At 39.6% G+C, this 288,358-nt stretch overlaps 1 protein-coding gene, 2 long non-coding RNA genes and 1 pseudogene across 4 annotated transcripts; 2 read left to right on the top strand and 2 right to left on the bottom strand.

Moving 5' to 3' along the window:
* Nucleotides 1-13,653: 13,653 nt before the first annotated feature.
* Nucleotides 13,654-42,892, bottom strand: LOC119865537. The gene is made up of 3 exons (XR_005377354.1): nucleotides 42,794-42,892; nucleotides 14,067-14,158; nucleotides 13,654-13,828 (listed from the first exon to the last, which is right to left on the bottom strand). It is a non-coding gene; the product is annotated as an uncharacterized LOC119865537 (long non-coding RNA).
* Nucleotides 42,893-59,610: 16,718 nt separating this feature from the next.
* LOC119877500 lies at nucleotides 59,611-76,781 on the top strand (annotated as a pseudogene).
* A 38,420-nt stretch (nucleotides 76,782-115,201) lies between these two features.
* Nucleotides 115,202-266,251, top strand: SPTLC3 (serine palmitoyltransferase long chain base subunit 3). Of its 2 annotated transcripts, XM_038571599.1 has the most exons (13): nucleotides 115,202-115,658; nucleotides 116,763-116,918; nucleotides 156,808-156,993; nucleotides 174,787-174,941; nucleotides 175,542-175,690; nucleotides 192,816-192,940; nucleotides 195,100-195,193; nucleotides 209,262-209,367; nucleotides 217,576-217,795; nucleotides 226,657-226,783; nucleotides 253,008-253,143; nucleotides 258,438-258,567; nucleotides 262,798-266,251. In XM_038571599.1, exons 2-13 carry the CDS (start codon nucleotides 116,847-116,849, stop codon nucleotides 262,909-262,911), a joined length of 1,614 nt encoding a protein of 537 aa, XP_038427527.1. In that variant the 5' UTR covers nucleotides 115,202-115,658; nucleotides 116,763-116,846; the 3' UTR covers nucleotides 262,912-266,251. The 2 variants fall into 2 exon arrangements, with proteins under 2 accessions (XP_038427527.1, XP_038427526.1); XM_038571598.1 differs by lacking the exon at nucleotides 116,763-116,918.
* On the bottom strand, nucleotides 238,772-253,170 carry LOC119865618. The gene is made up of 3 exons (XR_005377559.1): nucleotides 252,952-253,170; nucleotides 251,198-251,368; nucleotides 238,772-238,917 (listed from the first exon to the last, which is right to left on the bottom strand). It is a non-coding gene; the product is annotated as an uncharacterized LOC119865618 (long non-coding RNA).
* Nucleotides 266,252-288,358: the final 22,107 nt, after the last annotated feature.

Raw genomic sequence — 288,358 nt, 5'->3', positions numbered from 1 at the left:
AAATTATAATAGTAAAAGTCAAATTAAAATTACCTTTGGGAAGAAGGAAGTATATTGATTAAAAAGTAGCATTAAAAGTTCTTCTGAGTGGGAGTTATTTAAATTTCTTGGTCTGGGTGGTGATTTCATGGGTATATTCACATCAGGATGAGTAAACTGTATATTATGAGTGATGCACTTTTCTGCATGAATGTTACATTTAATTAAGAAACTGTTTTTTTTTTTTTTTTTAAGTGCAATTCTGTACTCTGATAGAACCCACTGAGGGAACGCACAAGAGAAAGCTCCAATACTGGCTTAGGTGATTGGGGAAAATTTCCTGGAAGGTCTACACTGAACCCTGGAAGATGGATAGGAGTGGGTTGGGTCAATAACAATGAAAATGTTCTGGAACAAAAAGCTGCAGGTGAAAGCGATTGTAGTGCCTTTCAGGAACCATTCTATGTCTTACGGTAGAAACAGTGTTTTGGGATTGTGAGGGAGGGCAGGGAAGAGATGGGAATGTTGAGAGAATTTAGATTATAGATTTGTAAATCTTGTTAAGGAATTTGTTCTTTGAGCAATATTCTAGTTTTAAATAGAGAGTAATATGATAAGATTTGTATTTAGAACCATGACTATAGCTACAATGGAGTATTGAGAATACAAGATGGGAGGTACTGGAAAAATCTAGGCTAAAGAAGAGACAGAAATGGAGGATATTAAGGGGGTGTTTTGACAATAGGGCTTGACAAATGATTCATTATGAATGAAAGACAAAGGAGTCTAAGATGACTCCCAAGTCTTAGCCTGTGCTATTTCCTGAGAACACAGAAAGATGAACAGTTTGGGTAGGAAGGATGGAGTTAATGGACCAGCTATAACTGATATAAGACAACACCATAGTGAGATACTAAACATTCCGAGCAAGTGTCTTTTTTATGGCATTTTTCGAATTCCTTTGGCAGGGGGATCCCTGGGTGGCTCAGGGGTTTAGCGCCTGCCTTTGGCCCAGGGCGCGATCCTGGAGTCCCGGGATCGAGTCCCACGTCGGGCTCCCGGTATAGAGTCTGCTTCTCCCTCCTCCTGTGTCTCTGCCTCTCTCTCTCTCTCTATGTCTATCATGAATAAATAAATAAATCTTAAAAAAAAAAAAAAGAATTCCTTTGGCAGTATCCCATCAGCCATTTCATTTTAAGTCTCTCACTAGCCCCTAGGACGGTCAGCACAAGCATCATCATTGCACATAGCAAACTATCCCCACCTCTCAGATCTGAGTGGCCATATAGAGTTGACAAAGCACCTGATGTAGAATGAGGAAGTGTGGATGAGCTCACCCTTATCTCTTTAGGACAACATACATCTCACTCTGTGGCTCTTATCTCGACTGCTGTGAAGAGCAAACAAGGCAATGCATCCCAAAATGCTTTCAAATATTAAAGACATCCAAAAATGCTCTGTTACTAGTACACCTCAAAAGTGCCAATAATTTAAAGAAAACCCCAAATGAAGCATGAATCATCTTCCTTGCCTTCCCATAGTCCATGCTTTCTCTTCTCTCATAGTCATCTAAGCCAATCTGAGATTATCCCTGGCTCTGATTTGTGGAGCTGTGCTACTTTGCATGGCTTCTGAGCCCCAATTATTGATTTTCTGTAAGGGACGACTGTGTTTGGACAGGAGGGTGTCATGGCTATTTGTCCAACAACATTAAGAGGAACTTACTGACAGCTTTATCTCTTTGCCATGAACACCCAGACACAGAGTCTCATCAAACACTGGGGATACTTTGGCATCCCATGCTTGATGTCTCCCATTACCCCACAAATACACATTAAGGTGATGAATTCCTTGTCAACTCATTTTATTTATCACCTCTGAGGTGGGCTGTTAAAAATCACAATTGTCAAATTTCTCATATATCTGTCACAAGCCAAATAAGAAGAGTCCATAAATAGCTGACATTTGAACATTTTCTTTCTGGAGGAGAAATAAATGAAAATTGCTTTTTCTCTAAGTTTAACATGAAATCAGATTTAAAACTAAATATTTTTCTAAAATAAACAGAAAAGAGTATATTGGCTGGAAATGTTAATATCATTGGAATGTTTTGTTATAGGTGATGGAGTCAGAGGTGAGATCTAGTTATAAGTCATTTTATCTCAAAAGAGATTTAAATAAATAAGATTCAAAGAACTAAAATGGAAAATTGAAATGTCTAAGCACAAATATCAAAATTTCAAAAATCTTAGTATCTATGGACAGGTCTTCTAAAACAAAGAATCTGAGACTTACCATCAAAATCCAGGTTAGTTTGAAAAATGTTTCTACCAGTTCTTAGAATCCACACTCCACATATGGCACATGAAAGAACTTAAGGGAATTAATTTTTATCATCTGTCACCTATAAGACTATAGCAGAAGCAAAATTAGAAGCATAGAAAGAGTTTCATCTGAGACTCAGCAATTGAATAGTGTCGGATGTGGTTGATTGTTTCAGGAGACTTGGGGCAGGACATAACAAGAGACTGTCACCAGGTAGTCACTGATCAAAGAGAGGATGTATCCAAAGGAGAAGTATGGCATTCCAAAGAGGAGCTATCAACTTTCATTCAAAGATGCCCAAGTACAGAATGTACTCTTAAGTCACTATCCAGCTGGAAGAGACCCTAAATATTATCTAGGCTTGACCCTTCATTTAGCAAAGGAAGCATCTGAGGATTGAGAGACTAAGAAAATGAGCAACAGTCACACAGCTTAAGACAATGCCATGAATGGAAACTGGGGCCTCTTGAGTTGCTGTTTATTCATCTTTCTATCACCTGCACCTCATTCATTATATTCACTGACCCCATAAATCTTTATTGACCATTATGTGTGATTAAGATATTTTAATGGCTATCCTGGAAGTGATTTAACACTATCTGTTCTCATTTTGATCAAATAAATCAACCGCTCTTTACCAAACAGTTAATTGGTTGTCCCCTGGGAATTTATTATCATTGAGACTTACTCATTCATTCCTTTCATTCCTCTCCAAAAACAACACTGTCTACCAACACAAGCATCATGGATGAGCATCCCTTCCATCTCTTCCATACCTGTGTTTTCTGGTATAGCTCTTCTTAGAGACTCTTTCTGGTACTTCCTAACAAAAACTCAATAGGCCAGTTTCTCTTTGCTCTGTGGAAACAGAGCTACTTCCCAGCAGACTTCATGAGGCTTTAACATTTTTAATTGGGTATCATCCAATTAATTTTTTTTGTCTTCACAGTTTCCCCTATGTAAAACCACCTTTCAGCTCTTGGGCCTTATCTATAAAGCAGACAGTAAGGAGAATGTGGGGATCATGCACTTGGTCATAGGGAACACCTGAGAGATCATGGTTATCCCACTATATGACAGCTGTTGAATCCTGCTATTCCACCATTAAATACTCTCCGGAATCCTGTGATCACATCATTAAATATGCTTTCATTTTTGTTAAGCACGACTCTCTCCTTTTAAATGCAAATACTTTTGGAAGGGATTGCACACCAAATTCTTAATTTCCAGGATCAGATTGTGTTCATCCTCCACTGGAGGGAGAAGCAGATTAAGGATTGGGCACTCTTGCCCGGAGTGGAGTAACCGCCGTGATGACCTCTGATGAATCCAGTCCTGTGAAGGGAAATATGGATCCAGAGGGCAGTCATTCTGTGCAGGCAAATTGGCTGTGTGCAGCCTTCTCTGGGATGATAATAACCATAATCGTCATCATAATCATTAAAGTAGCTGATATTTATTGGGGGCTTATTATGTTCCAGACACTTAGCTGAGAGCATGATACTGTTGAGGCCACAGACAGGACTCTGAGAATCTTAAGTTCTCACTTCTGACCCCTGTGAGGCTGCCAAAGATTTATCAGCAGATCTTGTTATACATCCCTTGCTTCTACCTCCAGGCAAAGCAACTGATTCTCTCCTTTTGTAATTGCCAAGATAAAATATATTAATTCCAAACATGGTTACCTGTTAAGTTGGTATGAATTTATGCCTACAAACTCAGATATATGAACAAGAAATAATCACCATGATGGGCAGCCTGGGTGGTTCAGTGGTTTAGCACCAGCCTCAGCCTCAGGCGTGATCCTGGAGACCAGGGATCGAGTCCCATGTCGGGCTCCCTGCATGGAGACTGCTTCGCCCTCTGCCTGTGTCTCTGCCTTTCTGTGTCTCTCATGAATAAATAAATAAAATTTTTTTTAAAAAATTAAAAAAAATAATCACTGTCTTTGACAACCACAGCTCAAGCATGGATCCTAGAGCTAAATGGTCTAGGTTTCAATGCTGCCTGTGTGGTCTCAGTTTCCTCACCTGTAAAATGGGTCATAAGATGCCACTTCATAGGGTTTTCATGACAATCGAATGAGTCAATGTATGAGAAGTGATTAGAACTGTGGCTGGCACACTATACCTGCAATATAAGAGCTGAGTCTTATCATGTTCTCATTATCCCAAAATATTGGCAGAAAACATCTGTGTAGGGTCCTGACATGGTGAGGAGTAGGAAGGGATGGCATCCTTGCACTCAGGCTATTGCAGAGAAGGTCTTCCCCTTGTTCAGGGAGCCCACTGGCCCCAGTTGTCTAAGAGTGATAGTAGGGATCCAGGAACCTTTCCGCAAGGCTATATGGTGCTTTTCTCCGAAGTATACCACTTCACCACTTTCTCGCCAGGGCATGGCCACCTTCCAAAAGCATTCCTGGAAGGCTCCTGCAGATCCTGTCCCAGTACTTTCCCCTCTCTCAATACTAGACTTTTCTAGTCTGAAGGTGAGAGCAAAGCTTTAGTCCTTTCTTTTTCTTAGTTGCAAATCTTCACTTTCCCTAATTGTGTAGTATTTTAGAACACAAAAGCCTAGGAGAGCTGCAGGCTATTTCTGGTTTCCTGACCTTCCCGTTTACATCCCTCCTTGGAGGCAACAGTCATCTGCAAGACTGGAGGGAAAGGAGGAAAACAGTGAAAGGAAACAACAACAACAACAACAAAAAAAGGTAACTATCTCCATATATGATTCCACCCTATTTAAACAAGATGATGTTTTTTCCTGCATGACTGGGGATATCTCGATAACTCAACAGAAGGCTGGGTTCCCACAGTTTGCTCATTCCTGAGAGCCTTTAAACATCACTTCTAAACACCTTGCCATGCTTCCTTCCTGCTCCAGCATAGGCTCCTGGAGGGTGTCCAGGCAAGGGAGGCAGAGGCAGGTGAGCTGCAAGCGCTGAGAGTGCATAAATGTAGCCAGTGTCAATCCCAGTCAGATACATCAGTGCTGGGTGCTTACAGATCTGAGGATCTAACTTCTCAGAGTGGCCTCTGACCATTGAGCCACACTGCCCATGCCTCTTTCCACCACCCAAAAACAGGAAGTGAGCAATGATACCAGTGACTGGCTGAATTTTAAGCAGGTCTGGATGCCTCTACCTTTAATTGTGGAAGTGCTACAAGTTAAGAGGCCATTCCTTGCTTCAGCCAAAAAACAGAGTTCAAGTGAACCTGAAGCCTTGTTCTTAGTTTCTAGTGTGTGTGTGTGTGTGTGTGTGTGTGTGTCTCTGTGTGTGTGTGCATTACAGGTCTGAGTCTGACGCCAGAAGTTAAAATCCATTGCACATCCAGCAGGTGGAAAGGGAAGATGTTTGTAAGGTGGAGGAAAGCGAGAAACAAAATGGGACCCACCGGTGAGAAATGTATGGCATTTCTTGCCTCCTCTGACCTTAGAGCTTTGGTGCCTGCAGAAACCTTTTGTCATGCTGCTAAACACGCACACCCAGTCCCTGAGACAGACAAGCCCCAGGAGGGTCACGGGATGGTGGAGCAGTTGCAGGCCTCCATGGCTGAGGTGAACTCCGTATGGCTGCACCTCACTTCCACACTCCACTTCTCTCTTGGAGAGAGAACCATGCAGGAAAAGGAATTAGAGGATAGAGTTCAGCCTGGTCTAGTTGACACATTGCAAAACCACTACGGTGATAGTACCTACTCCATCAGGCTGCGTTTTCTGGATACAATAATTCTCTTATTGAGGCTAAAGCCAAGATAGATTTGGGGGGGAAATGCTAAGTGTGTGTGCTCCCACATGTGTATGTGTGTGCGTGTGTGAGTGTGTGTGGGTGTGTGTACGCGTGTATGTACATAGACAGGGCTATGGCAGGGCAAAGGTGACTTGGAAGAGGCATTCCTGCTGCTGTGCTATGATTTTACAGCCATAATCTCCACTCTTCACAAGAACCCAGTACGAATGGGGTAGGATTACACCCTTTCATCTGTAAAGAAACAGTTTCAGGAAGGACAAGCATCTGTAATAACTATCAAAACTAGGATTTGAATCCACATTTCTCTAAACTCAAATTCAACATTGTAACTAGGGCCACCTGCCCTTTAATATTTTCTTAACTGTTTAAATCCCAACGAGATATATCAATGGGTGATTTTTAAAAAATCATAAATCCAGACATGAGGACTTCAGAAATCCTGGACTTAGGACTCATCACGAGGGCGGAACTTCGTGCTATTTTATAAGCCTTCAGCCTGTCCTGGAGTTCACCCCCACTTAGAAGCCAATTTCCTAATAGGTATGACAGGTCCCTCACTTGGGGGCCCAGCAGAACACAGGTAGATAGTCAAACTAGTAACAGAGAACATTTAATAAAAGGACTATTTACGGAAGTGGAGACAGGTTTCAGGAAGCCAGCTGTGGTTGGCAAAGCACCCAAGGATTAGCAGCAGAGGGAAGCTGATAGCACATAAAGAAAGAGCACTAAGAAGGAGCATGACCAGAATGCTGGTGGGTGCTATAGCTGGGGAAAGAGACCAACCTATCCTGGCTGATGTGTGGGTTTTTTTTTTTTTTAAGATTTTGTTTATTCATAAGAGATACAGAGAGAGAGAAGCAGAAACACAGGCAGAGGGAGAAGCAGGCTCCATGCAGGGAGCCCGACATGGGACTCAATCCCGGGTGTCCAGGATCACGCCCTGGGCCGAAGGCATATGCTAAGCCGCCGAGCCACACAGGGATCCACACTGGCTGATGTTTTGACCCCAATCTTTTCCCCTAAGATCTCCTACCAGTGCCTCTCTATAGTGGACACAACAGGAAACCGAAGAACAAGGGTGTTTGAGGGAAGTAATCTGTCAAAGTCAGTTTCCTGGAGCAAAAGGAAGGACAGAGAATGACTCTGGAGGGACAAAGGGAACTCCTTGCCTCTTTCAGTTCTTAATTTTCTTTAAGAAGCATCAGATTCTAATGACTGAAGTGTTCACATGACCCAAGCATGAGGTGGTCAGGTCACAGCAGCAAAGAGCAAAAAGATATAAGGACAAGGTGCCATCTGACATAAATCCCACTTCTAGCAGTTATGAAATATACCTTCCATTGCTGAAAACAGAGGCCGGGGCCATCTCTAAATTGTAAATAGCAATTCGACGTGGATGTCCCTGCACACTGAAATAAACTTTCTCTTGTGCTTTAAAGTTGCAGAAACCCTCAGGGAAATTGCGAAGAAGTAACGTTTTAGGCTGAGTCACCTGTCAGTCTCCAGGCAGATACCTTCTTCTGCAAGTTGCCACAAAGCAGTGGCATTGCTTTTATGCACACATATATAGAGAAGCACAAAAATACATAAACATAAAAATAGTGCCGTGGTCTATTAGAAATGCAGCTCCTCTGCACTGTTATCTGCACTGTTCGTCTGCAGCAGCACGCACACCACCACACCACGGAGAGAACACTGTGAAACCAGAGTGGGCGAGCGGCCGGAGATCTTTAGATTTGATGCAATGGCTGGGACCTGCCCAGGAATGCACTACTTCCTCCAGGTAAATTAAAGACTGAGGGAAAAAAATAATTACTGACTTGTTCATTGCTGTTGTGGTTGTTGTCATTGTTGCTGTACAGACTGTACAAAATACAGTACTAAACTGAACATTCTCAGGTGTCAAACTCACTGAGTAGGAAAATCCCGTCGCCTGCGATCAGGGGATGGAGTCAAGATGCAGGGAGCTGGTAGAGGTAGGCACAGCGCTTCCCCAGAGACAGCTGATAGAGACCCATGGGTGACCATTCCTAACAACATCACCATGTGAGAGGTTAGCAATAAGCATGGCTTGGGCCAGAGGTCAGGGCTCATCCAGAGCGCCAGCTGTGTCTAGTCAGAGCTGCAAGTCACTTCCTCCCTCCTCTTTCTTTCTTTCTTTCTTTCTTTCTTTCTTTCTTTCTTTCTTTCTTTCTTTCTTTCTTTCTTTCTTTTTCTTTTTCTTTCTTTTTTTTCTTTCTTTCCAGTGCAAAGCGCTTTTTCTCTGTGAAAATCAAACCTGGCCTGATATGAGAAGACTGGCTTTTCACTCTATACTTACACCTTTTTTCAAAGTTTTTTTTTTTTTTTCCTGTGTGTCATATGACATTTTTAACTAAAAAGTGAGTTAAAAGGACCAAAAATCTGCATGTAGCCTTCTACTATTCTTCCTACCGTTATTAGCACACACTAGAGTTACAGGAGTAAGCCTTCAGCAGGCTAGGAAGATTTCCTTTGATTCCAGCCTCTGACTCAATCCCTTTTTGCTACAAAGTAGGGCAGTGAGATACAGCAGCAGTATTGGCTTCCTTTGCTCTATTTATTCCCATGCCACAAAACTGTGAGCTTTAACTCCAGAAGGACCAGTGTGCAGGACACAGGTCTGTGTGGCCTCCCTGCTAAGTTATTCTCTGACCTGGCATCAGAAGTTGGGTGACAGGAACAGATGTGAAAGGTTAATTGTCATTTGGTTCCATGCTTCTGGCACCTGTGTGTAAACCTCTTCTTTGGTGTACTGAGTAGAAGGAAAGCAAGAGGATATCAGATTAAAAATTGCATTAAGATCCATTCTTTCATCTGACCCATGGGTTTCATATCTGCTAATACACATAAGACTTCAAATTCTCCATAATTCCTTCCTGTAGGCTTGCTCAAGGACTTGGCATCCTGCTACACCCCCATCTCTCTGAATGTATCTTCCCTTCTCCTAGCTCACGGTCTCACTGCCCATTTGACCTCTTTCCTCTCCAAAATTAGTTACAAATCCAACTCTTTGCTTTGATGTTCAGCTCCCACCCATGCATTAAAATTAATGGTAGAGCAGAAGGAAGTAGGGTGGATGGTTTAGAACTGGTCACAAGAAGCTAGAAGAGAAAGTGGACAAAAATGGAAGTGGCAGAAAGCAGGACAAATGCTCTCTCCAGCTGGCAAAGATATTTTAGAAAATTGGGCTCTAGTTTAGACGGCATGAAGGCAGGCCTTGCCTTCCACTATAAAATCAGGGCCATCTTCTAAGAATCACATTAGTTGAAGTTGGTCCCTCTTGAAATACAGACCTTGTGCAGTCTCGTTTTTATATAAATATTTTTAATTAATAGATGGCTTCATCAAACATGAGAAGGATTAAGCATTAACACTCACCAGAGACCCTGAAATTAGATTGATTATCTGCATCTTAATTTGCTTTTTCGACACCACTAATTTATTTTTAATAGGTCTGTAATTTAGCTTTATCTACTTCTTATTCTGCTTGGCAGATTCAAATGCTTGCAGCTCACCAGTCTCTGTAACCTTTAGGCACTTCTGTCTGCACAGTATATTAATTTTTAAATTATCCAGCCCAGTGTGAGGAAGAATATCAATTACTTTCCATATGGGAGCCAGGCTCAAATCCATCCTTTCCCAGTGGCAGTGAGATTTAAATGAAGGGGAAGGCCAGTCATAGGGAGAATCTAGATAAACACAGTGAATTCTCACCCTTGTATTACAGAATCTGCCTTCCTTGAAATATTTTGCACTTGAATCAGTGGCATTGACATCATTATTGCAGTGAAAATAAATTTTGCTCTTAATGGCAGATTGACTCACGGAAAATTGGTGAATGGAAGGCAGAACCTTTCAGCAGACCTTTTCAGTTCCTTCCCATTTCTGATTTTATTAACACTGTATCACTTTGAAAAATTCACCCAAATTTCTTTCAAGGTGGAAGCTTGTCTTCTTCCTTTTGGAAAACCTCACAAGGTAAGAAGCAAGAATAAAAAAGTAGACTCACAAACAACAAAGAGGAATGATCATCTTCATGCATGGGAAGAAAAAAGTTGCCCTTTTTCTTTTTTCTTTTCTGCCTGTTATGGAGGGGTGGATATAAGATAAAGAGCACAATTGAGGAAGCTTATGTAAGGTGGAAATGGGAACATGAGATTTGCATGCTAAGATCACTGCTGGAGTGTGAGCAGCGAGGACAGTTGTGTTAATCCAGATGAAGATCATGATTGTCACAGCCAAAGGTATGCTAAGGGAGATGGCGAGAGATGGTCAGGTCCAAGATATTTATTAAACAGACCTACCAGAATCACTGATGATCCTACATGGAGAAGGAGGGAACAAGTCACAGATGAATTCCTAGACTTCTGGTGTGAGCTATTGGGGGCTGGTTGTTTAACACCAATCATGAAAACAGTAACAACAGGAGTGAGGGGAGGGTGGAAAGCTATCATTCCATTTAGACAATTATATCTCCGATGTCTGTGAGATATCCAAATGGAAGTAGCACATAGGCAGTTAAATAAGTAAGACTAAAGTCCAAAGGAAAGATCTGACTTAGAGCTGAAGTTGGGTACTATCATTATAAGATGGTATTTAAAATTATGAAAAAGGGGCATCTTGGGTGACGCAGTCAGTTAGGCAGATGCCTTTGGCTCAGGTCATGATCTCAGGGTCCTGGGATCGAGCTCCATGTCAGGCTCTCTGCTCAGCAGGGAGACTGCTTCTCCCTCTCCCTCTCCCTCTCCCTCTCCCTATCCCTTTGTGCATGCTCTCTCTCTTTCTCTCTCCCTCAAGTAAATAAATAAAAATCTTAAAAAATAAAATAAAAATAAATAGAATTATGAGAAAGGATTAGATCACTTAGGGAAAGAGAGAAAATACACTGGCTCCATTCTTAGTCTTTGGGAACCCCAAAATTGGATACAGTGAAAGTGGCTCCTCTGGTGGGGAGAGAGGAAGGGGCATCCAGGAAGGGGATAATGTCTCTGTAGCCAAGGTGACAGGAAGCTATCCCAGGAAGAATGCTAACTGCACCCAGGGTTACTGAGAAATCAAATAACACAGGAACAAAATGTCAATTTTACCTCAATAAGTCTGTTAGATATTTTTAATCCTTTTCAAGGCAGGAGGAGATTAGATGCTGAACTCTGAGGACAGGACTTGGCCTTTGATAGGAGCACAGACCATTTCTCCACAGGAATAATAGCAGGGAAAAGATGGATGTGGCTTCCATACCTTCAAGTCTCCACAGAGGATAACATCCCCACCGGCAGCAACTCTCTGAGATAGAAAGCAGCTAATGATGTCACCACCAAACACCTCAAACACCTCTATCCCCTTCACTCTGAACCCCACAACACTACCCCAGGAGGTTTTTCATAGCAGCAAATTGTGGATTTGTCTACAAGCATGTAAATCCCTCGAGGGGATAAACAATGCTTTACTCAGCTCTGCCTTCTGTGTGCAACTTGGTATCTAGCTCAGAATAAACCCTCAATTTGTGCTTTTCAACTGTGGTCATAGATTTTTTTTAAACATTTCTGGAAAATTCTTAGCCTTAACCATATATTGCAAAAGATAGAAGAGCCTGGCCCAGGAATTAATAAAATCACAAATGAATTATTATATAAATAGATTACTTTTCTAATTTCAGGGACAATCATCACACAAGCTAAAGAAAAATAAAGGGGGTTAGTTACACAAGGGACAGAATTGTCTGCTAATATATTAGAGGGTGGGTAAGAGCAAGGCTCAAAGCTGAGCTCAGTGTTTCTTCTGAACTGAAGATTGTTAGTCAAACATACCAATAACCATAGCCCATAGTGTTTGCAGAAAATGTACTTTAAAATAATTCACTCCAAAATAATAATAATAATAAACAACAAAATAAAATAATAAAATAGGTCACTCCAGGGCTCTAAATGGAGACGCTTGCTCTCAACACTTTGGAGTTCAGGAGAGGACTATTTCAAATGATGTTGCTCTCATGTCTTCCACATGAAACTGTAACCTTTCATTCCAACTATAAACCCTGGATTGCTGTTTTAAGAGTAGCAAAGTAATCTTGGGATCTATTGGAGAGGTTTGTTTTTTTAAGATTTTATTTATTTAGAGAGACACATGAGAGACACACAGAGAGAGGCAAAGACATAGGCAGAGGGAGAAGCAGACTCCACGCAGGGAGCCTGATGTGGGACTCGATCCCAGGACTCCAGGATCACGCCTTGAGGCAAAGGCAGACTCTCAACTGCTGAGTCACCCAGGTGTCCCCTATCAGAGAGTTTTATTCAAAATAAATGAGGCCAGAGATAAGAGGAAATTTGTAGAAAAGGCTAGAAAGGACTAAAGAAAGATGGAGAACAGGCAACAAGATATAGCTACTTTAACCATTTGATATTAAGTACAAGGACATGGTATCTCGTCTAACTAAAAAAAAAAAAAAAAAAAAAAAAAAAGGAGTCAGGGCATCTGAGGAGGAACCAAGAGGCCACTTTGGTTGCTGACCACAAATCTCACACTTGTGACTTTGGTGCAAAGTAACATGCAATTACTTTGCTTTCCAAAAGCTCATAACCTGATCCCTCATGTCCTTCAGACTGAACTAGAAAATGCTTCTTTATTATGGCTCCCCCAAGTCCTAACAACAGAGGTCCCACATGTCACTTTGGGCTCCCTCAAGCACACTTTGCTTCTACCAGAAGGGTATATAGGCACTAACCTTTGCTTCTGGAAAGGAACACAGAATGCACAGAAAATACATGGAATGTTAGAGTCCAGAACCATCCTTCCAGGATTCACAAGAGCCCTTGTCCAACTCGCTCATTAGACAAGGGACAAAAATGAGAAAGAGATATCTGTGAGTTGGAATAGGTCATAGAGCTAGCTAGTTGTGGGTAACAACTGCTAGCCTGCCATGTTATCCTGGGTCAAGTTCCTCACCTTTTATCTCAATTGCTTTACTTTTTTTTTTTTAAGATTGTATTTATTTATTTATTCATAGAGACAGAGAGAGAGAGAGAGAGAGAGGCAGAGACACAGGCAGAGGGAGAAGCAGGCTCCATGCAGGGAGCCCAACGTGGGACTCGATCCAGGGTCTTCAGGATCACACCCCGGGCTGCAGGTGGCGCCAAACCGCTGCGCCACCAGGGCTGCTCTCAATTGCTTTACCTGTAAGGAGGGGTAATCATGATCACCTTGTTGGGTGGTGAGGGACAAAATAAATGATATATGTAACATTCCTAGCACAGTGATCCACTTGGTTGGCACTAGCAGATATTCAATGAATTATTCTCTCCCCTTTCACTTTCTTGCTACACACAACCTGATGCTTCAGTTTGTGCTATCAGAAACAATGGGTTAAAGAAAACCCAAACTATTGCCCAGTTCTACCTAGAGAAAGGAATTTTCCTACACTTCCCTTCATATTGCAAAGCATGTTTCTCTACAGTCTTTAAATAGCTTGGAAGCCCTTTATGTTGCTTCTTAAATACTGCTTTAAAAATAAACTTTTCCAAATAAATACATGAATGAGTGAATGAATGAATGCATACATACATACATAGAAATATACCTTTCCTTGCACCTTCTCTCACCACTACGATACCCTCAGGATGTCAGGAGGCTCTGGGTGAAGAGCTGATGGCTCTCTCGGGGTCTTGGAAGCACCCTCAATATGACCCATTCTCCATACACTAGGAGGAGTGATTTCTTCTCCACAGGAAAACTGAATTTGCTTTTCTTAACAGCTCTCTGGGGTCCAAAAAAAAAAAAATGTTCAGTGATGCTCAATAGCCATATGGACCCACTAGTAGTTTGAATATTTTTGGCCAATTGGGACAGCAACAGAGGGAGAAATATGTCTTATGTTTACAAATTTTGGCAGAAGAGAAACGAAGGAAAGAGGTGTGATGTGCAGGGGCAAAGGAAAATACAGAGCTGCACACAAGGTGCAGAGAGTTGAGATTTGTCTCCCCCCAAATCCGATTACTCTTCTCATATCTTGAAAATATGGCTCCCCAAAGCTTGGTCATCACATTGGCTTCCTTCTAAATCCGGCTCATCGCCTTCTTTTTTTAAATCCTAGAAAATATAAAGTATAATTAATATGCTAAAGAATAAGATATTGACAAATGCTTGTAAAGTGTAATCCAACTTAAATCTGCTTCCTATGAGGAATCTCCAAAGTTGCACTGTGCAGATCCAAGCACAGAAAATACCCCAGAGACAAAAATTAAAATAACTCATTCTTAGCTTATGTGTAAATCAAAAGAAGAAAAGGAAGAATTTTACCAAGGTTATTTAAGTTTCATGGAAGGTATATTGGCTTCAGGTACATCTGGTTTTCATCTAACTTGAAAAAGGCTTAGATTTCAAAAATGAAACTATGCAAATGATTAGTCAGTCATTTTGTGTAAATGCTTTAGGCTTTCAATGTTACTGTGGAAAATAAAGTAAAATAAAACAGCTTTAGCACAGCCCTGATAAGCTTAGTCCATGGACAGCACATTAAATCCTGAATTACATACTCCACCAAACCCTTCCTAATGAGCCATCCAAGTCTCTGATGTATATAATATGCCTTTTTAAAAATGCATGAATACATATCCTACCCACAGGTTTGGATGGCTCCTTTGGGTTATTTAAGTTTCAAAGGAGTCCATCAGTCTCCCAGGTATAATGTTCTGTGAATGCCTTAAAAATGAAAATTCAGAAATTAGAAGCTCAAAATACCTTAAAGGGGAACAATGTATCAGCCCCCCAAACCAGGCCATTCAAAAGCAAGGTTGATGAGGCATCTGCTTCCATAAGTTTTCCTGTCTTTTGTCAGTTTGGGTCACAACCCTTAAAACAGCTGTAACTCTGTTCCTTCCAACCTAATTATACAACTCCTGCTTGTTTTATTTATAATTAGAATCCAATGACCTCCTCTGACTTTTGTCTGTGCTGCTGTTACGTGGCTGCTCTTAGATGCTGAGATGTGATTGTACTGAGCAGGGAGGGCCAGGATGTTCAGAGCCCCAGGATGGCATCCCCATGGGCTGTTCTCAAAAAAATGTGAAATTTGGAGCAACCCAGCCTAAGGAAAGTGGTGAGTCCAGAAAGGAAATACTCGTGGGTAGGAAAGAGAGAAAAAGTGATAAGGGCTTACAGAGAGAGGCAACTATAACTTTCCTTTCTAGGGAAGCACAAGAAATAAACAGTACATGACCTAGGGAGCAAAATCCACTGGGTAGAGTGGGGAGAGAGGAACACGGGAAATGGAAGGCAGGGGAGGGAAAAACAGCATTAGCTGAAAAACTTCCTTGTGCCAGACTCCGCCATTAACCTATTTAGCCCACTGTGACTTGCCATGTACATGAAATTACCTTCATTCTATAGAGAAGGAAACTGAAATTCAGGGAGGTTGAGAAATAGGCCAGAAATCACACAACGAAGGAGTGGAGCCAGAACTCATACCTGGGGCTGGGTGACTCCAAAGCCTGTATCCTTTCTCCTCTTAGCTAATGATGGATTTAGTGGAACTGAATTCTAGGGACAGGGAAGATGGGAGTATGTGTCTGGAGGAATCCAGGGGCCCTATTCAGCACAGCCTGATTGCCTACCTGCACTGTGCTTCCTCAATTGCAGAAAATAAACCCCACCTCATAGAGTTGTTGTGATATACATGTATAGCACATGGCACATGGACCTGGCACATTGAAAGCATAATATGAACAAAAGCTATTTAGTATTACATCACTGGCCTCATGATTCACTTCCCCAATCTGCATGTAGAGGTTTATATGATGAGCCCAAAGCTGTGTGTATATGAAAGCAAGTGTTTGATGGTGTTTCAAGTTTCTGTAGATACTACTCATATTTTTCCCCAACAGTAGAGATATCATAAATTAAGACTGGCTGGGTATGATTTGAGCAGGACAAGCTGGTTAGAAAATTGCAGATCATGACCTGAGTTTGATAAAGTAAGACCTGGAAAGTTAGTTAATTCCAAAGGTTGAGGTCTAACATTAAAACACATTTGTCATCCCCATATAATTTAAATCCATAAAGAGCTGATGTAAAGTAAATCTCCACACTGATGGAGGAGCAAGGGGAGAATGAGCTCATCCAGTCTGATGCCCTCATTTGCCATGAGTGGACCTGGTGGCTCAGAAGAGTCTAGTGAGTCATAGCCAAGTGTGGACACCCCCCTCCAGCACCCAGGCAATGCTAGTTCCACTACGCTAAGGCCCCAGTGGTGTTGATGATCACCCTAAAACACACTTAAGGCATGACACTCTGTCCTTGAGGTTTCTAGTAAGACATGAAGGTTTTTCATGGCATTAGTCAGTGAGTCACATGACATCAATGAAAATAGATATCCATGACCTCCAGGATTGTTTTTTTCCCAAGATTACTCAGATACAGAGTGGCAAAGGAACAAAAGACTTCTTCTACAGCCTCACAGAACTCAAGCCTGCCCCCACAAATCCAGGAAGAAACCTGAGAGTAGACTGTTCTTTCTCCACATGCAGAGAGGTGACTTCTCACCATGGCACCTGACAGAGGGGATACAGGGAGAGGAGAACGCCCATGTGTCTTCTGTCAGCTGCATTGCTGCTCCTTGCAAGGAAACAAGCCCCTTCAGAGTACCCACCAGTCTGAACTTCCCCCTTTAACCTCTCCTCAGTCTTTTCTCACTCTTTTCCGGGGCTCTTCTCTTCTCTCTAAAGAACATTTTAGACTGATACAAAGACGAGAAGGAAAGTAAAAAGGGAGAGACTTCCTTATCTTTTCTTCAAATTCTAAGTCCTGGACACAGGCTAGTACTATTTCTTCAAGTTGCCGTCAACATCTGGAATACCATTTTGTCCAAGTTGGAAGCCAGAGGCCATTCCATGCATCCTGGAGACACACATTTATGTGTATTGCCTATATACTTGGCACTGCAGTGGGCATCATAAGTAATCAGGGAAGCCCAAGACATAATCACAGCGGGAGTGAGAGACAAGAAAAAAAGTCAATGAAGATTTTCCTTGTTCAGCTAATTTAATGTAATGGCAAAATTCTACCACAAAGAATCCCAGGCTATACATGTTACGCTTTTAAAGAAGGAAGAGGGAAATACTTTCTATAAATTGAATTCCCTAATATCAATGGGATTAACTGAATTCCCTACTGATTGTAGATGTTAGTCTGTTTTCCTAGAGGTTGTACTCCCCTCCTGACTTGTCACTGTGGACCATGCCATGCTTTGCCATGCTGTGCCCTGCCTGCTATAAGGCCTCTTCAGATGCTCTTGGCAATAGCCCACCCTGGGGGATGATTTCCTGTGTTCTGAGAGATTCACTGATGTCCAGACAAAAATCTGCCCCAACTGCTCCCTGGTGATTGAACTCCTTCTATCAGGGAAGACAAAAGAACTGAGCGTAGTAACACCCCCCAAGAGCAACAGTCTGGTGATTTCAATTCATGAGGTAGAGATGACAGAGAGAAAGGATACCTGCCAGACATAGACTGTTTAGGGGGGGTCAGATAAGGTGGGAGAGGTGAAGAACAGATGCAGAAGGAGAGGCCAGAACCATCCAGAGAAATTTTGTCTAATGGCTAATGTGATAGTTGACTGGCCTCAGGATGCTGACTCATTCTCCCCACTGCTTTGCCATCCCTAGTTCTGCCCTGAGAGGGACAGGGACTAGATTTACCATTTCCTCAGAATGTATCATCTCACAGCATTCCCTGAACCAATGCCCCTTGGGAGTGGGTAGGTCTTGAGAGAAGAGGGAATAAGGCTAAGCTGTTAGTCATGGCTTTGTGGTTTGTGTTTGTTTGTGTGTTCTCAGCTTAGTTTGGATTGAGTTTTCCTGCTCTTTTATTTCTGCTCATAAGGCTCTCCATCCAAAATGAAATATTTTTGAAGTATAGCCCAGCTTGTTCTGAACTCTAAAAGATTGAGTTAATTAACCTTTCATCAGCTGATTACTTTCAACCTTTTTGTTGGCACATTTGGGAAATGTATTAGTGGTTACTAATTAAAGGTATTGAATATACCTTTATACTTCAAATTCTTAAACTCCTGGAACTAAGTTGATTAAAAATAAAAGAAGAAAGTTTCTGTTGAACTTATCCTTCAAAATGGCTAAGAGAGACTATAAGTAAAACCAGGAAAAGGGAAGCTGTCACCTTATTCTGTAACCTATCTTTGTAATTGAGGTTTGGGGCTGGGGACCATTTTGTAAAAATAATAATAGCTGAAATTTACTGTATGTTTATCATCTGTAAGAAAGATAATAACAGCTTTACACAAACCAGCTTATGTAACTCTCACAGTTCTTTGAGATATATATGAATTCCAATCCCAAATTATGAACAAGAAAATTAAAGCTTAGCAGTCAAGCAGATTGTCCAAGATCACAAAGTTAGTACACACCAAAGGAGGGACTTAATGCGGTGGTCTGTCTCCAAAGATGATGCACTTAATTTCAACCATGTTAACTGATGATACAATCATTATTTTTAGAGTTGGAAAAAACTAAAAAAAAAAAAAAAAAAAAAAAAATCCACTTGCAATTCCGAAGTGCATCATGATTTCTCACAATTTCTTTCTGTATTGGTTATTTATTGTTGCATAATAACTTATTCCAAACATGCATTATCTTAGTCTTAGAGTGGCTTAGTTGGGTCTGAGTTCCTCCCAAGACTGTAGTCAAGCTAGTGGCCCAGGCTGCGATCATCTGAAGACCTGACTGGGACTAGAACACTTGCTCTCAGGCTCACTCATGTGGTTGAGAGCTGTTGTTGACTATTGCCCATAGACCTCAGTTTCTCACCATGCGACCTCTCCATAAGTAGCCTGACTGTCCTCATGGCATGGCAACTATATTCCTACAAAGCATGTGAACCAAGAGGGTCAGAGTCCATGATAGAAGCTGAAGTCTTTTATCACCTAATCTCAGAAAAAACATACCATCAATTTTGTCCTATCCTATGGATCACACAGGTCAGTCCTGGTACAATGTGGAGGGTGGAGAGGTTTACATAAGGTGTGAATACCAAGAGATTGGAATCCCTGGGGATCATCTTAGAAGCTGGCTACCATCCTTGACTTTCACACTCTTCTCTCAACATAGAATTCCTTTTTCCATCTTTTCTGTCTGCCTTCTGCTTCATTCTTAAAGACTACTTCAAATGTAATTTTTTAAAAAAGAATTCCCCAGTTCTTATGATTCTAATGATTATTAACACACTGATCATACTGTACTGTGATCATTTGTTTACAAGTTATCTTTCCTTAGGATTTCCAAAAAAATCAGAGACATGGCTTGCACTCAGGAAATTTACTTTGAGAAGTGATCCCAAGGAACAGGTGTGGATGTTGGGAAGAATGAAACATGAGGGGAGAGAAAGGCAATCTAAGAGGTCCTTACTGTCTGACTGACATTGTAGGCAACTGGGGTCCATCCACTAGGGATCCTCTGAGGGACTGTGTCATGTGTAACTAGAATTATCTGCCTGAAAAAAGAGGGTTGTATTTAGAATAAATACACATGTAATCAGGAAGACAAATAGCAAAAAGTGTCCAGAATTATCAAGCATCAAGGTAGAGAAGTACAAAGTGTCAGCATGTTAAAATGGGATGCTCACAGTCATATTAAAGATGTAAAACTTTATCCTAAGAACTCATTGCAAGGAAAGCTTTATGTTTCTCTACAGTTTGAATGCTAAGCTTCTGGAAAGACTGCTCAGAAATGTTTTTGGGGCCAAATAAATGAATGGAGTTTAAACTTCTCACTTCAAAACAAGCAAACTAAATCCTAGACTTCTGTTGCAGATTATGAAAGTGGCAAGACATTGTCACTGCCACCCTAACCAAGAATACAAAAACAAAAAGCTCTAAAATCATTTTTTCAAACCCTTTAGAGAGCTGAGGACATTTTTTTAAAAAGCCTAATGAATGAGCTAAAATGCAGAGTGTAACAGTCTCCTCCTAGGGGAGAGGAAAATCAAGGCTGCTTTCATCCCCAGCATGGTGTTGGAAGAGAACTCCTCTACAGACACAGATCTCTACTACAAGACAAACTAAAAGATGTTTTATAGATAGAAGAAAAATGCCACATGGACACATAGATCACCCATAAGGAATGAGGAATCCTAGAAAGAGCAAACACATGGGTAAACATAAAACCCTTTCAAAATGATCATGTTATAGTTAATTTTTCAAGTCTTTTGACTGAAACAAAAATAATGAGCATATTCTAAGGTTATAGCATATAGTGATAAGAACAAATGACTACAAAAGCATAGAGGGTGGGAGGGGAGTAAATTTAATTACTGTGTTGTAAAATCTTAGAGTGTGTATGAAAAATTAGAATTATCATGCAAAAGACTTTGATAATTTAAAAATGCTTTTTTATAATCCAGGTCAACCACTCAAAATATAACATAAAGAGGTATGCATTAAAAAGTTGAGATATGAAATAAAATGGAATACTGAAAAAAAAATACTTGACTCACCCAAAAGAAGGCAGGAAGGGAGAAGTAAAGAAAAAGTAGATGGGACAAATAGAAAATAAAAATAAATATCAAATGGTAGACATAAACCCACTACAGCAATAACTATATTAAATTTAAATAGAAGAAATTGAAAGACAGTAACTGGTAGGACAAAAAAAGAAAGACTCAACTATTATTGTCTAAAAGGACTCTTTTAAATATAAAGACACAAACTGGTTGCAAGTAAAAGGAGGGAAGAGGATTTAAAATACAAACAATAAGCAAACAAAATCTAGAGGGGCTATATTAATATCAGACAAAGTAAACTTCAAGACAGTATTATAAGGGATAAAGAAGGACATTTCATTATGATTAAAGAAATTTATCTCAAAGATGTAACAGTTCTAAGCAAGTGGTATATTGAATCACAGAACTTCAAAACACATGGAGCAAAACCTAATATAAGGGAAGAAATGTACAAATCCACAATAATAGAGACTGCAATGCTCAGCTCTAAGTGATTACCAGAAAGACCTATGAGATATTATTTGTAATGCATATTCCTGATAAAGGACTTGTACCCAGAGCACATAAAGAATTCTTACAACTCAATAATAAGACAAAAAATCCAATTTAAAAAATGGGCAAATGACTTAGACACTTATAAAAGAAGATATAGTAATGACTAATAAGCACATGAAAAGATGCTCATTGACATTACTCATCAGGGAAATGAAAATTAAAACCATGATGAGGTGACACTAGATGTCCACTGGAAAGGCTAAAATTAAAAGAACCAGAAACACCAAGTGTCGGCAAGCATGTAAAGGCACTAGAATTGTAATATGTTGTTAATCAAAGATAGTATGGTTTAACCAATTTGGAAAATAATTTGCCCTATCACCTAGTAAAACTCCATTTCCAGCTATTTGCCAAGAAGAAATACAAATAAATGTCTACACAAAGCAGCTTGATTTATAATAGCCCAAATCCAGAAGCAACCAAATTGTCTATCTCCAGGTAATATAGAAATAAATTATGGTATATTGTAGCATATTTATGCAATGAAATTCTAGTTGGGGGACACCTGGTTGGCTCAATGATTGACTGACTGACTGACTCTTGATTTCAGCTCAGGTCATGATCTCAGGGTCCTAAGATTGAGCCCCCCCGTTGGCCTCTGTGCTCAGCACCAGGTCTGCTTGAGATTCTCTCTCTCCCTCTCCCTCTTCCCCTCCCCTCACTTGTGATCTAGTGCATGTCTCTCTCTCTCTCTCTCTCTCTCTCTCTCATAAATAAATAAATAAATAAATAAATAAATAAATAAATAAATAAAATTTTTGAATAAATAAAATCTTTTTTAAAAAGAAAGAAATAGGGATCCCTGGGTGGCGCAGCGGTTTAGCGCCTGCCTTTGGCCCAGTGTGCGATCCTGGGGACCTGGGATCGAGTCCCACATCAGGCTCCCGGTGCATGGAGCCTGCTTCTCCCTCTGCCTGTGTCTCTGCCTCTCTCTCTCTCTCTCTCTGTGTGACTATCATAAATAAAAAAATTAAATTAAATTAAATTAAATTAAATAAAATAAATAAATAAATAAATAAAAATAAAAAGAAAGAAATACTAGTTGGTAATTACAAGAATTACCTACCTATGCACATACTGAATGAATCTTTAAAATCATTGTTGATCAAAAGAAGCCAGACACAAAGAGACTATACCATATGAAACCCAAGAGCAGAAAAAACTAAACTACGGTAATAAAAATCACAAGTAGTTGCTTATTGAGTCGGGGTGGGGGGTAGAATAGCTAAAGGGGCATGAAGGAATTCGCTGAAGTGATGCAAAATGTTCAATAGTGTGTCTGGGGTGGCAGTTACATGACTGTGTAACATTGTCAAAGCTCATAAATGCAATAAGAATAGTAAGATTTATTCATTTTATTGTATGCAAATCATACCTCAAATGAAAAAAAAAAACAAAACACCTAAAATCCAGGTAAATTTAAGAAACTTGGAAGTTGGGACACCTGAGTGGCTCAGCAGTTGAGCGCCTCCCTTTGGCTCAGGGCATGATCCCAGATCCTGGGATTGAGTCCCACATTGGACTCCCTACGTGAAGCCTGCTTCTCCCTCTGCCTATGTCTCTGCATCTCTCTCTGTCACTCATGAATAAATAAATAAAATCTTTCTTCAAAAAAAGAAACTTTAAAGTCTTTATATTAATTAGATATTGCTGGCAATAATGCCTAATAGCAAACAATCCCCAAATTCAGCAACTTGTATTGGCAAACATTTATTCCTTGCTCAGGAGTGGCAGGCTGACCACTAGTCCCTGTGGGACTCATCTCTTCTGGAAGTTCTAACAGTCAATAGGGCAAGCTTTTCTCAAGCTTCCAATGAAAGTTCTTAGAACTTCAGCTTATAATGGGCATCCTGTCACCACCTTCCATTGGTCAAAATAATGGCCATCTGAGCCCAAAGCCAATGGGGTGGGAAGAATACTCCACTCCCAGCGGATCATGAAAAGGGTGAAGGAAGAAAGAATTAATACAATGTCAGTGTCCCCAGGTGGTGTAAGAGGTGGAAAATTAGATCTCCTAACAACTAGAGCAATACCTCTGAACCATGATATCCCTATATAGTCTAGAAGCCATCAAGCTCAACCCCAGCTGTGTTCCTGAGGAGGGCTCCAGAACATCTTCACACTCCTTGACAGAGAAGTGTGACAAAACCAGAATACAGTGCTCGGTGCAGATCTGAGAGAGAACCTTACTTGAGACAGTCAGAAGACTACCTCCCTCCAAGGAGCCACCAAGTTCTCTGTGCTGAGAGAAGAAACATCTGTTAATAGAAAGAAATGCAATACAGCCATCTAATGGATCCTGGATGTCATAGGCCTGCTTCTGCTTCCTTGGGAACATTTAAAATAGATTACAACTCAGAGGGAATACTGTATCTCTATTTGGGTTGTTTGAGTTTGAGCATGTGTGTCAGCAGGCAGGGTGGGCACCTGCCAAGGTCATAGGTATATGAATTGTCAATGGGTTGCCTCTTGGTTTGGGGTAGATGTTCTGCAACTCTGGGGAGCAATATTCCTTAACTTGAGCCCACCCCAGCATAAACACACAAGGAAGGGATTTGACATAACTGTTCTAAGAAAAGAGAAGAAACTAGACCAATTCTTACCTACCTACCATCTGGTAAAGACCAGGTTTGAAGACAGGTGGTGACCATTTATGCCTCATGGACTTTCAGAAACCAACCAGAAAGAAACTTCAGCTTCTATTGTCCTTCTAGGCACATTAAACCATTTTCTCCCTGACCAACTGTGGACACACAGTAAAGCACAGCAAAAGCTTCCAGCATTCAATCCCTTTCCACAAAATTATGGTCTGACCCAGGCCAGTGATCTGAGCTTCCCCAAATCCACCTGATTCCAGGCATTTGTCTATTACTCCAGTCAACTGAGGAAGTCACTCAATTTCATTCACTCTTCCAACTAACAATGATTGCCCACCTGCTATGTGTCAGGAACTCTGCTAAGCCCTGGGGGTAAAGCTGTGAATGAGGCAAACAGGGGCCCTTCCATTGCAGAGCTTAAAAACAAGCAGACAAGATAGATGTCGAGGAAGCAGGTTAAGTGTTATGGGAGTCAAAAAGCAGAATTGCACAGGGGTCTTCAGAGCCTGGTGAGTCACAATAGGACTCCCAGTGTATCCCAAGGGCAGTGAGGCACCATTAGAGGCGCAGTGCTGCATGACCATGGGCTTTGGCCGCTGTGCTTTCCTTGAAAGCTGCCATGTGACCAAGCAATGCTTCAAATGCTACATCCTCCTATGAGCTCTGTCCTGCATTGTGGGATTTCAAGCTGAAGATTATTCAAATGCACTGAAATTCTCACAAATGCAATATCTCTGACACACCCTACTGATATCTGAGATAACTCTGGGGGCCCTCCAGGGCCTGTGGCCCCAAGCCAGCAGAGGCCCAGATCCCAGAGACCACACACAGGCTGTTCATACCCTCTCCCACCCCTGTCTGCATTGTCCCAAGGCTGAGGGGAAAAGTTCTTGCATTGTGATAAAGCACCTCCTCCCCCAGACCATGCAGTTGGCTGAGCATCACCAAACTGTTTGTAAAAATAACAGGAAAAGGCTGGGTGGGAACTTTTATTTAACACAGTATCTGCACCCAGCCCACTGTGTAGGGCTACAAAAGTGACTTAAATCCTCACCTCCTTTTCACTTTGCCATTAGTCAAATGAATAGAGCAAACTCGAAAGTCTAAGGTCTAGCTGATGTTCATAAAGTATCATGGGAGGCCTAAAAATAAGAGAAATAAAACTAAAAATGTAATTCCCACAGAAAATGTAACTGGAAAAATATCTTCTAGTTTCAATCATACATTCCTCAGAAGACTTAGAGCCAGGACCACAAAAATGGTCAGCAATGGTGGTTAATTTTGTGAGGAAGGGTGTTGGGTTGTTCCCCCCACACACCCACACACACACACCTCCTCCACCTGAGTATTCTATTAAAAAGAAACTATCATTAGCTAAAATTTGGCATTTGGACAGCACAGCATTCTATTTGTAAACGAATACACAGCTTAGGCATATCTCACTGAGCTTCATTAGGAAGAGAATTGCCCCAACAGGTTTGGAGAGTGATGTATGGTGCCGTGTGCAAAAGGAAAGAAGGCTGGGAGGTGGGGTGCTGGAGCCTCAGAGGAGCTTAAGAGCTTGACATCAGAACCAATGGAATTGATTGAGGGAGATTTTGTTTCTTCTGACTGTGTGGGAACTCTAGCAAGAGAGGGCATTTGGGGAAATGATTTTTATAATTTGATCCCAGAGTAAACCAGGATGATAGTTTTGCCCTGCAGCTGAAACTCAGCCTCTCAGGAAATACCAGGCCTTGAGAGGGAGGCCTGTCATATCACCAAGAAGGTGTCAGCATTTTCCTCCACGCAGGCTTTGATTCTGCCTCAGGCTGATCTGCAGGAAAGTGCAGGACAGGTCAGGGGCTGGGGCTCCCTGGCTCCCTGTTCCCACCCTCACTGCTCAGCATGCCCGCTGTGTGGGAGAAGCATGAGAAAAGATTAATTATGTCTGTCAAGAGTTAACTCGAAATAAAGGACAGTGCCCCTCACTTTTGCTTAAAGATCCAGGCCAGACTTGCCTCTTAGTTTATGCACAGAGTTCACTCTGATATCAGAGGACATAAATGTGAACACATGTGCACACACATACACACACACACAGGGATCCATCAGATCTGCATCCTCCTCCCTTCTTTCTTCCAGCAAATATTTGGAAACTCCTGCTGTGTACTGGACACTTGATCTGGAAGTCAGGTTGTGAGTTTGGAGGCGATGGCTGAAGTGGGTACAAATGAGCTGTCAACAGAAAGTGATCTGGATAAAGAGAAGAAGGGATAGTGATCTTAACTGCTCTTAGCCTTGTGGGAATCCGTGTAATGATCCTGCAAGATCATTAGTGGGTCTCATCATTCCATAGGTCTGGGGCCAAGGACACAAAGCCTAACAATTGCCTTCATCTTAAACCAAGTAGAGATAGCAGGGAGGACAACTTACTCTACAAAACAAGGAAAAAATGTTTTTCCATAGAAGATAATTGTCCTTCTTTGGCTGGTCGGTATCTACATCCTCTTCCCAACAGTCCACCCCTACCTTCAATAAAGGCTGGCAGTCTGGGGTCCTACCCTGTGTGGTAGGCTGAATAATGGTACCTCAAAGATGTCTGCACCCTAATCCCTGGAACCTGTGGTTGTGTTTCCTTACACAGGTAGATGGGACTTGGAAGAAGTGATTAAGAACCTTGGGTGGGAAGATTCTCCTGGATTATCCTGGTGTACCCTATGTAATTACAGGCGTCTTTGATAAGAAGGAAACAGGAGAGTCAGAGTCAGAGGAGAAGAAGCCCATGTGAGAACAGAAAGAGAGGGATGTAGAGTCAGAGGGAGGCCATGCTACTCTGCTGGCTTTGTGGATGGAGGAAGGGGCCATGAGCCAAGGAACGTAGGCAACCTCTGGAATCTGGAAAAGGCAAGAAAATGGATTGTCCCCCAAAGCCTCCAAAGGAAAGGTAGCCCTTCATCACCTCGATTTCAGACTGCTGACCTTTGGTACATTAATTTGTGTCCTTGGCCACTAAGTTTGTGGTCATCAGGAAATTAATAGGAAAATAGAAATTAATAGGAAACTAATGTAACATGTTAGTGCAAGATTACCTGGCTTTCAGCTGCCAGCCTGTGCTTCCCTTTCCCAAGACCACACAGCTCCTACCTGTGGTATTCCAGAGGTGGCTGAGGATGGACTCCCACCACCTCCAAGCATCACTGATGAGAACTGCTAGACAGAAATCTCAGTTTCCTTGCCCTTGAGACAGATATTCAGAAGTATGTGTTCCATATAGGTTCCTCAGGCTGCCCTATTAGATTAAGCCCCCAGTGCGCAGTAAGGAACCTGGCTGGCTCAGTTAGGCATCTGGCTGCCTTCCCTTCCCTGTCTCACTCTCCCACTACCTCTTGGTGCCTCCTGGGATTACTTCCCAAATATACTATTCATATTTGAATCCTTGCCTCTTGGTCTGCTTCTCAGGGTCTTTAACTAAGATTCAGTATTATCAGAGCCCTGCTTCCCCAAACCAGAATCACTCACTTAAATCAAATGACTCAAGCCAGACCTATTACAGTTGTAGCCCAGGTCATGAACCTTAAACAGAGAGATGAAGGACTTTAAACCAAGGAGTGCTTTGTCCTGGGGGAGCCTCAACCAACATCTCAATCTCCACCTGCTTTAGTTTCCATGAGCCCCTGTACGCCTTCTGAAGAATGGTTCCTGTAACCAACTCTGCCATCAAAGAGCCTTAACAGATAGAGAACTGGAAAAGGAATGAAGGAAGGAGGTACACTCTTTGAAAATCAGGAAGAAAAAATAGGCAAAAACAAAAACAAAACTCAGCAGACTTGACATCTGGGAGCCTTCATTACATATGAGTTGTCAGTGTGTTTTTCAAATAGAAGCCTCCAGGGTATCCTTTTTGCTCTTCCTCAGCCAATATCAGCCCCTCCCTAAGGACAGGCAATGTCTAGGTACAGACACATGACTATGCTATGAGAATTGGCTAAGCTGGAATTTGACCATTTTGAACTTGGGAGAATTCTTTAATGATCAGAAAAGGAGGTGCCCAGAAGACTAACCCTTTCTGTTGTGCAATCCTTAGAGATGATAGGGACCTCTCTTCTGTTATTCTGGGTAGACATGTGATGGGCTGAGCCTGGAATACATATATACAGCTTGACCCTTGCTATCGTAAAATAGCAATGGAGAGAAGTACAGTACCCAAGAAGTTTGTAGTAATCTTGTCCATTGGGACAACAATAGAATGTGTTGGAATAGTGATAATGACACTTAGATTCTAGAGAACTGGTGTCTGGTTTTAACTCCACCACTTATTATATAACTGTAAGCAGGAAGCCTTACCTCCCTACATCTCTTTTCCCCTCAATTATCAAATGAGAGGACTGGACAACGTGATTAATCCCTGACCTGTGACTATAAAAGAGTATGATTCTTGGATGATCTGGTTCCAGCCAACTTATCATAACCAACTGTCATGGCAGTGAAGTTGAGTAAACATACTCCCCCCTGGCATGCATGGCTATCTCCCCATCATACTCAGCATCTAGTAACCCAAGCGTTTGAACATGGAAATCCAAATTCTTTTCTCCAACATGAATAGAGGCCAGAGGAATAGGGATACAGCAGCTCTAAGCTTGATTCCACTCCCAAATAATGGATAGACTAGTACTGATAGGTGAGTGTGTTGGCTTTAAAGGGAGAAAAAGTCAAAAGAACATCTTATTCCTTATTAGGCATAAAATGAAAATATCTCTGTTCCTTCCAGAATGCAAGGGCATTTAGCTTCTTAAGGCTGCTTTAAAAGAAATACGTTCATTTTGGGGATAGTTAAGCTTATGGTTTTCCATAAAACTGCATCATCTTAAGACTCTAGCTAAAAGCTCTAATCTGCTGAACCAATTCATTTAGCAAATGTTTTTGAGCACTTGCTATACACCAGACACAGTTAAGCAATGGAAGTACAAAAACCATATGACTCATGCTCCCTTTTATTTTGAGAATCTGCCTTTATTCATTTAGTACACAACTATATTCTGGGCACCTATTACATACTAGAAACAGAGCTAGTCACTGGAGAAACAAGAGTGAACCAGATAGTCTCCACTAGCTTTCAGGTAGATGGTGAAGAAGGTCAACAAAATGGGCTATTCTGATATTGTACAGAAGTAGATTACATACACATGGAACTCAAAGTAAGGAGTGGTTGAAGGCTACATGGAGGAGTCAGAAATACTCTCAAAGGTGCTGACTCTCCCACAAAGGCATAAGGGAAACAGATAGAGGGAGAGTTGGTTGGAGTACGGTTGGTGAAGGGAATTCTAGGTATGGGTACAGAAGTGTGAAAAAGTAATGTTTCCCTGTCAAGGGTTACAAAGACCAAACTTGTCAGAAGCAGGAAGAAAGAAAAACATGCTTGAAATGTCTTTCTTTCCCTCTTCTAATGGATATAAAAAAATCATTCAATCAACCCCAAGTGGATGAGAAAACTCAATTTACAAACATGAAATGTTGGTGTGGTCAGCTGTCTTCTACCACCAGGGAGGCCAGAACCACACTCTGGGACTTGAGCATCTCCTGGTCTGGGTTTAAACTTGGCTCAGCCTAGATCCAGGACCTCAGACAAGCTGAGGTTGCTGAGAGAATTGAATCAGAAAATGACTATAGAATCATCTACTAAGTGATCAATAAATACTACAATTATGAGAAAAAATATTTTACTTTCTGATGAGTGGCATGAGTGGCTTTTTGGTTCCAATGACAAATGTTTGTAGTTAATAAGTGTGTTGAGTTATATTTTCACAGGCTTATTCTTTATATTAACATGTTGAATATGGAGCCTGTCTTATTCACTTGAAATATATAAACATCTATTTATAAAACAAACTGTAGTCTAATTCTTGGGTAATTTCATTGTAAGTTTATTTAAAGTGTCACCTAAATGAGAAACATTAATGTCTGTTTTTCCTTTCCAAGTGGTAGTACTTGCAAACAGACATTCTTATATATAAACCCCATTTTTATTTTTATTTTTATTATAAAGTCCTGACACAATTCAAAGAGTGATCTGTTTGACTTTGTGTTATTTCACACTTGCTTAATGGTATAATGCATATAATTGGATTTTGAACTCCTCATCTACACAAGCTATGTGCCATTGGACAAGTTGACTTATCTCTCTGTGCTTTCTTTCATACATATTTAATATTGAGATTATGGAGTTGCTGTGACAATTAGATGAGTTAATTCATGCAATATGTTTAGATTAGTCATTGACATATACCAAATTCACAATAAAAAAATAATATTATTATCATTATAAAAATTTTAGCTATTTGGGGCACCTGGGTGGCTCAGTCGGGTAAACATCCAGCTCTTGGTTTTGACTCAAGTCATGATCTCATGGGTCATGAGATTGAGTGCTGTGGGATCAGGTCCTGTGTCAGGCTCTACACTCAGCTGGGAGTCTGCTTCAAGATTCTCTCCCTCTGCCTCTCCCCTGACTCCTGTGTACACACACATGCATGAGTTCTCCACTCCCCACCCTCAAATAAATAAATAAATAAACAAATAAATAAATAAATACATCTTTTTTTTAAAAAATTAGATATTCACCTAAAATGGGTTATAAACTAATTAAGAAAAATGATTAATATTTTTTGATTATTAAATTTTCTATATTAGATTGCTAAATAATAAGTCACCCCAAGTATTTGTGGCTTAAAATAAAAATAATCACTAATTATGGCTGTTGTGGGGTCATCTCAGACAGATGTGGGCTGGTCAGCTGGGACTTCTTGGGCAACTCTCTCTGTCTCTAGATGGTCTTTCCACAAAGTCTCACAAGCATGGAAGCTTCAGGTGACCAGAATTCTTACACAAATACTTCAGGATTCTCAAGCCTGTTGTTGAGACAAGAGAGAGAAAAAGAGAGAGAGCTGAAAGATATCAACACACACCAGTGCTCAGAGCAGTGCCTGGGGGGCTGGTAGCTCTCAAATAGGTAAGGCCAACTATTGCTATTATTATCAATTACCACCATCGCTGTCTAGGTTGCCTTCAAATGAGTGTCCTTGAGAAGGTAGCTGAAGAGTTTGATTTGAGTTCTCCTGGAAGCAGCCAGCATCTGGAACATGGACTCAGGTGCTCTTGGTTTGTTCTGTGATTCCATGAAGCAGGAGTAAGGAAGCAGAAAGCAGGAGACAGGGCAGAGAGCAAAAATGTGCATGGTTGAGCTGTTACTCTTATGGCAACTGAGGCACTGGGGATATAGAACAAGGCTCCAAAGTTTCCTTCTCCCCGAAGTTGGGATATTTATCCTCTATCTCCTACTGATGGCAGAGGGTTGGCTGAGGATTGGGCAAGGGTCATTAACTCATACCCACCCTGTGCTTCAGTAGCCTTTTCCACTTCAGAAAAATCCCTCAAACAAAAGAAAGAGGATCTGTAGTGGAACCCTGGCAGCAGGCCCAAAACTGCGCTCTATAACTGTGCTGGAACCAAGGAGGCCTGGCGTGGACATATAAAAAGTCTGCCCCAAGGGGCGTCTCCATGCAGCCCAACAGCCAGGCACAGGAGCTGCCATCCACTCAGTCCTGAGGGGCTGTGAGCTACTCGAGAGGCCACAGTGTGCCATGCTGAGCATAAATGGGTGCCAAACTCAGAGCAAGGCAGACATGACCTCCTTCTCAAGGGTGTGGGTGTGGCCACAGGCAATATTTCCTTCTGAATGTGTCCTAATACACCCAAGGGCCAAAATGTAGGTGCCAGTGGGTAGGATCTTTGTTTTGTTCACTGATGAACACCATAAATGTGATACAACATAGGCTTTCAATAAATATTTGTTAAAGGAAGGAAGCAAGGAAAGAAGGAAGGAAGGAAGGAAGAAAAGAAGGAAGTAAGGAAGGAAATGATCCTTCAAAGGCCCAATACAAATCTCTGATACTTATATGGAGCCTCCCTGTTTCCTCTCTATACTTGAAGAAAGAAAGATCCACCTTCACAGCCTGAAATATGGACAAGAAACATAAAAAGTTTCCTGGAAAGTAGCTAAAATAGTAACAATTATTATATTATTATATATAATATTAAATATATTATACAATTATGATATATAACATAAAATGTATTATTATTATTATTATTACAAGGCTCAAATGGCAATGTGTCCCTCCAGGCAGAGCAGTGGGGTTGGGGCTGCCCTCTGTGACGGTGGAGGTACTCCATTCACTCCAGAAAGTCCAGTGCAGTAGAAAAAGCACAGTGATAATTGAATGTCTGGCCCAGCCTTGATTGTAGTATTAGGTTCTTTCTCAAACTACCAAGGAGAGCTCTGATGACCAAATTGCAGGCTGCTGCTTAGGGTCAGATGTGGGACTTTTCTGCCAGGAGCAAAACTCAGAAATAATTTGGAGCCCACCTTAGTTGTGATCCTATCCTGCCTCTCTATCTATCATGATGTCTGCCCTGCACAAAGGAGCCTGAGGAGAAGCCTGCTAACAAGTCCAGCTCCACTCCAGGGTTGCACTCTCCCCACTGCACTGGCAGCCCATGGTTCTCTGAGCCTCTGAGGAAGAGCAGGACCACAGCATCACTGAAAGGAGACAAGAGAAAAGGCCGTTCGATGCTGTGTGTGAATGCAAGGAAAGCAGAGAGAGCCCCAAGTGTGCAAATGTGGGAGAGGATGAAATGAAATGAGCCCTGCAATCAGTAGCAAGGGTAGCCAGGCCTGACACTGGCAGATAATATGCAATCATGCACAGCATGGTGTTAGCCAAACCTTTCCAGCACTTGAGAGTGACCAAACCCATAGGCAGACCCAGATAGAGAACAAAAACACCCACACACAGAGAAGGAAATATTCTACTCCCTCAAAGCTGAGGTTTGTGTCAGCTCTAGAGCAAAGCAGTCTGAAGGAGCTATAAACAAACCACTGAGGCATGTCTCAGGTCTCTTTAAAGCTCCTTCCCCCCTTTAAAAAGAGAGCAGAAGACATTTTGCTAAGTGGATGGGGAGCGGGGGACAGAAAAAGAACCAGAGAGCCAGTGTGACAATCTCAGCCACAGGAAAACTCAACGTTTACAAATTGAATTAGAAATTTCCAGAAACATAAGAAATTCAGGAAGATCTACCCAACTCATGACACTTCCCAGAAATGAGAGCGTAGACTGGGTGTGTCACAAGATGTTAATCCTCTCTAATTTGCTGCAAAAATCCCCACCTGATTTTTTGTGGAAAACAACATTCTAGGATTTGCTTTCATGGACAAAATCATTTAGGGATTTCCTAAAATAGCAGATATGCTCAAGCAATATATATTTGATTTGGGTACATTTTTGAATTGACAAATGGATATGGGTTCATTGGATGTTGAATGCATACCTTAAGGAAAAATAAAAACAAACAAACAAACAAACCAAAAAACCTAACCAAAACCCAAGTGTAAAAAGGTCAGAAAGTGCAGCCTAACTTACTTCCTTGAAGCCATTGGTGAATAGGAACAAATTGCTTTCTCTCAACCTTTCTCTACTTTAGTAGCTTCCAAGCTCATGGGAGCAGTGAAATCCAAATGAAAGAGCCCCAAATACCAAACAGGCTCAGGCAGAGGGGTTCTGGAAAAGCATGGAAGGGCTTGTGAACTTGGAAGGGTGCCCCCAACTTTCCTACTGCTATTACTCCTGGGAGCTCATGTATATCTTGGGTATGCCATGGCACAAAGATTGAATTTCTCTGCACAAATACACAGAAGTACGCTCTGTAGAGGGAAAAACATGAAGAAGTTTGTTTTACACTCCTGTCCTCAAACCTGTTTTTATAAAAATAGCTATATATCTTTCCCAAGATAAAAATCATCAGCACCTGTTAGAAAATAGAGTTTAAATTTTAGGGGCACCTCAATGGCACAGTCAGTTGGGTGTCCAATTCTTGGTTTCAGCTTGGGTTGTGATCTCAGGGATATGAGACCAAGCCCTGCGTGGGGGTTCTGCTCAGCACCAAGTCTGCTTAACACTCTCTCTGCCTCTGCCCCACCCATCCTCTCTTTCTCTCTTTCCCTCAAATAAATAAATAAATCTTAAAAAAAAAAGTGTGAGTCTTTATATTTTAAAAGTGTCTGTGAATTTTATAGGAAATATGTCTAAACCCCGCATCTCTGGTGAAAGCATAGGCCATGGTAACATGTAAATTTGAATCTTCCTAATGACTCTCAAGATAGATGTAGTAATCATTCTTCCTATTGCAGACTCTATCCTGTGTTTCACCTTTATCCATGAGGTAAGTGAGTAGTTGGGCAAATCTAGTCATTGAAGCTTGAAAGGGGAAAGAAACTTAAAGCTGCAATTTTACCTCTTGGTATTAGTGAATGTGATAGTGAGAGAGATTAGGGTATGAGTCAAAGGATAGGCACTAGTTAAAGTTACCAGAAAAGATGGGTCAAACCAGGTGGCCTGGGTGGCCCAGTTGGTTAAGCATCTGTGTTTGGCTTAGGTCATGATCTTGGGGTCCTGGGATCAAGCCCTGCATAAGGCTCCCTGCTTAGCAGGGAGTCTGTCTCTGCCTTTCCCTCTGCCCCTCTGCCTACTTGTGTATTCTCTCTCTCTCTCTCTCTCAAATAAATAAATAATTTTTTTAAAAAAAAGAGAGAGAGAGAAAGATAGTTCAAACCAAACCCACAGAATAACTAACTGGGCTCCTTCTGATTCTGTGCCCCAAAAGGTGGCAACTGAGCCATACTCATTTTTGAATCCCCAGGAATCAGTGCAGTGTGGTCATGTTTCTTGCAAGATCAGCAGTCCTAACTTGCTTCCCTCAGAACTCACATTAGAATAATCCTGACACAAAGAAACTGGATTTATCTCTTCAAGGAGTGCTACCGGGTGCAATTGCTTTGTTTATATTTTTGAATTTCTTACATGAGAGTTACATGAATTCAGGATATTTCATTTATTTATTGGTAGAGGAAAGAAATGTCAATCTATTTATCTGTAAGTAGTTAATCAACCTGAAGAACAATTGAGCCTATAAATCAATTATTGTGTGTAAACTTAAAAGAAAGACTTAATATAATGAATAGGAAAAGAACCAGAGTTGGAGTCCTGGGCATGTGGTTCAAATTTCAGCTCTGTCACTCACTCTGCATCCCACCATGGATCCCAGCAAGACACCTTAACTGCTCTCAACCTCAGTGTCCTCACTTATTAAATTCAATGCTGGAAGAATATCTATTTCACAGGTTTATGAAGGGTTTATGAGGAATAAATTTGAAATATATGTTAAGCTCACTTGCATAGTGCCCAGAACATATCAAAAGCTCAGCAAATTGCATCTAGCATGACTAATAAAAAGAATTAACATTTTTTTCCCCTGGAACCAGCAGTGGGAAGAAATTGTAACTCAGAATAAAGAGAAGACGAGACCAAGAAAGACCAATTAAAACAGGGCAGCAGGATAAGATCTTTTAAAGGAGATCCTTCCCCCTTGTCCATAATATGCCTTAGCATACACCCCTCTATGAGTCCATGGCCATGCATGTGTCTACCTAGTGTATTTTGGACAGCCTTTCTGTGTTTGGAGTTTCCCACATTATAAGTTTGCCTTTCTCAAGTAGAATCCAGAATTCACTTATTTACATTTCTAGATTCCTTTGTAACTAAAACACAGACATGTGACTTCAACTCCACCAACACATATTCCCAACTTGGATTTGGAAGAGAAATTAGTTGCCATGTGGAATCCATGGTGGAATGTTGGTGAGAGTGACTAAGTGTAGTTAAGAGAATTCCTATTTCACATGGAGTACTGGCTAAGGTCACAGAAATAGCATCTGCACCTGTAACCCCTCTAGAGCTGGTACCCGATGGTAGCAGCATTGGGTCTCTCCTGGGGTCATCAGTGGTAGTGCTGAGGCATCATTCCTGCTGCCTACGCTCCGTATTTAATTCTCTTGACCTCTATAATGCTATGAACTATCTAATATTTAAGAATAAGTTTATTGTATTACTTAACTAGTAGAGTGGATTCTGTTATTTGCAACCAAGAATGCCAGTTGCCTACCTCATGATCACCATTGCATTGGGGTACCTGGGTAGTTCAGTAAGTTAAGTGTCTGCCTTCAGTTCAGGTCCTGGATCCTGGGATCGAGCCTGCCCCATGTGAGGCTCCTTGCTCAGTGAGGAGCCTGCTTCTCCCTCTCCCTCTTCCTCTCCCTCTTCTACTCCTCACCCTCGCTATCTGTTTATCTCTCAAATAAATAAATAAAATCTTAAGAATAAAAAAAAGACCATCATTGCATCACAGCCTAGAAATGGGTACTCAGTAAATAATGCTTCTGAAAATAAATCACCAAAAGGGGAAAAAAAGTTTAATATGTTGAGAAAATTATAAAAAGTCTTTAGAAAATGGTTAGTGCAAACATTTTGGAAGGAAAAGAATTAAGCATTGGTCATGACAGACTTTGTGATTTGCACTTGGTCTGTGTTATCTTATCAAAATTGACTTCAGTATGTGGAATTTGATGAATCAAGTACCACCTATTTGTTGATTTCAGTCCTGACACATGTATTAGGTAGCATTGCTGTGCACTAGAAGGCATTAGCAACCATCTGCAGCCTATACTTTACCTCACCAGATAAAGATAAAAGTAGCATATGGATGGAAGAGAGTTTCTAATTGTCTATAAGTACAACAGAATATAATCATTGACTTCTATCCTTTAATTGTTGTTTAAAAACAACAACCAGTCATTCATTTATTTGTTATTTATATTCAACAAATATTTATTCAGGGACAACCACATAGCTGATGTTATTCTAGATACCAGAAATAATTAACAGTTATTAATATATCACTTGTCAATGATATAATTAAATTGAACTCTAGAGTGTTTTCACTTTTACTGCTTAACAGACATGCAACATGGTTGTCAACTAAAATCTTCCAGTCCCTACGATCTCAGCAAGATTGACTCCAACTCCCTTTGCATGCTGTGGAAAATTCTAAATTCCCCACCACCAAAAAAATTGTGAATATCTAAGGTGATGTTTTTCCCATTCATTCTGGCTATTATTTCCAGTGTCTCATGAATTACACACCTTGCATTATACATCTTGTGACTTTTTTCTGAAACTCATTTTCCCAACTCTACTACCAAAGAATCCCATTTACAGAAACCTTTATGTGCAGAGCAGATTTGGAGAGATAGAGATAGTTATATCACAGCAATGTAAACAAGTGCAAAATGAATATCAGCCATCTGAGCTGGGGAGTCCCTCTGTTCCCTTTCAATGGGCTTAGTCACCATATCACCTCTATTCCTACTTCCCTTCTTTTTGTCCCTGTGCCCCCCTTTTCTTGTGTATTCCTATATAACAAAGTAGTTAATAAGTTGAGCTTTGGAGACAGGCCCCTGATGTGTGGATCCCAGCTCTACCCACTATAATCCACATAATCTTGTGCAAGTTACTTCAGCTCTGGAGGCCACAGTTTGCTCATCTATAAAATGGAATCATTCTCATTTACAGTGTTGTTGTAAGAGTTAAGTGAGCTAATACACATAGGTAGCCCTAGCACTTAATGAATGTGTATATATGTTAGGATTTTTACTGTGGTTAATGCAGAGCTGCTCAGTTACCCTATTTGTGCCATTACCAGTACTAATTCTTGTCTTATATCCTGGCCTGAGAAATGGTTGAAACTAATTTCTTCCCTTAAAGGAATTCTCTTTCCATTTTCTAAAGTAATATTTATTATTGACCTAAGTGTAAAGGCTCACTTAGGAGGAAAGCATAGGAGTTAAGTAAGCACTTGGTTGTTTTTTTTTTTTTTAAAGATTTTATTTATTTATTCATGAGACACACACACACACACACACACACACAGAGACAGAGACAGAGACACAAGTAGAGGGAGAAGCAGGCTCCATGCAGGAAACTCTATGTGGAACTTGATCCCAGGACTCCAGGATCATACCCTGGGCTAAAGGCAGGCACTAAACCTCTGAGCCACCCAGGGATCCCCAAGCACTTGGTTTTAAAGTGCTTTGGCCTAGGTTGAAGCCTGGTACCACTCCTTATGATTTTTTTCTCCCATTTGGTGATTATCAGTTCCAATGCTTCAGTTTCCTCATCTATAATATGGGATAATAGTACTACCTACTTTGTAGGAATGTTGTAAAGATAAAATAAGTCAATATCTTGAGAAAGTAAAAATGGGCTTGGACTTTAAAGTAAAAATCAGGCTTGGCAAATAAACAAGGTAAAGCCATCGGCGAAGTTAATAGCAAGTGACATTCCTCCCAAAGGCACACTACAGCTGTAAAGTGTCCTAAAACCCTCTTCATTAGGTGACATGGTTGTCAACTAAAATCTTCATTAAAACTGCTGTGTTACCCACTGAGAAACTCTGTTCTCTAAATCATAGACTCTGAGAAACATTGCCATTTGAAATCATACCAATATGAAGGAAACATTTCATTCTGTTTGGTTTGGGCTTTTTGTCTTTGTAAAAAAAAAAAATAGATACATTTATTATTGTACAGTTTCTGTAGATCATAAGTCCTGGGGGTTCACCTGATTCCTGTAAGTAATGGGTTCAAAGTGTTGGCCCGGCTGCATTCCTTATCAGAGGCTCTGGGGAAAAGGGTTCTGAGCTCATTCAGATTGTTGGCTGAATTCAGTTCCTTATAGTTGTAGGACTGAAGTCCCATTTCCTTTCTTGCTGTCAGCCAGGCTTATCTCTGCTCCTGACAGCCTCCCACAAAAGCATCCTACTCCCATCTAGAGAATTGAAGTCACTTTGACACAGAAAAACAGTCCAGACTTACAAGCCATGTGCAGATCTCCAAATAAGGAGTTTCTACTCCACATTTAACTGAACTTCACAGCCTCAAAGTAAAAGGGTCCTGAGTCCACTTTGTCTGCAGACCTAATTGCTGACTCCTAACATGCAGCCCTGCTTTGCTTTCAGCCCATCAAGATGCTGCTTCCATTACATTTCACCTAAATTCCACCCTTCTTCCAAAATCCTACAACTGCACTTCCTATTTTATTTGGTAAGATACACCACATTTCCTCTAGCGTGTGCTCTCTCTCATTGCAATGAGTCAATAATCTGACTTAGTAGGACTAGAGGCTTGTCCCTGGTGGTCTTCAGCCAGTCGGGCTAGAACAACTCTGCTTAAAACACTGTCTGGTACATAATAATACTTGACTTAATTTTAGCTGTTATAGCAAATATAATAATAACTATTATTATTATTATCATAAATTCTGTGGATAAATACAAATAAAAGAGCAATAATGCTGTGCCAGTGATAGAAGCTGTGAATAAGCCAATTGGAAAAAACAAACAAATCACTGTGTACTGTGTCTGCAGAAATCCCTGTAACTGCAGATTTTTCTGAAAGCAAATTTCCACTTTAGAAATCTAGCTTGCTGTCACATGCTAGCAGAAGCTGTTCAGTCCTTTGAAATACTTCAACATGCAGCATGGCCCCATGTTTGCTCCTCTGGACTATGAGTTGAAACAATGAAGCAATAGTATATAAGACTTTAGAAACTGTTTTAAAATCAGCCCCATAACAGATACCAAGTGAAAAAATTAATTGATCTGAGAAATGTTTCTCACTCTTTCCCACTAAAAATGTAAAATGTAAAGGATGTTTATAAGCTTAAAGTAATTATGAGTAACTCTGGCATAATATAAAAGGCTCTGGGCTTTGGGGGATCTTTTATAAACATGCCTGGCCCCAGTTTGGGGTTCAAGGAAGACCTAGTGAGGATAAGCATCAGAAAGAGATTCCTTAGAGCAACCCCATCCTTCTGGCCTACCTAGACACCATTTCTCATTTGGGTAACTAATATCCAGAAAAATAGATTCAAAAGCCATTTAACAAACAATTTAAAGAAGTGAGTCAAGGGGCACCTGGGTGGCTCAGTTAAACATCTGACTTTTTTTTTTTCTTCCAGGTTTTTGTTTATTCATTTGACAGAGAGGGAGTGAGAGCATGAGCAGGAGGGAGGATCAGAGGAAGAGGGAAAAGCAGACTCTGCCTTGAACAGGGAGCCTGATGAAGTGTTGGATCCCAGGACCCTGGGATCATGACCTGAGCTGATGGCAGATGCTCAACCAACTGAGCCACCCGGGTGCCCTAATCATCCAACTCCTAATATCAGCTCAGGTCTTGATCTCAGGGTTGTGAGAAATTAAATAAGTAAATAAATAAATAAATAAATAAATAAATAAATAAATAAATAAATAATAAACAAACAGAAATTTAAAATAAATAAATAATAATAATAAATAAGAGTTGAGTTGATACCTAGCAATGATTGGCACATAATAGACTCTCAATGAACATCTGCTGAATAAACGAATGGGTTCTGATATGTACTTCAGATAGAATACCACACTCTAGAAATGTAAACATGAGAGAAAATGCTGGTATAGACATGATAACATCCAGGGAGGAATATAAAAATAGTTCAAACATAAATGTATAAAACCATCCCTAGGGCCATAGAAGATAAAATGTTTTGTGAAATTCAGAATAGACAAAGCAATGCAGCTAACTTGGGCAATACAGCTCACTGGGTCAAAGCTAATCATTGGTTCTCAGGTCAACAGATCCCCCTCCTATAACTCTATGGGTGTTCACTGGTGAATGTTAGATGCACAGATTCCCACAGTGTGTGTTTTTCTTCTAGTCTCAGCAGAGACTCGAGCCTTTTCTTGGACAAACACTTCTGATATTCAATCTACAGGGGCTTACTAAGTTAACAAATAACTATTATTCACAGAAGATCAATTCATTAACATAGTATTTGTTCTTTCTCTTGTTCTGTGTTAATTTATTTGGAGGGCAATCTTTAAGTTATTGCAAAAGATAAAGAAGGATACAATGAACACCCCACTATCCAATTGAAACCCCCCACCCCCCACCAGAGCTACCAGCAATCCTGAATTTGGAGATTATTATCTCCATGTTTTAAGTTTCAAAACATTTGTAATTATAGCTTTTAAAGAATAAACAGCAAAAAAATAAAATAAAATAAAAAAATAAAGAATATACAGCATTGTTTGCATATTTTAGTCTAAGCATAAACTAATATCATACTTTGGTTTTCTAAAAATTGGTTTTTATTCCATCATATATTTTTGAGATTCATCTCTGTTGATACATGTACTACCTGTATCATATTCCACTATACGAATATACACAATTTATCTATCTATTCTCTTTGTGATGAGTAAGTTGTTTCAATTTTTTTCCTATGATTCCATGATTCATAGTCAACAAGAGTAATATACTATAATTGTCACTGCAACTATTAAGGATAATAAGAGCTAACTTTTATTAGTTTGTTTTACTAATCTAGTTACTGATTAATTAATTGGCTTTACTAATTAGTTTGTTTTAATGATTTAATCTAAAAATTATTTGAAGTAGATACATTATTAACTCCATTTTATCAATAAGGAAAATATTAGGAAGGTATTATTGAGTTATAGAATGCAAATTTTCTACCTTATAACATATTATCCAATTATAAAAATATATTCCCATCAGGCATATATAAAAATCTCCGTTGTTCCACAGTCTCATCCAAACTTGATACCATCAGGTTCAAAATTTGTTTTTGTTTTTTAAGATTTTATGTATTTATTCATGAGAGACACACACGGAGAGAGAGGCAGAGACACAGGCAGAGGAGAATCAGGCTCCATGCAGGGATCCCGATGTGGGACTCGATCCCGGGACCGTGGGATCATGCCCTGAGCCAAAGGCAGATGCTCAACTGCTGAGCCACCCAGGGATCCCCCTAAATTTTGTTTTCAAATATGTATGTAGAGATTGATAATGTAAAGAGTATATTCACTGACTCTTTGAAATGGAGAGAGAGAGAGAAAGAGAGAGAGAGAAAGAGAGAGCAATCAGAGTAAAGTCTGTTTCAGGAATGAGGAAAGGCAACCAAAGAAGTTAGGAGTTGAAATCTCAGTAGAAACACTCTAACAGAAGACTTCTAATTGGGAGTCTTGCACATACCCACCAAGCAATAGAGTCATACACATGCTAATTCTTCTTTTACCCAGTGTTCATTTTGCTGTCAAAGACTATAGGGGGATATCTGAATTAAAGATCAGAGGATGGAAAATTCCTTTATCTCTAATTCTTAATTCTTCCCTACTTTTAATATTATGATTTTTCAATAAATGTTGTGTCCCTAAGCACCTCTGCTTTCTCCTTTTCATTATGAATTATTCATGTAACCTAGAACAAATCAATAACACTCCTTTTAACCTAAAGTTATCACTTTTCACCAGCATTCATTCATTTTCTTTTGTCATTTTTCTTTCTCTAGGAGAAAGAAAAGCTTATTATGTATGCTTGATCAATGTGAAAACACACCCAAAGTATGAACACAACAAGATTAAAAGTCTTCAGTTCAAATAAGACCACCCCCAACCTACTCCCCCCAAAAATAACCCCTTATAACTAAGCCACAGAAGACACCAATCTCCATTAGTTCATTAGTATTAACCCTTTAAGCCCAAAGGGAGTTTAAATGACACCCACTGGAAAATTCCCACAGTGTAAGAAATAGGCTTCTCACTAAGGCTTCTTACAGATTCCTTCCTCATAAAAGGGCCTTCTGTGTTGAGTGGATTCCAGAAATTGAGGCATTTCTGTAAGGGACCTGTGAAAACATGCTTGACTGGATAAAAGGGTGGCCTTGTTTTACTAAAAAACACATTCAGGCTGTGAAAAGTTAAGATAGGCCTTAACAACAAAATTAATTATATTTTAGTTACATATCCTTTGTTTTTACAGCAAACTCCTTTCTCCACAGAGAAACTTCAAGGTCCTATCACCTCCATAAAACACTATACCCTAATTCTCAAAGGAGAAATTACAGGACTTTGAAAATTCCTGTCCCTATTAAATTTAATTTAAGAATTTTTCTAGCTATGAACCTTGATCTCCTCTGATCTTGCAACCCCAGCAAAAACAACAGTAATCAAAATATCTCCCTTCTTTTGTTTTTCAGTCCCATCCATTTTGAAACAACCTGAGTTTTTAACCAACCTGGATTATCCAATGTGAAATACTGAGAGAAATCAATGATCTCTTCCTGGCATTCCACTTCCAGAGAACCCAAAGAGATGTTTGGTGTCACTGTTACTGACAAAATGCCTGAGGCTCAGGGATAGAAAGAATGTTTTGTCCTTCTCTTTTCCTAAAGCAAAGTAAATATATTTCATGGTAAACAATGGGTTATTGAAAGGACTTTTGAGCTATTTAGGTATTATAAGCCAGTTTTTGTTCTCTCATGAAATCACTTGAAGGTAGATGGAATCTTCCATAATTAAAAAAAAAAAAAAATGAGTACTTGACCATTTTAAAAGATCTTTCTCTCCATTTGGTTCTTGATCAAGCCAGATTGTATCTATTCTCCATTACAAAACTTAAGTCTGAAGCCTCTTGTTTCTCAAGATTTACAGCTAGCTCATGATTCTAACAACCAACAACTTCTAAGTAACATTCTGACTCGCAATCTTTAGACTCTTTAGGAGACACTGTCTTTTGAAATGTTTTAGCAAGAGGTGAAGATAGGGGAAATGTGTTGTTATGCAGAAATGTGTTAACCCTGGGGCAGATTCCTGGAAGACCCATCACAGTTCATGTCTTTTTAAAGTGTCTATGAGAGTTGGGAGAGGTCCAGGGAAGATCACTGTGGGGAAGGACTGTGGAGTGATGAAAGAAAGGGAGAGGGAACAAGCAGAGGAAGGAACAATGAAAAAAAGCAGAACTGAGTGGGTAAAAATTAGAGAGGAAAACAAACTATGAGAGACGTCTAACTCTGGGAAACAAAGGGTTGCAGAAAGAGAGGATAGTGGGGGGTGGGGGTAACTAGGTGATGGGCAGTAAGGAGGGTACATGATGAGATGAGCACTGGGTGTTACACTATATGTTGGCAAATTGGATTTAAATAAAATATTTTTAAAAAGCAATAACGCCTCTTGCAACAACAAAAAAGAAAAAAGCAGAACAAACACCTGTTGCACTTTATCTCATAAAACCAGGGTTCTGACAAATGAATATGGTAAGAAATCTGATAATTTACCATAAGGAAACATATCATTTTTCTTTCTTTAATACAATTTGGGTTTATTCCTTTGGGTCTAAATGAATACTCCATATTCAGTATGGACATGTCAATATTCAGAATATCAGTAAGGCAAAAGCTGTGCTAAAAAGGCTAAATAAATATTACTTTTAGAAAAAGAACTCTGGGGCAGCCCCAGTGGCTTAGCATTCGGCCTGGGGCGTGATCCTGGGGACCTAGGATCGAGTCCGCATCAGGCTCCCTGCATGGAGCCTGCTTCTCCCTCTGCCTGTGTCTCTGCCTCTCTCTCTCTCTCTTTCTCTCTGTGTCTCTCATGAATAAATAAATAGAGTCTTTAAAAAAGAGAGAAAAAAAGAAAAATAACTCTGCATACCCGTGTACACACAAATACATATCTACCAGAATAAACCAAGACCCCTCTTACTTCTCAGCTTTCTTAGGTGTGGCTCATTAGCAAGACAAGATGCTAGATCTCAGGGACAACAGAAATAAGACCATACCCACACATTATCAGCACCCATAATAGGGAACTAACATTATTGATCGTGGTTTCAGTGAAGTTTTCCCCAGAAACATACTCTAAGTTGAGAATTTATGGGCATTCAGCTGGTTGGCATGATAAAGGTAACACTGGGGAGAGGAGTAGGGAAGGAAACATCTCCAATAAAGGTATTATTGAGCCAGCTGACACCCAGGTGACTCAGGAAGTGTGGGACCAGTACAGAACACAATGCCCTAGAACTAACCCATCTGCGGGAAGAGGAAGCTGGAAATGTACCTGTCAAGTCCTATATATCATTTTTTGAGCCTGCTGAGATGAGTGTTAATGGTATCAATTCAGGTCCTTGGGTCTCTAAACAGGAAATTGCCTAGAAGCCAAAAAGGAGTTCCAGATGAGGCTTTTATTAGGGCTTATGCTGGAGCACAAGAGAGACAGCACAAAAGGAAAGTGTCCTTCAGGCTAGCTCCCTGGGGAATGTTTTTATAGGGGCTGAGGTGGGAAAAGAGTGACATCTAGGCATGCTGGGGCAGGAAGATAAAGAGGTTGGGTGTGTAGGCACAGTGGACAGAACATGCTTTTACATTCATCACATGTCTTATCAGTATATCTCTACCCCAGCTGTGATTTTTAGTACCATAATTAGGGGAAAGTTTCAGTACTGGAGTCCATCTTGGTGCAGGCTGGTTTTGTCCTATCTTCATAGTTGAATCTCTCCTTTCAGTGAGCTTCCTCCCTTTGCATTCCTGCAGGATATTCTACTCAAAGGCAGAGTTGTAGCTATCCCAGGAGATCTACCTAAGGGGCATCGTTAGGGTTGAAGGGACCTGAGTCCTTTGGCCTCTCTTATTCCTAAGGAGAAGGGGCCGAAGGTCTCATCTTCTGAAACTGCTTCCTACTAAGCAGGGCGCTGTTATCCCTAACATGGAGGTGTAAAAATCTCTCTCACTGATTGTTCTAAGGACTTGTAGGCCCTAGCATCCTCCTTCGTGGGGTTGGAATACTTGTGCCACCATTATCTTGACTTCAAACTCTTAAAGCCTGGAAGACACAAACTTTACCAGGAGATTAAGAATACTGGGCCCCCAAAATAACAGCAATATAATAACCACTAAGGACCCAAGGAAAGGCAGGAACCAGATGATGTTAGGGATATAGCATGTAAAAGAGTACCACAGAGTTTGGATATTGGCATAATTAAACCATGAAACCATTTGACTTATCTGTAAATACGAATATTCAGTTCAACCTCCCCAGCATTGTTGATGTATATACAGCAAATTTTGTTGACTATTGTACAGACACCTCCTTATTCAGCCAGAAGATAATCTAGAGCCAACCTATGGCCAAATACAACCTATTCACCAAAGAATCTAGGGACTCCTAAGGACCTCCAAGGTGTCACCAGCATTTGAGACCAGTTTGTCTAAGGCCCGGGTAGCATTCCTTGTGGTTGTTTTCAGGGGTGGCCGGTCTTATGACCACTCCAATTTCTGCTGAGATGAGTCAGAGCACTCTGTTTTGTCTGGTTTAAAAGGTAATTTAATTAGGTAGACCTAATCATTTAGGTCTAGTCCTTTAGGGCCTAATTGTCCCAAAGTGGACTCTCCCCAGAAGGGAACATTATCTGCCCAAAGAAGCCACGGAAGGAGAAATCTGAGCTCTCTTCATAGTGTAGTTTATTTTGTGGCAGACCACAGAGGACTAGATGGGGGTGGGGGGTGGAGCAGGCTACAAGCTTGGCAGGGTAAAGAGGAACTAAACCATCTTTATAAAAGAGGACCCCAGTTAGATGTGTTATTACATCTGGGAGGCAGAGGCTATTCATCCAATAGCCTCCCCATCTAGTTCTAAGTCCTCTTTTATTCTCTCCTGGCTGTCCAAGGCAGATGGGGTCTGACAGGTGAACTCTAGGAACGGGTTACTGTTACTTCTCAGGGCAAATGGGAGGAGTTAGATTGGTGGCCTGGGGAGGTAGGGATGAGTCCACACATCAGTGAGTCTGGTCAGGGGTACATGAAGAGTTTGAAGAGGAAAATAGCATAGGATAAATAGAGGGTGAGATTCCCATATCAGTGAGGTAGCTATCTATCTGGTAGGAGCAACAAGGTTGTCCCCTGTTTTTCACAGAGCAGTGGGTGCTTAATCTGGAGACTGGTTTGTTTCTAAGAGTCAATAAGCCCTACACACTTTAAATCGTCACCATCACTGAGTTCCACTATGAGAAGTGATGTGTTCCTAATGGGTTCAAAAGTCAAGGTGAGATTAGTATCTTCATTTATAGGTACAAACTATTGCTTAGGAACCCCTTCTTGTGGGTGAGGATAATAGCTCCAAAAATTAGAATAACCTTTCTGAGACAATGATGCTAGAAAAGTTGACAATTGAATTTTCTCTCCAGGCTTCCCTTCTTTTGTTATTTCCTTCCCAACTCATCCCCAGAAGGACCATGAGAAAGGTCTGCCTCATCCATCCTATCCTTGGTTTCCATCTTTTAGACCCACCAGGGGCAGAACAGATCTTTCTCAGGGTTTGGAGGTGACCCAAAATGGTATTGGTAGAGAAAGAAAAGTAAAACAAGGGCAACAAAAAGAAAACTCAGCAAACCAATCTACCAAGGCATAATCGCTTATCTGCCTCTGAAGATCACTACTTGAGCAAGTATTTAAAGTCTTCCACGGGCTTTATAAGAGTAGGTGGTTCTTGGCCTCCTAAGCATTCCCAAAGATGTCCAGAAGAAAAAGGTTTTAGCCTTGAAAGAGGTACCCAGCTAGGGATTCCCAGTAGTTTAACTGCTGTTGAATGGCTAAAATCACTAGATGGGTCCTTTCTGCTTGGGGAGGCAATCTTCCAGGGTACCCTCTTTTAAGGTTATAAGAAGAACTTGATCCCCTGGATTAATTTGCAGTGGGATGGGTACCTGAGTGGCTCAGACAGTTAAGCACCTGCCTTCGGTTCAGGTCGTGATCCCAAAGTCCTGGGATAGAGGCCCCACATGGGGCTCACTGCTTGGCCTTCCTGAGTCTTTTCGGAGAGCCAATGGGCCTTCTTTTATAGCCAATGTCACCCAGAGCCTCTCAACAGGCCTGGGGAGCCTGCTTCTATCTCTCCTGCTTCCTTTGCTTGTGCTCTCCCTCTCTCTCTGTCAAATAAATAAAGATATTTTACAAAAAAAAAAAAAAAAAATGCAGTGGGGTGACCTCTTCTAAATTACCTCTAGGGGGTGCTGGTAGCACAAGATTAACATAACCCAAAATAGATTTTTGAGCCTGGCTCAAGTTAATATGCTACAACCCTTGGCTCATTTCCCCATCTAGTAAAATACTAGCAGTGGGGAAGGGTCTCCCGTATATATTTCAAGTGGACTGAGTCTTCAGCTAGTCTTAGGGCTCTGTGAATCATGATTACTGCAATAAGGAGCAGTTTGCCCCACGGCTCATGAATCTCCTGACAAAGTTTCTCTAAGGTTTTCTTTAGGGTATGACTCATCTTTTCAACCTTTCCTAAAGACTGGAGATTCCAGGAGGCATGTAGTTAATACTTCATTCCCCAGGGCTGTTGAGAGGCTCTGGGTGATGTTGGCTATAAAAGAAGGCCCATTGGCTCTCTGAAAAGATTCAGGAAGGCCAAATTAAATAACTCTTTCTTTTAGGAGGGACTTGGAAATCTCAATTGCCTTCTGACATGGAGTGAAGGTTTGACAAATCCTGTGAAGATGTCAATGAACATAAAGAAAATACTTACACCCTGATCATGGGGGCATTTGGGTGAAGTCTATTAGCCAGTCTTCCCAGGTATGACCTTTGGTGTTGGACTGGTTTAAGTAATGAAGGAGGGATTGGATGGGCCTGTAGATTGTTAGAAACACAGGGTCGCCCTCTCCTGTGACTTGTCTTACCATTTTTCTAAATTCACTTGCTGAAAGATCTTTAATACTTAATCCCATAGAGTGCCTCTCTCACAGTGGCTAGCGTTATGTAAATACTTAATGAGTTTCCACAGTTGGGCCCCAGGAATGAGGAGGACTTTGTCATCCTTTATGAACCATTCAGTACTCTGTTTTTTTATATCTCCATTTTCAGCACCTTTCTCCTCCTGCTGGGAATATTAGGGATGTGGGGAGCTCAGAGGGGCCAGTCACTGAGCCATGACTGATCAGGCTTTTATGATCACTTGGTCATCTCTGTTGTTCCCTTGGCTTACAAGTCACCTATATTGCTGATGGCCCTTCCAATGGACCATGGCCACCAGAGTGGAAGCAGTTGTACTGCTTCCAAGAGGGTCAGGATCAGATCTTTATGCTTTATCAGGGAATTTTATGCTTTATCAGGGTTTTTTTTTTAGATTTATTTATTTATTTATTTATTTATTTATTTATTTATTTATTTATGATAGACACACAGAGAGAGAGAGAGAGAGAGAGAGAGAGAGGCAGAGACACAGGTAGAGGGAGAAGCAGGCTCCATGCTGGGAACCCGATGCGGGACTCGATCCCGGGACTCCAGGATCGCGCCCTGGGCCAAAGGCAGGCGCCAAACCGCTGAGCCACCCAGAGATCCCTATCAGGGATTTTTAAAATCCCCCTTTCTTTCCAGGTGGCAGCCTGGGCATGTAACACATTAAACCTATATTTTCAGTCAGTAAAATATTTAATCTTTTTCCTTTCCGCATTTGTAAGGCCCTGATTAGGGCAATTCACTCATCATTTTGAGCTGAGATCTGAGATGGGAGGGATATTGCACCTATAACCTCATTGAGACTTACTACTTTATTGCCTGCTTTCCAGACACCCTTTTCTATAAAATGGCCCCCGTTGGTAAACCATTCTATCACTGGGTTGTCAGGGGGGCTCGTGCTGGAGGTCAGGTTTACTGGAATAGGTTTGCTCTATTATCTTTATTACTGGCGGTGCAAACCTTCATCCTCTGTGGCTGGGAGCAAAGTAGCTAGGTTTAAAGTTTGGCATATTCTTAAAGGAATAGCTGAGGTGTCCTGATATTTAGTTAAACATCCTCCCATTAGCCAGTGGTGTTCTTTAATTTCTGGTACTGTCTAGAAATGATGAGGGGTTATGCCTTCCAGGTGTTGGCCCAGAGCAAGCTTAGAAGCTTCATTAACTAAGAGAACAGTGGCTGTAACCACTTGTAGGCAGCCCTGCCATCCTTGTGCAACTGGATCTAGCTGTTTTGAGAAAACACACCCCCCGCCTCTGGTTAGATCCCAACTCTTGGTTTACAACCCCCAAAGCTCCAGTCTCTCATGAATGGACAAGGTAAGGGGTTTGTTCAGAATGGGGAGTCCCAGGGCTAGGGCCCTGGCTAATTTAATTTTTAAAGCCTCAAAGTCTTGCTCGTGCTCCCTATTCATTATATGGGTTCCTTTTCTCCCCTTTTAGAGTCTCATATTGGGGCATTTTCATTAGGCCTAATTAGAAGTCCAGATGCAACAAAACCCAGATATTGAACCTGTTATTGTGAGATCTGAGTTTTCATCAAGGAGACTTTATATCCTCTCTTTTCCAGGAAGTTAAGGTTAACCTCTGAGTCTTGGTTTATCTGGCTGCTAATTATTAGCAGGTCATCAACATATTGCAATAGGGTTCCCTTCATTAAATCTAATTCTCTTAGTTTCTTTGTCAGTGCATTTCCAAAGAGATGAGGACTGTCCTGGAAGCCCTGTGGGAGGACAGGGCTACTCAGTCCATTGTATACTGAGTAGCTTCTAGAGTATCAAGGTTTTTTCCACTCAAGAACAAAAAGGGAGGCGCCTGGGAGACTCAGTTGATTAAGAACCTGACTCTAGCTTTTGGCTTAGATCATGACTTCAGGGTCATGAGTTCAAGCCCCACATTGAGCTCTGTGCTGAGCAGGAGCCTGCTTGGGATTCTTTCTCTCTCTCTTTCTCTCTCTCTCTCTCCCTCTGCCCTTTGCCACTTGTACTGCCTGTCTCTCTCTCTCTCAAAAAAAAAAGTAAAAAGGTATAGGGAGTTAGGGTGGAAAGGAATGTAGAAAAAGGCATCTTTAGGGAATCCCTGGGTGGCTCAGCGGTTTAGCGCCTGCCTTCGGCCCAGGGTGTGATCCTGGAGTCCCGGGGCCGAGTCCCACGTCGGGCTCCGTGCATGGAGCCTGCTTCTCCCTCTGCCTCTCTCTCTCTCTCTCTTTCATGAATAATAAATAAATAAGAGCTTAAAAAAAAAAGAAAAAGACATCTTTAGATGCTACTCTTTAAGATCATTAAGATCTAGCATAGTGAAATATTGAGTATCTCCAGGAACCTGGGTGAGTAAGGTGTATGGGTTAGGGACACTGGATAAATGGGACTAATCACCTCATTTATCATCCATAGGTCCTATACAAACTAATATTTCCAGTTCAGCTTCCAGACAGGGAGAATTGGAATATTGCTGGGAGATTGACATGGTTTAATTAGCCCCTTTTTCTAAAAATTTAGCAACTAGTAATTGGATTCCTTTTAAGGCCTCAGATTTTAGGAGACATTGTATTTTTTCAAGGAAATTCTACTCTAGGTTTTAACCTTATTTTTATTGGATGGAACATTTTTAGCCTTTTCCTGGGATAGATATGCCCCACACAGAAGAGTTTACTTGGCCCCTAACCTCCTTGGGAATATTTAGAGGGTTAGGATCAGGACCCTATGAAGTGTCAGTAGATGGAGACCCTGCCAATCTACTGCAGGTTCCATTTCCATTCCAAAAAGAATTCTACTCTTTTTTTTTAGGAAAATGGGGGCTCTGAATTTATTTTAGCAGGTCTCTTCCCTGCAGGGGATCTCAGGCATTTACAGGAAAGAATGAGTAATAGTAGCAGACCTGACCTCACAAGCAAAAGGGGAAGTAAATTACCTTACCTTATGCCCTCCATCTCTCCCCATTACTGTGCATTTGAGGTTGGAGAGGCGCCAATATGCCTGGTGCCTCTGCCAGGTCGTGACAGAGTAGGCAGCTCCAGTATCTATACAATTTTCAGTCTTCCTACCTGACCCGGCAAGGGTGGGCCAAAGGCTCCACTACAGAGACAGTGATGCGCTGGGCAGAAGCTGGAGCTGGGCAGGTACTGCAGAGGGTCGATCCATGTACAAGTTCTCATGAAGAGATTAGCGAGCAGCAGATGCAGCCAAGGCTTCCCACAGGGAGCATTCCTGGCATTCCCTTCCCAATGTCCCTCCTTCCAACAATAAGCTCACTGGTTTTGTGGAAGGTTTGCAATCTCCTGTTGGTTGTCCTGTCTTCTGTGCTCTGAGTGTGACCTCGAGGTAGTGGATGAATTAGCTCAGCCTTTGTCTTTATGGCCAGTCTCCTATCTCTATCAGTTTCTCTGCCTTGTCCCTGTTATTACAGAACTTGAATGCCTCCTCTACTGAGGTTGATGGTGGAGTATGAGGACAGGCCTCTAACTCTGGCAATTTTCTCCTAATGTCTGGAGCAGAGCGGGTTAAAAAAAATGCATGGTAAGCAATGCCCTTTCTTCTGCAGACTCCAGGTCTGTGTCAATATACTTTCTGAATGCTTCTGGTACCCAGCTCAGAAAGACTGTGAGGATTTCATCCTTCTCTTAAGTAACCTCTCTAACCTTATCATAATTCACAGATTGTACCCATCCCTCTGACAAACAGCTGAGGTGATGTAGTGTTCTGACTCAGTCTATGTCATCTGTATAGTCCCAGTGAGGGTCTTGTTCTGGAACCACATGACCACTCACTTGGTAGACTTAACTTGGTGTGAGGATTGGTAGCCATTAAGCCATCTGCATATTCTCTAACCTTCCTTATAATGATACCTTTCTAGTCAGAGGTGCAACAGTGTGCTGAAATGATCGTAACATCCTGCCAGGTAAGCAAGAACGTCAGTCCCAGTCTGACAAACTCATCCCCAAACTTTTTTGAAACTCTACCAAATCTTTCTTTGTGTATCTCTAAATCTCCCATAGAGAAAGAGACATGTACTTTAGCCATTCCCCAGCTCAGCCCCTCACCCTGCCCAGGGAGGAAGACTCTGGGGCAACAGTGGGGCAAAGTTATGCAATTCATCTAAGGTCCTTTCAGCGCTAAGTGGGGGCAGACTACAGCACAGGTCCTCCTTCCTCTAATTACAAATGCCTTCCTCTAGACCTTGCTGAATTTTAGCATATGTCAGGAGGGTTCAGGCTAAGATCAGGGAATATTGTAGTTAAAGCTGATTTAAGTGATGCCTGGGTGGCTCAGCGATTGAGTGTCTGCCTTTGGCTCAGGGCATGATCCCGCGGTTCTGGGATCAAGTCCCACATTGGGCTCCCTGCATGGAGCCTTCTTCTCCCTCTGCCTCTCTCTCTGCCTCTGTCTCTGTGTCGCTCATGAATAAATAAATAAAATCTTAAAAAAAAAATAAAAAGCCGACTTAAGACCTCCAAGAATAGGGGCACCTGGGTGGCTCAAAGGGTTAACATCGGACTCTTGATTTCTGCTCAGGTTGTGACCTCCAGGTGGTGAGATCAGCTTCATGTTGAGCTCCACGCTTAGTGGCAAATCTCCTTCAGATTCTCTCTCCATCCCCCTCTGCTCCTTTCCTCATTCTCAATCTCTCTCACTTTCTTAAACAAATGAAATCTTTTTTTAAAAAGACCTCCAAGAATATGACCTGATATTTCTAAAAATATACAAAATAACTATAAAAGTAAATGAAACATCTTTCAACAAATGTCTATCATCTATGCAGGTACAATGATGCCAAATCTGTTCTGAAACTGCTATAGCCAGAAACTTAATCCGGAAAACTGGGACTAATACTGCTCTAAAATTAAATGTCAAGTCATCCCTTACAGTGTCCCTGCCATCACATTTTGGGAGTTTCCCAGTTTCAGTGATGTTTGTTCACTTCCTTTAGCAAAAGTATAGGAAGTTCACTTTCTTCCTAAAGTATAGGAAGTAGTCACACTTTTGCTCATACTAATCACAAAGGTGCAGAAAAAATTATGTATTTTTTATTTCTTTATGACTGACTTCATGTTTCTCACAAACTGCTGGGGTGTATTTGTGTGTGTAGTATGTCATTTTGTGGGGTAGAGTGTAGATGACCTGTAGAGATTTTTTTTTTAAGTTATCTTTTCTTAAAGTATAATATACACAGAAATACATACAAATTATGTTGGGCCATGAGCAAATGGTCAAGAAAGGATTCTGGAGGCATTTTCATTGCAAAAAAAACTGCTTTTATTATAGCACAAGGACTGGGCCTGTGGATAGACAGAGCTGCACTTTAGCTGTGTGAAGCTGGTGATTATATCTAGTGCTCAAGGAGGTGGGGATGTACAGGGAGGATTAGATCATAAATGTTTTCTTCAAATTTCTACTTGTAAAACTACTTCTGCAAGATTTCTCTGGTGCTTATCATTCAGCTCGATATTAACTACCAGTGAGATGTACAGGCAGTCATGAGACCCTTTAAGAATGTAGCAGCCAATACCTATTTGATCCTTATCAGACAGATACAAGCTATAGGGCAGCCTTGTAGGCTAAAGATGAACATTTTTCTGCTTCTATCCCTCACCACAAATCATAAGTGAATTTTCAAGACTTGCTTTGTGGGAAGGGTGACAGGATCCTGGATTTCAGTCAAGGGTTGAATTTTTCTTTTCCTCTTTAAATATCTGCTGTAATCATTCTAATCCTAATTTTTGTTTTCCTCTGCTACCTCTCTATTTCCCTCCTTTGAATGAAAAGAAAAAATTGCCTCAGGAAGAGGAGAGCGGCTTCATTTACATAGAGATCTACAACTGAAAAGCATATTCAGGTATTTCAAAATATTTATCTCAAAAGATGCAAAGATTAATTTTGGCATATTTTTCCCAATATTCCTCCACGTAAACAGAACCACACTTGATAACTAATGAGCTCTAATTCATCAACTGCAGAAGAATTGGGCCAAACAACAGTGAAAACAAAGGGAAATAGTAGTGACTGCCTTTATAGTGCTTGATAGTTTGCACGATGTTTTTTTAATACTTGCCTTTTTTTAACCTCAGACGACTCTGTGGGATATGTTTTACTACCTTCATGTAGAGGCCTGGAGCAATTCAACTGCTTGCCCCCAACGTACAGCCATAACTTAAGAAAAAAACAACTTATTTTAAGCTTGCCTTCCTTGTGGTGGTAAAGGTAGAAATGAAAGGTGAATTTAGGGTAAACTTCCTTGGTTTTCGAGGAAATATTTTTAGCACACCCTCTCTGTTGTTCAAATGGATATTAAACACAAGCCAGGGCCAGTGTCCTGGAGAAACACTCCATAGGTGAAGTCTAGCTAAATGCGGACTGTGTCTTGGGAAAGAGGCATCCTGTTTCGAAACATAAACAGCTGCCATCTTCACAGTACAAGTGATCTCCCCTTACAGGTTATTATGATGGGAATTGATGTTTTGTTTTCTGGACAGGAGTCAGCAGTCTTGAACTCTGGAAGAGCTTGAAAACTTGGACTCTTATTTTTAAAAGGTTTTATTGGGGATCCCTGGGTGGCTCAGTGGTTTAGCCCCTACCTTCTGCCCAGGGCGTGGTCCCGGAGTCCCGGGATCGAGTCCCACGTCAAGCTCCCTGCCTGGAGCCTACTTCTCCCTCTGCTTCTTTCTCTCTCTCTCTCTTTCTCTCTCTCTCTCTGTCTCTCATGAATGAATAAATAAAACCTTTTTATTTTTATTATTTATTTATTTACTTATTTATTTATTTTTAAAGATTTTATTTATTCATTCATGAGAAACACAGAGAGATAGGCAGAGACCTAGGTAGAAGGAGAAGCAGGTTCCCCACAGGGAGTCCGATGCAGGACTAGAAACCAGGACCCTGGGGTCATGACCTGAGCCAAAGGCACATGCTCAACCACTGATCCACCTTGGAGTCCTGAAAACTTGGACTCTTGAAGTAGGAGGGCAGGAAGAGCCCCAGAGAAGAAGCAAATTGCTGTGTTCTAGAAAAAGGGATCTGATATTTTTATTTTGTCTCCCTTTTCTGCATTGTAATTTCCTTACATCATCTTTAAATGTTGAATTCAGAGGCCATGTGTTAATTGTTCTTTAGACAATCATCGCTGTCCATTGCTGTCTCTCTGGCAGAGAGAATAACCACAAGGAGGAAAAGAGGTTTATAGCCCTACAGTGGCAGAAAGGGGGAAGTGAGCCTCACTGTGCAGCATGAGGTGCTGAGGGCAGAAGTAGGCCTGAGGAACATTCTGGTACTCCCCAGGGTTCTCAGAAATGCCTGCTGTTACCCAAAGGGTATTCCAACTTGGGACCACAGGACAGTAAAAGAGAGAGAGCCTCCCACATTGCAGGGAAACGGAGTACAACTACAATTAATTAAAGGAACTCAAATGCCTATTTTAGGTCCCTGTCCACCCTTCTTGTGGGGGCTAAGAGCAGGTTGTCCCAAAATGCACTATTTTGACATATTGGTTATTTTAAACAAAAGTTATTTAAGAGACAGCTTGTGTATGAAGAACATTCAGACCCTGCTCTGTCCTCCTGGAAGCAGAAAACAAATCTCTCATGTGGAAGTTACCCTTTCTGTAAAGAGACATCCTCATCACCAAAGATGGGAAATTCAGGGATGAGAAGATTTTATAAACAACCCTGTGACTTTTTTTTTTTTCAGATTTTATTTATTTATTCATGAGAGACGCAGAGAGAGAGGCAGAGACAGAGGCAGAGGAGAAGCAGGCTCCCTGCAAGGAGCCCAATGCAGGACTGGATCCCAGGACTCCGGGATCATGCTCTGAGCTGAAGGCAGACGCTCAGCCCCTGAGCCACCCAGACATCCCAACCCTGTGACTTTTTACTGAATCATTATCCCAGCCCAAATTCTATTTAGAATTCTTTACTAATTAAAGGTCCCAAAGTTAAGTTTTCTTTGACCTGTCAATTTCTCACAGATTCATTGTCTCTCTATTTTAATAATACAGAAACTATCTGCTATGGTCCTTTCTTGAGGTCTCGATCATAAGAATATTTTGGGTTTTTTCATCCTGTTAATCTGTGTCATGCCAATTTAATTCTTAGTCTAGCTGGAAGACCTCAAAGGGTAGAGGACAGATTTTTCATTGAGCTGAACTACCATTATCATTATCAACTACCATGGAGGGAAAAGGACAGTTTGTAAAATATCAGAGTTGATATTCATTTTGCTACAAAAAACATGAGGTAGATACTATGAATATGTCTAAACTCAGATCCCTGCTCCATCCCTACAACCCTAAACAGGCTTGTGGGACCTGATGCCGTCTCCAGATAGACAATGTCAGAATTGAGTTGAATTTAGGAAACTCAGCTGGTATCAGAGAATTTCTGGCTGTGGGGAAAAGAGCCACCACACTGGAATCAAGTGCAGAATTTTACTGACCTTAGCAAGTGTTCCATGAGTGTATTCTCAGCTGAGGACAGTATCATACACCAATTCACTGTTATTCAAATGTATGTTAAGAAAAATGAAAACTGAAAGTGAATTGAAATTAAAATGTTCTGGTCTCTTATATTTTGGAATTATAATGATACTGTTTTGTTTTTGCTTTTGTTTTTGTTTTTTTTTCAAAATGGTAGGAGAGGAACACCTCTGTTTGCTTTAGCAGCAGCTCCTAGCTCTTCTCAGGTAGCACGTGCATTGGTCTAGTGATAAATCTGTCCAGCACACAGAGTAAACAACTGCTTGCCTCCAGTTGGATTTTCAATTACATCAGGTATGTAATCTGATGTCTGGGAGCCCCAGGCTGCCGAGGACAGTGTCGTCTTTGTGGGGTTATTTAAAGGAGATCTTTGTTTATCTGCTCCCCAAATGTCCTTGCCTCATATATTTCTTGCAGTCTGACATGTTCCCTTTCAATCCCAAAGGCTTTCTGTGTTCAAAGCTCCTTATCTATTATAATGCAAATGTCTCTGGGAAAAAAAATAAAAGCTCTTTATCAACTAATATTTCAAGGAGAATCATAGCAACAAATGCTGAAGACAATTTCTTGGAAGCCCAGGATATAGGAGAGGCATGTATAAGAAAGGGAGTGAAGTGGGGAGAGAAGGACAAGAAGGAAGTGGGGGGGAGAAGGACAAGAAGGTGGATGATCTCACAAAGTGGAGACAGATGACAAGGATGGGTTCTGGAAACAGGCCAAAGCTTAGATTCCCATGAAGCCAACCTCCATGACCCTCAGTTTTGCTTCCTCGCTTGTAAAGTGAGCATAACATTCTGTAACTTGGAGAGTGGTTTTAACAATTAAATGAGGCAATGTACAGGCTTTGCCTGTCCTACTCATTGCAAGGAAGTGTTGACCGTTAGCTCCATGTCTGGGCTCTGGGGTCCTAGGGACCTATACCACCTGCTGGCGATGTGACCTCAGGCATCGCTAAGAGGTTCTATCTAGGTGAAAAGGGAACATGTCTTGCCTGCCGGCCTACCCATGAAGAAGGAAATGTATGAGGAACATTTTTTAACGTCTAGTTTGGGAACTATATGAATCACTCAGGTCAACTACATTGTGCTGACTATCCAAAAAGAAGGGTCATCTAATGACACTAGGTGAGTGGCTTATTAACTGAAGAAGAAAGAGCTATAATAATAATTTATTACCAGCCAGAAATCAGTTTGTCTGTGATAATGAAAGTTAAAATACTACTTTTCTTAGAACTATGCTGAAAAAGACTACTGAAGAAGTATGGCATATGATAATAAAGGGGACGAATAAAAATGAAAGTGGAATGAAAGGTGCAAGTTTCTTGTTCTTAGATCACAGACCACCTCCTCGCCCACTCCCTGCCCCCATCCCACCCCAGCTCCCAGCAGTTGCCCCAACTGCTCCCTTTATTTTTTATTTTAGTGGAACGCCTTTTTCTGTCTCAGCCACAAGATGTCAGCCTAAGCTTAGTCATTTCTGTATATTTCCAGGCCACAAACCAATTTCTTCATCCCTTCCCTTCCTCTTTTTTGGAGGAATGATCATTGGCTGTGGGCACTAACAAACCACAACTGATTGCATTGAGTTCTAGCAGCTTCAGGAGCTTTGCTAAAAACAGCGTCCGGCCTCCAGAGGAGCTTTCCTGACTACCACGGCCCCCAGGCCCGAGAGAACACTGACCCCTCGCCCAGTGTGTCCACTGGTGCTTCCTGCACAAGGACATGAAACCAGTGTCCCTGGTTTCGGAAAGGACACCATATACCTGTCTCCTGCCAGTACATGAAGGCAACTCTAGAATGGCTTGGCAGCTCAATGCCTTCATGGATGAATGCCCCACTTACAGCCTGTCCTCCCTCCTCCCCTGTGGCAGCAGAATCTTCCCTCATAGGAGCAAGATACCTTGCAGTAGCTCCAAGAATCACCTTCTTTTCACACAATGGAGAAGAGGGGAAAAGATGGCTTTTCTTTCTTTCCTTGTGGACTTCTGTGAGACCCCACCAAAACCTCTTCCAGATGCTTTCTAGCAGATGTAGGTGTACAGCTCACTGGCCAGCTTGTCCCAGAGACCATCACCAGCAAGAAGATTGGGGACCCCATGATCAGTTTAGATTGGTTAGGCTCATTCCCTAGGTCTGAGGAGGGTTTATCTTCCTTTAGCACATTACTCTTACCAGTTCAGCTGTGGTTGCCCAGGGAGGTCTGTAGTATGCTAGAGCTTCCCTGAAACAGAGCAAGGAAATCACCAATTCCAACAATTTATATATAAACTGCTGCCCTTTGCTAGAGGAAGGGGGAAAAGTAACATGTTGCCATGACCTGCCAGGACTCTGACATCAAAGGCCCCAGGGCCCATGCAGGGAGCACTGGGCCAGGTGTCAGGAGCCTGGGATCTGAGACTCACTCTCCTCGGACAGTCTGAGAGCTTGAGAAAATGCCTCTGTTCTCTGGACCTGTTTCCTTCAGAGAAACACAGCATGCTCCAGGATGCCTAACATTGCACAGAATCAGCCTGGGCTACTGGCCCTCTTTGGAACAGGCAGGCTCAGGCCCCTGCTTGTTTGTCTCTCTCTGTGCTCTTAAGCCATGGAGTCACAGTAACCTGTAATTTCCAAACAAATGATCTTCTATGCTTGTGTGAACACTGGGCACCACTATCAGCAGGCATCTTTCTGTTCCCTTTCCTATGGCTGACCTGTCCGGGAGAAAACACCCGGACACAAAAGTAGGATGTCCTGAGGAAGTGGACCTGAAAGGGACAAGAACTGTGAGGCCATTGATGTGTAGTCCTATAACATGGGAGACAAGGGGCCATATTGTTCACTGAACAGGGCTGCATGATAAGAGTATTCAAATACCAAGTCATGGCGTGCATCACCTTCAAGATCAAGGTCAACTCTGGGGAGAGGAGAAAGTAGGAATGGAGATTGAATTTTTGGTTATACATGTTATGATTTTTCTCCTAAAAAGCATTTTTTTTTCTGCCAAGAAACAGATTGTCTGTCTGGATGCTGATGGCATGTGGGTGCAGCCCCTACTTGGGGCTCAGAGTCTTGGAGACACTAAAAGCCACAGAGAACCAGGCTTCCTGCAGAATTTTAATTCTGGTTGAATTCTAGGAATCAGCCTCGCTGCAACTCCCATGGATGGAGAAGGTTGTTAACTGCATAAGGCTTGACCAAGAGCCATCCAGCTTCCCTTGGGACCAGGGAGACAAGTCAGTGAGAAACACCATTATATTCAGAGGAACTTCAGGCTTCACCAGGAGCAAGTTAGGCATGTGAGCCACCCTTGGCTTCAGCCTTGCCCTTGTCCCATAACTTTGAGCAAAAGAGAACTTGGCATTGTGGAGAAATGTCACATTTTGAAGGAGCCTCTGACAGGGTTGGACGGTACAGTTTTGTGTGCCATTCACTGGTTTCACCTTGTTCTGCCTCTTGCCAAGAAGGAAATTCTAGAAGAGAGGAGTCGACTGGAAGCTCTGTACATGGAAGGATAAGTATTGGGCCAACTTGGTGCTGAGACCCAGATCATCAAGGACCCTGGACCCAAATACCCCACTCCCCTGCTCCAGACTCTCCTTCTATCTCAGAGTCCTGGGACAGGTTTCCTGAATCTGTGTAGCTCAGTCTCCCTCCTGGCCAGCAATGCTATAATAATAGTACCTGCCTCTGGGTTGTGAGGTTAAAATCACAAAGGATTCAGATAATTTTTACTATGATTTACCAACTACTCTGATTGTGAACAAATGATTTATCTAAGCCTTGAAGGTACCATTTAACCTCAAAGCACTATCCTAGGGCCCAAGGAGATGGTAAAGATTTTACAAGGACTACTTACCACAAAGTTGTATGAGGGGTACCTGGGTGGCTCAGTGGTTGAGCATCTGCCTTTGGCTCAGGTCTTGATCCCAGGGTCTCTGGATTGAGTCCTGCATTGGGTCCCACAGGGAGCCTACTTCTCCCTTTGCCTATGTCTCTGTCTCTCTCATGAACAAATAAAATCTTTAAAAAAAGTTGTAATGAAATCCAGACCTTCACCTGAGTCCCATTGGCACAGACAAAGGATTCCCAACCTGATCTCTGCATCAGAATCACATGAGAATTTTATAAATAAAAATATTTTTTACATGTCCCACCATAATATTCTAAATAGTTTGTGTTATCTATTTACACAAAAAAAAAGGGAAATGAAATGAGTAGTTCAATCAGTGGGATGTTACAACTTGACTTTGTGACTTGGGTCATCCTCTTTGGTGAAAATTTCATTTTTTTTTTTTGAAACCAGTCCTTGGAAGTGTGTCTAACCAGGTATCCAAAGATGTACCCTCAGAAGAGTTATTTATTCTACACTGTCAATGTCCTCCAGCCAAAGACCATCAGGAACAGATCTGTGATTAAACAACTTGAATTTATTTCTCATTTAAAGAAGGGACAATACCATGGGGAAATGTGGAGTCTTTCGGTAAGAGCATGGTAGAGATGACATGAAAGGGTTTGGGGCTTGAACTGGGTGCTTTAGGGGCATCCTTGAGGAATCAGATCTTTACATGGCAACAGATGCTGTCAGAGAGTGAGTCGATTCTATTAAAGAGTAGCTTGAAAATGTACAACTTGGGAGGATGTGAGGCTAAAACTATGATTGGTAAAGCAACTGTTAAACGAATTACCCAGGAGGGGTGTTTGCTCAGTTTTGTGGTTTGAACTATGTTTATGTTTCTGACTACATTCGGACAGGACCACAGAATGCCTTGACCCATCAGAGTTGCAACGTGGCCTTCTCTAATGTTGGTGTTCTGTGAAATTGTTTTTACTAAGAAGGAAAGTGTTATATGTTCTAGCTGTGAGGGCCAGGCCTGTTCCTGGCAGCACTGAGCCTAACAGATGGTGCCAGGCCAGTTCCCAAATGTCAGGGGCTGCCTCTCTCTTTCTCAGTACCTCTTTCAGCCAAGGCCAGACTGCCAGGTCTCAAGACATAAATCGATGATCTTCACCGCTGCTGAGACGTTGCTAATCAGGTGTTTGTCCAGATTGTGCTGCCTAGGGTTAATCTCTCCTGCTGTTTGTTGCAGGATGAGTTGTTGTATCATCTGATATGGCAATCTCTGCCCAGGAGCATTTAAGACTCTGGATGGGATGGATCAGTTGACTGCATCACCAGCAGTTACCAGAAACAGAAATGAGTTTGAGTCCTTTCAATGAGCCTGTATACAGGAGCCTAATCATTAAACTGAGGCAAGAAAACACATCTTGGAATCCAACAAGGTCACTGGTGGAGAGCTGGGTATCTATTCCTTTAGCCTAATCATAGGCTATGTTATTGCCTGGAGTATGCAGGTGCAGCAAGAAGTGTTTGCTCTAGCGGCTAGTTAAGAGAAATTAATGTCTTTGTGATTATCCATGATTCTGACTAATAAATTTAAACAGATTTGTTGGGTTTCCAGAGAACAAATTGTGTAACTCATGACATCTGCTAGTGTCAAAAGTAAATTTTGGACTTAATGCAACTTTTCCAGTTGCATTATCCCTACCATGGGGGTTGCCATTCAAAGACTATGCATGGAAAAAGTCACTTATGCCTCTTGGAGTTCTCCCAAGTAGATTCTGTTTGCCTCTTTGGACGTTTCTGGATATTTTTTGTTCAGAGAAACATGATCCCCTGGAGCAGTAGTAGTTTTAAATACATTAAAGTCTATAACACTTATCCTGTATATGCAGAATTATTACGTGGTGGTCAATACACACTAAGTTATCTTTGTATTCAGGATAAGCCTGATGGCCACATAAGCAACAGATCCTAATGGGGCATGAATTGTATTGGGATTTTAAGTATTATTTTGCAATGCTATTGACCAAAAACTCTATTCCCCAAGAGAGTCATCAGTTCCTACAAAGCAGCCAAGAGTGTATCTGACTATTGGACCAAACACAGTCCAACATTAGTCCCCAATGGACTAGGCTTTTCTGAGAGGGTTGTAATGGCTTTCACAGAAACATTTTGTTGACATGGGTCAAGGTCCAGATTTTAGAAGACTAAATTTGGGATCAGTTATGTGAGAGAAGCTTATGTCTCAGAAAGATCAGTATAAGGAAATTAACCTTGAATGTTTAAAGGAACAGTTGTCCAGAAGCTATGGTCTGAGAAAAATATACTGAAGTATTTTGTTTTTTTCTTAAATGGTAAAAGATTATGGCATGTGGGGAGAGGCAGTCAAATGTAATAGGATGAAAATGAGGGAAATCATATTAAGAGAATGATAGAGGACAACACCAGATGTGATTTGATTAGTGTAGAGAGAGGAAAGAAAAGGGGTAATGAAAAGTAGAAAATTAATCTGATTCTGACATCTTGGGTCGTAGGTGAAAGCCATCTGTTTCTGCACTCTACATCATCAGCACTCAACATCATCCAGAAAATTCCTAAGAACTCCTTCAGTTTCAAGCCTCCTGATGGAATGGACATACAGTAGACAAGAGTCTTTTAAGTTGGGAGATACAGCCTGGAGACCAACATCTTGGAGTTTCATTGTGACAGTCATTAACAGTACTTGATAAAGCCTTTTCCCATTGAGGGTCAAGAACAGTTTTTCTCTGATGCCTTTTTCAGAGGACCAAATCTCCAGGTCTCAGATCATGCAGCAGTTGCTTCAGAGGTTGTTATAGAAATTGTTTGTACCTATTGGTGATAGAGTCAGAGGTATTGTATGAGTTCCCTAGAGTAATTACTCATATCAGCATATAAGACAGTTGAATCTGGAATTGGAAGTAATTCTCAAACTCATAAGGCAGCCTGTTATTAATGCAGAAGGAGATAACTTCTGAGCCCTATGAGAAATTGATCTTATTGCCATCAAGGCTAACGGGAATAAGGCCTTAGAAGTTTGAGGGGTTTTGAGATCTTTGATCGTTATGGTTTTATTTTTTTATTTTTTTTAATTTATTTTTTATTGGTGTTCAATTTACTAACATACAGAATAACCCCCAGTGCCCGTCACCCATTCACTCCCACCCCCCGCCCTCCTCCCCTTCTACCACCCCTAGTTCGTTTCCCAGAGTTAGCAGTCTTTACGTTCTGTCTCCCTTTCTGATATTTCCCACACATTTCTTCCCCCTTCCCTTATGGTTTTAGAATTCTGTTAGTTCTTTTTATTTTCCTTAAAGTTTATGAATGATAAAATGGGGTTTCTGAATAAAAGGTAAAGCATACAGCGTTAACAGTAATACCTGTGAAACATGTGTCTCCATTACTGCAAAGATAAATAGGATTTTCCAAGCCCAAAATACAAAATCAAGTAATAGCTTTCCCTTTGTCATTATTGTATAGCTTTCCAGAAAGAAAAACCTCAGCCATGCTCATGCCTCACCTTTGTGGTCCTTCTGAGGTTGTGTCACCAACAGGTGGGACATTATCAGAAACATCCTCAGTAATACTTTATGCTCTTGTGGATAATATCATAAAGCCATAAAGCATTTTTTAAAAACTCTATTTCCATTATGGCTTATTATAACTTTAGGTAAGATCAAAGCATCTCAATGTCTCCAACGTACTATTCTGTAGTGGCCAGGGCATCTCTTTGTTCCTAGAACATTTTGAAATTATGGACTAACCTAAATTCATACCTACTATCAGTAAAAAAAAATTTACCTTTTTATGTTCTATCAGCCAACAAGTCTGGGTAAGGGCAATTAATTTAGCCATCTGGGATATTTAATTTCTGGGTGAAGCTTATATGTCAAGGGCAAATTCAAGCTTTTGATGGCATACCCAACTTTGTGATTTTTAGGGTTTTTTTTTTAAGTTTAAACCATATAAAACCATAATAAAATCAGTTATCTCATCTACAAGATTCATACTGATGGTAGATTTTTCCTAAAATGATGTTACATAGTTGTTGGGTTCTCTTTCTTCAGGTAAAGAAAGGAGGGTGGTTAGATTTTAAAATGATGCAGAGACCTTTGAAGGGCAAAGTAGGTGATCATGACTACCAGACAGGTGAGGATACAGGGGTTCTTTTATACCAAGTCCTTTGTGAAGCATTCCATGGGGCATGTTACCAGCCTCCAAAATAGAAGAGGCTCTCAAGATAGATAGATAGATAGATAGATAGATAGATAGATAGATAGATGTTATATATATATATATAAGATGTTACCAGTATGTTACATTGCCTTAGTAATCAGAGAGAGAAAAGGAAATTTGTGCCTCTACCATTAGATCAAGATTATGTTAGCTTAAAGAACCAAATTATAAATTCAAAGAGAGTCACTGCCAAAGAGTTGGGTTTCTGTGTCCATGTGAAGTACTTTCATAAGATAATAATTACATGCCTTCAGGTATTAGACCGTGAGGAGTAACCAACACTGGGTCCAGACCTCGTGGGTAGCCTCTGAGCATAAGTGAGTGACTAAGACCTCTCTGCTGTCCAAGTGCTTTGGTGAAGGGACAGGAGTATTTTGAGCCAGACCAACATAGGCTCTCCACCAAAGGCTGCTCCAGGCTGGTGGTATGCCCACAACAATAGAGTAATAGCCAACTGCTACTTGTGGTTCTCTGAGGATTGTGCTTTTTGTTAATCCTCTGCCACACTTTAGTAAGTGCATTGATTAGAATTCGTAACCATGTTAGCTCAAATGTTGTTCTTTCAAAATCTTTGTACCTATGCAATAAACATGCAATGTTGTCCTCTTTGAAAAAGCTTCTATGAAAAGCTCTAAGAATTGACTGATGGGAATTCAGACTGTCATGGGATTATATTATTTTTGGAAATTCTAAAGTTTCTCTTTTCATCAGCTAAGTATTGGGACTTTTTAATAAAAAGTGTAGGTCTTCAAGTTATTCTATGGACACTTCTTTTAGATTGTAACTTAAATACAACAGTAATTTTGAAAGTGTTTTGAATACTTCATTTGTTTTGTTTTGAGGACTTAAAAGTCAATGGATTAATATTACTATCACTATTTGAGTACTGAAAAATGTTTTAGAACCAAAACAATTTACTACTGATGATTACATGAACTGTTTGCTTGCAACTTCCCCAAGGCCAAGTGACCTACCACATAGGCTTTTGCTTCATTAGCTCTTGATGCCTGAAGCACATGCTACTAGTGTGCATCTGTAGAATTTATCATTGAGAAATCTCTGAAGGGTCTTATAAATTGCCTTCTCCAGAGTTTAGTGCAAAAGAGGGGTCGGTGATATGGCAGTCAAATCACAGCATGACTTGCCTTGCCCATGAATACTTGACTCCAGGGTTTGCCATAATTGAATGTGTTAGGAGCAGTAAATACATAACCTACTTAACTGTTCTCTCATGGAATTAATTCTTCGTTTTTGATAGGTTGATGAAGCTAGTATGAAGTCTGAGGTTAGCTTATTAAATATTAGAAAAATATATCTAAAGGAAAATGATGAAAATGCAGCCAGTTTGAAAACCTTTTAACTTTTTTCGGCGCAAATACAGTGTATTTTTATGTCTTGTAAAGCATGATAAAGTTTTTAAAATGTAAAAAAAAAAGAGAGAGAGAGAGTGAGAGAGAGAGAAAGTCTGTGTAGGATAATAACTCATTAAATGTATTAGGGACCCTAGAACTAAATCAACAGAAGTTTCTTTCTTTCTTTTTTTTTTTTTTTTCATAAATCACTGAAGTTTCCATGCATTTTGCTATCGTATATAGTAAGCAAGTTTGATATGGCTTGACCCCTGGATCTAACAAAAAACTGAAATAAGCAGGAAGTCTCTAATGATTCACATAACTGAGTCAATACTACCACTTGTTCAGAACTTTCATGAACAAAAAGCAAAAGGGATTTGTGAATCTAGAATCTTGGAGAAAAATTTTTAAAGACTTTATTTATCCATTTGATAGCGGAAGCATGTCCGAGGGAGAAGCAGAAAAAAGGGAGAAGGACAAGCAGAGTCCATGCAGAACAGAGAGCCCAGTGTGGGCCTCTATCCCAGGACTCCAAGATCATGAACTGAGAGGAAGACAGACACTTAACAACTGAGCCACTCAAGCACCCCAAAGATAGTTCTATTAGTACATTCTACTTATATACAATTCACCTAGGAAGATCAACTCTCTTTTGGATTTGCCTGGTTTTTTGGTGTTTTTTTTTTTTTTGGTTGTTCTAAATACCGAGGTTATAGGACAAAGTCTATCATTGTACTTTTGAATTAGTTAAAACCTGAAGAATTTTAACAAACTGGATTATTCTAATTATTCCTATTTCTTTTTATTATTATTCTGAGTTGTAAAAAGTCAAAATAAAGACTCATAGCACAGAAGACAATATAAATCATAACCATCTAAAATCAGAAGTAATTTTAGAACATTGTAAAAACACACAAGAATAAAATTAAGAAAAAAAACACAAGGAATTTTTAAAAACTCATTAAAGTGTAAAGAAAGCACTGATATTTAACAGAATAATTAAATTACAAAAGGAAACTGCTCAATCTAAGCATACAATTTTATTCCTGTTTTATACTACTTATGTAATAATTTGGAGCAAAAAATCTATTATTGTACTTTTATGTGTATATACTTAGGCATATACAGATATATAAAGAGGGAATTATTCAAGTTTTTACCTGGATCTTTAAAATAAAATTAATTTATCAGTATAGTAAACAATGTGGATATCATATTATATTTGTCCAATGAATAAGCTGTAATACATTTCTCAAGCAGAAATTCATATATATTATATATTATATATTATTTATTGTATCTTATATAGTTAACCATTTATATTACGATCATTTTTTTTAAGTAGTCTCTATGTAGCGTGAAGACCAACATGGAGCTTGAACTCACAACACTGAGATCAAAACTTGAGCTGAGACCAAGAGCCAGATGCTTAACTGATTGAGCTCACCCAGGCATCCTTATATTAAAACATCTTTAATCAAAATAATCAGCATGAAAAAGAACTACAGGACAAAAAACAAGAATTGTTTCACTATTTTTTCTTTATAAACATATCATTTTAACAATTGAAGTGGATGAATTCTCACACATATAGAAACATATATTTACTTCTGTCTATATAATTTGGATAAGAAAGTTGTCATTCAAAGACAATTGTATATTTTGTTGTTAATCTATTGCAATTTAAAATAGTAAGAGTAGAAATTATGTATGTTAGTAAGTGGTTTGTGTCTGCTTTTAGAAACTGACCTGGTGGGGATCCCTGGGTGGCGCAGGGGTTTGGCGCCTGCCTTTGGCCCAGGGCGCGATCCTGGAGACTGGAGACGGGGGATCGAATCCCACATCGGGCTCCCGGGGCATGGAGCCTGCTTCTCCCTCTGCCTGTGTCTTTGCCTCTCTCTCTCTCTCTCTGTGACTATAAGAAAGAAAGAAAGAAAGAAAGAAAGAAAGAAAGAAAGAAAGAAAGAAAGAAAGAAAGAAAGAAAGAAAGAAAAAGAAACTTACCTGGCTTTCAAAACTTAATTAACAACTCATTTGTCTAAGATCTTAAAATTAGATAAGGATTGGGGAATTCCAATTTAGTTAAATCTGTAGCTTTATAAAAATTTAATAAAGTTTAAAACTTTAAAAAGACATCCATTATTATCATTTCATTTCACTATGTATATACACAAATTTATACACATAATTTTTTATCTTAAACTGGTTATATAAACAGTGGCGACTTACCTAACTCATAAATACAATATAGGAAATTTATAAAATTTAAATCATGGGACAGTTCACCTTGGGGTTTTGAGCAACAACAAAAAAGATACTGTTCGGACATTATATTTTTATGGTAATTTTACCACATTTCTAAGTGTACCAAATCCAGTTTATTTGGAGAATATACTTTGATTTAGATCATCTAAATTCAGTGTTACTTTTTGGTGTGACATATGGTATATCCCAAAGATGTTACATTTGCCTTGTAATCACTGAGTGAAGTGTTCCACCTATCTCAAGTTAGTTGATTGTGTTATTCAAGTTTTCTGTATCTTTGTTAATTTTCTGTCCAGTCGTTCTAGCAGTTATTCAGAATGGGGTATTGAATTTTCCAGCTATAGCCAGTCAACTTTCTATTGCTCTTTTCAATTCTAGCAGTGTTTGCTTCATGTATTATGAACTTTTTTTATTAGATATGTATACATTTATAATATATATTCCTGATGTGTTAAACTTTTATTTTTGAGATGTTTATCTCTCCAATAATATTTCTTAACTTAAGATCTATTTTATTTTATTTTTATTAAAGATTTTATTTATTTACTTGAAAAAGAGAGAGAGAAAGATTGAGCATGAGTGAGTGGGAGGGACAGAGGGAAAAACAGACTTCCCACTGAGCTGGGAGCCAGGATGTGGGCCGGATCCTAGGATCTTGGGATCATGACCTGAACCAAAGGAAGACCCTTAACTTACTGAGCCACCCAGGTGCCCCTTAAGATCTGTTATTGATAGAGTCATTCCACCTCTCTTATGGTTACTATTTATACATCTTTCTTACTTTCATTTTCAATCTCTTTGAGCCTAAATTTAAGGTGTGTTGGCATCAGGGGTTGGGTCATTCAGAAACTCCGTTTAAAGCACAGTATCCTCATTTGTTCCTCAAAGTCTATTTTATTACCTTATTTATTTATTCCAATTCCCCACTCCCTTTTTACCTAAGCCTCCCCAAAGAAAATCATTATATATTTATTGTGTCTTTTATTTTGTGAGTTTATATAAAATTTATAGTTTTATAATGTGTACATGTTTTAACTTTAGTAAATGCTACTGTGTTCTCCCTCATTTTGTTTCTTGCTCTTTTAGTCTGAACTTCCTCTAGACCACGCCAAGAACATGGGCCTTACTGGCACATTAGCGGTCTTTCTTATTAAAAAAAAAGAAAAACGAGAAAAAAGGATCCAACTAGATTAGCAGTCAGCAACCACTTCTGGCAGGTCGGAATCTGGCCCTGTGCTTTTTTATGAAAATAAAATTTTATTGGAACGCAGCCATGCCCATTCGGGTGTGTACCATTTATGAATGTTTTCATGCTACAAGGGTCAAGTCTAGTAGTTGCCATAGAAACCATATGACCTACAAAACGAATGATATTGCTATCTGTGCCTATACAGAAAGTTCACAGACCCCTGAACTGGATGATCCATTACAATCTGTGTATTCTCATCCGCCAAAACGTTCCTTTCTCCTGCCATTCTTACTGAGGGGCGATTTGAGCTAATGGAGGAAGGCAAACAAGCAAACATTTACCATGATGGCAGAGATTTTCCGAAGGCAAAATCAATTCAGAAATCTCACTTGTGGTTACATGACTAGGCCTCAGCGCTGGCAGAGCCTGTCACACATTGGAAATGCTGCTTCTACAAGCCCCACGTTAACTCCTCTGGGTATTACAGACTTGAGCAATTAAGTCTTGGTGTTTAAGACTGCTTTTTAAATCTGTCCTTTAATGTTGAGTGAAAAAAGAAGCTGATTTCAGTGAGAACTGTTTCTTACTCTTCTATACTCACAGTATGCCCTTATATTTTTTTTTTTAAAGATTTTATTTATTCATGATAGTCACAGAGAGAGAGAGAGAGAGAGGCAGAGACACAGGCAGAGGGAGAAGCAGGCTCCATGCACCGGGAGCCCGACGTGGGATTCGATCCCGGGTCTCCAGGATCGCGCCCTGGGCCAAAGGCAGGCGCCAAACCGCTGCGCCACCCAGGGATCCCTGCCCTTATATTTTTTAATACTGTTATCCATATTATCAGTTATTGTAAAAGGCTCCAGGCTTTGGGAAAAAACATTTAAAAATACAGAAGGCACAAACTCTTGGAGATTAAAGTAAGGCAGGTGGACAGAGGCCCCAAAACTCTTAGCATCAAAGGTCTTTCAGAGCATTATTACTTTTCTCTGTTCACTATTACTTTTTTGTCTTTCTATCCTGGTCTAGACATCATGTCTTACTGGTGTAGTTTAGCAAAGACTCAATCGACAGGGGTTAAGTCATTGTGTAGTACATACAGTTCTAGGCAGATAGTAGACACTCACTAAATGTCTATTAGATGAATGGGTGGCCATGATGGGTGCTTTCAGTGTAATCCCAGCCCTCTAGAAACTTTAAATGTTAAAGATAATACTACCACAAGGATTCGGTGATGGGTATCCAAACAGGCAACCATAACATAAGAAGACTCCAGAAACAAATGGACAATGAATTTTTAAAAATTTATTCATGAGAGACACAGAGAGGCAGAGACATAGGCAGAGGGAGAAGCAGGCTCCCTGCAGAATTCTATCCCAGGACCCCAGGATCATGACCTAAGCCAAAGGAAGATGCTCAACCACTGAGCCACCCAGACACCTCTGGACAATGAATTATGCTAATGAAATATGCTACACAATGGCCATAGGTTGGGGGGGGGGAGTGAAGGGGCAACACATAAAAAATTCCAAACAATTAGCTTCACTGAAGTTTTATTTACACTTAGGTGATGTAATTAGCATCAGGTAAACTGTCTTGCCATTATCAACCCAAGAGTGTCTATTAATAATACTTGTTACATGAATTCTCAGTGCATTTGAATTTCACTTGTCTCCAGTACCTGGGCAAGGGTTCAAACTGAATCAAGACCTCATTTTATAAAACTTATATATTCAAGTCACAGGGCCACCTTACCAAGTGAACAAATAACCATTTTTTTCTCATAAATATATAAATACCTGATTCATGAATATGCAATTTATTCTTTATTTTTGCTATTTGGGGCTTTTGTATTTGGTTGTGCAATATTTAATATTTGCTGAGAGATGTAAAGAATAATATTGCAAGCATGCATTTACACACTATCCAACTTGACAAATAAAGCCTTTCAATCCAATTAAGTTCCTAGTGGTCTCATCCCTGATCCCTGATCACAGAACTCTTTCTCCCTATTAGATGTAACAACACTCTAGACTTTGGGTATTATTATTTTCATGTGTTTCTTTATATTTCTATATTTTATTTTTTATATTATATTTTATTATATATTTTATATACATTCATCCCTAAAAATATCCAATATTGTCTATATGCTTATAACCTACATGTAACTGGTACCATAATTTAGTTTTTTTCAAATCATTTTACTTCAATCTGTATTATATCTTTGAGTTTAATCCGTAGTGATACAGGTATATGCCATATAATATTCCATTGCATGAATACAGCAATTTTTTTGTCAATTTCATTTTTTATTATTTAGCTTCTTTCCAGCTTTTTTTTTTTGCTATTACAAACAATATTTTGTGAACACTCATATATGTGTTTCCTTATGGACATGAGCAAGAATTTCTTTAGGGTGATATCTAATAATGACAACATTGATACTATCACTACTAGAAATAAAACTTGTAACATACATTTACTAATGTAACTTCTAAGTATGTCAGATATATTAAATCATATTATCCTCACCTCAACCCAATGAGATAGATCATTATTATCCTCATTTTATGCATACAGAAAACATAAGTGGACAGTTGATAGGTCATACGATATGTACATTTTCAATTTTACCAGATACAGAAATTATCCTTCAAAGTACTACAAAAATTTCCATGTCCATTAGAGAAGTATATAAGTTTTTATTGGTTTATATTCTTGCAGCACTTTCAAAAATCGTTAGGGAAATAAAAATATATATTTATGTGTTTTTATTTGTGTCAATAACTCAGATGATAAAGAGAGATATCAAAATAAATTTTGCCTTAAGAGTGTGGATGAGTGGGATCCCTGGGTGGCGCAGCGGTTTGGCGCCTGCCTTTGGCCCAGGGTGCGATCCTGGAGACCAGGGATCGAATCCCATGTCGGGCTCCCGGAGCATGGAGCCTGCTTCTCCCTCTACCTGTGTCTCTGCCTCTCTCTCTCTCTGGAACTATCATAAATAAATAAAAATTAAAAAAAAAAAAAAGAGTGTGGATGAGTAAAGAAATCACAGAGGCTGGGAGTTTGACAAACATGTAAAATGCCCCACGGAGAGTCCAAACATTATTGATTGTTGGCATACAGCTGTGGGAAGGGTGGAGCCATACACTAGTGACAGTTTTGTTTTCCCAGCACTCACGGGGCTATTGAACACAAAAGGAAATGTCTCAACTAAAACTCAAGAGTTAGAAAGTCTGTTCCATAACTTTAATTCTCTCCCAGGTTGAACATATATAACTTTCCAGTGAGTTATGCATCCTGAACACCCTTACATTCTCTTTCTTAGTTGTGAATGATTCAAATAGCATAGGAAAAAATCAGTATGTTTGTTTAAAAAAACAGAAAAAAGGATCCCTGGGTGGCTTAGCAGTTTAGCTTGCCTTGGGCTCAGGGTGTAATCCTGGAGTCCCGGGATCCAGTAACACATCAGGCTCCTTGCATGGAGCCTGCTTCTTCCTCTGCCCATGTCTCTGCCTCTCTCTCTCTCTATGTCTCTCATGAATAAATAAATAAAATCTTTAAATAATAATAATAATAATAAAAACAGAAATGCCCACTTCTCCTCAGAAATGGTTAATTTTTTTATATTTCTTGCAGAAGGAAAGAATGTTTATGTATATTTGATTGATGGAGAGATAGACTCAAATTATGAACCTAAGGAGATTAAGGATCTTTAAATTTGTGGTCAAAACAGATAAAAATAAAACTTTCCGACTTATGGAGGTTGTGGGAAATGCCATTTTCCATGAACACATTTATATTAACACTTGAAACGCACCCAGACTTCAAATCCCACCAAATGGAAAATTTCCCAAGTGTGGGAAGTGGGCTTCTTACCACATAGGTTGCTGATTCCCTCTTCATCAAAGGGCCCCTCTGTATTCAGCATATTTCAGAAACTCTAGTAATTTTTGTGAGGGGGTTATTCAAACATACTTGACTGAGTAAAAGTGTAAGATATGTTTTCCAAAGAAATAGAAGTTCAAGCCATAAAAAGTTAGGATATGCTCACAGCAGCAAAAACTACATTTCAGCCACACAGCTTATGTTCTGGTGGCAAACTCCTTTCCCTACAGAAAATTTAGAGGTACTATCACCTTCACAAAACGAAAGCCCCTCCTCCTCAAAGGGAGCATTTCAAAACTCTGAAAATTCTGATTCCCTGCTGAATTTTACAGAAGAGGCTTTCTGAGGCCACGAAGTACCACTTCTGGTCCTGCAGTTCCAGAGAAAATATCAAGAGTAACAATAGAAGCTTCCTTCTTTTGTTTCTTAGTTCCACCCCTGTTGAAAGGTCCCTGAGTTCTTCAAACATCAACCTGGATTATTTAGTAGAAAACACGAGAGAAATAAATATCTCTTCCGGGCATTCCAGTTAGAAAGAGAAGCCTGGGCTTAATGTCACTATTACCGACCAAATCCTCTCAGTTCAGGGATGGAATGTCTTCTCTTCTTGCTTGGAGCTAAGAAAACATATTTCATGGTGGAATCTTGGTTATGAGGGTTTGGTTTCAAAATGATTTAGTGATTATAAGCCAGTCTTCCATGAAATTATTTGAAGGTAGATGGAGTCTGGTATGATACTAAAAAAAAAAAAAAAAAGATTCCTTAAAAAAAAATACTACCCTTTGTGTTTTAATTTAGCCACAGTGTGTCTATTTTCCATTAAGAAAACTGTTCCTGAGCTGTTCTAAGGTATCTAAGATTTCGACTATATATGACATACAATTGCCAGAAAACCCATCCCACTTAAGAGAATTCTAATTAGCAAGGCTTCTGCTAATGAAATACTCAGAAGTTGGGGGAGGGGGATGGGGTAACTGGGTAATGGATATTAAGGAGGGCATGTGATGTAATGAGCACTGGATATTATATAAGACTGATGAATCACTGACCTCTACCTCTGAAACCAATAATACATTATATGTTAATTAATTGAATTTAAATAAAATTAGGAAAAAAAGAAGTCAATGTCTTTTAAGTTAATACCAAAACAAAGACCTTGCAAGGCAGCTGCCATTCAAGAATATGTTTGTACTATGACAGGTTTCTAGAGGAGCTATCTGATACTTCTTTTAAGTGAGATGGGTAGTTAGGGTCCCTGGGAAGACAAAAGATCAGAGAAGGAATGTGGAGAGATAAAAGGAAGAGGAAAAGTGGGGGGTGATTGATGGAGGGACAGAGGAATTGCACAGTAGAATAAATCTCATCTATTAAAATAGTTCATGGCTCTCTGATAAATTGGCACATTCAGAAATCTGTTTTCTTTAAGGAAACTTATATTTTGTTATCTTGAACACATTCTGAAGTTATTTCTTTGGGACTCCAAAGAATCATATTTTGGAGATGAGGAGCAACCTAGCTGATACTAAACAATAACCATTGATTTTGGAGAATATGCTTTTGAATACATGAATGTATTCACCAAAACAAACCAATACTCCATTCCCAATTCGATCTTATAACCTTTGATCCATGGTTTGTGGCATGGACAACAGAAGGGGTGGGGGCGGGGGCGGGGGGAAACGCCACAAATGAGACTATAATTTAACTTCAAGAATCAAAAATTAGAGGCAATATTGTTGTCATTGTCCTAGTTTGGGATCTGCCTGACGCAGATGATAACAGGGATTTGAGGCCACTTCTGAAGCTAGCAGGCAGGGGCTGCCAAGAGACTGGAAAGGGGAGGGGTGCTGAGGAAAAATGAGAAGAGGTGAAAGATAGGGGGGTGAAGTAGAGTCCCCCCCACCCCAGGAAGTTAAATACCTAGAGAGGAGCACTGAGGAGAGCCTGAGGACAGCCCACAAATGATGAATGAGAGAGAGAAGCTGGGAGGAGCACGGGCAGGCTCAGTACCAGGGTTTAGGGAATTTTAGGTGAAAGGGGCAGGCAAGGTCTGCTTCCCACCTAGGCATCATTAACCTTAGAGCTAGCACAATTTTATTTTTTTTTTAATTTTTATTTATTGGAGTTCAATTTGCCAACATTTAGCATAATACCCAGGAGCTAGCACAATTTTAAAGGGCTAAGGTCAGACAATCAGGGCCACCCCTAGAATCAGGGATAGGGTAAGCTCAAGTCTCTTCCTTGCTCGATCCAGAAGCCACGGGCCAATACTTGGCCGCACCCAACTCTTGAGAAAAGGAACTGGGATGCTGCCTGCTTACACACCAAGATGATGAGAGACAGGACAGGCAAGCCCAGAGGAAAAGGTGGGCATTAGAAGTACTTTTACCTCTTACCCCTTCTTAGTGTTTCCTTGATTGTTTCCCCTGAACGTCTTCTGAAATGATGTCACGTGAATGTAACCTCTTCATGATTCCCTATTAACTTCTTCAGGAAAATAAAGTGAGATACTTATTTCCTTTGCTGCGTGAAGCCCCTGCCCCAAGCCTAGGCTTCCTCCTTCAATTTATAGTTGAAGTGTAGGGACCAGAGTAAAGAATACCGTTCAGGTCTCTAAGAGCAGAGAGGACCAGTCTTGCCTTTTAAATTTTTCCCCCAGGTTTTCAACTTTTTCTTTGTGCACATTGAGGAAGTTCTTTCATTCTTTCACTTTGGCTCTTAGGAGACAACTGGGGGGAACAAACTCAGAAGGAGATTGAAAGGAAATTGAGTTGGACTCCTGCCTGATCCCCCACTGTGGTAGGGTGAATGTAGGAGTGGCACACAGTGAAGGAAACCCCAGCACTCAAGTGATGAATAGCCAGGGTATCTGGCTGGCCTATACCATCTTGGTAGGACTCCTGCATGTGGTTCTACTCAGCATCCCCTTCTTCAGCATTCCTGTTGTCTGGACCCTGACCAACATCATCCATAACTTGGCTACATGTATTTTCTTACACACAGTGAAAAGGACACCCTTTGAGTTCCTGACAGAGGAAAGGCTTACCACTGACACATTGGGAACAGATGGACTATGGGCTCCAATTTATCTTTTCCCAGATCCCTCAGCATCTCTCCAAATGTCCTCTACCTCCTGGCAAGCTTCTACACCAAGTATGATGCTGCTCACTTCCTCACCAACACAGCCTCATGGCTCAGCATACTACCACCTAAGTTGCCCCAATTCCAAGAGGATCATCTCTTTGGCATCAACAAATACTGAGGGATGGAGCTGGGGATGACACTGGACCAAAGGACTGTAATGTCCTTTCCTTCTCCACACTGTCTTCTGTATCCTGAAAGCCTGAGAACTATACAACATTTCCCAAGCCCCAGGAAGAGAATAGATTGGAAAATGGGGATCTTTGGGCCCAGTCCTACAAAGAACAGATTTCTTTGAATCAAAAGAGGAGGAAAGATAAGGGCCAAATCAGTCTCATTCACAGCAGGAAGCCATGTTTGGGCAGTGTATTTGGTAATACAAAAAAGTTTTTCCAGATCAAACCACCTTCCAGCTCAGTTTTACTGTGTATTATCCTTATAGTAAATATTTTTTTTCAAAAAAGAAAAAGACAGGAATTTAAGGCAATTAGTGTACCTAAGAGGCAAAGGAAACAGGAATAGGACAATGGGGAAATGAGGCAGAGAAGTGAAGCCACCCTTTAATGAGTATGACTTCAGGCCAGCCACCACTGAAGTAACTGGAACTCCATTCTATTGGAGAGCTCAGGGAGTCAAAGTAAAATACAACCTCAGTGTTTATCTCTCCCCAAGGGTGAGGGAGCTGGGATATTGATTGAGTGATGCTTCAAGAGGCAATAATTCTCTCTCTCTCTCTCTCTCTCTATATATATATATATAGAGAGAGAGAGAGATAGATAGAGATAGAGATAGATATCAATTATATATATCAATCACTTCGTGTGGCAGATTATTAATCACCATTAATCAAGGGATGCCTGGGTGGCTCAGTGGTTGAGCGTCTGCCTTTGGCTCAGGGCGTGATCCCGGAGTTCTAGGATCAAGTGCCACATCAGGCTTCCTGCAAGGAGCCCGCTTCTCCCTCCACCTATGTCTCTGCCTCTCTCTCTCTCTGTGTCTCTCATGAATAAATAATAAATAAAATCTTTTTTTAAAAAAAGCACCGTTAATCAAAGGCCAATTGAATTCTTTTATTTTTCCAGTTTTATTGAGAAATAATTGACATATATCACTGTAAAAGTTTGAGGCATACAACATGATGGTGTGATTTACATTTACTGTGAAATGATGACTACAATAAATTCAGCTAACATCCATATTCTCATATAGGTACAATGAAAAGAAAAAAGATCTTGCAAGGTATCCTGTTCCCCAAGAGTAAGTATGTTCATCCTATGACAGGTTTCTGGATGAGTCAGCTGATACTTCTTTTAAAGTGGGGAGCAAAGTCAGATTTTCTCCTTGTGGGACACCTGGGTGGCTTAGCAGTAGAGCATCTGCCTTTGACTCAGGGCATGATCCTGGGGTCCCAGGATCGAGTCCCACATCGGGCTCCCTGCGTGGAGCCTGCTTCTCCCTCTGCCTCTGTCTCTGCCTCTCTCGCTGTAACTCTCATGAATAAATAAATAAAATTTTAAAAAATTCTCCTTGTGATAAAAACTCTCAGGATTTATTCTCTTAACTATATATAGTTCCTATATATCATACATCAGTATTAGCTATGGTTATATATAGGTCACATACTTATTTATCTTATGACTGGACTTTATACTTTTTGACCACCTTTCTCCAGTTCCCCTCCCTACATTCTCCTCTGTCTCTGTTAACCACAAATCTGATCTCTTTTCTATGATTTTCTTTAGATTCCATATATAAGTGAGATTGTACAATATTTGTCTTTCTCTGTCGTCGCAAATGATAGGATCTCCTTGTATTTTATGGCTGAATAACATCCCACTGTATTTTTATACAACTCCTTTATTCATTCCTTCATCAAGGAACATGTAGGTTGTTTCCATGTCTTTGTTATTATAAATAATGCTGTTATTGGGGGTGCAGCAATTGGATTTGGCCAACACTGCTTCCTTGAGACCATCTAGCAAGGATCAAAGTGCTGGAAATATGAAGCTACCATAAGAGTTACAGAACATTTCTCCAGACAGATCTGCAAGCATCAAGAGATATCCTGTGAATGAAGTTTATGGAGCATTTCCTTTATTCTCACTGCCAAGCTATGGGGTGGTCAGATGTGAGGACTTTCTCACTGGTGAGAAAGCGGCTTGAGAGATTATATGGTTCCTCTGACATGTTACACCTGCTGAAAGGTATTGACTTTGACCCACTGTCTCCTTTCTCTTTTCCCTTTTCCTCTATACCTGGCTGTATTATGAGGCTGCTGACAATTTGGAGAAGATTTTAATTAAAGTTCTTTAAGACCTCCAAGAATATCAGAAAATACATGATATTTCCAATAATATGTCAACATAACAATACTACTAACATAGCTATAATGATAAGATGCAGCTATAACAACAATTAAATCTCTTCTTTAATTTCTGTCACCTGGAGTTGGTCCTAGGTAACTTCTCACTTAAGAGAGTGACATGAAACATGAACTAGCCTGAGTGTTTCCTCGTGGTGCCACTGTCATGGTATTTGGGAAGTCTACCAAGTTTGTAGATTTTTGACCCATTTTCTTAAGCAAAAGCATATAAAATAGATTTACACATTTAATCACACTGTGCTCAAATGTACGAAGAAAGGTGATATCTTGATTTCTCTAAAATTGATTTTTTGCTTCTCACAAGTGCCACCTGCTATATTGTATGTGTGTGTCCTTGTGAATGTGCATGCAAGGAGGTTCAGATTTTTCAAACAAACTTTTTTGGTGAAGAATAACATGTATAATGAAATGTGCAAATATATTAAGTACTACTGAATGGATTTTCACAAGATAAATATGAACATAGAGTCAGCACACGGATTAAGTACATTACCAGTACCCTTGAACCACCCCCATGCCACCTCCTAGTTACCAGGCCTGACGTGGGAGACAGGGTAATTGATTCAATCACTCCTTTCCTCCTTCTCTGCCCTCAGTGAGGGCATCTGGTACTTCATGATCTGCGTGCATCACTGCAGAACTTAATAGGATATGAATTGATGCTTTGCTTCCTCAGACAGGAACCAGAGGCAAGACTTGGGGTCTCTCAGTCTGGAAGACATTAAAAACTTGGACCCCTTTGGGAGCAAAGCACAGACCCTGGTACCATGGCATCATACTAGGAGCTATGGCCAGTAGAGAAATCACAGGGAAAATGTAGCTGATGATTTCTAGGAAAATAAAGGCTGGAGTATTATTTTTAAGTTTCCCTTGTATGTACTGCAGTTTCCTTGTGTTGTCCTCAAGTGTTAGAAAAGTCTGTTTAATACACAGCCCTTTTGTTAATTTTGATTGGAGGGATCCTCTTTGTCTACATTCTTCGGCAAAACAGACAAGAGGGAATAACTACAATGTGGAAAAGATGTCAGAGACCTGCAGGAGGAGATGGAAGGACTGAACCTGAGCCTGGGACATGAAATGACCAGGGGCACACGTAGGTTTGTGGAACACTCCTCAGGGTTCTCAGAAATACCTACCAGCAAGCTGCTCAGATTAAGGACCACTGAACAGTAAAGGGAAGAAGATATCCCATGTGCTAGAAATTGATTGGATGCAGAATTAACCATTTTTTTTGGATAACTTCTACATGTGCCATTCAGATTAGCAAATATATATTATTCTTAATATTATGGGTTTTTTAATATTTCATTTATTTATCCAAGACAGAGAGAGAGAGAGAGAGAGAGAGAGAGAGGCAGAGGGAGAAGCAGGCTCCGACGTGGGACTGCATCCCGGGTCTCCAGGATCACACTCCGGGCGGAAGGCTGGGCCACCGGGCTGCCCAATATTATGTTTTTAAATATATATTTTAAAATGCAGTTGCAGAATATCATCATATAATTAGAAAACGTTAATTGGTTTTTCTTGGGGGTTTTTGTTTGTTTTTTAGTTAATTGGGGTTTTTTTATTCGCTCTTCTTGGGCACCTCTCTTCCCACTCACTCCCCCTGGCTGCCAGAATTTCTTCCCGAAGCGCCTATTTCACAACCAACCACGAGATGTCAGCCCAAGCTTAGTCATCCCGGTATTTCCTGGCCCACAGAATAAACTTGCTTTTTTTTCTAACTAGAGATAATTTTGAGGCCCTCAAGCCCCTCAAGGTCAGGTACAGAAACCCCCGTGGCCGCTTGCCAGGGATGCTCATCATGGATGAGACCCACGGCCTTCTTGGATCTAAACCCACTGATAATCTTGGGCACGAACAAATCACACCTGCTCTCCCTGAGCTCTAGTGACTTCGGAAGGGTCTCGGCTAAGGGCAGCATCCAGCCTCAGAAGGAGCTTTCCTCCCAGGGCTGGGAGGACTGGTCCCTTGCCCAGTGGGATCTGGACGGAGGACACCGCCTACCTGCCTCCCTACAGCTGCGTGAAGGCTACTCCGCATCTGGCTGTGCAGCTCCACGCCTTCGTGGACGCAAACGCTTTCCCACTTGCAACCTGCCCTCTGCGAGATGTCAGCCCGAGATGCCTGCGGGAGCTCCAAGAGCCACCTTCTTGACACAGAACAGAGAAGGAGGGACGGAAGAAGCTGGCTTTTCTGGTGAATGTTTGTGAGGCCTGGGCAAAAACCTCTTCCAGACACCTTCCAGCAGATGTGGACACAACCCATTGGCCAGCCCGTTCCTGACACACTTGCCAGCAAAGGGAGTGGGGATCTGGTAGGTTTAGATTGGTTAGACCCATTCCCTGGGCCTGACACTGCCCCAGACTTGAACAAAATGGGCTCCACTATCAAGGCTGTTGAGGAGACAGCTGGCAGAAACTGCTTCACAAGATTTTTAAAAACAGAGGAAGAAGAAAGAACAAAAGAACGAAAGACCATAAGAACGAAAGGAAGGAAGGAAAGGAAGGAAGGAAGGAAGGAAGGAAGGAAGGAAGGAAGGAAGGAAGGAAGGAAGGAAGGAAAGAAAAAGGAAAGACAGACATACAATAAAGAAAGACAAGAACGCACGAAAGCAAGAAATAAAAAATAAAGCAATAAAGAAAGGCGAGTTCTGAGGACTGAAGTACGTAATTACATGAGGAATGCCTTCCCTTCCTTCCTTCCTTCCTTCCTTCCTTCCTTCCTCCCTTCCTCCTCCCCCTCCCTCCCTCCCTCCCTCCCTCCCTCCTCCCTCCCTCCCTCCCTCCCTCCCTCCCCTCCCTTCCTTCCTTCTTTCCTTCCTCTCTCCTTTCCTTCCCTTTCCTTCTTCCCCTTCCCTCTGAGGAGGAAGGAAACTGATCAAAGAACAAAAACAAAAATCAAACCTGCCAAAAGTCCATATGAAATCTGTTCTCAGTAAAATTTATTCTCAATAAATTAATAAATCAACATTTTAAATGTGTACTGTGCAGGTAGCTTTTCATCATGAACCTTTTTTTTTTTTTAATGCCCTTTTATGTAGCTCTACTGACTACTTACAGGGTAATTTGTGAAAATTTTATTATTTGTAATGTATTGGTGGCCAGTTCATTAAGTCTCAACATAGTGGGACAAAAACAAGAAAAGTTTTTCTATTTCCCACACTGTGGCTCTCCTTTGATCTCTGCTGGAGTTCCCAGTTCAATCCCTTAGGTAACTCCTGGGCAGATACCTTTTCTAGTCATTTTCAATCACCAAGATTCTATTCATTTTAAAATTTTAATCTAAATGTGTATTTTAAATCTCATCTCTTCCCTTCTCCAAAGGTTGAAACTTCCAAGTGGATAAGACTGTGGTCTGCTCTTTCCTTCTGCTTCAGCATCTTGGACTTGGTGAATAGGAAGACACAGTCCATCTCTGGAATCCCTCTTGGTCCTCTTTATTTTTCTCGTCTCCAGCTACTCTACAGATGTTGGATGAGGAAGAAGGGATAGGAGGAAATGGTAAATGCCTTTTCACTGGATATGTTTGTGGTGGTTTCTGCTGCTGAGCTACCACAGACTGGCTACCAACACACTCCCAAGTGATAGAGACTTTCAGACATTGGCTCACAGGTTGCATGCACAAAATTTCAAAGGCCTTATTGAGGTTCTCCCTACCACTCAATTTGCTAATGTCATGGTTCATATCAACCCCTTTTCACCATCCCTTCTTATATTTTCCTGGAGGAGAACCCCACACACTTGTTCCTGGCAGGCAGCCTTTGCCTTTTGAGCAACCGTCTTCATTAGAGAATTAATAAGATGACACAAAACTGGCATTATCATAGGAAACTCTGCATTCCAATTGTGGATGCGTAAACATCTCTACCACTGGCCCTTGGTATCTATCCTGCTGCCTCATCTTTTGCCTCCCTCTTCAGCTATGCTGTGGAGCAGTTGGCAAGCATGCTTGCCTTGGGAGATGCCTATCTGGGAAAGAGATCCAGCTTTTCCCTTCTGCAGTTGCCCTGGTCTTTATGTGTGATTCTCTTAGAAATCCCATCATTTGGCTTTGGAGATGAGAAAGCAACTTTATGATGAACACTTGCTTCACCAGGCTAACACCCACACTTCTTATGAAACTACCACTTCTCTCAATTCTTTAATAGGATAGGGGGGCATTGGCTGACTGTCCTGGATAGTAGGGATGATGTATCTCCTCTTGGTAAGCCTGGGGCAGGGGCTGGTCCCTATGTTATTTTAGGTCAGTATGTAACTCACTCGATCCTTAAATTTGGTTCATTGTTGCCAGTATGGGCTATAGTGAATGTCCTCCTAACAATCTTTTAAATTTTATGTAAAGAACAATTACTAAAGAGAATTTAAAAAGTTTGATCTGTGATCAGCATTCTGTATTAAGTAAAAGAAGAAAACTAACATATTTGAGAACTTATTTCACTCAATTGTCACAACATGACAATGAAGTACTCATTCTGGCTTGATAAAAATGGAAAATTTAAGCTCCAGAAGTATTCAGTGACTTGTTCAAGGTCTCACAGTTAATGAGGCAGAAACACAGGTATGTCTGATTCCAAAGCCTATACTTTTATTACTTCTCCTGCTTTTTCTACAGTGTCTGGTAAGTAGGTCCGTTAGCCTCCCTACACAACTAGTTTTAAATAAGTGAACAAGGCAAAATTCAATTAAAAAGGAGTGGCCACCACTGATCATAAACAGCACTCACATTTCCACTTACAGGCACTTTCAGCTAGTTCAGTCATGGCAAACGGAGAAAAAATAGGGTAAGTATCTTTGCCTTCAAAATGGTTGGCAGCTAGGAAGGAACCTAAAGACATACAGGAAATGAACTACAATAAAAGGTAAAAGAGCAACTCCTAAAACAAAGACAAAAACTCAAATTCTAAAAGGATTCTCCAGTTCAATTTCTTTCTTGGAAGACTAGATGTCAGAAAAAGTTGCAGTGTGAGCTGAGTGCTGGGGAATGGGCAGGCTAAGGATATCGTAATATCAGGGAAGGGTTTGAGGGTAGGGAACAGGGTGAAGAAAATCAGAGAGAGAAATCATCTAACAGGTTTGGCAAACAGCCAGGGATAGCTAGTTTGGCTGGAATGTGAGGTATGGGGAATTTATGTATAGAAATCAGGAGATAAAATTAAAAATTTAAGTCAGGGTCAGATCAAAGAGAACCTTCAGTGTCAGGCTAAGGTAATGACTGAAACACCATTGAAAGAAGTTGAGCTATTATTTCATTAGCATTCAGTCTTAGGACAGTGAACCTTGGAGTACTGTGTAGGATCAATTAGAGCAGAAAAGTCAAAAGAAAAAGTAGAACCACCACGGAGCTATTGCAATTATCATGGGACGCACTGTCAGAGTAATATTGACAAAGATGTAGAGCAACTGGAACCTCCATATACCATTCATTGGAGTATAAAGTGGAACAATCACTTTTCAAACTTGTTTGGCAATTTCTTTTAAAGTTCACCTTATGACCCAGTAATTTCACTCCCAGGTTCTTACCCAAGAGAAATGAAAACATATGTCCACAAAAAGGCTTGTATAAGAATATTGCCAGCAGGAGCACCTGGGTGGCTTACTGGGTTAAGCAGCTGATGAGTTCAGCTCAGATCATGATCTCAAGGCTCTATGCTCAATAGGGAGTCTGCTTGAGACTCTCTCTCTCCTCTCTCTGCCCCTCCCTCTGCCTACATGCACATGTGTGCATGAGTGCATGATCTCGTTCTCTCTCTCTAAAAGGAGGAAGGAAGGAAAGATATTGCTAGCTGCCTTGTTGAGTATATTGAAAAGCTAGAAACAACACAAATATCCATCAATAAAAAATTAGATAAACAAATTGTAGTATATACAATAATGGAATATTAACAAATTTTAAAAATGAGCTACTGATAGACACAATAACATGGTTGAATCTCAAAAAGATAATGTTAAGGAAGCCACATAAGAGTATGCGCCACGTGGGATCCCATTTATTTGAGGTCCAAATTCTGGGAAAGTTAATTTGTGGAAATAGAAACCAAATAGTGGGTTTCAGGGGAAGAAAATAAAGGGAGGATTGGAGAACCAATTAGAAAGGTGCATGAGGAAAATTTCTGAGGGATGCAGATGTTCTGAATATTATTTCTGGTGGTGATTATACATATCACACAATTGTCAAAAACTCATCAATCTGAACATGTGGCACCTCTGCATTTTATTGTATGTCAATTATAACTTAATTTAAGAGAATTCTAGGACACAAAAAAGTAGCATTCACACAACCTTCCTGAAAAAAAAAAAAACAACAACTAACAAATCACAACTCCAATACATTACCTGAGAAATCAGTCAAAGTAAAATTGCGGAAATAATGGCTGAAAAGGACCTAAGGGTAAGCAATAAAGCCAATAAAAACCTACAATAAAGATAAAATAATAAGCTTAGAGTTCAAAAAGTAATAACTTTTGTAAGAGATAATGAATGTTATAAAATTAACACCTTAATGATAGCTTGTATCTCAAAGGTTAAATTATGGCCAAAAATTCTGAAAAGTCAGTGTGAAAAGATGCAGCAGTGATGTGTTTAAAGAAATCTATAATTAAAAGGGCTAAAGACCTACTGCAGAAAAAGCCAGAATTATGCTCGAATGACATATTTATACATTTAAAAGAATACATTGTAAACCCTTTAAAGAACATTTTTTCAATTAAGTTCATAGTTCATAAAATTTGCTTTGGAAATAAAGCCCATTTAGTGGTATTTATTTCTCACTCTGAGAAGTAACATAGTGCTTACTGAAGCGTGTCCTTCTATCTGTCAAGGAGGTAGAGGTCATGTAAAAAAAAAGAGGCAGCATATACCTTTCTGTGATTAGCTTAGGGAACAAAATTAATTACTATTCATCTCTTACCCAGATAAGCTCTAAGAATCATATACTTAAGGTTACTTGTTTAGGGAGTCAGAAATTATATTTCCTATTCAAAAAACAAGATAGAAATCTGTAGAATTTGTCATTCTGAGACTTGCTTAGGAAGCAAAAGTGAATTAAGAGTAGTTGAAAGTCCATTTAAAAAGGAAAATATAGCCTTGCACCATGTATAATTCATGTACCTTTCTCTAGAAGGAAAGCTAAGCTGTTACCTGGAGATTCATTTTCCAGTGATAAACAGATGATAGTTCTGTGTAAAGATGCCAGAATTCTGTACATATAGTGATACACACAGTGCAAACTCTTGAATATACACTATGATAAATTTGGATCTCACCAGCTCCCCACTCACTCTAGATACTTGTTAATTCTCTGGGTTTCCACTACTCTAAGGTATACATGGTTACTAGAAATAAGTGGAATGATTCCTTTTTTTAAGTGGAATGATTCTTAATGAGCAAGCAGTTGAATAAATTATGGTGAATGTCTACAAGGAAATATTAGTTCTCTATTGACATTTTGTATTGTTTATATGTTAAATGAAAAAAGTAAGTTTCAGAATCACATGTTTTATATTTTAAGTAAAACAAATCACAAGAGATTTTGGGTAAAACAAGTACCAATATAAGATATGAAAACAGACCATCAAATGCCATACTAGAAGAGTTAATAATATTGTTCATATTTAAAAGAAAAAACTAAAAATAAATAAAATTTAAAAATCACTGATCTATTTAAAATGTACATGACAACTACTGTAAGGAAATCCCTTAGGAAATGTATATACTAAAAGAAAATTCAGGAAAGATGAGTCAACATGGGTGGATGGACAGATGGATGGATGAATGAATGGAGGAGTGGGTAGACTGATGGTTGGAGAAATCTGGAGGCATTTTTCTCCATTATTTTTTTAGTATATGATGTTTCCAATGATAATTCTGTTGCCAAAATCCCTTTTGTTTTCCTTATCCTTAGCTTTCTGACATTTCTGACAATCAGAATGTGGATGGAAGGCTTTTCTATTTAAAGAATCTATTCCAAAAAAATAAAAATAAAAATAAATAAATAAATAAATAAATAAATAAATAAATAAATAAATAATTCTATTCCCCTTCAGCTCTGAAAAATACCCTCATTGCTTCTCAAGTCATTTAGACCCACTTTATTTTCCCTGTTCTATCTTTGGGGCACTACTACTTGGGGGCTGCTAGATCTCCTGGATAGAGCTCTGTCTTAATTTCTGAAACATTCATATGCTTTTCATGTTGCTCTGCATTTTGAGAATTTTTTCATTCCACCCCCCTTAAAAAGATCATTTTATATACTTTGTTCTGTTTCATAGCATTATGGTCTTGATTTGTGTATACAATATCTTCTTAAATTGGTATGTTTCTTTCAGTTCTTTTCTGAGCCCTGGATTATCTCTATCCTCTTGGGTTAGTTTGTGTGTATATGTGGGATTGTATTATCCTACAACAGTGAAGAGAATAGAGAATGAGATTATAGTTACAGGATGAGATGTCCCCAGATTTCTAGAATATAGAAAGTATAGATGAAAGGATAAAGAAGATGTGGTTTATGTATACAATGGAATATTACTCAGCCATTAAGAAATGTTGATGGCAGAGGAAGAGGCAAGGAGGGAAGCCACTTCTTAGGATATATGCTGAGGAATATATGTGAAAGAAGCAGCCAATTCAACTGGTGGACACAGGTTGCAATTCTAGCATGCCATTTATTATTCATATGGTCATTGGTATTGTACTTGATTCAGAACTTTCACTGTTATTTAATAGATCAATTTACAAAATATGAAATGCATATGTATTTTAAGCCATAGCTATGTTTACATCACTCAATTTAAGACATTGAAGACATTGTCTTTTAGAAGTTCCTCTGTGAGGCTCTTCTGGATCATATTACTCTCTCATCCCTGGATTGTGTGTTAATCATTCTTTTCTTTCAGTTTTTTAAGGTTTTACCATTTATGTTTATATCTCTAATATACATATGGTAGATATATATTCCTTATATATAATTATATTTAAGTCTATATTTATGTCTATAATTTTGTTCTGCTTGGTTTTGAACTTACATAAATAGAATTATACTATATTATTCTAAGATTGCTTCTTTCATTCAATATTGTTTTTGAGGTTCATCCACATTGAGGCATGTGGCTGTCATTTAATCACTTTCACTACTGAATTTTATTACATAGCATGACTATATTACAATGTATTGATTCAGTCTACTATTATGGAAATTAGGTGGTCTTTGATGTTTGGCTATTACGAATCATGCAGCTATGAATGTTCTTATACATATATTCTCTTACAGGAGTACACAATTGTTTCTTGGCATGGATTATTATATTACGGAAATGCATAGATTCAATACCTTATTGATACTAAGCTGATTTCTAAAGTTGTACATTACACCCAAATTAACAGTAGATGAAAATCGTCATTCTTCTACACCATAGTGATCATTTAGGATCATCCAATATTTTAAATCTTATTGAGCTGGTAGGGTGCAGCTATGTCTCATTCGGGTTTTAATTAGTTTCTATTATTGCAAATGAATGTGAGCTTCACATTCTTGTGTATTGTGATTTTTTACTATGAGCTGCTCTTTTTTTTATCTAATTTTTTTGTGGGAGTTTTTTTTAACCTGAGTTTGAATTTGAGGTTTTACAGAAAGGATATGCATTTTCATCTCCAGGTGCCTAAGAGTACTATCAGAATGGGACCACTTCAATTAAATGATCTGATTGAAATTTTCTATACCACAAAGGTAGTGGAAATGTGGACTAAAACCCATATGAGGGCTGGCATATATATTTTTAGATGAGATTTCTTTTCTATCTAGTACCAAGGTTTAAAAAGACAAGTTTAAAAAAAAAAAGACAAGTTTTATCTATGTCCCCTTCTTTGGGATAGGATTTCTTTTTAATTCACCTTATCTTTAAGAGCATAGCCTTTAAGAATCCCAGCCTAATGAGGAGATTTCCTAATAGACTTCTACTTTGGGTGGGCCCTAAGATTTGCCTTTGTGCCCTCTATTTCATAAAGCCAAATCAGAAACTCAGTTCCCCAAGTTTCTTAGAAACTCCTGTATAAATTCCAGCTGTGACATTTAATCTAACTTACAGGGTTCCTGCTTTCACTTCAGTTCGAAAACTGCAGATACCTTTCTTTAAAACACCTAGTGCAGTAAGGCACTTAAATTAAAAAAAAAAAAAATCCATCTGACATTTTCATTATTTCGATCAGAGTGTCAATCAGCATACAACCTGGTAAATTAAGTAACCCTGCTTCTTTAATCCTTACCAAATAGACCAGGGCTGCCCAACATAACATTCTGTGATGATGGAAATCTTCCATGTTTTCACTGGTCGATATGGAAGCCACTAGATACATGTGGCTCTTGAGCATGTGAAATGCAACCCTTATGATTAAAGAAGTGAATTTTAATTTCACTTTAGTTGATTTAAATTTCAATAGCCTTCTGTGGCTAGTGGTGACCATCAAACAACAGAGTACCAGACCTTTATTCACCCATACATAACTGCTCTTACAAGGTGTAACTGTTAGAACTATATATAAACCAGGAGATGGAAATTATTGGCCAGGAATGCCATGGCCAAAGGACAAACAGTATAAAAAATCAGATTTAAAAGAGAGCCAGCCTTCAAACTATGAGGTTCTATAAGATATAAAGACATAGAGTTGTAGGGTTACTCTTCCATTATCTGCAAGCCATTTCCTCAACATTCAGCAATTAAAACACTTAATACAAGTGATCTATATGCAAGAGTACCAGCAAGTTCAACCAACAAAACCATAGCTGGTTTACCATAGTGGTAAAACTGTAACTATTTCCCTACCAGAGATAGGTTTAAGGGCCTACTTTTAACAGTTGAATCTCATATCTATAGCTTCATCCCAACTTTCACCATCATGTATGCAACTAAGAATGTTACTGGGGACCCTGTCACATTAATTACACTGGAGCTGGTATTAGCATCAGATAAAGCAATGTTAATCACATTAATGCCCAAAGTAACCCTGGTGTGCTCTATTGCTTTTTCTGGCACAGCAAATGCCTCCAGCTTCTTCTCTGCATTGGCCATATAGGAATTTTGGCAGCACAACATATACAATCTAAGCAGGCTTTGCAGTTGAGTAGCAAGGGCAGCCTTAGCCACAGCACATTAAGAACACATGAATTTTGAGCAGCATGTCCACATTTATGCCCCTTCTTTTTCTTTTTCTTTTTTGAGGTTATTTTTTATAATGCTGGAATATTTCCAATTTCAAATATGTTTATCATCTCTCATGAGATCTGACATATGCTGAAGTTATGTTTTGATATGGCACACAGTCTGTTCAATGATAGTTACTCACCTGGTACAAGACATAGGAAAGAAACATTTGAACAGAGAGCAAATGACACCACTTTTTGTTTGTGGTGTGTCCTGGTGTCATTTTATATGAATGTGGTCAGGTAGAGTTGTTTTTGTTGTTATTGGGCCCTTTTTCCTGTCTCCTTTAGTGGGGTGGGGTGAGCCAAAGTCACAGGAAGAAAAATGTGATGTATGTGTTCAGTATGTACCTTTTTGTTGTTGTTGTTCTGCAAGAAGAATTGAACTCCACTCCACTCTCTCTCCACTATTTTTTATAACAAGAGTAAATTGTAGGAAATGATTCTTTAAATAATAAAAGAGTCAGTATTCCTAAAAGTACTAAGCTTCAAGCCTCTTTTTTTTTTTTTTTTTTTTTTTTTAAAGAACACTGGATGTGTGGCATCTATCTGGCTACATCAGAAAAAGAGTATTTAACATAGTTTATGTATTGCACAAGTCAAAAACATAAACAGCACAGGAAATGGCATGAGGCACTCCCCAAAAGGTTTCATTAGGCTAAATCTTATCTCAGCTGCAATTGCTCTGACTCAGACTAGCTTCTTGAATTAATATCAAAGCCAGTACATACTCACAGCTGGGCTCCCACCATGTAGCCTCTTGTTTTTGTTATTTATGGCACTAGACCTCTCCTTGGAACTTCAGAGAATCAGCCATTTGGCTCTAGACCCATTCATAGAGGGACTTTTCTCAAAGTTATTGCTACCAGACACACGAAATTTATTTCCTTTTAAGAATACAGATGAGTATTTAAATCACTTCTCTTTACAGACTAATATTCTGCACAGGAGAGGCATAGTCTTGTGAAAAGACTACTGGACTTAGCATCAAGAGAAATAGGTTCTTACCCTAGCTCTGTCATTAGCCACGTATGCTCTTCCTGCACAAGTCACACAACTTTTTGGGGCCTTGGTTTCCTCAACTATAAAAGGTGAGTGTTCTATCTACTACATCAACATTAAGATTCCATACGGCAGTCTCATTGGGAAGACTGAGTTACCCAGTACAGACTTGTGTAAACAAGTAGAAGATGGGAGATTGAGGGTTTTGTTTCCATGCTGCAGGATCCTCAGGATAGGTCAACCCCAATGGAAAGAAAACCAACCTTTTTTGCATTTTTTCCTCAATGACCTGTTTTCTGATTCAGGAAAGATTACTCATAGTTCATGAGAGTGTTTCTAGGTCAATTTGTAGGATTTCTGTCCTCTCTTTAAGGACACTGTTTTATATCTCATTATTATGCATTTCATATCATAAATGGAAACCTCTTGCATTTATAATGCATCTGAAAAGGTAGAAATCATACAATTACTTTATTTTAAAACAGTTTATCAGTTTTATTATCAGATAATGGTCATTAAATTTAAAACAATGGGTTTGTCAATTGGCAAAGAGTACAGTAAATATGACAGAGGGTCTGGAAACATAGGAGAAATAGTATACTTATTGTACATTATACAAATAGGAAAATAGAGTCTCAGAATTGCTAAGACCTCAGAATTTGTAAGGAGCGGATCAGATCCAAAACTGAAGCCCATATTGCTCTGCCTCAAAAGGTATATAGCTTGTTCCCCATTAGGTATAAGTATCTCAAATCAGAACCAGATCCCTAACGTATTTATGTAAATTTTCTCATTGAAAATTTACAAATAACAGTCCAAGACACCAAACGATCCACTTTGAAGGAGACTGGGTAAAGTGGTCTAGATACTTTCAATGTATAATAGAAAAATTTAATTGACCCTTGGTCACTTGAAGACAAAAAGTTTTCACTATCTTTTCAGAATTTTTCTTAAAGAATTTTCTGAAAATACCTGTATATTTTTCAAACAAAACCTTTTTATCTTGAAGCCCATTCTGTGCATAATGAACATGTCTTCATTCTATGACATTAAGTAAATGTGCATATCAGCGTCTTCTACTTAGAGTAGAAAACTAATTGAAGGGTGCTGTCCCATCGAACTTGTTTATACAACACATGGCACAGTACCCTGAGCAGCTACGCTGAGCTACACCGAGCTTCACTTAGAGAGTCTTCAAGTGTTTGGACTGGATGAGAGCTTATAATAGGCTACCCCAACCTCCTCACTCATACTTGAATAGATTAAAGCCCATTCATTCAGTACACCTTTGTCCAACACCTACAGTATGCCTTTGAAAGGATTTCAGAACAATGGGTGAGAAAAGGATGAAACAGCTCAGACAAGTCAAACAACTGCCCAAGGACACTTACAGCTCCATGCCATATCTAGGATAATGATTACTGGAGCAATGGTGATCAGAACACTGAAGATTTAAATGAGACAGCACATACCTGACATCACTTATAAAGGTGCTAAAGGTAAGAGACAGGGAGAATGCAAACTCAGCATCAAGGGAAGGAAATCTGAGGAAACTTTTTAAATATTTATCACTGCGGACTTCAAAGAAATATTTTAAAGCAATGCCACTTATGTTGGCGGGATATGACCCGATGGAACAATTTAGCTTTTTAACAGTATTTTTCAGAAAAAGACAGGTTTTGGGATGTATGATGTCCAAAAGCTACAAGGAGGTACACATTAAGCTCTCCAGCCTTCAAATATCAAAGAGTAACTCATAGGTAGAAATATTTGCTCCCCAGACTCACATCTTTCCCTCCCCATCTAGCCTGCAAACGAAATCTAAGGGCATTCCTACCTAAACAGATATGGAGGTACAAATGAAGTCTGGCCTCCTTGGGAAAACCAAGAGGTTAAATGGAAAAAATAAAAGCAAACCCTCTTCTATATCACCTCCCTGACAATGCAGCAAGCCCATGATAAGAACATAGAGTACTTATGGTTATAATGAAAACCTCCCACACATGTTCTAGAAATGACTAGGAGAGGCACTCCAAGTCACTGGGGTTCCCAGGACATCACTCATTCTTCCAAGGACCCTTAGCCTCTAGGCAAATCCAGTTTACCCATCAAGAAAAATGAGAGCATCAGGGACTATATCGGAATTGTTGGTCCCTCCAAAGTCTGTTCACTATTAACTCTAGGGGCACAAGGGCTTTTTACCTGGGCAACCTTTCCTCTGGATTATTTAGGCTTCAAGAGGGTTGCCTTTGGAACTGGAATGCTACACATGACTGAGAAGTGAGTCTGTATAGAAGGGGCCCAGTTTGAGTCTAAACTATTTATGTTCTAAGGACTCCAGTGTATCTGGACATTTTTGAAGGGCTTTCAAGATGGGACCACCAAGACAGATTTTAATGGGCATCTTCCAAGGTCCAAACCACACCTTTGGTTCAAGAATAATGGAGCAGGATCATAGAACTCTGTCAGTGTGGTGGAGGAGCTTAGTGTAGCCCTGAAGTATACTGGAGGCCTAAAGGTAGATAAAGACTCTTGTAAAAGAGCAAGTGGGGATAAATAAAATCACTTCAAGTATATTTTCCACAGGACTAAGAGTACAATTAGCCAACAGCTCCAGGGCCAGCAGGGCCAGGAATTGGCACCCTCACTGTAAATGTTGGCACCCTTGTATCATGGATCTACTGCCTCTGTGAGGATATCGGCACACACTGGAGCAGTGGCAATGCCCCAGGACAAATGGAGATTGATTGGCACAAAGAAACAAAGCATTGGGAGGAGATGGGGAGTCTGTGTCCTCACACATCTCCTTCCTCAAGACAAGATTTATCTGCAGAATGCACTGGAAAAACCTATAAGGTCATCCCAAAAAGATTGGAGGAATTTGAAAGAAGTTATTCTTGCAAAGACATGGGAAATGGAGCCAGAATAGTACTGTTTAATGACTATTGTCATGAGCATTATTTATTCCTACACTGCTGCAGCAGCGAAAATACAAGTTAAAAAAGAAAAATAAAACAGTGGGAAGCCTAGGTGGCTCAGTGGTTGAGTGTCTACCTTTGGTTCGGGTCATGATCCCAAGGTCCTGGGATTGAGTACTGCATCAGGCTCCCCACAGGGAGCCTGCTTCTCCCTCCGCCTATGTCTCTGACTCTCTCTGTATGTCTCTCATGAATAAATAAGTGAAATCTTTAAAAAAATTAAAAACAGTGCTTTTTTTCTTTAATGAAATGTGTAACTGTGAAAATCTAGAGCTTGATAAATTATGAAATGTTATTTCTATCCTTTTCTCTTTGTGGCTCCTCCTGCATCTTCTCTGAGTATTGCCTTGTGAATTTCCTCAGAAAAAGATCCAGTCTTGATGAGAACAATAATTTCTTTGAGTAATGCAATGTCAGTGGATTCTGGAAAGAAGGTACCAAATTTCTGTTGCTTTGATGCATCACTAAAGAAGCCACATAATTTATCCTGTTACTCAAAACTTACCTGCCTCCCTTAAGCATTCTACTTAAAAATTATCTCTATGATTATTGCCTTTGCTACAACCCTGATTAGCTTCTACGTGATGATAAATGTATATATATTTGGGTTAATATAGACCATATACATATTTCCACTTATTTTCTTCCCTTGGTGAGTATGTTTATGCACTCAGTTTCCAACACAAATTATACAACTCGCACCCATACATATGAATAAGAAACATAAAAGTTTAGGTGTGGAATGCCACACCTTCTTGCTCCAATTCAAGACAGCAATGGAGTTACCAAACTAGGGAGGTTCTGGGCTTTAGGAAGATAAAATTAACAATGGATAAGTGTTCAGAACTATTGTCCCTTTTCCCATATGCTACTGAATAGGGGAGATTGCTTCTCATACTCCCAGATAAACCTGTGCATGCCTTCATTTACAGAGTAAGACCTTGGGCAATGAGCTTAACCTCTTTGGGTACAATTTTCTGATTCATAAAATAAAATTAAAATATCTGTCTGTCCCTCATAAGACTGCTATATTACATAAATAGAAAATTAAAATATAGATATATTTAAATTAGCATCATTTAATTTTTTTTAGAGATAGAGAGCATGAGTGGGGGGGGAGGAGAGTGACTCTCAAGCAGGCTCCATGCTCATCTCACAACCCTGAGATCATGACCTGTGCCAAAAACAAGAGTCAGAAGCTTAACTGACTAAGCCACCCAGGCACCCCCATAATTATTTTTTTAAAAAAGAAATTATCACCTAAAATTAAAATGGTCCCTGGAAACATCTTGGTGTTACATCTTACATCAGTAAGATGGCAGAATAAGAAGTCCCAGTCTTTGATACCTCACAGAAACAGATATAACAATGATATATGAGCCAAAGTACCTTTATGAGAGGTCTAGATTACATTAAGATACTATAATACCCAAGATGAGCACACTCTGTAGAATGGCTATCTTAAAAAAAGAGATAACAGGCATTGACAAGAATATGAAGAAGTTGGAATCCTTGTACAATGTTGACAGGAACATAAAATGATGAAACTGTGATGAAACAGTATGTGGTTTCCTCATAAATAAAATATAGAATTACTATGTGATCCAATAATCTCACTTCCTGGTATTTACCCAAAAAGAATATCAGCATCTCAAAGAAGTTTATTCATCTCTATGTTCATTGTGACATTATTCACAATAGCCAAGATGTGGAAACAATCTAAATATCCATTGACAGATGAATGGATACAGGAAATGTGATATACACATGCAATGGAATATTTTTCAGCCATAAAGAAGGAAATTTTGCCAAACACTATGCTAAGGAAAATAGGCCAATCGCAGAAGAACAAATACTGTGTGATTCCACTTATATGAGAAATCTAGGGGAGTCAAACTGGAAGAAAGTAAAATGGTGGTTGCTTGGGTTGGGAGGGGAGGTAGAAAGTGAGGAGTTACTATTCAACTGGTATAAAGTTTCAGTGAAGCAACATTAGTAAGTTCTAGATATTCACTGTACAACGTTGTGCTTATAATTAACAATACCATAGAGTACACTTAAAAATGTATTAGGAAGGTAGACCTCATGCTATCTGTTCTTACGATATTAAAAATATATTAAACATGAGTCCTTGTAGGACAACTCCCTCTTAAAAACTAAAATAACATAATGCCAAACTCCAAAGTAATTTGTAATATTGTAAATATTGTAAATAAAATTTATAATTAAAATAAAAAGTGTAAATAAACTTTGAGAACTAAGCTTTATCATGAGGTTAAGGGACAATCTGTGTGGGATATTTGGGGGAACACGAGGAGGAAGTTTAGGTCAAGTGTTCCCTGAGAACCATTCTCCTCTTTTTCTGTGATTTGGGTACTTCATAACACAGTGTTCTGTAAGCCATTAGTCAGTCCATGCCCTATGCTTTGGAGGATGAAGAGGCAGAAATCATGTCAGAGTTTTCTCACCTGAATAATAAACACTGAAAAAGAAATGCAGGGTAAGACAAAATTAACTAAGATCGAGCTCGTAGATAACAATTTGCCTAGTGTATCAACAATGCTCCATAGGCCCTCTGGGCTGACCACCTGAGATCCTTGGTCAGACAATCTTTCGGCAAGAGGAACATGTGAATCTTAGTACCATTGCTTGCAATATGCCCTGAGGGCCAAAGTGCTTTCTTTGTTCTCTTAATGGTTCCTATGTCGTACTTGCTGGAGGACTAAGAGCTCTTATAGCACTTTTCACCACTAAGGAGGTGGTTTCTGGGGACAAGGCTGATGGGAGCCCTGGCCCTTCAAAAAAGCAAGTTTGGACAATGTGAATAGGTTTGAGAATTGAGGAATGCCCGAGGTCACATCTGGATACTGGTCCAAGTTTCTACCCCACCTCACTCTAAGTAAACAAAGGAAGGAGTGTCAGCATTTTACCAACTGAAGGTGAGGCTCAGATATTTGTGATGTCAGAAATCACGAGATACTTCTCACTCTCATTTCATCCCATGGCATTGTTCTTGGACAGCATTTAGGTAAATGTCATATTTAGTGAAAAAAATTAAAAATGCACTAAATTCTAGTTTTTTTTAAATGAAATATTAAAAATAGTTCTAATAAGCAAAAAATGAGCATTCTATAAAATGAATATGCATAATTGGTTTTTCCTTTATTTTAGAAGCATTTGTATTCATGGAACTGAACAAGAGGAATCATATGTAGATTCTTATATGCCATTTGCTGTTAGATAAAATAGCCTCATTAGTAATAATTATATACCAGTTTGTTATGTCAGAAAACTTACTGATCAGTACTCAAATATAAGTGTTTTGGGAAAATCATTGGCTTAAAAAATATCTTTTTCATGAAGTTCCTTTTCAGAAATTATGCAATAGTATCTACTCAAATTTGCAGATGTAAAGATACTTTATGAAAAAGTTAATATTTGTCCCTTTATTTTCCCAGAATAATTTAACATAATTCTGAATGCCCCATGAGTGTGTACATGTACAAAAGTATGTAATAGTTTTACACAACAAATTGGTATTATTCACATTAGTCTTCAATCCTTTCTTCTCACTTAGTAACCATTCGTGAGTATGCTTCTGAGTTGATCTTAGAGGTCTAAGGCATTCCTTATTATGGCTGGCAAGCTTTTCATTTATGGATGTAGCGCAATTTGTCCAACCATTGCAGAGCTAATGAACATTCAGGTTGTTCTCCAGGTGGCTTGCTTGCTTGTTTTTCTACTACAAACAATCCTGTGACAAATTGATACATTCAGTACACATATCTTTGAGTTCCAGTAGTCTTATTTACATAGGGTAGATTCCTACAAGCAATATAGTTGATCAAGGGTACATGCATTTTTATTTTACCAGTTAATTCTTTCTTGTTTCCCAGAGGTTGTAGCAGTTTTTATACCCACCATTAATGTATGAGAGTACTCATTTCCTTGAAACATTGCCAACATTGGAGGTTGTTGTGCTTTAACATTTTTGTCATTCTTATAGCTGTTGGGTAACTTTTAGATTTAAGAAAAGTAGGTTTGTGATTTCTTTTTGTACTCGAAAAGTCCTGGCTGTACTGTTACAAAATGTTCATTTTAAATAGAAAAGCTTACATGTTCTTATTTTGCCCATCAGATTTTTATTACTGTAACAATTTTATAACATAACAGATATAGAAAGCAACCAACATTGCTTCCATAACTATTTTTCCATTTTAGTCCATGTGCATTTGAGTTTTATAAAGACAAGATTCTACTATACTGCAATTTTACACTTTCAATTTTTACTAGACATTCCAAAATAAATACTTTCCTTGTTATTATAGAATCTTCCCTTTTAACAGCTGCTTGCTGTTCCATGGTTTGTATCTATACACTAATTAATGCTTCATTCGTTATTGAGTGTATGACATCCACAAAGCTATTTCTAGTTAATAATTACATATAACTGAAGTGAAAATATTCATGACTATAAAATAATCCCTTTTAAGTAGATTTTCTAGGATAAAATTCCAACAACAGAATAGAACAAACATGTTAGCAGATCTTGAGACATAGGGCCAAATTATTTTCCAAAAGGATAGTATCTATTTATCCAGGCACATTACACTTATGCATGACATTTAAAGATTTTTATTTTTATTTTTTTTATTTATTTTTTATTTTTTTATTTTTTTTTGTTTTTTTTTGTTTTTTTTTTTTCATTTAAAGATTTTTAAATAAAGTCTCAGCCACCCTTATTTTTAATGAGCTTTTTGACATTTTAAAAGCAGTCTCTGCTTTTAAGATATAATGATTATCCTTGGGGAAGGTAATGACTGGAAGGCGGAGCAAGTGAGGTTCTGGGCTGTGCTTATGTTCTGTTTCTTGATGTGGGAACTAATTAGTCAGATGTGTTTAGTTTGTGAAAACCAGAAGTGTAGTACACTTAAGATTTGAGGAATTTCTCTATGTGTGTTATAGTAAATGTTCAAGAAATATGTTGCAGCAATTTCATGGGAATGCCGCGCTGCAGAAAGGCATATGAACAATCTGGAACATTTTTGCCAAGTACCACTTTGGACTGAAATTGGGTATCTGAATATGCTCACACATTTTGCTATAAACCATCAATGATGTTCCAAAGCACCAAATCTGTGTGTGTTAGAAAATCACTCCAAGTCCCAGATGATCAAACATTCTTTGTTTTCTAAACTTCACCAGCAGTCTGACAATGGCACTGTTGGGAAAACGAGGTCAACTTGGAGTTTACTGTTGCTCAAAATAAACTTTGAGGAAGTCAGCCAGAGACAGGGCCCAGGGAGGTTAAGTGATTGGTCCGAGACACACAGTTCACTAATGGCAGAATTAGAACCGAACCCAGGCCTCCAGTTTACCCATATCAGGGGTTTTCCTAATGTAGCAGGTTGTCTTCTTTCCAGCCTGAGACAAGTGTCAGACAAAATAGTTGTTGATTAAAGTTTTTCTCTGATTTTCCATGGGACGTGCCTTAAGTTTTCTGATTCTGTACTTAGTCCTTCCCCCAGGTATTCCTAACACTGCTTTTTTTAGAATTTTTTCTTTTGTAGTCTTACCCTGGGAAAACTATGCACTTTATGCTTTGCACCTATTGCCTTCTTCACCTAAAAGATCCTCCTGTGTTCAGGCCTTTGTATATATGACCTCATTTAAAATATTCCACACAACAATCTCATAAAGTAGGCCTTACGAAGGCTTATCCAAAAGCACACAGATAAAGACTTTTCATCCAGTTCTATTTAATTCCAAACCCCATATCTAAACCACTCCTCCATGCTGCCTCTGTTCTTGCATTCATAGCAATTCTGAGTCTTGATAGTTATGTGCATGTTTGCATAAGCAGTATTTCATTTACCTTTCCTTACAACCTCCGGAACTAAGCATTATTTTTGTGCCCCTTTACAGATAAATAAATGAAAGCTTAGGAAGATGAAGTGACTTGCCCAAAGTCACACCATAATTATAATCCATACCACATAATTTAATCCCCGATTCAACATCTTTCAAGTAATTATATAAATATTTATTGAAGAGTTCCTTGTAGAGCATTAAATTGGATACTCTGGGAATTAGAGAGATTGTTCATAATTGCTTCCTGTGTTAGATATATCTGTTCTGCCTAATTTATAAGATCCTACCCACAATAGAGCTCAGCCTGCTTATAAAAGCCTCCCATAATGCTTAGCCCAGCCCAGAGCCCAGAATCACTAAGTACATATCATTAGACTGATTACCTTAGGATTTTTTCATCTTGGCTGCCAAAATAACCAGATGCCAAACAGCCACCAAACATTCTTATCCTGTGGCTGGTTCCAAGGTCATTCATATCCTGGTCACCCTGATTTCCTTTATTAGGAAAAAAATCCATTTTATTTTAAGAAAATATTTTTTTCAAAAAAGCCATAGGTAATAAAAGGGAATCCTAATCTCCCCAAAACAGAAAATCACTGGGTGGTTTAACATTAGAAATTCTTTCTTAAAATGATAGTAAACATATCAAGTTCCAGGAAAAAAATGAAATGAATTTTTAAGCATTAACAATTCAAAAATTCTTTGATTTCCTATTGAAGAATGAAGTTCAATGGCAGAAAAACACAAATGAAAAAGAAAAACAAATAAACTAGACTTAATCAAAATTAAATACTTTTGGTGACAGATGATGACTACACTTATTACAGTGACCACTGGGTAATACACAAAATTGTCAAATCACTATGTTGTACACCTGAAATATTATACATTGTATGTCAACTATACTTCAATTAAAAAAGAAACTTTTGTGCTTCAAAGGATACCATAACAAGAGCAAAAAGACAATCTACAAAATGGGAGAAAATATTTGCAAATCATATATGAGAAGGGAATTCTATTTAGAATCTATAAAGAATTCCTACAACTTAACAATAAAAAAATAACCCAATTTAAAAATGGGCAATAATCTGAATAGATATTTCTCCAAAGAAAACATACAAGTGGTCAATAATCACATGAAAAGATGTTCAATATCGGCCATCATGGAAATGCAAATTGAAGCCATAGTGAGATACTACCTCATACTTTCTAGAATAACTATAAGTGAAAAGACAGATAATAACAAGTGTTGGTGAGGATGTGCAGAAATTGGAACCTTCCTATGTTACTGGTGGCAAGGTAAGATGGTTTTTAGAAAACTGTCTGGTAGCTGCTAAAAATGGTTAAACAGAGTTAACATATGGCCCAGCAATTCCACAACTACATATATTCCCAAGAGAAATGAAAACATATTTTTACCAAAAAACCTGTACACAAATGATCGTAGCAGCATTACTCATAATAATCAAAAAGCAGAAATAATCCAAATATCCATCAGTTGATGGATAAACAAAATGTAGTGTATTATATTATGTATTGTATATATATATTTTATAATGTTATATATATTATTATATATTATATATGTTATATTATATATATTATAAAATGTGTACTTAAAAATGTATTGATATATATATGTATTTATATATATATTCCTGATTTTAGAAATATATTCTAAAAAAGCAGAGTTGGGAATACCTGGGGGAAGGACTGCGTACAGAATCAGAGAATTAAAGGCAGCCATAAAAAAGAATGAAGTAGTTAAAATGAGCCATTGACAAAAAGACATACTGAGCAATTCCATTTATATGAAATGTCTATAAAAGGTAAAACAATAGGGACAAAGAGTAAATTAGTGCTTGTCTACCTGGAGACCAACAGGGGGAAGGTGGAAATTGAGGGACCATAAGGATTGACTGCTAATGGTATAGGGTTTCTTTTTAGGGTAATGAAAATTTTCTGAAATTGTGATGGTGATTGCACAACTCTAAGTATAGTAAAAACCATTGAATTGTGTCCTTTAAATGAGTGGATTATTTGGTATATGACTTGTCTATTAATAACACTATAAATAAAAAATATAAAGAATAAAATTCAGTCTTGGAAACTTCAAAAACATTAGACAAAAATATTTATGACATATCCCTGCATTCAAAACAACTGAAGATACAATTGGTGCGCATCTTATTTGTGGTGTGTTTCTGTGAACTTTTCCATTTGTCATTACGTATACATGATCTCTTCATATTATCATACCAATATAGCAAGAAGTAAAAACCATGAGAAGTAGATGGAATGAGGGAAAGTTGTCCAGAACTGGAAAAACAGGTTGAATATAGATTTGGTATGTCACCAGCTTAAGTTTCGTGCACTAGCTCACTCACTAGAAGAAAAAAATTAGCAATTTAGAAAAGAAGATGGTGTGATTAAACGTGTCAACCAATATCTTCTGGAGATTTAGCACGTGGTGGTTACTGGGCAACCAACTCTCTACTCAGAGGTCAAAACCCAGTTAATATACAACCCTACCTTCCCCCCTCCACTCAGAGTAGACTGAATTCACCACAGTGTGTGTGTGCTTGTGTGTCCATGTCAAAGAAAAGATCTGGGGCAAAAGGAAACATTCTGATACTAGTGATAGCAATTTTCAGGTTCTACAAAATGAATGTTTGTCCAGAAATAAAAACAAAGAAATTACAATTACATGTAAGGATATGGGAAAATCTTACGATCATAATGTTGAGCAAAAGAAGCCAGACAAAAAGGAATACATTCTTCATGATTCCATTAATATAAAGTCAGAAAGAGGCCAAACTAATTGGTGCCACTGGAGGTAGGAGTAACGGTTACCCTTGGGAAAGTCATAGTTGAGGGAGTATGAGTTTGATTCTAGGGTGCTGGTAATGTTTGAACAAAGGGTGCACATTTCCATTTTGTATTCGTCCTGCAAAGTATGTGGTTGGCCCTGTCCTTAGGTCTACTCCTTATTTACTCTGTCTGGAAATTCAAGAAAAAGTATTTATGGCAGCTTCACAAAGTATTATGAATCATGAGTTCAGGGCAGGAAAAAAAATCAAGAGAAGCCAGTCTAAAGAAAACAAGAATTCTCATAAACATTATTATAGAAAGTGCTCCAGCAATGGTGCTATTCAACTTGGAACCACACCTTCCTTTTTGGTTTGGAGAGGAGAGAAAAAGGAAAATAATAAAGACGAACTGATCAATTTTGTACCCAAATATCAGGTTGACAGAAAACATTATCTCCCCCCCACCAGTTTCAGTGAGATATAATTGATATACATCACAACATAAGCTTAAGATGTACAGCATAAGGGTTTGAATTACTTATACTGTGAAACAATGACCACAATAAGTGTAATTAGCACCTATTGTTTCATATACCCATTATAAAAAAGAAAAAGCAGAAAAATTTTTTTTCTTTCGTAAGAAGTTAGAGGATCTACTCTAGTAACAACTTTCCTATACAACACACAGCAGTGAAACTATAGTCGTCATAGTATACATGCTTATTACTTATTTATCATGTGACTGGAAGTTTGTTCCTTTTAATCACCTTCCTTTAATTCCCTCCCCTCACCCCCCCCCCCCACCATCTCTGGTAACTACAAATCTGATCTCTTTTTCTATAAGTTTGGGTTTTTTGTTTGTTTAGATTCCACATATAAGTAAAATTATACAGTATTTGTCTTTCTCTGATTTCACTTAGAAATCTTTCACTTCTGTTTTGTTGCAAATGACATTTCCTTGTAAAACATTATTTCCTATGCTCTTCTTCCCCCCCCCCAAGGAAAAGAGTAATTTATTTGATCTCAAATTACCAATTAATTGTGATGCCTCATTTATTACTTTTCTGAAAAATGTTGCTTAGATCTTTTAATCTTATGTGTACTTCTCATTTTTCATTTTGCATATCCATGGTGGATTGGTGATTGTTAGCCACTGTTAGCCATATGTACTCAAATCATAGATTCCTTGATGCAACTGATGTCTGTTATCCAATGTCCTATAGGCCACACTCTGTAAAGTAGGGATGCAAAAGTTGTTAGCTGGCCAATTTTTATATCTCATTGAATGTTGCTTTGAATTTAAACTTTTAATTTTACAAGAGGACTGCACAGTCCTGAGCTATTTTGACTTTAAAATGGATCAAAGTAATGCAGGATAAAGGAGTTTAAAGCAAGCTCTATATTTATTAAAAACCCAGCTAGTTCATATAGTACTTTTTACAAATCTGGGAACTACTATTTAAACAAGTTATTCTTGAGCCCCAGTTTTTAATGTGTGAAATAGAAATCTGATGGCCTATTATTATGAAGATTATTTTGATGACTAAATTAAATGTGGAAAAATCCTGAGAAACTATTTGGAGCATTGGTATTGGATCTAACACTGCAGGGGCAATTTAGATACTAAAGAAACAGTTTGTGCTACAAATGCCTGAAGTATAATTTTCAAAATGTAAAAACCCTGACTTTCAAGTATAAAATAAATACATATGAAAGGTTTTATGCACCTTATTAGTTAATTAATCAACAGTAATATGTTAAGACTGGGCCAAAGGAGAATTTGAAGGACAAATATATTTAGATGTAGATAGATATATAGAGAAAAACAAGAATGCAGACATTAATATTCTATAAATATAAAATGGATAGTATCCTCTAAAGGCAATGCAATGTAATGTTTGGGATATCTTTTCCTATTGGCAGTAATGAATTGTATATTTATCAGGCAAAATTCACTTGCATTGCTATTCACAAGAATCATTAGCATTGGTATCAGTTTTGTACACATTTTTTACCCCTTACAGAACTGTAAAATAGTCAAAAGAAAATCAATCACGAGGTGCATGCTCTTACAGAATCAGATAACCCCGAGAGTTCACTAGACCATGTCCTGCACTCCAATTGAAAGGACATTTTGTTATTTCTCTTGTCCATTTCCAAATTGTGCATAATTTTTCTTACAAAATTGTCTATAGTGTATATGTATGTGTATGTGCATATGTGTCTATTCATGTATTTATGTATATGTAGCTGAATGGAAACAATTTCAAACGCCTAAGCTCACGCACAATCATTTCAAATGCTATAGTGGGACAATATGTTTGCTTTCTTTCTTTGTATGTATGTGCCTATATGTCATAAGGAAGATAGGTAGGTGAATTATTGTTGTAGAATATTATTCTAACATAGTAACTGATGGGCACACTCTCCTCATCCCTCAGCTTAGCTGTTCAGCTGCTCTATTCTCATTGAGCCAGGAGGAGGAAGTTACAGTAACCTCTCTGGACTTTTGTGTTCCAAAAGGGGAAGACTTTGAGGAGCACAGATGACTCACATAAGTGACAGCAGCAGGTCTGTAAAGAGAGGGATGTGCTGGGGAGCTAGATGAGAAGGTGGGAAGAAGGAATCAGAAGGGAAGTAATGAGAGTAGAGACACCAGTCAAAGACAGTGGGAAGGGCTTGCCTTCTTCCCCAGGCAGTGCTCCCTAGAAGAGGGAAATTCCTGGAGAGAGAATAGCTGCAGAGGGAATCTAGGTAGATAGGGCCACTGGCAAACTTGAAGGGATCCCTGATTTCTAGCCTAGCAAATAAAGAGAAGATTGGCTCCTTTGCCTTTCCACACAGCACAGAGAAAGCACAGAGAAATCCACTGGAGTTGAGGGAGGCAGAAGTGCTATGTAGCATATGTCAATGGCCAAAGTTATTGTCACTCTTCAAGACTTCTGTTTCCAGAATAACCTTAGTTCATGAATGCCCCCCATAACTAGACTGATGGACTAATATTATCTCAACCACCTTATGGAATGGGAGTGGGTCCTTTAGATTAAGTTCTAAGAAAAGTTACATCTTTTGCACAGCTAAGTTGTGGGTTGTCATTTATGTATGCCATATTTAAGATGCTGTTCTTAGAAAGATTTAGCCCTCCAGCAGGTCCAGTATTCATCATTAACCAGGATCCATAATACTGAACCTCTTGTTGTCAATATGAGAAAGGCTCAGCCACAAGCCCCTTGGAAGCTTAGAAAAATTTTTCCATCCTGAGGTACTAGGTTTTACCTCCAGTGTCAGACCACCGCAGGATGGGTTCACCCTTCAGGGGTCTGGAATGAGGTGGGCTTTTTAAACTATACTGCGCACAGCAGGGTTATAAAATGACCCAGTCACACTTAGGAGTCCAAATAAACTGCCTAGCAAATTGAGATACAGCCTACATAAATGCCTCCCACTGATCTTTGCATTTAAGGAACCTAGAAATAGGTTTTAAGCAACAGGGCCAAAACACTTTATGAATATTTTTGACAGCCTCTAGTTTTTATCTACATTGTAGCCACAGTAATGTGGCTACAATTATATTCCCATGAACAGGAGAAAGGTTACCCTGGGTCAAGCTATCAGGCATCTGTGGCTAAGGTGGCTAATGACCATCGAAATCTACATTCTTCTCTTTTTCCCAGACATACAGCTAGATGGCATTTCCCAGAATCCCATGCAGTTAAGGGTGGCCAAAAGATGGAGTTGCAGCAATAGAAATAGGAAGAAGTGATATGTTCCACTTCTAGACTTGGCCCATAAAATACTCCCTCAGGCACTGCTGTATGACCTTTTTCCTTGGACAGGGAAACGTGATGACTATAGTGCCTTTGGAAGACATGGTCTGAGAATGCAGACCCTGGGTCACTTCAGCGTGGACACAATACTTGAAATAGGTAATGTAATCCCTGCCAAGGTCTGCCCCCCACTTCTTGGTTTCTTGGATCAGGATGATTTGGAGTTTCAGTCCCTCCTATTGAACTTTCTTGATGGTTGATCTTAATCAATTAGCTTGTGGTTTTGAACCTTTCTTCTTAGTTCCATAAATGTCATTACATCATCACTAACAATATTCATGGATAAAGGAGGAAGAGAGACTCTAAACTTCTGTATGATATGCTTTCTAATGTTCTCTCATATAATGTTTATGATAGCCCCAGGAGGCAGTTACTATCTTTTATAAATGGAAATAAATAAAATTCAGAAAAACTAATTTGCCTAATCCCAGCAGAGCCATTTATCCATTATGAGACACATATTGTTGAAATAAAAGTTGAGTCTGTTTCATTTGAATGAAAACATCCAGGTCACCATCTTTTTACAAGCCAACTGTTTTTTTCCCACCTCTTTACTTGCAGGCAAATTAAGACTACATGACACATTTCCTATATCAAGTTAAGTATGAAACATCAGGACCTATAAGTGCCAGGGGCATGAAGAAGAATATATTTTAGCCATGAAATAAATACCTAGTTGTACATGACTCATACAAGAATGTTACAGGAGCCAGAAAAAAAAAAAAAAAAAAGAAAGAAAGAGACTATTTTGAAGTCAGATGCTCTTGGCTTCGTTCTTATCACATACTTGTGGTTTGGCACCAGCAACAACAACCAGGCAAACTCTGTTGATGCTAGACTACTATATAATGTTACTGAGACTCACATGCTGAGTCTCCTGGACAAGTGTACCTTGGGCAAGTAGGTAAATGATTTCTCAGGTCAGTAAGAAATACTAACTTAGCCAATCCACATAATAACTCAATCAATCCAGCAGTCCACAGACCCAAATGAGTGCCTGCCTCTGCCTGAGTATTATGCCTGACACAGGAAGGAATATGATAAAAGCATGTAGTAAATACAGTTTTTCCTCTTTAGCCACAAGACATTTAATTCATCCCAAATTTTCTTGATAGGAAAATTCTCCATTAAATAGCTTGGAACCTTAAAGTTCAAACAAGCTTAAAGTTTGATAACATTTGTTCACAATCATACCCTTAGGATTTGTGCATTTCCCTCTATGTAAATTTTAAAAAAAGAAAACAACAAACCACCATGACATACAACTACAGACTAGAATGTATACATTTTTAAACTGACCATGCCAAATGTTGGTGAGGATGTGGAGGATGTGGAGCAACTGGAATGTTCATGGTACAAATACTTGGAAAACTGTCTGTATCTTCCAAAGCTGAACACATGTACACTTTATGTCCCAGTGATTCCATTCCTAGGTACATACTGAAAGATGACACATATACGTATATTTTTTTGGTTTCATAGTGGACTTTACTGGGGAAAGTTAGTGTAAAAAACATAAAAACATAATTCATAAAATTTAAATAAGACAGTAAAATTACACCTTATAGCTATAGTCATCGCTGTCATAATCACGAATCAGGTAAAGTCTAAGTTATCGCCTAGGAAACACTATTTTTTTTTTTTTTTGGAAACACTATTTTGTGAGGCTTGCGTTGCAAAGCCCGAGGCAGCAAACACCGCGATTATTAGAAGTGAGCCCGTGATGAATTTACATTTGAAGCTGAGGAAACGGAAGAAGCATGTTCCGATCAGGGCATCACAACATTCTAGTCTGGAAAAAGCAACTTTATTAATGTCCTGCAGCAGAGAACGTTAGTAACTGTAACCAGGCATTAGAATTCTCATTTCAAGTCACCCTTCTCCACCCACCCATTGACAGCTCTGTGATTCCCCCCGCAGCCTTGTGAAGGCTACCTCAACCCTCATGGTCACTTCCCAGCCTTGCTTGGAGCCCACTAAAATGCCTGCATTTCCTCCCATCCAGTTGGGATCCAGGATCAATTAAGAGGGCTGGGACATTGCCTACAACCACCTGCCCTCATCCTTTCCACATGCACTTCTAGCTCCACATATCCCACTTTCCATTTGGAGAAGACTCCATCCAGATTTACCTCCTCAGTTGGAAAAAGTTGGTCTATCTCTCCTCACTGTTATGTGACTTTTTTGTCACACAATTTCCCACACAAGCTTCACATTTATGTTTTCATGCAACTCTCTCTGCCTGAAACATTTTTTCCCTGTCTTTTCTCCTGATACTCACCCATTCATGTACCAAGACCCAGTTCAAATCCTGCTTTTGATGTGTGGTATTCCACACCAGGCAAAGTTATTTGTTTCCTCACCTATACTCCCTAGTTGTCAATTGGCCTCTCACATTGGACTAGAGTTCTCCACTTGTCCCTCTTGCCCACAGTTCTTTGAGAGCAGGAACTATGTCAGATTGTTCTTTATTTCCTGAGATCTAAGCTCGGTGACTGGCTCATTTTAGGCACTCATGATTAATTTGAAAGCAATCTGATTGAATTGCATCTAATAGACACATCTCAAAAGTTTATTACTAGAAACTTGATGATGAATGGGTTTTCACATTTAATCATCCATTTCAACCATTCAAGGGATACCAAAGTAAAGCTTTATCAAGAATGCAAGTCAAAAGTACTCTTCAGTAACCTGCTTGTAACATCCTACTTTTAGAATAAAGAATAAATACATGTAATTAAAATAAACTTATCTCAGAGACATAATTTTTTAAATCCAGATTATGACCCACATTTGGTTTCTATCCAATCTAGTTACTTTCATCTGTCCAAAGAAACTTGGCAATAACAATGGAAGCTATCTATGATCTTAAGAACTTATAAATGATTTGATTATTACAGTTCTACTTTGTTCAATACACTGAACTTATACATAGGAGCTTGATTTCTGTGACACAACAATATGTGAAGCCAGAAGGGTTGAAATCATCACTGGGATAACAAAGAAGCTGGGCCTGAATGCTCAACGTAGATTAGGAAGGCAAAATAAAAATTTATTTATCATTTGGCCAATTCAATAACATTTCTCAAATCATATGTTATGAAAAGAAGCAAGATTCAATGAGATGTTATAAAATGACTTCAGATTTTTTAAACAAAGAATGTGAAAACATTGCAGGAAACAATATGATAGTGAAGAGATTAGTGGGGAGTTAGAATTCGTTCTTCCCACATAAGCCCCAGAAGTCCAGCAGTGTGGACTCGTGTCTCTTTGATGACCTGATGGGAAATATAGGGCCAAGCAATCTCCGGGACTCTGGCTCAGCCCTCCTGGATTCCATGGCCCTGGGGACACTCACACCTGTGTCACTTCTCTTTCTCCTGAGGAACACTGCTGGAAACTTCAACCTTACAAAGAAGGTGTACCGTTCCTTAAAATTGGGTAACTGTATTTTGAATCCTGGGAAAACTGAAATTAATAAGGAGGTGATAAAGAAAATTAAATGCATAGTATTAATGCTTGCCTGTTAAATTTAGAATAATGCATGTGTGTGAATGACCTAAAAATCTGTAATATTTAAGATACTTTCACATAGTTGTCTTGTAATTTTAAGTTAAGACATCTAACAGAATACTAATTCTTAGGGATCCCTGGGTGGCGCAGCGGTTTGGCGCCTGCCTTTGGCCCAGGGCGCGATCCTGGAGACCCAGGATCGAATCCCACGTCAGGCTCCCGGTGCATGGAGCCTGCTTCTCCCTCTGCCTGTGTCTCCGCCTCTCTCTCTCTCTGTGTGACTATCATAAATTAAAAAAAAAAAAAAAAAAAAAAAAAAAAAAAAAAAAAAAAAAGAATACTAATTCTTAGACAACACTAGAATATTGAAGAGAACTTGGAGTTGCCATATAAACTTATTTAAATTTGTTAAATTTATATAAGCCATTTTTTTGTATGGCAAGGTTTTGTTTATTAAGGCTAGATATTTCCCCAGTAGCCGTTTAAAGTGCTTACAAGAAAATAAAATACAATAAAGTATTTTTGTATGTGTTTTTATGTTTTACATTTTAAAAAAATTTAATTGTTTTACATATTTTAAGACAGTGCATTAACTGAGTTTATAATTACAAATGGCACTGTTTGCTTCAGGAAATTTAGCCTAACTCAGCATTAATGAATTAATAATCACAAACATAGTTACTTCTTTCATACAAAAGTCATAACAAGATTTGTAGATCAAAGAAAAAAAGACTTATAGATTGAATTTAACTAGGTTTTCAATTTGTAATTTAATATGACAAATATTAACTTAAAACCCACTTAAGTAAATCATCATTGCTTTGTGCAAAGAATTCCCTAAGGGAACTAAGGAACTCTAGTGACAAAAATAAAAAAAATTTTGGTAGCTTTCATCTAAATTCAGTGGCTTTAGGAGTTCATCCCCAAACATCTGGAATAGCCAGGTTGTAGTAGAGGCTCTGGAGTACTTCAGATTAGTACCTAGTTTATGTTTTGAGAGTCTCAACCCTGAAAATTTGGGAAAGGGATTTATTGAAGTATAGTTGACACACATTTCAGGTGTGCAACGTAGTGATTCAACATCTTTATATATTATGCTGTGCTCATTGCAAGTGTAGCTACCACCTGTCACCACACAATGCTATTATAACTCTGACTTTATTGCCCTATGCTATGCCTTTCATCCTCGTGACTTACTCATTCCAAATCTGGTAGCCTGTATTTCCCACTCCCTTTCACCCATTTTGCCCTTCCCCCAACCTCCCTTCCCTCTGGCAACCATCAATTTGTTCTCTGTCTTTACTTTGTGCTTCTGTTGCTGCTTTTTGTTTGTTTATTTTTGGGGTTCCGCATACAAGTAAAATCATATGGTATTTGTGTTTCTTGTTCTGACCTATTTCACTTAGCTTAGTAAGTATTTTTTTTTAATTTTTATTTATTTATGACAGTCACAGAGAGAGAGAGAGAGGCAGAGACACAGGCAGAGGGAGAAGCAGACTCCATGCACCGGGAGCCCGACGTGGGACTCGATCCCGGGTCTCCAGGATCGCGCCCTGGGCCAAAGGCAGGCGCCAAACCGCTGCGCCACCCAGGGATCCCAGTTTTTTTTTTTTTTAACAGATGTTGTATCATAACCAAAGAGTCCAGACATCATATGGAAAGGGACACACCTGTTCTTTGCTAGGAGCACTCTGAAGGTAACTGATGCTCCAAGGACTCAGGTACACCACTCCCCAGAGGATGATATAAATGAAGCAAAGTAGAATTACTACACTGTTGCTGACTTTGGGGTAGTAGTCATCAATAACAGGGTTTTTTCTACCTTCAAATAGTATTGTCATTCTATTAGCCAATGTTTTGAAAGAAATTTTTAAAACAACAAACTGATACCTGATATCTGTAATGTTGGTATCTGGCCTTCTGATATTACAGTGTTTACAACCTATTGATAAGAAAACCTTTGAATCTGAATTATCTTTACAATGAAAATTTTTTAGACTGAATTCTTAAGGAAATTTAAATACTTCTCTGTAGAGGAATCCAAGATTATCAAATCCCTGGAGGTATTGAGATGTCATTTGATCTTTGCATCTATTTAATCGGACTTTTATGGGTCAGGAAGGCAAAATAAAAATTTATTTCTTATTTGGCCAATTCAATAGAATGTCTCAAATGTATCAATTTTTGTTATTTCTCTTTGTAGTGGCTGATAGTTGTCTGAAGGAGAGCTATAATGGTATATAGGAAAGGGACTTGCTCTGGACTTAGAGATTCTAGCCTGAGTTCACGCCTGCTTCTGCCACATACACTTGTGGCTTTGTAAAGTCACTTAACTTGTGACAAATTTAGTTCTTGCCTCAGTGTCATGCTCCATGATGTAAGTAAAGATCAAGTTACAGAGAATGAATAGATTTCTAGACACTGTACAATTTTGACTATTTTGCTCATTTTCTCCCTTTTCTGCCAGTGTTTTCAGAACATATTACCAAGTGTAGGTCTTCTTTAGACAAATGTCTGTTCATGTTTTTCTGCCCATTTCATGACTGGATTGTTTATTTCTTGGGTGTTGAGTTTGATAAGTTCTTTGAGTGAAATAAGCCAATGAGAGAAAGACAATTATCATATGGTTTCACTCATGTGTGGAATATAAGAAATAGTGAAAGGGACTATAAGGGAAAGGAGGAAGGAAACTGAGTGGGGGAAAAATTAGACGAAGACAAGCCATAAGAAACTCCTAACTCTGGTAAACAAACAAAGGATTGAAGAAGGAGAGGTGGGTGGGGGATGCGGTAACTGGGTGATGGACATTAAGGAGGCACATGATGAGATGAGCACTGGGTGTTATACTATATGTTGGCAAATTGATTTTAAATAAAATATTAAAAAAATTTTAAAAAGAATATGTTACCAAGCCTCTGAATATCTCTTTCTTGCCCACTTCTGGAAGTAGGCCTCTGAGCCAAAAATCCCATTCAGAGAACACCACAAAGCTATGATTAACTAATTTCATCTTTGCCTTTAATACACTAATGGACAGGTTTCTTTTCACTTTCACTAATAAGATATCTGGAATAGAAGATATGAAGGTGCTGCTAACTATTGATTCTATTCTAACTATTGTGAAGGTGGAGACTTTTTGTCTCATTCATTGTTCATCTCTCTTTTGCATTAAATCTACAAGGAAATAAGCCAATACAATTTAGTCCCCGACTCCCAGTGTAACAGCCATAGAAGAGAGGGACCAGTGAAAAGCTAGTTTTGCTCCGATGACAAAGGTTGGGAGAGATGCAGCAAAAAGTCTGAGCTTGAGACACAAAGGGGTTGGCATACCTTGGGATTGCCCCATCCCATCATTTGACCCAAGACCAAGCTACCTTATTCCTTTAGCTTTCCCTGGAGTGGAAAAAAATGGCAACCCTCCTATGCAAATCATGATTAGAAGAAGCATTATGGTCACCTCCCCCATAAGCCACATCTTCCTGGAGGGGACACAAACCCCATCAAAGAGAGCTGAGAACCAAGAAATGAAGCTCTGACAACAGGGGCCATCTGCTTTTCTGTTCTTGTTTGTTTTTTTTTAATTTTTATTTATTTATGATAGTCACATAGAGAGAGAGAGAGAGGCAGAGACATAGGCAGAGGGAGAAGCAGGCTCCATGCACCGGGAGCCCGACGTGGGATTTGATCCCGGGTCTCCAGGATCGCATCCTGGGCCAAAGGCAGGCGCTAAACCACTGCGCCACCCAGGGATCCCTCTGTTCTTGTTTTTTGCTTGTGTGTATCTTTGTTTTTGTTCATTGACACAATAAATGACTATGATTTTTTCCCTAAGTGCCTGATGTTAAAGAAGTCTCCATGTGGGGGAAACATGAAGGTGGGCTTAGGAGGACTGAACAGGCTATAAATAATTAACAGTGTCCAAAAAACCACAATGCCATCTGATGGTGATAGGAGAAAACAGACCCCTGGTGACTAATGCATTGAGAGTATAAGGGTTAATGAGTAAACCACACGTGTTCAGAACTGGGACACTGCAGTCACCATCTGCCTCAGAACACCTGTGTCAGTAACAAACCCAAGTAACATTTTTCTTTTCCTGCTACCTTATTGGACATTAACCCATCAAAAATGTTTTGTCTCTTTTTAGGTGAAAAAATTGAGGCAAAAGGAGAATAAATGGTGCCCCCAAAGTCATGTGATAAAGTAATTCAGCCTTAACAAGAAACCAAACATTCTGTCTCCCAGATTTGTGTGTTACTAGAATGCTTGATAAGTTAACACCTCTCATTATATCACTGGTTTTTAACATCAGGTGGGTTCTTTTTTGTTTTTAAAGATTTTATTATTCATTTGACAGAGAGAGAGAGGAAGCACAGGCAGAAGTGGCAGGCAGGGGGAATGGGAGAAGCAGGCTAGATGAATGCAGGACTCGATCCCAGGACCCTGACATCATGACCTGAACAGAAGGCAGTAGCTTAATCTACTGAGCCACCCAGGCGCCCCATCAGGTGGGTTCTGAAGATCATTACTTTTTTTTTTTTTTTTTTTTGCCATTTTTGTGCTATGGTAAAATCCACATCACACCAAATTTCCCATTTTAACCATTTTTAAGTGTACAGTTCAGTGGCATTAAGTACAATCACACTGTTGTGCAACCATCACCGACATCTATAGAACCAGCTGAAACTCTTGCCCAAGAAACAGTAACTTCCCATCTTCTCCTCCCTCCAGGCAGCCTTGGCAGCCGGTGCTGAATGCTATTTTACAGGAAGGGGGAAAAAAAAGTTGAGCATAGTTTACAGCCGAACATTGTAATTAGATACAGGAGGCAGGAGGGAGGGGGTGGAGGTAGACATAAATTCGGAACTGACTACATGTAGGAGACTGTGACTGTGCTGTGTGTGTGTGCGTGTGCGTGTGCGTGTGCGTGTGTGTGTGTGTCTTTAAACGATGCTCCACCTCCCAGCCCGCCTCCTCGCAGTTTGCCACAGGGTTTTGCAGTCTCCTGATTTCCTCATGCCCCCAGGAGCCCGCATGGGCAATCTTCTTTGTAGTTTCAGAAGGTTTGTTGCCCTGAAGGTCGCACTCTGAGTTGAGGAGTGCAAAAATAACCCCTTGTTTTGCCTTCCAAAGATCTGCCCCAAAGATAAGCTGTTGCTCTTCTGGAAAGCCTGACTGGTAGGATTCCTTCAGGGGTTCAGCCCAAAGTGCTTCCTTTCGTCCCCTCACCAGCTTCACTCACGATCAGAGCTTGCCCAGGACCTCTGGAGGAAAACCTGCTGGATTCCATCATCTCGCCCACAAATGGCTAATCCTGGAGGTGGTGCTGTTTGCAATGGGAATCTGCACAACCACGAGAAACAGAGTGACGGCTCACCAAGTGGAAACTGCGCGAAGAACGGGATAGTGAAAGAAGCCCAGGTAAGAGGCCAGGGCTCTGAACCACTTGGACAGTCCCTCTTTCTCTCTGATGCTGGTTGAGGCTGCCTGAACTGAGAGTCCTTTCCATGCAGGCTTTTAGGGGTTTTGACACTTCAGCTAATTACAAATGCCTGGCTACGAAAAAGTTGAAGTGTGGCTTAAGGGGGAGAACGTCTTCGCTGTACCAGAGCCTTCAACTCCCCGCAGCGCCAACAGACCCGCTGGACTCCTGCTTTCTGGTGGGCATTTGAGAGGGCACAGTGCTGAGTGCTCGGACTCGGCTGACTTTCGGTGCATCAGACACTCGCAGCGGGCTGCTCTCATCAGGCTGCAGCAGGGAAAGAGGGGTGATAGTGGCTGTGCTGAGGTGACATGGTGGGGGCCGCATTTAGCCCCCCTCCCCCAGGAGAAATGCCTCTCTGGCTGAAAGGCGAATTCTTTGTAGTGTTTAGTGGAGCATTGTCATGGCTTACAGCTTGATTTGGGGCCAGAGTCCTTCTTTGAAACGACATCACAGGCATTCCTTTCTGAGACACTTCAGAAAGTGTGGCTTATTGTTGCACAGTGCACACAGGAACTCAACAGGCCTTTCATTGTTTTCCCATTTGATACTTTTTGCCTCACTTGGCTCTGACAGAATGTTTGATGGGGATGTGCTGAGGAGGAGGAGGAGGAGGAGGAGGAACTTCAGAAATGCTGTCAGTGTATTCAAAGAGGGAGCCCCGGTGTACAAGGCACCTGTGAAAAGGCAGCGCCCTCCTCGCATAATGCCCTCTGCTAAAGCAGCAGGGATGAGCTCACCTGCTTCAGGAGCAAATTAGCATAGCCAAACAGGTAGCTTCACTCTTGGGAAATGAGGAGCTGGGCAGGGAACCCATGCAGTCCTGCATTACATATCCACCCCATAGGAACCAGCATCCACCCAGGGAAAAAGTTAGATTGTTTTAAGATCACCGGACAGGCCGAGCTGGCTGGGGGCCAGTCCACCATTCAGTGAATTAAATTCGTGCTCCCAGTTGGAAGAAATGGGTGGGGAGGGACACTCTGGAGCCCGGGGTGTGTGTGAAAAGGCTATGGTCCCAAAATGTGTTCCCCTCTTGACAGTAGGCGTTATGCTAAGCTTGGAAGCTTCCATCAAAAACCTCAGGCCTGGCCTCTCCCAGCTGAGCATCTGAAACCTACCACAATATGAAGAGAAAACATTCGACTCCTATCTTTCCCGTGAGGACAATCCTAATAATATCCACCATCTATTTGTCAGTAAGTGTTGATTTAGACTGCTAACCACCCAAGATGCTCCTGGCCCTTGAAATGCTGGAAACACTGGCCACACACCTGTTCACCCTCTTAACCAGTCTGACCCTGAGGCCTGTCAAGGAGCAGAAAAGGCCTTCAAAGTTCTTCTGTCTCTTTTACTTTATCTTGGTTTTGTAACCACCTTCTAGTCTCTGAGGTTGGAAAGTTAGCTCAATGGTTACAACCACCCCTAAGTAAGGATGAAACTCAAGATCCAAAAAATCCATTACTAAGTGCTCTTGTAAAACGGAAAATGTCCTTGAGCATCAAGGCCTCTGTTAGAGCAGCAGGAAATAAGAGGGCTACCGTTGCCTCTTCCAACAGCTCGCTCTGAAGGACTGTCCAGAACCTGTTTAGTTCAGATATATTTAGGTGTAACTAAATTGAAATTGGCTTCCACTGAAAGCTTCAGTTATGACTCGAAAAATATTTTCCAGAAAGAATAAACCGTGCTGAGCTTTTGGTGAGTAAGGCAGACAAGGGCCTGTTTTTCCCTCGTGGGTGATGTAGTCATCCTTAATGCATGATTGTGCATCACTAGGGTCAGTACATTTTGCTTTGGAGATCTTTAACCAACAGGTCTTAACCAAAAATCTTGCCACTTGCCAAGAGCAGTTCATAAAGGCTGACAGATATCCTGGGCCAGTAGTCCTCCCAACACGGTTCTGCCAGGCTCACGGTCCTATGAAGCAAGATGGAAGGTTCTCCCAGCTTCTCTCAATATCCTGTCATGCTTTCTCTTCTTGCTTCTTTGCAATCATACAACAATATCTCTGTTTCTTTTGTGTGTCATGGGACCCTGTAAGACTCGGAACAAAGGGTTCCTTGGCATAAAAAGGAATATGAAAATCACTGTGAGGAATCTCTCCGGAACCCACCTTCTCTTTGTTCTGGTGTAGTCTGGTTTCGACAGCCTAACACGAGTCCATCTCACTACCTCAGTGTCCAGTTTAGCCAGGGAGCAGAATCCTTCTGTGTGGATGATTTCTAGTTCCTTTCTGGAGTTTTTTTTTTTTTTTTTTTTTTTGGAGCTCCACCTTATTGTGTGCCGTCTTCTCTTTAAACCCCATATGACCCAAGGATGCACTAATTCTTGGTTTTCATCACTGATTACTTTTATTTGTTCACTTGTAATATGTCATCCTACCTCTTACTTCTGACAGACAGTGCCTCAGTAACAGAACACTCTTGTCTAAAGCATTTGTTCTCCTTCTTCATGAGCATATCCATATAAATGTTGGAAGGGCCCTTAATATCTTAATTCAAACTTGATATTTCCTATTGATTACTTAATCCCTGTAAAATTAATTGGGAATTACTACTCACATAATTGCTTTTTTACTCCCACTCATTATGTCTGACCTGGCCATACATTCATATTAAGAAAGCCTGAGGCTCGGGAGGTAGTCCTTGTGTCTTCATTGTTCTGAGTACTGCATCGCCTTCAAGTTATTTTTTTATGGGGTGGGGTCTGCATTTTTCCCTCATTACACTGATCCTATAGAATCAAGGAAAACTGTTGAACTTTTCTCTAACCATTCCTTTCCTATAAAACAAAAATATCCTGCAATTAGTTATTCTAATTCACTGAGTTCTTGACCTTGAATGTTATACTTTAAAACTGTAGTATAGACAGCCCTGAGAGGTAGTCACTCATCCCACCATCTATTCACTCACACATTAATATTTATTAAGAATCTGTTGTCCTTTGGACATATAAAGATGTACAAAAAGTGACAATTTAGCTATTAGGAGAAAGTTAAAATTTAATAATAAATACATTAAGTTAAATGATGGTACAGGACAAGAGCTGTCATAAAGCAATTATGAGTGAAGGACAAATGAGTGGTACAGATATTAAATATCAGAAGTTCAGAGAGGAGGACGATAATAGCATGTATCAGTGGGTGTGCTACGTATCAGGACTTAGCTAAACACTTTATGTAGAGACCTCCTGTACCCTCATTACAGCCCCATGAAGTGGTAGCATCATGCTCAATTTACAGGGGAAGAAACACAAGAGATTAAGGAACCTGTGCAGAATTATAAGCAGCATAGCCAGGGTTTGAACTGAAATTCATATTGCTCCAAAGCCAGTTCCCTTTCTACTACATTCTAAGAAACCTCAGGTTGGGGTGGCCAGTGATGGCTTTGTAGAGCAAGGAGGACTCATACTGAATCCGGAGACACTTGAAATGGTAGAACAAATGGGGAGTTTATTCCTGGGGGCTGAATGAGAGAAAGAAGGGAGAGGAGCCCCAGAAATGAATGTAAGCGTTTCTAGGTGAGGGCATGGGAGCATAGGTCACAGAGCATTCTAGAAAGGAAGAGGGGTAAAAGCAAAGGCCCTGAGGCATGATGGAGTGTGGAACATTTGAGAAACTTCTCTCAATTTAGTGAGGCTTCAGCATAAGAGGGAGAGGGAATGCCATGCTCAGGTGGTACTCGGTAAATGCTACATGAACGGGAAAGATTAAGCAGATTCATGAAAATCCTTCCTAGCTCTCTAACCATTGAATATGAGCTTCTGTACTCCTCACTTTTTCATATCCTTCTGTAGCCCACAATGTCCTGGTACATCTGCTTTTCTGTTACAATATAAACTCTAGACAGTGAGAACCATGACTTACAGTTTAATTGCACACAGTGGTAGCTGCCTGCCAGGCCCTTGTCAATATTTATGTCTGTTGGGCCCATCTAGGCTGCACACTGCTTGAAACGGAGGTCAATAATCTCACCAATTATTAAAAGAACTCATAAACTACAAGTCTTGGAGATCTCTTGCAACTGCTCTGAATGTTCATCCACTCTTGTCTTCCACGATCATTCTCTAGTACCTTTTGTTTTTTGTTTCTCATTTCCTTTAACAAATCCTCAATGTGACACCATGATCTCCTTAAACAGTCTCATTTCTTCATGGGCTCATCGTTCTAAAGCATTCCCACATGTCAGGTATTGCATCTATTCAGATAGGAATATTCTGACTCCATTTATAGTAGCTCACCAATTTGGCAGACAAGTAAATAAGTAATTATAATATTTAATGACAAGTTCTATAATAGATGTTGCAGTTATCTATTTCTGTGTAACAACAATGCCAACTACCCAAAATTCAATAGTTTTAAACAACTGCTGATGATTTCTGTGGGCTAAGAATTCAGGCAGGCTTGGTGTGGGGATGGTTGTCTGTGCTTCATGCTTCATATGATGTTTAATGAACATCCAATATGGACCCACTGAGACCTTGGAACTGGCTGTTGTCTGGGGAATCTTTTGTCTCCACAAGTATACCCTCTCCATGTGGTCTTTCAGTATCAACAGAGTAGTTCAAATTTCTTTACATGAAGGCTGGCTTCCAAGAGAGTGAAAATGCAAACTGCACGTCCTCTTAAGGCTTAGGTTCATGCTTACTTCTACCACATTCTATTGTCACAAGGCCAGCCCAGATCCAAGGGGAAGGGAAATGGGCTCTGCTTCTTAATGGGGTGAGCTTGCAAAGTCACATTGCAGAAGGTTGTGAGGGATTGGAGGAATTATTGTGACCATCCTTGGAAACAATCCATCATAGCAGAGATCTATGAACCATATTTGGGAATACAGAGGAGTGGGCATCCTACCCAGGGTAGGAATGCAAAGAAGTCACTCTTGGCCTGACTCTGAAAGGCAGAGTAGCCAGGCACACAGTCATGGGAAGGCATTCTAACAGAAGGAAATATTCTTAGAAAGATACAAAACATTAAGACATGATGTGTTTGGTCATTGGAGATTGGGTAAATGGAACTAAGTTTAAAATGTTTAATGCAGGTAAATAGGTAATAAGCTTGTAAAAGTAGGTGGGATAAGATCATAAAATATCTTTGTCTTAGTTTAGGTTCCCCAAGAAATAGACTCAGACATAAGGATTTGAGCGCAAGAATTTTATTTGGGAGGTGAACTCAGGAATTAGGGGAAGGGTAAAGTGAGACATGGAAGAAAAGGAAGTCAATACATTCATGAACAGGTTATCTCTGTTGGTAACTAGGGCTCATATTTGGGGAGGGGGGGTAACTTGATGATGGTGTAGAGTATGCCTCAAAGTTGTCCCAACTAAGTCACAAGAAAAAAAGAGGTATATGTCACCTAACTCCTGTCCATCGACAGGAGGGATTCTCCCAGGAACATTAACCACAGAGCATTTCTAGCCTGACTACATATGGCTAAAGAAAGCCCTCAAACTAAGCTATCAGTGCTTACTGCAAGAAATCATCAGAATGCAAGGGGATCCAGATATAGCAACAGAAGTGTATAGTCACATATATTTGTAATGAGGGACCTTTGAAAAGAGGATCACCTTCAGATGTGGTTTTCTCAGGCTGTGTGGGTTTTATCTCTGGTGACTTTTAGAACATGGCTAATGGATTATATTTGGCCTAATGGACTAATCATCATGGATGATTAGATTATGCTATTAAGCAACATAAACAGAACCTCCTACTGTGGCTGGCAAGAGAGAAAACAAGAGAAGTATTGTCAGTGTTGAATATCATTGTCATGATTTTCTCCCTTTGCACTCAAAGAAAGTGAAAAAGTAGAAACTATGAAGAAAAATTTAGTGGATTTTACTACATAAGGAAAAACTAAAACTCTATGGGAAAAGATATAAAGAAAATGAATAAAAATCAATTGGAAAGTATAATTGAAGTAAAACCCCATTTACACTAACATCAGAAATGTTGTACTTGGGAATAGATGTAAAAAGTGAAAATCAATTTGAATTGAAAATCAGTTTTGAAGAGCAGCATTTAAATGCTGCTGAGAGACATAAAAGAAAACTGGAATAAGTGGAAAGTCATACAATCTTCATGGATAGGAAGACTCGATGAAAAAAATGTTAATTCTGCCTAAATTAATCCATAAATTTCATGTGAGCCCAATAAATGAAACAACATATTTTTTGAACCAGATGAATGACTTTTAAAATTTTGTGGAAAAATTAACAAGCAAGAATAAACAGCAAGTTTATGAAAAAGAATGACATTGAGAAGGAACCAGGACTACCAACTAACAAACCACGTTATGCAGTACAAGAATTAAAGTGTTTTTATACCAGCACAGGAAACACATAGATAAATATTATATTTAATTCTTAAAATCAGTCCATAATTGTGCTAAAAATATACATTTTTAATAATATTTGCCTGTAGAAACTATAACTATATTACACAGGAACCATAAAAGAAGAGGTTGAAAATTTGACTACATAAAAAGTATTTCTGCGTGGCAACAGAACAAAAATAGCATCATAAAATAAGCAGAAGGCAAATTACAGACTGAGAAAAATGTTTGCATTCATGTCATGAAATGCAAATTTCTTAATATGTAAAAAACCTTTAGAAACCAATACAGAACATACAAAACCAAAGCAAAAAAAAAAAAAAAAATAGGCCAAGATATGAAGAAAGTCCAAATGGAAATACAAAAGGTAAGAAATGGGAAGAGAAGAGCAGGGAAGTAAGGAACAGAAAGTAAAGGAATATGCTAGAATAAGTTTCCATGAGAAGGGAAAGAAAAGATGTTTTTTCATGTTGTGTCTATAAGGTACAAAAGCAAGTTGAAACTTAGTTGGAATAATCTAATTATTTTTATCACTTTGATAATAATAGTAAGGCTAATAAATAATATTATTGGTAACTGCTCCCTTCCAGGTACTTTTATAAAATTTGCCTCATTTAATTTTCATAATAATACTGCAAAATGGATTTTATGATCTGTGTTTGTATGGATGAGGAAATTGAGACTCTGAGAACACAAGTGACTTCCCAAGGTCACACAACTAGAAGTAAACTGGAACATAAACTCTAGATCATACCTTAGCCAATTTCTTTTTACTCCAACATGTTGCCCCAGACCCCACAGTATTATCTGCTTTACATAAAAATAAGCCTAGAAGCCTTTACTTTAAGAACTGAAAATAATTCCAGTTGCATAAGTTACCAAAGAAAAGGAAGAGGCTTATGCTTTCATTGTGACCACAAATATTCTAGAATACCATGCTCCCACTCCTAATACATATTGGCCAGTAGTTAAGAATCTTGGGAGGTAATCAAGAAAATAATAATTATGATAATCCCCAAATATTTCTTTAAATATTTATTTATTTTTATTTATTTATTTATTTATTTATTTATTTATTTATTTATTTGAGTTCAGTTTGCCAACATATAGCATAACACCCAGTGCTCATCCTGCCAAGTGCTCCCCTTAGTGCCCATCACCCAGTCACCCCAACCCCCCGCCCACTTCCCCTTCCACTACCCCTTGTTCATTTCCCAGAGTTAGGTGTCTCTCATGTTTTGTCACCCTCACTGATATTTTCACTCATTTTCTCTCCTTTCCCTTGATTCCCTTTCACTAATTTTTATATTCCCCAAATGAATGAGACCATATAATGTTTGTCCTTCTCCGATTGACTTATTTCACTCAGCATAATACCCTCCAGTTCCATCCACGTCGAAGCAAATGGTGGGTATTTGTCGTTTCTAATGGCTGAGTAATACTCCATTGTATACATAGACCACATCTTTATCCATTCATCTTTCAATGGACACCGAGGCTCCTTCCACAGTGTGGCTATTGTGGACATTGCTGCTATAAACATCGGGGTGCAGGTATCCCAGCATTTCACTGCATCTGTATCTTTGGGGTAAATCCCCAGCAGTGCAATTGCTGGGTCGTAGGGCAGGTCTATTTTTAACTCTTTGAGGAACCTCCACACAGTTTTCCAGAGTGGCTGCACCAGTTCACATTCCCACCAACACTGCAAGAGGGTTCCCCCTTCTCCACATCCACTCCAACATTTGTTGTTTCCTGTCTTGTTATTTTTCCCCATTCTCACTGGTGTGAGGTGGGATCTCATTGTGGTTTTGATTTGTATTTCCCTGATGGCCAGTGATGCGGAGCATTTTCTCATGTGCTTGTTGGCCATGTCTATGTCTTCCTCTGTGAAATTTCTGTTCATGTCTTTTGCCCATTTCATGATTGGATTGTTTATTTGTTGTTGAGTTTAATAAGTTCTTTATAGATCTTGGATACTAGCCCTTTATCTGATAGGTCATTTGCAAATACCTTCTCCCATTCTGTAGGTTGTCTTTTAGTTTTGTGGACTGTTTCTTTTGCTGTGCAGAAGCTTTTTTTCTTGATGAGTCCCAATAATTCATTTTTCCTTTTGTTTCCCTTGCCTTTGTGGATGTATCTTGCAAGAAGTTGCTGTGGCCAAGTTCAAAAAGGGTGTTTCCTGTGTTCCCCTCTAGGATTTTGATGGATTCTTGTCTCACATTTAGATCCTTCATCCATTTTGAGTGTATCTTTGTGTATGGTGTAAGAGAATGGTCTAGTTTCCTTCTTCTGCATGTGGCTGTCCAATGTTCCCAGCACCATTTATTGAAGAGACTGTCTTTTTCCAGTGGATAGTCTTCCCTGCTTTGTCAAATACTAGTTGACCATAAAATTGATGGTTAAAGTCCATTTCTGGATTCTCTATTTTGTTCCATTGATCTATGTGTCTGTTTTTGTGCCAGTACCACACTGTCTTGATGATCACAGCTTTGTAGTACAACCTGAAATCTGGCATTGTGATGCCCCCAGCTCTGGTTTTCTTTTTTAATATTCCCCTGGCTATTGGGGGCCTTTTCTGATTCCACACAAATCTTAAGATGATTTGTTCCAACTCTCTGAAGAAAGTCCATGGTATTTTTGATAGGGGTTGCATTGAATGTATAAATTGCACTGGGTAGCACTGACATTTTCACAATATTAATTCTTCCAACCCATGAGCATGGAATATTTTTCCATCTCTTTGTGTCTTCCTCAATTTCTTTCAGAAGTGTTCTGTAGTTTTTAGGGTATAGATCCTTTACCTCTTTTTTTTTTTTTTTAAGATTTTATTTATTTATTTATTCATGAAAGACTGGGAGACAGAGAGCGCCAGAGACAAAGGCAGAGGGAGAAGCAGGCTCCATGCACCGGTAGCCTGATGTGGGATTCGATCCCGGGTCTCCAGGATCGCGCCCTGGGCCAAAGGCAGGCGCCAAACCGCTGCGCCACCCATGGATCCGATCCTTTACCTCTTTGGTTAGGTTTATTCCTAGGTATCTTTTGCTTTTGGGTGCAATTGTAAATGGGATTGACTCCGTAATTTCTCTTCTGTCTCATTGTTAGTGTATAGGAATGCCACTGATTTCTGGGCATTGATTTTTGTATCCGGCCACACTGCCGAACTGCTGTATGAGTTCTGTATTGAGTCTTTCTAAATGCCAGGCATCCTAAGTGCTTTGGATTCATCATCTCATGACATTCCTCTAAGGTATATACTATTACTATCAGACCTATTTTATTATTTTATTTTATTTTATTTTATTTTTTAAGATTTTAAAAATTTACTTATTTGAGAGAGAGAGAGAGAGCATGGGATTGGGGGAGCAGAGAAGGGCAGAGGGGAAGGGAAGGGACAAGCAGACTGCGCTGAGCCTAGAGCCTGCAAGGAGTCTATTCCATGATCCTGAGACTATGATCTGAGCTGAGATCAAGAGTTGGGTGCTTAACTAACTGAGCCACCCAGGTTCCCCTATCAGACCCATTTTAGAGGTCTGATAGAGGAAACAAAGTTTAAGTTAACTATGGTCATCAACTCATAAGTATCAATTCTGGTTTTTGAAACTAAGTTTGTCCAATTCTAGAACCGAAGTCCTTAGTCTACAGTGTTTCTCTAACTATAAGATATTAATAGAAATGGAATTCATACCTCCTCCCACAGCCAAGGGGCAAACTGACCTCAGCCTTGAAGGGCCAAGTCAGTGTGGGTTAAAGGTATTGTGAATTGTTTTTGCTTGATTTCCTTATTGTTTTTGATTAAAATTTAGCTTAGTTCCAAACTGTCACATACCAGAGCTTTCAATGTGCAATATAGTCCACTCATGGACACACTACATCAATGCACTGGCCACCCTCCACCCCACTCTTCACTTTAAACAACTCTGGATTTAAAGAAAATTGGCCTATGTAACTCTAAGTCATATGGACTCAGACTGAGCCCCAGATGGAGCTCTGGAGATAATTTAGTTTTCAGAAGTGTTCTCCAAGGGCACATGACCACCCTGAATAGACAGTTTACTTAACACAGGATTTCCTGGTAATAGTGACATCTTGGACATGTGATATGATAGATGGAGGATACTTGCAAATTCTTTAGGGTATTTCCCATTGAGAGATGGAATCTATTCCACTCCCTTTGAATCCAGGTTAGACCCAATGACTTACTTGGCCAATAGCATAAGACAGAGGGAAAAATCTGGAATTTCTGAGATTAAGTTACAAGAAGCCTTGTGGCTTGAACCCAGTCCTCTTAGAACACTCACTCTTGGAATCCAGCCACCATTCTTGGGGAAAGCCTAAGCATCCCAAAGAGTAGCCCATGTAGAAAGAAACCAAGTCTCCTTGCTATGCCCTGGCTAAGATGCAGCACCAGCTTGTAGTTCATGTGAGTAAGCTATCTTGGAAGTGGGTCCTCCAGCCCCAGTGCCTGTCTGCTCCCTACTGATACTTCATGCAGTATAGCTGTGTCGTCCCCACTGAGCCCTGCTCAATTATCGATTGCTGAGCAAACAAATATGTTTCAACTGTGGTGATGGTTTGTTAAGCAGCAGTAGATAAATGAGCATGTGGATATTCTATATCTTTAAAATACCTAGAAAAATCACTCTGTAATCTTACTTAATAACCATTTTCAGAGCTGCTAATTGCATCTTGAGGGAAGAGTTTGTTTGGGCCACCCATTTGCATCCATTCGGTGGCAAGGATGTCTTTCCTGAAGCTGTACACTTGTACGCTTGTTTTGCTTGTGTTTTGAAATAAGGACTGTACACTTTAAGTGTCTGGTGGGTATAGCCCAATACCAAATACAATAAACTCAAATATCACCAGTGCAAAAGCATAATCATTTGAACGCTGCCAAGTCTGATGTGTAATTATTCAACCTAAGGAGGCCTGTAATTTACTGCATTATCTATGAAGAAAGAGCTGACTCAGGAGCATGTGTGTGTTCAGGTGCAGATGTTTTTATTAATTAAAAGAATACATGTTTTAAATTAAATATATTTAATATCTGCCAATTAAATACTAATTTTATCTATTTGTTAAAGTTTCCTTTAACAACTTTCCCTTTGGAAATACTGCTAGAGATATTGATATTAATCTAATTAATTGCAAGAAATAAACTCCATTTATTTTTAAATACTTAATCTTTTTACTAAGTATAATCACATTTGTCTCAGTAGGCCTGAATTAATGTAGTTTATCTGGAATTCTGTAGTATACAAAACTATAAATTCATGTGAGAAGGAGCTGCCGCCACCAAATTAGAAACAGATTAAAAGGTTAGATTAACCATTTGAAAACAACAACAACACTGTAAACATAGCTCTGATAAGTATTCAGATTTTTTCTCTGCAATCTACTTTATCCATCACACTGCCAATCTGAATATTGCTGCCTCGAGAGTTTTACTGTATTGGTTGACAGAATGTATGATTTTCAAAAGAAGCTGGAAATCCAAATGGGGTGGGAAGAGATGTGGGGAAGAAAAATATCCTGATTTTTAAGCATTAGCATCTAATCTTTAAAAATTCAAATAGTACAGATTTCAGGGAAACATTGCTTCCAGCCACAAATCTGTAACCTCTGAGCTATAATAAGTAAATAGGATGAGAAAACTAAGAGGTCATTAATTCAGTGCTCTTTTTTCATACATATTAGGGAAAATGAAATGGCTCAGGGAATTTGGCTCCTCTTAATTTAGACTTTATATTTTTAAAAAGCAATAGATGAGTTTCACATCTTCATTTTCATGAGTTACTACATTGACACTAGATCTTGGGATGTGCAAGTTTGAGGAACAATTATGACCAACCACACATATTCCTGACCAAACATTAGGTCCCAAAGTGTTTATAGAAATGTCAGAGAACTGACAATATTTTACTGGTCAAATCTCATCTCTCAGGCTTTATAGGAAATGACACACAAACTTGTTTTTTAAAAGATTTTATTTTTTCATGAGAGAGAGAGAGAGAGAGAGAGGCAGAGACACAGGCAGAGGGAGAAGCAGCTCCACGCAGGGAGCCTGACGTGGAACTCAATCTCTGGTCTCCAGGATCAGACCCTGGGCTGAAGGCAGCGCTAAGCTGCTGAGCCACCAGGGCTGCCCCAAACTTTTCATTAGACAATGCAATCGTAAGTCCTGGTCACTATTATTGTTCTCTAGATATGATATAACTGGGCCTTCAAAAGTTGCACAAGAAAAAGTCTATATGCAAGTCATGATTATCCTCATAGCTACAAGTTATACCTGACTGTTCTTTCTCTGCCATGTGGGGCTTAGCCTTTTGGAAATCAAAATTCCTCTTGTGAAACTGATAGATACCTCCTATGGAAGGATAAATAAGTCCATAATCACGAAGTTTTCCATGTAGAGAATTCATGCCTTCCCTGACTTTCTCAGATTCCCAGGTTATCAACCTCAGCCCTGGAGTGCCTTTATTAATTAGGCTACATCTGTTCTCACAACCCAACCAGAAAAACCAGCAAATCAACCTCTCCAGAGAAGATAGGGTAAGAGATCCACAGGTTGATTCACCAAAGAAAGAAAAACACACATAACCCCAAGCCATTCTACAACATTTTGTCTTTTACAACACTACAATGCATTCATATATCTTTAACTATAAAACTACTCTTAAATTCTCCCCTAAAACCTTGAGTAAAACTTAACTCAAAGTTAAAAAGGTATTTCTTTTCTGGTGGTTTCCATACCCAAGCACCCCAGCACCCCTCAGGATTTCCCAGAAAATCACTTAAAGAGGAATAGATAGCAGAAAGACCAATAGCTTCAACATCAGATAGAACTGGGTTTGAGTCCCACTCTGCCCCTTACTAGCTGTGCCACATTGAGCAGATGGCCTCATGTCTCTGATCCATATCCCACAAGGCAATGATGAGGATTAAATGAGGTAGAATATGTAAGGCTCCCCATGACTATCAGATATATAGTAGATAGTCAGTAAATGGTAGCTATTATGTATTAAAGTTGGCCTACAGTCGTCTGTTTCTCCTCTACAACTATTCTAAGAGTGTTCAGGGCAATGCCTGGTATATAATAGGTACCCAATAAATGATAGTTCTAAACCCTCAAATTCCACCATCCAATGGTGGCTTCTCAAGACCTCATTTTTCTTGGCCTGTCACCAGCATCTGAAGCAAGTAATCACCCCGTCCTCCTTAAAGCATGTTCTTCTCTTGGCTTCTAGGATATAACACTCATCTATCACTCACCATTCCTTTATGGAAACTATAAAGGTTTCTCTTCATCTCCTTGGCTTTTAAACAATGGAGCTGCCCAAGGCTCAGAATTTTCATTCTCTGTTCTGACTGTGTTTCTGACATGATGATCTGATCTTGTCTTATCAATGTGTGTGTGTGTGCGCACGCGCGTGCGTATCTATGTCATTTCCAACTACCTACTTTCCATTTGGGTAATCAAAAGGCAACTTCAACTTACCATGTCCAAAACTGAGCTCCCACCCTCTACCTTCAAACCTGCTCCCCTTATATAGTCTTTCCTGTCCCAGGAAGTGACAACTCTGTTCTTCCAGTGGCTCAAATCAAAACTTGAGCATCATTCAAAACTTTTCTCTCTCATTTGACATTCACTCAGCAAATTCATGATCCTGTTTCCACAGTATACCCAGAATCTACTTTCGACCTCCCCACAGCAAGCACACTAGTCTCAGTCACCATTACTTCTCATCTGGATTGTTACAGCAGGCTCACCTCTTCTCTCTGTGTTCCAGTTACCTATTGCTGTATAAACAACCATCCCCAACACATAGTGACATTAAACAATAATCATCTTATTATGCTCACTGATTCTGCTGGTCAGGAATTCAGAAAAGACACACCAGGACAGATTTTTCTTTCTGTTCCATGATATCTGGGGCTTTGACAGGGATGACTCTACTAGCTGGATCTGGAACAGCTGGTCCAGAAGGATCTGTCTCCCAGATGGCTTCCTCACTCCCATGTCTAGCATCAGGGCTGGAATAGCTGAAAGAAAGGACAAATAGGGATTGCCAATGTGGCAGGGGGGCTTTAAGAGTGTTTTCTAGTAAATGGAGTAGAAATCCCGTGGCCTTTTGTGACCTAGCCCCAGAGCTCAGCTTTACTTCTACCCTACACTATAGGTTGAAGTAGTCACAAGCAAGCCCACCTGATTCAAGGGAAAGGGACCTCCTCCTACCCCAACTTCTTAATGGGAAGAATATCAAAGAATTCATGGACAAAATTTAAAACCACCATATTCTGCTTCTACCTCTGCCTTCCCTTCCATCACCACCAGCAAGGCTGTTTTCAGTAGAATAGCCAGAGAGATCTAGTCGAAATGAAATCCAGAATGTCACTCTTGCTCAAATCCTTCTCATGGCTTCCATCTTACTCAAAAGACAAAATCCTTCTAATGGCGATAAGGCCTCATGGCTTGGTCCTCTCTGACTCACCTCCTGCTTCTTTTTCCATTGCCTAATCTATTCCAGCCACACTGGAGCAAGCAGGCCACACATCCTGCTTCTGGGGACATTCACTCTTCCTCTCCTGTATGTACTTCCTAGACATCCACATGCCTGCACCCTCCCTGCCCTCAAATCCTCACTCAGATGTTACCCTCTCTATGAGATATAAGCTCACGACCCTATCTAAAATTGCAAGTCTTCTCACCACCTCTCTCCCCTTCCTGATTTTTTTCATTAGTCCTTAACCCTGTACACAGACACAGACACACACATATATACACCATGCTAATTGATATCCTATCTCTTGTCTGCCTCATCTTCTAAATATAAGCACCATGTGAGCAGGGATTTCTGTCTTATTCACAGCTGGATCCCCAGCACCTAAACCAGAGTCTGTACATAGTAAGTGCTCAATAATATTTGTGGAATGAATAAAGACTGTCTATTTGTACTAATCTATTGTAAGAATTCTCATTTCAGCTTATTTTGTTTGCTATTTAAATTGCCATTTGCTGTCCATATGTCTAGTACTTTAAAATATGGAGCAAGTCCCAATTAATGTGATATATAGGCTTCTTTGTAAATTTCAAAGTATAAAACCTCTTATTGATTAATTTACAGGTCTCCTAACCTTTGTTGGAGAACATGGATACTATTCACTGTCCTCTTTTTAAAAATCACCAAATCACTAGATTATTTTGTACAACCAGGTAGCTACATGCTTTTATACTGATATCCAGATATTATATGTACTCTAAGCCTGGGGTCAGGGAACATGCTTTAAGCAAGTGGAACTTTTTGAAGAAAATGAAAACAGATATTAAATATCACCATCCTGATGATTCCTGCCTCTTAGTATGAGATGAAACATACCTGGATTAGAGAGAAAATGACAAATACCACAGGGTATATAATAAGCCTGTCATCTGGTTTTAATAAACTCTGCAGTCTTAGGGTTGAATATCCAAAAAAAAAAAAAAAAAAAAAAGTCAGTACAGTCTCTTCTCCCACCAATATCCCTATATATGAGATGATTTTTAAGTTTCATGTAACAAAATTGTATATCGCACTACATGCTAAGAACCTTACAAATACTAACTCACTTGTTCCTCACAACAATTTATGAGTTTGATACTCTTACTATATCCCATTTTTTTAGATGAGTCAGCTCATCAAACAAAAATTAAGTCAATTTGCCTAAGATTAAACCTCTAGTTAGTAGTTCAGGCTGGCCCCAGGTTCTGTGTTTTTATAACTAGAAAAAAAAAAAAACCACCTTTTTCTCAAATGTCTTATTGTGAATATTTGTAAAATCACATAAAAATTAAAGGAGTTCTACAGTAAATATTCGTATACCTACCACCTAGATTCTCCAATTAATATTTTATTATATTCGTTTTATTACATGTCTATCATCTATCCATTCCTCTATCAATCCTTTTGTTTTATGCATTTCAAAGAAAGTTGTACAATCAGTACACTTCACCCCAAATCTTTCTGCATGCATATTATGTGGCTTCAATACTTGTCTACAATACTTGTCTACTCTTTCTTTTGAGGTAAAGTCTACACATAATGAAATGCACAAATCTGAATTACACCACTCAGTGGATTTTGACCTACATTGCCTTTTGGTTGTTCTTCCTGGGAAAAGTTTCATAATATAGTTTTGACTGTGAAAATATGTTATAAAACTGTCCACTTAACACTGGGGAGTTTAACCTCTGGACAAAATGTAACCAAACCAAATGAGAGTTCATCCACCCGGTATATAGCAAGCCAAGAAAACCTGCCACAGAGCTTTGGCTCTAAAGGAAGATGAGCTATTCCTTAGTGTGGTGTCACCCAGGAGAACAAGGACCTAATGCTCAAAAATTCCAGACTCCCTGATGGTGTACAAGTCAGGGTTTTTAAGGGCAAAACTGGGAGCAAGTATCTTCTGGGAAGGGGACACTGTTGATTGGAGTTCCATGAAGTCATGTTAATAGATGTTACCTAGTTGCTTTTAGTGCCCCTCTATTTGGTTCCATGGAGGTCTATTGCCTCTCAAAAGACTTGGAATCTGACCTTATGTTCTTCATGTTGGGTATTCCATTAGGTACATCTGGTGCTTGTTGTTCAAGACTGTGCTTCCTATATGTGCTCAAACTAACTACTTGTATGTGCCTAAGCTAGTGGGATTGCATTTCTGTATGTTCCTTTGAATGATAAAAAGCATTCCTATCTCTTGACTCTGAATCTACATGTTCCCTAGCTGGTCCATTCATAGGAGTGAATGATATCACTCCTATGTTCATTCTTCCATTTGAACTAGCAAGATAGTTGCGGATTCAAAAAGAAGTGAGAAATGTATAAATTGGCATCTCATGAGGTAAAGGAAAGGCTCGATAGAAGGCTTGTCTGAGAAACTCTCCTCTTGTATATATAGAATTCCAAAGGGATTAAGAGCCATTTTCCTTTTTTGACCTTAGTATAATCCATCTGGCAGAAAGGGAATTTAGTTTAGAAATCCCTACAGTTCTATCCATCCCTTGTCTTCTTACAGATGGAGGGATGAAGGTCAACACGGCTAAGTAATTACCTCCAAGGTCACACCAGTGTAAGGATCCCCTGCCACACACAAATAGCTAGGGACCACAATATTTGAAAACTCAAAGTGGTATCTGTTATTTCAAATTCGTTAGCTTCCCATTTCAAAATTAATATCGCAAAAATTGCATTTGTCTCATGTAAGAAGTAAAGGCATCTCTTTTCCTATTTCCCAAAATAAAAGCCACACATGGAAAGCTTCCTTTTTCGTATCTGAGAACATCATGTTAGAGAAACCACTATTAATTAAAGTGAATGTTTGCTACCACATGTGTTTATGCTTTTTGAAATAGTATTGTTAATCTTCACAATGGGCTTTCGAATTTCACACATAAGGATTCAAGGTTTGAATCACTCACATGGCTGGTAAGTAGTGGAACCAGGATCATCTGACTCCTAATGTCACATAACCTGTTGCCACACCCCACAGGCCTGCTGCTCTAATAAGCTAAATTCATCACTTAGAGATTGGGAGTAGGACTTGCCCTTGGCACTGTGTAGGCTTGAATTCTAGCCTCCTGTTAGTACCTCTGTGATCTTGGGAAAATGGCATAATCTCTCTGTGCCTCAGTTTCCCCATCTGGAAGTGAGGGCCAGTTGCCCACAGTTGTAAATGGCTTGACAGCACACTCTTCACTGGTTTCCTTCCCTTCCCTGTCTCATTCCCCCTCTCTACCAATGCTTCCTGGGGTCACCTTCTAGATAAGCAACTTGCATTTGAATCCTTTCCTCAGGGTCTGCTTCTGGGGAACCTGAAATTAATGATTTCTTAAACACTTAACCAATTCTTTGCCCTTTTAACCTTCAGCATCAACTACCCAGATCCTTATAACTGTACAATCAGCCTATATCCAGATCTTACTGGACCTGCACATCAATGCTGTGAAGTAGACAGAATGACTGTTATTGGCCTGTTTTAGGGATGAAAAAAACAGGGCTTAGAAAAATAATGAGACCAAAGCCACATGGATGATGGGGACAGAGCTGAACAATAGTCCCAGACATTCTGATTCTCAAATTCAAGGATGTCTCAAAGTCCTGGCTGCAATAGACATTTATCCAGCCTTGATTCAGCACATACAACCCCCTCAACTGCTCCTTGCAAGAACACGTGGGAAGTGAAAAAATCAAGGCATCTTTCTTTCAGTAGTTTTTTTTTTTCCAGTAGTTTAATTCACAAGAAAAAAAGTGCTATTTTTATTATTATTTTTTATGAAGGTAAAACAAAGTTTTATTTGATTTTTTCACCAATTGGAGATATTCCAGATGATCTGATTTCAAATGTTGCTATGGAATACAAATGACATTTAGTCTAGTGATTGGCAGGTGGCACCTCAAAGAGATAAGGAAGTCTCCTGCCCAGCAGTTGTAGATAATGACTTTCCAAAAAGTTTCTTTGCAAATGGTCAAATGGGAATAGTTTTTTTTATAATAAATTTATTTTTTATTGGTGTTCAATTTGCCAACATACAGAATAACACCCAGTGCTCATCCCGTCAAGTGCCCCCCTCAGTGCCTGTCACCCATTCACCCCCACCCCCCGCCCTCCTCCCCTTCTACCACCCCTAGTTTGTTTCCCAGAGTTAGGAGTCTTTATGTTCTGTCTCCCTTTCTGATATTTCCCACACACTTCTTCTCCCTTCCCTTATATTCCCTTTCATTATTATTTATATTCCCCAAATGAATGAGAACATATACTTACTTAGAAGAGCAGCTTTAGGGGGTCAGTCTTTGTAAATTAAAAAAAAAATCCACAAGATTCTAAATGCCTTGAAAAATGTTCAAGTTCTCGCCTAGATGTTTATAGTTGGGCAGAAAAGTGATCTTACATGGTATACCAGATATCACCACTTCCTATAAATCTTTTATTTTTATTTTTTTAACGATGTATTTATTTACTCATGAGAGACAGAGAGAGAGAGGCAGAGAAACAGGCAGAGGGAGAAGCAGGCTCCCTGTGGGGATCCCGATGCAGGACTTGATCCCAGGACCCTGAGATCACACCCCGAGTCAAAGGCTATATCCTTATGTTATATAGCATGTGTATTCCTCAAAAGTACCTTCTTTTGAGCCCTTTATCAACCTCAAGTTCATTTTCAAACACTTAACATCATAAACGCTTGCTTCTGGTCAGTTCACTTCTTAGTTTCTTTTCTGAGTTTGCCCAAGGCAATGGCATTGATGACATGGTAGGAGCTCTTAGGTTCTTGCAACATAGCATGTTTCTCAGTTACCTACTTGATCAGATCATTATTCCTAAAGAAACTAGGCTCCAGATCATCTCAAACATTTGAATGATAATGGCAGAACTGATCTCAAATCTCAGAGAAGCATGTTATCTCATTTTCTAGATCTTATTGACGCATTTCACAATAGGCAACTGAGACTCAAAGAGGTGTCATCATTTGCCCAACACCAATTGAGAGCAAGGCACATCTGTGTCCACTGCTAGTTTCTAGCACCACTACACAACACTGACTTTCACATCATAGAACCAAAATAAACCCAATATGAGCTCTTGACACTAACACTTTTTGTCACCTCATGCAAATAATGTGGGGTGCTGGGAAAAAACCCACAATTGATTACCTCGGGATTTGGTTTGTTAGTTTTTGCAAGAGAGGATGGCATTTTCTTTAAAGGGCCATACTTACCACTGGTCAATTCTTTTTTTTTTAGTAAACTCTATGCCCAGCATGGGGTTTGAACTCACAACCCCGAGATTAATCACATGCTCTACTGACTGAGCCAGTCCTCCTACCACTGATCAGTTCTTAGCAAGACCGCTGAACCAAATGCCTACAGACTGGAAACAGAAGTACTCCACATGGTGGCCTGAGAAAATGACTCAAAGTCTGAAAAAAAAAGTCATGGACAGGGCCTTTTTGGTTTTTATTGTTAAATGTAATTAATCTTTATACCAATCAGACGACTCAGGCCTTGCACTCATTCATTACTTAGGGCTCAGAAACTATGATGGCTAAAAATTCCTGAATCTCCTTAGTTGGTTTGATTTAGAAGTACAGTTATAAACTAGTCAAGATTAGCCTTGCTCTTAGAGAAGTTAGTTTTTTCTACATTATGTGTCACATGATAAGCAAAATTAATCAGATAATTATAGCCATGACCATGGATATTTTCAGATTTTTTGGAGGCAAAGAAATAAATTGTTATAGTATCATATTCTTGGTGAAGGGGTTGTTTGGAGCAGTATACTTGTTTTTCCAAGGAGCAAAATGTTTTCATGGAAAAATAAAATAGTATATGCTGCCTTCCACGGAAACCAAAGATTTCAGCCAGGAAATGTATATATACTCAACTAATCTCTTTAAGGACACATTCTGGGGGTGCCTGAGTGGCTCAGCATGGATTCTGCATACAATTCTCTCTCTCCCTCTGCTCCTGCCTGACCCCACACTGCCAGTTGGGCAAACAAGCACTCACTCTTTTTCTCTTAATAAAAGACAAAAAAAGGACACATTTTGTTTTTGAAGGCAAGCAGAGGTTCCTAAGATGCTCCTGACATGCATAAAATGTGTGTGCTTTTTATAGGGTGACAGGCAGAGAAAGGGAGGAGGATAGGCACAACCATGAACTAGATACTAATAAACGCAGCTGTATCCTTGGTGAGTTTCTTTCTTTCTAGGTAGCAGGGCCTTCTGCTTCTTCATGTCTCTGAATGTCAGGCACTGTTTGGTCTAGCTTCACAGGACAGGAAGTTTTGGGTGTGACTAAAGTACATAATTCAGCACCATTGAGGTGCAAGAAAAAAAAATAGATTCAGTTTGATTCAAAGAGAAAAACCATTGTTTGCAATCCAGGATCAGTCCACTGAGCTCAGCCGAATGACTCCCAGGACCACATTTTGTGTGCTTCCAAAAGCCACACCCTTGTTATAACTCACTTATGAGTCACTGGCTGCTTGGCATGGTAAAGAAATACCACAGTGCACACCTCACCTGGTGTCAGAGCATGCCTCCCATGCAGTCTAAGAGACTCCTTTTGATTTCTGGTTGTCAATTCAAAATTTCAGAATCACCTAAATAAGTTTGCTTCATTAAATCTTCTTCCACAGTGAATAAGAGAAAGACTTTAAAATTACCAATCATATGACCACAAATCACTGTAAATCACTGAATGTGGGTGCTCCCAAAGATCTGTTCTTCATCCAGCTTCCAAGGGCCCTTATGAAAACATATCTGATCAGATTCTTAAGCCACAGACTTTCTTAAGCTCATCAGTGGCTACCTTGTTAGGATCAAGGCTGAAATCCTAGGCTTGGTTTATGAACTCTGCATAACTTCCCCAGGCTATTAATTCACTAAATATTTATTGGGTATCTACTACATATCAGATGTCATTCTAGGCACTGATATACTAGCAGTGGACAGAGAAGATGGAGCCGCCCTCCCCCACCAGAAATGACACTTGGCCATGCCTGCCCCCTCACTGTCCATGCCTGACAAACACTGTGTTCTCTGCCCACTTCCCATAGTTCTTTAGGCTTTTCCTTCTGCTAGAACATTGTGCCTGGCAAACTCCTACTGATTATTCAGATCTCATTTTAAACACTGTCTTCTTTAGGAAAATCTTTCTCTTTTCCTAAACTAGATGAGATCCCCAACCTGTTCACCCCACAGGACTCTTATTTATTCATCATTTCATTTTTTTGTTATGCATCTGTATTTATATTTAGACAGGGGTTGGCAAAATTTTTCTGTGAAGGGCCAGATTAATAAATATTTTTCAGCTCTGTGGGCCATACAGTCTCTGTTCCAGCTATTTAGTTCTGCCATTATAGCATGAAAGCAGTCATAGACGATACATAACATAACAATACAATATATAAACAAATGGGTGTGGCTGTGTTCTAATAAAACTTTATGTATAAAAACAGGTGGTGGGCCTATTGGCCACAATTGGCTGACCTCTGAACAACAGATCCTGTGGTAATGGAAATGTTGTATAACTGCTCTCTTCCATGAGGTACCATCAGCCACATGTGGTTATCAACTACTTGAAATGTGGTTAGCATAACTGAGGATCTAAGTATCTAAATTTATTTAATTTTAATTATTTAACTTTAGATGTAAATAGCCACATGTGGCTTGTGATTATTGTATTGGATAGCACACATACAGACCATGAGGTCAGGGGCTGTGACCCCCTTGGTCACCACCCTGTCACCTGGACCTAACATAGCAGCCGGCACAGGGTAGGTACTCAATATTTGTTTGCTAAGTGAATGAATGAATAAGTGTATTATGGGATAAATTATCAAGCTTTCTGCTTGCTTTTTACTACTGCTATAAAATTGATTAGATGTTGCCACTGAATACTTCTTGCTCTCTAGTCGTGAAATATTATATTTTTATATGCATATTTTATCTCTCCTTTAGCCCATGAGCTCAATGAACATGGGGCTATGAGAAAGACTCTCTGATTCTTCCAGTGCTCAGTACAAGTACATGCACATAGTAGCCAGCCTTCCCAGAGAGTTTGCAGCTACCAGTACTTCTCTGGAAAAGGTAGAGATTCAGCTGTTAAAGCCATTTTACTTCTGAAACCTGTTTCAATCTGTCTCAAAGGTCTAACTTCAAGCCTTTCTACTTCAACCTTGCTATTGTAAAGTTGAGAAATTCACCTTTGCCCTGGTCTGTCCTGTCTTATAACCATGGAGAAGTTGCTTAATGCCCTATGTCTCTCTTATTAAGTAAAGATAACTCTAATTCTATTACAGTTATCCACCACCTACCTCTTAAAAATATCATGTAAATAAATAAGGTCATGGTCATGAAATCTTTGAGAACCCCAGGGAGAGGCAGTCTTCGTACATGGCACATTATACCTAATCAACAAGATAATAGATGGTAGTGATTCTCAGTGATATTAAATCACTGGTACATTGTTTTCTTTGGTTTATCAGGATACCTTAGTAAAAGCTCTGTGTTCCTCAAGTAAGCCAGCTGCTTGTAAACAGTATCAGAAGAATGCAATCATTGCAGGGTAGTGAAGAACAACCATTTTGTTCAAGGTTAAATTATGCAAATTGACTTTAGAACCTCCCCTCCAGCTATCATCCCAGGTAAGATCTGAGGGTCCTCCAAATATTTCTGCCCTGTATTCCTACCTGCAGGTCTGATAAAGAGGCATCCCACTGAAAACATATCTTTCTTTGACTACTATCTGAAACATAAATTCTAGCTTACCTTGCCATAGAAAGGTCATTCAATTCCAGTAGACTCCATACATCTCATCTCCAAGTAGGTAACACATGAGGTCCAGCCAGAAATCCATGCAATGTTCTATTTCGACCTACCAACAAGTGCCCATGCTGGTCCTCCTGTCCTAGAGGCCCTCTTCCCCTTTCCCAAACTTTCCCAATCTTGGCACCCTCTCTCTCTCTCTCTCTCTCTCTCTCTCTCTCTCTCTCTGTCACTCATTACTACAACAGATATTCATTGAGCACTCTGCTAGGGATTCTTTACATCCCTCCAAGCAATCCTGCCTTTTCTGTGAATCCTTTTCCTAATCTGGGTACATCCTTTGGAAGCCTACGGCTCTCTTCATGGGCTGCTCTGACCTATTAGCTACCTTCTCAGACAGTAAAGAGGAAAGCTAAGACAATCGGAAACAAACTTAACCTCACCATACCTTGTTCACCAATAGAAAAACAGGATTGGAATAGCTGATATATAAAGATCTGATCTCCTGAAAAAGTTCCATATTTATAATCTTGTCTCTCTTTCTTTCCGACATCTGTGGTCACTGAAGCCTAAGTCAAGTATTTTTGATCATGTACTGCCTAACATACAGAGATGTTCAATAAATCAAGAATTGAATCTTTGAGTCAGTTAATTTTCTGGCTTAAACTTCTCAGATTTAAATTTGAACTTTGGGCAGCCCAGATGGGTCCTGATACACACGTTTCCTTAGGGAGGTGACTCAGTTCTTAGACTTCTCCCAAACACATGTAAGCAAGAGTTAGAAACAAAAACATTTTAACAGAATCCCTATAGTATGTATTCATTAACATAATAGTAGATGTCATAATAAATGAGCCACCAAATCTCAATGGCATAACCCAATAGAAGTTTGTTTCTTGCTTGTGGTAAGTCTAATTGACAGTGATAGGAAGCTGGAGGGGAAAGTGGTGAGGACCCTGCTCATGCAGTTATTCAGAGAACCAGGCTAACAAAAGTTATTCAATATTTAACGTATGGCTTTCAAGGTCACCTTGGCCATCAGCATTCAGATGGCAATAGGAAAGAGAGAGAGGTAGATCATGAAAGAGGTTCTTTTTATGGGCCAAGCATGGAAATGGCACATTCTACTTCTACCCATTTCACTTTGGTCAGCACTCAGTCACATAGCCACATCTGTCTGCAAGGGATATGGGAAATGTAACCCAGCTGGGAGGAAGAGGAAAAAGAAATGGGTTTGATGAACAGCCAGTCTTTGCCACACTGAACAAACAACAGAGCTAAAATATTTGAAATATTTGAAAAGCCTGAGTGTAAGATAATGAAAGCTATTATTTAGCAAGTGATCCTTTATTTTTTGTCCTTTTATTAAATGACTTGTCTTCTAAAAATATTATTGTAACACAATGTGGTGAATATAATGATGGTGTTATGCCATGAGAACATCAAGCCTGGATCTTTTTCTGAAGTGAAGCAGCCAGAGCTAATCTTAAACCAGAGGCTATTAGGCAGGCAAAAGGTATGTGTATGTGGAGTGAAGAGGGAGGGGCAGCAGCAGAGAACAGTGAAGGAAGGGAGTAGAAACTGAAGAAATTACAGGGAAGTGGCGGCATGAGAAAATTTTGGAGGAGATACAAATCAAGGTGTGAAATGAAATTTTACTGTTGCTCACATAACAAATGCAAGGTAGGAAATCAGATGACTTGAGGCAGGTCAGTTCTATGCTAAGAAACTTAGCTTTATGCTGAAAACCAACACTTCCCAAAGAGAGTTTTTGTCATGGCATAGGTGGATTTATATGGAAGGTGAAAAATACATTTGATATATGCGTTGGATTTCCCAAAGTGAAATGGTTTTTCATTCCATTATTTTAATAGCATTCAAAAAGTGGATTCAATCAGCAAGTATTGATTCAGCACCTATCATGGGAAGCTGTGTGCTAGCAACAGGGAGTAACAGAAGAGGACAAGAAAGATGGCTCTTATAGTCTAGCTTTTGTACATTGTGAATACCCAAGAGACACAGAGATCTTTAGCCTTTCCAAAACCCTTTTTGTTAATGGCCATCTTTAGGGAGCACTTTGGAAATTCTGTTATAAGTGAATTTTAAAGCTAAAGTTGCCTAAGCATCTGGAGATTTGAGGAGTCAGGATAGAATGAGGAGATCATCCAGGAGGTGATTGTGGTTGCCATGGTCTGGGATATAGATGGGTGAGTGTCTCCCCTGATGCTTCCAGTTCTACCTTGGGGATCTTTCTGTCCATCCATTCCTACTGCCTTTATCCTTCCTGCTCTCATCTTTCAAGCCCTTGGTCAACTGCATTCTCATTCATGAAGCTTCCCCTACCTCTTCCAGCCAGGGTTGGATACAACCTCCCAGTTCCCACAGGACTTCTCTGTGGTAAAGCTGTGAACCTCTAGTCCGTCTCTGGGCATATCCTGTCTCCTGGCAGAGCATTTGGTAACATGGGCACTCAGTAAAACTTGGTTTAGTGTTGAGATAGAAGAAAACAATAATAACAAGATCTCTTAGGTATACTTGAGGCTGGAGTTTGAAGGCTGTGTGAAAAAAAATTTTAACCTAAGTCATCACATGGTCATGTATTTCAGTGGCCTGAACAATTTGAGTTGCCTGAGCATCTGTTTCTTTTACCCCAGCTATCCTCCTGGAATACCCAAGATAAGAGGTTTCCACATTGGCTCTTACCCTGTAGAACATCTTATTCCAGGGTTTGCCAGCAGTTAATAATTGATTATATCAGGTGTCTGTAACAAACAGAAATAAAATGATCAGTAAGGTGCTTATGCCCATATTGATCATGACTGTATACATAGAGAATCAAGTGATACACTCTAAGCAGAAGTGTCTCACCTATTTGTAACAAGATGATAGGACTTAGACTAAACTGAGACATAAGAGCTTCACAAAGCATCTCTGAACATTTATGTCTACCAAACACGTGATAGAAGGCTGAGGTGAAAGTACTCATTCGTCAATATCCCCAGACAACTTTCAGGCATGAAGTACCTTCCAAATAAGGTAGAATTGTGTACTTTCATCATTCTTTATTTTTTAAATTATTTTTTATTGGAGTTCAATTTGCCAACATATACCATATTGCCCAGTGCTCATCCCGTCAAGTGCCCCCTTCAGTGCCTGTCACTCAGTCACCCCAACCCCCACCTACCTCCCCTTCCACTACCCCTGTTTGTTTCCCAGAGTTAGGGGTCTCTCATGTTCTGTCACCCAAACTGATATTTCCAACTAATTTTCTCTCCTTTCCCCTTTTTTCTTTTTCACTATTTTTTATATTCCCCAAATGAATGAGACCATATAATATTTGTCCTTCTCCGATTGACTGACTCAGCATAATACCCTCCAGTTCCATCCATGTTGAAGCAAATCGTGGGTATTTGTCGTTCCTAATGGCTGAGTAATATTCCATTGAGTGTATAGACCACATTTTCTTTATCCATTCATCTTTCAATGGACACCGAGGCTCCTTCCACAGTGTGGCTATTGTGGACATTGCTGCTATAAACATCGGGGTGCAGGTGTCCCGGTGTTTCCCTGGATCTGTATCTTTGGGGTAAATCCCCAGCAGTGCAATTGCTGGGTTGTAGGGCAGTTCCATTTTTAACTCTTTGAGGACCCTCCACACAGTTTTCCAGAGTGGCTGCACCAGTTCACATTCCCACCAACAGTGCAAGAGGGTTCCCCCTTCTCCACATCCTCTCCAACATTTATTGTTTCCTGTCTTGTTATTTTTCACCATTCTCACTGGTGTGAGGTGGGATCTCATTGTGGTTTTGATTTGTATTTCCCTGATGGTCAGTGATGCGGAGCATTTTCTCATGTGCTTGTTGGCCATGTGTAGGTCTTCCTCTGTGAGATTTCTGTTCATGTCTTTTGCCCATTTCATGATTGGATTGTTTGCTTCTTTGCTGTTGAGTTTAATAAGTTCTTTATAGATCTTGGATACTAGCCCTTTATCTGATAGGTCATTTGCAAATATCTTCTCCCATTCTGTAGGTTGTCTTTTAGTTCTGTGGACTGTTTCTTTTGCTGTGCAGAAGCTTTGTATCATGATGAAGTCCCAATAGTTCATTTTTGCTTTTGTTTCCCTTGCCTTCATAGATGTATCTTGCAAGAAGTTGCTGTGGCCAAGTTCAAAAAGGGTGTTTCCTGTGTTCCCCTCTAGGATTTTGATGGATTCTTGTCTCACATTTAGATCCTTCATCCATTTTGAGTTTATCTTTGTGTATGGTGTAAGAGAATGGTCTAGTTTCCTTCTTCTGCATGTGGCTGTCCAATGTTCCCAGCACCATTTATTGAAGAGACTGTCCTTTTTCCAGTGGATAGTCTTTCCTGCTCTGTCAAATATTAGTTGACCATAGAGTTGAGGACCCATTTCTGGGTTCTCTATTCTGTTCCATTGATCTATGTGTCTGTTTTTGTGCCAGTACCACACTGTCTTGATGATCACAGCTTTGTAGTACAACCTGAAATCTGGCATTGTGATGCCCCTGGCTCTGGTTTTCTTTTTTAATATTCCCCTGGCTATTGGGGGCCTTTTCTGATTACACACAAATCTTAAGATGATTTGTTCCAACTGTCTCAAGAAAGTCCATGGTATTTTGATAGGGATTGCATTGAATGTGTAAATTGCCCTGGGTAGCATTGACATTTTCACAATATTAATTCTTCCAATCCATGAGCATGGAATATTTTTCCATCTCTTTGTGTCTTCCTCAATTTCTTTCAGAAGTGTTCTGTAGTTTTTAGGGTATAGATCCTTTACCTCTTTGGTTAGGTTTATTCCTAGGTATCTTATGCTTTTGGGTGCAATTGTAAATGGGGTTGACTCCTTAATTTCTCTTTCTTCAGTCTCATTGCTAGTGTATAGAAATGCCACTGATTTTTGGGCAATGATTTTGTATCCTGCCACACTGCCGAATTGCTGTATGAGTTCTAGCAATCTTGGGGTGGAGTCTTTTGGGTTTTCTATGTACAGTAAGTATCATGTCATCGGCAAAGAGGGAAAGTTTGACTTCTTTGCCAATATGAGCCTTTATATCTTTTTGTTGCCTGATTGTTGAGGCTAGGACTTCTAGTACTATGTTGAATAGCAGTGGTGAGAGTGGACATCCCTGTCGTGTTCCTGATCTTAGGGGAAAGGTTCCCAGTATTTCCCCATTGAGAATGATATTTGCTGTGAGCTTTGTGTAGATGGCTTTTAAGATGCTGGGGAATCTTCCCTCTATGCCTACACTCTGAAGAGTTTTGATCAGGAATGGATGCTGTATTTTGTCAAATGCTTTCTCTGCATCTATTGAGAGGATCATATGGTTCTTGCTTTTTCTCTCGTTGTTATGATCTATCACATTGATTACTTTACAAGTGTTGAATCAGCCTTGCATCCCGGGGATAAATCCCACTTGGTCATGGTGAATCATCTTCTTAATGTACTGTTGGATCCTATGAGCTAGTATCTTATTGAGAATTTTTGCATCTGTGTTCACTGGGGATATTGGTGTATAATTCTTCTTTTTGGTGGAGTCTTTGTCTGCTTTTGGAATTAAGGTGATGCTGGCCTCATAGAACAAGTTTGTAAGTATCCCATCTCTTTCTGTCTTTCGGAACAGCTTTAGTAGAATAGGTATTGTTTCTTCTTTAAGTGTTTGATAGAATTCCCCTGGGAAGCCACCTGGCCCTGGACTTTTGTGTCTTGGGAGGTTTTTAATGACTGCTTCAATTTCCTCCCTGGTTATCAGCCTGTTCAGGTTTTCTATTTCCTCCTGTTCCAGTTTTGGTAGTTTGTGGTTTTCCAGAAATGCATCCATTTGTTCTAGATTGTCTAATTTATTGGTGTATAGCTGCTCATAATATGTTTTTAAAATCGTTTGTATTTCCTTGGTATTGGTGGTGATCTCTCCTTTTTCATTCGTGATTTTATTAATTTGAGACTTTTCTCTTTTGCTTTTAAGAAGGCTGGCTAATGGTTTCTCTATCTGATTTATTCTTTCAAAGAACCAACTCCTGGTTTTGTTGATCTGTTCTACAGTTCTTCTGGTCTCTATTTCATTGAATTCTGCTCGAATCTTTATTAACTCTCTTCTTCTGCTTAGTGTAGGTTTTATTTGCTGTTCTTTCTCCAGTTTCTTTAGGTGCAAGTTTAGCTTTTGTATTGAGTTTTTTCCAGTTTTTTGAGGGAGGCTTGTATTGTGATGTATTTCCCTCTCAGGACTGCTTTTGGTGTGTCCTAAAGATTTTGAACCATTGAATCTTCATTCTCATTAGTTTCCATGAATCTTTTTATTTTTATTTTTATTATTTTTTTAATCTGGTCTAAAAATCCATGTGATGATCTTTATTATTTTTAATAATAAATTTATTTTTTATTGGTGTTCAATTTGCCAACATACAGAATAACACCCAGTGCTCATCCCGTCAAGTGACCCCCCTCAGTGCCCATCACCCATTCACCCCCACTCCCTGCCCTCCTCCCCTTCCACCACCCCTAGTTTGTTTCCCAGAGTTAGGAGTCTTTATGTTCTGTCTCCCTTTCTGACATTTCCCACCCATTTCCTCTCCCTTCCCTTCTATTCCCTTTCACTATTATTTATATTCCCCAAGTGAATGAGAACATATAATGTTTGTCCTTCTCTGATTGACTCATTTCACTCAGCATAATACCCTCCAGTTCCATCCATGTTGAAGCAAATCATGGGTATTTGTCATTTCTCATGGCTGAGTAATATTCCATTGTATACATAGACCACATCTTCTTTATCCATTCATCTTTCGATGGACACCGAGGCTCCTTCCACAGTTTGGCTATTGTGGACTTTGCTGCTATAAACATCGGGGTGCAGGTGTCCTGGCGTTCCGTGAATCTTTTTAATTCTTCCTAATTTCCTGGTTGACCCTTTCATCTTTTAGCAGGATGGTCTTTAACCTCCACGTGTTTGAATTTCTTCCAAATTTCCTCTTGTGATTGAGTTCTAGTTTCAAAGCATTATGGTCTGAAAATATGCAGGGGCCAATCCCAATATTTTGGTATTGGTTAAGACCTGATTTGTGACCCAGTATGTGGTCTATTCTGGAGAAAGTTCCATGTGCACTTGAGAAGAATGTATTGCGTTTGGATGTAAAGTTCTGTAAATATCTGTGAAATCCATCTGGTCCAGTGTATCATTTAAAACTCTCATTTCTTTGGAGATGTTGTGCTTAGAACATCTGTCATTTGTAGAAAGCGGCGGTGTTAAAGTCTCCCAGTATAAGTGTATTATTATCTAAGTATGTCTTAACTTTGGTTATTAATTGATAAACTTGGAAGCTCCCACATTAGGGGCATAAATATTCATGATTGTTAGGTCCTCTTGTTGGATAAATCCTTTAAATATGATATAGTGTCCCTCTTCATCTCTTACTAAAGTCTTTGGTATAAATTTTAATTTATCTGATATTAGGATGGCTACCCTTGCTTTCTTTTGAGGACCATTTGAATGGTAAATGGTTCTCCAACCTTTTATTTTCAGGCTGGAGGAGGTGTCCTTAGGTCTAAAATGAGTCTCTTATAGACAGCAAATAGATGGGTCTTGCTTTTTTATCCAGTCTGAAACCCTCCGTCTTTTGATGGGGTCATTAAGCCCATTCACATTCAGAGTTACTATTGAAAGATATGAATTTAGTGTCATCATAATACCTATTCAGTCCCTGTATTTGTCGATTGTTTCTTTGGACTTCCTCTTTCTTTTACAGAGCCCCCCTTAATATTTCTTGCGGAGATGGTTTGGTGGTCACATATTCTTTCAGTTTCTGCCTATCTTGGAACCTCTTTATCTCTCCCTCTATTCTGAGTGAGAACCTTGCCGGATAAAGTATTCTTGGCTGCAGGTTCTTCTCATTTAGGACTCTGAATATATCCTGCCAGCCCTTTCTGGCCTGCCAGGTCTCTGTGGAGAGGTCTGCTGTTAATCTAATACTTTTTCCCATATAAGTTAGGGATCTCTTGTCTCTTGCTGCTTTACGGATTTTCTCTTTATCTTTGGAATTTTCAAGTTTCACTATTAAATGTTGCAGTGTTGAACGGTTTTTATTGATTTTAGGGGGGATCTCTCTATCTCCTGGATCTGAATGCCTGTTTCCCTCCCCAAGTTAGGGAAGTTCTCAGCTATGATTTGTTCAAATACACTTTCTGGTCCTCTGTCTCTTTCGGTGCCCTCTGGAACCCCAATTAAACATAGATTTTTCCTTCTGATGCTGCCATTTATTTCCCTTAACCTTTCCTCATGATCTTTTAATTGTTTTTCTCTTTTTTCCTCAGCTTTCTTCCTTGCCATCAACTTGTCTTCTATGTCACTCACTCATTCTTCTACTTCATTAACCCTTATCATTAGGACCTCCAGTTTGGATTGCATCTCATTTAATTGATTTTTAATTTCAGCCTGATTAGATCTATATTCTGCAGTCATGAAGTCTCTTGAATCTTTATGCTTTTTTTCCAGAGCCACCAATAGCTTTATAATTGTGCTTCTGAACTGGCTTTCTGACATCGAATTGTAATCCAAATTTTGTAACTCTGTGGGAGAGAATACTATTTCTGATTCTTTCTTTTGTGGTGAGTTCTTCTTTCTAGTCATTTTTGCTCAGTACAGAGTGGCTTTTTGTACTGGAAAAAGGAAAGAAAAAAAGGGAAACAAACAAAAAAAACAAAGAAAACAACAACAACAACAAAAACAAAAAAAGGAGGGATAACCTCTGGTTCTATATACTGTAAATCCCTCAACTTCCCCTGGAGCTTTCCAGCACTGCTCCATCAAGAACTTGCTCTTCTCCTGTCCTTCCAGCTGGTCTTCTGAGGGAGGGGCCTGCTGTGCTGATTCTCAGGTGTGTGCACCCTGCCAGGTGCAGGGCTCAGTGGGAGCTGTTTATCCTGTAGGACCTCTGTTCCCTGGCGGCCCCAACCCTCCGAGGCACAGGGTGACACCAGGAGGAACAACAACAGTTGTGTTGGCCAGCTCCCCAGCCCTGGAGTCAGCTCCCCCAGTAACTACTAGTCTCCCAGTCCACACTGGCCTGGATGCTCCTGGGGTTGGGGAACGCTGATCTGCACAGCTCGGGGTGCCCGGTGGCAGGAGTGTCCTCACTGTCTTGTGCACTCCCAGCCTCCGCCTGTCCCTGAGGGCAGCACAGGATCCTGGGCTGAGTCCCCCAGCGCCCTGGGATCTGGGGCCTGCAACGCTGGAATCGCTCCGGGGGCTGTAGCCCCCTCCGCCCGGAGCCACCGCCTGAGCTGCTCCCAAGGCCCTGCTGGGTACACGCTCCAGCTCTTAACTGCGCTTGGCCCATGGTGTGTGGCGCGCTCTCCCCTGGGGCTCACGTCCTCTGTTAGTGACCCCAGGAGACTGGAGGCTCCACTGCCCCTCCTGGGATCCTGCCCGAGTTCCCTGCGACTGCCTGCCTTTCCATCCGGGAAGATTGTTAAAGTTCCTGCTTCTCCGGGCCTGGGCTTTCCTGTCCTGGAGGCTCTCGCCACAGGGCCTTAGCCTGGCTCCTCGCGGGGACCCCTCCCCCACTGGATTATTTTTTATTTTTTATTTTTCCACCTTCCTAGCTTGTTATAAGTGCAAACTCTTCTCTTTGTAGCATTCCAGATGTTCCCTCTTTAAATTTCAGGCTGAATTTGTAGGTTTTCAGGATGATTTGAAAGTTATCTAGGTAAGTCGGTGGGGACAGGTGACTTGGGGACCCTACTCTTCTGCCATTTTGCCCTGCCCCCTTACTCTCATCATTCTTGTATCATTCCACCTTCATGAACTTTGGGGCTGTATCATTTGTATAAGTGACATTCCAAGGTATTTAAAAGGGAAATAAATGCAACTCGGGAATCAATAAGACACTCAAGTATTTTAGAGTAAAAGTAAGAATTCTACTGAAGAAAGAGCTGCTTTGAATTTTACTACCATAGGGGTGATTATTTAAAAAAAAACATATATATATACACTCTAGCTATATAATTAAAATATATATATATATATATATATATATACACACTAGCTATACACACACACGTACAATAAATAAATGTTTCTTCATTTGCTGTATGTCCTTAAGATAATTTCCAGATACTTTAAATCATTGTATTTTCATCATTTTTACCAGTTAAGTTTGTTTTACTGTCAGGAAGATCCATGGAAGCTCTTCATGGTACCATTGTGGAAATGGTCTCCCCTTCCATAGATTTTTAACCAACTCCCACATTTGAGTACAGCCTAATCTCTAGAAAAAGTCTCTTATTCAAGAGTATTCACAATGGTTCTCTTTCTCTGCTCAAAACTCAGCAACTACACGGTAGGTAGATACTCATTCCCAAAATGCCAGTATCCTTGGAAGTTTGTGTTATACCCAGGAGACCTCAGAGGAGGTCTACCCAACTCTTATAATGTGGAAAATTCTGCATACATTCCACTTCAGAGAGGAAGATGGTCATCTCCTTATCCCCAGTGCTCTAAGTTCCCCTCATCATTTTGTCAGCCCAAAGACTATTTTATTCCCAGACTTCCTACCCTTGTAGTGACCAAAACCTGACAGTCTCTTCATCTTCATCTTGGCTCTTCTTTTCCATGGACCAACCCAGCAGTACAATGGAATGCGCCATGTTCCACAGCTGCCTCAGTCTGAAAATAAAAGCTTGCTTGTGAGTAGGTGGTTAATCTACAGAATTAACTTGAGTCCAGATTTATTCATCCCTTTTTATCCCACTCCAAGTACTAGGGCAGAACAAAAGCCTGCAATGGTTTTTTGCCATTAAAAGGATTTGCCATTTATTTCCCTTTTTGCCATGTTTTTTTGCCCTCCAAAATTCTGGAGGGAAAATTGCTACTGAGACTGTCAATGTCCTTCTGGTCAAAATAGTCACATGTGCTCTTCCTCCCATCCCTTCAGGGGATGGCAACTGTCCTGGCAATTATACCATCTCTTCCTTTTATCTCCAGTTGTCTTTAATCTATTGGGTACTTTTTTCAATTCCTAAATATGCTATTTTCTTTATTCACAGAGCAGCAGCTCCCCACATTATTAGTACCTAAAGCCACCACCTCCTATCTGTCCCATCCTTCAGCACCACACTTCTTCAGTGAGTAGTCACCACTCCTAAGCCCATTGTCTCCATGCTCCCTTTCTCCTTAAATCCTAGTGTCCATAAGACCACTGGGAAAAAAAGGTAGATAAAATCACTTGCTGAAGTTTCCTTGTGAGTGTCTCATAAATAATGGTCTTCTTCAGCTCCAGTGTCCCAACCCCCTACCTCTCCTCTCCCTTGAACCTTCCACCACTTTCTCCCTTACACTTGCTCTGTCCCAGTGGATTTTCCTCCTCCTGCTTCTCCTTATGTGTAGGTCCTGGCTGGAGCTCCATACATATTCTTCCCCTTTCTTCCCAAATATTTTAGTCTAACAGTTTTATCTGTCTTCTCCATTCACAAGATTTCTTGAAAATCATAACATTTCATGAGTACTTACTCTGTGGCAGGTACTTTGTATATATTATCTCATTTAATTTTCAAAATAGCCTTTAGGGCACCTGGGTGGCTGAGTTGGTTGAGCATCTGACTCTTGATTTCGGCTCAGGTCATGATCTCAGGGTCATGAGATGGAGCCCTGTGATGTTGAGTTCCGCACTCTGTGATAAGGCTGCTGGAGATTCTCTCTCTCTGCCCTTCCCCCCGCTCATGCTTGCTGTCTCGCACTCTCTCTCTCTCTCTCTCAAATAAATAAATAAATCTTAAAAAAAAAAACCAACCTTTAAAAAAAAAAAAAAAAAACCAACCTTTTAGCTCCATTGTAACCTTGAGGGCAAGAGAAATTAAGGAACTTGCACAAGGTCATCCAGTTGGCAAATGGAAGTGCCAAGATTTAAACCCAGGCAGTCTTATGGCTGCTCAAGGGCTCTCCACCATCCAGCTCGTCAGGACTGGGTTCAAATTCCATCTCCTTCAGGAAGCCACTCCTGATCACCCAGAGTGATATGATCCCTCCATTCGTGGCATCCTTATGGTGTTTACTTTCTGCTCACTCCCCTTCCTACCCCTACCTCACCTCTCACATGCACCATAACGTTATCAATTCTGGGAGAAAGGGACTGTATTTGCTGCTTTCATATCCCCTCTAATGTTAGCATTGGACTGTTTAAAATAGGTGGGCAGCGAAAGACCTGCTAATTTGAATAGAAGACTCATTATCTGTAAAGTGAGTCTTCCCAGCATGGCCCAACATCCTGTTTATTTCCAGATATGACAGGAATGTAGGAAGTGAACAAACCTCAGAGTGTCACAGTGTTGCAATTGAGCAGGCACTGTAGGCTAGGTTGCTCAGGATCTGTTTATTTTCAGGCCTGTGAAAGAAAAGGTAGGACAGAGAAAGAAAGTACATCATGGATTACCATGCTATGTCAGTCTTTGGCCAGCAAACTTATTAAGCAAGATTTTAATGCTTCATTTACTTTAAAAAGACAAAAATCTCATATTTCAGAATAACTATCCAACCCCAGATTGAGAATTCTTTCCCAAGGAGTATGATGGATTTTAATTTTAAATAAAGGGATGTAGTAAATGAGTCACTATCCAACTGTTAAGAAAGACCTATGTATTTCCAGATAACTTTATTCTCCATCAAGGTATCTCATTTTCTCTCTGCCAAATAAAATAATATTAAATTAAATGAAAATAAATAAATCAAGTTATGTGAGAGAAAGTAGATATTGGTTTGAACTGATGGACATTGTTGAAAATTTCTCCTTTGTGTTATGACTTTCTTCAAGAATAAGTCACAGGGGCAAAACAAAACAAAACAAAACAAAACACCCTAGTTATACAAGCCAAGGCTGTGCACTCAACTGTGAGTGTTATTTGCATCTAGGTAGACTGTTCTGCAGTGCAGGTTTATCTCAGAGCCAATTCAAGCAGAAAGTTCCCATGGATTTCAGGGGAAATGTGCTGCTTGATTTGGCCACATATAGAGCTCAGAAATGGATTTAAGGCCTCCCAAAAAGGAAAATCTTCTCCTACCCTTCACAGATTGGCCTCGAAGTTTATCCCTTTATATGTGGCTACATAACTTAGCCATCTTCTAAGTCAACCAAAGCCGTTAATCATGTTTCCAGAAGTCACCTGTATTGGGCCCCTTTCACTCACTCTTCTTCCTCTACAGTGCCCTTAAAAGCCGTGGGTCCCCAAATTCTGTCTCAAACCTACTGTTATACTCTCTTTATAATTTGCCCTTTATCACATTCACCTTCAATCATGGCTCAAACCAAGCCTCATCGATCCCAGGACACCGGGATCACACCCTGAGCCAAAGGCAAATGCCCAGCCACCAAGCCACACAGGCATCCCAGATACTTCATTTTTCTCATCCTTGATCTTGTACCTAACCAGTAATAAAAATTCATCAAATCTTCCTTCATGAAGATCTCAGTCCCTTTTTCTGGAATCTGACAAATAGAGGAAAGAAGGAAGTCAATGATGTGTCCCCATGATGTGGAAGGAGCCAGGAGATGGTTCCTAATGGGGTCAGGAGGTCACTTGGAATGCAGGACACAGATGCAGTCCAAAGATTAAGCACAGAACAGAGCCAAGGAAAGGAGCCAAAGCGGGCACTAGAATAGTAAGATCAGGTGTCCATCAGACCTACAGGACAGGTGTGAGGACATAGTAGGAAATAGGTCAAGAAATCAGGATGGGACTCAGTCTGTTTTGTTCATCTTTGAGCCCCCAGAATCAAGCACATAGGCAGCTCACTGTAGGCACATATTGAATGCCCTATAATCCCAAATATGAGGTATTGGTTATAACCTCTCATTCAAGACCTGATATTAACCAATGCTCTCTCACTTTCATTATTTGAGACCACCAGGTAATGTTGGAGGAAGTCATATGAGACAAGAGTAACATCCATTCACATTAGTTCAGAGTATCTAGAGAAGTAACCTGATGGTATGCATAAATAAGGAGCCAAGGAATTTTTATTAAAATTAAATTTTATTAAATTTTTATTTTTTATTTTTTTATTTATTTATGATAGGCACACAGTGAGAGAGACAGGCAGAGACACAGGCAGAGGAAGAAGCAGACTCCGTGCACCGGGAGCCTGACGTGGGATTCGATCCCGGGTCTCCAGGATCACGCCCTGGGCCAAAGGCAGGCGCTAAACCGCTGCGCCACCCAGGGATCCCAATTTTATTAAATTTAATAATATCTCATGGGGTTTTGACTTAATAATTCAAGTGTTCAATGCCATTATAAAAAGGCTTTTTAAAAAATAATTTAAAAACCAGTGAGGTAGACAAAAGAAATACTCATCTACAGATGTATTTTTTTTATTGTCATATATTTTGTGGCTTCGGATAAAACTTCCAGTGATTAAGTCACATAGAGATTTCCAAAATATTGCAGCTCTGACAACATAGAGGAAAGGAAGGTGACATGTTCTCAAAAACTGTGTTGTAGTAAAAACACCACTCTAATTGACATGATTTTATATATCATTCTAAATATATATGTGTAAATTAAATTAATGCATTAAATATTAGTAGATATTTGACAATTTCCTCTAAATCACTAAAAGTTATATATTGTGGTCAAAACACTTCTCACTGAGAAATGCAGAATCTGTGCATTGCATTATGTTTGCTGAGTGAAATAATGAATTTATAAATACTTATTAAAGACTTAATTAAATTTTATCCTTAGGAATAATTTACTCACTAGTACACTGAGCCAATATATTCATTATGCTACTATGTGAAATCAATTAAACAGGAATCAAAATGGTCTGGCTCTAAAAGTTACCTTCCACTGGAATGTTGACACCTAATATAAAGAAAGAAATACTTCCTGTAACTTTGTTATAAAAAATTTCAAACACATACAAAAGTGAAAAAATAATGTAAGAAACATTCATATAGGGCAGCCCGGGTGGCTCAGAGGTTTAGCGCCACCTTCAGCCCAGGGCCTGATCCTGGAGACCCGGAATCAAGTCCCACGTTGAGCTCCCTGCATGGAGCCTGCTTCTCCCTCTGCCTGTGTCTCTGCCTCTGTGTGTGTGTGTGTGTCTGTCATTAATTAAAAAAGAGAGAGAGAGAGAGAGAGAGAAACATTCATATAACCTTCACCTAGACTCAAGAGTTATTTTTCTTTTTTGAGAGTGAGAGAGAGAGCACACACACACATATGCGAGTTGGGGGAGGGGCTAAGGGATAGAGAATCTTAACCAGGCTCTACTGTCAGTTCAGAGCCTGACATAGGGCTCCATCTCATGACCCTGTGATCATGACCTGAGCCAAAATCAAGAGTCAGACATTTAAGCGACTGAGTCACCCAGGTGACCCATAGACTCAACCATTATTAACATTTTCCCAAAATTGCTTCATATATGTATATTTAATTTTTGATGGACCATTTGAAAGAAAATTATAGATGTCATAACATTTAATTACCCTAATACCTCAGCATGCCCTAATATATTTCCCCTCATATTGTAGTACTGCCATCACTCCTAACAAAATTAACAATAATTCATAATAAGATACATATCCAGTCCACATTTGGATTTATGCAGTTGTTCAAAATATGTATTTTTTAACTCAGTTTGTACATCAACAAAAAAACAGGATCCATGAAAGAACACACACTGCATTAAGTTGTATCTTTTAAGTCCCCTCTACCACCTACCCTTTATTTTTTTTTTCTTTTGTCCAGCTTTATTGAGGTATAATTAAGAAATAAAAATGTATATATTCAAGACATGCAATGCTATTTGATATATGTAAACATTGTGAAATTACCACAGCCAAGCTAATTAATATATCCATCACCTCACAAGTTATCATTTTCTGTGTATGGTGAGAACACTTTAGATATATGTCTTATCAAATTTCAAATATACTATACAGTATTATTGACTGTAGTAACCATGATGTACATTAGGTCCCAGAATTTACTCATCTTATAACCAAAGACTTACATACTTTGGCCAACATCTCCCTATTTCCTCTACTTGCTGACCTTGGTAACTACCATTCTACCCTCTGTTTCTGTGAGTTGAGCTTTTTTTAGATTCTACATATGAATGAGATCATGTAGTATTTGTCTTTTTGTGCCTGGCTTATTTCATTTAGCATAATGTAGTCCATATTTATCTATGTTGTTGCAAATACCAGATTTCCTTCTTTTGTGTGGCCAAATAATATTCTACAATATTTTATATTCTTTATTCGTTCATCCATCTACAGACACTTAGATTATTTCTATATCTTGGTTATTATGAATAAGGATACAATGAACCTGGAGGTGCAGATATCTCTTCAAGACACTGATTTCATTTCCTATGGGTATATATCCAGAAGTAGGATTGCTGGATCGTGTGGTGGTTCAATTTTTTTTTTTTTTGAGAAACTTCAATGGGTTGTACATTTTCATGATGGTTGTACCAATTTACATTCTCATCAACAGTGTACAGGGTTGCCTTTTACTCTACATCCTCATCCACATTTTTTATCTTTTGCCTTTTTGATAGTACCCATACCTTAGTAGGTGTGAGGTGGTATCTCATTGTGGTTTCTCATTGCATTTCCCTGATGATTAATGATGTTGAATACCTTTTCATACACCTGTTGGCCATTTGTAGGTCTTCTTTGGGAAAATGTCTATTCAGGACATTGCTAATTTTTATTTTTTTTATTATTTTTTTAATAAATTTATTTTTTATTTGTGTTCAATTTGCCAACATACAGAATAACACCATTTTTAAATCAGGTTATATGAGGGTTTTTTAGTTGTATGAGTTCTTTATTTTAGATACTAACCCCTTATCATATATTTGGTTAGCAGATATTTTCTCCCATTCCATCAGTTGCTTTTTCATTTCGTTGATAATTTCCTTTGTTGTGCACATTGTGGATTATCTGACTGTTTCCTCATAAAGTCATCTGCCACATTCCCTTATCCTGATGTTTCTTGTGAAATGGAAGTTAGATATAAAAACTTGACTAAGTTCAGGTCATTAGTATATTGAATATTACATCATGATAAGAGCACAGATGCTCTTGTTCCAACATTGGTGATGGAATTTGATCACCCAATCAAAGTAGTAACCTCAGATTTGTTATTAGGGAGTAACATATGGGGTGGTACGTTGGCATCTTGCAAAAAAAATGTATTTCTCATTAACTTTTCACTTAATGGATTTAGCACCTGTGAGAATTTTTGCCAAAATCAATTATTTTGGAGGGGATTGTAAAATAAAATGTACCTTTCTGATTACCACATTCATGATCACTTTCTACCTTTCTCTAAGCACTTTTTTATGTTCTTTAAAAGTTAAAAGTTTGAAAGTCCAAAATTTTAAGTATATATTTTATCATAATGGAAAAGAACTAACCTTCTATTTTCTTTTGTGTTTTCAGCAAAATGGGAAGTCACATTTTTACGATAAGCCAATTGCTGAATCCTTTGAAGAAGCACCCCTTCACGTTATGGTTTTCACTTACTTGGGATATGGACTTGGAACTCTATTTGGCTATCTCAGAGACTTTTTGAGGAGCTGGGGAATAGAAAAGTGTAACGCAGCTATAGAACGAGAAGAACAAAAAGTATGTATGTGTACCTCCTTGGATCTTTGTCAATGCATATTCTTTTCTTAAGTGTTCTCAGAAGTGGTGATGCATGTACAGACCTAAAAAGAGTGAGGCACTGAGACCATTCAGGGTAAAATCTACTCATCTCCACCCCATAAGCCCCATCCCCCATGTGTCAGACTTATTTTTTTAATAAACATTTTATTGAGCAACTACTACTTGCCAGACACTGAACTAAGGGTTTTCTCATACATTATCATATTTAATTTTTATAACAGTTCCATGAGACAAGTATTAAAGTGCCATTTTAAAGATGAATAAATCAAAATATAAGAGCAGAGGCTTTTGGCTAGGACTATACTCTGGTCTTCTTGTTGCAAGATGAGTATTATTTATGTTCTATCCTAAAATAGAAAAGTGTGGAATATGAAATTTTATTTTCATTTAGGTCATGGTTTCTCAACTTTGATACCAATGACATTTTGGATTGGATAATTCTTTGATGTGGAAGGCTGCCCTGTTTGCACTGTAAGGTTTTTAACCTTAACATTTGACATGACATGACAATCAAACATTTCTCCAAACATTGTCAAATGTGTCCGGAAGTACAAAAAAACTCAATTTAGAACCACTATCTAGATACTTTTGATAGTTAACTCATAAAAGTCTACAGCATCTTCTTTTCACATAGAGCTATCAGGACAACCTGGAAAATATTCAGAGATCTGCAAAGAACCTGTATTTTCCTAACATGTTTTCCAAATCGGTTCATATGATTTATGATGCCCCAAATTCTTTTTTTCTAAAAATTGCTCTGAAATATTATGATGATTATGGGCATGGATCATTCCACATGATGGAGCCTTGAACACATCTAAGCAAAGAACCATAGGGAAAGAAAACATGGTGTGAAAGAGGTAAGAGAAAGCATTGTACATTCAAGGAACAGAAATTCCAATGACTAGACTATTGTGAGTGACAGTGGGAGTATGTGGGGAGAAAGATTGTTTGAGAGGCAAGTAGAGACCAGACTATAATGGGTTTTTATAAGCCAAAGATATTTATTATAAGGACAATGGGTAGGCATTAAAGGAATTCGGGCAGAGGAATGCAGATTTGCAGATTAGAAAGACCATGTTCACTGGCCTATGAAAAAAAGGATTGCAGGAGGACAGAACAGACCAAAAAACCAGTTAAGAGGCTGATGCAGAAATCCAGCTCAAATTTAAAAAAGCTAGGGGCACTTGGGTGGCTCAGTGGTTGAGCATCTGCCTTGGGCTCAGGTCGTGATCCCAGGTTCCCGGGATCAAGTCCTGAATGGGGCTCCCCACAAGGAGCCTGCTTCTCCCTCTGCCTTCTCTCTGCCTCCCTCTGTGTGACTCTCATGAATAAATAAACAAAATATTTTTAAAAAAATAAATAAAATAAATTTAAAAAGCTAGATGAGATCTGGAGTAAGACTAGGGTAGTTGTAATAGGAATGGCGATAAGAGGTAAGGCCAAGAGATGTTAAAGAAGATGGAGTTAATAAGGATGATTGACTTGACTTAGGGAATTAGGGAGATGGACAAACCAAAGACCACATTCAGGTCTATGCCTTGGGCAGCTGGGTGGGAAGAAGGTTATGGTATTCATTGAAATGGGGAATAGGGGATGAAGATCCAGTTGGAGAGGAAAATGGTCAATTCCTTTTTGCCAGGTTGAGAACTAGTATTAGATATAAAGGCCTAGACCCCTGGAGAAAAGTCTCAGATGGATATTGTGGCATCTTCAGCATATCTTGAGCATATCAACATTAATCAAAGCCACAGAAGTAGATGAGATCTCCCAAGGAAGGTCTATATAAGAAAAAGGAAGGGAGAGAAGAGAATGAAAACCTTTAGAGAATTTAATAGATGTAAGAGATGGAATTCTAATGCAAAACTAGAAGCAATGTGACAAATTAAAAGGCCTTAAAATAGTTTAAGAAAGAGATATTTGTACTTAAACTGGGGAAAAGATAGATGGAATGAAGAAAAGGGAATTATAGAGATATTTAGGAGATAGAATCAACAAGTCTTGGTGACTGTGTGTAGAGAAAATTAGATAAAGGGAAGAAACCAGGGTAACCCAACTTCTTTGGCCAGACATGAGAATGGTAGTGGCATGCCCATCACAATGGCAAGGTTTTATATAGCAAAAAGATATACACACATACAGTTTTGAGGATGTACAGGTCCTTAAATGGCAAAGGTTCTAGAAACAATTGAGTCTAGTAGGAGCTGATGATGAAATGGGAGACTGGGATTAGAAAAGCAAGTTCTTCTTGGCCATTCTCATGAGGATCCCCACAGCTCCTCCCTGACACCAGCCAGTCTGCTCTAGAAGCTGTTATCACCAATCTGCCTGTTCCCCAGGTGTAGGTAACTGGTGCATAATAGATCAGCACATTTCAGTATATGTACTGGGACAGAGGGTGAGTCAAATGTAAATTCTCAGGTGTGGCATCCCTTGGCAGGCTTAGCCTTCAGCTTTGCCATCTATTTTCTCCTCTGTGCCAATATTTTTGTTCTAGCAACCTAGCAGGGCTAGTCACTTTTTTTTTTAAGCATTTCTTATATTTCAAGCGGAACATAATTATATATAGGAAGCAGACTCTGAGATGGAGGTGTGAGGGCAGAAAGATTTTTGCAGTGTGCTCCTGGAAGCAACACCCATACACCTGTGAGGAAGTGAAGGGAGCAAAATGAGACCAGGTGAATTGTGATGTAGTCCCAGCCAAGGTCTCACTGGATCCCACAGGGAGCTCTGGACAGGAAGGCCCTTCAGAAGCATTCCTCACAGAGGGCAGGGTTTTGGAGCCTTCTGTGATGATAAATGGGAACGACCACCCTAGAGGGAGATCCCTAGCCAGGCAGCTCCCTTCAGCAAGCTGTCTGCCTCCAACACTCCCAGCACTTGAGGGAAGGGGTGCCTAGTCCCGAACAATGGGATACATTGAGCATGAGCAGCCTTGATTGCAAAACCTGTCACTATGGCTGCAAGAACTGCTCAAACCACCTCCCAGGAGGAAGACAGTGCATCAAATAAATCAATGCTCTGGGTTTTTTTGTTTTGTTTTGTTTTTTGTTTTTTTACAAAATAAATGATTTCCCTCCTGTTGGATCTCTGTGAGGTAGAGACCATCAGTCAATTGAGTTACCTTGGTGGATATACCTTTCACATGGCACACTTTTTATTATGTGTTCCTTCCTTTTGAGCCCCTTTAGACATTTATAGCTGTTCAGAGTAACAAATTGCAATAGCTGCCGTCATTGTATTCTTTTTGATGGGACTTGGTCACTAGAAACCCTACATTCAGGCTGACCGTTAGCCTTTTACTATTTCCCCCAACCCTGTACTTCTGAAAGTCCCCTTGTTTTGTGTTAATAAGCTACCCGAGGCACATCTTGAAGTATCTTGCTGGAAACACACCACTTTCCAGTGACTCTTGGTTCTTTTAGCAGAAATGAGCATTATAATCTATTCTAAAAGCTGGTGACTGAGAGAGCAGAATGAGTTGTCCCATAAGCTAGCCAAGAGCAAAATGACACCAGGAAAAAAGCGTATCCATGAGGTGGTGGTGGAGAATAGCAATAATGTTTTCCAAAAAGATCATAAAGAGATGTCTGATTCTGATTACCCTCTTCTACTCTATGTGTCTTCTTTTTATTTTAAATATGTTATGTATACATAAGGTGTACAGCATATTTTGATAAAAATATACATAACAAAATGATTGCTACAATCAAGCTAATTGACATGTCACTTTCCTCATTTCTTTCCTGTTTTAATTAAATACAAGAATTTATTAATCCAGTTTCCCTATTTTCTCCCTGAGATGACTCCTCTCATACCAAACCATCCATTCAGACTAAAGTGTTGCCCCAAATTTAGAATCTTTCTGTGTTCTTCTCTTCGATTTCTAGCCCAAAAACCCTGAAACTGTCTCCAAAACATAAAGGCTTTGAAAATCTTCTTACCTAGATCACTTGATTACTGATTCACTTAGGATTACTGATTCACTTAGTATAAACTAACTGAAAAGAAAAAAAATCAAAATCTTCCTCCAGAAGAGCTAAAAAACAAATGCCAGGCCCAGGAGAACTGGCACCTCAAACAGACTCCACTAAGGATCAGAAGACACTGACTAGGAATGTGACAATACAGACAGGTACAAGGTTTAAATATTCTTGCTTAAATTCTCCTTTTAACTCTTAATTTTGGAGACATATATATCCTTTTTTTAAAATCAAAGGCCACTTCAGCAATGAACTGAAATTCATTAAATACCTCTAGATAAATCACTTTCTCAGTGATGCAGTGGCTTAACTTGGCAAAATCCAGAAGAGAATGTCAGCAAATATCATCATTAAATGAATGTCAAGCATCATCAGAGACTTGGAAAAACTTCAAGCCTAGCCCCATTTCTCAATCCATATGGTTTGATAACAGGTTCAGCAAGATCTTCTCCACATGGCACCAGCCTTTTATAAAACATTTCAGTACAATTCCATGTTCATACTAGATCCGGAGAGTCCCTGTAGCACCATACAAGTACATCTTAGACATTTCTGGCCCATCCCCAGAGATTTTTACTCCCACATGAAACAAAGAGTGTTCAGCAAGTTGTAACTGTAAAGAATTTTAAGAGAAATCTTCAAATGTTTGCATGAATTAAAAATTGTCCTTTTGCATCCACATTTTGCATCCTGATAATGATAGCAGGATTCACCCAGAGAGTACTCATTACTTCTGAGTATTTCGAAGGGTGGGTTCCATTAAGGTCACTGGATCTGAGTTTTGTCCAAAGCAAACAGATGGCCTGAGCACTGGTCTTCCTGTTTGGACCTGGGCGAGTCCAAACTCAGAGAGCTTTCATTGGGGTTTCCCTGGGAACTTAACAAATTAGCCAGCAGCTTGTGAGATGGTAATATTAGACCAAGGGTTCTCAGCCTTGGCTGCATATTGGAATCACCTGAGAAGCCTTAAAAGCTAATACTGGGCTTACACCCCAAATTCAAATTTAATTGGTTTGTGGGTACATCCTTGGTGGGGTTCATAAAAGCTTCCCAGGTGATTCTCATATGCAGAAACTTAGAAACCAACGTTTAGAACAATGCTCCTCCAACTTTCCTGTGTATACAAATGGTCACTCCCTCACTTCCTTGAATTAAATTTCACTAAATCAATAGCTTTGAATGCAGCAGAAATTGATGGCCAGTGAAATCCCAAATCCCCCCAACTAGGCTCCATTCCAAATACCTTCTGGCTGCTTCTAAAAAGCAAATATAGCCTCACAAGGGCTGAATATTTTCTATGATTGTTTCTAGCAAAGAAGCGTATGCCATAGATTAGAACGACAACTTTAAAATCATAGCTCTAGAAATATTTTGTGAAACAAGATCATCAGTAAAATCAGATCACAGCCTCCACACAGTGAATACTCAAGTCAACATTTATTTGGATGTGTGTATCTGAACATCCAAATAAATGCATATATATACATGTTACACATACAAAACTTCTGCTGTGTCATTAAAATGTTCGTTAAATCGTTTTTCAATTCCTTTACTTCCTTTTGCAAGAAGGAATCTACAAATAGTAGTCAGGCAGAGTTGATTGATTTTGATAAGGTAGAGCTTTGCTATGTACACCAAGTATTACTAAGCCAATGTGTGAAATGAGTGGGTTATGACAAGTCCTAATGAAGAGCCCCTTCTCAAACCTGTGTCTTTTGTTTCCTTTCCCTTTTGTTACAGAAATAATGAGCAAAATTGTCCTTTTTTGTGCACTTAATTACATATAGGCTCATTTGCACCCATTTTGTCCTTTCCTTAACATAAATGGGATTGTATCATACACATTGTTGTGTGACTTACTTTTTTGTCACCTATGTTTGAAGATATTTACATGTCAGTCCAAGATTACCTCATTTCTTTAAATACTTGCATGATGGTATTCCATAATGTGTATATATGATTATTTATATTACCAATTTTTATTATTTTATTATTTCAAATAATTCTTCAATGAACAGCATATGTATTTATTCAAGGATAATTCCTAGAAGTGGCTTTCTGGGTTCAAGGAATGTATATTTTAACTTCTGAGAGATTGGCAAGTTGCCTTTCAAAAAAGCTTGCCCAGCTAGACTCCAGTCAGCAGTACCTAGGAGAGCTTACTTCCTCACCAGCACTTGGTATGTTGATATAATCAATGCATTTTTTACTTTTGCTAGTCTGATAGGTAAACATTTTTTGTTCTTGTCTTAATTTGTATTTTCCTGATTAACAGTGAGACTGGGCTTCTTTTTTTTTTTAATTTTTATTTATTTATGATAGTCACAGAGAGAGAGAGAGGCAGAGACACAGGCAGAGGGAGAAGCAGGCTCCATGCACCGGGAGCCTGATGTGGGATTCGATCCTGGGCCTCCAGGATCGCACCCTGGGCCAAAGGCAGGCGCCAAACCGCTGCGCCACCCAGGGATCCCTGGGCTTCTTTTTATATGATTACTAGTGCTTTATACCCACTCTTCTTGAATTGCCTATTCATATCCCTTGCTCATGATTTTATTAAATCATTTCTTCTCACTGATTTAGATGAACTTTTTCTATATATTCATATATGAATAATTTGTCTATTAAATAATTTTAAATAATTTTCTAATTCTGTTTTGTAGCTTTTAATTTCCTCTATGTTCTATTTAGCCATACTTAAATTTTTAATTTTTAAGCCATATGTATCAGACATCTTTGGGTTTTCTTTGTTTTTGTTAGTTTTTGCTCTTTGGGGAGGGAGGGTTCCTTATGTTTAGGAAGGCATTTTTTTTCATCTTAAAGATAAAACACATTTTCTTACAATTTCATTCAGTACTTTTATGATCTGTGATGCATTTATACATTAACCCATAATTCACCTAGAACTTATTTCTATGTGTTGTGTGAGGTATGAGGACTTTTTAAAAAGTTTTAATTTAAATCCTAGTTAACATAGAGTGTAATATTGGTTACAGGAGTAGAATTTAGTGATTAATGACTTTCATATAATATTCAGTCCTCAAAACAAGTGCTCTTCTTAATACTCCTCACCCATTTAGCCCGTCCCCCATCCATCTCCCCCTTCAGCAACCTTAAGTTTATTCTCTAGTTCAGAGTCTCTTATGGTTTGCCTCCTTTCTCTTTTTTTTCCCTTCCCCTATTGTTAATCCATTTTGTTTAAATTCCACATATAGTGAATTGTATTATATTTGTCTTTCTCTGATTGACTTACATAATACACTCTAGCTCCATCCACATCATTGCAAATGGCAAGATTTCGTTCTTTTTGATGGCTGAGTAATGTGCGTGTGTGTCTGTGTGTGTACCACATCTTCTTTATCCATTCATCAGTCAATGAATATTTGGGTTCTTTCCATAATTTGGCTATTGTTCATAATGCTGCTATAAACATTGGGGTGCCCCTTCAAATCAGTGTTTTTGTATCTTTTGGGTAAATACCTAGCAGTGCAATTGCTGGGTCATAAGGTAGCTCTATTTTTAACTTTCTGAGGAACCTCCATACTGTTTGCCAGAGTGGCTGCCCTAGTTTGCATCCTTACCAACAGTGTAAGAGGGTTCCCCTATCCCTACATCCTGGTCAACATCTGTTGTTTCCTGATTTGTTAATTTTGGCCATTCTGACAGATGATGTGATGTGGTATCTCATTGTGGTTTTGATTTGTAGTTGCCTGATGATGAGTGATGTTGAGCATCTTTTCATGTGAGGAGGACTTTCTTTTTTAAAAGAGAGTTTTAAATGGTCTGAATATCATTAATGGAATATTTTTTACCCACTGATTTGAATTTTTTTAAGATTTTATTTATTAATGAGAGACAGAGAGAGAGAGAGAGAGAGGCAGAGACACAGGCAGAGGGAGAAGCAGGCTCCATGCAGGGAGCCCGACGTGGGACTCTATCCCGGGTCTCCAGGATCACTCCCTGGGCCAAAGGCACTAAACTGCTGAGCCACCCAGGGATCCCCCCGCTGATTTGAATTATTGATCTATTTGTCTATTTTTTAGGTAAATTTGTAAGTTTTTAAGTAATTCTTAAAGCTTTTTTCTCTGTGTATACTTTTTTTTTAATTTATTTTTTATTGGTGTTCAATTTACCAACATACAGAATAACCCCCAGTGCCCATCACCCATTCACTCCCACCCCCCGCCCTCCTCCCCTTCTACCACCCCTAGTTCGTTTCCCAGAGTTAGCAGTCTTTACGTTCTGTCTCCCTTTCTGATATTTCCCACACATTTCTTCTCCCTTCCCTTATATTCCCTTTCACTATTATTTATATTACCCACATGAATGAGAACATATAATGTTTGTCCTTCTCCGACTGACTTACTTCACTCAGCATAATACCCTCCAGTTCCATCCACGTTGAAGCAAATGGTGGGTATTTGTCATTTCTAATGGCTGAGGAATATTCCATTGTATACATAGACCACAGCTTCTTTATCCATTCATCTTTCGATGGACACCGAGGCTCCTTCCACAGTTTGGCTATTGTGGACATTGCTGCTAGAAACATCGGGGTGCAGGTGTCCCGGCGTTTCATTGCATTTGTATCTTTGGGGTAAATCCCCAACAGTGCAATTACTGGGTCGTAGGGCAGGTCTATTTTTAACTCTTTGAGGAACCTCCACACAGTTTTCCAGAGTGGCTGCACCAGTTCACATTCCCACCAACAGTGTAAGAGGGTTCCCTTTTTTCGGCATCCTCTCCAACATTTGTTGTTTCCTGCCTTGTTAATTTGCCCCATTCTCAATGGTGTGAGGTGGTATCTCATCGTGGTTTTGATTTGTATTTCCCTGATGGCAAGTGATGCAGAGCATTTTCTCGTGTGCTTGTTGGCCATGTCTATGTCTTCCTCTGTGAGATTTCTGTTCATGTCTTTTGCCCATTTCATGATTGGATTGTTTGTTTCTTTGGTGTTGAGTTTAATAAGTTCTTTATAGATCTTGGAAACTAGCCCTTTATCTGATAGGTCATTTGCAAATATCTTCTCCCATTCTGTAGGTTGTCTTTGAGTTTTGTTGACTGTATCCTTTGCTGTGCAAAAGCTTCTTATCTTGATGAAGTCCCAATAGTTCATTTTTGCTTTTGTTTCTTTTGCCTTCGTGGATGTATCTTGCAAGAACTTACTGTGGCCGAGTTCAAAAAGGGTGTTGCCTGTGTTCTCCTCTAGGATTTTGATGGAATCTTGTCTCACATTTAGGTCTTTCATCCATTTTGAGTTTATCTTTGTGTATGGTGCAAGAGAGTGGTCTAGTTTCATTCTTCTGCATGTGGATGTCCAATTTTCCCAGCACCATTTATTGAAGAGGCTGGTTCAATACCCGTAAAACAATCAATGTGATTCATCATATCAGCAAGAGAAAAACCAAGAACCATATGATCCTCTCATTAGATGCAGAGAAAGCATTTGACAAAATACAGCATCCATTCCTGATCAAAACTCTTCAGAGTGTAGAGATAGAGGGAACATTCCTCGACATCTTAAAAGCCATCTACGAAAAGCCCACAGCAAATATCATTCTCAATGGGGAAGCACTGGGAGCCTTTCCCCTAAGATCAGGAACAAGATCCACTCTCACCACTGCTATTCAACATAGTACTGGAAGTCCTAGCCTCAGCAATCAGACAACAAAAAGACATGAAAGGCATTCAAATTGGCAAAGAAGTCAAACTCTCCCTCTTCACCGATGACATGATACTCTACATAGAAAACCCAAAAGCCTCCACCCCAAGATTGCTAGAACTCATACAGCAATTTGGTAGCATGGCAGGATACAAAATCAATGTCCAGAAGTCAGTGGCATTTCTATACACTAACAATGAGACTGAAGAAAGAGAAATTAAGGAGTCAATCCCATTTACAATTGCACCCAAAAGCATAAGATACCTAGGAATAAACCTAACCAAAGAGGTAAAGGATCTATACCCTAAAAACTATAGAACACTTCTGAAAGAAACTGAGGAAGACACAAAGAGATGGAAAAATATTCCATGCTCATGGATTGAAAGAATTAATATTGTGAAAATGTCAATGTTACCCAGGGCAATATACACGTTTAATGCAATCCCTATCAAAATACCATGGACTTTCTTCAGAGAGTTAGAACAAATTATTTTAAGATTTGTGTGGAATCAGAAAAGACCCCGAATAGTCAGGGGAATTTTAAAAAAGAAAACCATATCTGGGGGCATCACAATGCCAGATTTCAGGTGGTACTACAAAGCTGTGGTCATCAAGACAGTGTGGTACTGGCACAAAAACAGACACATAGATCAATGGAACAGAATAGAGAACCCAGAAGTGGACCCTGAACTTTATGGTCAACTAATATTCGATAAAGGAGGAAAGACTATCCATTGTGTATACTTTATAATTAGCTTGTTAGGTATTGAATTTTTTAAAGAGACTGTTGCCATTTTAATTGGTAATATATTATTAAACCTATAGGCAGAGGTTAACTTTGGAAAATTTGACATCTTAATAATATTTAGTCTTCTCATTTAGAAACATGATATGTCTCTTCACTTATTTCAGTATCTCATGTCCTTTAATAAAATTTTATAATTTTCTTTATTCTAAGGTCTTATATTTCCTCTTACAGTCATTGTTTGGGTATGAGTTTTTGATGAATTTGAAGAATTTTTAGGTTCTGTTTCTTTATACTTTCTTATAATATTTAAATATTATCTTTTTTCTCTATCCCATATCTAATTAATTATGGATGGCATATAGGAAAGCTATTTTCATTTTTAACTCCAAATGCTACCACCTTAATGAATACTTCTCCTTAGTTGCCACACACAGCTTCTCAGTTTGTTGGATTGGATTGAAATTTCTTGTAATTTTCCATGTGTGCCATGAAAAACTGCAGAATTTTAAGTGTATTAGAACAAACTTGCTAATTATGTAATTTGAATCCTCTAGACTTACTTATTTTTTCTCTTCTCAAACTTATCATTTCTGATAAATGTGTGTTAATGTCATCCACTGTGATTATGGATTTGTTTTTCTTTTTCTTATATATTTCAGTTTAACTGTCAGATACGTGAGTCATGGCTTTTACAGTTTTTGGTGGATTTGTTCCTTTTATCATGCTTTACCTTGCACTCTGTCATGTCTAATGTGAATATACATCTGCTTTTTCTTCAACAGCCATCTCTTTATTTCAGTCTTCATCACTTCAGAAAATGTAGCCCTTACATAAGCAGCATATAGATTTATTTAAAATCAAACCTGAGGGATCCCTGGGTGGCACAGCGGTTTGGCGCCTGCCTTTGGCTCAGGGCGCGATCCTGAAGACCCGGGATCGAATCCCGCGTAGGGCTCCCGGTGCATGGAGCCTGCTTCTCCCTCTGCCTGTGTCTCTGCCTCTCTCTCTCTCTCTCTCTCTGACTATCGTAAATAAAAAAAAAAAAAAATTAAAATCAAATGTGAAAGCTTCTGTGTTTTAATAAAATAACATAAGCTATGAACAATTACTTTCTTGAGTCATGTGAAATTGCTGTTTTTGTAGGTCAAAAATAAACATTGGCAACTCCTTATGGGTAAACCTAATACTTTAATTACTCATGTGTTTCTTAATTCCTGCCATCTTTATATTTAACATTTATTCTTACATTTTCTGTTTTTTTTATTTTAAATACTTTTCATATCTTTGATACATTTGAATTTTCCTTGTTCTGCATTTTTTTCTTCTTGTCACTGTTAGGAAATTGTATGTAGTATTTCTCCCGGCTTTCTTTTTAATGGTTCTCTTTTAATGTTAACATATATGTATAGAACTAGATAAGTTTCTCAGTGATGAGAGTCTTCCAGGAGAATTTAATAACATTTCTTTCTCTTGCATAAACATTTTCCAGGGTATAATTTATTTATTAATTTTTAGGTTCTGTTTCTTTATACCTTGTACACAAAACTACTTGGGCTAACCATAGTCCATTAGTTTCTTTACTTACTACTTTTCCTGGCATCTCATCTTCCTCCTTAGTTATTTCATTGTTTGTTTTGTTAAGGTACTTGCTCAATTATTACAGAAAAGGTCTGTGGGAGTTAAGCTTGTGACTCCTTACATATGTAAGAATGTTCTTATATGGCTTTCTCATTTGATTGTTGGTTTGGCAAAGTACAGGATTCTAAGTTCAAAATAATTTTCCTTCATAATCTTTTTGAACTGTCACCTACAAAAGTCTAAAAGCAATCAATTTCTTATTCCCTTGTATGTAAACTGCCTTTCTTCCTTCCCTGAAAACATTTGAGTTTTTCTCTTTATCCCTGGAGACATGAAATTTAACCAGTACCCACGAGATCATTTATACCTTAGATTCAAATCTTTCTTCCTTTCTGGAATTTTCCCCTGCCTTTCCTCCTCCATCTTTTTTTTTTAACCTTATTTACCTCCTCTTGCACTTCTTCTTATTCTCCTTTCTTTCAATCTTGTAACTCCTATTAGAGAGATATTGGATCTTCTGAATCTGTTTTACATATCTCTTAACTTCCTTCATATTTTTTTCTCTATCTTTTTTTCATTATGGCCTGGGAAACAGTCAATTTACTAGTCTTGCTTATTAATCTGCCTTTCAGCTGTGTTCCTTATACTTTGAACTGTTCATCTTCTTAAGGTATGCATTGTTCTGTTGTGTGTCCCAAAAGATGAATATATTTTAAATTCTTTTTCCGTTTGCTCTATTAAGTCTTTTCATTAGATGTTAGTTCTTCTGCTTGTTGAATTTGGTGCCTCGTATGCTAGTTTTCCTTAAATAGCACTGAGACTTGGTTTTATGCTCATTTCTTTTTTTACTCAAGAATCCTTATTTTCCTATGTGTTCACCTATCTTGAGTGATTGAAGAAAGGAAACGGAAGGAATTGCCAGGACCAGTAGCTTGTGTTTTTGCAGTGTAGACTCCCCCTCTCTCCACATTGGGGCATTGCTTTCATTCAGTTCCTGGTGCCTAGCAAGGTGATTTGTCCTGTGGACAGTACAACTGCTTCTTACTTATTAACCCAATAAAAAGAGGACAGAGAGATATAGCTTCCCATTTAATCACCCTATCAACTTTGTATGGTTATTGACTCTTATCTTTAAACTCCCCTGACTGTAGGGAATATCCACACCAGTCTTCCCAGGAAATGTTTTAGAACTATGTTTTTTTTTTAATAATAAATTTATTTTTTATTAGTGTTCAATTTGCCAACATACAGAATAACACCCAGTGCTCATCCTGTCAAGTGCCCCCTTCAGTGCCCGTCACCCATTCACCCCCACCCCCCACTCTCCTCCCCTTCCACCACCCCTAGTTCATTTCCCAGAGTTAAGAGTCTTCATGTTCTGTCTCCCTTTCTGATATTTCCTACCCATTTCTTCTCCCATCCCTTCTATTCCCTTTCACTATTATTTATATTCCCCAAATGAATGAGAATTATGGTTTTCTATGGTTTCACTTCTCCATTGATCAGATCTTATTTGTGTTCCATCTTTTGTGATCCCTCAATATTTCTGATTCAGTAATAATACTCTCAATTGTCTTTCTAGACATTTATAAATTTATTTTGTTTCTTAAACATCTTTTGTCATTTCAGATGACTTTTAGATGAGTGGTCAAATACTTGCAAGCTCTTAGTCTGCCATTTTTATTCAAATCTCCCTCTAATTTCTTAATAGAATTAAATTTAGCCATCTTGACTTTGTGCTTTTCATACTTCAAAGAACTGTTTATGATACATTACCCTTTCCAACAAAGAAAAAATATAAACATATTGTATTATTACTCAGAGCTCATCCCTGATAGGAGAAATAGGTATTTCCCAAAAGGAAATAATGACACAAAATTAATTAGTTGAGAACAGAAGTATAAGTGTCAATGTAGGCAAAAATTAATAACTGGTGCTTGATAATGATTTTTTCTCTCTTACAAATCCATGGTTCTATTTCCTACTGAATGAGCAGGTAGTTAAATCAAATAAGAAGGAATAGACTTCCAAATTTGGCAATATTTTTCACAATTGGCTGTGGATATGTTTTCTTCACTTCCTTATAAACACCTAACCCTGTAGTATGGTTATTGAAAAGAGCACTGTTTTTTTTTTAGAACTAGGTGGAATTCCCAATTTGTCCACTTAAATTTTCTGACTTTCTAATGACTCATCCAGAAAAATTAGATAGAAATACATTTAACACTTGGAAAATTATAAAGTATCCTAGGAGATTAAAGGTGGAAAAAGAAAGACTGTCATATTTCAGTAGAAACAAAGACATTTTTGTAGCTGCATTTTTAGATTTTGTTCAACCCTCCTACACCCCACCCCTCCAAAACAATTGTGTCCTTATGGCCCAAGTTTCACTCTCACATCTAGCCATTTGTATCAGGGAAAAAAAATAAAGATAGTGAGTAGACCAAATGACAAGTTACATATACAGATGGATAAAGATATGTCCTCTTGCAATGCTCCTGTTTTTGCAATATCTAGTCTAGTTTCATTTTCTGGTATAGCGAAAATGCTGTGGGAGGCTTACCCGAGATTAGAGGGCAATGACCTTTGGAAGGTGTTGACTGCTCCTGAAGAAACCTCAATGGTGCTCAAAGGAATGGGGTGGGGTGAAAATACACCCATGCAGAGGCAGGAAGACTCACAGGTGCAGAGGAAGAGCAAGACAGTGCTGCAAAAGAAGGCAATTCTTCCCTAAACCAGACCTTAAATTCTAAGCAGTTCCCTCTCAGGGACACATAGACTGCTGAGCTTGTGTTTCAGGTCTGAGTTTGTGCTCACAAAGAAATGGCTCTGTGTGATTAAAAGATTGGCCTCTCACTTTGGCAGAGAAGTTTAAATACTTAATTTCTAAAATATATATATATATATATATATATATATAATTGAATATGAAGATCATTACCTACTAGAAAGTCTTCTCTGATCCCACAGAATACGTTAGAATCACTGTATCTTGCCCTGAGAGCATTTATCTCACTAAAAAGCTGGCTGCCCATTTCCATATAGGTAGAAAATCCAAATCTCTGAGCCAGAAGCCAGAAAGTTTGGACAAGATGGAACATTTTCCCACCTTCCCTTAAGAGGCCATAATGGCATATCTTTATGAGACATCAATGGTGAAAAACCCTAGATTGTTTCCTCAAGTCAGTGCCAAGTTCCTTATAATGAATGGATATTCCTCTATGGTCTGGCAATCTGTTGGCCTTAGCTTTCCATATTATAGGTCATGTTTTTTGTTTGTTTGTTTGTTTTGAGGGGTTTCTTTGTTTTTGTTTTTGTTTTAACTGGTGTTTTGGAGGGAAGCTTGCACAAGTGGGTGAGGTGACAGCTTGAAGTCACTCTGAAGTGACTGCTGGGAAAGTGAACGAAGCCAGAGGTTGACCAGAGTTCAAGTCACTAATCTTGCTGGGTCTGATTTTCCTCACATGTCAAATGTTTGAACTCTATGACTTCTATGTCCCCTCTGCCCTGGTATCCTGTGCATCTTGTGGTTCTATGTTGAAATTAATTTTGTTTTAATATTGTAGATATAATATTTTATTTTTTCCTACCAAAAACCAAGTGTTTTCCTAAACCAACTGTTAACTATTTTGAGTAACATTTCCCAAAATATCTAAAACTATAATTCCATTCAGAGTCTAAAAATAGTACTTACAGACCTACTTCTCTATTTTCTCTTGATAGTATGAATTTAAATGTTGTCATTTCAATTAAGAAATTTAGAACTAGAAGGACACAAATGACATTTGGGGATATGGAGTAACCATGAATCAGTAAACAGCTTTAAAAAAAAAAAGAGGAAATAATTTGGAAAAGGAAATATTTGGATTATTTGGAAATAATTTCCTGAAATTACCAAATCTCCTTTTTTCTTGAAAATAGTCCATTTCCCTGTTAGAATATAAAAGGGTATAATTGTCATAACCATGTAGCTTTAAATCTTTTTTTTTAATTTTTTTTATTTGTTTATGGATAGTCACAGAGAGAGACAGAGAGGCAGAGACACAGGCAGAGGGAGAAGCAGGCTCCATGCACCAGGAGCCCGACGCGGGATTCGATCCCGGGTCTCCAGGATCACGCCCTGGGCCAAAGGCAGGCGCTAAACCGCTGCGCCACCCAGGGATCCCTGTAGCTTTAAATCTTATTAAAACTTCTGTCAGGATACTTAGCTATTCGAGGATAAATTCATTTGGTAAGAGATTTTCAACTTTCAGATGTAACTAATAAAGTTGGCTTTCATCCTCCAAATTCATGTGCAATAGATAGTCCCCAGTATGTACTGGGATTGTGGTTATAAACATTCTTCCTAATACATATTCACAACTTCCCCCCAGAAATGATGCCATTGCCACCAAAAACCTAATGATGTGGCAAAGCAAACTTGGCTTGGATGCAACCACAAGCCATCAAAGCCTGCAGATTCCATATATTTTCCTCTGAAATGGATCAGCTAGGAGATGAGTAGGCCAAACCAGTATCTTAAGAAGGTCTTCCACAAAGCCTTAACCCTGGTCCTCCTTGTTACAACAGGAAGTCAGCTTTATTCCATAAGAGGAAGGAGAGCAAAGAACTCAAAGAGGATGGGAGAATAAGAAAGCTCCCTCCCAGTTGTTCAGTGGTTCCCCATTGCCTCCAGGATAATGTGTGAATTCTTCATCCAGACACTTAAGATTCCCACTTTCTGTGCCCAACTGAATACTGCAGCATTAATATACCACAGGGAATAGTAGCAGATGGGATCAGGAAGGTAACAGGGATTAGACCACTCAGGATCTTGGCTTTGACTCTGAGTGAGGTGGGAGCCACCCAGAGGTTCTGAGCAGAGTAACAAAATATGCCTTGTTTTATTTTTACTCATTCTTTTCAAAAATGCCCTACACTTCCAACACAGACCCATTTATCCTGAGTGCCCCCTCCAAGCCTCCCTACCCAAAACAATCTCATTCCACCTTCAGTGCCGAGCTTTGAGACCCCTCATATGTAAAGTTACCTTGATTCCTCCACCAAAATGTGACTCTCCCTCTCATTCTAATCTTACAAGTGCCTAAAGTACTTGGCCTAGACCCAAGTCTTGTATTTCCTGCCTTGTGCTCTTAGGAGTTAGATGGCCAAAAGTTATATATGTTTTGCTTTGAGCCTCAGCTGGATAGCAAACCTCTTGGGCATGGCTTACCTTTTATACAGGACAACAGTGCTGTTACTTCAACTGTGGGTGAAGCCAGGTGCCTCCACAAGCTCATCAACTGAGTTTCTAGGCCCTTGGCGATATGACAGCCAGCCAACTGCCAAGAGTTTTGCCAAAAGGTCCCATATCAAGTTCATCCACATTTCTGAAAACATGAGTGGGGATATTCATGTTAAAAAAAGTTAAGACCAAATTATTATTCAAGAACTTTTTTTCTCCAGCTAACCTTCTTTGACATAAACACTTATTGTTACTTTTCAGATGGAATCCCGCAGGATTCATTGTGTCTACCATTCATTTGGAGACTTAATCTTGTATTGCACTATCGGCTTTGCTACCTTTCTGTGCCACATTTTTTACTTCCTCCCACTAAAATATAAGTTCTTTAGAGATGGAGGCCACAGCGTTATCTGGGAACCCACCTATTTCTTTACCTATGGGCCCTTTCTCAAAAACTATTTGCAAGTGGACTATTTGCATGGCTCTTCCAGCCTTCAATTTGCAAATACAATACAAAAAGCAGGAGATCAAAGGTAAACTGCTCCCTCTATTGTAACAGGATTTTGTGCCGCTTTATCAAAACTTTGAGAATTTTTACACACGGAACTTGTACATCAGAATCAGAGACAACTGGAACCGGCCCATCTGCAGTGCCCCGGGATCTCGGTTTGATGTGATGGAGAGGGTGTCGGATGACTACAACTGGACATTTAGGTGAGGAAACCTTCTGGAGGGGCTTGGTTGAAAGAAATGCTTTCCAGGAAATCCTGGCATGGGCACCAAGTTACAGAGTTGATGAACCAAACAGTTGCTAGTCTTCCATCATTGAGCCCTTTGCAAGCCCTCATAAGTCCAGTGGCAGAGGTCACGGTAATTCCATTGCCAAAGGTGGCTATGTTATATTAGTAAAAGTAAAGCCTGTGTCAGAAGGTGCAATATACATGAAGCCAGCCAGGAAGGGTCTTTTCAGCTTTATTGACAGATTATGCCCCTCTACTTGCTGAAGGAGACAGTAAAGTCCTTGCTAGAATTTAAACAAGAGCACAGGTGTCACAGAACCAAATGCCCATGGAAAGCCAGGGCTAAGTAATACTCCATGGCTTGGGAGACCTTTTTCCAGTGCTCTGTCCAGCTTCATTCGGGGATTAGTGTCCTCCAGGGATGCAGGCCATTTTGTGTTGACAGCAATGCACATCAGAAAGGAAAAAGAAAATATATGATTTGGGCCAGACCCAAGATCTCCTTGTAAGAGTATTTTATGGGGCACTAGGGTGATGTTAATTGAGAAAGCCCTTTGTATTCTTCTCTCTGCAGGTTTACTGGAAGAATCATCAAAGATGTCATCAACATGGGTTCATATAACTTCCTTGGCTTGGCCGCCAGTTATGATGAATCTATGAGGACAGTAAAGGATGTTTTAGAAGAGTATGGCTTAGGTGTGGCCAGCACCAGGCATGAAATGGGTATGTATGCTCACCATTTTGAAATTTTGTCCAGTTGGGTCTCAGATTCCTTGTGGCAACTTCTCAAATCTAGATCATATTCTAGACTATGTACCTCAAAAAGCTGTTATAAAATGCAAAATAAAAAATGTATATGAAGGTCTTTTTGGACATTTCAAACATTATGCTCTTGCCAGGCAGTCTATTAATTACAGATTTTAATTCTCCAGAATAAATAAAAATGAATCTTTCCTTAGACCACATTATCTAAAATAGGAACTATTGTGCCTCTTATATCTGGTCCTTTTCTGGATCTTTCCTTGTCTTTTTTTAAAACAGTTTTAGTCTTTTTTAAAAAAGACTTGCCTTTTTTTTTTAAACAGTTTTAGTGAAGTATAATTGATATTTTTAAAAACTGTACTTAACGTGTACAATTTGATGGGTTTAGACATACATATACTCTTTGAAACCATCACCTTGGAAATAAAGGTAATAAATACGTCCATCACCTTGGAAAATTTCTGTGTCTCCACCTTTTGTGGTAAGAACACTTAACATGAGGTCTACCCTTTCAACAAAATTTTAAAGTGCATAATGTAGTATTGTTAATTATAAGCACTATGTTGTAGATCAGATCTCTAGAATTTACTCATCTTGCATCATTGAAATTGCATATCCATTGAACAACTTTTTGTTTAGATTTTGCTCTTTCTCCAACTTTTCTTAATGATGTCCATCACTGATCTTGCTTTTGTATTTGTATTTGTACATTGCCCATTGCTGCTACTAAAAACATAAGTTCCATGAAGTGAGGGATTGAATTGGTCTTGTTGTCCATTGTGTTGAATGCATAAGTGAATGATGAATGAATGGACAAGGTGGAACAGACTGCTCATTTGTTTCCCTTTTAGCTGAAACATTTTTCTCTGAAATTTCTGCTCCTCCTCACCTCAGGGAGAAAGAGTGGTACAAGCTTACTCCTATAAAGTGTCTTGATATTCCTGACAGTGTTTTCTTATACATCATCTCATTTATTCCTCACAAAAGTCCTCTGCACTAGGAGGCAGCACAAGTGATGTTATTTCATTTCTAGAGAGGAAACTGAGGATCATAGTAACTAAGTGATGTGCCCCAGTAGTTTAGTAACCATACTAATTCCCAGTCTAGCTAGCTTCTTTTTTTTTTTTTTTTTTTTTTTTTTTCTAGCTAGCTTCTTAATAGCAGTTTCCTGTTCACAATGATACATGAATGGTTTACCAGGTCAGTTTCAGGCCAGTCTAAGAAGCCAAGGTATATCTACTAAAAAGTTTTACCAGTAATGAAAAATGAGCCACATGCCCCTCTTAGATAACCAATTGAGAGAAGAGCATTAAAAACATGTAATTATTCAGATCCATGTAACAAAGAACAAGTTGAACAAAGTTAACTTTTTAAATCCATACATTCAGTTAACATTTAGCTAAAGCTACAGACTTTATAAGTGGTTGCTCAGTTTTGTTAAGAAAGGCATCTTATGGGATGCTTGCTGTCTCTCAGTCTGTCAAATAAATAAAATCTTTTTTTAAAGGCTATTAAGTATGCATACATATGTATATTTCTGTGCAAATTTCTTTGAAAGATAACAGACCATTCAGAGTAAAAATAATTTTAAAAAATAAAGTAGGGATTCCTGGGTGGCTCAGCAGTTGGGCATCTTTGGCCCAGGGTATGATCCTGGAGTCCCAGGATTGAGTCCTCCATCAGGCTCCCTGCATGGAGCCTGCTTCTCTCTCTGCCTGTGTCTCTATATCTATCTCTGTGTCTCTAATGAATAAATAAATAAAATCTTAAAAAAAAAAAAGAAAGGCATCTTATCTTCATTTTGAGGCAGGGGGGCTACAAATTTAAGCATAATACAGAAGGAAACTTCTACTTGACTTAGCAGAACTGGGTCACCTATGATACCCCATTTGGGGTGGGGCAGAGACTGGAACACTACTCTCAGTCATAAGAGACATGGAGTCAGTAAGCTTTGGAGGCATTTCCTCTGGTACCGGTGACACCAACACCAGGATTGTTAATGAACGAGACAGAAAACACATTTCCTGAGGATGATGACTCCCAACTCCTTGAGACAGGACACTCCCCAGTCACAGCAGCAGAAGCTAAAGGGAAGCAGCGTGATACAGGCTAATGATTTGCTTCCTATGGAAGCCAGATATGGAATAGAAGTTCCTGATTCTGCAGACTCAATGAACTCAGAGAAGCCAGGCAGAGATAAAAATCCTAGTTTGGACTTCCTGCAGCCTAAGTTCTTTCTCCACTTGCTCAACCTTCTGAATGGCTAGGCTTTTAGTGTTTATCTGCTTCTCTTAGTCTCTGGCTCAAGCTCTAGGAAGACGATTTTAACAGTTTTCAAGGAAACAGTGAGAGAAGAAAATAGAAGCCACCCACACTTAATTTTAGGCAAACGGAAAAACTGATAACAAAGGTGGATAGGAGCAATCAAGAAATAAAGAAATAAGCAGGATACACTTGAAAGTATTCTGCAATATAAGCAGTAACCTTAGCATAGCATGCAAGGATTAGTGGCATAATTTTGATTGCCACTTATTTCAAGAAATGCAACTAACCTTTGAAAGCATAGATTATCTAGTCTTAAGAAAATGTTTAACAGTGCAGTGGATTGTCAATGAAAATTTGGGAATATAGAGGCTTACCAATTTAGCAACCAAAAATGCTTCTTTAGGAACCCAAAGTAAAAGTTTTAGGAACATTTAGTCACTTAAGAGTAGTTTCCTGGAGCTTTTAAAAATAGTTTCCAATGTTCTGGAGGGAAAAGCATATAGAAATCATAAAATAGGAAATTAAATACAAAATAAATCAAGAGGAAGTATTTAAAGCATAGTAAAAGGATAGAAGACCACACATGGTATCTTGGCCAAAAATATTTGAGAAGAACATATTTGCCCACTGAAATAAAAGGACTGAGATTTGGCCAAAAATCCAAACTCAACTATATGCTATAATCAAAAACAAATTCAAGTAAATTTAAGTTATTCCAAAGGATGAAAAGTAGAAAGATATGTCCCAGCCAGACACCTGGTTCTTGCCTCCCTGCTGCAACCACCACCAAAATGTACTCAGTGCTCAACAGGGAAGTTAATTCAGTAAAAAGACAACAAAGAAAGAGCCCAAGAGTAAGACTGGGTGCCCAATCTGCACCTGCAAATGCCAGAACTGAGCCCAAAATACAGCTGAGCTGTAAGTAACGAAACATTTCCAGACACATACATACAGGATTGCAAATGCTGCTTTTAACATGTGAAATGACTTGCTACTATTTATTTTCATGTACAACTAAACAATAGTGGCAAACAGAATTAAGGGAGGCTTTGACTGTGTTGTGGTCAATTTAACCTTCCATAGGATGATTGGGGGATGGCACATTTTTTGATATCTTAAATACGAGGCAGAGTAAAATGGCAATTTGGAGTCATAATCAAGCATTTAAAATGCCTGACACTTTTCATTCTTATCTTCTGTGTTCATGGGGGCTTTTTTATTAGAATTCTTCTTGATCCAGGCTGTCTCCTTTAAACAGTGTGCTATATGTTATATCTTTGGTAATTACAGCCCAGTTTTTCCTAATAACTTTCTTAATGCGCCATGAAGGATTAGAGATTTTTGAGTATTGTTGTGTGTGATATTACACTGTGAACTAGTGAACGCTGGACTGAATGGCTTATCAAAAGTTGAAGAGACTGCTGCTCAACATCTTCTTTTTTAAGGTGGCTTGCCTCCAGATTTTTAGCTGGAAAGTCACTTGAATAACTGTTTACAGATTCTAAAATTACATGGAGTTTTAAATTTCCAGCACCAGGATTGAGAATTGTTCATGATGTCTGAGTATTAACATCAAACAATAATCAGTAATATCTCCATTATGCAAGATAGTTCCACATTGATCTTTGAATTTCTTTATTTGAAAGGACTATTTAATTTTTCTGTATATGGAAGGTGTTTGTCTGATTGTGTTGGTTTGACAATGAAAAATGTAATGCAGCAGCCTCTGAGGCAAAGTAAAATGCATAATTGCTTCTTCTTTTTTCATATCAAGCCAAAGTGTAAAGAACAAGCTGAAACTTTAAAAAATAAACAGACAACCTAAATGTGTGGTGCAAATGCCAACAAACAGGAAAGCAGATTAGCTTAAAGTTATTAGTCATTAATAAACATAAGAGACTCATCTTATAAAAATTATGTGGAGAGTCCATATGAAGACAGATTCAATTCCAATAGTCTCCATGCATCAAGTAGCACAGCACAGACATAGATGGCTGTTTATTTTTCTGTATACCTGGAAATTAGGACAATGAATTATGAGAGACTTTGAAAATCATGTGGGTCAATTCCACAGGCTGATTAGAAACAAAAGCAAGACAAATAAAATAGTGATAGAAGACCACAAAGTACCTCTCAGTCCTTGAAAAACAAAGAAGGAAAGAAGGGAAGGAGGGAGGGAGAGACAGAGAGAAGGAGAAAGGAAGAAATGAGGGAAGAAAGGAGAGAAGGAAGGAAGAAAGGAAGGAAGGAGGGCAACGAAGGAGGGAGGTGAGGAGCAAGGAAGAGAAGGAAGGAGAGAGGGCAAGAAGGAAGGAGGAAGGGGAGGAGGGAGGAAAGGACACTAACATAAAACATAAAGGACACTAACAATGTAATTATTTTCATTTAATATTTATATATTGAATTATGAGCCTTAAACATATTACAAGTATACTTCTTTTTAAATAGTGAAATTTCACAAAAATTGAGTATATGTTATGCCATGAAGAAAATCTCATTAGATTCCAAAAAGTGAAATATACATAGGTCACATTATTGGATCACAGTGAAATAAAGCTAAAAATAAATAATAAAGTTAGAAATAATTTTTTAATAATAAATTTATTTTTTATTGGTTTTCAATTTGCCCAGTGCTCCTCCCGTCAAGTGCCCCCCTCAGTGCCCGTCACCCATTCACCTTTTTAAAAAATCTCTGGAAGGTTTCAAAGCTCTTTCCTAAGAGACTCTTGAATCAAAAGAGAAATGAAATTACTTTTAGATCATATTTAGAAACTATGAGAACACCATAGGGTCCAACTAGCTGTGTACTGAGGAAAATATATACTCTTATTTTACTGAGGAAGAAAGATTGAAGCTAGTAAGCTAAGCTACCCAGGCAGTAAGGAGTAAAAGGAAAGCAAAAATATTGAATTATTAAAAATAAAAACAGAAACTCAGGAAATAGAGAAGAACAATGTCTACATCTGTGTTTTAATAAGTCACTAGAGGTGATTTTGATGAGTGGCAACCAGACTTGGCAACCGCTGAACATAATTTGACAAACAAGCATTTAATAAAAGAAAAATTGTAAGGCAGTATTACTTAGCAAAACAAATATGTAAGGAATTAACATTGTAGATCAAACAGTATATTCAAATAACAAGATACCATGATCAAGTAGTCATTTCAGGGATTATGAGGATAGTTAGCTCAATAATAAAGCAATTCATAACATTGAAAAATCCTAGAAGAAAACATACAATTATCTTGATAGGTGACACTAAGGCATTTATTAAATTCAGTATCCCTTCCTAGTACAAATTTTCATAGAATAAAAATAGGTGATTCCAGAATGCAATAAAAAATACCTACTTCAAACAAAAAGACTACTATATTTCATGTTGAGACACTATAAACTTTCACTCTAAAGTCAGAAAAAAGATAAAGATGTGTTTATCCACTGTTTTTAATAACCTCTGGAAGTCCTAGACAACATAATTTTATTTTTCACTCGTTAAGCCAATAAATATTCATTGAATGACTACCGTGTGACAGAATAAGAAGAAGTGATATAATAAGAGGTAAACCACCCATTATTTTTAGATGATCTGATTGTTCACCTCCCAGGTCTTCAAGCTGTGATCTGTGAAGAACAAAGAGGACCTCTACATGGGCTCTTCTTGGGGCCACCATTGATGTTAGAGGGAGCTAAGCAGGAAGGACAGAGTTTTGATCTACTTTCTTCCAGTTTACATATTTAAATAATCAAAAATTTATTAGAAAAAATAAATATCCAATAAAAAACAATAAAGACCTACTTGCATGTAGACCAAGTCCTGTTTGCCAACATTTCAAATGCATGCACACACGACAATTCGTGGTTGCATGAACACTCCAGACAGACCATTGGAAGCTGTTGTCAGTGGCAGGCAAAATGAGGACAAGAGGAATAAGAGAGAAGCAGGAGAAAAGGAACCAAGGGGACACAGTAGGAAAGGGAAATGGGGGTATCTTAGCTCAGGACTGCACACCAGAGAAGACAGTGGGGGGTAGGGCAATTTACGATACTCAGGGGTTTCTGTAACCTGGGGCTAGTTAGGCATGTAACTGGCACACTGTGTGTATGTGGGTGGGTCAGTGGGTGGGTGTGAGAGCCTGGTCCCTGGAGGAGGTGGGTGGCTTCCATAAATAAAAAAATAAATAAATTTAAATTCATATGGTAAAGTCAATAATTAACAATGAGAAGATATGTTGGAGAAATTGTTATTAATAAATATGAGCAAAACTGGCAAACATCTAGGAAATTATGTTGAAAATGTCTAGACTATTTTAAGAAAACTATAAAACTGTTGTAAAGGTCTTAAAAGAAGACTTGAAAAAAATGAGATAACAAATCCTAGAAGGGAATGACCTGGTGTTATACTTCTATCAATATTTCTCCAAATGAATATGTAAATTGAACACCATCCCAGTGATATTAATAGATGGGGAGAAGAAGTAGGGAGTCTAAGTGGAAGTCTAGAGACAGACACTTGGCATACTCATTTGTCTACAGTAAGAACAATGTTTCAAATCAGTTGGAAAATGACCAATTATGTCATATTTAGTATTATGATAACTGGCAGATTACATAAGGAAATAAGTTAGATTCCTACTTCACATATTATATCTCGGTAGATTCCACTTGTGTAAATTGCAAATGCATTTGCGATTGAAATATATAAGAACAATCTTATATATAAGAATAATAAATAAGATCACCAGAAATAACTACATAAATAAACTGAAACTGAATGAATAACTGAAGTGATGAATGAATAACAAATGAACAGAGTAAAATGACTCCAACAATTCAAATACAAAATGCACTTCTATGTACTCCTTGGTTAAGGCCCTGCTAGGACTGTCAGGCTGTAGTTCCTTTGATGTGCGTAACAACTCTGTTTCAGTCAATTCAGGCTGCTGTAACACAATATCACAGACTGGGTGGCTTATAAACAACAAAGTTCAATTCTCAGGGTTCTAGAAGCTATGAACATAGTCAGGTGAGAGCCCTCTTCCATGTGGAAAACTTCCGGTTGTACCTTCATATGATGGAAGGGATGAGCCAGTTGTCTGGGACCTCCTTTATAAAGACATTAATCCTATTTATGAGGGCTCCGTCTTTATCACCTAATCACTTCCAAAAGGCCCTACCTTCTATTACCATCACTTTGGTGTTAGGTTTCCAGTATGAATTTTGGAGAGACACAAACATTCAGATCACAACAGTCTCTTCTCCAGCTTGTCACTTATAATCACCCTTCAATTCTATAACCATAATGACCTTCCAGAGAACTCACTTTACCTAACCCACTTTACCTGGCAGTACATCCTCTTAGTGGGAGGGATCCATTTTAAATGAATTCCAGGCTGACTCCATGCAACACAGGACACCCTCATCCATGGAAAGCAAGCACTCTTCCCTGTTAGAGGAAAGGCAGCTTGCTCCCACCCCAACTTCTAGACAAAAACACTTGCCCTTCAAATATGTCAAACCTGACTCAGTAGTCTACTGTGTCCTCATGCTCAGGAGAACCAGAGAAAGCACTTCCAGAAATCATAATGGAAAAAAGCCAACCAGATGAAGCATTTAAACATGAAACATGAAACATGAAAACCATGCCAACAAAGTTAAAAGTCGAGGAACAAAATTAGAAAAAGTTATTTGCAAAATATAAAACAAAATGCTAATGTTCTTAACATGTAAAAACTTACAAACTAGAAGAAAAAGAACATCTCAAAAAGTGGGCCAAGATTCTGAGAAACTTCAAAGGAAGCAAGACTGCAGTCAGGATAGTATAATATTCTCAATCTTTTCTTTATCACTCCCTCCTGTGATATTTTAATATCTGTTTATGTAGGTTATGGAGATCTGTGCCATATACATAGAGTAAATTATCTGCCCTCCCTCCTTTAGGAGCAATATTATCCCTGCTGAGAATGCATAGCAAAGTGGTTACCCTTCAGGGGAACTAGATGGTGACCAGAAGGGGGCACAAAGGGACTTCTTGGGTGCTGTCTATATTGGTGTGTGTGTGTGTGTGTGTGTGTGTGTGTGTGTGTGTGTGTGTGTTTTATGCAGTAATATGGGCTTCATAGGCTCAATACTCAGAATTTCTTTCATTTTTTACATGTATGTTACAGTGTAATGAAAATTTTACATTAAAAAGTAGATCAGTATACAAATGGGCAATTAAGGGGAAAAAAAGAAATACAAGTGGCCAATGAACCTGTGGAAAATACTCTGTCCCATTAATAATTAAAGAATGATTAAGACATAGAGTTACTATTTCTCACCTAGTTGGCAAAAGTTAAAAGTTAAAATATAAATTTATATATCTCCCATAGGCACGCATGGGTGGCTCAGTCGGTTAAGTGCCTTCTGCTTAGGTCATGATCCCAGCTCCAAGGCTCAGCAGGGAGTCTTTCTCCCTCTCACTCAAATAAATGAATAAAATCTTAAAAAAATAATATCCCATAGTTTCAAAGGAATAAAGAAAAGGGCATCCTTATATACTGTTGGTAGAGTGCATTGGAAGGCAATTTGAAATATATCAAAAGAAAATCATTTAACTCAGCAATGTCATTTTGAGAAATTTTGCCTTAAAATTTTTGAATTAAGTGTTCAGAGATGTGATTGAGAAATGTATGATCAAGAATAATCACTGCAATATGCTTAATAGTAAATATTGGGAAAATAAGTGACTTTCCAACAATAAGAAATTGACTAAATATATTTGGTAGATATGTTTAACATTATCTTATTTTTTTAAAGGTTTTATTTATTTATTCATGAGAGACATGGTTGGGGGGGGGGGGGGGGACAGACACAGGCAGAGGGAGAAGGCTCCATGCAGGGAGCCCAACGTGGGACTCGATCCTGGGTCTCCAGGATCACACCCTGGGCTGAAGGTGGTGCTAAACCTCTGAGCCACCTGGGCTGCCCACATAATATTATTTAACCATGTAAAATTATAATGCAGTTTCTCAGCAATGTGGTTGAGAGCAAAGGCTCTGGGATTAGTTTACTTGAGTTCAAATCCTAGTTCTCCCTCTTTAACTAGCTAGGGCCTTTGATAAACTGTATGCCTTCCTAGTCCTCCATTTTCTCAAAGTGGAAAATACATTGCTAAGAGGATAAAACAAGTTATAGAACAGTATGTTTATTATGAGTCCATTTTTAAGCATACACTTTACATGACTATTTGCATTGATAAAGATTGTTATACTTTATTTTGTGGTAGCTTCTGATTTTTCCACAATGATCTCATATTTCTTGGGTTAATTATTTCCTTAAAAGTCAATAGGAGTCTAAAATGAAGGCACAGATTTCTTTGGGCTTCCAAGATTGGCCCACTGAATCAGACTGAATTTTCCAGTTTACTGGAGGGACCCTGCCACAGGGTATGTGGATTCTTTAGCATTAAACCAGTGGCTCCCAAACTTGAGCTTACATCAGAATCACCTGCAGGGCTTGGAAAAACACCTACAGAGTTTCTGGTTCAGCCAGGCTGGAATAGAACCCAAGATCTTGCATATCTAATGACTTCCCAGGTCATATCCATGCTGCTGCTCTGGGGACTACATTCTGGGAACCAATGGAAACTCTCTTGTGTGGCTGACTTTCTTGACAAAATCAAATATTTTCCAAAGTGCAATGGTCTTTTACTTTATGTGGAGTGAATATTACCTATGCCTGGGGGATGAGGTCTATTTAAAAAAAAAAAAAAAAAGAAGATAAGTAAGAGACAAACCAGAAAATCAGTGAAGAAAGTTAGCTTTGATCTAATTGCTGCTCTAGATTTCCAAATTCAGGAAAGGTTAAATTTAGGCAAATGAAAGAGAAACTTTTATTTCCTTTCTTCCCCCTTCCCCATTTTTATTCTACAAGGGTGTTTAATTTCTTGGTCTCTCTTTACCTGATTAGGAGCAGATGTGTAGTAACAGTGTATTATTTGAATGCCTACGCTCTATAAGTCCTTTGGGCTGCTAGCAACTGTTAGTCAGAAGCTCACTTCTAAGAAAACAAACTCATGGAATGCCACAAGACTACTTCTGTGCCAAGGAAAGCTCATCTCTCTCTACTTAGAGACCTTTCTTCCTTTGAGAAGGAAAGCCTTGTGCTTAATTCAGCTCATCAGAGAAACCTGAAGAGTAAGCATACCTCAAAACTGCCTCGTGGAGAATATTCATTCAAATTATAATTGCAATTTTAAAAAATAGCCTTCAAATATTTTTTTTTAATTTTTACTTATTTATGATAGTCACACAGAGAGAGAGAGAGAGGCAGAGACACAGGCAGAGGGAGAAGCAGGCTCCATGCACCGGGAGCCCGACGTGGGACTCGATCCCGGGTCTCCAGGATCGCGCCCTGGGCCAAAGGCAGGCGCTAAACCGCTGCGCCACCCAGGGATCCCCTTCAAATATTTTTATCTTAAAATATACGGAAAGGACAAAAAATTGGAAAGGACACATTAACTTAGGAATCAATGTGACTGGATATAATGAGAAACTATTTTCCATTTTCAAGTTTCAAATATGATTTTTATGTTAGTTGTACCAATTTGCTGAAATTTCTGTTTCTGTTTCAGAACATGGTCCTAAATCATTTGATAATTTGTCTCCCTCTGCCTCTTTCTGAAAAGTTCTCTGCTATCATTTCATTCAAATTATCAAGGGCCTTTCTGTTTCTTTTTCAAATATTTGTGTCTAGGTCCAGGAAATGTATAGATAGTCTCACTAGCCTGAACTATTAAAAAAGAGACTAGCCTAAATCTGCAAAATGTCTAAATTAAAGCAATTTTGAATAAATATCATCTTATGGACTTCAAGTTCCTATGAGAATGGGCAGTCTCAAGAAATTGCTATCAAATAGAGATCTTGTTTTCTTTTTTTAAAAAAGCAATTTTAATTAACATAGTTTTATGCAAATCAATTCCATAAATATGCTCTAAAGCAGTGGATTCAATTAAATAAGCTATAAACATGCCCACATCAATTGGTTTTGCCTTCTTAATTTACAACAGCAAATTCTTCATAAACAATGCCAGTTCCTCTCTGACCAAATTATTATAAATTCTGATTAATGAGATTTCGTTCCATTTCTCTCAGCCTCTTTATTTTCCTTTAAGAGTATTTTTAAAGGAGACAATCAGAGGAAATGTTTGAGAGTAGGAAAATGAAAGTATATCTTGGTTCTTGAAAGCCTTTTGGCAATTTCCCGATACCTGCTATAGTTCTGACAAGGTAATTGCCCTTCTCTTGACAGTGACAGAAATTACAGCACAGCCAAATTGCAACTAGCAGAGATATTTCTGCAAGTGCAGATTTGGCTTTGTAGATTCAACAAAGCCAAGCAAGCATAACAACTCAACAAGATATCCCAATAATTTTATGTAAGTATAATACTTGCCAGTAAGGTAATACCTGGGATGATTGAACAAAGTTGAAACTTACAGAATTTCAGAATATATGGATCTTCTACTGTCTTCTCCTTACCCATACAAAGAACATAAAATGAGATATATGAGACCTAGAGATTTTTTAATAACCTGCCAATGGTTTTGTAGTCTAGTTTTGAGGAGTCAAAACTAGAGATCAGTTCTCCTGAGTCCCACTGAAGAGCTCTTGGCACTACCCCATGCCATTCATAGCTAAAACTAGAGACCATCCACTTTAAGGGTCACCAGGCTCTTTCAGTTGCCTCCTGCTTTTGTAGTGCCTGCAGGTCACAAATAGTTTTTACAATTTTAAGTGGTTGAAAAAATAAAAATAAGAATTTTTGAAATTATATGGAATTCAAATCACAGTATTGATAGATAAAGTTTTATTGGTACATAGCCACAGCCATTCTTTTGTGTACTGTCTATGACTACTTTCACTTTATAATAGCAGGGTTGAATAGTTTTAACAGGGACCATCTGGCCCACAAAGTCCAGACTATTTTCTCTCTGGCCCTCCACAAAATGTTTGCTGTTGCAGATAAGTACCTTCCATCATTGCAACTTGGGAAGAAGAGTCCTCTAGATTTATTAGCAGTTGTCCAGATTTCCAAATCCAGTGCACATCAATGTACATCAAAGCTTAGTCTCTTACTTCACTTAGACAAAAAAAAAAAAAAAAATCCTGTTGCATCCAAACACACTAGGGATATAAATTAACTTTCATTAACATCAGACCCTATGTATATCCTTTACAGCCACTGATATCAACTTTAGGAAGACCAAGGACATTGTCAATGTCTACCCCTAACTTCCCACATCCAGATCCCCAGTTCAAGCAAAGTGGCTCAGATGTGGGTTGATATCCATGGCACAACTGGAACAGCCAGGTGAGCCTGCTTCTAGATCAAGTCTAAGAAACAATCTACAAACAGGATATTCAGGACAAAAAGTGACTACAGTCACAGTTTGGTAAACAGTCTTCACATGTGCCACACAGGAAGAATTGGTGGTGGCGAAATAAGCTTGTTAATAACATCCACACTCTTCACTATTAGTCAATGTCAGTTTGAAGGCCAACAGTCTATATGCTCTGACTAAAAAATATGAGCCAGTCAGTATCAATAAAAATCCAGCAGAAGTATACAGTACATAAGCATAATATTGGTGCTTTCTCCTGCATCTGATTTTTACTGATTTGATTGATGGCAGCAAGCCCAGTGTTTGGCACAGGAAAATACCATTGAGAGAGGTGGGAAGAAGATACATCCAGCTTTTTATTCAGTTGTTTTATTCACGAAGCAGGTTTTAAGTATCCCATTGGATAAATAAACCTTCAGGATGAGAACAAGGGTCAATATATGCACAGCATAGCAATTTGGAGATCTAGTGTCACTAGCCAATTTGTGGTTGTTGTTGACCTTCAGAGACTAAAAAAGAAGCTAAAGTCAGGGAGAAAGAGAAAAATTACTAGGAATTTATTTGTACCTTTGGTTAGGACTATAGCTCTGCTTTCTGGGGATTAAAAGAATTTCCATATTTATATAACAAAGACAAAATGTTGAATATAATTTCTGGACCCACCCCAGCACTCAGACCACCAACTGCAACTTGACATGACTCAGGCACCTCCACCCGATTAGGATATGGCCTGAATGTTTGCAGAAAGCAAGCTCATGAAGTTTTTGTGACTGCTTTATTTCCCTTAAGTTCTTCCTACATTTTTAGTTCTTCAATGTGAAGAACAGGAAAAGGAAAGCAGCACTCAATTAATTCAGATGAACCATAATTTTCAGTATTCCTTAATGAGCACCCCATCCAGACAGCCCAGTCTGAGAGGTATGGCTTCCTGAAGTAGAAAGTGTTGTTTTCTACAAACGAAGATAAGCCCCTACATGCAAAACCACTGATAACTCAGCTGTGAGACATATGTGGTCATAGAAATTGGTATATCTGAATATTAGTTTACTATCCATTTGACCACTGGAGATCCAAAAGAAGGCTAGATCTGGAGACCTAATATGAATACCTGTATTTCCTCCCTTCTTCCTCTCCTTAAGCCAAGGCTAATGGTACAGACTGAAAGAGGGTCCTTTCTCGGTATGGTTTTGGACATACCCACTTCTTACTAGTTTATTGGCTGTTTGATTGCTTACAACACATTCTACATTATCCTGAAGACTTTTAGTGATGTAGTTGTTATAGATAAACCCCTGGATGGCAGATTTGGGGAAGATGAATATGAAGGAAGACATCACAGAGACTCACTGTGAACTTCTACTCATTACTTCTGGGTGACTGGGCCAGGACACAGTTGTCACCTGACTCCCTGGGAAGGAAAGGCTTATGAAGAAATTTACCAAGTTGGCAATGTTTGGGCACCCTCCAACCTTGCTGGAGGTCTTCTTCAGGTATGGGTGTTTCCAAAGTGGAGCTCACTTGTTGCCCTGGCATCATGTGACTTCTCAACCTTCTTCCTTGTGACATCCCCTACTCTGTGCCCAGTCCTGTCTTTATTCTCCATCAAAAGGTAGCATACAACTCAACAAGCACCTACCATGTGTCTAGGCTCTGTGGTTGCCAAGATGAACATCTCACACACAGTATCAGCACCTGGGGGCTCTTTCTGTAGTAGAGAAAATGGCCCCATGAATGTTTTCAGTTCAATTTAATAAGTGCTATAATCATTATGTGATGAAGCTTATGAGATCTCGGAAGAAAATGACCAAGTTTGGCTGGGGAAACTGAGAACAGCATCTGAGAAAAGATATCATATTAGATGGACTCAAAGAATGAGTGGGACCCACAAGAAGACCATTGTATGTGGAGGAAAGACCACTCCCAACATGAGGGAAGCCTAAAACAGAACCTCTCCCAGCCTCTCTGGAAACTTCAAGGAGAGGTAACCAGAAGCCACTTTGCTGTTTAGTGGATTAGCTGAGGCCAGAACCCAAGGCCGTCATACCCAGGCCAATGGTCTTTCATTACCTATCCTTGGGGTCATTCCCTTTGGGATGCAGTTTCCCTTAGGTAAAAACAAATCTGATAAGTGACTATGTGCCCATGTCTTATCCTTAAATTATAGTATTTCTTTTTTCTCTATATCTTTGATAATAAAGTTTTAAATGACAATTTAAATTTTTTAACTCCACACCCCCAAAATTAATTATGCTAGAATATTTGTTCACTATGGTTTCTGACAATTCGGGGGTAAATGAATTCAGATTAAGAAGAAAGGCCTCTAGCCATCTGTTGTATGACAATGTGACCTCTCAGGAAGGACAAAGATGATCCATGAAATGTCCTCTTTCATATTAAATGCAAAATAACTCTTTGAACTCACTAGTCAATACCTTCTCAAGTGTAGCCTTTCACCGTTTTAACACAGTCAGCAAGCTAATTTACCAGTTTAAATAAAATTCTGGTATCACACTCTGTATAGTAAAATATGTTGATCCTTAGGTTTATAATAGTCCCGAATATGCTAACAATATTCCTTTAACTTAAATCTGAGTTAAATCTGCTTCTATATTCTGTGATTGCAAATTACAACATCTCTCCACTTGTACATTTTTGTGTTCTGTCAAGTGTATCCTCTACAGCAGCACAGTCCAATAAAAATATAATGCAAGATACATGTGTAATTTAAAATTTCTAGTAGCCATATTTTTTTAAGATTTTATTTATTTATTCATGAGAGACACAGAGAGAAAGAGAGGCAGAGACACAGGCAGAGGGAGAAGCAGGCTCCATGCAGGGAGCCCGACATGGGACTCGATCCCGGGTCTCCAGGATCAGGCCCTGGGCTGAAGGTGGCATTAAATCTCTGAGCCACCTGGGCTGCCCTCTAGTAGCCATATTAAAAACAGTTTAGAGAAAATAGGTAAACTTATTTCATAATATGTTTTGTTTGACTCAGTATATCTAAATATTATTATTGAAACACATAATCAATATAAAATATTGAGCTATTTTACATTATTTTTATTGTACTAAGCATTAAAAAATAATGTATATTTTACTCTTACAGGACAACTCAATTCAGACACTAAATTTTCATTGTTTAAAGTGAAATAAGTAGAATGTAATCGGACACAAATAATATAGTAGTGTTCAGTGGAAGATATTTTAATGCTTCAGCTGTTAAGTTTAAATAAAGTTAACTAAAACTAAATACAATTTAAAACTTTATTGCACTAACCACATATAGCTAGTGGCTACCATATTGGACACTGCAGATCTAGAAAGATCTTTCATATTAAATGCAAAATAACTCTTTGAACTCACTAGTCAAATGAGAAAAATAGCAATATTTTTCTCTTTGATGGCAAAGAGAAAAATATAAGGATCTTTAACATTTACTCTTAGTGAGGCATAGGGATTGTGTATAAGAAGGAATCAGAGTATAAGCATATAAAAGGTAGCAGAGTGGTAAAAACATGAACTTTGGAATTAGACCAGATTATCTCTGTTGGTTTTCATCTGTGACGTCTTTACACCTCAGTTTTCTAATCTCTAAGATAATGATAGCTGCATTATTGGGTTCTTAAGATTAAACGAGATAACCTAAATAGCGGGCTTTGAAATTTAGAACATTCCAAAGGTTCAGTAATTTATAACTATATTGACTAGTATCTATAGAAATCCTGGGATCTGTTTGCATTTAAGTGTGAGGCCTCTCTGAGAGGGTTATAATTTATTTTTTATTTTATTTATTTTATTTATTTTTATTTTTTTGAGGGTTATAATTTAATTAATCACTTGTGGGAGGTTGGGTGAGAGAAGATTTGTGGTATTTTTGTAGGTTTTATTGCATTATCAATATTTATATTGAAAAAATGCATCAATCTTAGTATAGAGCTCATTAGATTTTCACAAAGCAAACATACCAGTGTAACCAGCACCCAAATCCAGAAACAAAACATATAGAGAATCTCAAAGTTCTCTTCGTGTTTCTAATAAAATTAACCACTATACTGACTTCTAACACCATAGGTTAGGTTTGTCTGTTTGTAAACTTTGTATAAATGAATTCAGCCTGTATGAGTGTATAAGTATCTGACTTTTTGCACTCAACAACATATTTGTGAGATTTTTTTTTCATTTTGTTGCGTAGGGCAATAGATTGTTCCTTCTCATTACTGCGTTTAATTCCACTATGTAAATACCTCCACAAGGTGTTTAATTTATTCATTCTACAGTATGTGGATATGTGGATTGTTTCTTGATTGCAGCTGTAGCAAATATACCTGCTACACACAATTCCACACATGTCTTTTGGTGATGAGTATGCACTGGATTTTGAATTTTCAATCTTGTTGAGAAAAGAAGACTCACTCATCCTATCATTTTATGTGCAGGAACCTTGGATAAGCATGAAGAATTGGAGAACCTTGTGGCTAAGTTCCTGAATGTAGAAGCAGCTATGGTCTTTGGGATGGGATTTGCAACTAACTCAATGAATATCCCTGCTCTAGTTGGAAAGGTGAGAATTTCTTAACATAATTGTCTTCTGCTATGTTATTCCTAAGAATTATAACTCTGAGCAGGTCCTTCATTAGAAGTATGGCTGAGAAGATCCTTTTTCTAGGAAAAGCTGATTGAATACCTAGCTTTCTAAATAAATATACCACCTTAGTCCAGCAAATCTGTTCATAGTGATATTGTTTATAGAATTACAGTCCTAGATGTGGGTCACATTTCATCTTTGATGATAGTTTAGCAAGAGCAATTAAATTTTTTTAATATTTATTTAGTCATGAGAGACACAGAGAGAAAGAGGCAGAGACACAGACAGAGGGAGAAGCAGGCTCCATGCAGGAAGTCCGATGTAGGACTCAGTCCCGGGACTCCAGGATCATGCCCCGGGCCAAAGGCAGGCGCTAAACTGCTGAGCCACCCAGGGATCCCAAGAGCAATTAAGTTTTAAGGCTCCCAAGTCCTCATTTACAATGTAGCAAACACTTATTGGGCATTTATTTGAATAAAATATTTTGTTCATGCCACTCATTCATTTATTCATTCAATAGATCACTTATTGAGAAACTACTTTGTCCTCATATAAGGCAAGATACAGGGCATACAAAGATGAACAAGACCTGTGCCTTGTAAATCTATGTTGTTTACAGTCTAGCGGGGGGAAACAATGCACCAAATAAAATAGGATGAATACCCCAGAAAAGACAAGTGTATACGTGGAGAAGAGCAAAAGAGTTGCTTCCAAGCTCTTCTTGAGAAAGGCTGAGATGCCTATGCAAAGTGGATGACATGAGAACTGAATCTGTTACTTGTCCGTAAAGTTTTTTCTTTAAGATAAGGAAAAGGGAGCAGCATGCATAAAGCACTGAGCTTTGGAAGAACTAAAATAAAAGATAGTAGATGAAGAAGAGAACAGAGACGAACAGAGATGAAGGCAAGTGCCAAATTGCAAAGAGCCTTGTAGTCCTGCTTGAGTACTGGAAATTCTTTCTGAGGAAAATGGGGAAGTTGGTTGGCTCAGTTTAAGTAAGCAAGTGCCATAATCATATTTAGGTTTAAAAAAATCTGACTCAGAACAACTAAATGCAATATATGATCTTTGATTGGATTCTGCACTGAAAAAAAAAAGAATGAAAGATAACATCTATAAAAGTCATTGATATAATTAGGACAGTTGGAGAAAGATGAATTTGGACTATGTCTTAATACACTACATAAATGATTTCCTGGGCATGATCATTGCATTGTGATTTAACCAAAAAATGTCCTTATTCTTAGTAAATATATGATGAAGAATTTAGGGGTGAAATATCATGAAGTTTACCAGTAACTCTCAAATGCTCACCAAAAAATTATAAATACATAAACACACATCTAGAGGATGCAGGTATAAGAATATCACTGGCTTTTCCCCTCCAAATTTAAAACATGTAATATATGGAGTTTCCAAAATATGAGCAAGAACTCAAAGATTCTGGGTGACCACAAATGGCCACCATAGTTTGTCTATGCATTTTTGGTACACTTGAGCAATTTTATAATTTAGAAAATTTGAAATTAAAAGATTCAAAACCATAATTTATAAGCAGTAAATTTGATTGATCTTTTTCACTGGCCTCAGACTGAATTGCCATCCATACTTTTCCAAATGCAAAGTTTTTAGCTGGAAAGCACTGATGCTTTTGTGTACAAGGATGTCAATACAGAGGAAAATGAGAATAGGAAAACAAGAGCTTGAAAGGCCTTACAGAAAAGACCCCTGCCTTCTAGAGGAAGTATACCAAAACCTTCCCAAATAATCCAGCACAGGATCAAAGAACCCCAGCAAGTCCAAAACCCACCAAAAGTATTTCCACTTTCCTGTCAAACATCAATTCTTTAGAAATGTGAGCAGCCTCTAACCAAGATCTTGAATAATGTTCTCCAATGAATATCAAATGCAAATGGTTAAAGATGTAATCCCTTAAAAAAAAATCCCCATCTTCATCAGCTAATTGTCTACAGGATTTTATCCATATAGACACCAGGTAGAACTCAGCCTTTTAAAATTAAAGAGGGTTTGGGGAATGTGTGTTACAGGTCTGGAAGTGTCTTTCTGTTCCCACATGTTGTTTTTCTTTAATTTTATTTATTGGCCTGTGTTTTGTGTGTTTATTTTCTGAACAGGGATGCCTCATTTTAAGTGATGAGTTAAACCATGCATCTCTTGTACTTGGGGCCCGACTTTCAGGTGCAACTATAAGGATCTTCAAACACAACAGTGAGTATCAGTGAATTTATCCCAACATACACTGCTTGCTTGTAGAAGGAAGTAAAAATAATTAATGGGGCTTTGTCCTTACCCTTCAAACTGGGAACTTAACCTAATGAAACACAATTATGTTTATATTCACTACCGGCTTGTTAACCTCTGCTGACCCAAAACAAATGGCTGAAGTGCTTTAAACACCCAGATTGCTAAGTGTAACCCAAACACATTAATGTCACTATTATTAGTGGTCTTACCATGCAGCCTCAGAAGACATGACTGATCTCTTAGGACACTGATGTTTAATTATCAGAGGTGTTATAACTTCCTTTTCTATAATTCTGCCTTAGAAAAGGTCTAAGACTTAAGTTTTATGTTATAGTCAGGTAAAAAGTCATATTCTTCCTTACAATGTCTACTTTCACCATCCCCCCCCCCCGCCCCCAGCACCGGCTTACAATCTAGTAGGAGAAGCAGATACATATCAATCAAAGTAACTGTATCTTAGGTTAAGTAGAAAAAGGGCCACAGCAATATTGGGCAATGGTTAAGAGTACACGCTTTGGCCAGAGGATATTTTCATGCCCACCAAGATAGCTAAAATCAAAAAAATGACAACACTAAATATTAGCAAAGATATGAAGCAACTAGAACTCTTGCCCACTGCTGGAGGGTACAGTGATACAACTTCTTCAGAAAACTGCTTGGCAGTCTTATAAAGCTACACATATCCCTATACTGTGACCCATAAATTCCTAATCTTGGAATTTCCAGTATATGTCCATAAAAAGGCTTGTACAAGAATGTCCATAGCAGCTTTAGTCATTATAGCCAAGACTGGAAACATCCCAAATAACTATCAACAAGAGAATGGAAAAGATCTGTGCTGTATTCATGTGATAGAATATGACACTCTGATAAAAAAGGAATAAACTACTGATACACACACCATGGATGACTCTCAAGAAAAATTACTTCTAAAGAAATAAATCAGGTACAAATAGTATATACAATATGAATTTGTTTATAGTAAATTAAAAAAACTACTAGACAAAACTAATCTATGGTAATAGAAATCATAACGATGCTTGCCCCTTGATTGTGGGGGAGGGAATCAGTGAGAAGAGACAAAAAGGAACTTCCTGGGGTGATAGAAATGTTTGATATTTTGATTGGGATGATGTTTACATTCTTATTAGAATTCATTGAATTTTACATTTAAAATCTGTCAATTTCCTTGTAAATAAATTTTCCTAAAATATAATTGTTATCATACAATATCTTTGGTATTAAAAAGAAAAGTATGGGCTTTGACCCAAGCATTTGTGTCCTCGTTCTATAGCTTATTTGCATGTGGTCCTTGGGAAATTACTTAACCTTCTCAAATTTCAATTTACCTATTCAAAAATGAGGATAATTACGATGCCTGATTCATGATATGTTGGAGAAGGCATGTAAAGTTCTTGCTTAGCACAGTGCCTGGCAATAGAAACTTCTGAGTTGCTTGTATCTGCTGCGTTCTTATGATTATTATTATCCTCATCATTTTCACTGTCAGTGCTACTAAAGGACAGTAGAAAACATAATGACCCAGAAGAATGCAGAGGTCATTTCATTTTGGGGATTGCAATGAAATGGGTAGTATTTGCCATAGACTTTGAAGGATTAAGAGAATTCTGATTGGAGATAAGGGGAAAGGTATTTCAAACAGAATAATATGGTGTAAAGCAAGACCTCTAGCGTAAGCTGAACTTCTTGAAGAAGAGCCTGAAAAATAAGGTCTTGGCTAGTCAATGTAGAGCCCCTAGGATATATATACAAGCTATGATATATGTACTTCAAGAAGCAACAAAACACATTTGGACAGTTCTGCTTCATTCCATGCTGTACTCCAGATAAATTGGATTTGCTCAAAACACTTAGTGGCCCTCCCCTATGTCTAGTGGCAGTGAAAACAGAGATATAGGTTTTAAGTTAAAGCTTTGAACAACATCAGATGGAAAAGACCATCTGCTTATTGGTTGTAAAGATCAGCTGTCCCCAAAAACAGTTCTCGTACACCTCCTCTATCCTGCATTTGTTATTATATGGAATTTAGCCCAAATTCTACCATTATCTACTTTTCCCTTGAAGGCTTTATAGAGGCAATGATGATAGATAGATAGATGATAGATAGATAGATAGATAGATAGATAGATAGATAGATAGATAGATATGCATACATACCCAACCGGAATTTTTCTTAATCACCAACCAAGAATTTCCTACTCTCCAACTTAAGACTTTTGTGGTAGTGATTCTCCAGTGATTTCTCCCGCCTCCTGGTATTTATGCCCTTGGGTAGGCCCTTCCTGCATTGTCTCAGGGTTGGCTTATGTCATGAAAAGATTACATTAGAGGTGATGGTATGTCATTCATAAGGTTAGGTTTTAAAAAAAAATAAATAAATAAAAAAATAAGGTTAGGTTTTTAGGGGCATTGTGGCTTCTCTCGGTTCTTCATTCTGGCATCACTAGTGGAGGCACTTATACAGCCTATGCAGAAGAACTGGGGCCTCTTGCCAACAACCAGGTGAACGGGATATCTTTGCTGACCCTCTGGCCTCACTCAAGTCTTCAGATGACTGTAGCTCCAACATCATGACTACATCTCACAACTTTCTTGAGGCAGAACACCCACCTAAGGTTCCTAATCCTAATTAGGATCTGTGGATAATAAGTGTTTGTTGTTTCGAGGTAATTTTTGACATAGCCATAGATAACTAACAGAGCTTCTCTAGCCACCATTACTATGCAGAAACTGGACACCCAAGTGTGATTTCCCATTTCCTCCTCCTATGAATCTAAAACGAATGACTCAGCAGACCCTAAGTCCTTTTACCCAACTGCTTTACACACCTAGTCACTGGCAAAGAAGCCAAAATGGGACACGGTGGAGGACAAACCATTCTTGGTCTGCATGGAGACAAGAAACTTGAGAGCCTATAGCACATAGGTCAGGAAGTGAAGTAGGGTTTGGCTAATATTTTTTGAGATAGTTTCCCATGGCTCATATGGCAAGGGAATATCAGGACCTGACCCACCATGCTAACAACCCCTCTTTTGAGGGGAGTGAGGTAGGGGATGGCTTGAATTGATTCTTTTCCTGTTGGCTGAGGCTAAATTATAAAGAGAAGGGATAATCGTCACCTGTATCCCAGTCCCACAAATAGTTATCAAAAAATACTGCTCCTATTCATGGATATACAGAGTAGATGCCAACAACATGAACACATCAGTGAAGATTATTTCTACAGTTTTGTTCAAACACAGTTATATACACATGATTTATCAGAAACTATACAATGGGAAAACTTCTAAGCAGACCCCTACAAAACAACTTTATTTTAAATATTCAGATAAACTGATGCAGTTCAGCCACAGATTGAATCTTTCCATTAGTTCCAATTGCTCAATTGTTCCAGGGACATAGAGTAGTAGTTCAACCGGCTTCTTCTGGTCTAGCCCATGGCACCCTACACAGCTATAGCATATCTTCTACTTCAGATTCCCCTCTCAGGTTAACAATTCCAGTGAAAATACATCCAAAGGAAAGAATAGTAACTACATGAGAAAGAAATCTGACAACATCTGGACAGTGGGTAACAATGATGCCAGTTTCATTGATGAGGGGCAGATGGAAGTGTGTGTCTCCAAATGTGATGCCCTAAGAAGGACTCAACATGACTTATGTTGTGTTCAGATCAGAACACTGAATTTTATCAATAAACAACCCTGAAGTAGAAATATGCTTTTGAAAAGAAAACAGGAAAAAAAAAAGGGAATGTATTCTCCAAATATGCTAATATTGTAAAAGACAAAGAAAGGCTGAGAAGATGATCCAGATTAAAGGACACCAAAGTGCTGTGATAACTAAGTCCAGTACCTGACCCTAGACTGGATTCTGAAAGAGACAAGGAGATGCTATAAAGGACATTCCTGCCAGTTCACAAAATTGGAATATGCCAGTAGTTAGACACTACGAGGTAAGATTATGGTATCAACGTTAAATATACTGAAGTGAATAGCTTCTCTGTCATCCAGGGTAAACAAACTGTGGCCTGTGAGCTAAGAATAGTTTTCACATTTTTTTAAAGATTTTATTTATTTATTCATGAGAGACACAGAAAGAGAGACAGAAACACAGGCAGAGGGAGGAGAAGCAGGCTCCATGCAAGGAGCTGATGCAGGACCCGATCCCGGGAATCTGGGATCACGCCCTGAGCCAAAGGTAGATGCTCAACTGCTGAGCCACCCAGGTGTCCCTAGTTTTCACATTTTTAAAGGATTGTATAAAGAACAATGAAGAATGTGTGACAGAGACTATATGCGATCCACAAAACCTAAAATATTACTATCTGGTCCTGTAGAAAAAAAGTTTGCTGACCCTTGCTGTAGTCTCATAAGAGGATATATCCTTAGTCTTAGGGAAGGTATATTACAGTGTTCAGAGATGCCATGATATATGCAAATTAGTCTCAGTTCAGTAAAAAATTGTATGTGTGTGCATGCACATATATACATACACACATACATAGAGATAGATGATACAGTGATAAAGTAAATGGAATAAAATGTTAATAGATGAATCTGGGTAAAAGAGTACATGGGTGTTCTTTTTTTAAAGATTTTATTTATTTATTCATGAAAGACACACAGAGAGAAGCAGAGACATAGGCAGAAGGAAAAGCAGGCTCCTTGCAGGGAATCTAATGCAGGACTCAACCCCAGGACCTTGGGATCATGACCTGAGCCAAAAGCAAATGCTCAACCACTGAGCCACCCAGGTGCCCCCATAGGTATCCTTTGTAGTACTCTTATTCTTGCAATTTTTTGTTAAGTTTAATATTCAAATAAAATTTTAATTCCTTAATCTTCTGCTGAAATTATAATTCAAAAATCAATTTTATCTACCAATTTTACAAAGCTTTCAACACATTCAGTAACTTATTCCTCATGTCCTCCCTTTGTACTCACAGAACACAAATAATAGTTCTCACTTACATCTCTATAATAATTGTTAGTTGCAGTTATTTTATACCAGCAACCAGCACTCATTGAGAATTTACGTTGATGCTCAGCCAGTGGCCTTCTCTTATGTACTTATATAATTCATGGACAACCCCATGAGGTTGTCCCCATGCTAGTTTACAAAAGAGGAGATGTGGGCTTGGAGGTATTAAACAACTTGTTCAAGATCATACAGCTGCTCAGTGGTGCAGCCTGGAGCTGTCCGTACAAATGCCACCCCTTCCAAATAACTGAGGGCTGTGTGCCGCAAGGGTCCGAACTCCATTATCTAGTGAAAATTCTCTCTCTTTTTAAGATTTTATTTATCTATTCATGAGAGACACAGAGAGAGAGAGAGGCAGAGACACAGGCAGAGGGAGAAGCAGGCTCCATGCAGGGAGCCTGACGTGGGACTCAATCCCAGGTCTCCAGGATCAAGCTCTGGGCTGAAGGCAGCACTAAACTGAAAATTCTCTTATGTATGAGCTGCTGTTGCTCTTAGCTTTCTGTCATAGGTAGAATAATGAATGGCCTTTAAAAATGTCCACGTCCTGGGGGTGCCTAGATGGCTCAGTTGGTTAAGCCTGATTTCTGGGTCTTGAGTTTAAGCCCTATATTGGGTCTTGATTCCTGGGTCCTGAGTTTAAACCCTATATTGGTCTCCATGCTGGGTGTTGAACCTACTAAAAAAAAAAAAAAAAAAAAAAAAAAATGTTCATTGTCCTAATCCCCAAAGCCTGTGAATATATTACATTATATGATAAAGAGGAATTAAAGTTGCAGATGGAATTAGGATTGCTAAACAGCTAACCTTAAAATAAAGAAATTGTCTGCATGGGTCCAGTGTAACATGGTCCTTATATGTAAAAAAGGAAGCAGGAGAGTGAGTGTCAGAGTGATGCTGTGTTAGAAAGATGCTGATGGTCACTGTTGGCTTTGAAGTGGAAGATCATGCACCAAGGAAAGCCAGAATCTTCTGAAAGCCAGAAAAAGACAATGAAATGGTTCTCCCCTGGAGTTTCCAGAAAGGAAAGCAGCCCTGCCCGCACCCTGATTTTAGCCAGGTGAGACCATTTTGGATTTCTGGCATCCAGAACTGTAAGATAAATCTCTGCTGTTTGTGAGCTATAGATCTGTGCTAATTTCTTACAGCCCAAAAGTAAACAAATATACTTTTATTCTCAGACACACAAAATCTTTGTTCCCACTTGCCAGCATGCTTACTAGTTTTGCAATGGGCATTCTTTCCCAGCTATTGTGCTCACATCAGAAAAACAGCCACTTCTGAGAGCAGGGGTATTTCCAGGGTCTTTTGAATGACTTGCTTCCTTGAAAGGTGAGAGAAATGAGATGGTGTATAGAAGGGGAAGAATTAAATGAGGTCACAATATGTAAGGAATCAGTTGCTGCTGGCTGTCCTTCTTGCTTTGCTATTCCCAGGATAATACTAAATTCCTCAGTAAACAATGATGCTTTAATCCTTAATGTGCATCCACACAGATTGGAATGATAATGTAAAGAAGATGTAGAAGATACTAAATTGCCTTCTTGTGTGTGTATGAGACATGCAACCAGCCCAGATGGAAGCCAATAACTTGTGAGACAGGTTCTTAGGAATGGCCACCTCAACCAGAATGTTCTTAAATATCGGGATGATGAGATTTCATACAACTCTCTACTTCTGCTCTCCTGGGCTTTCCTCTACATGTGTCTTCTGCTTACATCTTGAAGATACTACCCTGACTTTTGGAGGAGAAGAGGTCCTATTTTATATAAATCAGTACCAGAGGATACCCTTTGTTATTTACAGCAACTGTATGTAAATCAGAATTCCAGGCCCTGAATTTTTGAATGGTGTGTGGGTAAAAAATATACCTAAGATACAGTTAAACCTATTCAGACCATTATAAGCTTTGAATCCTATGTGAACATGCATGACAACTAACTTGAAGCTATTCCTCACTTCTTTCTCAGTTTCCCACAAAATCAGAACAAGGATCAAAGGAGACCAAACAGAAGGAAAATTCTGAAAGGGAACAAAATTGGAACACGCAAAGGCTACTCTCCAGGGAAACTCTCCAAGGAATCAGAAGTGCATTTTTAGCAGTACTAAATTCAAAGTCGGATACCAGACTTCTTTTTCACCATAGATTAGTTCTTCCTGGATAGTGAATATTGACAATTAATGAGACCGTACCTATCATTTACTCTGCATTCCCTAGAGCCAAGCACTATATTAAGCCCTTTACATAATCAGTTCATTTAATTTTAACAAAAACCCATATTCATAGTTCTTTCCATTATCTCTACTTGTTAGGAGGAAATTGATTCTTACAGTGATTAAATGATGTGCCCAATATCACACATGATAAATGGCAAAAGTCAAAATTTAAACCCAAGTGTGTTGCTCTTCTCTTGATTCATTTTTCCCAGGAGCAGAGCCTGAAACAAGGGTTTGAATGCAAGTCATTTATGTAGGATATGATCCCAGGAAGCACCAGCAGATGAGTGGGGAATAGAGACAAAGAAGGAAAAGCATCCCACAAAGAGTGTATTGTCAAGCAAGTTACCACAATAGAAAACTGGAGCTGAGTCCTCCTAGGAAACTCTGGGTGCCAGTATAGACATACCTCAATGTTATCTCACTTGAGACATACCCTCAGTGTTACATACCTCAGCACCCCCAGTGTTACAGTGGGGGCACTGTGTTATTTATACACCAATTCCCATTTGTGGGTGGCTGGAGGCTGTTCCTGCTCAGGCTGAGTATGGCCTCCACAGCCAGGAGAAAAGCCCATGGACAAAGAAAGGTCTGTGTTTGCAATAAGAGGTGGGCTGAGGGATATAGGCAGGGCCTGGACAGCATCTGCTAATGCTCTGACCTGCTAGCTAAGTCCAGCTACTGCCAGGGCATATGTAGGACCCAAAGAGCTGTGGGTCCTTGTGTAAAAATCAATCTAGTGTGATGGCTTATCCTGCTAGTAGCCTAAATTTTAATTCAGAATGCTAAAGCTGACCCTCTAAATTCCTCTGGCTAAGTGCTAAGAATATCTCCTTGCATTTTGTCCTTGGGCAGCTTCAGTGAAATAGCCAGGTCTGAGGTTGCCTTTGCGATTCATCAGGTACCACAAAACAGACTCTTTAGACATTTCATAGCTGAAGCTAAGGAGTCAGCTCCAAGCAGGGACAATCACCATTCTGGTGCATTTTGAGCAAGTGGGCCTCAGCTCCCTGGGGCACCTGGATGCCTTTGGTAAACATCCTCCCAGCTGTGTATTAACAGCTCTGGCATTCCAGGCCTTCAAACCCTGGATAAATGTTAACTCTCTGGAAAAGTTGATATCTTCTTCCAGAGATTTGGGAAAATATTTTTTTCTCTGAGTCCGCTCACTTTACTGATAATTATATAGGACCTAGATTATAGAACAATGTTTCTCAGACTGACATACACCAAATTCAGTAGTGGGGCAGGATGGGGGTGGGGGCTTAAAATGCAGATTCTGATTCAGGAGATCTGGAGTAGGGCCTGAACTCTGGCATTTCTGCCAATCTCCCAGGTAATGCTGATTCTGCTGGGGTGGGACCACACTTAGTGAGGCTATAGGCAATCTTGTCCTCAAGGGTGTCACGAAGGGCTTCTTAAACTTGTCTTGGAGAGGAAAAGCAGTATTTTCAGCTGGGAGAGTTGCCATGGGGTCAGAGGCCTGGGCAGGCCAAGAATTTGGAGCAGCTGGTAAAAAAAAAAAAAAAAAAAAAAAAAAAGTGGAGAAGAAGAACCTAGAAGCACTTAAAGGCCAAGAGGAGACAGAAGAATGAGTGTAATGGTTTGTGGGAAAACTCTTCAGTTCTGCCTCTGAGGGCTCAGCAGTGCTATTTGAGTACAAGGTCAAACCTATAAACAGCACTGAGATGACTTTTTACGAGCCACAACTTTTCAGATCTTACGGTCTGACTTGGACTCCTGATCTGGCTTGTTCTCTTTAATAAACACAGCGATTGCCTCGATATGTTTAACAGCAACCAACAGTATTGAACTCTTGCTGTAATGAGCCTTTTACATGTACTAACTCATTTGAGCCTCATAACTACACAAGGCACCTACTAGCATCATTTCCTTTTTACAAAGAAATCGACACAGAGTACTGAGGAGACACAGAACTAGTAAGAGTCAGAGCTGACATTTACACTGAGGAGATCTGAGTCCAGTTCCCATTTTTAAGCACAAAGCATTTTTACCTCCTTCCCCAGCCCTTTCCACCACTGCCTCCCCGTGGCTGGTGAAGTGCAGGAGCCTTGCTCTCCCACGCAGCTCTCCTTGAGCGGGGCAGTTGGGTTAGACAGATGCAGCTAGGGTTCGCTCTGGTTGCCGTTGACCTGAGATGCAGGATCCCAGCACTGACTGCTGAGCCTCCCACATCATTCCTTGAATCATATCTCACCTTCCTGCACTGACCTCAAGTGCTTACAGATCCCAACTCAGTACTGTGTTTAATTCTCCCTAGAGAACTAGAGCCCTACATGCTATATCGGGCCAGAGCCTGAGGATACTCTGTTCCCATGCTTTAGGTTATTCCTGACCTTATCTCCTGTCTCTGAGGTCAGAAGCTGCTGGTATGATCCCCTTTCCAGGTACACAGGTCCTGCCCCTAGCACCTGCCTTACCCTCAACTCAGCTCAGCCCTCTGCTCCCAGTTGCCTTTGCACTGTTGCAAGGAGATCACCCTGCTTCTCTCAAACCTGCCTAAAGGCCATTCAACACCTGCCTGCATATTGACAGAGCTATTAAGAAAATCTGAACCAAAATATTTACCCAAACTGTAAAACTTAATGTACCAAATTTTCAATGCATTCGGGATTCCCTCATTGATCTCATGGGGAAGAGACTCCATAAATGTGACTTTGAGAAAAACATTTTCTTTGCTTACCAAAGTTAGCCATTATGATCATGCTTTCTCTTAAAGTCTAAAGAGGTGCATATCCTCCCATCACCATCTTAAAAGTTAGAATAATTTATTTATCATTGTTCACAGTTACTTAAGTAATATTGCTTAATATTTCACATTTTGACTCAATATGGAAGGATGAAATTGAGTGTCTCCAAAGCAACAAGAAGAATGGGGTAACAGATGGGGAGCAAGGACTTAGAGTAACAAGTAGCATTCCTTCATTATGCAACCATCTTTTCATTTAAGAGATATCTGATGGATGCCTATCATGTGCATGCAGGAAAATATTTTTGGTGCGCAGTCCATGGAATACGGAAGCAGAGGGTATATCTAAATGCACCTGGAGGTGGTTTTTGTGGAACTTTGAAGGACGAGTATGAACCATCAACCACATTGAGCACCATATGGAAAGTAGAGGCTGATATTCATCATAACCACCACAACTGGCCTTGGATCCAGAGGAGGGGGAAGCCATTGAGGGATGGGCAATAAGGGAAGCACTCATGTCTCAACAAAAGGTCAATTGCACAAGAGAAGATGAAGAGGAAAGCTGTTGCAAAAGAAAATTATTACTATATTGGAGAGCCAGAAAGAAGAGAAATATCAACTTCATATCTTCAGGAAGACCCTCTTTGAACTACACCCAACCTCCTTTCTGAAGATGATGGCTTCCATGTTTCCTTGCACCTGCTCTTCACAGTACATTATCTGCAGTTTGCCCAGATCCCAGAGGCTTGCTGATATTATCAGGGCTTTGAATTTAAGGACAGGCTCAGAAATAGGCTCTCAAAGTATATTTGTCACCTAAGCCTGATTGTAGTTTTTGGCACCTCGTTGGATCATTTCAGGTATTTAGCAATTCAGTAATCTGATTAGCCATTCCTGTGACAGACCAGGACTTGCTTTGCACGGATCACCAGAATGTGGCCTCCATGCTTTCATTTTTAATAGCTAAATGTTCATCACTCATGATGCCAGCTCACTCTTCTCAGCCCTTCACAAACCAAAGGAAATCACCTTAGTCAGCCTGATGGTGGTGAAACGTGTCTAAGGCATTGCTGATACCAAACTTGTGGCAAAATTACAAGTCCATAGTATGTAGTAAGTTTAGAATGATATTGTACAATAGTGCTGTGTATGTGCACCTTGATGGCATCAAATTTATTCTTTTATGTGAATTTCCATATCTCAGAATTTTCTTTAAAGAAGTAACAAGAAACGGGTTTGTTTGCATTTGGTTGGTTTTACAAACCTTTCATCAGAAAAAAATAAAAACCTAATCCTTCTTTCCTACTTCTTAGAGGTGTCATGAGGATTAACAGAATGCAAATATAAGTTCTTTAATAAGCAGCATTATTTAAAAATCCCTTGCAGATGTTAGCATGTGGCTTGTTGAAACAGCAGACCCTTACAAGTCCTGCAGAACATAAACCACAAACCCCTGAATCCTACAGGTCTGTTACCTATACACTGTAGCATTATAGAGCAAGACATTAAGAAACAAAGAGAAGCTTCCAGACATTAATGTGGGTCCAGAATTCCACATGAGTGAAGTCATCCCTTTCTCTGCCTAGCTTCTGTGTTTCTAAGGGATCAGTGAGTTCCTGCTCACTGGAAATAAGGTGGGAAATAAAGACTGATTGATTTTCCCTCTGCTCAAGAATCCCATTGTGTGGACACCAGGGTTTTTGTAACGTTTCACCAAACCCTATGCCCATGGAACTCTATTCAAGTGGAACAGGATGGGTTCCCTGCCATAGAAGGAACCGGGATTCCTCTCACTTCTATCTGCAAAATGCATGAGATACATCGTGGGGCCATTTAAAGGCTTGTCCTCTATCCTTCTGTCCTGCTTGTTATAAAAAGAATGGGGAGAATCTTCTATTTTCTTTAGTGGTGTTCATTTTAAGCCTAATCCCAGGCACTTTAAGCCTATAATATGTATGTGACCTATTTGATTGTATAAACAATAGAATTATCTCTGCATATCAGATTTTTCAAGTCTTAGAATATTTATTTTGAAATGACTCCTAGTTTCGTTCACTTGGATTTGTTTTTATTACTATGGCATTGGGACCACACTCATCATGTGTCATTTCTGTATAAAGAACTTATAAATTCCAATTCCCAGAAGGAAAAACACTTTTTAAACAGGAATACTTAGATTCAACATCTCTTCATTCGACTCAAAGACTAACAGGTCTGCAGTAGATTATAGAAAAAGGAGCTGTTTCCCTTAATCACAAAGGTTCCTTCAACATCTTAGGAACCCAGCCTAAAGCAAAATGTCCATTCAGGCGAAGGTTTATTATACTGGAGATTCCCAAAATAAGAAAGCTGTTTTTTTGTTTCCTTGGCTGCCATCTAGTGGGTAATAATGTCATGTCACTAAAACTCACTACATCTGTGAAGATCAAAGATGTATGCCTGTCTTTAAAACAAAACACGGGTAATTAAAGAAATATTATCGTAGACATGAAGCAGTTATCCTTTCTAATAATTTCTATTGATATCCAAAGTGTTATTCTCCTTCTTTTTCCATGGGAAGGCAACCAATTCAATGAAAACACATTGATTTGACACTAGTATCGTCCACGAGAACTAGCACTATAAAGAAACCCTTAAAATAGATCCAACTGCAGACTGGGAATGAAAAGGTAAACTTTCGGAGCTCTCCATTGAAACCAAGAATCTCAGCTAACTTGAGCCTAGACCAGTGATAACCCAACGAATAGCTGTTTCTTTGGCTCACCTGTTCTTTGGCCTATTGGCCCAAACCAATATTGATTGTACTGTTTTACATTTATCTCTGCTGGGTTTCCCCTGTGAGCATTTTTAATGGAGTCTTTAATGCCTGGAGAACATTATGTAACAGGTCAGCTGTTCAGTAGCATCTCCACCTTTTCAAATTAAAATCAGATTCTAGATCTAAAGTACTTCAGTGTCAGATTCTCAAAAAAGGACAGCTCAGGAAGTACAAAGAAATAGAGTAGAAATATAATGAGTCTAAAAAACATGCACATGAGCCTCTGCCATTTCTCTCTCTCTAGGCTTTGCAGGTTAAACACACACACACACACACACACACACACACATACATACACACACACAGAGCTGGAATGTAGACCAGTCTTTCCCAGTGGTCTCTCAACCAAAGCCCAGTCATCTACATGTGATTGCATATAAATGAAAAGTCACTATTAATTATATTTGGCATCACAAGTTAACAAGAACAATCTAGCAGACATCCATCCTTCCTTGTTCTACATGACCACGGAGCTTGGGAAGAAGGGACAACAGCTCTCGCTTAAGGCAATTGAAGATAGTCGTTCTGAATGTGGGGCATGGTACAAGACTGCATAGGTTCAAATCCTGCCTCTACTGGTTGTGATCAGGAGATTTACCAGACCTTCCTGTGCCCCAGTTTCCTGAAATATAAAATGAAGATGCCTCCTCTTCAGGGTCATGGTAAGGATTAGAAGAGTTCTTACAAAAGGTATGCTTAGAAGGATGCCCAGAATGCAGATAAGGCTCAGTAATTGCGAGCACTTACTAATGTGTCCAGATGCTTCCAAATAATTTGCCAAGGAATGCCAATTGTTCCCCTAACTTAAAGTTTGGAAGCCTCTGAAGTTGGACTATATGGAAGGTCAGGTCTCAGAGTGTACAAACTCAACTAAACTCTAACATGCTTATGCTGAAACAATTGGTGAGCCTTAGTTAATGATACCTCTCTGAGTTAATTTTAACCTGGTAACAAAGCCCATGGGATGCATTTTATCCCATGTTTCGGTCTCTGCTGAAGCAGGAGAACAGAGCCTTTTAAGGGCCTATGAAACCATGCACCTCCAGTGACGGTTTATTCTGCGTGCTATACAAACCTGATTAGTCATTTTGTCAGAATTAAACTGTACTAAAATATAAGCCTCTCTCCCCCCAGGTGTTCTCTGATTCTGATCTTTCTCTCTGAAAAAGTTCAGGTCTGAGACTGAGCCTACGAAATCTGATGCCTTTTCAAAAAGGAAAATGGGAGAGGAAAAGGAAAACCTTCTCATGACTCAGTTTCTTTTTTGCTATTATTTAAAGACATGCAAAGCCTAGAGAAGCTCCTGAGAGATGCTGTAATCTACGGCCAGCCTCGAGTCCGCAGAGCTTGGAAGAAGATTCTCATCCTAGTGGAGGGCATCTACAGGTATGGAAATAACCAGGGACATTTTAACACACTAGGTCCCCCAGCAAGCTGACAAATGAGGAAAGTCTGACCTCTCCTCGCTCAATGGAAAAATGACTTGGATATAACGTATTATGAAGAGACCTGAGCCAGAGCTACCAATGTATAGCTGTCAGGCCTTGGGTCACCTGTCTTTTCAACGTCTAAACATATGGAAGAACACCTCAGAGGCTGGATGCTTGTGAAAGCAGATGTCCTCAGAATGGTCATCACAAGGCATTGCTGACTTGCATTGATTCTTTCTGCTACTTTTGGCTGCCTCACAGTTTTGAAGACCCATGGGGGCTGGATTATTCAATATCAGAATACTTTTTGCCTGGGTTGGCTGGGTGGCTCAGTTGATTAAGCATCACTCTTGAGTTCCACTCAGGTCATGATCTCAGGGTTATGATATCAAGCCTGAGCTTAAGATTCTCTTCTCTCCCTCTCTCTCTGCCCTCCCCAGCCCCTGGCTCACATGCTCTTTCTCAAAAAAAAAAAAAAAAAAAAAAAAAGAATGCTTCTTGCCTTTATGGCATTGCTGATAGGTTCCCAGATGCTTCTAACTGGGCAGTGCACCTAGACTCCAGTTGCTTGCTGAACTTGGCCAATTGTTTGCATTAGAATACAAAAAGCCTGCACGTTTTCCACAAGGTTAAGGCTAACCTCAAAGGCAATTCTTGATCCAGAGGTGGGAGCAGCTGAACTTGGCATCTGAAGGTATGGTCAGTTTCCCACTGCTTTGAAGCCAAGCAGACAAAACACCCACCAAGTCACTGAGAGTTTTTACAAGGCACATTGTGATGGAATGGGCTTCATTCTCTGTCTGAATTGATTATCATTGCTGAAATGGAAATTGCCTCCAAGCTGTTCTGTCCAATGCCCTAGTCCTTGAGTCAAGGAAACATTACCTCAGAGGGCTGCCTCCTTAAATAAGTTCTCAAACAATCCTAATGTTCAGAGAATTAAGGGAGATGTTTCTTATAATTATAGAAAAGTGAACAATATTGAATGTAAGGGAATGAAAGCTTAACTTCCCCACAAGGAAAGGTGTGGCTTACAAAGGAGACTTAGATCAGAGGGAGCTTTTGATTTAGCCAGAGTGCACATCATTTCTGTTCCATGAATGGATAACAGAAGAAAAGTCTCCATCCCTTTTGGGAAAAATAAGTGCTTTCTCCTAAATTTAAAATAATAATAATATTATTATTTATTATTAATAATAAGCCAGGTACCATCTTGTTTTTTCCCTCAGCCTTTTCCCCAGTGCCCACTGTTCTGGGTGCTTCCAGTTCTTCCATATAGTTGCAGAGCTGGCATTTCGAATAGCCCACTTTATGCATCACTTATCAGTATCTCCTCAGGTCAGCCCCAGACAGTGTCCTATTTATGAAGTCTTTGGGATCACCCTAGAGCAGTATTCTCAACCAAGGTGATTTCTTACCCTCAACCCTCCCCTATCCTGGACACTTTGGACAATTTTTAGTTGTCACAGCTGCCATAGAGTACTACTGGCATCTAGTGGGCAGAAGCCAGTGATGCCGTTAAACATTCTGCAATGCACAGGACAGGCCCCTACAACAGAGAATCAGCCTGCTCAAAATGCCAACAGTGCTGAGGTTGAAAGACCCTGATGTGGAATATTTCAATTAATAATTCAGTTTCATTAATTATTCACTGGCCTTGAACTTGCTACTTTCAGGAAATGATCGCATATGGACTCTGGGCTGTCATAACCTCAAGCACAGGTCTTTCTCCCTGTGTGATCTGTGCCAGCTGCCAGCCTGGGAGGGGAGCCCTTATCTAAACACCTGTCATTCATGCCTGGACTCGCAGGAGCAGGGATCAGCTGAGGGACAGCAGATTGGGTGAACCAGAGTTGACAGAATCCAACTTCAAATAAACAAAGCTTGGCTCCACTAAAGGAAAGTAGTGTTTTAAGTACTTTGATCGTGGCTGAAGTTAAGTAGACCACCAGCATTTTACTGTCAACTATTCCCATCAGTTACACAGAGAAACCACTCCAGCAGCAGGGCTCATTAATGCTGGGGCCTATGTCCTACCACAAGCTCAGGAGGACAGGAGAGCCAGGTGTGGACTTCCAGCTCCAAGCCAACAAGGCACCAAACCAGCACTAGGGCTTCACGAGCAATGGTGCCTGCTCTGGTACCTAATACCATGTAACAAACCACCCAGAGCATGACGGCTTACACAGCAATGAGCTATTATTTCCCATACCACTGTGGGTTCCCTGGATCGACTGGGCAGTTCTTCTGCTCCTCATGGTGTTGGCTGTGGTCATTTAAGAGGTTGCCTTCAGATGGAAGTCGAGCTGGGATCTGGAACATCCAAAATGACCTCACTGAGTTCTAGCTGTTGACAGAAGTACCTTGTTCCGTTCTCTTCTCCGGGGTGCTTTGTCTATAGGCTCTTCTCACTCAGCAATCACGCCAGAACTTCCTTACAACATGGTGCTATGTTCTGAGAGAGTGAAAACAGGAAAAGACTGTCAGTCTTTTCAGGGCTAGGCCCAGAACCAGTATGGCATCACTTCTGCAAGCACGATGGGTCAAAGGATGGCAAAAGGCCAGCCAACCCAGACTCAAGGAGAAGGGGGAGAGAGCCCACCTCCTGATGGGAGGGTTGGCTTGTGTTTAGAGCGATGGGAAGACTTGAAGGCAGCCATCTTTGGAGGCAATCTGCCACAGTGGTTCAATCAGCTTGACATTTATTTATACAACGAAACCTCCACTCTTCATGGACTTCCCTTCACAGAGAGCTTTCTTTTACCTCATCTGCACAGAATCTTGTCTTTAAATGAAATTATGACCTAAAAAGGCTCATTTGAAGCTAGGAAGCAGGGCATTTCTTAGACAGGCTTTGGTACTTCCTGGGGCCTCATTTTCCTCATCTGTAAAATAAAGATAACCTAGACTGGAGTTCTGGACCATAGTAGATGATCTCACTTGCCGCTATCACCAAAAAATGAAATTATTTCCCACAAGATTTACCAAAGAGCCAGGGTTAGGAATGTGAAATCAACAGTTCACAAATGCACTTCTACTTTTTAGCAATGTGTTATGGACACATACCTTGTTGACATCAATCAAAGCCTCCTTTGTTTTTTCACTCCCAGATTTGTTTTTATCTATTGCTGTTGTTTGCCACCACCGGCAAAGTCTCCCCACAACAAATGCCTCACATAAGTCAATTTTTTCATAATTCATAAAAAAAGCAATCTGCCAAATCAGACAGTTTCAGGCAGGTATCAAGGTAAAAAAAAAAAAAAAAAAAAAGAAGAAGAAGCCAGATACTAAGTCTAAGAAATCCTTAAACTCCACAAAAGCAGTTATGATAATGATAATTATAGTAACAATAATAATGTCACCATCCATAAACCATCTAAGTCTCATTATTTATATAAAGGAGGACATGGAGGACCCAGGATCTGGAAGGAGGCCTGGGACCTGGGTTCAAATCCTAGTGTTGTTACCTACAGTTGGGTGCCCTTCATAGGGTTCTTTTATAAGTATTAAGTAGGATCATTGAATCTCATTCTTGGCAGAAGCCCAGCCCATAGTAAGCCCACAACCAAGAGCAGCCATCCTCATCATTAAATTCATTTTTAACTGAAGAAGTTGCTGCATGGAAAACAGTAAGCTCTCTACATTAGTGAAGCTGTTTGCTCTTTACCCAGCTGGAGGATGGGTATCAGCTCACATTTACTATGTGTCTACTCGTCACTTCACATGTATGACCTTGAGTAAACCTCTCTGGTACCTTTGAGGTTACTGTGAAGATGAAGACACTTGGGCCAGGACAGATAACTGAGAGGAAATAGAGAGAGCCAGGATTCAAACCAGGTAGCCCTGCTGGGACAGAGGCCCAGTATCAACAGAAGACTCCACTCATGTGTCCCCATCTGATGATGTAAACATAGAAAATGTAAAGTCATCCATGTGGCCTTCATCATTTACCTACCTAAAAATAGGGAGATTGAAACTTAAAATCTAAAATCTGTGAGTTCATGATTTGGGGCTTAAAAGTACAATAGTATTATTTTAGTGTTGTCATCTGCATTCTCTTTTAAGTATTATTTTAAAGTCAGACTTTTCTAGTTTTGTATCTCTGAAAAGTCTAGTTAGTTGACTCATTGTGGTTGAGAAATCTCAAAATTTTTCAAAAAATGTACTAGAGAAGGGCAGGGGTTCCCAGATAACCTGGGATATAAAGTAGCATAACTGTAACCCATAACTTTCAAAATAAAAGGTAGGAGGAACAGCCCTTCCAAAAAAATACATATGTAAACAAATGTTTAAGTCTCAGAATTCCATTCTCTCTAAGGGTATAAGCCATTCTCCTTCACAAAATAGTGTAAGTTTAAGGGTTGAGAACTTTAACCTATGGTTTAAACAAATAAAGAAAAAAGGAAAAGAAAATACTTTATTTTTAATTAGTCTTAGCTCTTTTCACCCTCTTTCCTTTGTTGGATTGTACTTGGGGCCCACCAAGGAGATTTTTCCACCATGTAAGTTGACATACCAGTAGTTTAATTCCCAATCCTGCCAATGGATAATATGCTTTATATGTGGAGGAGAAGGTGATGAAAAGGAAATTTCAAAAGAGTCTTGTCACTTAGCTAATACATTATGTAACAGAAAAGATATAAAGAAATTGTTCACCAGCTTGTTGGTTTAAGACTAATTCAAGTCCTTGCACAGAGCTTCAAATTAAGTGGTGGAATTATCTCTACCTATAGTTATATTTTAGTTGTTTTTCTTTAATTGAAGTCAAAAGAAAGCACAACTTGCCATTCAAGAAGAAAAAATAAAACACCGTCCTTGTTTTCTTTTTCATTTTTGGCACTGTATTTTCTGACAGCGATTTACAGGAACAACATAGATAACCTATTCTTGCATGCACAAATCTCATTATCCTCCTTAGGAAAAGGTTCAATTCAAATTTGGTCACGTTGAGAAAATGAAAACTTAGTGTGAGTGAATATAACTCTTTATAAAAGCTGAGTTCTCTCTAGGACTCACGTGTGCCCTGCAGTAACTCCAGAAATCAGCAGTACTGTAGAGTCATTAATCTTGGAGAAAGAAATATAAACCAGGTGGGCAGACTCCTAACATCAGCTAGACCAGCCCCAGCAAAGGATGGCTAATTAGCTGCCTTGAGTGTCTGCAAACTGTTCAGCATTAACTCTGGCTCCTGCCAAATTCAGTTCCAGAACAAAGAATGGCTATTTGTGACATGTCAAGTTTTTAGCATACTTGTGTTACCAACTTATAACATGTTAAAGATGAGAAGTAGATCCTAGAATGCTGAGGGAATATAGCCATTTATTATGTATGACACCCATATGCCTCTTTCCTAGAAGATTCAACACAGAGCATTGTGTAGGGCTCACAATTTCTCAAGTCAGGCCTCATTGCAAACATTTCTCCGAAAGCTCCTCCTAAGAAAAAGAACAACCCAATGAGTGCTCATTATGTGCCAAGACACTTTACAAACTCTATTTCTAGGCTTCCTTAGAAAGACCTTATACAGAGGGTTCCATCATCATGCTTACTTGACATAAGAGAAAACTGAAGCAGAGAACATCATGTGAGATGCCCAAGTCCTCAGCTGGTAAGTGGTGTGGCTACAGTCTAAGCTTAGTGAGATAGCTGTGCCTTCTCAGTGAAAACCATGTTAACAAGCAGTTAATCAAAGAAGTTACTGGAATTTATTCACAAACTTATATAAGAGAAGATGACTGTATTTGGTTTCCATTTCATTAAAATCTGAAAATAGCCATTCAGAATGACCTTGTGAAAAACACAAATGCAATAAGCTGGACTTCATTAAAATTAACAACTTGTGCTCTGTGGAAGGCCATGCCAAGAGAATGAGAAGACAAGCCACAGACTGGGAGAAAACATTTGCAAAAGATACATCTGATAAAGGACTGTTATATAAAATATACAAAGAACTCTTAAAACTCAACAGTAAGAAGGCAAATAACCTGATCAAAAAGACCTTAGGAGATACTCCACCAAAGAAGACATATAAATGGAAATACACATAAGAAAAGATGCTCCACATCATATGTCATCAGGAAAACGTAAATTAAAGCAATAGGATACCACTACACACCTGTTAGGAGGCTAGCATCTGGAAGACTGGCAACAGTACATGCTGGTGAGAATGCACAGCAACACAAAGGCTCATACATTGTTGGTGGGAATGCAAAATAGTGGAGCCACTTTGGAAGACAGTTTGGCAGTTTCCTACAAAACTAAACAAACATACTCTTATCATACAATCCAGCAATCATGCTCCTCAGTATTTACCCAAAGGAGTTGAAAACTTATGTCCACACAAAATCCTGCACATGGATGTTTATAGTATCTCTATTCCTAATTGCCAAAACTTGGAAGCAACCAAAATGTCCTTCAGTCAGTGAATGAATAAGTAAACTGTGGTCCAGCCAGGCAATGGAATGCTATTTAGCACTAAAAAGAAATGAACTCTCAAGCCATGAAAAGGCATGGCAGTAAAAAACGTCTGTAAGATACCATAATGATGGATACAGGTTATCATACATTTGTCCAAACTTAGTGAATGCACAACACCAAGAGGCAACACTCAGGTTAACTTAGACTTTGGGTGACAATGATGTGTCAGTGTAGGTTCATTTGTAACAAATGGACTGCTCTGGTAGAGGATGTTGATAATGGGGTAGATTATACCTATGTGGGACAGAGTATACGGGAAATCTGTAACTTCTGCTCAGCTTTGCTGTGACCTTAAGACTGCTCTACAGAATAAAGTCCTTTAAAGAAGCCAAAAGCACAAATGCTACACTTGATGGTCATCCTACTCCCTCCAAACCAGTACCCCTGGGCCTGGATAACTGAACAACCAGCCGGACTGTTTTGACTGAATCAACCTAACATTTAAGTTTATTTTTGTAATACATTAAACTTAATAAATAAACTAAATAGGAAGAAGGGAGAAGCTCAACTTTCTGTTTGCATCAATTGATTACTTCTTGAACTCAATTGAAGGGTTGCTTGAGTTGTTTGACAAGCTCCTTTGTGTGGTGAGGGTGAGAGTCTGTGTGTTTTCATAGAACTCAACTGTCAGGGCAGTCAAAACTGTGTGTGGTGTAGACCCAGCCCACAAAGTGTTCTGAGAACTGATTAAAGCCAAAACTTCTTTTCCATCCACTGAGTTCCAAAGGTGCCATGTAAATGTGAATTTTACTTATTTCTTTACTTCACATTTTTCCCTTTTCTGAAGGACCTGAAGAGGTTTTTGTAACTTACAATACCATGAAAAAATTAAACACTTAGGGCTAAAACAAAAAGGTTCATCTACGGCAGTGGTTATCAAAGTGCTGTCCCTAACCAGAAGTGGGAGCTTGGTAGAAATACAGACTGTCAGCCCATCTCAGACCTGCTAAATCAGAAACTTGGGGGCAACGAGGTGAGGGGGGAGCAGTAGTCTGTGTTTTAACAAACCATGCAGGGGATTCTGATGCTCACTCAAAAATGAGAAGATTTCCCTAAAGGAACAGAAAAAAAGGGTCAAAAAAAAAAAAAGGGTCACTACCAGATACCCTTGACTTCCAATGAGCACTGAACAAGACAGCCTAAGAACTTTCTCTTGTGCTTTCATTAATACTGTGTGTCTTAAGCAAAGTTCTGTTATGTATTTTTAGTTCTTTCCTTTGATCTTTGGCAATCCAAGCACTGAATTTAGGTCAGATAGAACTGGTCAAATAGACAGCAGCAAGCTTGAAAAGACAGATTACTGTAAAGTAATTCAATTAAAATGATCAAAATACCTAGAATCCAAAAAAGGTCAGTCTAGTTACACTAGCTGCCTTTATGAATAAACTGATCAACAGTGCGGTGAGCTAATTGTTTACGTAGTAATTAGCTATAACAACTCAAAGCACTGAAATCTGTTGAACATAAATTATTTTTTTCAAGGAAAATATTGTCAAATTAACCTTACAAGATTGAGAGGGATTGTCTGAGCCAAATAAAATATGCTGTAAGAAGAAAGGAATTGCATGTCCCTGTCACCGCTGACTGGTGTCAGGGCACGATGTCTGAGACGCGTTGGAAGGGAGACCATTACAGAGCTTCCCAGGAAAGTATACACAAATGACAAGCATTTCTCCTTATGCCCTAGCATGGAAGGTTCCATCGTGCATCTGCCCCAGATCGTGGCTCTAAAGAAGAAATACAAGGCTTACCTCTACATAGATGAAGCTCACAGTATTGGGTCCGTGGGCCCAACTGGCCGGGGTGTTGTAGAATTCTTTGGACTGGACCCTCGAGATGTCGATGTGCTTATGGGCACATTCACCAAAAGCTTTGGAGCTGCAGGAGGTTACATAGCTGGAAGGAAGGTAAGAGAGGGACTCCCTGTGTCTACTTAAAACCTGAATGCTCTGGCGACACAGTTTGTAGGGCTGCTCTGGATTCCATGAGAGTTCAGTGCAGTTCACCATACCTCAGTAAATCATGGCAGCCTAGATACAGTGGGTCCACAGCCAAGTAAGCCCAGAATAGCAAGGAACTCACCCTCAAATGGTGAAGAGGAGCATGTGATGAGCAATCCCATTATAATAAAATGACAACACAGGCAGTGTACACAGGCAAAGACTTAATACAAGAAGAGGGGTTGTTAACTCTGCAGGGTAGTATCTAAGGAGTCTTAGAATAAATATCATTCTTATAGGCAAATGATGGGGAGAGGGTATATTTCAAAAAGAGGGAATAATGTATACCAAACCACAGAAATGCTAAGGGGATGCTACAGAACTGTGAGCAGCTTGGTTTTTGTGGCATGAAAAAACATAAAGCAGATAACAGCAACAGTGGGCAAAGGTCAGATATTAATTTAATTAATTAATTAATTAATTAATTAATTAAAGGTTGGCCTTGTGCTACAAGTTCTGGGTTTTAAGAGTTTTAATCAAAATTGTAGCAATATCATGCCCTTTAAGGAGATTTTCTGTGCAAAATAATTCTCTCCCACATTTTGGATAAGCCACAGGTCAATTTTTGTCACCCTCTCATATATTTTTTAAATATTTTATTTTATTTTATTTTTTTTAAGTAATCTCTACCCCCAATGTGGGGCTCAAACTCATGAGCTGGAGATCAAGAATCGCATGTTACACCAACTGAGCCAGAAGATGCCCTTCTTATGTCCTATCTACATGACTTAGAATTCTGATCTGATGGGATCAGACTATTGAGTGTTATCCTTGTTGTTTTATGGCCAACATCTCTAGGGGGGTTTTCAATATAAACCAATAAATGTTTAAAAGAAATTTATAAAGAGGACGGAAGGGAGGGAGAAAGAGAAAATGAAAAATTCAAACCTGGATTTGAGAGATAGATAAAGAAGTCGGTTGCCTGCCCTGTATCCAAATCCTGATAGCTATCTCATGTAGGCCTACACCTGTCCCAAAGTAACTTGTGCCAGTGATGCTGGCTCCACCGAGGAGGCACACCAGGCCCCAAACCAGTGCATGCAGATGGCATCAACAGCTTATCCAAAATCCCCAATAACTTACTCATTGTGACCAGCAGGAACAAAAGTTCAGACTCCTGATAACCCAGTCAGACAAATCAGGGATTGCAGCAGAAAACAGTCTGGTCATTGAAAGCCTATGATTTAAAACAGTGAAATCTATAGCCACTTGCCCTGCCATGAGATACACAAGCGCTTAAAATGTTCAGGGTTTTCAGTGGCCTTGACCCTTCAAAAAGCATTACTTTCTTCTGAACTCAAAGCATTGTTTTCCATCCTCCCTTCACTGGCCTGTGGGAATTAGCTGGGTAATGCTAAAAACATAGGGAATGCTACAAAATTTAGCTAAATCTGGTGAAAGGTTAAATGTTCCCTTCCTCAACTGTGGAAGCGGAGGGATCAGAGGGTCTCAAATTTAGGAGGTCCCTTTTCCGGCTGCGTTGCTTTGTGAGCTTGTGGTTTTGTAATTACTTTAGCAGCAGTTCTGAGCTACAGAATTTTTAACCAAGCGTAACTCTGTTTCCTCTGCCAAGGGCACCTGAATAAACGGAAGCAAGCGGATCCTTGAAATGTTGTCAAATTTGGTAGATGTCACATTTTCCCCTTGGAGTTCCTTCCTGTGATCCTCACTTTAAACAAAGGCTCTTGACTAGCCTGGAAGTGAGGACCAGCTCACTCTGATTCTCTCTTATTCTCTATCCTCAAGCCAGTAGGACTGTTTGACAAGTGTATTTGTTCCTGTCTGTGTAACCTGTATTCCTTTGGGGTGGACAACTGGGCAGTCCTGGGAAATTGTTTACATTAATCGCAATGCAGAAAAACATATAGATCTGTTCGTTTCCTTGCTCTTTAAAATATTCATCCTCTGCATGCTTGGATCCAGAGAACTGCAACATCCCTCCCCAACCCACTCCTCCTCCCCTCTCCTCCTCCTCCCTTCTCCTCCCCTCCTCCTCCCTTCTCCTCCCCTCCTCCTCCCTTCTCCTCCCCTCCCCCTTCTCCTCCCCTCCCCCTTCCCCCTCCCCTCCCCCTTCCCCCTCCCCTCCCCCTTCCCCCTCCCCTCCCCTGCCCCCTCCTCTCCCATCTCCCTTCCCCTCCTCTCCTCTCCCCTTTCCCCTCCCTTCTTCCTCCTCCCCCCTCCTTCCCCCTCCCCTGCACTCTATCATCCCTCCCCAACAACCTCTCCTCTCCTCCCTGTCCCCCTCCCCCTTCCTCTCCCTCTCCCCTCTCACCCTCTCCCTCCCCATCCTCCTCCCCCTCCCCATCCTCCTCCTCCTCCCCATCCTCCTCCCCCTCCCCTCTCCTCCTCCCTTTCCCCTCTCCTCCCATTCCCCCTTCCCTCCCCCCTCCCCGCTCCCCTCCCCTTCCTTTCCCCCTCATCTCCCATCCCCCTTCCCCCCTCCTTCCCTCCCCTTCCCCCTCCTCTCCCATTCCCCTTCCCCCTCTCCTCGTCCTCTCTCCTTCCCCTCCCCTCCCCTCCTCTCCTCTCCCCCTCCCTTCCCCTCCTCTCCACTGCATCATACCTCCCCTCCACGCATCATCCCTCCCCAACCCCCTCCTCTCCACTCGCCTCTCCCTCTCCTCCCCTCCCCATCCCCTTCCATACTACACTGTAGTCTCCGAATTGACCACTAGATGGCAGCAAGATAGTCTTTGGCTGAGGTCCATTAGCCTATGCGGAGACTTAACTGCCCTAAAACAGCAAGATGCAAACTCTAGAAAACATAGGGCAGTTTTTAAGACGTGGAAGGTGAGCAAGAGACTGGAGGCCACTTGTGTTGTTCCCTGATGATTTCAAAATCAGTCAAATACACACCTGTCTGGAATGGTTTTGATGAGTCTGTGGCAAACCCAGATAAACTGGTTTGCTTCCCAACTGATAAGCCAAGTTAATGGAATTTTTGCATCTGCTTGTCTGTACCTTTAACTTTTTAACTTATGTTAATTTTAAATTAGGTATAGTTTCCATTTAAATCATAGCTTTTATTCCCTGAATTTTGAATTATTTTTGTGAAAAATTTTCACTTAGACTTTATTGGACAAATGCCAACAGTTTTAATTTGAAGGAAATCTTTCTACTTAGCTATTGAAATAATTAGAGTTTTTAGAATTCTATCATGTTTTTTCCTGCATATTTTGCCGTGTATACCTCAATTTGGGGGAGGTACTGCAAAATATCCAGGATTCTAGCCAATGGGCACAAAAGCAACAAAATTAACCATAAAGTTGTTAAAGAACACACACTAGGACCTTACATTTTTTTCTGAAACCCTAATAATTTCAATTTTACTGCGTTCATAGGGATCTTAGTAAATCATGAGATTTGATTACTTGAGTCAAAAACTCTATAAAAAAGATAAAACTGTCTGGCTCTCTTTTTAAATATCAATGTTAGGGTTAGTAGTAGAGGGACTATATTCCTTTTAACAGTTTCTAGGAGGCTCTAGAAGCCTTTCTGGAGCTGATCAAGATCGGGACTATGTACGTAAGTGACAAGATATGTCACAGAAGGAAAAGTGTTTAGAAACAAACAAGGGGAGAAAAACTCGATTTGGGGCAGCCCTGGTGGCGCAGCGGTTTAGCGCTGCCTGCAGCCCAGGGCGTGATCCTGGAGACCCTGGATCGAGTCCCACGTCAGGCTCCCTGCAAGGTATCTGCTTCTCCCTCTGCCTGTGTCTCTGCACCTCTCTAAATAAATAAATAAATAAATACATACATACATAATCTTTAAAAAAAGAAATGCTTCCCTATAGAAAGAAAGAAAGAAAGAAAGAAAGAAAGAAAGAAAGAAAGAAAGAGAAAGAAAGAAAAGAAAAACTTGATTTGATGCTAAGACAGTACCCCAGAGAAGAGATTTTTTTTCTTGGCCCCAGGCTGGCTGTCACAGAATGTCTGACAAATTCATCTCTACTTACTGGAATTTACTGCCCTGGCCTCGACCTTCTCTCCCCACCATAGGGAAACCGTAGGTCTCTCCAGAGCCAGCAAGATTTTGCTATTTTGTTCACTTTGAGTTTGGAGCTACTGTAAATGATCTGCGAACAACCCAACTTGGAACATTCTGTCCTTTCATGACCTTTGAGGTGAAATGTCAGATAATTACTTCTTTCCACCAATCAGAGCTCCATGCCATGAATGGCTTCTTTAAGGATGCCTGAGCTGATGGAGCTAGGTTTATGTTTATTTTTTAATTTGTGTCAGTCCAGTTGCTGAGGAGAGGTGGTCAACACTAAAGACCTTGTTTGGAGCTGGTGCGGGGGAATCCAAGTGTTTCTCAGGCATGCAGCCTTAGTCCCCTTGTATGCCTGCTGCTAACCACTGGCTTTCATAGTCTCCATGGGCTGAACTGAGACTTGCAAATGTGTGCAGCAAAGGTAGCCTTCATGATTGATAGGCTGTAGGGCTGGAATTCTGGAGGAAGGAAATCAGACAGGGCAGCCAAATTTGGGGTGAGCGTTAGCCCCAGAAGCCTGGGCGCCAGACAAAGGCAGGCCCCTTGCAGAAGCCAGCTCTGCCCTGTATGCTTGGCCGCGGCTGCATTTAACAGCCCTTTGAAGTAAATGGGGGTCATGGTATGAACACCATGATGTTTATTCTAAGAGCCTCCTCTCTGATTTCCTCAGCAAACCACCCTTGCCCTTGAACTCCAGGCCTATGGCTAGAGAAAATAATCAGGTTTTTGAACTTACAAGTGAACTTGGAGACCTCAGTATGAGGAGACCTCTAACCCACTCTGAGGGAAGACATAACCCAGACTTTCCTTGAAGGGACCAAAGCCAAATCCCAAGTCATGGTTCCTGGTGCCTAATGGGGGAATCAGAATCTGGGCATCAACACCTTCCTTGATGCTCTGCAGAAGTTACTTAAGGAGCCCCACTTTCTGAGCCACACAAGAAAATTAGCCTGGTCCACAAACTCAGACCCTCAGAGGAAGGGGACTCAGTCTAAAAGAAATAAGGTTGTGGGCAAGATACTCTTAATGTTAAAAGGGAATAATAACTGCACTAATGAGGCATTTATTCAAACTAAGAAGCAGACAACCTTGGCTTTATGAAATTCCCTAATTTGGAAAGGAAAATTAGGGGTTGGGGACCCTGAGAAGAGCCCTTGAGAAACCCAAGGAAGCTTTGTTTTGTTACTTTGTATGATCTTTGTCAGTGATGCCCCAAAACTAAGAGACTATTTCTATACTTGTTCCTAAGAATGCAGCTTAGTAGTTCCCTATATACTTCAAGGACCCTCACCTGATTCTTCCTCAGTCCCTAAAGGCCTTTGCTCTTCATTAGATCATCAGTATTTACCAGGCCCCTGCTAGGTACCCACCACTGTGGCTTTTAGAGGAGGGTATAACTCTCAAAGTAGTCTCACTCTCTTTGGAGAAATAAGAGCAATAGCCTCAAAGCATTTTGAGACTGATGCAATTCACTCTGTAATTTAGTACTGTTAACAGTTGAGTATATTAGAGATTCTCCCTTCCTCCCCCCAAAAAGGAGCAACTTGTGAACTAAGGGAAAGCACCACAGGTGAAATGGAAGTGAAGAAAGTCATCTCTGAGCTTCCCTGTCCCCTCACTGCCAAGCCAGCTCTCTAGTTGGAAAAGTATTATAGTATGGTGCTAAGGGTGGGGACTCTAGACCCAGACTCTTTGGGTCCAAATCCTAGTTATCCAATCATGTTTTGGTTGGATAATTTTCTGACCCTTTCAGTGACTCAGTAATCAACTATATAAGGGAGATAAAAATAATACCTACATCAGACTGATTGGGAAGGTTAAATAAGTTAATCCGTGGAAAGTCCTTTAAATGGAGCCTCAAGTGGCCAAGGAATATCAGCTGTCGTGTTAGCGCAAGCCCTATAATGTTTTCAGAGCCATGCCATCAGTCATGAAGTCTGGTATTCTTTTCTTTAAAATGCCTCTCATTTCCCTCCTAACATTACCACCCCAATAAGGATGGAGGAAGAGCTGGGCTGAAAACCTTTGGTTTGCTGTCCCGGTGTACCAGGGTGTAGTTGGCTAACCTTAAAACACTACCCTCTGCCAAATAAGGGGGTTGGGATAGAGACACTCCAAGGAGTTTTTGTATTTTGGTCCCCTCCTCCCAGCCCATGCTCCCAGCTCTAAGAATCTTCGATTTGACAATCTATTAATGATAACCGCCAATCTCATTTGATATTCACTTTGTACCAGACACTTTTCTAGACATATTTAATTTTCATGATGACCCTGAAGTTAGTATTAGTATTATTTCACTTTTCAGAGAAGAAAAGTAAAGCACAGAGAGGTTTAGTAACTTGCTGGTGGTCACATATCGGTTAAGTGGGAGAGCCAGGATTTAACTCAAGCAGTCTGATTCCAGAGCTTGTCCTGCAACTCTTCCCTTTATGGAGATAACCTTGCCTTTGAAACACTAGCTTCCCCCTCTACTCCCAATTGACTCCTCTATTTTGTTGATAAGATGCAATCCTCATTCCCAATTTTAGCACATGTCCCTGCCTCTCCCCTCCCCTGCATCTGTCCCAATCCATCCATCCTTCAAGGCCAGATCACCTGCTTAGAAGAGCCCTTTCCCAGCTCTGGTCCACATGAGCCCCTATCATACTGTCACCTGTGTCCTTCCCACTGTCTTCCACTTGGCTTCCCCAGGATTTCCAGGAGGCATCAACTCTCAACAAACCAAGAAAACCCTTGCTGCTGCTCTTGGAGCAGCACTGAGCATAGAACTGTGAAGAACAGCCTGGGAAATGACTGCCTCTTTCTCTTAGAGCCTCCCCCCTCTCCCATTGCCCAGAGTGAACTTTCCAAATACTGTGTGGCCTGTGCCTTAAGTCAGGCCATCATCATGCATGTACTCTTCAAACAGTGAAAACTCACCCAACTGCTTGTATGAGGATCACTAAACCAAAGAATAGGTAGAAACTTCATTTTAATGTAAATGAATAATGGCTGCCAGGGACTAGCCTTTCCATCCCCCTTCTCTTCTTAGACTCCCACATCTAGAACAGAGCCTGGAGCAAGTCCTCCCACAAACTTGCTGGAAAAATGAAAGCAGGGACAAAGGCCCCCCAGGGGTACGGAGAAAAAAGAAAAAAAGAAAGGATAGGGAAGGGGAGGGGAGAGGAGAGGATGGGAGGGAAGAAGAGGCAGAAGGGGAGGTAATGGAGGGGAAGGGAATGGGAAGGGAAGCAGACGGAGGAAGGAAATACTTAAGACTGGAGAGGAGAAAAAGATTTAAAAGGGGAATTCAAAATGAAAGAGGGAAAGAAGGAATCAGAATAGAAGAAAAGGAAGAAAAAAAAAGAAATGAAGAGTGTGAAATGAAGGACAAGAGAGAGAAAGGAAGTCAGGGAATAAGGATCCATGAAAGAGGAGATTTAGAATGAAGGACACATTGAAGGAAGCAGGAGGGACAGAATGGAGCTACCAGGTCCCCCCAGGAGGCAAGGTAGGTGCATCACATCAGCAACTGCCTGTGAGACAGGCCATTCACTTTACTGAAGACGATGACCTAAGAATGTTTAAGAAGCTTGTGAACAACCATGCCACCTATTCCCCAAGAGAGATGGGAAAGGGAAGGGTGGGCACAGTCCCAGGCTTGGAGTTGGGGACAGGTGTAGCTAATGAAGGGGTTTAGGAAGAGATGGGCTTGCCCGAAGCAAGGGCTCCTCCCAGTTCACCTTTACGCAGGGATAATCAGAAAAGACACCTCAGTGGTATTCTAAATTGTCTCCTCATCCTTGAAGAGAGAAGGTGGCTGATGCTTTACAGACTCGCTGCTAATGCAGAAGTATTATTAGCCCATTAGCTTTTCTGCAAAGCATCCTGAAGGTCCCAAGCCAGAGCCAGAACCAGCGGGCCAGTGGAGGGTCTGGTCAGCAGATAGATGGCTGAGCACCTCCCATGCACCCCTCCCCATCATGGCATTGGGTTACTGGAACATCTTAGGCTTTCAGCGGGCTTACCTGGGACCTTATATTGGGCCTCGGGAGTCAGGCATGCAAGTGAAGAATCATTCCTGCCACTGAAGACCAGCAGACTGCAGCGGGTCAGCACTCCAAATAGTGCTGCACAAAAATTCCAATAGTTCTCTACTGTCCAAGTTGTAACCAGAGTTTATTTGATCCTACACTCTGGTTTAATTTCCCACCTCTCCCTTCTGCCACTCTCTACCCCACCACTCCTCTGTATCTGTTTTCATTCTTCAAGACAATTCTGCTTCCTCACTGAAGCCTTCCCTGTCTGCTCCAGCTAGCAATACCCCTCTCTTTCCTCTGCAGTCTTATACCCCTGTTGCATATAGTGGTCTGCATATCCTGTTACTTTTCCCCCCATTGCTTTTCTTTGGCACAATCTAATGTTATATGCTCAAGGGCAAGAACCACATCCTATATTCTTGGATACTCCTAAATACTAAGCCAGTGCTTGTGCCTGCTAAGTAGTCAACAAATGTTTGGGAAATCATTTCTCCTTTATACATATGGTTTTGCCTTGCAGACCTCAACTCCAAATTCTCAGCATTCCACTTTTGCATGCCTTGTAGGTTTTTGAAGGAGAGACTAAGAAGAGATAGAAAAAATAAACAGTTTGGTGATGCCCCTTGAAAATCAGATCACATGTGAGAATCAAATGTCTTGTGCCATGGTGGATGGGGAGCAGATTAGATGTGACTCTCACCACCAACACTAAGACTTATTTGCCTTCTTTTTTTTTTGTTTCCTCTTTTATTAAAGGAGCTTGTGGATTATTTACGAGTTCACTCACATAGTGCTGTTTATGCCACATCCATGAGCCCCCCAGTAGCTGAGCAAATCATCAGATCAATGAAACTTATCATGGGACTGGATGGTACCACAGAAGGTAAGAGGTTCTGTAGGTGGGACAACTCTCATAGATCCTTTCTCAGACTTCTGTCTTCCTCCTGCCTCATCAATCTGCCCCCTTCTCAGATACATACCTTTGTCTTAACCCAATTTGTAAATTCGTACAAACCCACTTTATACATGATATATAATCATACATAGTACAAAAATGTACTAAAACTGCTGCCAACACACACACACAAAGGAAATATTTTTTTTAAAGCAAAGAAAACTTTCTAAGTCACTTCTCAATGTGATCAGCAAATCTGGATAACTTTCTGTGATCAGTTGTGTTAAAACAAAGCAAACAGTTATATGTGTTTGCCTGTGCTTGGTTGGGGCTGTCACTTGTATTTCCCTGGGAAAAAGTGGGAGTTGGGGAGGGATTTACCATTTACTGCCTATTTGAGGATACATGTATAAAAACACACAATAACTTTCCAGACATCTTTTTTACATTGGGTCTCCACAGCCAAAGTGTGCTCCTTTGCTTAACCCAAATGAGCTTAATCTTTTTGAAAAATTGTTTCAGCAAAGCCTTTTGGAGCTTGCCTTCTATCTTTAAGATATAGCTTATAGGGCTTCTACTACATGTCACAGTGGGGATACAGTGATGAATAAGGCAGTTCTTGCTGCCAGGCAATCTTGAGTGCATTTAAGTAGCAAATTATCCTGGCCCCAAAACTGGTCACTGGGCTATAGAATCCCCATGCTGCATCCCACCTCTCAGCTGGTGGGAAGCCCTCCATTGTTTAGTGCCACCTTCCAAGCCTTGCTACTTCAGTAGAAGCCTGGGGAGGTCCATTTCCTGATTTTATTAAAGCAGCAGAATACTTTACTCACATACAAATTTTACCCAGAAGTCTACTATATAAAGCAGATTAGAACAGGGCTGAGCTGGTTGAAGTAGTGTATACACCTCCCTCCATACTGACAGCCCTGGAGGCCCTTTTCCTGACCCAAGCGCTCCCCAGGACACTGGTTTGAAAACCCCTGAGACAGACCTTTCGTTTTCACTAATGCAGAAAAATGGCCTGCAGAGTGATTTTGTTCCTGCACGTAAAATGCAGTGATTGATAGTCCTCCAAAGTCTCTTCCAACCTTGTCTTTAGGGTTTTATGATTCTGTCTCTTGTTGAATAGGCTGTGTGAGAAGGAAATAAAAATCCAATCTAGGGAGGCCACGTGGTGCAATGGTTAAGGGCAGAAACTGAAAGCATCTGCCTGGATTGGACTCCTGGGATCCTGTTTACTAGCTCTGTGGCCATAGGCAAGTGATTTAACATGTCTGTTCAACTCTGGGCAAGTTACTTCTTGGTGCTTCAGTTCCTCCAGCTATAAAAAAGAGGAAAATAATATTGATGAGTTCATGCTTTTGTGGGAGTTAGGTAAATTAAGATATATAAAATACTTAAAATTATGTCTGAAAACAAGTCTTTGGTAAATGTCATGTAATTGCTTGCTACTGTTATTTGCTTACTATTATTGAGGTATTTAGTTCTCAAGTGAGAAGTATTTGGACCCCATCTCTGGGATGCTGTAGGAAAGATTCTTATGATAGAAGTGAAGTAAGACTAGATGTACCCCAAGGCCTTGGATTAGTCAGGAGAAGCAAAGTTATGCCACCATAACAAATAGGCCTTGAAAATCTCTGTGGCTTAACAGAACCAAGGTTTATTTCTTGCTCACATCAAGTCTAATACAAATCAGATAACTCTCTGCACAGCTATCCTCCATAGGAGCAGTGATTCAGGCTACTTCTAGCTGAGGCTAAGGCATCTCCTTACATGGCCTTCATGGTCACCATGGCAGAGAACAGGAGAACATCAACCTGCAAGTGACATTACCACCTTGTTTATAGTCCTTTGGCCGAAACTAGGTATATGACCACATCCAAATTTGTGGGAGAAGGAGTTGGTAAATTAAAGGATATGGATATAGATAAGCAGATATCTTTCAACCTTTTAAAGTGAAGCTAAAAATAGAGCTATATCTGTCATGCCAACGTGAACTGTCTGGTTGTATGAAAAAACTGGTCTGGAACCACTGCTTCTCACAAAGCTATGTTGATGATCTTCCTGAACTTCATTCGTTCATTTTTTTTAAGGTTTTATTTATTTATTTATTTATTTACTTACTTATTACTTATTTATTTGAGAGCACAAGTGGGTAAAGGGGCAGAGGGAGAGAGAAAAGCAGACTTCCTGCTGAGCAGGGAACCCAGCAGGGGACTCAGCCCCAAGACCCTGGGATCATGACCTGAGCCAAAGGCAGACACTTAACTGACTGAGCCCCCAGGTACTCTGAACCTCATGCATTTCTTAATGAACAATAGCCAGAATTATTCTTTGGGCCATATTTTAAAGATGAATAACTAAGAAAGTTAGCCTATGTCTCAATAAGGATCACTAATTTTTTAAACCCTTTAGTGTATATGCTATCAGTAGTTGATTTACATGTATCCAACCTGACAGTCATTCCCTTCCCTCCTCTGGATTTACCACTTCATCACAGACAGAAATCACTCCATTTATCTGATTACAGTTGAAGATCAGCAGAAAAATCACATTGAAAAATATGATCATTTGCTCTTTGATAGTCATCTATCATCAATTTTTCTTCCTCTGAGGTGGGAAGTATTTTTCTTGATTCTCTCTCTTTGCCTTATAATTAAAGAATTAAATAATTCTTATGATTTTTTTTTTTTTGCCTCCCGGTTAAAGTTTCTCCCTTTACTTCTCTTGCCATCTTAGTAAGGAAGAAAGAAAGAAAGAAAGAAAGAAAGAAAGAAAGAAAGAAAGAAAGAAAGAAAGAAAGAAAGAAAAGAGAAGGCAATGTGTGAAGTCTGTTTTCTTAGAGCCAAGATGGGAGAACCCAGGGGGAAAGATAGGACAATTTCTTTTCAAAGGGGTGAACAAAGGAAAGTAGTAGAAAAGAAAATTGACAGAATCATCAGCCAAGTTTCAGATGGTTCTGTCTGACACATCTTTTGAAGAATTCAAAGGCACCAGTGAATGTTCGTGCTGGCCTCATTTACGACAATGCCTGCTTTAAATAAAATGAATAGGACAGGTTGAGAATATTGCATTAACTCTCCCCTTTCTCCTGAGATACACGGGGACTCTCGGGGTAAAGTTGCCTGGAGCTCAAAGGGATACACTCTGTCATGCCAGCACAGCCTTATAGGATCTGAGAAAGAGAGCACGGCTCCAAGCCTTCATCTTTGGCCCACTCCACTGCAACTGTGATTGGAGCCTTTTAAGGCTTTGTTTCGGGCTAAGTATGGGGAGCAGTTGGCCAGATCTGTCCCTTGATGAATATCTTTGCTTTAATCTGCAATGCAAAGCCATAGGCTTCAAAGAAAGGCAAGCTACAGGAATAAGGTCAGTGTTCCTTTGAAGCCGAGGTTCAAAGATGAAATAGCAGTCTCAGTGAAATGACAATGTTTATGCACCAACAGCCACCTTCACTCTGCAGCCAGGCTGCTCAGTGGAGTTCATGTGCACAGGCTGAGGACTGCAGGCCGTGCACACATTCCATGTGCACCGAGGCCCTTTTCATCTCCTGGCCTGTCACGTGGTGCAGCACAGTGAGCCCAAGGTGGAGATTTGGTTTCTCCACCCTGATGATTGTTGGGTGGTCCATAAGCCAAATCAATGCTGTGAGCCCCTTAAGGGCAAGAAATGTGTCTTGCATTCATCTGGTGTTCCTCTGAGTGTCAAACCCACCGCTCAGCTTAATAAATACATCATGATCCGACTAGCATCTTGCTGGCCTCCTCGATTTCAGGACAGTGTTTATGCTAAACAAGATCGAGGGGATGTTTATCTCATAGGACTGGAAACCAGCAATGCGTTCCACAGCCATGTGGTAGCTGAAGGGATCACTCGGTATTTCGGACTCTCTGTAACTGACATCACTTCTGAGGAAGTCCCGGAAGATTGCAGCTCAGTGGTTTTCCTCACCCACACATGGCACAGGCAGCCACAGGAGGCTGAGCCCCAAACCATAACAACCCCCTAAGGAAAGCGACAGTTATCTTATTATTACGTATTTTAAGTCTTTGATATGCATTTTTCAATTAATCAGTCAGTATTCTTTGTCAACGGCCGATCTTGGTCCTCCTTCCCCACTCTCCCTTTCTTCTCTTGGGGAGAAAATAGAGCATGTGTCTCATGGAGGACTAAAGGTGTGCGCTTTGCAGCCGGACTGCGGACTGCGTGGGCCCCAGGCCCCAGCCACCCTCGCCCTCGCTCCGTGAGTGACAGGCTGCTGACCCTCGCTTAGCCTCAGTCCCTTAGTCTTAACGGGGGTTGTACATAGGAGTAAGTGATGTGATACAGGGGATGGACTTAGCAGGACACTTGATAAATAGGAAATACTCACTAAAAGCCAACAGTCGCTATTATTTACTACTTGCCGACCTCCAGATTTTCAAGTTCTTGCTCGTCCTAGAATTCTGCCTCTCTATCAGACCTCCCTCTACCCCATCAGCAAATCCCACAGTATGCCCAGAATCTGCTCCCTTCTTGCCAGCCCCACCTCTACCTCTGTCAGCTGCCCTCTGGATTCCTGGAGTAGCCTCCTGAATACCCTCTCCACTTCTGCTCTTGCCTGTTGTGGGACTTGTTTTCTACACAGAAATCAAAGTCAGCTTTTTTAAAAGTGTAACTCAGAATACCTCTCGTGCAGAACTTTTCACTGCTTCCCATCTTAACGAGTGTCAAGTTCAGACCATGGCCTTCAAGGCTTCTCATAATGTGGTCTTCCATTTTCCCACCGCCTTTCCCTCGCCTCGGTCCACCCCAAGCAGCTGGCATCCTTGCTTTTCCCAGAACGCAGGGAATGACTCCTGCAGGGGGATTTGTCTTTGCCAGCCTCTCCAGACCTGTGTTTCTGACCCGTAGCTGTGCGGCCCACTCCCTCGTGTTCCTAGCATCTCTGCCTACCATCAGCCTCTTAGAGGAGTGACTCTATCTATCCTGAACACACTTCCTCCTTGTCCCCCTAATTCTCCTTATCTTGCTCTCCTCTTCATGCCATTTATGCGTACCTGACAAATTACATATGTATCACCTGTTTTTCCCCCCCTCCCTAGGATGTAAACTCCAGGTGAGCAAGCACGTTGTCTGTTTTATTCATTACCCTGAGAACAGTGCTGGGCAATTACAGGTTCTCAACCAATGCGTGTGGAAAGACATGCTTAGCTCAGCAATTGAATGAGCCTTGTCTCCTTCACATCTCTGTGCTCGGATTCTCTCCCTTGCCACCTTCCACAGGCACTCCCTCCTTTATTCACTTGCTCACTTCCTTTGTCCTAAAAAGCTTTCCCTTACCCCTTCTTCCTCTTCACAAGCCAGCAGGCTGCATCTCTTCCATGGCTGCAAATCTCTCTGAAACAGGGGCCTTTCCTGCCTGCTTCTCCCTCCTCCTCCACACTCAGTGCTCAGCAATTTGAGCTTGTCCTCAGCCTATTTCCATAGACTCTGCTCCCTCCAACATCCCTGCTGCCCACCTACTCCATTAGCCCTCCTCTGGCCAGATTTGACTGACACCACTACCTCCTCTTCTCTTCTTCGAAGTCTTCTCTTTGTTGTGGAGTTGCTCTTCTCTTCTGGTTCTTTTAAAAAATTTTTCTGTCTCTTCTCCCTCCTCCTTTCTGTTAGGTATGTCCCCCTGTCTGCATTTGCCAGAATCCCACCCACGGTTCTCTTTATGTTTCCCTCCGCACAAGCATACCACACACACGCACACACACACAAACACACACACACACACACACACACACACACACACACACTTTATTCTTTCCCTTATGTAGAGAAGTGATTCTCAGATTTGAGCCTGTATCAGAATCACCTGGGGGGTGGTGGTAAGAACAGATTGCTGCCAGCTTCTAGCTCAGAAATGCTTGTTGCACATCTCATAAGCTCCCAGGTGATGCTGCTACTGCTGCCCCAGGAACCAGAATTTGAGAATCACAGCTGTATGACGGCCTATAGTCTGTTTCTCCCTCCCATCCGGTTGTCCCATCACTCCATGAGACATGAAGTGATGATTGGGAACATGTGGGCAACTTTTTCAGACATCGGTGCCATTATAATTAGCATATGAATGTAAGTGCAAAACTAGACATAGACATAGGGCAAGAATCCCAAGAAAGAGGCCGAGCTCCATGAGCAAACTCAATGTTCAGATGGCCAATATTCAGTTTTCAGAGATGCTGTTTGATTCTTTTGAGGGAAAGATGGCCCAGAAAAGATATGTTATCAGCATCTATATTATGCACAACTGGGACTTAGCATGTTTTCTTTTAATTCAACTGGGAAAATATGTTTGGAGGCCTACTATGTGTCATGCTTACCACTAATGATGTGAACGGGATGGTTTCTATTCATAAGAAATCCACAGTGCACTGATGCCTGATAGCCAAGAGCTCTCCCCTCACCAAGCACCTGTGCTCACAATAGCCTCTCCCTTAAACCTATGCTTCCATATAACTTTTTGAAGTACATAAAGTCATTAAGAGTTCATGATCACAATACTGATTATATTATTTGATTTGACAGCAGACATCTGACAGAGAGACTGTCATTTCTCTAATAATTCCTGTTATGTCTCCTGGGATGGAACTGATATAATAATTACTCCAATTCTTTAGTACATCTTCAATAGGTGAAATCCATTTGGTGACAAAGGAGATCCCCAATGGGCAACTGCTAAGTTTAAATTAAATTATGAAGGAAGTGTTTTAATAAGTTAAAATAAGCTACAACCAAATCTTTCATATTCATAACTTGGAAAGAATGGCTTTTCCTATAATTGTGTGGGGTCTGCTTGAACTCGCACTGTAATTATCAGCTTCCTATTGGATACTCATTTTCCTGCTGTGGTTACAATTTTGATGACATGGTATTGAAATGACATTGGCATTTCTAAAAAGATGGTCTGCTCAACCTGATACATCTATTGAAAATCAGATACTAAGATTTTGTAATAGTTTCCATTTCACATCAGGATAAAATAGCAATTATATATCTTATCAAACACTTGTCTCCTTGCCAACCTGCAATCTGCATACCCATTTATCTGACTATCTAAATTTAATCTGGACATGTAACATTTTTAATTTTTTGTGTAACATCAATTTTTTTAGATATGAAACTTAACCAGAGACAGGAATAGTTTGGGAACAATTGTAGCTACAATTAACAGGTCAGTACTTACATTTGAAACACCCCATTAGCTAACTCCTTTCTTATTTCACCAAAATGGCTTTAGAAATAATCATAATATCTGAGATCTAACCATCCTTCTCCCTGCTGTTACTTCAGTGCTAGGCTGTTGGAATGATCACCAACTTTTCGAATCACAAAAACCTGTTTTTTGGTATTGTACACATGGAAATATTTAATGTTTATACCTGGTGGCCAGGAGTATCCCTAGAAATGAGAACAGTAGTGAGAATTTACTTCGAAGAGAAAATAAATACAAAATTCCAATTTCTAATGTGTAATATCCAGTTTCAGTAGCCTACACCATCACCATTGCTAATAAAATATCCTATGCTTATACAATAAAGTTAAGAAAAATGAAATTCTCTATTTTTCTTCAAAGTCACACTTGTCCCCCTTTTCCCTTTTGCAGGGAGTTTCTGAGTAGCAAGGGGGATGTGTCTGGGTATTGTGTTGGTAGAGGAAAAACTAAAGGTAAAATTAAGACAAAATGATGAATTGTGTTCTTCCTGGAAATAAGGCAGTTCACTACATGAGACCCTCAAAACTATGGGAATCTGACAGGATGGAATAACAATAGGATGGTTTATCTTATTAATTTAATGTTTTCTGAAAGTACTGTGCAGAGATTATTGCTACAAAAGGACGACACAAACAACCACAATATTACTAGTATCCTTCCTCAGTCATCTTAGATACAATCGATCAAACTTAGATATTATCCAGATAATTGCCTCAATTCTCTACTTTCAATATGAAGAAAATGCTTAACAAGCCTAACAGAGCCTGGAAAGCTTGGTTTGGGTGAACTTGAGCAATAAGGCTAAGGAAGGATGGAGAAACTGAGTCTGCAAATGAAAGCTAAGTACTTCTAGCCATTGTGCCAGTACAAGGAATTCTTCCTCAAGCTGGCTTCCTTTGCCCATTGGCAAATCAAAACTATGATGGGCCCAGGATCTGAGAAGGAAGGATTAAATAGACATGCTCCCCAACAGAGGGCTTCCTCACACTAAATCTTTCTGAGATTTTATTTCCTTCCTGACTTGGGAAGTACTCTAAACATTCCATCTGTGAAGAAATCATTACCTGGGCCCCAGAATGCTGCACATCCCCTGCTGCCTTTGGCAGGGTTGGGGAATGAAGGCTCTTAGCTAATGAGATTTCTCTCCTTTTTCCCTCTGAGTAACAGCCTCTGGGCTGGGGAGGCTCTCCATTCCTGAAATGAGGAGGTGGTGTCTTTTAAATCTACATTTGGTTATGTCACGGTGTCTTTATTTTATGATGACATTGCCTATTCTGAATTAAAACTGAGTATTCTGTCTCATTGTTGCAAAATCCTTGGTTCTATTCTATCAGAGGGGCCAAAGATGACCAGTTTCTATGCAAAAAAAAAAAAAAAAAAAAAAAAAAGGAACTAATGGAAAAGGGGCATATATTGGCTTTTTTGGGTGGGGGGCATATATTGTTAATTGAACAAGTTTAGCTCATGTTTAAAATCACTGGATAGGTCAAAAATTGTCACCAATAAAATTTTTTTTAGCCTCACAAACAAAGAATCTATCTTCAAAATGAAATGAAATGATCAAGACTTTCTCTAGTTCCCCAGAGGCTTGCCACTTTTCCTCATTTTGATCCCTTGACCACCACATAAGACTTTTCCTTGCTCCTGACCCCAGACACGAATGCCCTTGTGGTTTCTGCCACTCAGGCTCATCTCTCAGAACAGAACTCAGAACCAAACTCAGGGCCCAGGTGAAATTTGGACTCAGAACATCTTGGAATGGAAGTTCATGCAGAATGACCCTTCTAATTCCTGCCACCAACCCTAACCATCGTAAAATATCACCATCTTCTTTGTGGGTTATTCTCTAACTCCCCTGTTCTGCACCATTTTTCTTCATAGCACTATCACAACCTGGAATTATACACTTACTTCCTTGGTTATTGTCTGTCTCCCTCAGAAGAATACAAATGCTGTGAGGACAGGGACACTGTCCCCAACCTCAAGCAATATATGTTGATGGAATGAATGACCCAATTCAGTGTAAGCTTTGGCCATATCCCATCAACTACTCACCAGACACATTGGTACCTCCCTTATGTATGCTCATATCGCCTCCATCTGGAAGGCCTTCATCTCTCCCCCCTCCCCCCACCTACTAATACTTATTCTTTTTTTTTAAGACTTTATTTATTTATTTATTTATTTATTTATTTATTTATTTATGAGAGAGAGAGTGAGCACAGCAGGGGAAGGGGCAGAAGGAGAGGGGAGAAAATCCCAAGCAGACTCTCCGCTGAGCACAGACCACCCGCTCAACCCTCACCCTAGGACCCTGAGATCATGACCTGAGCCAAAGACAGATGCTTAACCGTCTGAGCAACCCGGGTGGCACACACTTACACCCATTCTTTATCTCCTAACCCCTATTTAGCCTTCTAAGCCCTATCTCAGTGACTGGATTCAGAAAATATTCCTTCCCTCCTCCATCTCCTGCAATTTTTCTCTCCTATGTTAGCCACATGCTCCCAAGCCAGCCTTCCAAATAGTTAGCGTTAGGTTAATTAATTGTGTGTTAAGCATCAAATATGTAAATGAATGAATACTCAATGACTAGATGTGGGGCTAAGCAGATTTCTTGGGCAAGGCTTAGAACCTAATCACCACTGATAGACGATTTTGACGTTTCTTTAGAGTTTACCTATAGAATTATTTTGGTTCAAATACAGGAGTTAGAGTCACTTCCTTGATAGATACATGTATGGGCCAAAATTTAGCATTCCTTTTCTATTCTTCTGATAAAAAATGAATGGTTTTATATTATCACACATACTAAGGCTTTGTCTAGACACCATCTAATACAGAGGTGAATAAACTGGGTAATTCAAGCCAATGCTACACAAATAGCAGGAACAAAAATGGAGTTTTTCCTTTAATTATCCAAGTAGTTAGCTGAATCCCTTACTTAACGATTCCTGTGGAGACATCCAAAGCTCAAAAGTGCCTGTGACTTTTTTATACACAGTAATCAGTAAGGACTGGCCACCAGCTAATCCTCTATGTCCGAGGCAAAGTACATATCTCAAATAGAGGAGAGTAGGTTGATTCTTAGGCATCCAAAATGACATTTTCCACTGAATATGCTGGAGGGGCCTCCCTCTCTCCCCTCCTCCATCTTAATGATGATTTGCACTTAGGATTTTTTTCAATCAAGAAATTTCATGTTTTCATGACATTATTTGGTGACTAGTAATGAGAGGTTGAGAAACTAAAATTCTCCAACAAAAATTACAGTTTCCCTTTATACCATTTAGCCAATGAAAGTAGAAGGGCATTAGGATTTTAAACCCTTGAAAGTTTTCAAGGTATGCACAGTCTTATAAGGCTAGTATTAGTTAAGGTAATTAGTTGTTGTAGCAGACAAACCCCAATATATTAGTCGCTTAACACAATAGAAATTTATTTTTTGGTCGTATAAAGTCCAAAATGAGTGTTCCTGTTGCACAGGTAGTTCTCGTCCAGGAATCTAGCTTTCTTCCATCTTATAGCTTCTCCAATTTCAACATTTGGCTTCTAAGCTTGCCACCGAAAGGGTAAGGAGCATAGGGGATGGTGTATGTGGTGTTTTCATGGGCCATAACTGGAAAGGCACATTTCATTTCTGCCCACATTCTATTGGCCATAACTCAGCCACATGACCTTGCCTGACCACAAAGCAGCCAGGGAAATGAAGTAACCGTCTGCCTAGAAGGAAATGGATTCAGTGAATAGCTAGCTAGCCAGTCTTTGCCACAGTATGTAACCTCAGTCCAGGACATTCTTTCCCAAACTTTTGATGGATGTATACTGTAGGAAGACATTGTATATTTTAGACAGTTTCCCAATCTTTCCCTATTGACTTAGTAAATAAACTCTTGACCTGGAATGGAATAAAAGAAGCTAAGAAATAAGGAAAAACAAAATCCAAAGGACCGAAGATGAATTTCTCTTCCTTCTATAGGGACTCTCGGGGCTCCTAGTCTGGGTTTTACTATAACCATTTCTGCTTTTTTTGCACAGAACCTAGTCCCAGGCCATGGCAGGTATTCAGATCGTTATCATTATTATGTGGCTAAATTCTCCAATAGTGTGTGCACTTTTTGGAGGCAGAAAATGGACCCTGGGCATAATGCTTCCCCAGAAGAAATTTAATGGCATGAAATTGGGACAGCTCTGGAAGTCAGGCCAGGACAGGGAAGACTGAATATTTTGGAAATAGTAATAACATACTCTCAGACAGTAGGAATTTTTTTTTTTTTTTGGAAAGGGGAATGTAATGGGACAGAATATAAAACATTACAATTTAAAACATGCAGTTGATAAACATGCACATTTAGGCTAGTTATCTGAAATGGAGGACGTCATTTTGAATCACCCAATCCTCTTACTCAGCCACCCTTGGGTTCTTTGAGGACCATTGACTTAAAGGGGGTTAAGAGACTTGAACAAGAATTGAACCTCTGCTGCTCATCACACCACCACCCAGGAGTTGGCTAGTCAAGGTGACTCATCACTCTGTACCAGACCAAGAAATAAAACTAGAGAGTTCATGTCAAGATTACTTCGTATGAAGATACAATCCTGCCCAATACCACTTGAAACATTTCATCTATGTTGAGAATTAATATTTGTTTCTGTTATGTCTACATGGGCAAGTTCACTCCAGATTATTCATGCTATCCCATATGTGAGATTTGCAAAAGAGATTTTTCAAAGATTTTTTTTATTCAGTTATTGAGAGGAAGAGTGGGTTGAAATGGCAAGATCTTTCAAGGAACTTCATTAACTTATGAACCTCGATCATTTTCCTTTTGTTTTGTTTTGTTTTGTTTTGTTTTTCACCCTCTGGAAAGCAAACCTAAGGATAAAAGAAAAAAAACAATGAGGCTTAAAATATAATGCATTTGAACTGGAAAAGACAAGCATGCCTTATCTTTAAATCATTTTGTATGGATTATTTCATTCATCCTGGTCATTTGTGAACTTTTATCATGAGATTGGCAGGTGAGGTGTTGACCCTGCTTCTAACCCGATGTGGACTTAGAGAAAGTGGCACCAGCACCTTCCAGCTGTGACCTTGGACCTTTGCTCTGGGTCCTGGAACAGGGCACACATATTTTTACACTTGAGTTTGATAGGTTTAAAAATAGGAGTGACTAACTGGGAAGATTTAGCACTTGGGCGGGAGGAGTCCACTGGGTGACAGCAATTTGCTCTCCAGTCGAATTCTCTCACTTTCTTACTGTTTATATTTGACATGAGATACATTTGCAAACTTCCCTCATAAGCTGTTGCTTTTCTTCCGTGCTGTGTGGGAGCTGCAAACTACCCTAATCCATCCACATCGCCAGGTTTATCTGGGGCTGCCCTGGCTAATTTACTCTTCGCCAGGAATTCTGTTTCCTCCTCCAAGGGAGGAAGGGGCAGAGAAAACCAAAAGAACTCTGGCTGGGGCCAAGAAACTCCAATAACTAGACCTGTGATTTTAAAACGTTTCATGTTTCTTAGCACCTACCTGGGCCGAGAGTGGATACCAGGCTGGCTTCCTACAGTTTCTTGTCCTCCCTCAGACACAGTCCCTTGGAAATCCCTCAGTGAATGGGAGCAGAGGCCACAGAGAACCAACCCTACCTGGACGGGCCCTCCGAGGACCCAGGCAGTGTTGAGGGAGGAGTTAGTGGCTATTTCCTGAAGATATGTGCTTCATTACCCGCAGGGGACCAGACAGAGGCAGAGAAAGAAGCTCAGGGCTTTCTGTGTTTTCTAAAGGTTTCAGGCCACTGGCATTTCAGCAACAGCTAATACAAAACAGATGGCCGGGTGCTACGCTCCGCTGGCTTTCAACCGAGGGGCTGCCTCCGTCATGATTAATCACCTGTGCTGGGGGTTGGACAGTCCTACCTGGCCTTTTTTATATGTGTGGACCTCAGGTGGGGGTGAGCAAGCCAAGTGACAGGCATTGCCTCTCTGCCTTGTTGCTGCTTCTGTGCACAGAGGACAGCTTGGGTGTATCCCATAAACACAGAATCAGCCGGCAAACTGAACTCCAAAGAGCAGGGGAAGCTTGTCTGGTTGTACAGAACTGGCTTGCCACATCTTCCATCCCTTCATTGACTTCACCTTGAGAGTTAGGCAAGGGTAGAAGTTTAGGGCAGCTCTGTAAATTCTGCACTGCTTTGAGGCCTTACAAAATTTCCCTAGCAAGAGTGTAAAGAGGATCTGTTTGTCTTTTAGATGGCATTGGGGCAAAAGGTTAGTGTGGTCACTTCCTTCCACCCGCCCTACAAACAACATATCCTTTTACACCATGAGTCCTACGGAAGCTTCCTCTTCGCTTTTGTCTCTTCTATGTGGACAGACTCTGAGATGGGGGAGTCTGTGATGGAGCACATGTGGAATTCCATATTGGCTCAGTAGAACAGGAGAAAGGGAAGAACATGATTCCAGCTGTAGCATCTCAGAGGGGGAAGGGGAGCTGCTGTTACATGCTGATCTTTGTTTTTCCCATAAGTGGTTCATTTGCAGCAAAGCAGCAAAACCCCCAAAGGCAGTGGGTGCCATGCCCCAGCCCCACTCTTGTCTGGACAAGTTGTGGAGAAAACCAGCTACCCTACCAGCCACAGCTGGGGAGGATTAAGCAGGTGGATTTGTGCCTGGAGAAGCCCAGCGTGTGCTCTGGGCTAGAGAGAATGAATGTATTAGTTTTCTATTTCTGCATAACAAATTACCACAAATTTAGCAGCTTAAAACAACATCATTTATTATCTCATGGTCTCCTTGGGTCAGGAGTCTGGTTCTCTGCTCCAGGCTCTCACAAGAACGAATCAAGGTGTCCGTGGCTGGCCTCTTTTCTGAAGCTCAGGCTCCTCTCCTAAGCTCATGTGTTTGTGGCACAATCCAGCTTGGGGGTTTCAAGAATGAGGCCCCCATTTCCTTGCCAGCTGTCAGCTGGTCCCTCCCTGCTCCTAGAAGCTGCTTGAACTCCTTACCACACAGCCCCTCCACCTGAAAGCCAGCAAAGGAGAATCTCCTTCACATCAAATCCCCCTCTCTCTTCTTGAATCTCTCTTCAAGGAGAGTCCAGTCCCTTCTAAGGGCTCACCCGATCAGGTCTTAAGGACTGGTTAATGTCCCTAAAATGTATTTTTCTCTTTTATAATAGGAGGTCTTTATCTAGTTAGATTTCCAGTGATCATATGCTTCAACTTGAAAACTAGAAATGAAAATTATTCCTGTGAACATTAATTCTGGTGGATAAGAAGCCATTGGAGGACATGTCCCAGGCACCAAAAAAAAATCCAAACAACAAACAAGAAACTGAGGAGGGCACAGGACCAGACAGATTGGGTGCAAGTGCCACAGGTTACTTCTGCTGAGCTCAAGGGTGCAGTGCTATAGGGCAAATCTCGGACAGTTTGGGCTTTGGTTCAAATTAATAGATTTCAACATTTTGAACTGTAGAATTTTTTTCAAATGAAATGTATATGGAAGTCCATTTAATAAGATTTATATAGTTTTGCAACTTTATAATACTCATCATATAGAGCCTATTGTGTGCCAGACTATTCTAAGTGCTTAATATTTAATCTGCATAGTGGAATGTAATGCATATTAATATTATTACGTTGTCATTATTCCCATTTTATAGATGAAGAGCCTGAGTTACAGAAAGATTAAATGCCTTGCTCAAGAAGGTAGAGCTGATTTTAGACCCAGGAAATTGAGCTCACAGTCCTTGAATATTTGGCCTTGATGCTATTGTTGTAGTGGGTCCAGGTTGAGGGGCAGCTGACCTGCTAAGCCTTCCCTCACTGTCTCCCCACACCCCCTATATAAGGCTTCTCCAGCGCATCCCCAGCAGACACTTTGAAAGCCAGAGGTTGGAATCATGTAGATAGCTGCCTCAGTAGGACTTCCAGATGGCCACTTTCACTAATTACATCGTTTCTCAGAGACTTTTCGGGAACCCCATTAACCCAGTTTGCTCAGCCCAGGACCTGTCCTTTGCCACCTCCTTTGTCTTCCTGCCATAGGTCAGAACAGTTGCTGACACGCACATCCTCACCCACTTCAAACATTTGCTGCCAGTCTGGCTTCCTACTTGTCTTACCACCTCCAGTTTTTCCTTCATCCTAATCTACATTCTATATGCCGTGAGCTTTCTCTTCCTAAATCCCCTCAGAACATGGTATGTCCGACTCATGTTGCTGCCATGGCTCCCTATTAACCACCAAAAGCTTCCAAATCCTAGGGTGCTATTCACAGCTGTCAATGGTCTGACTCCACGGATCTTTCTCATGACTGTGATGCAAACGTTGTGGCAAGTGAGTTAGCCATTTCCCAGGTGCCCCCTCACCTCCAAACTTAGATGCATATATTAACTTATCACCTCTAGCTCTTTGCTCCAAAATCTCAGAGCATTTCTTCATGGAGCATTCCATTTTCTACCTTCCATTACAGTCACATGAATTTTTTGAGTCTGTGAGTTCCTTGAAAATAGTAGATACAAAAAAAAAAAAAAAAAAAGAAAATAGTAGATACACTCACCGTTTAATCCTCCACTGAACACTGAACCCAACAGCCACTAAATATCATCCTCCCCCAAAGTCCTAGGAAATAGATGGGGCAGTTGTTGCTATCACCTCTATTTAACAGATCAGTAAGTGAAGGCTCAGAGATGATGAGTTACTTGCTCATCTTCATTTAAAAAAAAAAAAAAGGAAAGGAAAGGGCAGGTGGAACATCTTAGGTACAAATATGTTGACAGTATAAAATACTCTGAAACAAAATTGCTTTCTGGTGTCTTCAGACCAGAGGATCAGCCTTAGTTTCTTTGTAGAATCAACACCCACAATAAAAGTTATGGCTTCAAGCAATGATTCTTAACTGGTGCACAACACAGTTACAGGAGCCTTTCTGGAGCAGAATCTCTACGGGCCGGGGGGAGGCTTTATTTTATGTATTCTAGAAAAAGAAATATTCTCAGAATACTCCAGTGTGTTCCTCTACCTAGGAATCACTGATTTACAAAGTTCCCAGAAGGCCCCTTGCCTCCCAAACTACCCCATTTAATGTAGAAAATCCGTTAAGTTGGAACTTGCTAAAATAACTGCTTTCTATTTAAATGCAGATTAAAATTAAATCTTATCATTCATTCTATAAGTATTCATGAAGCGCTGCTATATGAAAAGCCTGCCAACTCTGTCTAGATCTTTCTTAAGACTCTTCTGCTCAATTGTGTATTATTTGATATCTGCCCTGTCTCCCATTAGATCATTTCTTTCCAAACAGCCTCAAAATGTTCTCATCTTCTGCTTTACCTTAGCAGCTGGCCCGGCTCCTGTACATAGTGAGTGCTTTTCATTTGTGAAATGTGTGAATCCGTGAATCATGGAATTCACACCTCATCAGAAATGAGTTTACCAGCTTCTCTCCAAAGAACAGACTTTGATTAGACCGGGGGTGCGGTCAGTTTCCGGGTCAGCTGGGTAAGACATCAATGATCTTCCAGACTCAGTTTCTGTATCTGTAAAGAGTTCCTCAAAACACAGTTTCTGGCTCATAATAGGTACGAAAGACATGTCCATTCCCACCTCTCCTTGTGGCTTAAACTCCTGAGGGTATATATGAGCAGTGGGTAGGGAGGTGGACACAGTGGCATCCTCTGGGGGTTCTTGAAATCAGGCTGGACAGACAGCTGTCCACCCTCGATGGCCAGCCTCCTTGCTCCTGCGTGCATTCCCCGGGGGTACAACTAAGTGGCCTGAAGAGTCATTGGAACATGTGTATCTGACTATAAAACATGCTGTAACCTTGGAATCCGGACATCAAAAGGGAGAGCTTCAGTGCCTGATAAAAATGTGTGTTCCTCTCAGCAAACCACTCCAAACCGTTTTCTCCATCCCACTGGGAAGTTTGTCACTGCTAATGTGATTCTTATGGTCTTGCTGCTCTGTAGCCTCTTGATCTTTACTGAGATCGCTCTACCCCTAAGTGTGTTGGAAACAAAATGTCCTATCTGGTGTCCAGAGCTTAAAATAACAGACCGCTGGGTTCCTGCTGTCATGATCCATGGTCCCTCCCCATTACCACCACCACCACCCGCCCCTGCCCCACAGAGCAAGAGGGAGAAGCTGTGAGTGAATGGACAAAGAAAGGGCAAGAGGCAAGGAAATTAGGCATTCTCAGGCCATTCAGACATTCTTTAATATCAATGTGATTTGCTAGAAAGACCGACTTCTTAAATTGTGAGAAATGTTTTGCAGAAAGACTCTTCCCATCTCTTAAAAAAAAAAAAAGGCAACATTTTTCAAGCAATGCTACCTAAAAGCATGTGTGAGTTTGTTCAATTTGTATCCCAAACATCGTGGTGGTGTGCTAAATAATTTTAGGAGGGACAGCGGCAAGTACTTCTTTATGTGCATCTGTATGCCTGGGGAATAATAAAATAAGTCACTCTCTGGCATCTGCACATATTCATGTTTCCTCTGTTAGCAAATGAGCTTACAAAATCTGCAGAAAATAGAGAGTGGCACCCCGTGCTGGCTCACAAGCTCACGAAATCCGCCTCTTCCACTTAGTCTCAGAGGGAAAGGTCTCTCTTTTTTTTTTTTTTTTTTTTTTTTTTGCATGCCGATGGTTTAGTAGACAACAAATTTTCCTTCTTTGGCTTCTGATGGGTCATTCTGGGAGTCTCCACTGTCTGCAATGCCTTCTGGCCCTCTGGAGATTGAGTTGCCCCAAACATATTTTTGGAAACGCCACAGACGATTGTTTTTATTAGGGGACTGCAAAGCTTTGTAGTGGGATGCTTTGTGTTTTATTTGTTTTCCTTCCCCTGCCCCAGCTGTTTTTGTTTTAACAGCATTGGAGAGAAGGTTAAAGTGTTTGTGGCCTCTGTTAACCTAGCCCATCTCTCAAGTTGGCAGAGCTAGAAATATGAATGAGCAGAATAGGAATGTACAGGTCAGTAGGATTTTTATACAGCCTCATAAGAGGAGTGAGGTTGACAGTTGGGTTGATCTCAAGTCAAATGAGCGCTTTGGAGCAGATAACTGTCTAAGGAGCAGGTCCCCCCCACACACACACACACACAAAACGTACTTTCTAAGCACCCAAGCACTGCTGGGAGGTAATCGTGCCAAACAAAAGGCTATAACATGCGCCCATCTTTTATTTTCCACGTCCAACTGAGAAATAAGACATAGCCAGGACACAATCATGCACTTAACACAGACATGCATGACTTTTGGTCTTGGACTAGCAATGATGACTGTTTCTGAGACATCCAGGTCTCCATGGCTATACCTTGTAGAAACCAAAATTCATGCCTGATCCTATCCTGATTTATATTGATTTAACTGGTCTGGGATACATTCTGGGCATGGGATTTTGCCAAGCTCTCTAGGTGATTCTGAGGTGCCATTGAGGTGCTGGGACCTACTACCCCATGGAAAAAAGTAATTAAACTTCCAAACACCTTCTGCGTGCCAGGCACAATATGAAGCATGTTTCTATATTAACCCCTTTATTTCCACCAATCTTTCTGGATGATGAGCTTACTTATCTACATTTTACAGGTAAAACTGAGGTTTTAAAGCCTTACTCCAGATGGAGTTCAGTTTTTTTAGTCCATTTAACTCCAAAGCCTCTTCCTTTATCAGAGAACCCAGAATCTAGTAAAATAAACAGTCTGTATAAACTCTCCAGAACCCTACATAAGAGATCAGCTCATTTTCTTAATTATCTGAGCAGAGACCTTCTCTGTCTTCTATGTAATATGTGAAACAAGAACCAGAAATTGTTGAATTAGAGGCTTTGAGTGTTAGGAAGGGAATGTGGCCACAATGTCCATTCTCCATGCCACCCTGGCATGGCCATCTCTGTACAAAAAGACAAGTGCTAAAAATTCCTCCTACTCTTACAAGGCTCTTCTTCTACTCTTCAAATGAGGATCTCAAAGCCCACCATAATTAATAAAATCACCCACATCCTGTCTAGATGAGTAGCATTTTATATGTATAAATTCCTCTTTGCCTTCAGGCCCTACAAGAGTAGAATGTTTCCAATTTTAAAGAGTGAGCAATAGAATAATTGAAAGGAGCTGTATTTTGGCCGATGCAAAGGACCTCAAAGGCATTAACGGTGATCTATATGAGGAAACATGGTGACCGTGAAGTGTATCATAATGGCTTGTCAGCCATGCTGTGCTAAATGATTCAAAGATAGAAAAGCCAAGGCAATTCTTAAGAGTCAGCTACCCCTGGGATCAATATTCTGATCTATTTGGTCCACTCTCCAAAGGATCTAGAAGTAATAAAGTGATGACATTAGCTGATGATCCAGTTACTTGGGTTAATCAAGGCAAAGGGGACAGACGGGGCCAATTAAGTAGCTGGGCAACCCAGTGATAGATGAGTCATTATGAGCAAGCCCAAAGATAATGCCATTGGGAAAAGCAATTTAAGTCACTCATGCACTTCCAGGCCAGGAAATCCTTCTAGTCTTTGAGGGGGATCATTTAGGAATCATCAGACCCAGCCTGATGAAGTCATCTATTCATTGTGTAGTTAACGATCAACAAAAGAGCTAAACATACAAGGCGACAGGCCATATGGAATACATTTTGGTGGCTGGGATATATATCTGTGCCTTCATTTGAATCACCTTCTTAAAACAAGTCTTACTTCAGCCCCTCTTTTTCTTTTCCTTCTTCTTCCACCATCTCCCCCGACTCCTTATGTTCTCACCTTCTTAAACGTGCAGTTTTGATGTATAGATGAATTTTTTAAAGTGAAGAGGTAAAGGATCTATACCCTAAAAACTACAGAATACTTCTGAAAGAAATTGAGGAAGACACAAAGAGATGGAAAAATATTCCATGCTCATGGATTGAAAGAATTAACATTGTGAAAATGTCTACCCAGGGAAATTTACACGGTCAATGCAATCCCTATAAAAATACCATGGACTCTCTTCAGAAAGTTGGAACAAATCATCTTAAGATTTGTGTGGAATCAGAAAAGACCCCGAATAAACAGGGGAATATAGAAAAAGAAAACCATAGCTGGGGGCATCACAATGCTGGATTTCAGGTTGTACTACAAAGCTGTGATCATCAAGACAGTGTGGTACTGGCACAAAAACAGACACATAGATCAATGGAACAGAATAGAGAACTCAGAAGTGGACCCTCAACTCTATGGTCAACTAATATTCGACAAAGCAGGAAAGCATATTCCCTGGAAAAAGGACAGTCTCTTCAACAAATGGTGCTGGGAACATTGGACAGCCACGTGCAGAAGAATGAAACTAGACCACTCTCTTACACCAGACACAAAGATAAACTCAAAGTGGATGAAAGATCTAAATGCAAGACAAGAATCCATCAAAATCCTAGAGGGGAACACAGGCAACACCCTTTTTGAACTTGGCCACAGCAACTTCTTGCAAGGTACATCCACGAAGGCAAGGGAAACAAAAGCAAAAATGAATTATTGGGACTTCATCAAGATACAAAGCTTCTGCACAGCAAAAGAAACAGTCCACACAACTAAAAGACAACCTACAGAATGGGAGAAGGTATTTGCAAATGACGTATCAGATAAAGGGCTAGTATCCAAGATCTATAAAGAACTTATTAAACTCAACAGCAAAGAAACAAACCATCCAATCATGAAACGGGCAAAAGACATGAACAGAAATTTCACAGAGGAAGACATCGACATGGCCAACAAGCACATGAGGAAATGCTCCACATCACTGGACATCAGAGAAATATAAATCAAAACCACAATGAGATACCACCTCACACCAGTGAGAATGGCGAAAATTAACAAGACAGGAAACAACAAGATGTTGGAGAGGATGTGGCGAAAGGGGAACCCTCTCGCACTGTTGGTGGGATTGTGAACTGGTACAGCCACTCAGGAAAACTGTGGAGGTTCCTCAAAGAGGTAAAAATAGACCTGCCCTACGACCCAGCAATTGCACTGCTGGGGATTTACCCCAAAGATTCAGATGCAATGAAACGCCGGGACACCTGCACCCCGATGTTTATAGCAGCAATGTCCACAATAGCCAAACTGTGGAAGGAGCCTCGGTGTCCATCGAAAGATGAATGGATAAAGAAGCTGTGGTCTATGTATACAATGGAATATTTCTCAGCCATTAGAAACGACAGATACCCACCATTTGCTTTGACATGGATGGAACTGGAGGGTATTATGCTGAGTGAAGTAAGTCAATCGGAGAAGGACAAACATTATAGGCTTCACTCATACGGGGAATATAAAAAATAGTGAAAGGGATTATAGGGGAAAGGAGAGAAAATGAGTGGGAAAAATCAGAGAGGGTGACAAAACATGAGAGACACCTAACTCTGGGAAATGAACAAGGGGTAGTGGAAGGGATGGTGGGCGGGGGTATGGGGTGACTGGGTGACGGGCACTGAGGGGGGCACTTGACAGGATGAGCACTGGGTGTTTGTTATACTATATGTTGGCAAATAGAACTCCAATAAAAAATATATATATATATATAAATTAAATTAAATTTTAAAAAGGAAAAAAATAAAGTGAAGACAAATATTCTCCTCCTCATTTCTAGTTCTGTCCCACAATTAGGTTGCTTTCTGTACACATACAAGTTTCCAACACTTCAGCATGTACAAAACAATTCATTTTTAAGCACCAAGGAGGATTTGTCTATGCAGCAAAATTTATACAAATAGTTTTCTGCCTTTCCTTCTCTCTTACTTGTATTCTTGTTGCAGATCTCGAATTTTAGGGTTGAGGGCTTATCTTTTCTTTTTTGAAGGAGGTGGATGGGAAAATAAAAGCATATATGAATTAAAGTAAACCATACTTCCAGCTATGTTTCTGTAAAACCAAAGTCCCAACCAGGGACCCCAAAGTAAAGGTTATCAATGACTTCCTGCCATATTGATAAATTCAGTAAACCACTATTTCATTGCCTGACTTGTCTTCTCCCTCCCTGATTTCTCTGTCTCCCTTTTAAGTTCATTTTCTTCCCAACTACCAAATTTTGGATTCTTCAATCCCTATCCTCCTTTTTTTTTTTTTTTAATAATTTACCCATCGGTCCAGTCTTCATCTTGCTCTACACTTAACCACATCTTACCTGGTTCTTAATCACTCTTTTCTTCTACAGACCATTGGATCATTGCACCTGTTTCCTGTACCTGAAATGCACCCCTCTAATTTTTTACCTGTTAACATCTATCTACCCTTCAATCTCAGTGCACTCATCATGTGTTGACTTCCTCAGATTTGCTCCAATCTATCTAATATCAGTTCTCAGAACACTACATAACATTCTTTTTTTTTTTTTTTAAAGATTTTATTTATTTATTCATGATAGTCACACAGAGAGAGACAGAGAGGCAGAAACACAGGTAGAGGGAGGAGCAGGCTCCATGCAGGGAGCCTGACGTGGGATTCGATCCCGGGTCTCCAGGATCGCGCCCCGGGCCAAAGGCAGGCGCCAAACCGCTGCGCCACCCAGGGATCCCCTACATAACATTCTTTATAGCACTCATTAGAGTTGCAATTTTACATCCATTTTTATATGTAATATGTCTTCCCACTAGACTATAAGCTCTTCCCTGTTTCCATTTATTCTCTTCCAATTGCTATTAACTACCCTTGTACTGTCTGCTTCTCTTCTTTGTGGTTTATCATCACTGCCACTGACCAGTGTCTTCCTCTGTCTCAGATTCTGAGAATAAACTTTTCTATGTCCCTCAATTTCTAATCTTCATACCAATTGTCGACTCCCTCTAAATATTTCCCATTCACACTCTACCAGCAAAAGAATCATATTGGTTTAATTCATATTTATTATCTCTTCGGTGATAGACTATCTCATGGTTCTCTGGCCAACACCCAAATGGACTGGCCTTCAATCAAGGCTGTCATGCATCTCTTAGCTGGTGCCAGCATGGTGGAATTGAGAGGTCAGCTTTCCTGAAAAAGTACAATAACCCAGATGCTTTCTCCATCACAGCCTGCTGGCAGAGCCAAAAAGGAGTCTTCCTAGAGAACTGAAGTTGTGTGAAGGGTAGGAACAGAAAACAGGGACAATTGGATCATTCAACACCCTCCTTGTTGGTTGGTGTTCCACTCAGCTAAATTTCCATTCCTTTGCATATATTGTTAGCACATTTAAGAGGTCATAGAAATCAAGTAGATTTGGGCCTGGTAAGCAAAGAAAACCCTCAAAGGAAGATCTGAAGTGTTTTGGGAGCAGTAGAGCTTAGTGAAAAATGTCAGGTGATTAGATAAAGAATATGCCCTTGAGGAGCTGTCTGCTTCTGGTTCACTCTTCTCAGGAGTAGCCCTTCTGGCTCCCCACCCCAAATGAAGAGAGTTCATCAGTCCTCCCCTGTGGTAGGCTTCAGACTAGTTCTTGATGTCCTACCCCTTTTCTCACAACATGAGGCTGTTGAAAGCTTGCTCAGTGCTCAACTTCTGAACTGCCTCTACTAGAAAAACTTGGTAAAACAATGATCCTAACAACTGGAAGAGATACATTTTTTTTTTGAGCTTGTAGTGAAGTGTTGGCTATCATCCATTATCTGGACGGACATCATCCATTGCTAATCTTGGGCATAATGTAGAGATAACAGCACAGATTCTAGAACCTGATTACCCGAGTTCAAATTCTGACTCTGCTACCTACCAACTATGTGAACTTGGGTGAGTTACTTGGCTTCTCTTCATGTGTAACACGAGATTATAGCATTTAGTTAAATACAATTGTTGTGAGGACTAAATAAATTATTAAATGTCAAGTGCTTATAACAGTAGTGACATTATGTATTTGTGGGCTACAAGTATTATTGTTGTTGATATTATTGTCCTTTAGAGGTAACCTCATCCAATAGGTGGCCACTTGAATTACTCAAACATATTTGGTTATAGGTTGTATTAATTCAACTCAAAACAGCTTAAGAAAAAGAAATGTATGGCAAATCGAACTCCAATAAAAAATATATACAAAACAAACAAACAAACAAACAAACACTTGGGACTTCATCATAAAAAAAAAAAAAGAAAAGAAAAAAGAAAAAGAAATGTATTGGTTCATACAACAGACAGTCCAAAGGATAGACTCACTTAGGCATGGCTAGGCCTAAGGTTCCAGTGATGCCATCAGGATTCTTATTGTCTTGTACCTTGGCTTTGAGTCAATATCATTCTCAAGCATGTTTCTTCCATATGATGACAAACATGTAGCTTAAGGATGACTTCATTCGTGCACTTCTTCTTCAGCAGATCTGAAAGATTCTGATAGGCCCAGGTTGTATTTTGTCATGAACCAATAATCAGGAGGATGGAGTATCTCAATTGGCCAGGCTTTGGTTCACAATACCCTTAGAGCAAAGAGGAAAGTGAAGGCCAATTCTACCTGAACATGATGGCCCCCCCTGAAGGAAGGATGTTGAGCACAAAATGCCCACTGCTCAACTCTCGGTCAGGACACAGTCTGAGGCCATTTTCTCCTGGAAGGAACTGGAGACTATGATTGACCTATTTACTGACATTTTAGCCCATTTTCCATCTGTAGAGTTGCAGAAATCCAGGAGGGATGTTCAGAATATTGAAAAACTGGTCAAGCAAGAGCCCTGATCAGTTTGAAGGGACCCCTGGCCAATCATAATGGAGGTCAGCTGCAACAGCTGTTCCTGCTCAACAGGTACTTTGTATCAGATGCAAATGTTGGACTGATTTCTAGAGGACTCAAATATCCAATTCTGTTCAATTTTCTGTATCAAGCAGATCAATGTATCAAGCAATACACTCTGGTTTGGGCTGTTTGCTCTCTCACCTCATTGGAGATAGCATTAGCATAGACAGATGTCTTCAGAACTTTTCCACTCTTTAATTCCCTTTGTCATCTCATATGTGTGACCCCTCCCCCCTCCCACCCCCAGGACACACATAAAGACAGAGGCTAAGCTTTTGAGCTGAAGTACCAGTGACCTAGAAATGGACACACATACCTTCCTTGACCCCCTGTTTGGAGCCCACACTGTCATTTTTTATCCTTGGGGAAAACAGGCCTCCTTCTTCCCTTCCCTCTACTCCTTTATATCTATTTCTCTATCACTACCAAATGCCTCACGAAAGAGTTCTGGTTTCAGCTGGACCTTTTTGTTTTGGTTTGGTTTTAAAGATTTTATTTATTTATTCACAAGAGACACACAGAGAGAGGCAGAGACATAGGCAGAGGAAGAAGCAGGCTCCCTGTGGGGAGCCCAATGTGGGGTTCGATTCCAGAACCCCAGGATCATGCCCTAAGCTGCAGGCAGACGTTCAACCACTGAGCCACTCAGGCATCCCTGACTTATCTTTTTTGAGGGATGTGCTACCCCTTCACGTTCCGGTTAGGTGAAGTACCCTTTGATTAGAGATTTGGGTGAGAAGCAACTTAATGGGCCAGCTTAGCTGGGCTAAAAAGCCTCTACCAACAACAGGGTCGTGTGTGTGTGTGTGTGTGTGTGTGTGTGTGTGTGTGTGTGTGACTTCTTGTCACATTCCCTTCCCCTGAGTTAATGTCTTCAAAGCACTTAGCACAGAATCCATACACAGTAGCTACCTAGTAAATGATAGCTCATCTTCCTTCTTGCTAGACACACCCTCTGACCCTCTAGCTCCCTACCCAGGCTAGCCTGCATTTAGTTGCTTGCTAGCAGTACCTACCAGCACCCACCACCCACCAATCCTGTCTTCCAGACTCAGGACAGTTCTTCGGCATCAGTGCCCACACCTCCTCACCAAGAGACATCTACCCACCCTATTTTGACCCCCTCCCAGCTAATGATGCAGGCCTACGAAAAACTTAGGAATGCTTGCCAAGTCCATCTGACCTTTGCTTCTCTCTTCCTTGTGAGAATTGATGGATTTCATGCCTGTCTCCTTTCAGGGTTGCAGAGAGTACGGCAGCTGGCAAAAAACACGAGATACTTCAGACAGAGACTGAATGAAATGGGATTCATTATCTATGGCAATGAGGAATCTCCCGTTATTCCCCTGCTTCTTTACATGCCTGCTAAAGTAGCGTAAGTATTCAACGACTTCAGAATAACACTGAAGCCCCAAGGTGATCTGACCAAGACAGTGCTCCTGTCTCTAAGAGGCTCAGCATAGGCATTGCTTGGAATGGGGTGCCAAGTTCAGAATTCACTTGTACAGCTTCTTGGAAGCCACCTGTCAGCCCATCAGCAAGGCCTTTCCACAGGTCTCCTAAGAAGGGAATCAAGTGTACTCTACTTTCAAGCTCTGTGAATCTGGGTCTCACCCCCTAGGCCTCAACTGTAAATTAAGGATAATCCTGTGCCCTCCTTCTGCCCCACAGTCTTTTTCAGGGGCAACTTCTGGAGACCATCTCTCCCAACATTTGAAAACAATATTACTAGGCTCCATGCTCTCTCAACTGACCTTTCATGGCCATCCTCAGAAGGAGGCAGCCTTATTTCACATGTGGGGGAAACTGAGGCTGAGGACAGTTAAATAGTTTGGCCAAAGTCATACAAGTTGAGCAGTAATAAAATCAAGAGAACATCAAGAGGCAAATCCAAACTTAGGCTCATGCCCTTAACACCAAATTTTAATGCCTCGCCTGTTAACCCATGTGGAGTTGTTTCCCACTGACTGTAATTCTGAAATTGAGCATGAGAACAACTGCATAAGGAGAAAAAATGACTTTTTCTCAATATGGCATAGACAATTTTATCCATGAGCCATTCTCCACACTGCCACAGACTACCTCTATTATTAAAAGGAAGTTAATTAAAGTCCTTTCTAAATATAAAATGTTTATTTGGGTGTCTGACCATGTGCATGGTGCAAAGTAATAGTCAACATATATTTATGAGATTCTGAAGGTCCTGACTCTTCTGCAACATAACCCCATTGTTGGAAATTTCTGCTTGACTCTCTAACAGTCTGAATAGATTGGTAGAGCATTTTAAGTATAAAGAAGAGGTTCGGGGCTATCATTTGAGAACTCATGGTGGATAGGACTGAGTTAATAGTTCCCAAAAGATTAATTCTTCAGTGTACATTCTTGTATCATTTCACCATAGCAATATAGCAAGCAGTTAAAACACACACATGAGTTCTTTAGCATGTACACCGTTACCACCAATGGGCCCTTTGCTCACAGATCTGGATCAGGCTAACAATGCATGGAGTGAGTGATCAAGAGGAGAGTGTGCTACAGAAATGTCACATGGGTTACTGCTTGGTACTTAAGGCAGGGAGCAATGGCAACAGTGATTCAAAGTATCATACAATCCCAAACCCTTTACCATCTGATTTTGGAAAGTACAGAAGAAAACCTACATTTATTCAGAATGGCTGGCAAAATGGTATGTTCTGAAAGAAAGATTTCACACTTAGCCCATTTCTATTTAGTATTTTACCATTAGCTCAAATGAAGACACCAAAAATAAATTTACTTTATTTTTGAGAGCCTAAGGTGCTCAATGCTGGAGGGTGGCAGTAGGGAGCATGCCAGATAGTTCTGACTTTGATGGTGGGGGCTGGAAATAGAATCTTACCAGGAATCCATGCCATGAGAAGAGTCCATGAAGAGTAAAAACAAATGCATTTAAGTTTAAGAATTCAACTTTGCAATAACAGAAAGAGAAAGGGAGTACTGCTCCTTTATATTCCAGGAGTCCTAAATGGACAACAGCTAATGTAAAAAATAAAATCAAAGGGTGTTATGTATAAAAACTGTGCTCCCTGGTGTAGTGAAGAGTTTAGAATGAGGAAAAATTTTACTCTGCCCCCTGCTAGCTAGAGGATCTTGAACAAAGTTGCCCAACCTTCTGATGCCCCAGTTTTCTCATTTTTAAAACTACTATGAAATAGTACCTATTTCATAATTGTTTCAATTAAACATGAAAAAGTCTATCAGCATTTATGTTGTCTCTTAAATAGGAGCTATTAGGTGGGAGCTGTTCTTATTAGTAGTTCATTGTTAATATATATAAAGCACTTAATATAGTACTTGGTGTACTATCAGCACTTAATCAGTGGTAGTTATTATTACTACTACTAGTACTTCTACTAGTATAATGATTATTAGTATTAGTTTCAACTGAGTGCAAGACTGAGTCACCATGGTTGCATGGCTCTCCAAAATAATTATTGCAATCTTTGGTTGCATTAATAAAAATAGAACTTTTGGGAAAATAATAGGTGGAGACCCTGTTATTGTGTGAATCAAATATGCCATGTTGGACATGGGATGATATGTCAAACTATCTAGTACCTTCCAGTGAAGATGTTACTTAAGGAGGAGTTAATGTGGCTGAATGCTGATTATATGCCAAGACTGTTAGACACAGTGATCACCTATCAAGGGTGGACTCTTGGCCCTTGTTTATGAACAAGGACACCAAGACCCATAAAACTTAAACTACTTTCTAAGGATCACTCAAGTTGTAAGCAGTAGGGCCCAGAATTCAAAGCCAGCTCCATTTGCCTCCTAAACCAGGGCTCTTTTCAGTGCATTGCACGGCTTCTGAAGCTTTAGTCCACAGGGGGAAAAATGCACATCTCATTAAAGCAACACAGAGTATAAGTTTAACTCTCAATGGTGAATTGAAAGACATCAATCACTGCAAATGGAAGAAAAAAAAAACACTAATTGCTTGAGTTGCCTAAGGAAACTTAGAATAGGTTAGTTACAAAAGGTAATGTCATCTACAGTTGGCAGGAGTTGCTGCCAAGAGCTTCCCTGCTGCCTGGCCTTGTTTTTGTCTCAGATATTTCTTCAACGGAAAGCTTATATGGAGAAAAGCTTTTGAGACAAGGAATTAATTATATAAGCCAGTGTATGTGCACATCTTTCGTTTGCTCATTTTCAACCCTTTGATTTTATTAAAGCACTATGATTTCTCCACATGTCCACCCACTGCAGATGAAAATAGTTTCCACCCATATATCCTTTTGAGCAAAGTTTCACTGCAACTCTATGCTGGAATCTTCCATGACATTCAGTATAATGTGATTTCACCCATAAAACATTCACTTACATAATCAAGGATATATTGCGGGATCCCTGGGTGGCGCAGCGGTTTGGCGCCTGCCTTTGGCCCAGGGCGTGATCCTGGAGACCCGGGATCGAATCCCACGTCAGGCTCCCGGTGCATGGAGCCTGCTTCTCCCTCTGCCTGTGTCTCTGCCTCTCTCTCTCTCTCTCTCTATGTGACTATCATAAATAAATAAAAAAAATTTTTTAATAAAAAAAAAAAAAAGGATATATTGCATTTACTATCTGGTGCAGAGTTTACATTTTCCTTCCATGGACCTTGTCATACACTTGCAGGATGGTAGGATACAGGATGCAGTGATGCTGCACATAATGCAGTGATAATGTTTTATTATTATTACTATCCACATAGTCTAGTTTCTTTCAGCTCACACTGGCTCTAATTTGTTTTGGGGAGTACAAACCCAGAGGCTCATTATATAAAATAAATGTTCAGGACAATCAGACACATTAACTAAAGGAGGCCAGGTTTAGTAGTGTAAATTTTAAGCCCCAAAGTGCTCCAAGGAGGCCTCAGATTAGCCTAATGAATCAACAGTCATATATTTTGCTCTACATTCTCTGGCAAAACTCGCTTCCTCTGGTACAAAGAAAAACATGCAGACAGTGAAAATGGTCTTTGGGGAGTCCCGAAAACTAGCCTGAGATCATGGGTCAGGTGGTTTGTATTCTAGCAATAAAAGGACTTGCCTTGTTTCTCAGATAATTATGGCCTCTCATCCTGTGTAGTTCCATGGGCAGCCTTCCATAGGGTGAACAAGAAAGAGAAAGAACAGCCTCTGCTTTTCAGCTCTCTCAGAAAGCTTCAATCTCCTTGTTAATCTTCCCAGTCCAAATCAAAGGCGAATCTTGCCTTGCTTGGGCCACGGGGCCAGAGAGGCTGTGTGTTCAGTAGATCTTGCAATCTCCATCACTTCATTTGATAGCATGCATTCTGCATGAGGCAACCAAAAAGGCAGACAGCTCCATTGCAAGAGGAATGAATAAATGACCAGGCTAACTCTCTATGTCTGATTCAAGAATTCTTCCTGAGTTATGACTGGAAGGTGCCGTGGTGCTGCCAGCTTCCAGCCTAAAAAAGGACACCAGAAACCTCTTAATGCTAAAAACAAATCTGAGGCATTTACCTTGCTTGTGGGCAGAGACATTTAGTAATTAAGGTTTCCTGCAGAGAGCAACAGAGCACAGAGTGGGGAAAGATTCACTTAGGGGCATTTTTTACATTGGCGCTTAGCACAAAAAAATCTACAGACATTGAGAGCTCAATATTCTAGAGTCATTACTGAAATTAGCTCTGAAAAAAAGGGTCTAGAAGCAATGAAGGGGAAGAAATCACAGCTGAGAAATTACACCCTGTTTCAGAAAGCTACCGACAAGCCTCTCTCTGTGTACACATTTCTTTTTTTTTTTTTTAAGATTTTATTTATTGATGAGAGACACACACACAGAGAGAGAGAGAGAGAGAGAGAGGCAGAGACACAGGAAGAGGGAGAAGCAGGCTCCATGCAGGGAGACCGACATGGGACTTGATCCCGGGTCTCCAGGATCAGGCTCCAGGCTGAAGGTGGCACTAAACCGCTGAGCCACCGGGGCTGCCCGTGTACACATTTCTTTCCCCATGTCCCTCTTGCCCCATTTCCCCTTCAACTCAATCAATGGGTTTAATATCCTTGAACATACATGGGTGTATTCATTCACACAATAAAAAAATGAGGAGACCCTTGCTATGTTTCCATCTCTGGTTTAATGGGGAAAAAAATCTTTGGCTCCAGAGTGAGAATAGAGCTTGGGATTAGCTCCTGCAGACTCTCAGATCCTGGTTCTCAAATTATAGTCACTAAGTATAGGCTTCTTGAAATTTCCCTACTCTATTATTGGTATTAAATTTTTAAAACATACAAGTTTGCACTTAATATAGGTTGTTTCTTTATGTAATTGTATTGTGTTAGCTGTTGGGTTTTTGTTTCTGGGAATCCTGCAAACAAAGGACTTTACATCAACGCCAACTCGTTAAACCAGGTTCATGTACATCAGCATTTTCTGCTCAATGTCAAAGACTCAATACTCACAATGCTCTAAAGAGTGTGCCAGGTCCCATAATATACACACTTAGCTATGGGTGCCATCAAGGAACTGCCCCATTTTCTTGTCAATTGTATGTAACAGAAGTTTAGTAATTTCAGTCATCTTCTATTTATTGTTATAAGAAATGTCAATTAGCCATATTCATTTTCTTGCCACATGATTTTGTCATCTCTCAGCTAACCTTCTCTTTTACCTTTCCCATAGGGCTTTTGCAAGGCATCTGTTAAATAGAAAAATCGGGGTGGTGGTTGTTGGATTTCCAGCTACTCCCCTCGCAGAAGCTCGGGCTCGGTTTTGTATTTCAGCTGCACATACGCGGGAGATGCTAGACACAGTGAGTACACCACAGGCCAACAGAATCACCAGTACTGGTACCTTGCATTGGGAGCACGTTCTTTTATTGAGCTAGCTTAAGTTTCCCTGGGTTTCTCTTAGTGTTTTAGAAAACCAACACTAATAAAACTCACTGCTAAAAAAACAAGGGTATGCCAACAATGCCCAACGATGTGATCAACTCAGCGAATAGAAAAAGAAAATGAGTTCAGTGAAGATTTGACTCAAGGCAGTGTTTTGGTTTCATAAAAAAGACTGACTGAGTAGCCATATGTTGTACTAGTTACTTGTTCCTAAATGCAAAAGCTAATCTGACGTGCTATTTCAGCACTGACTGCCTGCAACCAGACACTTCTCATAGCCGCCACGTCCATCATAATAAAATATGACCCAACTAAGCAACATGTTGGCAAAGCAATAACAAAGATAGGTCCAGACCTACATGGGGTATAAATGATTTAAAAACCGCATTTCATTGTCCTTTGGTTTTGATCTTTATGTGAATGAGTGATAGTAGAAAACTAAGCTATCTCAATCAGTTTGGGCTTGATGGAACTGTCTTTAGTGACAAAGCAATTTAGCAAACCCACTGAGTGTCTACTATGTGCAAAACCCTGGGGCAAAAACTCTAAGAGGAGATACTAATAAATAAGCAACTAGTGATAATACCAGGCAGAATAAATTCATCTTGGAAAAGAAATATAGACAACTGTGGAACATGAAGGTGGGAATTATACATGAAATTATATGAACTCATTCACTATATATGAATGAGTTATTATATATGAAGATGGAAATGAATTATGTGTATATGTATATATACATGCACATATAACAATCCATAATATGTATGAATATGGATATTATATATATGTGTATATATATATATATATATATATATATATTTCATAGGAGAGGTGACTTTTGAGTTGGGCCTATTTGAATAAAAGTTGTGGAACATCATCCAAGGTTTCCAACCAAGGGAGTGATATAATCACATCACTACAAAATAAATGTGACAAATGGATTAGAAAGGGAAAAGGCAAGAAGGGACCTAAAATGGAGCTGTTTGAACAAAACAAGAGATGTCAATGGCAGTGGAAACAAAAGTAATGGATCTATTAACAGACATTATAAATGCTTAGAGTTGGCAAATGGTTGGATGCAGGGCATTTGTGGAAAGAGGTAATCAAAGACAATTCAAAGTCTCCAGACCTGGTGAATGGAAGGATGGTAAAGCTAAAGCAGCTGTATGAGATAAGGTAGACAATAAAGAACAGCCAATCATCACTTGGCCTGCGGGAACAAAATGAGCTCAATTATAGACAGATTGAGATTATACATCTATGGGCCATCGGTGGAAAAGAAAATCAGATTCTAAAGCTTAGGAGAGTATGCAGTGCTGGAGCTTCTGTAGTTTAGGGAACTGAGAGATCATTTTAGCTAAAGGAGAAGATATAATTTCCAAATGCAAGTGAACAGGCCAAGGGCATATTCCTACGGACTGCCTACATCCCAGGCTAGACATAGGAATCATAGGCGAGGAACTAGACCTTGATGGGGCTGGAACAGTCTGAAAAGGCATGAATTAGGGTACTGTTAAACACAGTAAAAAGGAAAAAGTTTCAAGGAGGGGAAGAATCCAAACGTCTCCAAGAAACTACAGCAGCTTTAAGTGGGATAAGAGATGGGAAGAAACTTTTGTATTACACTTAGTAGAAGCTTGATGTTCCTCAGAGCAGACAGTTTGAGGAGAATGTAAGGAACAGGAATAAGAATACAAGGAATAAAAAAGTGAATACTTTGAGCTCAAATAAAAAATTACACACACACACACACACACACACACACACACACAGTATCTGTCTTTCTGCTTCACCATTACATTCTTAAGATTTAAACCAGTGTCTACATAAATAAATAAATAAATAAATAAATAAATAAACAAACAAACCAGTGTCCACTACCGAATGCATATTAACAGTTTCTTGCATGACACACTAATAATTGAGCTAACTCTAGGTTTTGAGATGCTGGGTGAACTTTGTTGTTATTGTTCTTCATAGCTTTCTGTGTTGTTCAGGTTCTCCAAAAGGAGTATGTATTTCTGGTAATTATTTTTTTTAACAAATTGTTTCTTTTAAATAGCAAAAGTAGGCAAATATTTCAAGAGCTTTGACTGCAAAAGAAAGAAAAATAGATTTAGAAAAGCCCTTGAAAGACTTGAACATGTTTACACATTAAGGAAGGAAAATGGGAGAGGAAAGGACACGACCAGGGAGCATGCTCCCAGAGGTGATGGAGGGGGTGGGCAGCAGTGGGGGATTTGTATTTTTTGTAACCCCCAACAGCACTGAGATATTCATGAATACCCAATTCTGAGACATCAGACCTCATGGTTCTCTTCGCAAGTTCTTAACTCCTACGGAATACCTAGTTTAGAAGGAGCACTGGGACATCATCTCAACAGATGCCTCTAAACTTTTGAAATCAGTCACTTATATCAATAAAAAAAAAAAACTATGGGCAAACTCCTTAATCTACACATAAGAGAAAGTGAAAAATGACCCTTGAACAGTGAGCACATAGAGGTAGCTAACTGAACATAACACTCATAGGAAATACATGTTAGACAAGTCCCTTCTATGACCATGTTTGGTACAAGGCAGAGATGAGGCAACTCTACAAATACGAAGTGGCTTAGAATTTCCTTCTTCTAACACGAGTGATGACTACACCTTTACCAATGACCTCACTATAGTCATCCCATCTTCCACATAAGAATTCTACATATATATAAAAAAGAATTCTGTATATAGCTAATCACTGAACTTCACTTGTTCAAGACAGCATCAACCCAGACTGGTCCCTGCTTCCTTAGAGTCATCCTGAGCACAAGTCCAAATGTGGTAAGAAGCCTTTCCCAACTCCCTCTTACTAAGATAGTTCTTCTCTAATACATGCTTCCAGCTGCCACAAGTAAAATAAACCTACCTTTGTTTGAGTACAGGTGTGCTCTGCATAGTCTGATCAGCGGGCTTCAACATAAATCCATTTATGAGTTATATATGCATTGCCAATATATTATGTACATTTTATAGCAGACTCAAAAATGGAAGTTAAAAAGATTGAGATTACAATGAATAGAAATCCTCTATTCTTCTTCCACACCTTCCATCAATTGTCTCTCATATCCCCCAAGTATGCAGATGCCCGCTCAGAGCTATTCCATCCCCACCTTCAGCAAAGAGCAATAGACACTATCCTAGTTTGACGTCATTTTAAATATAACTTTTGTCGCTTTGTCCTAGTCCTTAGATTTGATGTGAAAATTCAGGAAGTACATTGAAGTAAAAAGAATGTTTTAACTATCCATAATGCTACCAAACAGAAATCAATGACTCTTCCTATGTTGCCAGTTTGAAAGACTACCCAAAGAGGAGAGCCCATAAGCTCCACTTGTCATTCATTCCAGTGTTAAAAAAACATCTTCACCTTTTTCAAAGCATTAGATCCTAATATTGCCCTCCTTGTTTGACAGGTCAAGACAGGCCTAAAAAGATTAAAAAGGCATGCCCAGTACCATAAGATTAGTGATACACTAGATATGAAAAGTACATTTTGTCTATTCTGGGTCTCAGTCGTTTCTTTGGAAAATTGGGGATACATTTATCTGCCTGAATTGAGAGAACTGAAACAGATGAGCTTTCGGTCCCCTTCAGTTTTAAGTCCTAGGATTCCACGGAACATACAGATGAGTATTTAAAGCTGAGGATGAGGAAATATGGGAGAGAGGGAACGATATTAATCAGCTCCCACAATGTTCCCTTTTGCTCCTGGCCAGGTTGATTTGCTGTGTCATGAGGACATAAACCCAAATGTAATCTGCAGCCTTACCTCTTTCTTCCACAAAGTTATACATGTCATTAAACTTTAAAATAAAGTCTGAAAGGGTAAGCATGGATGGTTTTATCCCTCTCCTCACACCCTCCAAAATAAATTAAATATTCATAATGTGGGGTAGACTATGAAAAAGTATGAAATAAAATGAGTTAGCCTCTAACATTCCTCTAGGGCTGGTTTATAAGCCATACCTTAATGATTTGGATCTTTCTCCTTTTCTTTAAAATCAAGGAAGTTGGCAAAAGAAGATTGAATCTCAGTGAGGTTCTGGATCACAGAGCCATTTAGGGGTTTAAAAAATAACTGATGGAAGACAATCTCTTTGCAGGTTTTGGAAAACCTGGATGAAATGGGTGATCTCCTGCAACTGAAGTATTCCCGGCACAGGAAGTCAGCGCGCCCTGAACTCTACGATGAGACAAGCTTTGAACTGGACGATTAAGTTTCCTGGTCCTGAGTTGCACCTAAAGACTTTGCCAGAAAGACACCCCCCCCCCTGACTCAAAGAAATATAAATGGATTTCTCCCCCCTTTCTATGCACAATTTTGGTTTCCACACCAGCTTAATTGAACTGAAGAAAATGTTGTGTTTTTAATGTCTCCAACTCGGGAGTGCAGAGACAAAAGTATGGTTCCAGGTTTTAACTTTCTCCTCTCCCAAGTATCCTACTACAAATACACACACACTCCCTAGAACATTTTTAATGGCAGCGAGCCCATGCTTTAGCTGCTACTGTGCAGACTCTTTGGTCCAGACTCTTTCAGGCATTCCAACCAAATGAGAGGGTTTGGGTTTTTAATTCAGTAAATCTCACTATATTTTTACTTATTTCACCTGCAGATGTGAGCAAGGGTCGTGGGCAGCAGCCGACCTCCTTGTTTCCCCATAAGTGCCCCAGCTACAACTCCTCCATATCACTGGGAGCTCCAGGCAGGAGGATAAAGAAATGTTGCTTCTACCATTTGCCGCGTTTGCACTTTATCCAAGGCTGAGTGTCAAAGCCATAGTTAATGTTTGGAGAGAGAGAGTAGGACTGGCCAGCAGGGACTAGAGATATCTTTGAAGGAAACTTTCCTTTTCCTCTTGCTGGTATCCTACAGTTTTACAGCTGAGCTCTTGAGGTTTGGAAAATTCAAGACTTTTGTTTCATAAGGAAAGGGGCAGAAAGCAAACACAAGCCAATTTTAGGCCTAGACTAAAACTGTAATGTTACAACAACTGGAAGGTTTTTGGTGCCATGTGGAGTGAATGTTTCACTTGCATACATAACCCTTATTCCTCTAAGGAATGACTTGTCGTTTTCCTATTAAATTTTTAGTAAATGGTGAGATTCAATTTCCTTTAGAGTTGACTCTCCAGACTATACTTGAATGTATTGATTCAAAACCGACATTAAAAAGCAAATTCTATTCAACTTTTTCAAGACTGACACCCCTGTTCAAGCCTATTAAATAGTTCTCACTGTCTGCTGGCACATGTGATCCAACTCTGGTGTAAAGTGGGCTTGTACACTATTGGGCAACGAACTGTAATTTACTTGAGTTGTCTCTTTCTGCCTCTGCTCTGTCTGTCTCTCTCTCTCTTTCTAAATGTGAACACAGACTTAAATGGAATAGTACCTCTTTGCTAATTGGATCTAGTTGATATGGAAAAAGCCAGTGGAAAACCTTATCTTTAACAAGCTCCCAGATGGTTCCCAGATTTGGAAACTCTAAAGAGCAGTGGTGACCTTTTAGCAAAGCTTCTGTAATAGTTCGAATGAGTTACAGAACATTCCACTCCATCAAATGACAGTATAAACAAATCACTTCAAGAGAGGTTTGACTCATGACACAGATGGACCCAAGCTCTCATGCTGTGTACTGAGATAGAAACCCAGGCCAGAACACCAGTGTTGAAGAGCAATATGCCCTGGTGCTCATGACTGATTAAAGGATAAAGTTGATCAATGTGAAAAGCTTTTTATGGGGAAAGTATAACCCCTACCAGGTATATCAGCTTAAAAGTGGATCACAATGATGAAGTTTCTCACAAACATTTGTAAGGATCACTATCAGCAGAAGAGGAGAGGAAGTGAATTCTAACAATGCAGTTGCCCCATCCAGTCACTAGTTGTGATAACTAAATTCCAACTCTCCCCAATGATTTGGTGCACCATTACCAATGCAAAGAAAATATATATGGTATACGTGTCCCCCCCAAAAATTTTCCTCTTGAAAATGTGCATTTAAATGAAATTAATTCTAGTCAATTGTCCAAAATGTGTAAATGTCTTCAGTTCTATAAAAGGAACAATAGACAAAGAGGGCAGTGGAACATCTGAGCTTTACTGAGGTACAGCAAGCAATAAACATCCCCTTCCATTCTAGATGTCCATCATCTTCATACACACCCCTTCACACCCACCCTTTGAGTTTTAAGCCTTTAGAGGGGTGTCTTTGTAAGCAGGAATATTCATCTATCACATGACTTTTATGGAGGATCTTGAGTCTGACTCATGATAAGAAAATAATTATTTATCTACATGGCCTAGGGAGCAAGGGGGACATTACTCCTGCTTCATCAAGATCCCAGAGTCCTGGGACAATTTATTACATTCCCAGGTACAAAAGAAAAAAAAAAAAAACTACCTCTGTCAGAGGGTTTACACTGAATACACTTATGAGAACAACTATAAACCAAATACAATGCTTCCTGAGAACATTAGGAAGGACCCAGATCCCACAGGGATGGTAATATGAGTATATGTCATATGTAGAATGTGGTTGGTTAAGAAGGTGATTATGAGAATTTTTAATTTTTATAAGAAAACATCTGCTAGGTTAATAAAACCACAATTTCAAATCTGTAGGGATTATTGAATCTCAAGAACTATACCACAGCCAAAATGTCCCTTTGGCCGGTTCGGTTAAGAACGAGAATTTCTAACCAAGCTCTGTTATGTACCCCAAACATCCCAAATGCATGTGTGTGCGTACACACACACACACACACACAATTTTCCCTTCTTTTACAGAGCAGGCAAGAGTATAAAGGTAAGGTGAGAATCTGGTTGATAAATAGATGGAAGGTGTTCTAAAAGTGGTATTCGTAGGGGGGATATTCGTAGCGGGGATACACTTGCTTAACGGGGAAATGGCATAGACACATTCCTAATCTTATTGTGGAACTGTGTTATTGTAGATGTTTGGCTACACTGCCTTTCAGCATGTTTTGGTTTGACAGACACCATGGGCTTCAGAATTCACTAGGAAGCTTATTAAAATGCAGATCGCTGGGCCCCCCACCAGACTTCCACATAATCAGAATAGCTGTAGTGCCCAGGAACTTATATTCAGCCAGCCTCCTCAGGAGCTTCTAACCCATGTCATAATTTGAGAACCATTGTTGGAGCTTTTGTTTGCATAGATCAGTTGTCCCTACTAACATAACAAACTTTGTCCTGATTCTCTGTTGACAAGGTGTTTATACTACTAAAGTTAAGTGAATTATTCCCATCTCTTCTCAATGGGACATTTTGTTCCCATTATCCAGGTACCTTCTCTTTCTACAAAGTTGGATATTAAGAATAATCTGCCTCTGATTATTTATTTACTCCAACAAAAGCTCTCAAATAGGGTAAAAGTTAACAATTCTTCACACATGTAATGTTCCTCTGTATTTTCTTCAGAGATAACCAGTATTATAAATGGTTTACTCTGACTTACAATTTTCAATGAGGAAAACTTAACTCTCTGTCATGTACTTGAATTTATGGCAATAATAACAACTATATTTTGAACTTACCTGGTAATTTCTTGGCTATTTTTCCTGATCTCTGTATGGACAACATATTTGAAGTCTGTTTTCTCAGAACACCCTATGCAGCTGTGTAATTTTTGGAAATTAAAAGGCGTCTGTGCCTCAGTGTCCATCGAAAGATGAATGGATAAAGAAGATGTGGTTTACGTACACAATGGAATATTCCTCAGCCATTAGAAACGACAAATACCCACCATTTGCTTCAACGTGGATGGAACTGGAGGGTATTATGCTGAGTGAAGTAAGTCAGTCGGAGAAGGACAAACATTATATGTTCTCATTCATTTGGGGAATATAAATAATAGTGAAAGGGAATAGAAGCGAAGGGAGAAGAAATGGGTAGGAAATATCAGAAAGGGAGACAGAACATAAAGACTCCTAACTCTGGGAAACAAACTAGGGGTGGTGAAAGGGGAGGAGGGCGGGGGGTGGGGGTGAATGGGTGACGGGCACTGAGGGGGGCACTTGACGGGATGAGCACTAGGTGTTATTCTGTATGTTGGTAAATTGAACACCAATAAAAAATAAATTTATTTTAAAAAATAAAAAATAAAATAGAAAAATAAAATAGCTGCTAAAAAAATTAAAAAAATAAAAGGTGTCTGTATTTTAATTGCTTCTAAGCAATTATTATGGGACATTGTCTTATAGTATTATGAGTGTGTGTGTTTCCATGAAACATTTAGAGTGACCAATTTCATTTCATTCTGCCTATGAAATATTAGTTTCTTTAATGGACAAATCACCAAAATAGACAATAATAAAAAATAACTGATGGTTCTGTGTTTGGATTACCCTAAATAGAGACTCAGAGATTTGCATTTAAGAATTTCATTAGGGGGGGAGCCCCAGTGGCTCAGCGGTTTGGCAATGCCTTCAGCCTGGGGCGTGATCCTGGAGACCCGGGATCGAGTCCCACGTCGGGCTACCTGCATGGAGCTTGCTTCTCCCTCTGCCTGTGTCTCTGCCTCTCTCTCTTTCTGTGTCTATCATGAGTAAATAAATAAAATCTTAAAAAAAAAGAATTTCATAAGGGAAAATGGGCAAGGGTGGCTGGCGCTGGCTTGAACTATGTCATAAGAAACAATTGTGCTCATCTGTTCCCAACTCCTCCTTCTGTGACATCAGAAATTATCTTGGTAGCTTGCAATTATGTAGGGAGAGTATTTACATCATGGAATCGGCAAACACGACAGATTCGGGATCTGGAGAGCCATCTGTTAAACCTTTACCAGCACACCACTGGGACCACATACAATGGAACAATATGTAGGATAGAGCGCGGAGACAGGATTGGAAAAGGGAGAAGCCTAACTATGATTTTATCATAAAAGGCCTTAGTCACTCCCCTGGGGAGCTATGCATCAGAGATGGCCATTCAGAATTATCTCAAAGTGAAGCAAGGGAGTCAGGCTTCTATGCCCTTTCTGCCATCAACTACAAGAGATACCACATCAACTACATGAGATACAAGTTGCCAAGGTAGAGGTGTGGGAGAGGGCATTACCTTGGCCAAGACAATTCCATTTGGCCAAAGGCACTTTGGGGGAAGAACTTGGCTTTGAGCTGACAGCAGTCCATCCTCTTAAACATAATTATTTCTAATTCAACCCCCTTTAAAACATCTTAAAATGGAAAATTGTAAATATAGAGTGAGAGAGAGAGAGAATAGTAGAATAAATCCATTATATCACCTAGCTTCAAACATTATCAATTCATGGCTAATCTTTTTCATCTAGTTCCCCACTTACAGATTACTTTGAAGCAAGCCCCAGAAATCATATGATTTCATTAGGGAATATTTCACTGAATCTCTCTAAAAGATAGAGATATCTTCACCTATCCCTTAATTTGTCTCAACCTCATTAAAAGTGGTCTGTCGGGCAGCCCGGGTAGCTCAGCGGTTTAGCACTGCCTTCAGCCCAGGGCGTGATCCTGGAGACCCGGGATGGAGTCCCACATTGGGCTCCTGGCATGGAGCCTGCTTCTCCCTTTGCCTCTGTCTCTCTCTCTCTCTCTTTCTCCCTCTCATGAATAAATAAATAAAATCTTTTTAAAAAGTAGTCTATAGGATAACAAAAGCATGACCATGAGTCAAATATTAATCTTTTCTTTCTTTATCTCATATCCTGCATGCAAATTTCCAGAATCAAGACTAGGAATTATTTCTAAAGCAGGTATGTAGTGTCTTGAAAGATAGCAAGTCAATCATTTTTTTGGACACTTATCATGTGTCAGACACTCTACAAAGAACTCCAATATACATTATCCTCTGGACATTTTCATAGATATTAAAAGTGGACTCATCGTGGAAGATCAGTGTGTTGAAGTTGTCAGGGGATGCACAGTATGTAAAGAGCACTTCTAAAGCTCTAACAAGGTCTGCTTTACTTTTCTGAGAATGCTGTATTCCTTTTCCAGTCAAATTTCTTACAGTTATTTCAGCTAAACTTTATATATCAGCAGGGTAACTTGAGCAGGAATAAGAGAACAAGTGAGACCAGCTTACCCATTTAGAAAAGTCTGATGCCTGTGACAGAGCTGAGCACAGAACTTGACATTTCTAAGTCAACAGGTCTGAAAATTATCACAGATACAAATCAGTAATGTATCCAACATAAGGAGGTCAGGGTAGAAGCAAGAAAAGATTTCTTTCTTTCTTTCTTTCTTTCTTTCTTTCTTTCTTTCTTTCTTTCTTTCTTCTTTCTTTCTTTCTTTCTTTCTTTCTTTCTTTCTTTCTTTTCTTTTTCTTTCTTTTTGCTGTGGCATGAAACAGTGCTCCCTTTTACTTAGCCCAGATGCTAATTTTTATATCAAAAATATTGATTGAGGAGCCTAGTGATTTTGGCTCTCACCCAAGTTTATTCAGGATCTTTCTTAATTAGGTTTGGGTCAGCTACAATGCCTATGGCCAGGGTTAGGTCTGGCTCCAATCACCACATCATATTCTCTACTTCATCACTGGAGAAGGAATAAGGCAAGGAAATTGCTGCTTCTTTGTTTCTCCAGCCCCATGAGTATGTTTTTTCCAGATTTTAAGCATGCATGGAGCAAATGTGTAAGGAAGACTGAAAGAAGTGTAATGACTTCACTGTGAGGAGATCAATGTAGCCTAAACTTCACTGTGAGCCCCAGCAGGAACAAGGCTCCATGTGTGAGAAATGAATGGGTAGCAATGTGAGATCATGGAAAAAGATCTTAGCATCTTTTGAATGAAAATTTTTCAACACGTTGATGTAGTCAATCAGCCTAGGAGTTTTTCTAAAAAAAAAAAAAAAAAAAAAAAAAAAATCTCTTTTGCCAACAACACATGATTTTCCCATGTCTATTTTGTAAATAATTGTAGTTAAGAAATGCAGCTATTTTAATAATGTCCATACCAATTTCATATACTTTATCTTCTTAAAAACATCTGTCCAGGGGCGCCTGGCTGGTTCAGTTGGTGGAGCATGCAACTCTTGATCTCAGGGTTGTAAGTTCAAGTCTCACATTGGGTGTAGATATTAGTTTAAAAATATAAAATCTTAAAATATATATATATAAAATCTTAAAAAATAAAAAATAAATAAAAACATCTCTGCCCGTATCAGGCATCAATACAGCATGGTCCCAAATTATAGCTATCTATGATACAATGTGTTTTCCTTATGTGTAAAATAATGTGTTGATATTTAAAAATATTATTCAATTCCCCTAAAACATTTTCAACTAAATATTTATGAAGAGATTTTAATTCAAAAATTCTTAGATAAAACTTCAAAGTATACATTGATAAGATATATTTTTTAAAGACTTATTTATTTATTCATGAGAGACACAGAGAGAGAGGCAGAGACACAGGCAGAGGGAGAAGCAGGCTTCATGCAGGGAGCCTGACGTTGGACTCGATCCTGGGACCTCAGGATCACGCCCTGAGCCGAAGGCAGATACTCAACTGCTGAGCCACCCAGGCATCCCAAGATATTTTGTTAATGAGACAACTTTAAGTAGGATCAACCAAATGTTATAGATTTTCTACATAGATAAATCTCTAAGTCTTACCAATAGTCAGTATTACCAGCATATTTTACAGAAAAATTAAAATATTTTATTAAAGTGAGTCCATTTCTAATAAGATAACACTGTTTTTAAAATTACATTTTTACTGTGCATTTATTATCTATAATAGCCAGGTAAAGAAGAAATATGCCAGCTACTCAAATCAATTAACATAGACCTCAATTGTGAATAAGAATGGAACATCAGAGATTTCCAGATATTTGAGGGAAATCAGCAACACCAAAATGAGTGGCCAACATGAAAACAGAGAAAAACACTCAGTTTCAGAAACAGACAATTATGGAAAAGAGAACTTTTTAAATATTCTAATTATTATCCTTGCTGGTCAACCTTAATTATACAAAGATATCATATCCACAAAGCAAGAATAGGTTGATATGAAAAGGAACTGGAGTTCATGAAAATTTTAAATATTTAAATATAAATTTTGGTGAAAATATACCAAAAGAAAAAAACAAGAAATATTTTTAAAATTTCTCAGAATACAAAGCAAAGGACAGGGGAGCCTGGTTGGTTCAGTGGGTGGAGCATGCAACTCCTAATCTCAGGGTGGTGGGTTTGAGTCCCACATTGAACATAGAGATTACTTATGAAAAAAAATTTTTAAGAAGAAACAAGAATATCCATAAAGCAAAGGACAAAAGAAGACATGAGAGAAAACTTAAACAATATAACAGATCCATACAGGAGGACCAATATCTATCTAATAATAACTAGAGAAAGAAAAAATCAGGAAAACTGAAGACAGTGGGGAAAAATCAAAGAAATAAAAGAAGAACTATTTCCCTGAAGCTGAAACAAAGCAAAAGGTGGAAATGGCTCAGTAAATGTTGAGTTGATAATAAAAATAACTTTCACCTAAATGCATCTTTATGAAACTTTGCTCCACCAAAGATAAAAGAGAAGAACTATAAAGTTTCCAGCTAGGGGGAAAAAAAAACCTCAGCTACAAAGGTAAAAATAATAGATTTATTTCTGAATATTATAAATGTGTCCTCCAGAGGTGCCTGGGGCGGGGCTCAGTCGGTTGGGCATCCCACTCTTGATTTCAGCTCAGGTCACAATCTCAGGGTCGTGGGATCAGCCCCCTGTCTAGCTCTGCATCGGGACTGATGCCTGCTTGGGATTCTTTCTCTCTCCTGTCCTTCTCCCCCCACCATTCCCCACCTCACACACTCTCTCTCTCTCTCTCTCTCTCAAAAAACAAAAATAAAATAAAATAAATAAATTATCCTCTGGAAATTTTGTTCGCTTCAGACCCATCAGCAGTGTATACAAATACTCATTTCTCCAATTTGTGCCAGTGCTGAGTGTTACCATTTTTGTAATCTTTGTCAATCTGATAAAGAAGAAAATGTGTTCTCATTAATTTCTGATTCCCACTTATTGGTGATACACTCTTACTCATATGTGGATTAGCTGTTTGTATTGGTCTTTTGCCCTTGTGTTGTTCGTGTCCCTTGACACTTTTTCTATCACTAAGTTTCATTAGCATCACTGGATGCAAAAAGACAAAGAAGCAGTGCCTTCAAATTCAGAGGGAAAGTAGCTTTAAATTTAAAATTCTGTATCTAGAAAAATCTACCTAATGAAAAGAGGGAAAAATAGGGACTTTTTTCCCCATAAAAGGTCCAGAAAGTTTATTTCCTCAGTACCCTTTCCTTAAAAAGTTATTTGACTATCAAAAATAAATACATCCTAACTGAAGGAAGACATGGCATCCAGAAAAAAGTAGAATTTATCCAGGAGTATCATGAAAATAAATCTCAGAATGATAATTTATTAATTAAAGTTTCCTAACATGAGGTGATGGACTATTTTTTTTACTCATATAGAAGTCAAAATTAGTGGGCTCCAGGGTGGCTCAGTCGGCTAAGGGTCTGCCTTTAGCTCAGGTCATGATCCTGGGGTCCTAGGATGGAGCCCTGAGGCAGGCTCTCTGGTCAGTGGGGAGCCTGCTTCTCTCTCTCTCTCTGCCACTCCCCCTGCTCATGTTCAGTCTCTTTCTGTGTCAAATAAATAAAATCTTAGAAGGAGGACGAGGAGGAAGAGGAGGAGAAGAACTATTAGAGCCTGGGGTTGGCAAGCACACCCCTCCACACAGTGTTGCAAGGACCCAGGCGATTTTCCCTCCTATGGCTCCACGAAGCCCTAAGACATAATAGTTTCACACATAATCATTTCATGTGTGGTTGAGGCTCTAGATTTTGACAAGGAAAAAGGGAAAGTGAGTGTGGAGGAAGCCCATCTCTTATCCCTGCCTGATGAGTGACAACCCTGACTCTTTGGACACATTCTAAGGAGTATGGCAGGCCCTGATTCCACTACCTAAGGGAGTAGCCAGAGATCTACAAGAAGCAGAATTAAGGTAGATAAACACCCTAATAGCTCAGTTCCTATATATCCAGCCCTTCTCCCCCCACCCTGTGCTGCTCCAGCACCACCACATTTACCCTGTCAGATAGATGAGAACTTATAAGCTCTAACCCTCCTCCTGTGATGGAGGCCAGAGTCGTGGCCCCACAGCCAATCAGTCATCCACCAGGTCAGAGAAGTGGCTTATACCATTTCTCATCTTCATCACCTCCTTCCATGTGAACGCATCCACCTGGTTCCCTAGAAATGACATGGGCAGTGGCTGTCATGTCTGAATGCCCTCCTCAGCTAAGGCACCTTTGAAAATGCTGAGCTGAGTCAGCTAGAGGAGAAGGTGAGTGTCCATCCCTGTGCAGCTCTCAGGCAATAGGACTTCTGTCTAGGCCATGAGAACTTTGGGCATCCTGAAACTAGCCCGTATGCTCCTCAGGATGGGAAAAGAGAGGTGATAGGTTTCTCACTTCTGTGATCTTCACTCTGTCTCTCAAATTGTCACACCTCACTTCAGGACCCTCCTGGGTTTCATTAGCAATGGGGAAAGCCAGCCACCCAGGGATTAGTACAGGTTTGTTTGGGGTTGGCTCTTTTACAATTCCACTTTCACAGGGCAATAGCCTGAGGTCAACTCTTCAGTGAGTGCTGGAAAAAAGAAAATATGGTGCACTTTATGGCTTGTTTATCCATCTGCATCTTCCCTGGTGCACGTTCCTGGAGTCTCTCCTCTCCTGGGTTATGACCTTTCAGGGGTTTGCAGCTTGTTCAAAGCTACTCTTCAGTGACAGTTTAAGGACTAGGAGAGGTAGCCACTAAAAATAACAGCTTGTGCACTAATTCATTCCTGCCCCATCCCTATATAGTATCTTCCTCTGTTTTCACCAGCCTTATATACAGATGTGCATGATGTAAGCAGAGAACTTATATATAGCAAGTCCTCACCTTCCAGAAGTAAGAATCTGGGGACATGCTTTTAGAAAACTCTTGTTTATCAGAATTCCATGAGCTTTCCTATTCAGGCCTCTTGGATTTATATTTCCAAAGTTCATGATGAGACAGATGTTCTATTAAAGGGAAGATGTACCAGAAATAAAATTCTAAGAGTGAGCTTCACACTTCACAACTTGCTCTTTTTGCTTCTTGAAAAACAGTTTTTATAAAAAGATGCTTAAAATGAAAAAGAAATAAGGTGACAGATTGAATTAACCAAAGAGCTAAGAACTTATTTCAAAGCTGTCCTGTGGTCAACGTTGCGTTCTTGAGTTGTACTCATAAGATATTCCAAGGCCACACTGCTTTCCACATTGTGTATTATCTATCAAATATTAATATGTGAGACATTAAAAATGTACATGCCTCTTAAATTTGAAATTCTTCCTCTGAGAATTTATACTGCAGAAATACTGAAGACCTTTAGTTTCTGATAACATTTCAGTCTAAACAACCAAAACTCTCTCATTACAAAGTGGAAAAACTAGAGAAAATGTAAGATCCTTTCAGACACAGAGCTGAGCCTGCAGGAAAGTTAGCGAAGTCAGTTGGCTTAAAAAAAAATGAAGAGGAACCTTCAGTCTCAAACTGTAACAGCTCAGCTGAAACTCTGGAGGTTCTATGGGTGTTTTCTGGTCTCATAACTTAGAGGCTTGGGTTTTAACACCCATGTAGGGAACATAGATAAGGACTCTGGCCAGTGAGAGGTGAGAAGTTGAACTAGAACAATCCACCCAAAGTTGCAGAAGGGGAGGAGTGAGGGAGGATGGGGCAACTGGGTGACGGGCACTAAGGAGGGCACTTGGTGGGATGAGCACTGGGTGTTATATTACATGCTGGCAAATTGAATTTAAATAAAATATTTTTTAAAAAGTTATGGAAAGCTAGTCTAGTATTTGATTCCAAATATCACAAGTTGGTAAGTTTTCTAGTAATAAAACTGTCCATTAAAAAAAAAAAAAGAACAATTCATCCAAAAGTAGATAGAGATGACAATGACATTTTTCTTTCTAGGATCTAAATGGAGAAAATAAAAAAGGTCTACTCTAAGAATCCATAACCATAGATCTAATTTCATGGGTCTGGCATTCAGACTTACACTAGAATGTCTATAAATTAACATATAACATGTTCTGAGTTGATAATACCCATTGTGTGCTTGGCAGAAGGTATCAGAAAGTTTCTCTGAAGGGTTATAATCTTACACCAGGATTCCCAATGAGGTCCCACAGAAGATGAGCTCAGGAACTAAAATTGCAAAACTCATGGGAAAAGAAACCACTGTCAAGCAGAGTGCTGAAAGTTGTTATCAGAAACAATGACAGTAGACACAATAAACAGTTATGTTCAAATGATTAAAGAAAGACATTTTTAAAAAAATAATAGAAAATATCAGGAGGAGACAGATTTGGAAAATAGAACTTTTAGGAATGTCAAAATATGATCATTGAAAATAAAATCTCAATAGTAGGGTTAAATAGACGAAGTTTAAGAGAGAATTAGTAAACTTTCTTTAGAAAGAAAATTTTCTGGAATATAGTCTGAAGAGATTAAGAGATTAAAAACAATAAAAATCACATATATATATACGCATGTATATGTAAGAGAGTTTAACAGCAACTTAAGGATATCACAATGATTTAACAACAAGGATCAAAGTATTATTTACAAAATCTAAATGTTAGAAATAACATAACTGTCTAAATAGATTTAATTTTGATTCCTCATTTTTTAAAGATTTTTATCTATTTTAAGATTTATTTAAGTTTAATGAACTCAAGGTTAAATGATACTGAAAATGTATCTATTGATATTGGAAATATTTTTACATATATAAATATTTTTATAGATGTATAAATATTTTTATAAAACCAATTAAATATTTTAAACTTTTATTATATAATGCATAAGAAAATATCTGGATGAGTGTATTCCATTTTTCTCTGGGTAAAGATTCTAGCGTGTGTAGGGGATGGAAGAAGTGTGATCTTCCACAATTAGAAAATAAAACAAACTGAATTTGAAGGAAAAATACCAATATACTAGAATAGCCCATAACATTACTCTCTTGGGTTAACAATTCTTTTTTGTTTTCTGATTTGATTTGAAGTCCCTGCTGGCTAGGTGCCAGGCCCTAAAGATACTAGTCAAGACTGCTTACAGGTTTATGGCTCTTCATTCAGAGACAAAAGAGTGGAGATGTCTCCTGAGAGGCCTTATGATCCATGCAGAGTGAAACCAGGATCTCAGATATGGAATGTTCATAATTCAGAGTTAACATCTAGCCACCATGTCCCTTAATCTTCCACAGTCATCTACTTTGAGGAGCCTGCTACAAATTTTTCAAGACACTCTGCCAACTGCCCAGCAGCAAACATGGTAAGGATATTGACAAAACTGGACCCCACCTTGTTGTATAGGATGAATTTATTGATTTGCCCAACACCACTCCCCATCAAGTCTCCCAATGCTACAGAGTCTATACTCTGGGGGGACAGGATTGGCCATTCTCAATGTTCAGGGTAGAGACCCTGATCTTCTCATCTCTCAACAGGCTTTGGGTTGGGTTCCTCATCCTATTCTAAATCTTGGTTCCTGAGATTGACAGTAACTCACAAGGACCCAGACACTCACAAGAGAGAATCTAAGGAAAAAGTAATGATTTCAAGGGTGCACTCTGCCTTAAACTATAAGCTTCTGCTTTGGGAATCATACCATTAGATTGCAATAACATTATGTATCACAAGATACAAACACTGCCAATACACTCTCAGCACATTTCCAAACCAGGACAATCTTGTGCCTAATTACCCAATAATAACATCTTCATTTGGTTAAATTCCTTTAACCTACTAAGCCCTAGTCTAAGAATCTGACAAATATTGTGGCAGTACCTAGAGGGTGTTTGGAGGGATTTTTTCCCCAACTGATGGTATATTCTCAATCTTCTGCAAAGCCCTGTTTTCCCTTCCGTCTAGACTGCTGTCTGCTCTAAGTTCCCCCAATATAGAAATTCTAGAGCAGCCACTGAACATTTGTTAACTCATTTGTTTCTTAAATAATATTTGAGTCCAGCATCACTATTTCAATGTTGAAAATGAGGAAATAGAATAAGGGGAGCATGTAACTGGCCCATTGGCATAAGTCACGAAACCATGAGAGTCTATTCAGTCTTTTGAGTCCAAAGGCCAAGTTCTCTCTACTCTCCTAAACTCCCTCCCTACACCATCATTTGTTGAGCAATGGTGTGTCAGGCTCCGAACTAGATGTTAGGAAAGAAAGACAACCACTCTGTCCCTATCTGCAAGGTGTTCGTGTTCTGGCAAATGAACCCAATGGTCTGGCTAAATATAACAAATATTTACTGAAGGCCAGCTGAATTTGCAGTAATATTTAATAGAAAGAATCATGCCATCTTCAGGCTTATTTTAGTCTTTGCATTCTAGTACCTCTTTGTAGCAGATGCTCTACCTATGTCCTCTTGACCCACCCTGAAGGTTACCTGCAGTTTGGTGGACATTTTCCTGCACACTGACAACTTCCTACCACAACACTTGCCTCCCCCTTCCTAAGGGTTTTCTCTGCACCTAGTAGCCACCTGTCCACACAATGCAGGAGTTTCCAGGAGCAACCCTCCCCAGGGAATGATGGGAATTGACAAGTGAGCACTTCAACCTTTTTGAAGTTGGGGGGATAACTTGAAGTTATGTTCTATATAGTTTCTCAGTGTCCTCAGCAAGTTAGAGCTCCAGATGCCTATGGTGGTAACCTGCTCATCAATGAACACTTTATTGATTGTTTTTTCTTTCTTGTTTCCGTTCCCCACTCTCTCATTCTGCTTGTGGAATTACCTTCCAAATAAACTAACTACTGGCACCCAAATTCTTATACCTGGGTCTGCTATTGCATAAATCCAAGCAAAAAGATATCTCTTTCCTTTCCATCTACAAACATCTAACCTTGAGGCCTGTGGTCATTGGAGTCACAAGAACTTGCCCACCACACATTGTTATAACCTACTCCAAGAAACCAGACTCTGATATGTCTATAGGACCATCTTGCCAAAAAACAAAAAACAAAAACATCAGCTATGTAGACAGTGCCCAGTCTAGATCAGCTGAATTTCAGCTAATTCACAGACACATGAGTAACAAATAAATGCTTATCACTATAAACCACTAAGTTATCACACCAACAGAAGGGAAGAGCTATATGTTTTAAGATGGTAAGAACTAAAATGAAAGAAAAACAAAAGTTTGAGGAAGATTATTTTCCCTCAAATATGAAAGACTTAAGAAATAATATATAATGTTTTAACAGTAATAAGAGCCAGTAAGAATTTAAAATAAATTTAAAAATAAAAGACATGAGACAATAATTTCACATACAGAAGAATATTGACTTCAAATAGCAATAAAAAGAAATATAAAATAAATCCATAGTAAAGTGCCATTTCCAATTTTCTATCTATTAAATATGTGAATGACAGAAACTGAGTTTTGGAAAAACTAGTCCAGTGCTCTTAAAATAGTGTCCAAGCACTGTGCAATGATCTCTAGGGCTCATCTCCAGTATCATCTCCACCTCTCTAGCCTTTCAGTTCCACTTCCATATTTCTTTTTTTTTAAAGATTTATTTATTTAAAAGAGAGAGAGAGAGAACAAGCAGGAAAGGCAGAGGGAGAGAGAATATCAAAGACTCCATGTTGGGACCCAGGGCTCAGAGCCTGACACCAGTCTCGATCTCATGACCTGAGCCAAAACCAAGAGTCAGACGCTTAACTGACTGCACCCCCCAGGCTCCACTCCCATATTTCTTAAGTGTTCTTAGAATCTTCCTGCCCCAGACACTTCCCATCCATTGTTCCTGCCACCTGGGAGTTTTCATTCCCTCTCCTCCTCACCCTCACTCCTCAGCTTTTCACTGCTCTTTCTGTCAGTTGACATAATTTTACTAAGGATTGACAGAACTATTCACATTGTTTAAGTTATTTTCTCTCTCTTTACTAATTTTTGTTTTGAACACATCTACTTGATTTCATGCAAGGCAAGTGTATCAAATTCAAATCCACTTCTTTCTAATGGAATCCCTTCTAAAATGTAAATATAGAGTAATTCTTCATTGACCACCTGATATGGGTATTACATTACTTTTTCACAGCTTATTGCCTCATAAAATAATGGCAATTGTATTTCAAGGTAGCTATAAATGTACTCATTTTTACAGGTAAAGAAAGAGAGACCCAAAAGAGAAGGGGACTTCAGGTTCAGCTCTGATATGTAAAGAGCTTGAAAGTGTCACTCCTTTCCTTATAGCAAGAAATGACAGAACAAACTGAAAATCAATGACCTTTTTGGACTCATCAGAGAACAGAGACATGCAAACAGAGACAGAGCCATCCAAAAGTGACGGTCATGATTTGATTACCTGGAACAGAAGCTACTAGATCCATAAAGTAATAGGGACATTCAAAGGTAATTCTGATGAATTTCTGGAGGCTAAGTATGAACTAGCTTGAGAGTCAGAAACTCCTTAGGGCCTTGGAATTGAAAGGGAGAAGAGCAAACTCTCACAGGGTTTACCTCCAGGGAAGATAAGCTTAAGCTATCTTCAAGCTATAGAAACTTCCTGGATAGAATATCCGAGAACTGTAGGACAACTTTGAGAAATATAACACCCAAGTAACTGGAACGTCCGAAAAAGAAAGAAATGATGAAGCAGAAGAAATATTTGAAACAATAATGGCTGAGACTTTTCCAAATCTAATAATGGGTACTAAAATATCACAGATCAGGGAAGCTCAGAGTACCCTAGAAGGATAGATACAAAAACAAGCAAACAAAAACAAAAAACTTAGACATTTCATACCCAAACTGCAGAAAAAGATGAAAAGAAAATCTTGAAAGAAGCCACAGGTAAATAACACCTTTCCTAGAAAACAAGAATAAGGATTACAGTGGACTTCTCATCAGTAACTGTCAGCAAAAGGAGAATGAAGTGAAATATTTGAAGTCTTTTTTTTTTTTTTTTTAGATTTTATTTATGGATTCATGAGAAATACAGAAAGAGAGGCAGAGACATAGGCAGAATGAGAAGCAGGCTCCCTGTGGGGAACCCGATATGGGACTCCATCCTGGGACTCTGGGATCACACTCTGATCCAAAGGGGCAGATGCTCAACCACTGAGCAACCCAGGCGTCCCAATATTTGAAATCTTGAAGAAAAAAATCATCAACCTAGAATTCTATATCCAGTAAAATAATCCTTCAAAATTGAAAGAGAGGGGTGCCTGGCTGGCTCAGTCAAGATCAAGTATGCAACTCTTGATCTTGAGGTTGGGAGTGCGAGCCCCACATTGGGTGTAGAGATTACTTAAAAATAAAAACTTTTTTAAAAATTGAGGGAGAAATAAAGACTTTCTCTGACAAACAACTGAGGGAATTCATCATAAGTAGACTTGCTCTGCAAGAAAAGTGTTAAAAGATGTTCTTTAGGCAGAAGAAAATATAGGTCAGAAAACCTTAGATCTACATAAAGAGCAAAAAAAGTGTCAGAGAAAGAATAAGTGGAGGTAAAATAAAATATTTTATTCTTATTATTCAGAGCTTAAATGACAATTTGAAAAGTAATAATTAACAATATATTGCAGTGAGTAAATACATGTATACATGAAAAAAGAACATTAATGTCACAAAGGATAGGAAAGATGAATTGGGAGTATTTTGCCAAAAGGTACTTAGATCTCATGTATCATCTCATTATTTGAGGATGGACCTAGAATCACTTTTTTTTAAAGATTTTATTTATTTATTTGAGAGAGAGAGAAAAATGATGAGCCAGGAGAGGGGCATAGGAAGAAGGACAGGCAGATTAATTATAATCTAAATATATCAAAAAATCACTTTAAATATGAATGGCCTAAATACACCAATTAGGAGAGTAACTGCCTGAGTAAATGAAAAATCAAAGAGTTGGTTAGTGGGAGGAACCCAGATATGCTCCTCAAATTACCTGAAATTATAATAGAGGCTCTTGTTGCTTTACCAGAGCAGGTCAGTGTTTCTTTTATTATATAATTTTTTAAAAAACAGACTCAGTCAGCCACTGACATGTTTAACATATGAATATCTCCTGAATTAAGTTACAACCATTGAAACCTAAAAGAACACATAAAGCAAAAATCTAAAATAACCTTAGATATTCACAAAGTTGTTAAGGCGGTTGCATATACCAATTAGGAAAGGTCAGAGACAGCGTTGAGAGCATGAGTTCCATTGCTCAGCAGAGCCAGCCAGACTATTTCTGCCTTTTCACTCCACTACCCCTGGCTTTATGTCTGTCTCCTCATTATCTCAAAATGGCTACAATAGTTCTAGACTTCATACCAACATTCAAGACAGGGAAAGAAGGAAAAATGTATGTATCTTTTTCTGCAGTTTGGGTATGATATGTCCCATTTTATCAGGAAAACAAATTCTTTCCCTGAAATTCCCCCAGAAGACCACCTGTCTGCGTCCTATTGTTTGGAACTACATCACAAAGCCATCTGTAGCTGCAACAAGACAGGGCTAACAAAATGAGTATTTCACTTTTCTAATCTATGTAAGTAAGATAGGTGAGGGAAAAGAAAGTAGACAAACCCCTAGAGTGGCTATATAGTTGCACATTCCTCTGGAAAAGAGAAAATCTGATTTTCCAGGTATCACTAGTTTTACTTATTCTTCCTTTGTTGTCTGAACTTATAATTTCTCAAAAAACTGTTTTCATAGAATATTCTCTATTTTAGCCAAAAGTCCACTTAAAACTGAAACAAGTCTTTCTTCTTCTACTTAACATTTTTGGGGGGGTTAGTAGACATAGAGCTAGTCTCCAAGCTATAACAGGGACTGTATTTATGCTTCCATGGATTATGACACTTCAAATGAAAAGTTAGAACTTATGTGAACATGCTATGCAGATGACATATAAAATCCCTCTAGATTTTGCTTATAGGAGGTTTATGTTATTTCATTCTAGGAGGACGTGAGGTGTTTAGAGGACCAAGTCAGGAGTCAGAGAAAACGTTCTCAACTCTAAGGGTTTGAAAATCCAACCCCAGATGGTTTTCATAAGCAATAAAAGGGGCTTCTCAGCTTCAGCAGGGTTTTATCATTGGGTCAGGAATATCACTGAGGACCTTGTTTTTGTTTTTCTTGGGGGGGGCGGGTTGTGTGTGTTTTCTTAATCTGTCTTCTCTGCCATCGGTGACATTGGCTTCTCCCTAAGGCTGGATAATCTCATGCTCACATGATGGCTACCAACAACTACAGGACTACCTATTACTGGCTCATACACGTGTAAAATGAAAGAGATAAAAATATATCTTTCTCTTACCCCAGTCATTTAGTTTGCAACAGTCCTTCACTGGACTCTCACTGAACTGCACTAATTATTGCCTCATTAAGAACACAAAGATCTGATTGGCCAATCAAGGCCCCTCCCTACAGGTGGGGATTTTTTTCTCCCATCTCCTGCAAAGCGCCAAGTGCATAGTTGCCTGGGGGAGAGACAATGGATGAGGGTGCTGGGGAGGCAACCATAATTTCCACAAAAGCCAGATTCTTGCATTCTTCCTTTACCATCTGAGAGCAGAGGTCCCCATGAATCCATCCTCTCCAACATATGAGTAGTAAACCCTTCTCAACCCACCCTTCAGGGGTCCCATGAGGACTGAATAAGATAGCATAAATGAAGATGCTTTGAAAACTGTAAAGTGCTCAGTGATATAAGGTCCATTTAAATTATTAAGTGCTGAAGGTAAACTTCTGGATGAATTTCCATGATACACACAGGGCAGCTGCTGTCAGTGATATACCTGGTTCACTTGGCCTTTTCCAGCTTCCTACTGCTGATACCCACATCTTTTTGCTGAGGTTTTTCTCTGGGCACTGGAGCCCTCTCTGCACTTGTGGGAGGTAGGTCACAAATGCTAAGGGATTTAATATCTTTCTACCCTGCCCCGGAGCAGCGTAGCCTGTGACAGACAGAGTTGGGAAATAAATATATTAGCCCTGAAGTGAAATACTTCTGGAACATATTCTACAAGAATCCCAGAGTGGTGAAGCTTGAGTAGGCTCCAGCTTTCCACCATGGTGACTGGCCTCTTAAAGCATCTTCCATGGGCTTCCTTCCTTACCAATCTCATTCCCCTTGCCTACCCCTGAGTCCTGAATTGCCCCTCAAATAAACCTCTTATACTCGTATCCTGCTCTTAGGGTCAGTTCTGGAGGAATCCAAATGAAGACATAAATCAAACTAATATGCAAATATGAGAATGCTTATTTGACATGAAAATTATGTTTCAGACCTTTTATTTTAAAATACATTCAGTGATTCTTTTTAGGTGATTTCTGTGTGAGTTCTCATTTTCTATGTATAGCATACCTTTGTTTCTAATTAATTCATTATGTTGCCAGGCTAACAGAGGGGTCAAACACAGCCTGCCTCCAGAGAAAGATAAAACACAAGCAATGGTACACAGATGTATTTTTCACAAAGTCCTGTCCTGAAGATAGATAATGCTATTAGAACCTAGAATCTATAATTAGTATATTTATCAGTAAAATACACACTAGACTGTGATGAATTTGCATGTTTGAAGACAGAAGAAAAAAAATACATTCAAGATGACTTCACTTAGCCATTATTTTTTAAAAAGTTCTGTTTTACCCAGAGTTCATTTCTATTACAACCAAGTAATTAAACTGAACCAAACAGGTCATTTTGTTTCAGCTCATAAGAAATGATGGCCTGTTGGGTTATATGAGCATTTTGAATGGATAATTTGGTTTTGACCATTTAGCAGGGCTGGATATGAGTATTATAAATGGAATGTTAAGTTACATTTGTTTTCTAATTTTACAATTGAAATCACACTTGGTTAAAAACCTGCCTCAGCGCCTTTGCACTTAGTGATCCGTCTGTCTAGAATGCAAATCTCTGTGTGCCTGTTGTTTCTCACTATTCTGGTGGTGGAAAGTCCTTCTTCATCCACTATCTCAAACTGTGCTGAGCTGTCTAATACTGTAGTCACTAGCCATACGTGGATGTTGAGCACTTCAGAGGTACCCTGAAAAAATAAATATAAATATATGTATTCACATATATGTAGAATATATACTAGATTTTAAAGACTTAGCATTGGAAAAAAAGAATGTAAAACGTATCATTAATAATTTTTCTATTGATTACATGTTGAAATTTTATTTTGGATATATTGAGTTAAAAACATATTATTAAAATTATGCCCTTTTTAAAAACCTCTCTTAATGTGATTATAAGAAAATTTAAAATGACACAGGTGGCTCATATTTTGGCTTATGTGGTATTTCTATTGTTCAGTGTTGATCTAGAGTAATGCCCACACCACCCTCAGCATTCTGCTGTCTTGTCGTCAGAGCACTTTATCACTCTTACAAAAGTAAATTCTAAACTATTTACTGAGTACTGGAATTGCACAAGTAAATTCTAAAGTGGTTACTTGTATACTGTAAGACCCAAGAATCTTGTCAGCCATTCTTACTCTAAACCCGTCTCTAGCACATGGTAGAGTTGAAAACATACTTTATGAGATTAATAGATGGAAGAATAAAAGAATGAATGAGCTCTGTTTCCCAAAAGGCTTACCCTGTCAACTGCAACTCAACCTCATTGAGTATTCACCAGGTTAGTGAGCTGGACTAGGTCCCCCTAGAGGGAGAGAAGGAGTAGTCACACAAAAGAAACAACTTGCTCACTGGCCATTTCTTAATTGTATTTTGTGGTTCTCTTTAGGAAATCATAACCAGAAACGAAAGACAATTTGGTTCATCTGGTAAGAATGACCAACACACCTAAGACAGAGCTAGCTGACCAGAGGCTTTGCCAGTTATTAGGCAGCTAATGACTCAGTAACTAAGGCGATTGACTGGGGTCAAAAAGACTGTAACTGACCTTCTGCTTACTGAACAATCATTACAACAATCAAGAAATTGGAGGTACTTCGTTGGGCTAGAAGTCACCACTAATTGCTGGCCTCTGAGTCTCATAACTGCCATCAAATGGCTAACAGTGACATAATTAAACTTCATAGTTGACAACCCCATTAAGATGAATGGGAAAGTTCACACTCCACTCACTACTATTATTCTTAGATTTGCCTGTCTGAATACTCAAAGACTTTGTCCAGACCAAGTCAAAATGTACTTACACTTCACTCACTGAATTGGCTCAATCCTGTATAGAACATCAAGAGTCTGGGCTTAAGCAATCATGGCGCTCTATAAGTTATGTGAAAAATTGTACATTTCTCCCCTTATTATTTTAGAAGAGAGTTCTATATTCAAAGAATGGAGGAAGAATGTCGTTTTCAACTCACGTCCAGAGCCTAGGGTTTAAGGTGTATCCTGGCCAATGATTTAGAAAGGTTTAAAACAAATTTTTAACCCCTTTCTGTTCCTATTCCCTGATTTTGGATATGCTCCCTGCAAAATTATTTAGTTTCCATGAAAAAAAGAGAAGCACTTCATTTTTGCACACATACTATTTTATAATTATGCCTTTCCTAAGACATAAATTACTTCAAAAAATTAAAAACTGATCATCTTCCATGAATATATAAATAAAAAAGCCTTCCTGGGATTCTCTACTAGTCTTTGTCAAATGCCTGGAAAATTTGAGCCTACTTAATATTTCAATATTCTTTCCAGATGTCACAAATGTTCAGTTATTTGGAAATGCCTGGATTATTAACTAAATTTTTCAGTTTTAATAAATTATCATTATTATGAGGACATGACCTGATAAAAGGCAATCTGTCTCTCTACCTCATATCTACATGCCTGTTAGTTGGCCCCACTGTCTCCATTCATCATTTTTTTAACCATTAATTCTCACCTAATCCCACAAACACACTTACTCAATTTCATCCTTGTTCTCGTTCTTTCCTTCCATTGGAATGTCTTCCTTTTCCCACTTGTTTCTCCAAGCCCTTGCTGCCATTGGATCCCTGTTCAATGCCTTCCTCTTCCTTGAAACTTGAGCATAGTAATTGACTTCTATTTGAATAACCAACAGCATGCATAGTTTATTTCACTTCTTTCCTGTCTTTCATCCTTCCTTTCTTCCACCCATCTCCTTTCATGCATTTAAAAAAATATCTATTAAGGGTGCCTGGGTAGCTCAGTTGGTCAAGACTCCTATTCTTGATTTCAGCTCAAGTCATGATCTCAGGGTCCCTACCAGGGTTTCCGTTCTCAGCACAGAGTCTGTTTGAGATTCTCTCCCTCATTTTTTTAAACTCCTCTGTCAAATAAATAAATAAATCTTTAAAAAAAAACTCACACACACACATATTACTCTTCAACTATGCACCAAGATCCAAACAATAAGTAAAACAGACCTGTCTCCTGCCCTCATGAAGTTCCTATTAGGAGAAGAGACCAATATAAATCAGTTTATCGGGATCCCTGGGTGGCGCAGTGGTTTGGCGCCTGCCTTTGGCTCAGGGCGCGATCCTGGAGACCCGGGATCGAATCCCACGTCAGGCTCCCGGTGCATGGAGCCTGCTTCTCTCTCTGCCTGTGTCTCTGCCTCTCTCTCTCTCTCTCTCTGAGTGTGACTATCGTAAATAAATAAATTTTTAAAAAAAATGTTTATAAATCAGTTTATCTTGTCTCCATATATATCTCACAACCCCCTTGAAGGCAGGAACCACTTTTCATGTTGTAAGGCAAAGAAGATTTCCAGGAATGCCTCTTGATTGACTGCTATCCTCTAAGTGATTTTGGTATTTATGTTCATAATTGACTTGGTGTATTTGCTTCTAGGACTCTAACTCAGGTTTTCAGTGAATAGTTGCCCACCATCCCCCAGTCAGGGTCTTAAACCTTTGGGGTGGAGGGTTGTATACAAAGGAAGTGAAGGGAGTGGACCTTATCTTAAAGAAGCTGCCAAGATGGTGCCCATATCTAGAGATTTGTAAGTCAAGACATAACTTACACTTCAGTTTCAGTGATTCTTCCTCTTCAGAGGGTGGCCGCTGCTATAGATTAACTCTTTCAACCAATAGTGTTGACCTCACTCCTTCTGCACAGACCAGTCCTGAGGCCTGATGTAGGAACTCTTACTTGGGTAGCTTTATCCAGCTATGATAAAACCTAATTAACAAGCATGTGAAAAAATAAAAAAATAAAAAAAATTAAAAAATTAAAAAAAAAAAACAAGCATGTGAATTTATCCTTAAAAGATCATTTCATACTAAAGTTTCTCTCTTGAAAATGATTCCAAATGAGATAAAGTAGCAAGTTTCTCCTAGTATATATAAATGTGAGTTGACTTCCTGGAACTCAAATAATAGATCATTTTAAAATAAGGTCCCAAAAGGCACAGGGGCAACTTTATTGACTTTTTGCATCTACTTCCTTCATAATCTCTGAAATCAAGCCAACAGAGACAATCTGAGACTTAAACCATAAAAAGAAATAAAAAGTAAGTTAAGAAAAAAAAAAGTAAGTTAAGATTGTCAATGCCGAATATCATTTGTGCAATGGTTTTTGTTGGGTAAATAGGTCTCCCTTGGAACACTGTCAGTTGTGTATTTGCCACTTGAAGATGCATCTGTTCCTTTAAGCTGTAATCTTCCTGGAGCAGAGACCTATTGAGAATGTCTTTGTATTACTGCAATTAGCACTAGATTTTATGTTCCTAGAAGTTGGTCAGCCCCAAGACTAAATAATAAACCTCAACATCATGAGAACCATCACTATAAACTCTAAGTTACCTTCTAGTAAAAACTTGTCTCTCCATCTCTCTCTCTCTCTCTCTCTCTCCCTCTCCCTTTCTCTCTGAGGCTCTTTGGATCTCACTTCCCAACCAAGGGAACAGTAGGAATGCAGTGTATGAGGCTGGAGAAAAGCACTGTATTTAGAATGTGTTTTGCTTATTTTACCATAAACCCACTTGACTTAATTCATCTACATGCAATGCTGTATGTACTTGAGAGAAGAAAGAAAAGAAAGAGGAAGAAAGAAAGAAAGAAAGAAAGAAAGAAAGAAAGAAAGAAAGAAAGAAAGAAAGAAAGGGGAAGGAAAGGCCCTGAAAATACCACAGAAGGAAAATGACATTTGAGTTAAATTTCCACCTTCTCTGGATTTTGTTACCAAGAGCAGCTCCCCACCCCCCAGTGAGCGGGAGGGGTTAGCAGCCAGCTTCATTAGCCATAATAATAATTACACACACTTTCAAAGAGGCTTTTATCCCCAAGGCTTGAAGTGCTCTATAAACATTAATTAATTTAAGCTCTGGGTAGTCCAGTGCCATTATGTCTTTTGTAAAGAAGCGTAAACAGAAGTGCGGGAAGTTAAGTGGTTTCCACTAGGCTCTGTTCAGCCAGTCACTCCGTGGCTATGAACAAAATAGGGCCTGAATGACAGCTTCCAATGCCAGGCACCCGCCCTGGGCAGGGGTGGCGGTGGAGGGGGGGGCATGCTGGGAGGGAGAGAAGGAAGGGGGGATTCTGCAAAGTAGGGGGGGGAATAAGAAATGGCTACATTTCAACCAAAGTAACAGGCAAACAGCAGCACAGATGGTAAAACAGACCTCAGCTGGGAGAAGTCAACTGCGTCCCCCATCAGTTTTTTTCAAGGCAGGG

This window comes from Canis lupus, chromosome 24, assembly GCF_011100685.1.
Source record: "Canis lupus familiaris isolate Mischka breed German Shepherd chromosome 24, alternate assembly UU_Cfam_GSD_1.0, whole genome shotgun sequence".
Lineage (NCBI taxonomy): Eukaryota > Metazoa > Chordata > Mammalia > Carnivora > Canidae > Canis > Canis lupus.
This window is presented reverse-complemented; position numbering and strand designations above follow the sequence as displayed.

Bases quoted from the DNA above. Each gene is read 5' to 3' on its own strand.
- SPTLC3 (XM_038571598.1), top strand. From the start codon at position 115,542: ATGGCTAATCCTGGAGGTGGTGCTGTTTGCAATGGGAATCTGCACAAC. The intron at 209,368-217,575 runs GTATGGAAATAA...CTTATGCCCTAG, and splicing joins CTAGTGGAGGGCATCTACAG to CATGGAAGGTTCCATCGTGC. The intron at 217,796-226,656 runs GTAAGAGAGGGA...CTTTTATTAAAG, and splicing joins GTTACATAGCTGGAAGGAAG to GAGCTTGTGGATTATTTACG.